Below are 269,208 nucleotides of genomic sequence, written 5' to 3' on the forward strand. Positions count from 1 at the left end.
ATTATATGATTAGTTTTTTTTTTTTTAATTATTAAAATAATTTTTAATATTTTACGTAACAAAACTAGCTTAAACTCATTTGAGTTTACAAAACTAATAAAAAAATAATTTCTCAATCTAATTTGAAGATTTTTACACCCAAAAAACTGCACAAATTAGGTGATCTTCGTCATATTATTAGCCTATTCTTCTAATTTTCCCATGAATTTACCCACGAGGTAGAAGAGCTTCCATCAGAACTTGAAAATCTCAGTCAGTTGAGGCCTCCAGCCCGCGGTGTCCACCCTTTACTGCAATGGTGATTCCAGAAAGACAAACATCTGGGTATCACTTGTGCTCTGAGATGACAGTCACTCTCAGAGTAAACAGCATTTGATGACGAGATCAGGAACCCATAAACAGTGAGTTGAGAGAGAGAGAGATTTTTTAATTCTTTTATTCTAACCTCACTGTCTAAGAAAAAACGACTGATCTTCTTTGGTTCGCGGGTCTTATTCTCACGCTTTTGTTTTGAAACCCATAAAGACACTTTCTTCATCGTTTCAATCACCACACAGCAAAGAAACAGAAACATAAATAAATACAGAAGAAAGGGAGGGAGATTTCTCTGCTTTACCCTTCCTTTTCATTGCTCTTGGAGAGCGAGCGTTGTTGGGTAGACGAGCATCGAAGTGAAAGCAGAAGCTCAGAGCTCAGTTGCAGTAACAGATGAAGGAGATAGTATGGAACAGTTACAGAGAATTGGGAGCTTTGATTCATCTATTGGTGCCGTATTGTGTGCATTTCATCGCAGAAAATATGACGGCTCCCTTACTCGTCGACGTTACAACCAAAGCTTTTTGTAGTGATACCAAAACAACTGCCTGTTCTAAGGTCTTCTATCTCAACGGCTTCCAACAAACGGTAATTTATCCATTCTCTTCCCTTTAAATATCTCTCGATCTTCTATAAATTTTCTTCGATAACTTCGATTACTAGCAGCTTTTGATCCTCATCTATGCTGATTCAAGCTTTTTTTTTTTTTTTTTTTTTTGTGTCTCTTCTTTAAATGAGATTCCCGGAGTGTGGCCTACAAGGCTACAACGATGCCTTTTTTTATGTGCGGATAGAAATAAAAATAAAAAACCTTTAATTTCCTGCCCCACCAGAGTAGTTGTTAGTTTTATATAATGCTTCGATAGTTGTTGTGGAACCAATGTGGAGTGTTAATTAAGCATATTATTTCACTGGTAGGTGGTTGGGATATTCAGGGTGTTGATGATTCCTTTAATGGGCCAACTTGCTGACGAGTATGGGCGCAAACCACTGCTCCTGATTACAATATCCGCCAGCATATTTCCTTTTGGTAATGGTCAAATTTCTCGGTTGCTCTATCCAATTTCTGCTACTTCTCCTTTGATTATTGTTCACTCAACATGTTCTTGCTGTCTACCACTTCACTTTGGATTAATTAGTGAGACCAGTGTCACTGGTATAGGCAGGGTTGCTGGCCTCAACTTGGTAATAATTCAAAATGAAAGAAAGATTCCATCTACCAATTGGAGGGACCAGATAAATTGTATTTTAAGTTTGTTAAGGAAATGCATAGGTTACCCTAGAAGTTGAATCAGGTATAGTTCTTCCTTCTGATGCTAACTTCTCTACATCTGGAAACAGTTGATGACTTCAATAGTTGAATCTCTTGGAGGCACTTAGGGACATACACTCTGTCTCTACTATACTTAGGTTTTTTCGAGCCCCATGAACACAGTAAGGCAGACAAGACCCTCCTTTCTCCCTGAATCCACCTATTGGATTCCCAAGTATCTGTACATAATCCAAGCATGCCTTTTGACAATATCTTAGGTAGTATTGCATTCCAAACCTACTACTAAAAGATGGAAACTAGGAAGATATAAAATAAAAATTTATCTGGTTCTTAAATCTGGTTTAAAATTCTGTGAGATGACTATGTCATTTGATAAAATAAATCAAAATTTCACCTTGAAAAAGTAGATATCTTGGTTTATCTAATTAATTGCATCAACCTCCCTACCAAAAAAACTATCAAATAGTGAAGTCTGGGCATATGATTTAATTAATGTCTAACTTAGTTCACTGCACGTGACCATAACAAGAATTTCTAACGGCAATCGTGATGGGACACAAAAGAATTTAAATACATCTTTTTCAAATAACAATATTAGATAAAATAAATTTATAAAAATTATACAGAACCTTCATAACTTTTCCCATATTTTATCTCTTATGAAGAGTTTCTATTTTTTCCTGTATAGCTGTCATCCAAAGTGACGCTTCTGAACTATCAATCGCTTGTTTGAATGTTGATGGTTCTCCGTCTTCTATTAGAAGACAATATGCAACATTGCCCTTTATAATATAATCAGACTGTCAGGCTAATGTGTGTCTTTCACGAGTTGATCGTCAAACTTCTACAGTTTTAGACTTGAGTGATACTTGTTTCCTCGTTTTCTGATTTTGGTCCAGAAGAATCTTCTGGTTCAGACTTCTCTTCCTCCTGAATTGTTATATTCTTCGAAATTCCTATTGAAATGCTATTCACATATTCCTTTCGCAGCTTATTTTCTGCAAAAATGACATCCCTATTGATGACAACCTTATAGGCAATGGGATCCCACAGTCGATACCCTTTAACTCCATCATCCCAAGAATTTGCACTTCCTAGATTTTGGATCCAATTTCAAAATTTCTTAGGAATGGTACATCACATACATAGGACTCCTAAATGTGTGCAGGTGTGAATAGTCAACTGGCTTGCAAGTCCACATTTCCATCGGTGTCTTCAGATCAATCGATCTTGATGGTGATCAATTAATCACATAGCAAACAATGTTTACAACTTCTGCTTAAAAGGACTTAGCCATACTTGCAATTCTTAGCATGACTATCGTTCTTTCGAGTAGAGTTCTATTCATCCGCTCTGCTACTCCATTCTGTTGATGAGTGTAAGCCATCGTGAGTTGTCTTTTGATTCCTTTTTTATTACAAAATTCAACGAAGTCATTCCCTTTTATATTCTCTGTCATCCGTCCTGAGGCACTAGATTTTCTTCTATATTTCTCGTTCAACTTGTGTTTTAAATGTTTTGAAAACTTAAAATACATCTGACTTCTTCCTGATAGGAAACTCTCAACATCTTCTAGCATAATTATCATTAAATGATACAAAGTACCTTGCTCCTCTCAGTGATGTAACCGGTGCTTGCCATACATTAGAGTGAACTAATTTCATAATACTTTTACTCTTGGAATCAGATGCATTGAACTTCAATCTATGCTACTTCCTTGAAACACAATGCTCACAAAAGGGTAATGAAACCTTTGTGAGGCCCGGGAGTAATTTTCGTTCGGCGAACCTTCAACCCTTGCCTCGACATATGGCCCAATTATTTTGCCACACTTTCGTGATATCTTCTGCAGTAATAGTGGATGCAACTGATGCTTCTGCCTCCATACACTTTTCTTCCATTAGTTTGTACAAATTTGCGGCGTTATTTATTTCAGCCTTCATTACAACTAACGCTCCTTTGACGATCCTCATCATTCCATTTTTTATGCGGGTTTTGCACCCAATTTCATCTAGTTGTCCCAAAGATAATAGATTATTCTTTAAGTCATTCACATGCCGCACATTTTGAATAAGTGTGTACCATCGTATATATTTAATTTGATGGTGCCAATTCCAGCAATCTCCAAGGCATGATCATTTTCCATGTACATAGACCCTGTAGAGATAGGTTCATAAGTGTGAAACCAATCTCTCCGAGAAGTCATGTGCCATGTTGCTCTTGAACCCAAGATCAAAGCATTAGTGAACTCCACTCTATTATTGGATACCGTTGCTCCTTCATTGTAAAGAATATCTTCTTCAGCAATGCACCCTTGAGATGTTTCCTTTTTCCTTTGGCATCGGCAAGAAAAATTGCATAAGCCTTTTATCTACACTATATTAAACACTTTTTTTTTTACATCGAGGCATTCATTTATGAAGTCTCACCCCAAAACCTTCACAAGGGAGTATTTAAAAAAAAAAAAATTTTTTGCCATAATTATAACATTTGATATTCTTTAATTAACAAAATTAGCTACAATGGAATTTGTACTTACAAAACTAATCATTTGAACATTTTTACCCCCAAAAATTGTACAAATTAGGCGATCATCATCATATTAGCTAATCTTCTAATTTTCCTATGAATTTACCCATTAGGTAAATGAGCTTCCATAAAAACTTGAAAATTTCAGTCGCTTGAGGCCTCCTCCCGCCCACATTGTCGACTCTAAATCTGTTTCCCCTTATTGTTACTGACTATAAATTTCATGGGGGAGCCCACAAGGTTAGACTAGTGAGTTTGTTTTTTTTAAATATTCTATTATTTTTTACTTGTAAATTCTACTTAATTTGTAGTTATAAAACCGTTTGTGCTGCCATGAGGGGAGATGATCCACAGTCGTCCACTCTCTACTGTGATCCCAGAGCGGTAGAGAGAAGACAAGCATCTGGGTATCACTTGTGCTCTGAGGTGACAGTCACTCTCAGAGTTACCAGCACTTGATGACGGATCAGGAACCAATAAACACTGAGTTGAGAGGGAGAGAGATTTTTTTATTCTTTTATTCTTTTATTCTAACCCCACTAGCTAAGAAAAAGCCTGATCTTCTTTGATTCGCGTGTCTTAGTCTCACGCTTTAGTTTTGAAACCAATAAAGACACTTTCTTCCTCATTTCAATCACCACACAGCAAACGAACAGAAACATAAATACAGAAGAAAGGGAGGGAACTTTCTCTGCTTTCCCCCTTCCTTTTCATTGCTCTTGGAAAGCGAGCGTTGTTGGGTAGACGAGTATCGAAGTGAAAGCAGAAGCTCAGTTGCAGTAACGGATGAAGGAGATGGTATGGAGCAGCTACAGAGAATTGGGAGCTTTGATTCATCTATTGGTGCCGTATTGTGTGCATTTCATCGCAGAACATATGACGGCTCCCTTACTCGTCGACGTTACCACCAAAGCTTTTTGTAGTGATACCAAAACAACCACCTGTTCTAAGGTCTTCTATCTCAACGGCTTCCAACAAACGGTAATTTATCCATTTCTTCCCGTTAATTATCTCTCGATCTTCTATAAATTTTCTTCGATAACTTGGATTACTAGCAGCTTTTGATCATCATCTATGCTGATTCAAGCTCTTTTGGTATCCTCTTTAAATGAGAATCGGATATAGTTTACTGCCCGGAGTGTGGCCTACAAGGCTACAACGATGCCTTTTTTTAATTTCTTGCCCCACCAGAGTAGTTGTTTGTTTTATATAATTCTTCGATAATTGTTTTGGAACCTTTAAAATGTGGAGGGTTAATTAAGCATATTATTTCACTGGTAGGTCGTTGGGATATTCGGGGTGTTGATGATTCCTTTAATGGGCCAACTTGCTGACGAGTATGGGCGCAAACCACTGCTCCTGTTTACAATATCCGCCAGCATCTTTCCTTTTGGTAATGGTCAATTTTTCGGTTGCTCTATCCAATTTCTGCTACTTCTCCTTTGATTATTGTTCACTCAACATGTTCTTGCTGTCCTACCGCTTCACTTCGAATTAATTAGGAAGATCAGTGTCACCGGTAGGCAGGGTTGCTGGCTTCAACTTGGTAATAATTCAAAATGAAAGAAAGATTCCATCTACCAATTGGATGGACCAGATAATGGCCCTGTTCATTCAAATTCATTGGACAAAAATTGTATTTTAAGATCGTTTAGGAAATGGGTTACCCTAGAAGTTCAATCAGGTATAGTTCTTCCTTCTGATGCTAACTTTTCTACATCTGGAAACAGGTGATGACGTCAATAGTTGAATCTATAGGAAGCACTTAAGGACATACACTCTTTCTCTATTATACTTAGGTTTTTTTGAGCCCCAGGAACACAGTAAGGCAGACAAGACCCTCCTCTCTCCCTCATTCCACCTATTGGATTCCCAAATATCTGTACATAATTCAAGCATGCCTTTTGACAATCTCTTAGGTAGTATTGCATTCCAAACCTACTACTAAACGATGGAAACTGGGAAGAGGTAAAATAAAAAAACAATTTAATTGTCTAATATTAATTATCTGATTCTTAAATCTGGTTTAAAATTCTGTGAGATGACTATGTCATTTGATAAAATAAATCAAAATTTCACCTTGTAAAAGTAGATATCTTGGTTTATCTAATTAATTGCAATCAACCTCTCTACCCAAAAAAATATCAAATAGTGAAGTCTGGGTATATGATTTAATTAATGTCTAACTTAGTTCACTGTACGTGACCATAACAAGAATTTCTAATGGCAATTGTGATGGGACACAAAAGAATTTAAATACATCTTTTTCAAATTATAAAATTAGATAAAATAACTTTATAAAAATTATACAGAACCTTCATAAGTACAGTGGATTTCATGTTGAGCATCTCTTTCATTGTTGTGACATTAAGAATCTAGTACACCAATGCATAGTTCGTGGGGCATTTAATCACTGGTGCACCAAGACCCATGATGCATTGAACTATTGAGTCAAAGGGCTCTACCAACTTCTAGAATAGATAATCTCATTGCTCAACTTTGGCATTGACACACATGAGCCCTTCATGTGATTTTGTTGTATGTACTAACATATCAGCCCTTGGATTCAAAATTCCCAGTGAAGAAAATTTTAGGTAAAAACCGATGGACAAACATAGCCCATAAGCAATGTGTCTCACATAAAAGTAATCTAACTAGTTCAACTAATTATAATACAAGTTTGATAGATACATAGTTTCAACAGTCTACCATATGTACTCGGTACTTCAAGCTAATTTCCAATACTTTACATGCATAATGTCTATACATGTTTTTCAAACATAGCAGGAGGGATACCCTTGGCTAGGATCAGAAATATAGTCTGCAGAGCCAACCAGGGTGATGGTAACATGATTAGCATCACCTTGTTGATTTCTGCTAATCGGATTAACAAACACTACAGTCATTCCTTGATATTCTTCAATAAAGGTAGTGGGTTTCATGTCAAGCATCTCATGCTTTCACAATATGACACCAAAAATCCAATACAATTATTAATGATAGGTACTTTAAGGGACATGGATTGTTGATGCGCCAAATCCTATTATGCATTATCACGATTACAAAAATCTCTCAAGTCAAAGGGCCAACAGAAATCTAGAGTTAAAAAAAAAAATCTAATTCCTTAAATTTGGTAATAACTCTTGCAAGGTTCCCATGTGATTCTGTTCAAATCACAAACTGTTTATTGTACCCACAGACCATTTATGTGCTCACATCTGTGCCCTAGAGTCATCTCCCCTAGATGCAAATACTATGATGACTATTCAAAGAGGATGTCCAGACCTATCCCTAGTCAAGAACGTTTTAGGTAAAAACATAAGGACAACTAACCTGTTGATATGTGTCACACATAAAACTAATCAAATTAGCTCAATTATGTAGGTTCTGGATTAGTGGACAGAAAATCCGCACCCTTCCGATATGGAAAACTAAAACTATAATAACAATGTAACCTGGTCTTTCAGAACAACTCAACTGCCTGTGATGATGTGGCATGGAAATTCGCCTTTTCTGCTAGATCATTTATTTGCTTGGTTTTATTTTGAATGTGAAATGAAGCTATGAGTTTTCCCTATCTATTTGTTCAATAAATAACACTTATGAAACAGGTATGTGCTGAATATTACCGTGAGATCTGTGTTAGGCTTTTGGTTGGTTAATCAGAATTTTGAGTTCATTCTTCTTATTGCAGCTGTACTTACTTGGAGCGACTCTAAACAATATATTTATGCTTACTATGTGCTCCGTATGATTTCGCACATAGTAAGTCAAGGAAGCCTCCCTTGTATCGCTGTCGCGTATGTGGTAAGATTTTCCTTGCTGTAATTCATTTAAGGTTGGTTGGAGACATAGTAGAGCTGACATTGTCCAGTTCATTGGTAGGCTGATGTTGTGGATGGCAATATGAGGGCTGCAGCATTTGGATGGATTACAGGTCTTTTCGCTGTGTCAAATTTCCTTGGAAATCTATTGTCACGTATTCTTCCTGACTATTGTATTTTCAAGGCATGTTCTTGATCAGATGTTTTAAGAGTTGTAGCAACAAATGTTTATGATTTCTTGTCCAGTACACCTGTTGACCAGACAGTTTTTCAGGTTTCTATTCTCCTGTTAGCGTTTTGTCCAGTTTATTTGAAGCTATTTCTGGTTGAGACAATTAGGCCAGCTCCAAAGCTGGAGCAACAATCATCTTGGGTGGCAACAATTAACAATGTCGTTAAGAAGCAATACAAATCTATGAAGAATGGTCTGGCTGTGGTTGCTAATAGGTACTACTGTTTGTGAACTATAGCTCTTTCCCATTTAAAGGTGGGGGACCAGGGTGGGGAGTGGGGAAGAATTTATATATTTGGACACCTGTAAAGAATTTTGTAAAATTGTGAATGCACGGGAGCCTTGGCTAAAGGTCTGTATTGTACATGTGCAGTGGAACGTTGAAGCACATTGCTCTAATTACTTTCGTCTATAAGTTGGGACTGTCTGGTATTAACAGTGTCTTGTTGGTATGTTCCTTTCTATTTTTCCATCAGCCAAATTTTCTACACAAAAAAAAAAAGAGAGAGTTTCAGTGATGGATTTCTTAGTTCATATGCAATCACAATGATTTCCTGTGCAGTACTATCTGAAGTCAGTTTTTGATTTCAACAAGAATCAATTCTCTGAAATCCTGATGTTGGTTGGAATAGGTTCCATTTTTTCTCAGGTAATACTCTAGATCTTTTCAGGCATATTGGTTCTTTTGGACCTGCATATGCTTTGGTACAGATTGTGAGATTATTTCACTTTGAGCACTACTTGACCTATACTGAATTCAGTCGTGGTCTTCTTTGTGAAGCACAACTGAAGGCCATTCTTGTGTTTGTGCTTCAACTGTAAAGGAAAAGAATATTCACAGATAAATATTTAGTTAGCAGTGGCTTTAATTAGCCCTTGGTATTTAATTTTACTAGTTTGGAATTTATCTTCATCGGAAAAAACTGTGATCAGAAAATTATGGACGGGGAATTCCGTATATAAACACTGCGTTCATAATGCTAAATCCATGAGTTGGTATGTGTCTTATGGATGAGGTAAACCCATAACAGGCTGATCATGAAGATTTGAAGCTTCCAACTTACAGCTGACCTTTCATAGCCAATATGAGTATCCTTAATTATTAAGTTCATCTCTGAGACTTAGACTTTACATTTATTGTGTGAAATTTGCTGTTTCCTTTGGATATTGTGGTGATGATGTTATATAACTCTGAATCTCTGGGCTAAGTCTGTGTTCTGTTTTGCCTCTGATTAATAGATTTCTGATGATAGAGTTCAATTTCTTTTACCATTAACTATCAGTATGACTTGAATTACGTATCTGCTAAGGATTTCATTCCCTGACACTTAATTTGGTTTCTTGGATCAAAGCAATTCTAGAACTTATTTTGACCATTTGTTGTTTCTTTAAAGGAAATTTAGTTACTACCTTGATGTACAAAGAGAAGTAGGTGTGCATATTTTAACATTTTTCACCCCCTCCACTGTTAATGGTGCTGAAATTTGGCCCCTAGATTGTGGTGCTTCCATTTATAAATCCTCTGGTGGGAGAGAAAGGACTTTTGTGCATTGCCTTGCTCGCGTCAACAGCATATGTAAGTCTCCAGAAATTTTATTTTGTAGGTTTTCTTCAATTTTCTGATGACTAGGTACTAAGTTGGAGGTTTATGCGTTTTCCCCCGTTTACAGGGGTTATTCAATGGTTTGGCGTGGGCACCCTGGGTATGTATACTTCATCATTAACTTTCATTATGCACGAGTCCTTTTATTTATTTATTATTATTTTATTTTTTTGTGTGTTCCTGTATCAACTGAATTTGGTTCCAGGATAGTTATTTGAGTGACTACAAGTTAAAATTACATCCTAGATGGATATGTTTAGGTATTCTTTCATTATTCTTTGTTCTATGCTAATATGATTTCAAGGAAAAACAAGACAATTTATTCTGGTAAACTTCAATAAACTGGAAATGGCTTTTTTAACCTCAAAGGTGGGCTACTTGGGAATGGAGTCAGTATTGACAACTGAAACCTTGTTCCTAATATAATACCATTTCCATTGTGGATAATTTTTACTGTTCACTTTGAGAATGATCAGATTTCAGATCTGGGTTGAGGGGAATACACTCTACAACATTCAACCTTAATCATCCTAACCAGCCCATGTTTTCGTTTTTCTTTGGATTTTGAAGTCAAATTTTTTTAATCCTCAATTTTAACTATCTAACTGTATCAAAAATTTCCATTTTTACATTATTAAGCCTAAGAGTATGCTTTTATGCTTTTTAAGCACTGTTAAGCATTCATTTAACAATCTAGTACTTTTTGACATTGTATTCATTTTCTTACTATTATTAATTGAGCCTTACAAGTTAGCAATGCAGGTTCCATATATGAGTGCCTCATTTGAAGTTGTCTATGTTCTTATGGAACCAGCTGTAAGGATAATGCCTCTTTTCCATGGTCATGTCAATCTAGAAACTGGAAGTTTATCTGTATCTTAGGGAATATGAAGTTCATTTGCTTTCTGATCTCCTATTACTTGACAGATGTATGCAATTGTTTCAAAAGCAACAAGTTCCACAAATCAGGTGTGTATGTATATGTTGACACAATATTGTTATGGTAGTAGTTCTTGATTCAGGATGAGTAGGGTGCCCTGTAGACATGGGCTATAAAGGTTTTGAAAGTTTCATTGTCACCCATTTTAATGATTGAACAGGACAATTACTTGAATGTGAAACTTATATATTTGATTGTGGTCCTGCTTGTTAGATCTAAACTGAACAATTGTTCATATTCTGTCACCCACATATTCCAGTATGTCAAATGTAGCTTCTGAAGAAGTATTCTACTTCTGCCACTATTAGCTCATCTGATATGATTGGAAATCCCAGAGGAATTACGATGCAGAAACAGTGTGTTGCATCTTTATTGGGTGATTTCCCTTTCTTCATCTTTTACTAAAGTTGAACTCGTACTTAGAGCAGGCGAAAGCCCAAGGATTTATTGCTGCCGTCCGATCAAGTGCAACTTTGCTGTCACCACTTGCAATGAGCCCATTGACTTGTAAGTTTGACATTTCTTCCCTTGCCCCTCCCAACTCCACCTCCAATGCCTTTTACATGTCATGACTTGAAATCAAGAAAATGCCAGTTATAGTGATGTATGATCTTTTGTTGTCAGCATTATTCCTATCAAGCAAGGCCCCATTTAATTGCAAAGGTTTCAGTCTCGTGTGCGCATCCGTCTTTATGGTACCTCCTCCCCCCCCCCCCCCCCCAAAACCCTCCTCTGCTCTGTCTCTGTCTCCCTCACACGCACACACAGATAAGCTAATCGGGTGCTCTTAATTGTTCAGGTGTTTGGTTTGTTTTTTGCTTGGCATTTGAACTTGGACAAGGAAACCTCAGCTGCCGATCCTGTGAACAACAGTGAGAATGTCGAAACACCTCTCCTCTCATGATAACTAATAGCTGGGAAGGTCACCATGGAGAAAAATTTCACAGCTTCGCTTACACCAGTTAAAGGAGGAAGCATCAAACCATTGGAAAACACCTGTTTATTTCTTCATTGAGTTCAAGATTTCCATATCAGTCTCGAGTATACACGTAAATCTTTGATGTGCCCATAATGGAATGTGTTCCAAGTTCTTGGTATTTGTATAGAATAATTCTTTGCCCTTCCCCTCTCATAATTATTATAATGTAATATTAATATTCTCTCTTATTCTCCTTCCTACTAAATTTCTTTCTATCAGGACTGTTAAATGCTGCTTCTCACTGGTGGGCCTGATTAAAATTGACTAATTAAAGTTCAGACTAGATCAACCTTTGGTAAATGGTTTGATGGCGGGCCTACTAATAACATGATTAATGTTTTTTTTTTTTTTTAATTATTCAATTAACATGACCATGATGGGATATTAATAATTGATATTTTGAGTAGCAAACATCTCTTTGACTGGGATTCCAGGCTCAAATAACCAATAACGAGTAAACATTCTCTGCTGTGCATCATTATTTGCTATGCACATTAGTGTATATATATACTAAATAAAAAGTTGAGAAAACAAATGAACTAAAAGGGTATTTTGAACTTTTTAAATTTAAAATTAAACTTTTAATCCCATTCTTTTATTTGGTATAAAGAGTGCAATGCTCTGCATAATATTTTTTTTCTGCTGAGAATTGCGTTGGGGGGACTTGGACCCAAATAAACTGGAGCGATTCTAAATTCTAACAGTTTTTTGTTTTTTGTTTAGTGGGGGGTAAGAAAATTCCAACAGGTTGACATCTTTGGGAGAGAAGCACCGGCTTTGAGTTTTTTTTACTTGTCTCGTTTTGGTGCAGGAACCATTATGGCATATAAGAACTACACTCTAAAAAAATATATAAATTATTAGGATTTGAAGATTAAGCATAAGATCATTTAAAGCATTACAGGCTGACACTTTAAGAATTTACTTTAAACTACCCAGTTTATTGTTTCCAATTATTAGTATTTATAGACAACAATGAAGTTTATTGTTAAAGCATCCTCCCATATGGTTGAATTGAAATCGTTACTAATTATAATAGATTAGGTAGAACTCAAATTTCTCAACAAAACCGTTCATATACCAAAAAACATACACACATGTACACACAAAAGATAAAGAAACAAGCCAATTGATGCATGTGGCTTACCTAAGGGTGTTTGAGTGATGTGGCTCAATAAGGGTGTTTCATCAGTGACTGGCCAGCTTTTTTTGGCTAGGATAGAAAGTGGTAATTCCCCATACTTAATTTGTCCTCGAACCTAAAATTCTTGTCTTTTCGTTTGTTTGTGTCTCTCTTAATTCTAGGGCATCAATGGAGCTAGCCTCTCCTGCTCTCCATCGTTGAGCATTATTTATTTTTCTCATCGATTTGTCTGATTTTCGCAGATCAAAATGACCTTTTCTGTTATCTCTTCCACCGAAAGGAAGAATGTCATTTACTCAGCGAGGTTTTCTTTTCCCGTTCCGTCCTAGATCGTCACTTATGAAAAGTCATAAGATATGGCACGTGGGAACAAGCGCGAGTTTGAACTTCCCCACACGTGAGAATTCATATGATGCCGGGTGAACTCGCGCCTCTTTCGCATTTAAAGGCATCCGAAATGGAGATGGAGAATCATATGAATCTTCTTCGCCAATTTCCATCTGGTGAGATCTGATCTCCAAGTCTTCCTACTGAGTATCAGAGAAGAGAATTCAGTTCGAATCGTTGCTTGATTACAGGAAAGGAATATGGAATGGAAAAGTAGTTTCAGAGAACTGAAGCCACTGGTTCATCTGCTGGTGCCTCTCTGCGTCCATTGGATAGCCGAAGAGATGACGGTATCTGTTCTTGTCGACATCACCACCTCCGCTCTATGTCCTGCTACTCAATCTTCCTGCTCTACCGCTATCTACCTCACTGGCCTCCAACAAACGGTGAACACGCATTCTAAATCTCCGTGTTTCTTTCCTTTTTGTTATCCTTTTTATCTTCTTATGGAGATTGGTGCTGCTTCTTTTGTATATTCTTCTTCTTATTAGGTTGTAGGAATTTTCAAGGTGGTGGTGCTTCCGTTGCTTGGTTATCTGGCAGATAAGTATGGGCGAAAGCCGATACTTATTGTTATCACATCAACAACCATATTTCCTTATGGTATGTATAGTCTTAAATTATTATTCGCAATATCTCATTGATTGACTAAGTTTCATCATCTCTGCAGGAAATCTCTTTTAGGTCACTCAAACATACACTCATGCTTCTTCTGATTATCTATCTTGGTTGGTTATTGTTTCTAATCAAATGTGTATTGCCTATTCTACATATTAGTTCAGTAACTTTTCAAATTTACTATTCAATTCCTTTCAGTCTGGATAATCTTTTATGCTGAGTTGCTGACTGATTTTAAATTCCATATGAAGTGATTTAGTTTTTTGACTTTGACAAGACTTTTAGGGTTAGGGTTTAAGCACAAGGTTGCTTAAAGCATTACACCCTGAGTGTCTAGATTGGAATACCTAGACCGTTGCTTCCAACTAGTATTTATAGACCAACACTAGGTTCTACGGTTAGTTGGACTCTCCTACTAAGGCCCATTATACCGTTAGAATCATAATTGATTTGATGGCCTATATTAGAACATACGTTGGGTGTAACTCAAATACCTCAACCTTATTTGAGTATGACTCAAATATCTCAACAATCTCCTCCTATGTTCTACATATGGCTCTAGCGTTAGTCCCACAAATGTAATGTTCAAACTCAATGCAGAATCATTCATAACTTTCCAAAAGAAAATAGTATTCAATAAAATCCAAAAGAACACTTTGAATCAAAACATGAGTTTTAGAACAAATTTAAACCCAATATAATTAGAAGTTCTTCTTGAAAGTGAATTACTTATTCTCACAAAAAACAATACAACTATTCCTTGCATCCTTGAACGATTTACTTATAAAGTGAATCATCCCTGTCGAGATCCATCCTGACAACTTTGAGTGATTTTACATGTCAAGTAAATCTTTCCACCAAGCTAGAGGATTGGATTCACTCATCTATTTTTGCCATCCATTGCAAATTTCCCAAAATATGAATTTCATAATATATGAATTCAATCATTTGCATAAGTATCTAGTTCAATCAAAAGAAATTAGTACAACCCACATGATGACTGAAAATACCATTCGCATTTTTATCAAGTTTATTTACAAGAATAAGATCTAAATGGTTTCTTTTACAAAGAACCATTCTATGTTTCTATTTGGAATGTTAGCGTTATCATGTCCAACATAGTTATTGGTTATATCATCAAATTTGGAATGATATAAAGATAACAATAACATCATCGAAACATATCAACAATTTTCATATTCTTTAAATGGAATAATAAGGCAATCAAGCTTTATACAAAGGTATTTATATCATAAATGTGGAATGATTTCACAAACCTCTATCCACAATCCTGCTAAATTATCTGAAATATGTAAATTGTCATGAATGCTAACTATGGCTAGATGAAATTCGAACAATTCAAAATAACATAGAATTGGATTAAGACCTATCTATCTATATGGTATTTAATCCCATCTCCCCCATAATTTTAAATGTTCGGTTTGTATTTCAATCCCTTTGTAAAGGAATCTGCCATGTTCAATCTTGATCACACATCAACTAAAGTGATCACGTCTTGTTTTATTAGATAATTTAGCACAACCTGGATTAGCCTAATTTGCCTCCTCTTACCATTAAAGAGTGAGGTATTTAACTATCATTATTGTTGCTTTATTATCACAAAATAAACTTTAAGTTAATCAAATGAATATCTAGGATCAGATCTTTTATCCACTTTCTGCCTTATCTCCTTCTAAGGCTAAAGAATATAATTTTGATTCCATAAAAGATAAAACTCAAATCAATACAAGTTCATCTCTTGAATTTCCTTTCAACATCCATTTCACATAGTGTAAAAATAATCACTTGTAAATTTGTTGTTTCTATTTCTGAGCAATAAGATGCATAAGAATTATCCTTTAAAAAATTTGAGGATGTCCAATTTAAAGAAGATCATAGTTTAAAAGTACCATTAATGTATCTCATTAGCCTTATAAAGGCAACCTATTGCTCTTTAATAGGATTACTAGTTAATCAATTTAGCATGCCTATTGTAAAGGCTATGTCCGACTTAATGCAACTTATTGCATATAAGAGACTACCAATCAGTTTAGAATGATCTAACTAATTCACAGCTTTACCATCATTCGGTATAAGTTTTTGTTATAATCATATGATGTCTCTACTAGTTTGCATCCACTATATCCCCATCTAGAAAGTAGTTTTTCAATATAGCTAGATTGGCTAAGGGTAATTCCTTGCCCAGAAAATCTTACTTGTAGACCAAGAATGGTGTCTACAACACCAAGATCCATCATGTCAAATTCTTTAGCTAAGGTTTCTTTGATGTCACTCACTACAGAATGATCAGAACCAAGAATAATCTTGTCGTCTAAATATAAGCAAATAATTATGACCTTATTCGACACAAACTTATAGTAAAGACATTTATCAAAGTTACTCATTTGAAACCCAAAGCTCTTTACTTATTTTGTCAAATTTTTGTGCCATAATATTGGTGCTTATTTAAGATCATAAAAAGACTAGTTATTTTGTAGTCTTTATGTTTAAAAACTTTCATGACATACCCTTCAAGTTTGTTCATCTAGATTTTATAATTAATACACTCTTTGTCCATATCATTCACTCTATCAGAATCCACAAAATTTAAAACCGATATGAATCACTTGATATGAAACAAAAAACTTGGGGACATGTCCTTTTTATTTACAAAACCAAGAATCAACGACATAAGAATCATGAGATTGAATAAAAAAACACATTAATGTTTTATAAAACAAATTAGACTCTTTCATCCAAATTTTGTTTTCTCTTTCTTCTATTGATTTTAGGCCTAAAGAAGGTCTCTAACTTGGTCAGGTTAATTGGATGCATAGCTCCATTAAAATATTCTCTCTCTTCCCCTCCCTTTTTTTCTTCAAAATAAATTATTGACAAAAAAGAGTAAATGGCAGTTTCTTTTTGGAATTTGATAGTGATAAAGCCATCACTTTGTTCACTTTAATTGAAGCTTTTCATTTTGTATACTAACAAAAAAAACCTAGAATAAACAACAACCCAAAAAAGATGGGTCTCCTATTTCAAATTTCATGGCTCTAAGGGTTCAATTTGAGGTTTTTTCAATCAAATGTTATCCAATTAATATACCATGTATATAAAACAAAAGATGCTTTTAGTCAACACATTCATCTTTAGAAAATTGATCGAATTCTCACAAAATTCTGATCCATGATCAAGTTCCCACAAATTCTTGATCAATTGATTGTGATCAGGCCAAAATCAAAATATATAAAAGATTGATTATAATCATGGCATAGTCAGAAAGAAAACAGATAACCTCAGTTTGGGTTTTTCATGTACCTTACTTTCTTTACCTTGGCCATAATATTGGTTGCACAATATATGCTTGAATAAAACCATCTGTAGTTCATACCGATGGAGCTTGAATATGGATGGCGCTTTGTTTTCACATGGAAAGAAATTTCAACAACCAACTCCGTAAGAACAATCAAGAACATCAACAAAAACGTGAGGGCAATGCAACCCTTCTATCTTAACTGAAGCTTATGGCTGGACCCACTGCTTTCACCATGTCCCTCTCTGAACACTTCAGCCTTTAAATAGTAATACTTGATTCTCGTGTAGATGTCCAACAATAGAAATCTTAATACATAGATTCAAAAAAATCTGAATCGGGATGTTAACTGATTCAAATCAGGTCTGCTGAGATTAAAGGAGTTTCTGAGATGGTTCTTATTGATTCTAAATCGGTTTTAAGAGAGACAATGAGTCTTGATTTTAGGTTTTTCAAAATACTCATTAAATGATAATAACTTCACTTTGTGGACTTCACTTTGTGGACCATATCCACTCCCAAGGCTTTTGCCACAAGACAACAAGAACATTGATAGAGTATTTCCATATTGTTATGAAAAGTAATCATCACAATTTCCTTTGCATATGGTTTTGTCAAAACAACTTTAACAAAAAAGGAACTGACGAGATTGTAAGGACATAATTAAATTAACTTGTACCTCACGCAATATAAATCTGGTAATATAAAACGTTGTGATCTTTTGGTATTCCCAATAAATCACTTTCATCGCGGTAATTGATTCATAACTTTGATAAAAATCAAAAGTTTAAAAAAAGAACAACAATAATCATGACTTGTCTTTTAAAGTCATACTTAAACAAAACAAGTCTATGAAGAGATCGGCTCACGACCTTTGATCGGACCTTTGATCGATTCAAAAAACAAAACAAGTCTATGAAGAGATGTCAGGCATAATAAACCATATTAATCAGTTCTCAAAACGGAACGAACAAGATTAATAACTATATCTAAGAAAGGTGGGATTGATCGGCGTACCTGTATGATAGAATTTATTCACAAATCAATTCAATCTCAATCGACTTCAAGTGGCATCTGAACTCCTTTCAAAATTTATTGAACAAAAACTTCTCAAGAAAATTGATAATGCTTTAAGATTTTTAGGGTTAGGGTTTAAGCACAAGGTTGCTTAAAGCATTACACCCTAAGTATCTAGATTGGAATACCCAGACCGTTGCTTCCAACTAGTATTTATAGACCAACACTTGGTTATATGGTTAGTTGGATTCTCCCACAAGGCCCATTACACCGTTGGATCGTAACTAATCCGACGGCCTATATTAGAACATACGTTGGTTACAACTTAAAAACTTCAACCATATTTGAGTATGACTCAGATACCTCAACAATCTCTTCCTATGTTCTACATATAACCTAGTGTTAGTCTATAAATACTGCTGGAAGCAACGGTCTAGGTATTCCAATCAGATACTCAGGGTGTAATGCTTTAAGCAACCTTGTTTGTAAACCCTAACCCTAACAATCTTAAAGCATTATCAATTTCCTTGAGAAGTTTTTGTTCGATAAATTTTGAAAGGAGATCATACGCCACTTGAAGTCATTTGGGATTGAATTGATTTGTGAATAAATTCTATTATATCGGTACGTTGATCAATCCCACATTTCTTAAATATAGTTATTAATCTTGTTCATTCCGTTTTGAGAACTGATTAATAAGGTTTATTATGCCTGACATCTCTTCATAGACTTGTTTCTTTTTTTTAATCTATCAAAGGTCGTGAGCCGATTAAGGTTTGAGTACGATTTTAAAAGATGAGTCATGAATGTTGTTGTTCTGTTTTTAAACTTTTGATTTTTATCAAAGTTATGAACCGATTACCGCGATGAAAGTGATTTATTGGGAATACCAAAAGATCACAACGTTTTATATTAACAGATTTATATTGCGTGAGGTACAAGTTAATTTAATTTTGTCCTTACAATCCCATCAGTACCTTTTTTGTTAAAGTTGTTTTGACAAAACCATGTGCAAAGAAAATTGTGATGATTACTTTTCATAACAATATGGAAATACTCTGTCAATGTTCTTGTTGTCTTGTGGCAAAAGCCTTAGGAGTGGATAGATCCACGAAGTGAAATTATTATCATTTAATGAGTATTTTGAAAAACTTGAAATCAAGACTCATTGTCTCTCTTAAAATCGGTAAGAACCATCTCAGAAACTCCTTTAATCTCAGCAGACCTAATTTGAATTGGTTAAGATCCCGATTCAAAATTTTTAAATCTATGCATTAAGATTTCTGTTGTCGGACGTCTACACAAGAATCAAGTATTACTGCTTAAAGGCTGAAGTGTTCAAAGAGGGACATGGTGAAAGCAGTGGGTCCAACCATAAGCTTCAGTTAAGATAGAAGGGTTGCACTGCCCTCACGTTTTTGTTGATGTTCTTTGATTGTTCTTACGGAGTTGATTGTTGAAATTTCTTTCCAAGTGAAAATAAAGCGCCATCCATATTCAAGCTCCATCGGTATGAACTATAGATGGTATCATTCAAGCATATATTGTGCAACCAATATTATGGCCAAGGTAAAGAAAGTAAGGTACATGAAAAACCCAAACTGAGGTTATCTGTTTTCTTTCTGACTATGCCATGATTATAATCAATCTTTTATATATTTTGATTTTGGCCTGATCACAATCAATTGATCAGGACTTTGTGGGAACTCGATCATGGATCAGAATTTTGTGAGAATTCGATCAATTTTCTGAAGATGAATGTGTTGACTAAAAGCATCTTCTGTTTTATATGCATGGTATATTAGTTGGGTAACATTTGATTGAAAAACCTCAAATTGAACCCTTGAGCCATGAAATTTGAAATAGGAGACCCATCTTGTTTGGGTTGCTATTTATTCTATGTTTCTATTGTTAGTATACAAAAAGAAAGGATTCGATTAAAGTGAACAAAGTGATGGCTTTATCACTATCAAAATCTAAAAAGAAACTGCTACTTTCTTCTGTCAAGAAATTTTTTTTAAAGAAAAAAGGGAGGGAAAGAGAGAAAACACCTAAATGGAGATATGCGTCAAATTAACTTGACCAAGTTAGAGACCTTCTTTAGGTCTAAAATCAATAGAAGAAAGAGAAAACAAAATTTGGATGAAAGAGTCTAATTTGTTTTATAAAACACTAATGTGTTTTTTTATTCAATCTCATGATTCTTGTGTCGTTGATTCTTGGTCTTGTAAATAAAAAGGACATGTCTCTAAGTTTTTTGTTTCATATCAAGTGACTCATATTGATTTTAAATTTTGTGGATTCTGATAGAGTGAATGATATGGACAAAAAGTATATTAATTATAAAATCTACATGAACAAACTTGAAGGGTATGTCATGAAAGGTTTTAAACATAAAGACTACAAAATAACTAGTCTTTTTATGATCTTAAATAAGCACCAATATTATGGCACAAAAATTTGACAAAATAAGTAAAGAGCTTTGGGTTTCAAACGAGTAACTCTAACAAATGCCTTTACTATAAGTCTGTGTCGAATAAGATCATAATTATTTGATTATATTTAGACAACATGCTTATTCTTGGTTTTGATCATTCTGTAGTGAGTGACATCAAAGAAACCTTAGCTAAAGAATTTGACATGACGGATCTTGGTGTTGTAGACACCATTCTTGGTATGAAAGTAAGTTTTTCTAGCAAAGAATTACCCTTAGCCAATCTAACTATATTGAAAAACTACGTTCTAGATGGGGATACAGTGGATGCAAACTAGTAGAGACATCATATGATTATAACAAAAGCTTATACCGAATGATGGTAAAGCTGTGAATTAGTTAGATCATTCTAAATTGATTGGTAGTCTCTTATATGCAATAAGTTGCATTAAGTCGGACATAGCCTATACAGTAGGCATGCTAAGTTGATTCACTAGTAATCCTATTAGAGAGCACTAGGTTGCCTTTATAAGGCTAATGAGATACCTTAATGGTACTTTAAACTATGCTCTTCTCTAAATTTGACATCCTCACATTTTGAAAGGATAATTTTGATGTATCTTATTGCTTAGAAATAGAAACAGCAAATCTACTAGTGATTATTTTTACATTAGGTGAAGTGGCTGTTGAAAGGAAATCCAAGAGATGAACTTGTATTGTTTTGAGTTCTATCTTTTATGGAATCAGAATTATATTCTCTAGCCTCAAGAGGAGATAAGATAGAGAGTGGATAAAAGATCTGATCCTGGATATTCCTTTGATTAACTTAAAGATTTGTTTTGTGATAATCAAGCAACAACAATGATAGCTAATACCTCACTCTTTAATGGTAAGAGGAAACAAATTAGGCTAATGCATGTTGTGTTGAATTATCTAATAGAACAAAAAGTGATCACTTTAGTTGATGTGTGATCCGACAAGGCGGCGCGGGCCGCGAGCACCCAAGGGCGCCATAGGCAAAAGGGTCCATCCTTAACACGGAAAGAGCGACGAAGGATATAGAAAACAGACCGAGAAAGACATGTTGAACCTATATGCATAGAAAGACACCAGGACAAAGTTAAAATAAAAACAAACAAAACGAAAGATAATAAATGACAGTCCCCCCAACCCTAACCTTCCCCCCCTCCACCCCGCGCCCCGGCCAAAGACTCTCCCCTCACGACTATAGGACCAGTGGGTGAGAGTGGATGACGAGGAGCGAATTAGTTTTTTTATTATAAGATAGAAGTTTAAAGTGAATGAGATGTCACTAATCCTACCATGCCCCACGACTCTCGCTCTTAGCCTAAACCGCGCCGCCGTGCCGACAACTATGGATCACGATAGAACATGGCAGATTCCCTTACAAAGGGATTGAAATACAAATCGAATATTCAAAATTGTGGGGGATATGGGGTTAAAGACTATATAGATAGATATGTCTTAATCCAACTCTATGTTATTTTGAATTGTTCAAATTTTATCTAGCCATAGTTAGCATTCATGACAATTTACATATTTCAGATAATTTGGTAGGATTGTGGAGTATAGAGGTTTGTGAAATCATTTCACATTGATGATATAACAACCTTTGTATGAAGCTTGATTACCTTATTATTCCAAACAAGGAATATGGAAATTGTTGATATGTTTCGATGATGTTGTTTTTATATTTATCTCATTCCACATTTGATGATATGTCTTCCATAGAAAGGTTTATCATTCCAAATTTGATGATATAACCAATAACTATGTTGGACATGATAACTTTAACATTTCAAATTAAAACATGGAATGGTTATTTGTAAAAGAAATCATTTAGATCTTGTATTTGTATAGAAACTTGATGAGAATGCAAACTATGTTGGACATGATAACTTTAACAATTCTAAATAAAAACATGGAATGGATCTTTGTAAAAGAAACCATTTAGATCTTGTTTTTGTATTGAAACTTGATGAGAATGCAAACTGGACATGATAACTCTAACATTCCAAATAGAAACATGGAATGGTTCCTTGTAAAAGAAACCATTTAGATCTTGTTCCTGGATAGAAACTTGATGAGAATACAAACTATGTTGGACTTGATAACTCTAACATTCTAAATAGAAACATGGAATGGTTCTTTGTAAAAGAAACCATTTAGATCTTGTTCTTGTATAGAAATTTGATGAGAATACAAACTATGTTGGACTTGATAACTCTAACATTCCAAATAGAAACATGGAATGGTTCCTTGTAATTTAGATCTTGTTCTTGTATAGAAACTTGTGAGGATGCGAATGCTTTTTAGTCATCATGTGGGTTGTACTAAGTTCTTTTGATTGAACTAGATACTTATGCAAATGATTGAATTCATATATTATGAAATTCATATTTTGGTAAATATGCAATGGATGACGAAAATGGAGGAGCGAATCCAATCCTCTAGCTTCGTAGAAAGATTTACTTGACAAGTAAAATCACTCAAAGCTGGTCGAATGGATCTCGACAGGGACGATTCACTTTATGAGTAAATCGTTCAAGGATGCAAGGAATAATTGTATTGTTCTTTGTGAGAATAAGTAATTCACTTCCAAGAAGAACTTCCAATTAGATTGGGTTTTGATTTGTTCTAAAACTCATGTTTTGATTCAAAGTGTTCTTTTAGATTTTATTGAATACAGTTTTCTTTTGGAAAGTTATGAATGATTATGTATTGAGTTTGAACATTACATTTCTGGGACTAACGCTAGAGTCATATGTAGAACATAGGAGGAGATTGTTGAGGTATCTGAGTTTTCAAGGTGGTGGTGCTTCCGTTGCTGGGTTTTCTGGCAAATAAGTATGGGCGAAAGAGCCGGTACTTATTGTTATCACATCAACAACCATATTTCCTTATGGTATGTATAGTCTTAAATTATTATTCGCAATATCTCATTGATTGACTAAGTTTCATCATCTCTGCAGGAAATCTCTTTTAGATCACTCAAAGATACATTCATGCTTCTTCTGATTATCTATCTTGGTTGGTTATTGTTTCTAATCAAATGTGTCTTGCCTATTCTACATACTAGTTCAGTATTTCAATGCTGAGTTGCTGACTGATTTTAAATTCCACATGAAGTGATTTAGTTTTTTGACTTAGCTGCTTGTTCTCCATGTGCTTTGTAACATGTTCGTTTATGGTTTTTTCTTTTTTTTTTTTTTTTTTGGTCTTTTTCCTCCTTCACTGTTCGTAGTGTCTTCTTGCAGCTTTACTTGCTTGGAATGAATCAAAAGAATTTGTGTATGCTTACTATGTGCTCCGTTCAATTTCATTTATCATAAGTCAAGGGAGTATTTTCTTCATATCTGTTTCTTATGTGGTAAGATTTTTCCCTTAATGATAACTCATTTAGAATGCACATCCATACACAGAATAGTTACACTAACATTATAGTTACTTTGACAGGCAGATGTTGTGGAAGGCAGTAGAAGGACTGCAGCATTTGGATGGACAACAGGTATTTTTTCTGGTTCACATGTCCTAGGAAATGTGTTGGCTCGCGTTCTTCCTGAAGATTATATTTTCAAGGTATACTCATCCTCAAATGTCATCTTAGTTTCAGCCTCAATTATCAGTATCATTTTCTGTTTCTGTTTATCTTGATGAGAATTCTATCTTTTCAGGTGTCAACACTTCTCATAATATTTTGTCCAGTTTACATGAAATTGTTTCTGGCTGAGACGTTTAAACCCATCCAGGAAGAGGGCCAACATTCCTCTTGTTTGACTCTGATTGTCAAGGTCTTTAAGCAGCCGTATAGGTCAATGAGGAATTCTGCAACTGTGGTTGGTAACAGGTATTTCCGTCTGGAAACTAAGGATGGCATCTGGATTATGCTGATACTTTGCAACATATACTACATCCATACAATGTTGAACCTTTACTTTTTCATGAAGGGTATAAACAGATCTAGATTTATTTATCACTATCTAGTTTTGCTGGCTAAGGAGCTACAGTTTACCTCTTCAGTGAAACTCTTGTACGCATTGCTCTGGTTTCTTTCTTCTATGAGTTGGGAATGTCTGGCATCAGCAGTGTCTTACTGGTATTTTCCCTTCCAAACCAATCTCAAGCCACACCTAGTGAGCCTTGTAACTACTAATTATATGGTGTTTGTTTGCTGACATAATGATGATGGAAGATTAGCTTCCCCAGAGTCCATAGTGCATTGCTATTGAATTGACAAATTTGACTTTCAAGATGAATTCATATGCAGTATTATCTGAAGTCAGCTTTTGGTTTCAACAAGAATCAGTTTTCTGAAATTCTGATGACAGTGGGAATGGGTTCCATTATTTCTCAGGTACTGTTCCATGGCTTTCATTTCCAATTTTTTCTGATACAGTGAAGGCTATGAATTTGTTTATTTAGTGAAGCCTGAGAATTGTAAAATTATTTTATATTGATCCTAATAAAATTGATACTGATGGCAACAAATATCATTGTCATCCTCCATGTACTATTTTGTCATGTATATCCTGTGTTTGCTCTTTGAAGTTTGGGGAGATAATGGTATGCATGGGCAAGTATGTAGTAAAGATTAGCCCATGGTAGTACGGTTAGAATGTGTTTTAAATATATAGTTGGAGAACATTGAACAGGAGACCCACCTATAAACACAATACTAAGAAATGTGGCAGTTATTCATGGGATTCAGCATCTCATGGGTCTATCCAGGGGAATCTCCTGGGTCCAATCAATTTGTATGATTTTTCAGTAGAAGGTGAAATAGTTGGTCAGAAGATAATGGCATGACAAGATCTGGGTATGTGGATTGGCTGCAAGCATGAGAGCTGTGCTCTATAAATCAGCCCAAACCTCCTTGTAAAGGGATGACCCTCTCTTTTAGTTGTTCTTCCCCTCTTCCCTCCTATTCCTCAGATAATTTCTTTGCTTTCTCATTCTTTGAACTATACGGTTCCCACTCTGTTATATGGATTTAGCAGAACCATAATATATGCTCTGCTGACTGGTATCATCCAAATGAAGCTCACTTTCTCTTTTCCCTTTAGCTGATATGATCGCCCCCTTTTCCCCCTTCCCTGCTTCCATCCGATGGTTGCTTGAGTGAGAATCTTTATGTAGGTGGTGTAATTTTAAATTGCACACTCAGAGCAAGGTGCACAGCCTGGTCAACATCTCCAAGTCCTTGCACAGGGTAATAAGACATGTTTTCAGTTCCTTTCTTCCAAGGAAATCACTTGAAGGGAACAGAGCAAGCTAATTATAAAATCTAGAATCCCATAGAGAGGAAATGAGCAGTATGTACTGAGATTGTATTTCCAAACAAAGCCTTGATTGAGAAAGCAAGTTCTTGTTCCTCTTTTCCCAGGTTGCACCAAGTAGTTAAGCCTACACTAAACAAATCAGATTCCTCTGGTTTCTACCTTAAGGCTGAAAAACCCCCCATTTTTTCCCCCTCTTTTCCTACATGCTTTAATGCTGGTGAAATGCCAGCCCATTGAGCTTAGGCAGCATATATCCAGCCATTGGGCCCAGTATCCCACATGGCCAGCCAGTACAGTCGCAAGTCCTTATGGCCCAAGTTAGACTTACTTTGGAAGATTCTACATGTTTCTTTTTTTATTAAGTTTTAGATTGTTATTTTACTTCCTATTGGTTTGTTTCTGTTTTGGTGTTCAGTATTTGTTTCAGAAGGAACCACAAGCTTTATTAGTTTCTGTTATGTTAGTGCTTTGTATTTCATTAACACATGAATGGTAGTGGATAGATGGTAATCACTAATCTTTTGCTCAATGTTAGTTACTGGGGTTGTCTAGTAAGACCCTTTTTTTTTTTCTCTTCTTTCTTTTTTTCTTTTCTATTTTATAAGTTTATAAATAAGACGAGAGGGCTGTAGCAGCCACAATGTTGATACAGAACTCCATGACTGTTTTATGTCGTTTAATCTTGTGCAAAGCCACACTTTTGTGAGATGCAGAGAACTCCAGTGGGAAACTAGAGATGAATGGTGAGTGTGAGAGGCTAGCAAGGCATGAGTGGGAAACTCTTGTCATGTCTCCTTCCGCTTCTTAGTATCTATTATTTTACAACATGTATGGTAGTAAATAGATGGTATTCTCTTAATGCATTTTAGTTACTGATTTGGGAGTCTCTAGAAAATTTTCCCTTTTTTTTGGATGAATAGTCTCTAGAAGATTTTAATTTTGTACTATTTTACGATTTTATGAAAGTTTGTCTGCATTGGAGAACTCCAGTGGGAAACTAGAGATTAGCGGGAATTATCTGAAATGCATAAAGTTTTTGTCATATTCTCTACCCCTTCTCTTCTTTCATCCTACTTTATGCAATATAAGTCTATAAGTCTCAAATCTTAGTCAACCAAATTTGTTCCTCCATAGTTGCTTGTAGGTAATATTATTACCCTACTTTCGCAATATTTTGTTGGTTACTTTGAACTGCTGCTTGGTGACCCATTGGAGAATGTTTATTCAATATCAGTAAGAGGGTACTACTGTCCACAGGTTTCTTGTATGATCCTGCAACACCTCTTTGCTTACTAATTTGTTAAGCCATTGAAGTGGGAAATCTAGCCATTAACTTGGGCTGACTTTACCAGACTGTGCTCTCTGTACTTTGCTTTACCAATGTTAGGTGATTAACTACCAATAATCTGTTAGATTGGTTGAGTTACTGAGTCTGGAACTTAGGTTTGTATATTATATTGCAAAAGAAAACAGAATCTAGCTGTCATATTCTTTTCATATTTTGGAGTTCTATGCAAATGCTCTTAGGGCAAACTCAATGAGAAAGCTACCCTATTCAGGGATGTGTATATAAGATTGGGATCTTCCCCTGCAATCCTCTGAAATCGGAAGAATCTGAAACTCTGAAGTTAATTCAGATATACTACCTTAGACTGTTGTGAGTAGTAGTTGTTTTTCAGCTAATAATAAGAATTACAAGAATTACTTTTTGCAATCTGTGAAAGAAAAAAGCAAGCTGTAAAGCTAAGTACAGGAAATCTCTCTGACTCTTGAGCAATGCAAAGGGAAAAGAAAAAAGAAAGAATGGGAGTACTAAGAAATTGAGAACTACTTATATTGTCCCCATGGGAAAACCTAAATTGTAGCATTATACAAACGTACTCCACAAGAAGCTAGGTTGCTCTTCAGGTTGTAAGCTACAGACAGTGGACCTGAACCCATACCCAGCAACTGGGTAACGAGGTTCTTAACTCTGTTGCCAAACAGATGCTTTAGATTGTTCAGCTTTCTAACACTTGATTTTTTAGGCCCAGTCTTTTGTTCTAGAAATTGCATCTTTTTTTATGTTTGCTTCTTCAACCCTCTTTCCCAATCCTATTGATTAACTGTTACATGAATATTCTGCATTTAACTAATTTCATACATTAGCTTTTTCGGTATTATGGTACTGAAAATTTGAAGTTGGGCTCTAGGTTTTGGTGCTTCCACTTATCAATCCATTGGTGGGAGAGAAAGTTATATTATGCATTGCCTTATTCGGGTCAATAGCCTATGTAAGTTGTCTCAGAAGTTCATTTAATAGTCCAACACAGCCCCCCCCCCACCCCGACTCCCCAACCCCAATTTTAAATTTTCAAGCTGCAGATCTTGCCAGGAAAGTTTCAAAGATTTATTTTTCCTCTGCAGGGACTGTTCTATGGTTTGGCATGGGCACCTTGGGTATGTAGCTATATACATTCTGATGTTTCCATTTATGTGCAACAAAAAGCTTGGAGCAAGACATCACTGCCTAAACTTTACAAGCCCAACTGAGATTAGCAATGCATAGGATGGTTTTACCAAGACAAATTTTACAACGGAAAATAACGCCGGAAGTGACTTATCCAGCTCAACATGACCAATTGGGAACTCAGACTTAGATTTATTGCATCCTTCTGTACTGAATGCATAGTGATATTTTTATCACTAAACTTTCATTTGTTCCAAACAGTAGTTGTTCTAGCTGTGCTTTTTAACCATCACCAAACATTGGCTGACCAATTTCAGACCATAAATTCACTCTCTGACCATTAAAATGGACCTTTGCAGGTTCCCTATTTCGGTGCCTCATTTGGGTTAATCTATGTCCTAGTGAAACCATCTGTAAGTATAAACTTCTTTTCCATACCAGTTAACCACATCAATAAGAGACTTTATAGATTTTTTGCATCTTCTCATTGATTTCTTGTTATTTTACAGACTTATGCTATTATTTCGAAGGCTGCAAGCTCGATGAATCAGGTCCATTCAAATGACTTAAAACTAATTTTTTTGGTAGTACTTGATGCAAGGAAGCTATTATTGATAAAAGGGTTAAGGTTTCATATACAGGATTTTGAATTGGAACTTGGCCCATTTGTTAGTCTGGATAAGTCAAATGCATCTATTATTTTCTTCAAAGTCAGGGTGTATGGTGGGGAATTCCTTGCCATATAAATAGAGTACATCAAGGGACAAAAAATTTGTCAACCTACAGTTACATGTAATTTTTGCATCAGTCCATGTAAGAAAAAGAAAATTCAAACTCCAATAAATAGAGGCATGAAGGTCATAGTTGGTACTTGGTCAAGTGCTCACTTGCTGAACTCTTGGTCCCAAAAAAGTGTTGGAAATATCCTTCCTAGATACAGGGGTAAGGCTGTGGACAAGGTACGGCCTTTATAAAAGGTAGGTGCATATCATACTTCCTCATGTTCAAGCTCTTATTACTAAAGATGGAAGCAGCTACGTGGCTCAAATCATTTCTAAATATGCTTAGGTTAAAAAGATTCAACCTAATGCAAAGGTGATGTAAGGTTATTGATGAGGGTAATAACTATCTATTCAATCCAAAATGCTGACATAAATCCTATAAACCATTTTATGTTGGTACTATTCTCCAGACTCCAGGAATCGACACCCAAGAACTAATAGCACCTTTGTGCAATACCATTGATAACAGGAAAAATATCTATGTTAGCAGTGTATCAAATATAAATTGCACAAAACATTTTCCACACCCACATTTTTTCCTATCACTGAGATTTTTTTATCATTCTGCTCAAATCTGGACTAATACATGCAACAGGGGAAAGCCCAAGGATTTATTGCTGGTGTACAATCACTTGCAAGTTTGATATCACCACTTGCCATGAGTCCTTTAACTTGTGAGTATACTGATATGGTTGTCCTCACTTTACATGTAATTGTACAAAATCTAAAACATATGCCAGCTTTATTAGGTGAATGTCAAAAGATCGTACTGCAAGTCTTATAGTACACATGCTAATTGTTCAACCAATTGGATGAACTTCAGTCCAGAGGAACAAAGGGTTTCTACCTTTTACTTTTTAATTGTATTTCAGCATTGTTCTTATCAAGCAAGGCCCCCTTTGGCTGCAAAGGTTTCAGCCTTTTGTGTGCAACTATTTCCATAGTAAATATCTCTCTCTCCCTCTCTCTCTCCTCTCCCTCTCTCTCTCTCTCTCACACACACAGACACACACGAATTGACTGCAAACTCTTCACGTACAGGTGATTGCTTTGTGTTTGGCTCTGCTGCTGAAACAGGAAGATAGCCACTCCTATTGTAACCCTGAGGACAATATTATCCATGCCGAAGCACCACTCCTTATGTAATAGGTCCGCTGCCCGGCTCATTGTGGTAACTGGTAAGTTGCAACAATTTGAAGGTGATGCCTGACTGTATATTCGTCCTCTTTTGATTCAATGCAAGTAATATATGTAACCTACTAGTCCTCATACTAAATTAAATATTAAAAAAGAAAGAAAGAAACATTGTCCTCAGAGAGAAAAGTAATGAACCAGTGGATCTTCTTCACCCTAAGCCTTGGTGATCCAAATCAGTCAGAGCTCAAATAAAGCTTAAGAAGCATTACTGTCAAATCTGCCAAGTAGAGCAGAGCTCCTGTATTTTGCAATAGTTTTCACTTCAAGATATAATTTTCACTCATGTGTGACTTTTGACTGGATGCAGATAATGGATTGAAAAAGGTGTTCCAAGGATTATCTACAACATGATACTCAGGTAAAGGCTCAACTCCATCCAAAGAGTATTCTATTCATAAGATTGTCAACTAGAACATCACTCTCAAGTTTCAAGAATAAAAAATATCAGCAGCCCCTCAGAAGTCATAACTTCTAAGTCAAGAGCCTAACGGTCTGCTTCGAAACCCCCAATTCAATGGTTTCTATTAATTCGTTGTGCGCCTGCAAGACCCAGATAGCCATGAATTTATAACAGTCAACATTTGCTTTTGTGAAAGTTGACAATTTTTAGCTTCAGAGAAAGTCAAGGTCGCCAAAACATCTCATGAGTCATGACCATGGTTTGAGATGTTGGTATCTAATTATCCATATTAGGATGTGTATCAATATTGTAAGCTCAACTCGTATCTTTTTATCTTTTTTTTAAACCAAACCAATGTGCTGTCACAGATGAGTATTAATATTTCTTTCTCCCTCCAGAGAAAATTTGTAATCTTAAGAAACAATTAATAGAACCTTTTGAAGGGGCAATTAATATCAGCGATGGGTAAACCGCAATAGAGAGAATTAACTTGCCTCCTTTGCTCACCAAAACCACACTATTTTCCTAGACTTGGTTTTGTTGGAAATGAAGCACCAAGTGATTTGTCTCCGTTTTACAAGAACCAGAAGAAACCCTACTAGTAGAATCAAGTCTATTAAGAACATTACTTAGAAAATGTGAAAATTAAAGACAAAATTTACTGGTGTTGTCGAAGGATTGGATCGAATATACTAGGATATCATTCTTATGAGTAGGAGAGATTTGAACCATAAACAACAATCTCAGAAGGGGAAGAATAAATGTTTGTAGTCAAGTGGGCTCATATACTGTTCATATATATAAGCTTAGTATGAGTGATGATTATAATAGGGGCTGGGAGCTAAAAGTTTGCCACACGGATAATATTGAATACTAACACGTTCGAAACTACCATTCTGCTTATAGAACTCAAGATTTTAAGAAATTTCATAGTTATTATCTAATTAGATACTATCATAGTCTACACCTAACAAATTTTATCTTTTATTCAGATTTTGGATGTCTATCTCAAGTAAACTCGTGGGGTTTGACTAGACTCTCCATTGTATATCTTATTATTTTATCAAAAATATATATTTTATACCTTTTACAACTCCTGTGGTAACTTTCCTCTGTATCTTTCTCATATTAATATTATTATTTTCAAACAATCTTAGACGGTTTCTATCCACCACCTCCTGTAAGTGGATAAAAGAAGAGAGAAGAGAGACAATAGTCTATTAAGTTTTTTTCTATAAAAAAAATCAGTTTGTTAAAACAAAAAGGGGTCGGCAGAAAGGATCTTATAAGCCTCAAGTTGTAATTTACATGCAGTTTGGTAGTCTGTATGTCCTTATTTCAAATTCTCTTTGTTCTTATATTTTTCGCATCGAGCGAATGTGTACTCTTTGACTGGGGCATGGAATTATGCTGACAAAGCCAATGCTTGTGCAGTTCATAGGCCTAAGCTTGCATAGTTCAAACTCAAAAGTCCAAACATTGTTTAATAGATTATGCAATGTTACCAGCAGTGCATCCGCTCCTTTTGATTATCCAGTAAGTGATAACTCACCAACCCTCATAATATAAGATCAAGGTTGAATCCCCTCAACTTCAAAGACCCTCGGTTCTCCCCCATTAATTGCTAAGAATGGTGCACATAGACTGATTCGGGCAACCCTAAGTTCTAAAAAAATAAAAACATTAGCTAAAGTTAAATACACGAATCTCCTGACTATTTTTGTATAAAAGAAAATAAGAAATCAAATAAGATTAACCAAATAGAGTTCCGTACATTAGTAATCAGTCCTTCCACACAACTTATTTATTCCGTAACTTTATTTTTTTCCAAATCTGATAACAATATACAAAGATCCTAAAATCCAAATGGCAACATGAAACACTCAAAAGAGAAAAACACCTAAAATAGGACAAAATTAAAGTTGCGTGATTAATGCGTCAAAATAGTTATTATAAAACCAAATTTCAATGACTTTAAAAACCTATCACTTCAGACTTTTTTTCTCACAATTGTTTAATATCACCATTCTACCGGGAAAAAAATATAAATATCACCAAATAACTTAATTGCCGTTACACTTACAAGTTACAACCCCCCTTCCTCCCTTCCAAACGGCACGTAAAACTCGGTTATACGCAAATACCTGATCAACCATTTGACCTCATTTTCCACCACAGCCAAGCCAAACACAGCTGTAACGAATTCCTCCACTCCTCTCTCATCTCTCTATCTTGTCGCAAAGAGATTCAGCCACGTATCCACCTATCCCGCACGCACACAAACAAAGAAAAAAACAACATTGATGATAAATTACTCAAGGGTGCGTTTGCTTCGCCAGAAAATCCAACCAAACAGACCCCTATTCGCTTGACGAAGGATGCCACACCACAATAAACAATTCTTATTTAACTAGAGAACCGAAACCAACTTTCAATTTCATCAAACAGAACGACACAATCTTTTTTTTATAATTTTTCCAAGTAAAAAGAAAAGAAAAATAAAATAAAAATAAAAACGGGCGTTCTGAAAAGCCTACTAAATCTATCACCAGCAGCGGCAACCGGCCGGACCACTTCACCGGCGATAACACCAGATCTTTATCTCCGTCTGTCCTTTCCGAGCTTTTAACAAGTGAATCAGAGATCTGTGATCCCTTCGTCACGATCACGATTACGATTGAAACCTCTTCGGTCCTCTTCGCATCGGACAGGACCAGATTGGGTTTCGGCTACATCGTCTTCTTCATGTCACAAACAGATTCATTCAGATCTTTTCCAGCTTCTCCGCCTTGATGACAGGGTTGGCCTTGGCGATCGCTTCCTTCCCCAGTGACTTGAAATCGAACGTACAACCGTGCTGCTCAGGGTACCGGTGAGCCCCGCAGAAGGTCGTCCCACATCGGCACTTGAATCCGGTCAAGCCCACACGTTTTCGGCAAGTAGAGCACCGATTCGGCTGGGACATCGTGGGTGGCGGAATTGCAGGCAGATCCACCGGTGCCGCCACGGAGGCGGAGGCAGAGGCCGGGGATGGCCAAAGGAGCCCATCGATCATCGGTGGTTTCCGATGAAGCTAAGGTCAACGCGGGAGGCGATAGAGGAGCCTGTATAGCCGGAGAGGTGGAGATAGAAGATGAAGACTGAGAAGGAGAAGAAGAGGATGAGGCAGCAGCGGCCAAGGATTTCTCAACGGCAAACTTGGCTGACGAGGCCTGCTCCTCGTTCAGGCGGAGATCTCTGTAACACTTAGAACAGAGATTTAGGGTTGCGGGACTTCCAAAGAACCCACAGTTGTTGGCGCAGAGGCGGTGTCCTTCTGAAGCCTCGCATCTTTGTTCTTCTGCCATCTTTCTTTTCCCTTCCTAACGTTCAGAAGAAATTTGTTCTTCAGATGGGTCGTTAGATTGAATCGACACAGAAAGCTCTGCAACAAAATCGACAGATTAAGAGAAAATTAGAAGATATATACACGAGGAGGTTCTCGAAAAAGCCGAAAAGGAAGGGGAAAACAAGAATTCCACACAATAACCACTACAGAAGATCCATGGAAGAAGAAATCTCACCAGATCTGGACAAGGCAAAGGGTTCTTGTGATGGATTTCAGGATCCGATTTCAGAACGGAGATCGATGAAGCAGCGAAGAGGGCGAGCCTCGGTTGATTATTGATGCTTTCTCTTTTCTTCCCCCTTCTCCTTTATCTCTCAGAATATATATATTCAAGAAAACCAAGAGCATCGACAAAGAAGAAAGAGGCAAGTGGAAAGAAAGGGATTTTCTGGGTGGGTTCAAGCAAGAGGGTCAGACGGACGAAGAGAGAAAAAGGAAATTAATAATTAATTCCCCAAAATAAATAATTAAGCCAGGCTGGAAGATATCGATTAACATCAATTATCGTCCACACTAAAATAACCCCCCAAGAAAACAAACCCCGAAATTATATCTTATATATAAATATATATAAATAAATAAAAAAAGGAAAATTGAATTTGTTCCTACGGTGACGGTGAAGGAATGTTTCCCTTCACCCGTGACCAATTCTATCACGTGTTTCTATCATATTATTTAGCCGTTGAATAGTCGTATTGTTTACACATGGAAGGTAAGTGATATGGAGCATGTAGAGAGACCACAGACGTCTTCTTCTAGAAGCTTTATCCCGAAGAATAGAAAAAGACAAACGAACCCTGAAAGATTGAGCCGCGTGGCAAAAGTCGTTGCAAGTGGAGGAAAGATTTCTTCACCACCACTTGAGGGAGGGAAAGCTCCTCCGTCTCGTAAATATACAAGAGTGTGGGTCCCAGATATATATATAAAAGATTAAAATGGATTTTAGAGGTCAGGTTTAGTTGAGGAAGGAGGAAGGAATGAGGAGGAGGAGGAGTCACGAAACCGTGTCTGCCTTGTTCATCTGATACCGTGTCATGTCGGCGCGTGCCGATTCGCACTTTAGAAAAACAGTGGGCTCCGCCGGTTACCTATTTCGTGTTCACCAAGCAAAAGCCACGCGGCATTTCGAGAAGCGCCTGCAAACGAACGATTGTATTCGGTTTCAGAAGATTCCAGAGCGTTTCCTTCCTGGGTCAGGTCAATAGTGGTTGACGGATGACCCCTCCACTTGCTCCGCTCCACTTCCAGTTGATCCTACTCCGTACACTTGTTTTGGAATCAAACTGATCCTGAGCGTCAGATTGTAATCCCAATCCCAAAAGGAAGAAGGGAAAAAAAAAAAAGAGACTATTATTCTATTTTAATTTACCAAAAAAAAATACTATTATTTTAGATTTTTACCATTATATCCTTACCATTCCATTCCACCCCGTGCGACAAATTGTATAAAAATAATATCTTAATTTCAGTCAATATTATATGTTGTATTCACTAATTATATTATATATTGTAATCAATTCTAAAAATCAAATAATGGTGGTATTTGGTAAAAATCATTTTAAAAAATAAAAAATAACACTTTTTATTTTTAACTCTTTTTTTTTTATATAAAGTTCATCCCGCGTAATGGATGTGAGCCCAAAACCTCCCCTATGGAGGTTGGTTTTTAACCTCCCTCTCTTTTTTTTTTTTTTTTTGTAGAAAAGTCTTCATTAAGTAATTGAGCGAGATACAGCTGAGGAATCCAAAGCAATAATTGCCTCAATCCATGGATCGAAAATGGGCCAAACTATCTCTCCCGTCAAAGATAGGGCCCTCCTAGCTAGAGAGTCAGCACAGCTGTTAATCTCCCTATCAATATGACCTTTAATCGCTTTACCAACCCATCATTGGCAAAGTAACAGAGTTTAACTTATAACTTGTAACTTGGTATAATCTAAATTAATATAATCGATACTAGTTTTTTATATGAGTTCCATCTATTTTCATTAAAAACACTTTCTATTTCCTCCAAAATCAAAATCTTACGAAGTTCCCTCTGCCCTTCACACCGTGAGTTTTTTTACTCTCACTTATTCATATAAAATCTTAAATAATAAAAAAAATCTCTGATATCATCCTATTACCTTAAATTAAAGAATCAAAATTTTTTCTATTTAAAGAAATTACCAAATTTGCCTACCATTAGTAAAACTCCTGCTTCTACCAAAAAAAAAAAAGTAGAACTCCTGCACCTCATTTTATCAGTCGATGGGTGATATCTTCAAATTAATAAATTTATTTTAACAGGCTTTATAAGGGAACACACCACATTTCCAATGGAAACGAAAAAATTTGTGTAAAAAATTCTTATGAATAAAGTTTATAAGCAATATCAATTGCAATTGGTATATGATATTCAGAAGTAGACATTACCCTCAGAAAATGAAAAAAAGTAAGACCTTAATGGTCTTTATTTTAATTTTTTTCAAATTCTATGACCTTAATTATGATAGGACAAAAGTGTTTTCTTTGCCTTGGGATAGAAATGAATCATTAGAATCTTATTATTACTGATTTGTTGTGAGTGCAAAAGATACTTTGTAATTGATTGAACATTTTCTTCAAAATCTCTTTTAAGGAAGGCTTTAACTTTTTTTTGAACCATTACTAAGATGGTTCTATTCCAAATTAAAGAGATAGGGATTTATATGATATGTATTCAAGGTTGTGATTTTTTACTTATATTTGCAAAGTAAGGAGTCTGTATTATGTTAATATTTCTCTGATCAAACATAATTATTTGTATTGATAATAAAATAAGTAGTTTGTTAGACTTTCACCCACTGATTGAGGCATCTTGCCAACTGTATTCCTTTCTTACTTACTTATTAACCATTGTTATTAGATAAGCATGCTTCTCTTTTTGGTTGAACATTACATAAACATGCTTACAAGCTATAATGTTAGTTTGAATATTCTTTATCAAATAGTACAAAATTTTATTTATCAAAAAAAATTATGCAAAATACCTCTTGCTTTTGTTTTTGGGTAGAAATAGATCTATATATTAAGGCATGACGAATCAACAATACATAATTCATAAAATTATAGAACAAAAATAGGTCAAAGAGTTCTACAAGTTAAGGATACATCCTTACAAATAAGAGAGCCTACTACAATATTATACTCTCTATTAATATGAGAAAGGAAAATGCTATCAAATTGATAGGCCAAAAAAGTAATGCCGACAAAGAGATCTCATCGCATATATCAATATCAAACCTTCCACTACATGCAAGGTGTATCTCATCTCTCTTCTCTATCCAAGTAAGTAGAAGATCTCTTGGGCCTCAATAAACCCAAAGCTAGTGCCAACTAGCCAAACTTTTGTGGATCTTAAGTCAAGATTAAAGACCTGCGATACAACTTGATGCTGCCAAGCTTTTAAAGACTGCAAGCCAAGAGAAAAGACATGGAATACTCCATGCCAAGCTTTTTATGGAGCCTAAGCTATGACAAAGGACATGCATGAACTCCCAAAAAAAAAAAAAAAAAAAGGCAATAGTGGGGGACATGAGCTTTCCTAAAACTAGGATTTGCTTCCCCAGAGTCAACAAGTTTTGGTTCATGATAGGTCAAGGAGCTGATCGCAAATCAATTGTGATCCACTGGCCCCCATGCATGATTAGTCACAAAGGGTTGGCAGCAAAGAGGATCAATGGTAAACTTAGACCTATAAATATGAGACTCCGCATAGGCAAGAAGCATCATCTTCTTCTAAGCTCTTCTTTTGACACTCTCTTCATTTAGGTTACTTATTTCGATAGAGCATGAAAAAACCCACTCTCTTTCCATCTTATAAATTAATCATTATTTCACACTGCATGAAGATAACTAATAATCGTTATCATTTGGATTTGGATTTGGATTTGAATTTGGATTTATTTTTATTAACCTATCTTAATAGTATGAAGTCCCACTGTTGGCTAAAACTTAGGGAAATAATGGATGCACAATCACGAACAGAGAAGAACACAAGCAAAGCACACAAGGGAATTTAATGTGGTTCGGCAAAACCATGCCTACATCCACCAGAGAGAAAAAAAGTTTCACTATTTCCAAGAAACCTCACACCACTCTCAAACTTACAAAGTGTTACCTTTTGCTTGCCCCCAATGCTTTCCTTAGGATGGGTTCTCCAATCCCCTACAGGATTGATTGCCCAATCTCCTACAGGGATTGATTGTCCAATCTCCTAGAGAAATTGATGCCTATAGGTTATCCATAGAGACTATTTATAGGAAAACCTAAAACCATAATCCCAATGTAATTACAATTTTACCCCAGTATTAGGAATTGACCATAACCTTGTTTCAATTACAAATACAACCAAAACCATAATTATATGGACCCACATAATACAAGACACTCAAACCCAACAAAAACACCCCCTTTCCACTAATTGAAGTTTGGTTTATAGTGTTTTACAAGTTTGTCGAATTTATCATGACTTGGATAAAAATCTCAATACCCAAGCTTTATTTGACTCAAATGATTTTGTCAAAAGTACATCAATGATGATTTATGATTCAAATGCATAAAAAAAATTTGTAGTGAGATAATTTAGAGATGTCAACGGTAACTAAAAAGTCAAATATTGAATCATCAAAAGATTTTTTTCAGTTGACAATGATCAACAAATCTTAGTGAAAATATCATGGGTTCAATTCTTCCCTATATGCAATAGTCTCTGGTCCCTAATATAAAATTATCAATTTTAAAAAATTTAGAAAATAAAAAAAATATATTGAATGTATGCATGGATTGAATACACCATACCTACCTGTTACAAATTTAAGAAAGTTGGGTATTGGATGATGTTAAGTTTAGACTTAGTTGAATATTGGGATGTATATTATTGAGAAATTAATGCATATAAGCACGAGAATGGAATATAAGCTTTATCCATAAAAAAGAATAAAAATAAAAATAAAAACTTAAAATAGGCGATTTCAATAAGAGAGTCGCCTGGAATAAAATATTATAACAAGAAGTATTCCTAAATTGAAAGATTACAATAAGTAAACTACAAGAAATTGCAAGATACATGCAATAATATTAGATAACGCTCCCCCCAAGGTGTAGCATGAAGATCATGATGAATGCCTAGCATGGACCGAGGATGATGGAACGATATACGACCAAAAGACGTGGCAAATAAACAAAAAAGTTGTTCAAATGAAGCAATATTCGTTAGACCGAATATGGTAAACCATGCATGACCAAAGGATGTGGTAAATGGTAAATGAATTTGTTGTGCAAAAATGTTAACCGTGCAAACATGCTTTGGAATCAAATAATTTTTTCAAAGTTTAGGAATTAGAATTAAGAATCTAGGATTTAGAGTTTAGGATTTAAGATCGGCTTTGGTAAACATTTGTATCAAAATTTAGTGCTCCTATTTCGATTTAGCATTATTCCCTCAAAAATAAAAAATAAAGAGGTGTTAGCATTTGGAGATAATTTCTGGGTTTTAACAATATAGAGAGATTTAAAATATTAAGGAATGAAGTGTAGGATTAAGAATTTTCCAGGTGTCATCATCTCTTGCTGTACCGCTATGCACAACAAAGAAATGTGCACAACAGAGGATGTTTTTCCGACAGACTTGGGTAACTTTAATTAGAATTATAATTCGAAATTTTGAACAAATTAAAGAGAATATGCATTTTTTTTTGGCAAATTAACACATGCCAAATGTTGTTGTGTATATCACTAAGAACATTAAGAAGTGAATGCATATAAATACAATATTGGAAGATAAACTATTTTTCATAAGAAAATAAACTTACCTATAATAAATAAATAAAAATTAAAAATTAAAAACTAAACAGAATACTACAATAAGAAAGTAATTCATAATAAAATATTACAATAAGAGGTATTCCTAAATTAGAAGATTACAATAAGTATACTATAAAAATCCAAAAAAACAAAAATAGCTTCACAATTCTATCCCAAAAAAAAAAAAGGAAAAAAAGCTTCATGACTCATATCAAAGTATGGGAGCAATGGATGTAATCAATTCCACACCAAATATCTGCTCCTAATTTATTTATTTACTATTATTTTCTTTTGGGAAGAGATATTGTTATTAATTTAAAACATTGTTAGTATTTTCTCCTTATATTTTGATTTTATTACTAATCAAACCTCTTTATTTATGAAGTTACTATTGCTCCCTCACTTCTAATGGTGTTAATTGGCTGTTAACATTAAATATGTAATGTCTATTTGTTCTTCATTAAAATTAAGAAATCAAAAAAATAGATATTATCCTCATTTATTGAAACTATATTGAATGTCAATTATGTCTTTAAAATCTTATATTTTATAATTAATTTTAGATTTTAAAGAGTACCAATCGTCTCCATTTAAAATGTGATGAAGACCCACATCAATAAAGTTTGTAAATGAATTACCTCTTTAAATCTTGCTTCTTTGTTTCTAATTTCATTAAAATGTGCATAGTAGTGAAGAGTCTGAAAACAAACTGTTTCATAGTATAAAATTAAATCCAAACAACATAAATAGTGACATGGGAGAAAACAATGAATCTCTCTGTGTTAAAATTCTTATAATTTACACAAAAGAACAAAGCAACAATGATATCTGCTACAGTGTGATACTTGTTAACGAAGGTATTACCGTTACACTAAAAAACATAAAACATGAATTTTCAAGTAAGATTCATCTTTAATGGAAGTATTGTCTTGTAAGTTTTTTTTCTTTTTGTTTTTTTTTTTTTTTTTTTTTTTTTTTTTTTTTTTTTTTTTTTTTTTTTTTTTTTTTTTTTCTTCTTCTTCTTTTTTTTTTTTTTAATGAGAATTTAATTCATGGGATTGGTGGGATTGTATGCATATGGTTGTTGAACCTCTCAAAGTTAGACTTAAATTTTTCACAATTATAATTATGGAAGTTTTACAAATAAATTAGCATATAAGATGTTAATTGATAGGAAATTTGGTAATATGTACAATGGTTAGCTATATTAATTGATTTTTTTATAGATATCACTTACCTCTCCTCTTACTTGACCAAATGACACTTGGACCTTCTCTTAGTTGAAAAATATCACTTACATCCCCTCTTAGTTGGGAAAGTTATCAAACACCTCATTTCTGTTAAGTTTTACCATTATTCTATTTTTACTATTAAATACTTTTTTAAAATCCCAAATTACCCTCAACTGAAAATATGTTTTAATTTAAATTCTAAATTACCTTAAATTATTGCAATATTTCAAATTCTTAAATTATCTTTGGTTAATATTATTGTTAAAACTTAAAATACCCTCAATTATTTTAATAGCTAAAACCCTAAATTATCCTCAATTAATTTTATTATTAAATTTTCAAAATGCTCTTATGTTCATATATCTATTTGTTTCTTTTTCATTAGAACCAAACCCAAAAAAAAAAAAACCGTCCTTCTTAGAATTCCTTTTCCTTCTTTTTTTTCTTTCTCTTATCGTAATGAAAGAAATGAATCTAAATTAAAAGACATAAGGGTATTTGTGGGTGTTGGAATAAAATTAATTAAGAATAATTTTATGTTTTTATTACTAATGTAATTAAGGGTATTTTAATAATGATAATATTACTATAGGGTAATTAAAATTAAAATATTTTTTTAATTTAGGGTCATTTAAAAAAAATTTAAAGGTAAAGTTATAACTTAATAAAAAAAAATGATATAATGGAGGCATTTGATAATTTTACTAAATAAGAGGGGATTCAAGTGCCATTTGGTCAACTAAGAGGGGAGGTAAGTGATAATTACTCTTGATTTTTCAATTTTCAGCTAAATTTGATATTTTCTCATATTTTTAGTTTTATTCAATCATATCTTTCCTTTATTTGAAAATTTCTTTAAAAAAAATTTTAAAAAAATGAGGTTAATTTTTTTTATCATAGTTAATTAATGGTAGTATTATAGCTTTACAAAAAGATAAAAGTAAAGAGATAACTTTAAGTTAGCAAATATATAGATGCTATATCATCAGTAAACTAATTGAGCTTAATCGGGCATTAGTAATTGTAAACAAAGTTAAATGTTAGATTAATAATTTTAAAAAATACAAGAAATAAAGTAGTAATAAAATCAATCGAGACAACAATAATTATCCTATTTTTTAAATTTTATTTTAAATAAGATTCATCTTACACCTCCAGTGGCTTTGAGTCTCTTAGGTCTTTGTGTCTTTAATTGAATATGAACTTTGATTAAAAAAAAAAAAAAACTGAATATGAACTTTTGTAGTAGATTCAAAAATCAAGACACATCTAATATAAATCACAGAAACACCAAATATTTGTGTTACATTATTTATTGAATATCAGGAGTATACATTTTTAACTTTTCGACAAAACCCTTTCATGGAATTTTGTGTATCTTCACTCCACTATTAGTGGACCGCATATGTCTATCTTTTCCATAATTTTATATTCTCTTATGAACCATCAGAGGGTTAGGAAGAAGAAAAAAACAACGTTTGTAAATGAATTCGGTAGACTATGTCCGGCTTATTACAACTTATTGCATACAAGAGACTACCAATCAATTTAGAATGATCTAACTAATTCACAACTTTACCATCATTCGGTACAAGCTTTTATTATAATCATATGATGTCTCTACTGGTTTGCATTCACTGTATTTACGTACTTTGACTGGAACCATTTAGAAGCCGTCAGATCGAGATCTCGGCCGAGATTTCAACTACGGAATGCGCCTTCCAACGGCCTAAAATCTCGCTGAATAAATGCACTTAACGAAGCAAAATCCCGGTGGAGTTATTAAGGTGTACAGTTAATTAATTAATTAATTAATTTTTTTGGGTTAACGTTAAGGTGTAGAGTTAGACGGTCGGAAGTTCACTGTTAGCATCTTAATCTACCCGTCAGTCACCGGTCCGCCCTGCTGGTTTGTCCGTCCTTCGTTGTAATCGTGTTTCGCATCCAACTGCTGGAGGTGCAGAACGGTTGGTGCCTCACTGTGCTGCTTGCTTCTTGAAAGTTGAAACCCAACTCCCAGCTTAACCAATTACGAATTAATTAATTGAAATAAGGAAAAATGTGTACGGAAAATTTGTCCTTCAAAATCATAACAGTCTCTTCGATTTCTATCTGGTTTTATTTTATGTAGTTTTTGAATCCTCTACCAAGTTATTGAGTTTGAAGTGAAGCAACACAGTACACACACTCTCACCTAGTAAACGGTTATTGATTTGTGTTTGGATCTGCCATGAACAGTAGTTTTTGAATCCTCCACCAAGTTCTTCTTCTGATTGAGTTTGAAGTGAAGCAGCACAGTACACACACTCTCACCACCTAGTAAACGCTTTTTGATTTGTGTTTGGATCTGCCATGAACAGCAGGTGGAGTAGAAAGGAGGTATTGCGCGTCTTGTTGCTCCTGTTTCTTGGCCAAGTTGTTTCCTTCAACCTCGCCATCACTGCTTTTTGTTCCTCCCTCTTGGCTGATCTAGGTGGTCAAAAGTTAAAACACCCTCATTCTCTGCATTCCTCTTTTTCTTTGGTTATTTACTCTGCTTTTGTTGTCTTAACCTGGAGATTCGTTGTTAACTTTCATTTAATCATTTTTGTTCACAGGTGTCGATCTGCCCCTTTCACAGTCGTTCTTCACATATGCTTTGCTAGCCTTGGTTTTCGGTTGTATTCTTCTGTTTAGGCGTCAAAGGTTATTGGTAATGATGATCCTAGTCCCCTCATGCACATACTCCAGTACATTACTCATCAAATCTTAACTACTTAGAATTTCTCAAATCAAACAACTTAGTTTTCCGTGAATAACAGAGTTTAGTTTTTTCTCCGTTATTTGTTTTGTTGGTTTGCCAGGTTCCTTGGTACTGGTATATTCCATTGGGCTTTGTTGATGTTCAGGCCAATTATCTCGGTAAGTCACTGATGGGTTTTGTTTGATTCGAGTCTCATGTAGTTATGCTACTTGGGACCTGTGGTTTCCTACCCGTCTTTACAAGGGAAACGGCATTTGTCTTATCTGGTCAGACCTCTAGGCAGAAGTAATTGATATGCGTAGTGATATATCCATGTTTGCTGACTACCTCGTATGCTGTTGCAGTTATTAAGGCGTTCCAGTACTCATCAATTACGAGTGTGACCATTTTGGATTGTTGGACGATACCATGGGTCATGATTCTCACCTGGATTTTCTTAAAGACCCGATATTCATTGTGGCAGTTCTTGGGTGCAGCTGTCTGTGTTGTAGGTCTCGGTTTAGTGCTTCTCTCGGATGCGGGGATTGCTGGTGGAGGTGATTTTGCTGTTCACAATTTTCCTACTGCTCAATTTGTTGGGCTTTGCGGTGTTGATTTCTTCTGTCTTTATGTCTGTTTTACTCTTTGTGATGCAAAGTGAATGATACCCATCAGAAAACATACTGCTGATTCTCATTCGAAGCAGACCCAGACACCATCTTCCCTCTCCCAACCCCCAAATTATACAAGAGAACAAAAAATAGTTGTGTGCACACAGTGTGTGAGGGCGGTTATGTGTGTGTGGTGTTTTTATATGTGTGCATGATGCTTATACTAATATATGGAGTAATGTTGTGGAGAGCTTCCTTGTTACTTGGATAGTTCTATTCTGCCACCACAGCAAGTAGCCAATGCTTGCATAAAAAATGGTGTTATTTATTGTTTTTAATTGGTTACTACTTCCTAATCGACAATTTTATTGCAGGTGGGACCAAACCTCTTTTGGGTGATGTCCTTGTTATCCTGGGTACGCTATGCTATGCAATTAGCAATGTTGGAGAGGTTAGTCAAGCCACCCCCCTCAACCAAATTGATCTCTGGTTTTTCTTTTTTCCCCTTTTTATCCAACAGTTATTACTAGAATGCCATGTAGTGTCCACTTAAGCCCTCATTCAAAGCATTTATCATTCTCAACAATGTACGAGTATCCTCTGATCTTTTTGAAAAAATTCACTTGAAACGTTTTTTTAATAATAAAATAAGGATGAAAACGACGGAGCTTTCTTTTTCAAATAAACAGGAGTGATTAGCATCTTTTTGTAACTGAGCATAAATCTTTTCAGCTGAGGATTGGCAAATAAAAATTGCTTGACATGGTTAATAGGATTAAGGCTTTTTCAGATCACCACATGTACATAAACCCTCAGCGTGCTGTTGAAATGACATATAGGGTCTAATCTAAGCTCTGTTTGTTTATGCCATTGTCGAGTTGAGCTGAGGGATGGCCAAGAGATCGGGGGAAGCAGCTATTCCTTCTATTGAATAAGAGTTGACTCCCAGTATCTAGCAAGTAGGACTTGTGAATCAGTTAAATACAGAAGTGGTGGAAGTTTGGTGGAAAAAATGTTAACATAAGATTTTTATGTACAAGATTCTGCTTCATCTGAAATGAAAAATGCACTTGTCAGTTTTAGAGTGGGACCACTGCTATCAAATTTAAAAACTTCTTTACAATCTATGGAGTGTTTATTCAGTTTCTTTAATCCTTGACTCCCTCACCTAGGTGATCCACAATAAAATGTACTCATACTCTCATCTCTGGATTTGGCTCTGATATCACATGTCATCGTCTGGCCCAAACACTCCTAAAGATGGATTTATTAGGGGGACAAACCATCCCACTAGATTTGCCCAAGACCTTCTCCATAGTTGAGCAGTGTAAGATTATTTGGGAGGGGAGTTTTATTTCTGCACACATGTTTTCTGCCTTGTGGAAAGTTGGCTCAGACCCGACTTTGCCCATCTGACAAGCAGCCATCCACGTTAACATGTCTACAGTTTTAGGTTTGCTGGTGCAGCTCATATTATGTCTTACACCATTGAATGGTGATAGTTTGATAGAAGAAATTTCTTTTATCTTTCGTTTAAGTTAGACAACAGTGGGCTGGTGATTTTTTTTACTGTGATAGGGCTTTGTTGGCTGAAACACTCGTATCTGCTTAGGTGCACCTCAGCTGCCATGTATCTAAATTATGCATCAACGGGATTCCAAAAATTAAATATCTAACAGGCAAAGTTTTAACTTGGGTAGATTGATCTTGCTAGTGTGCAACATAAAGCATGGGAATGGAGCATGCATTAAACATGGACCATTGAGGACATTAGGGACCAGAATTGCTAACTGCAGCATAAATGCCAATCTTACAACTGTGTGAAATGTTTCTAGATAAATTTAAATTACTCAATTAATACTCAATAAATAGGGTTTGATATTAGTATAAGTGATGCTTTTCCGTATCATAAGCCTTATTTGGGAAGAGGCCTCTTGTTGTTGATGTTGCTGTTGTATCATAAGCCTTCCTGGGTCCAGAGGATTAGGCATTTTTCTGGGAAGAAAAGTGTGTCCTGATAGCTGCTTAGGTCTTGCTGTTAGCATGTTATTGTTCTCCATTATCTTCTTGTAGCTGATGCTAGTCTCTTGTAGGTTCCGACAACAACTGATTCTTCTTGTTTCATTTTCATAAAAAGAAATTCCTGGTAAAGAAATTTCTAGTTAGCCACATTTACGGGCAGATGCATTTGTATCATTTAAGAGCTTACTGGCCTAAATTTTGCTTCACTAATAGCAAAAATTTGTCCAAAAACACATACGCAAGCATAAAGGGAAAAGAAGTGACAAGTTTCCAGGCTTTTCTTAATTTTTCATTCCCATTAATTTCTCTGCTACTGCATGTGCCCTCACCATCTGCATAAATATTAGAGAACATAGGATATTTTGTCCTACATGTGCAAGGAACATGGATCTTCATCCATAACATAGGATATTTGTCCTACATGTTGCAAGGCACATGGATCTTCATCTATCAATGATAGACGAAATTGTGTTTTTTCTTGGAAGGGGCTGTAGATTGGCATATGGTTGTGTTTCTGATGCTCTATCATATCTCGCTGCCACTATTTGGCAATTTCAACTAAACAGGGCTTAAAAATACAAGCAATAACTTACCTCTTGTAACTTTTATGTCTTTTTCCTTCTCTTTATGCAGGAGTTCTGTGTCAAGAAGAAAGATCTTGTTGAAGTGGTTGCCATGCTTGGTGTCTTTGGGTTGTTAGTGAGTATATGTCAGATGTATCCTTTCCTTGTGGGAAGTGGAAAAAATATCTGAGATACAAACATAGCCATTTGTTAGTATTTACTGTCAATCCCTGCTTATCTTGTAATTTGCAGCTTCGTGGTATAGTATTCATCATTTGTTTTAAAAGAGTAACCATAGTAGGAAGTGTTTTCATTCCATAACTTTCTCTTAGATCTATTTTGGAAAGGAAGACTATTGCAGAAGTCAAATGGACTGCAGAAATTGTGAGTAATCTATTACAAGTATCCCCTTTCACTTCTGTCCTATTTTCTGTTTAAAAATGATAATCTTTGTTAATTATTATAAATTGAGATGGGACCATATCGTGCTTTTGACTTTTGGTTGAGCATTGATAGTTAGAAATTGTAAAGAAATTTTATGCTCTGCAGTTTGCTTGAGTTACTTGCACCTGCTTCTATCCCTATAAATAATCAATGCTTATTGAGATCAAGATATAAGAGCAAGTATAAACTAGAGCTCTGCAATGGCACTGTTATTCTTTCATTGATTCACAAAGGATCAAGCCAATCTATCGTTAAATGAGGTTACCCAATGCAGCTCAGAAATTAGAGGGAGAAATATTAGAGGGAGGCACTTTGCAAAGGTTTGTTTCTCAATCTATGACCTACACAATAGCATACTAGAGGATGTATGATGTGCAACTTTTTATCACCTCATGTATAAAATAGCAAGATAGCTCACCTGGAACAGGACAACTTCTCATAATTGTTGTTTACCTTTTATATGCATATTTTTTAATTCACCTGGAACTGACTCAGTACATTAGAGCTTTTTCACTAGAGGCTATTTAACCTCTCTTTATCCTAATGTATCAGTATCATCTTCTATTTATTGGATGGATCATGATGGTCACTGAGTTCTTGCAAATTTGGAAGTTCTTAGTTCTTACAGTTCTTCCTTGTTTTGTATCCTCTGGTTAAAGAGAGGTTGTACATCTGAGTATTAATTGTAGTGAATTAATTCTTGGAGCATTGTACCGTTGGGAGACCTCTGAACATGAATATTTTTTAATCCAGTAAATGATTTGAATGGTTGTCTATTTTCCTGATTGTTGACCAGCCTTTACAATTTTAATTTGCTTCTTTTACCAATGAACAAGATGCAATCTATTCTACCTTCTTTAAGCAAGTCCATAGAACTCACCCCCTCCTCTTTCTTCTATGCAGATATCGCTCTTTGCTGGCTATGCATTGTCGACTTTTATGTTCTACTCTTTGGTTCCTTATGTTCTGAAGGTCAGGTTCCTTGTTGTCCGCATTTATTCATGTCGGCTCTCTCTTTACAATGTAAAGAAGACTGTTTGCTGACACAAACACTGATAATCGTTAAACACTATAACTCTGAACTCTATTATGCCATTTATTTGGTGACCCTCTATAAATAACAACCAGAGACCAAGTGTGGTTAAGGATAAATTCATTTCATCCAACTTTGCGATGTGATCTTGTGCAACACTTATTTTTCTATGAAAGAAGTCCCGACAGAATGATACCGTAAAACAAATTATTAACTTAAAACTGATTTCTACACAAACCCCACACACACGGAGGTAATTTTTCCTGCCTTGTGGTGGAGATTTTGTTCTGAAACCCACCAAATGGTGAAGGACTAATGCAGGAAAGTTGTAAACCTGCCGTACAATGGAAGAGCTATGGGTTCAAGATTTCTGACATAATTATGCTTATTCAAACTAAAGCAGCAAGACAAGGAAATTAGGGGAAGGAGTTTTTGCTTTTTAAGGTTATAACTTCTTTTCATGCATATCTGTGTACTTTTATGCTTATAGTTCCCTAATAGAAGTATTTGGCTCACAGATGAGTGGCGCTACACTGTTCAATCTCTCTATTCTCACCTCAGATATGTGGGCTGTTGTCATACGCATTTTCTTTTACCACCAGGAGGTATCCCTTTAACATGGATCTCGATCATCATTCTGTAATCCTGATTAAATATTTCAATTCTTGATTTTATTATATTTTGGGGTGGATGCTGCGGGCTACTGCATCAGACATCCCTCACATGTGATTAGTCATAAAATGTGTCCACAACAGTTGACTTGATGAGTGAACTTTCTTATCACAATCATTGGTCCTTCAAAACATGCAATAGGCTTCCACCTCTTCTCAGCACCTGCTCCCTCCTTTTTCTATTTTCCTGCAGCACTGCCCAAGTGAATTTGTTCTAACTGGGTTTATAACCAATGCATTTTCAGGTCGACTGGTTGTACTATCTTGCTTTTAGTATTGTGGTTGTTGGAATCATCATTTATTCAGTGAGGTATGTTGGATTTGCCTGAGATGGCCTCTTGTGTTGTCTCAAACTATTTTGATGCATACATATGTAGATGTGTCACACAAACATGTCCTTGGATGGGAAACACCTCTGTTTTAAATGCAAGAGTCCACAAATCTTTTCTCTTTCTTCCTACAGGCAACATTACCTTCACTTTACCGTCAGTTCACATTCATATCAATCTAGATAAGTTAGATACTTAACCCTCTTGATGGACACTGGTCAGTGTTTGCATTGATTGGATTTCTTTAGATGTCATATGATCAGCTAGATTGCAGAAACTGTGAACAGAAACAATCAGATCACAAAATTGGAATTATTTTAGTGGTGCTAACTTTTATCTATGACAGTGTGTATTTGTTGGTCTACTGCATACCTTCGGCTGGGGAATGGATTTCATGAATATTTCACTTTATGTCATCCTTTGCACTCAGATTTTGCCTACAACATGAGTAGAAAGCAATGACAAGAAATAGTTACACAATAGCATGCTTCCACAATGCCCAAAAATCTAATTTGTTTGGTAAACCTGCAACTGTGGACAATGTGGTGTGATCTTCTACCATATTAACACTATCCTATCAACCTCAACCAGTTCTGTGGACAAGCCCTCGTTTCCCTGCTGACTAGCATGTCTGCATCTCCCTCTCACCTCTGAAACCTTGAAATGCCTCAGGATCCTGCTTCTGTTCATAGGCCTCAACTGATGGCTGATGGAGTATTGTTTATGGCTGACACATAAAAACCCAGCACATAGCCCGGGATTTTGATTCCTTGTAGGCTTTCTATAGAAATAGCCAGAATTCCCTAAGCATGCTGACAATAGGACTTGATATTGGTATGGGCTGACACATAAACCCTGAATTTTGATGTAGCACCAACTTTTTTTTGAAGAGTAATGTAGCACCAACTTAACCACAACATGTTTCTTGGAAAAACTATGCCTTTTCAACTGTTTATTCTACTTCATTATGTTGCCTGTCTATCCATATCCATAACTTATAAAAGGGCAAACACGGTGCTGAAGGCTTCTGCACATGCAGAGTTCCGCGAGGCAATCTATCTGTAACTTACACTAGTCTTGAATTTTTTTGCAGCAATGACAAAGATCATGTTCCCTCAACAGCTATTGCAGATGGGGACCTTAATATCCAGTATGAAGCTCTCAGTCAAGAAAGTGCAGCTTCTGGAAATGGGGTTTCGGCCGCATGAGGTGCAAAATAGTTGTAGTAATCATCCGCACTCAAACGCTGTTAATGGTGCTATGGCGTAGCTTGAAATTTTTCCCTGAGTTATCATTTTTGAATTAGATTGATGCTATTAAGTATGAGATGATATAGGGGTTTGTGGTGACTTTGGGACACCTACTTCAAAGAACATTTCCATGTATTTAACAGTTCCAAAGAGATGATGTAAGGACTATTATGGATTTAAACCACTATCTACCCATGTAACTGACTTACTATTTAGTTGGGATAAGGCTTCTTCTTGTTGTTGTATTTGTACCTTCCCATCCATTGGGACTATGAGCCCCCAGTCCTTGTGACTAGTTTGATGATGACTAGAAAAAAGAGAAAACATGGAGTGTTTCCTTCAATATTTCTTTGTCCAACTTTGGGTTCTCATTTCTCTATTACTAATGCCAAGGAGACTGTCCTATTGAGACCATACCACTTCATATATCTTCTCGTGGCCTATCATGTATTGAATTACTCCAAACCATCTATAATATAATCATTTTTTACTTTATTTTTCCTAGTTTTGTGACCTAAGTAATCTTAACATCTTTGTTTTTGCCATACAAAGTTTATACATATGACGCTTTGTTAAATTCTTAACACATTGCATTATGCGTTTAGCTGATTGTATGATAGTCTTATAAAATTTTCATTATAGTTTTAAAGAAATATATCAATCATTCAAAACCCAAGATGTATCTATCTAATGCATCGATTATATCATTTTCATATGATAAAGTCAAGACTCAAGTTATTTAAATAATCACTTTACATAACCTCCTTCTCACTTTAGTTTTACTACCTCATTATTTTCATGGTTATACGGATTAATGGAGACCTCACATCAGTTTAGCCCCGATTGAAGGGACTGAAATAAACTTCTCAAAGAAATACAAATTGGTAAATTGCCAAGTCGTAGAAAATTTAAAAAAATTTAGAGTCAAGAATTCCACCCTCTGTGGCTCCAGAGAATCAAAAGAATCAAGTAGGGAAATCTCGGCGGGAGACATGAAGTTCCTCTCTGCTACCACCGCCACAGCTACCGCCACCAATGGAACACAAATGATTACATTTCAACCACTGACGATGCATGATATCCAGGCCATGCCCTTCGTAATCAAAGTACCTACCTTATCAACTAACCAGAAGAGAAATGGTTGCAGACTCACTTCATCTAAGAACCCCCATAATGACCCAATTCTGTCCTCTCGTTTTTCTTCTGTGACTACAAGAAGAGTAGCAGCATCAGCAACGACAGCAACTTCGGATTTTCTACCATTGTCTTCTGACACGGGTGACCAACACCACTGGATGGTGGTAATGGAGAAACCTTCAGATGGGCTTAGCTCCAAATCGGAAATAATAGACTACTACGTCAAAACCCTAGCAAAAGTTACCGGAAGGTTGGCTGTCAAAGTTCTTCTTCTTCGCTCAGTGAGCTATCCTGCTTGTATCTTATTATCTTTCATCATTTTCCATTTTTCCTCACAAACTCTCACTTTTCTAATTCGGCTTTTGTTTCGGTTGGCCAGCGAGAAGGAAGCTCAGATGTGTATTTACGATGCGTCTTGGCAGACCAATTTTGGCTTCTGCTGTGATATTGATGAAGAGACTTCTCGTCAGCTCGCTTGTAAGTTTCTATTAGAATAATATCACCACCCTCGTTATATCTCCTATGATATCCATCTCATAGTTAATCTCTAGAGAGATTTGGTTTGAGCGTATTTTCAGAAAGAAGCAAAGACTCTTGTTATACTGGGATATGAAGAGTCGGGGAATACAAGGTGTTGAAAGGTTTAACTGCCTTCTCTTCCTAATCCCTTTAATTTTACCATATAGGGTACTTGGAATGCAGGTCTGCCAGAGGTTCTATCCGTTATGCGGGACTCAGATTTTAATTCTTCGAAGAAAGACTACAGTTTTTCAGACCTTCAATGGCATAGTTCAAAGGGTGGAAATTATCTTTTGTTTCCTGAGGGAAATTCCAAGTACTGGGTTGTTCGAATGGAGAAACCAGCCGTTGAAATTGTTACAAAAGCCCAGATGGTGGATTGTTGTGTTCAAGTACTTACAAAAGTTTTGGGATAGTAAGTGCTGATGCCTAAGGATTTGTTTGCTTATTTTTCCTTTTGACGGTTCTATCTCTGAAATTTTGCCGGTTCTTTTTTACAGTGAGAAGGATGCTCAAATGTGTATATATCATATTTCTTGGAAGAATACTTTTGGATTCTGTTGTGTACTCAATGATGAGTGTGCTCAGGAAGTAGCTGGTCTCTCTCCCTCTCTGTCCTTCATATGTTTTTTTTTCTATTGTTATATTTGTGATGTGGGTACTTGAATAGCTCTAACGTGATGCAGGTGTTCCGGGTGTCTTATCTGTTTTACCCGATGTAAATTTTGGGTCGGAGAAGAAGGATTATGCAGGTTGGTTCTACTCTTAGTTTTGCTGATACTTCACTGTTTGAGCCTGGAATTGTGATTTAAATCATCAAGGTTCTGTGTTTGTAAATTCTTGCTTTCTGTCTATGAAGCTAAAACAAGCACAGGTACATTGAATTTACATCTAAACCATCTAATTGATAATATTACGCTCATCTTTTTCCTTTTTTTTCCAAGAAATAAATACTGGCAGATCAACCCAGTGAAAAAAAGAGGGGGGGAAAAAAAAACCCCCACTAAACAGCAGTTAGATTACTTACAATCTGCTTACCTCTCCGTGTTCTTAGTATATGTGACTTTAATCTCATTATCTGGCTGGTTGTATGATTTTCATAACATTTATTTCTAGGTTACCAATTTGTTGCTTTCTTAATAGTTGCCTCTCATTTGAGTGGGAGTGAAATCACAGGCTTTAGAGAAGAGGTAGTAAAAGTTTGCATTATTATTCCCAGGCTACCAATTTAAAACATGTATGCGCCCTGTCAATCTGTCATTTAGCTTTCTGGAAAGCATTGAACTGGTGCATTTCTGATTTAACGTGATCCTTTATGATTCTTCAGGTAATGAAATACCAGAGGAGTCTACTGCTACACCAGACTCTTCAGATGCCAATCAGACACCCAGTATAAAAACAAAGAGGCTTTTTGTTACTGGTAGGTTGCTTCGTTGCTCATGAGGGTAGGTGTGTTGATACACACTCCTTGAATATAAGTCACTTATATGACATCCCAAGACATGAAAGTTGGAAAATATGAGGTTGTGAGATTTCCTGGAGCTGTCAAACTGCACAGCCAAAAGCCATACTTTGACCTCCATTTGATAGGTTGGGATGGAGCCTCTTTCAATCACAACTGCTAAGGATGCATTACAGATTTTGTCAAAAATGAAACAATTATGTCAATCAAACAGTGACAGGCCATTAAACATTTTGAAGTGTCACATTAAGTATTGTAACCTGTTCTATCAGAAGCTCTCCATCTATTAAGCATGATTTGAATCTTGAATTTTGAGTTTTTCTTTCAAATTTTTATTCAGAATTAATGTGTGGTGCTGCTGTGCTACTGTGTATGAGGTCGTATTCCAACTGGCAGGGTTTCTATTCATTTGTGTTCTGGTCATTCTGTAGCTACTCTTCTTTCTCTTAAAGCTAATCATATTTTCTCTTGTTCGCTTTTCCTTGTATTCTTTAATTCTGATGTTCTCCTCTTCTTGTATTTCTCCTTGATTATTTGTAATATTCTTCTCTTCTATGCTGAACATTGATATCAGAATTCTCACCATTTCTTGATGGTTATTTGGTTATTATATCTGAACATTATATTTGAAATTTCCACTACTTGACTTGATAGACCCCAAATTTGTTTCCAGGATTGTCATCAAACCTTGCAATATTTCCCCTAGTATTGCCAGTGGCTTAGATTTTGAGAACTGGGTTTGATCCTTATAAAGGTGTCTGATTCAAGTTTCTTGTATCTATTGATAGACCTGTGAAGCCGTTATCACTGAACCAGGTTTTCCAGTCATATATAATCACTGGTTTGTGAAGTATCAAGTTTCTCTTGATCTTTACTAGCTCTGTCTTTAACTTGATTCTACTACTTCTACAAATCCTGATTGTAGTTATTTCTCCTAGATAGCTTTCTAAAGCCTTTAATGAATTAAGAGCTGATCAATAGGTTGGAACAATCCCTTGTCTGCCATATTGTTGCCTTGTTGGCTTTTACCATCTCCTTGGTCTTCAAATCTATAGATATACCAAAATCAATGGCCCAACATTGCCTTTCTTTAGAGCCAGAAATGAACTATTCCAGTCATGAACAATTTGCTGTGGGTTGAAATGCTTCTATTGCCAGTATTTTCATCCTACCTCAGCCGAATAATGCTGGACTCCTGTTCCTTCTTGATTGGAGGCTTATAATTTATATAAGAGTCTACAGTCCAGAAGAACAGCAGCTGCTTATGCTTGTATGCTTCTGCGATTTTATCTTCTTGATTAGATAGAAATTTTGGAGCCTGCTTATTGTTCTCTGTGAAAGGTTACTGCACTACCTGTTATGTTTTTACCAGTCCTGAGTTATACTGTGGAAGTATTGCTGTTAAATCATAATAATAATTACTATCCTCACTTTTTGCACGAGAACTTCTGAAACATGTACCTTAACCAGAGAACAATCCAAACAAAATAGCCATTTTTCTTTCTAGAAGATTAATATTCTTCTGGATATGAAGTCCTTCATTGCAAATAGTTGTTAGAATAGTCATGCATATCTACAATCTTGTATGTTGTGTAAAGAAAATGCTACTAGCCCTTCGTTTTATTTCTGTAGAAAAGGATAATTATTTCCAGTTAGCTGACTCCTGAACTCTTTTCTGAAATAGCTTTCTTTCCTTTGCTAGGCCTGTCTTTTTATACATCAGAGAAGACATTGCGTGCGGCATTTGAAAGCTTTGGTGAGCTTGTGGAAGGTATTTTGGGCTACCACCCACTCAAGTAGAAAGCTTGGTTTGTGTATCAAAAGGGATGGGGTGAAAGTTGGGGCTGGGAAGATTAGTGAACCATTCCATGGCATAACAAATTGTTAATTGCACATTACATTTGGTTCTTGGCAGTTAAAATTATAATGGATAAGATTTCTAAGAGGTCCAAGGGTTATGCATTCATTGAATATACCACAGAAGAAGCTGCGGGTGCTGCACTGAAAGAGATGAATGGCAAGGTAAGCAGAGGCCATTGGCTACGTTTTCCTGTGTTTATACCTTGGTTAGGTATTATATATTTATTCAATCTCACTTTCCTGTTGGTTGTTGCCTGCAGATCATTAATGGTTGGATGATTGTCGTTGATGTTGCCAAGACAAACCCACCAAAATACAGCAGAGGTCAACCAAGGCCAACCATCTGACTTAGGGTGGTAGCTAATCTGTCAATTCCACTTGTATCTGATCAATAGATTTGAGAATGTGAATATCTGGTCTGAATATGAATGTGAATCTTGGATGCTAGTGTATTTCTTTGTGACCTTACTGACACTCTTGTTGCTTCCGCCTTGCTTCAGAGCTTCTCAAGAAAAGCAGCATGAGAGGATGAGGTGGGAACTTCAATGTTTTGCAGAGTTTTCAATTGTATGAACAGAAGTCCCGCCTGATGAACTGATAAGTGCGTAGGAAACGGAATTTACCACATCAAACTGAAAAAAGTCGTGCATTTGGGGACTGAGTCCTGGATTGCGCGACCTAACATTTTTTTGGAACGGTATTTGTATATACAGAGAAGGGGGATAAGTGGATTACTTTGGGGGTAATGCCCCAACCCTAGTATGAGTTGAACTCTTGACCTCCTACAAATGAGTTGTACGATTCTTTTACCAACTGGTCCAACCCCTTGGTTGTACAACCTAACATTTTTTTTTTTTTGGGGGGGTTAGAACTAACATGTACGTTCACGTGTGTCCAACAAATCTGATGTATGTGGCACATGATCACCTCCCCATCGTGCTCCTTCGATGTTGTTTCACCATTCATTTAGTGTGGGTATTATGTCTGAAATGATAAAAAAAAAAAATTCATTTTGTGTGGATATTATGTCTGAAATGATAAAAAAAAATTCAGAAGCATGTCCTGCATTGAGCCCATGCAAAATGTGTTGCAAGAAAGTATCAGGGTACTTTTCGGGCGGAAAAGTGATCTGGACTCGATTTTTCTCTCCTTATTCACAGGTTTAACCCGGTACGCTACTCATTGTATGATTGAGTCACGGCTAGTTCTAACAATTCTCAGTAGGGGCTGGTAACGTCCTTTAAATCAGGCAATACTGTTTATTACAGTAGTTTTTCCCTTCTCCCGCGAGCTCTGCAGATTGTAAGGTACTGCTCAAAGAAAGCAGCCAATACTGTAATAAGCAGGGAGATCCTACTTCAATTTCACTTCCGTCGATTCAATTCCTATTTGCTGTTTCCATGCCACCCCGGAGCTATTATGATTCTGTGGTCTCACGAATGGAGAGACTCTGCATATAATAAATATGATGCAATTGAGAGTTGAACCAACTACAGTTGGAAGCAATCACACCCTCGGGAGGTTATGAAAAGAAAAATCAGTAAAATTGCGTATCCAGGTTCGTGTGGCCGAGCGCTCGATTAAAATAAGGTTCTACCGAGTTCAGACCAATATTAAGCCACCCATCATCCATGGTAACCTGGGAGTAGTCGAGGCATCCAGCATTACCCTGGTAATAAAGCAAATTTTATACCGCGTATGAAGATGCCAAACACAAGCATTTTCAGTTGTAAAGATTAGGTGTTTTACAATCCCAGTTAGAGCCGCTAGAAAGATGAATATATCATCCCAAGCAACAATGGCAATACAGATTTAATTTACAATTCTGTCCTCACAACCAGCTTAGTGTCCTCTTCCACTTCAAATCAATCAACCCTCCTCCCCAAATTCCTTTGTGAATCTCTCATGCACCTCAAGGTCAGCTTTGCTCACAGTCGGCCTCTGCCTAGCAAGCACTTTATCAAAGTCTGTTCTCGTGATTGGTGGTGGAAGAATCTGTCCGTGCATAGATTACAAGTGAGGCAAGTGAGGAGCGATCAAAGTTAAAGATAGACAACACAGCATGATGTAAATCTAGAGGGAGCTATCCATGAACTTCTGCTAAAATTGTTCAATCCATACCTTTGAAGCAAGTCCCTTTGCAGCAAGTTCCTGCATGCTGATCTGAACAGCTCCTGGCTGCTTTGGTCCACATGGAACCCACATGTCATTGGGTGACTTTATAAAGAACATAGCATCTTGGGTTTTACGTACAGGTTCAAAGAGGACATCCTTTACCTGTCAGCAACAGAAACTGGGATCAATAAACTGGAACACCAACCAATAATTCAGAGTAAGTAACAGAAGAACAAACCATTACAGAGAAAGCCAGAAATATCCAATAAAATATAGGCACTCACACAAACTGCAATATCTGAACCTGAGAAACCCTCTGTCTTGCGTGCTAAGTGCTCAAAATCACTTTCAGTTAGGTTGTGTGGGGTATCCCCTAAATGTACCTGCAGAAATCATGTGCAGAAGAGAAATGTCCATTAACCAAAGCTACAGAACAATGGGTCAAAGTGCAACACAAGAGAAACTGTAGAATTTCCAGCAGAAATCAAACGTTAGAGAGGAATTTCAATAAGTCTGTCCACTTTGCCCATTAAGATAGGACCAAATGGGTTAAGAAAAACGACAGCAACAGGAGACACTACCTGGACGTAGACATAAATTAGTAACAATCTCTAATACCTTGAACATGTGCTGCCTAGCCTTCATATCGGGAAGAGGAATATATATCCGTTTGTCAAATCGTCGACGGATGGCCTGCAATTCATTTCCTATTAGACAGGAATTCACACAATCACATAAAACAAAAAGCATATAGTCCAGGCGTACCCATCCATAATAGTCCAGCCGACACAATCATTAGAACCTCATACGTATCTCTCTTCTTTAGATTTGGTCATCCAGAGAATGAACAACTATCATGTAGTTTCAACCAGAAAGAAAGAATGGGGAAAAAAAATTTATATATATATTGCAAAAATAGTAGTAGAAATACATGGTAAAAACCAAGATGTGTGGGTTTTAGTATATAGGATTGGCAGATGAATGTATTCCTAGTATTAAGGATTGGCAGTGAGGGTTTCGGAGGGTTGAGCAAGCCTCTCAGGCTACAAGTGCAGCAGCCCAAACCAACCCATTTATCAAGTGGGCAAGGGTATAAATGACCAAATCCTACCAGTTTGAGATCTGCAAGATTCAAAAACTTTACATAATATAAATAACAAATTAGGTTAATTTCAGTCACAAGAGAAGGGGAAAATGCAGTTCACCTAGAGAACAGACGGACCATGGTTTGTGTTGGCAGACAAAGGTGCTAAGTGGATCTGAAATGGAGTGCACTAGCCCATTACTTCCAGAACCTATGCCTGTGAATGATAGCACAAACCAACAAAAAGCCCATCCAGGGCTCAGTGCCAGCCAAACTGTATCTCAAATGTGCATTCTTGATATAGCGATAACAAACTTCAACTGATAGTTTCAGTTAATTCTTCTCATTTAAACCCACAAAGGTATTCAGAATCTCATGCAAACAAATCAGCAAGAGTGGGGGCTTATTTTGAGAAATCAGATTACTCTATAAGTGTGAGCTCAACCATTGGATGATGATCACTTTGCAAACTCTCACTACACTAAAGTCAGACCTAGTGTTAATCTGTTATTCGTTTCTTTTCATAGGTACTTTGTTGACCTCATTTTGTTCCAGCAATCCTGTTGCAAGATGATGTCCCATTGGATTTCACTGATTTGGGATTACATTGCAAGACATTCATAATACCCGGACTAAGCTATTTCAGGACAAAATTAGCATAAACAAAGAGCTTTTTTCCTAGTTCAGATTCATGAAAGTAGAAAAAAGTTGAGGAAAATCAGGACAAACTATGAGTATATGACCTACACCCTACACATATCAGCATATAGATACCTTTCAGAACTATAATTGACAAGGGTTTGCAATTATTTGCATGGATAATCATATAACACCACATAACAGTTGAAACTCGAGTCAGTCTCATGGTTCCAGTAAGTAGCAAAAATTGTGCTATTTAATGTATGCATTAATATCTTTTGCAATGATCGCTGTAGGATTACTGACTTCCAAACCCTTTTTCTTTGTTCTTTCTGTTTTCTGAGATTTAAAACTTTCCACGTGATCTCCAAAAGTTTATCACAATATCTCAAGCATTTTCATAATGCATCATGCAACATAAAGGAACCCCCAAAAAAAAAAGTCAATTTAAAATCAACCTTGGAGTTCTTTTTGTGCACCTATATAAATTTGATGTTACCTGATCTAGAGCATAGGGAGTATTTGTGGCTGCAAGAACAAGAACTTTTTCATCATTGTGCCCAACACCCTGAAATGAAATTTTACAAAAAAGAGGGGCAGGGGATATAGTTAAAATATATAAATACATGTGAAACAAATAAACACAGTTAATTATGGACATAGCTTGCTCAATGAGACCTTATAGCAGCATGGCTTGAAAAGGTAAAAAAGTTTACAATTAGCGCTAAAATGTTTTATGACTCACATTTCAGAAATAAACTACTGTATAACCAACTCAAAATTTACCATTCCAATACTGGGAAACCATTACGGTTTGGCTCACAAGAAAAACTAAAGAAATTTAGCAGTCCTAAAGAGATTCAGAATTGCTTGCTCTTCAGATGGCATAAAACAAGCTCATCATCTAAGACGCCAATCATGAACAGGCATACAATGTATACCAGAAATGGTACAACATGATTACAAGATAAAAAAGTGGTAGACCCTTTACTGAGACCCCTAAACTCCACCAATAAAGAGAGAGAGAGAGAGAGAGACAAAAACTACATTGATACATAATCCAACAGACTAGAGGGATCACATAGAAACAAATTAGACTACATATTGTTCCATTTATGCTCAACCTCTGACACTTCCATCATGAATATGGTTAATTATTCTTTTTGGCGGTGTTTTATCTTTTATGGAACTACTGTAGAGTACAGATAGCATTGCCATTCTTATTACATCTAGGTAATGACCTCCAACTTAGTCCTTTCCTAATCCAGTAATGCCTGAATCTTTCTATTTCCAAATCTTCTCTCCAACCACTGAACATGCACGAGCCAAGAAACAGGGGGACACAGAGCTATACAAAAGGAGGCAACTGACTTAATTGACACTGACCCTATGCTCATCCCTTCCACTTCCCACTAGGAAACAAGGATCTAATCCACCTACGCCTGGAATTAACCTCCAACCGATTTCCCAATAATCAATTATTGTATGGAATCTGGATTTTAGAAACTCCTGAAAACCACATTTGCCTTTGAATCTGGATTCCTCAATTACTGCAGAGTGTCCAAACTCTTAAAACTTTTGCCATTGGTTCCTCTAAAAGAAGACTTTAAGAGACAAAATTGTAGAAAAATGCTCTCAAACAAAAGAATAACATAATGAAGAAGTGTAGCATGAGTATTTGAAATTTAAGCTTCACCTAGTTAAATTATCATGCTCCATAGCCAACTGCATCCATAAACATACGGGCCACTTAGAAAGGGGAAATTTTAAAGCTCCAAAAGAACAAGAGAAAGGGTAGACAGGATGTCATTAAATACTGCAGAAATACATGAGAACCTGCAACTCAACAAACTATGCAAAGCAACAGTTCTAAATTGTGTCTATTTAATGGTTCTCAGTTGAGCCCATGGTTCAAGTCCCAGTCAAATTTGAACCAGCAACCCCCCCACCCCCCCCCACCCCCTGCGGGGAAAAAAAAAAACAACGGACACTGTTTTAGGTAGTCAAGTGTTTAGCACTTCTTTGTCTTGTCTTTTACTCATAATAGATGGGTCTCTGCCTGTTGCGACTCATTAATAACTTTTTTTACTTGTTTGATAGAATTTAAGTTCAAAAGTTTTTACTTCAAGTTGATACATGCATTAGGAGTTTTATTCTTTTATTTTTGTTGGCTTTTATTTGTTAAGTTATTTGCAGTGGTAGCTAGTAGAGTTCTCACCTATTATAACACTATCAAACTTTGATCTTAACCCTTATATTAGAGTTTAATTTAAAAAAAAAAGGACTCCTTTTTGAGTTTGCTTGCAAGTCTCTTTTCAATACTTTTATGTATGAACATAATGTTTGCAACTCTCTTTTCAATACTATTTATATATGAACATTATGGGGGCTGCAGCCCAAAATACGATGATTAGCAGAGATATTCTTTTCGAGGTGAGATTGCCGTGTACCTCCCCCCTCCCTCTTTCCTAGTCACACATTTCCTCACTTAACTTCTTAGCACTCTTCCCTCTCCCGCTACATCTCCACTATCGTCTCCTCTCGTCTTCTCTCTTCATACCTTGTCTTCCCGCTCCCATTTTGTCTCCTTCTCTCTTCTCCCACTTCGTCTCTTCTCTTGCTTCCTTCTTTCTCTAATCTAAGACATCTCTGTTCCGCCTTCTCTCTCTCTCTCTCTCTCTCTTCCTTCGCTCTCGTTCTTCTCTCTTCATACCGGTCTTCCCTCTCTCGTCCCTCTATCTCCTTCTCTTTTCCTTCCCTCCCTATTGTCTCTTCTCTCTCTTCCTTCTCTTTCAAATCTACGACATCCTTGTTCCGCCTTCTCTCTCGTTCTTCTCTCTTCATACCTTGTCTTCCCTCTCCCGTCTTTCTCTCTCTCTTCACTCTTTGTCTCCTTTCCTCTTGCTTCCCTCCCTATTGTCTCTTCTCTCTCTTCCTTTTCTCTCTCTAATCTAAGACATCCCTGATGTGAACACGAGGGCCCCCCTATTCGAAACCCTAAGTGAGGCCCCCATGATAGATCTAAGAAGCCTCCCTAGGCTGGCCAAACCCTACAAGAGGGGTATTTTAAGCATCTTAACCCTCAATTCATTCCTGAATTTAATTTAGGATTTATTTCAGATTTTCGTGATTCAGTAGAGTCTAATTTGGGTTTGGTTGGAGTATTTTGTTTTGAGTTGAAATTGTGTTTGCCTATTTGGAAGAATCCCATTTGATATTAAGTTGGTTGATTAGTCTTAAGTTGTTTAATTAGCATTTGCTTAATTAGATGACTTAGAGTGTGTGAGTGAGATCTTAGATCCAAGGGCTGAGATTGCGTAGTAATTTGATTTTATTAGATAAGTGTTAAGAGTCCAATTAGAATTGTAAAGGAATCCTCATTTGTTAGGGATTTGCTAAGTTGAGTCAGAGTCTGTTCTTTCAGGCTATAAATAGCCTTTCATTGTAAGTTATTTCTCGGTTTTGAAGATTAATAAAATTATTGAATTAAGGATCGATACCTCCTTTATTGGGTGGGTCTCGGATGAGGGTTTGAGTAAAAAAATATATTTCTTCTTCAGCTTTCAATAATTTCAAAGTCTTCAAGGCAATCAAGCATTCAACTTCCAAGTTCAGAACTGCAGATTCAGCCATCATCTTCAACATTCAAGCATCTGTCCAGCATTCCCAAGTAAGCAGAAGACTCCACCCCAGCCCTAATCCTTCCCCACTTCTGTCTGCAAGTCTCCTTGCCCCTTTCCCCTTTAGTTTTAGCCTTGAAAACCCTCCCTACCCCATCGCAAATACCCCTAGACCCCTTCCCTACAGTTTCCCCTACATCGCGGTCACTTCCTGAGTAGCAGCAGCCTCTCCCATCTCCTTCTTCTTCCCCACGTTTTCGATCCTAGCCCTAATAGGAAAGCCATATTCCCAACCCCAACTGAACACTTTTCCCTTCCCTTCTGATCGCCCTTAAGCCTTCATCTTCTACCTTGGTTTGCAGAAATTTGAGTTTCTGTCAATTAGGACTACTTCTAGTTGAAAGACATCAATAGAATTCAGTTCTGGAAAGCAAAACCAGCAATGCTAGACCTTCTCCTAACCCTAGCAGAAACCATAAACCCAATCCTAGTTGACCTAGGAGTCCAATTTTTGAATCTGAGCTTCAAACATCACTTTATTTCAAATCTGAAACTCAATCACAGCAGGTTTGAAGAGCTTAGAAACACCTTAGAAACCCTCTTTCCATTGCTGGAACTCCTAAGCAGCCACCTAATCTCTCTCTCTCTCTCTCTGCCCTGTGCCCTCTGCTTCCACTTACTCTTCTTCATCTTCCTTTATTCTTGCTTCTTTCTCGCTATGCTGAGGGCTATCCCCAGCCCTCCTTCCCTGCCCCCGCCACCTCTACTGTGCTTTGCCTTGGTCTCCAGCTACTGCTGATCACTGTGAAGCTTCTGAAGTCGACTCCATAAAAGACCCTGCTCATGATGAAGATTCTGCATAGCTGCAACCTCTTCATCCTTTGGTTCTAAGATTGCTAATATTAGGGCTTCTGAATCCTTTGCAACCCTCCAACAAGCAGAAACAGCGCTCTTCGGCCATGCTACTGCAAGTTTTGAATCCTGCGATGTTGATCCAAGTAATATGGAAGCATCTAGGTCAAGAAACCCCTCTAATTCGATGCTCTGCAAACTGCGATCCTTGCCAAGTTAAGAAGAAAAAAGACTCATGATATTTCTAGGTTTGGCTTAGTCAAGCTTGGCCTCTTGGCCATGTCTTTTGGTCCATTGTTTCCAAGTGCTATCGATTTCTTTCTCTTTGTGTGCCTTTATAGGTTTGTTGTAAGGCTTGATGCCCCATGTTGAGCCCTCTTGGTTCTCTTATGTGTCCCCCCCCCCCTTTTTTCCTTTTGTAATGAATTATTTATTCATCCGGGAAAAAAAGAGAGCTCCTTGGCAGACCCACCCTCTGGCCTTCACCATTTAGTTGAAAACCCTGCTTTATTTCTCGTCTCAATGCTTGTCCTTCCACTTCTCTGTAGGCCCCACATCTACTAAAACAAGGCCATTATATGGTCTAATCTTCTCTGCAACAGCAGCTACTGCTCTACCAAAATCCAGTAGAGTGTCCGTCATTCAGTGCTGTTCAAATAAACAGTTTTTTCCATAGTTTCTTCAAATAATTGTTTTTACCACAGCTACTAAAACAAGGCCATTCTATGGTCTAATCTTCTCTGCAACAGCAGCTACCACTCTACCAAAATCCAGTAGAGAGTCCCTCATTCAGTGCTGTTCAAATAAACAGTTTTTACCATAGTTTGTTATTTAAGACCCATCACCAGTAGGTTTGCCTACCAAACCTGAATCTGTATCAGTAGGCTTAGATGAGAGTAGAGTAGGAATAAGGATTTTTGGAGTTTTTGTTTAGACAGAGAAGTGATGTATAGATCCATATAGAATGATATTAATACTCCCGCAAAAGAAAAGGACAGCCTTCAAATAACTTTTCATTGAACAACACAAACCTGCATCTGCACAAGAAGTTCTGTTTTGATACGTCTAGAAGCTTCACTCTCATTGCCTTCGCCACGCTGACCACATAATGAATCTATTTCATCGACAAATATGATTGAAGGTGCACTTTCACGTGCCATCTGGAACAGATTCGAGACTAACTTTTCGCTTTCACCCATCCACTTTGAAACCAAGTCTGATGAAGAAACACTGCATAGAGCACAGCATGCTACATTTTGTAAAATTTATAGGACTTCTAAGTGTACGCCCATCCACAATCCCAATTCCCATGTGAAAAAAATGATAGAAACATTGTAAAAATTAACCATAGCATGAATAACTTTGGCATATTGAGAAGAAGACAAGCAAAATGAAACATAACAAGAGATAACACTGTGAAGCACCAAAAACAAAGCCAATGAAATGTCAAAATGCATCAATACACATTACCAGTTTATATCCCTATGTGTAAAGTAGATCATTAATGCCTCAAAACCCAGTCAAATGACCCACTCAAGAAGATCATCAATGCCTCAATCTCTCAGTCAAATGTGTTAGTTAGATCTGGATCAATTGGTGCCATAAATAATATTCAAAGAACTGCAAAGAAAACAACGCCAAATTGTGCTGATGATGTTCAGTGAACAGCACCATAGAAAACCAGAAGATGCAGTACGCGACTACACGTAGCAAGGCTCAACTTTCTTTTCAGTCACCCATTAACTAGAGCCTCATCTAGCACGTACAGCATCACAGGTCACTACAACCACAAGAAGGGACTCTGAGAGACTCACAAACCAGAAAATCCAATGCAAACACTGATTTGAATCACTCTGATACCATACAGCACCAAAGAAATCTGCAATTAGCACTCATGAGACTGACAAGAGGAGGAAGCCAAAGCTTGAGTATGATGAAATGAAATTTGCAATCACGTATAATATATAGATCGGATGAACTTCTTGGCATAATGATCAATTTACTGGCACTAGCTTTTCTATTTTGGTCCAATTAACAATATAACTCCCCGCAATAGAGATCCACATAATAGCAATTAAAATAAGGAACCATGTTCCTTAATACACAATTAAGTATTATATACAAGCAACCCAAATTCCACAAAGATGGAAATATGAGCAATGTAAATAAATAACAGCCTACATAGAAATAAATATTAAACTAGAAAGCAGAGAGGAATTTGTCTGATTGTTGATTTGAAAATAGCTGGATTGCCATTCAAATAATCAAATGAAACTTCAAAGTCTAATATGTGATGAATCATCATATACCTGAAAAATGTCGAGTCTGCTTCTGTTGCAACAGCCTTCGCCAAGTATGACTTTCCAGTACCAGGTGGACCATATAAAAGAAATGCCCTCCATGGTTGTCTCTTACCTACAAAATATAATAATGACATCCGGTAAAACTGTAGGCTGCAGAGGACATAGTAGCATTTCCAGTGCCCGATCTTCTCAAAATAAATTTTCAATTTGCCATCTTTTCATTATCAATTACAGTCAATGCAATGAAAGTTTGAACTTTGATACAGGTTCTTATCTCTTAGATATCTCAAACATAAATTTTAATTTCAAAGATGAATCCAACAGACCCATGACCAACATTATCCAGGCCTAGGAATGATAGCACAAGAATATAGGTAAACCCTCTAGATAGAAGTGACAACAATAAGGACATGAGTAATGTAGGGGGAAGCAAAAAAGTTTATATGATTTCCCTGTCAAAGAGATGAAATGTTAGAAAAAAGAACCCCAAGTATTGGATCAAAGCTTCCTACCACATGTAGTTCGAACAAGGCTCTTTTGAGGCAAGTTTAAGACTGGAAAATGCCTCATTTTGATCTTCTTACTTTATAGTTGATATTTACAACTACCAACTCAGATAATATTACCCCAGCATGTGCTTAGCAAGAAAACTAAAAGTGAGTGGGTGGGAGGGGGATTGGAGATCGGATATCTTCATGAGACACAACACAATAGGGTATCAGTGGAGCCCATACAATTTACGTTTTCTAGTTTCTTTATGGCCTATAGACGGCTTTAGCATTAATTATACGTTCAATGGAAACCAGAAGAGAGAAAGGATATTCCAATCAACAAGATGTTTTGGAGAGAGAACTAGTGATATCGGCTCACTCAATTTGTCTGAATTCGTAAATCAAGAAGTAAAATGGGAAATGATTACAGATTTCCCTGGACAGATGAAGAAGATGACCAAACTAAAGCCGGATTGATTTAATGAAAGAAACTAACCAGTAAAAAATTGCGGGAACTTCACTGGCAAGATAACTGCCTCCTGCAATGCCTGTTTGGCGCTCTCAAGTCCAGCCACATCACTCCATTTAACGTTCGGCTTCTCCCTTATTATAGCTGAATTAAGGCCAGCCCTAAGCTTGGACTGCTCCTCTCCATCTCCCCCTTCTCCGTCCTTGGGCTTCGTCTTGGGCCGTGCAGCGACTGCTGCATCCCCATTCGAGGCAGGGCCTGTCCCCCCATCATCAAGAACAGCACGAATCTCCTCCGCCCGCCTGAGATATTCCGTGAATTTCTGAGTGATCGCTTCCTTAATCTTAGGATTCTTCTCGTACTTCAAATGGGTTTTGAAGTACTCCAAGGCGTTCATGTAAAGGGGAAAAGCCTTACTGTAATTCCCGGCGTTATCTTCATTAACTGCCTGCCTTACGTATTCTATGGCCTGTTCCTTGAAATTGCTATACATCTTCCGATTCCAACGAATTGCATAGAAAGTAAAGAACCTCAAAACAGAAACGCTTCAGCAAAATACTCCAATCCAAAGCCCTAGGTATGCCCAAGCTCAATCAGATTTATATAGCAAGCTAAATAATATACAGAAAATACATAAAATAAAGGCTTCAAACTCTTACGATTGAATATACTTGAATATACTGCAGATCAGACACAATTAAACCTTCACTGCTGACCTGACCAGACCACAAATTCTCGAAGCAAAATTGGAGAATAAGAACTGAAATAAGGAAAACGGACCTTGATTCCGTGCCTAAGACTCGCGATCGATAAAGCAAGGTAGCTGCAGGTCGAGTTTTTTCATTTTCCTCTTACGTATTATTTTCAATCCTCCACCAGCCTACCGATCAAAACCTTATCGACGAAAAGAATTCACACGCAGATACACGCACGATAGAGGAATCCAAGTTTTTAGTTTTTGCGTGAAGAAGAAAGAGGAAAGAAAGTAGGCGGTCTTCCGCAAAATGCCTATAGATTTTATTTAGTCTTCACTCTGGTTTTTATGTTCTCGGGATTAATGGTGTAACAATAGAAATCGTGGGAAGTTAAAAGCGTGATGCGTAGAATGCCTTCGTGGTGGGGCATTCTCAAGTTGATTTTTTTTTTAAACTTGTGGTTAAAATCGTCCGATTCGGAAAATCACCCGTTGAGGCTTTGACACGGTGAGCGAACAATCCTAACGGTTCCACTCGTCCGGGCGATTCTGCATTTCATTGGACAAGGTTTCAAGTATTCCACCCTATGATACAAAATGATATGTACTCAATATGATTTTGTATCTTACTCGATACAAAATGATATATCTTATACAATCACTTAACTATTATGCAACTATTATGCAATATTCGATACCAATACTTTAAACCTTATTCATTTATTAGAAATTCGGTATCAGATGTGATTAGTGGCAAAAATTCGCTCGATGTGATTAGTGGCAATGCCTGCAATGGCGTAAGTTTGTGACCAATGGTCAAATGTTGTTTAATTTTCACAGTTAGATCAAAAATTGTTAGAACAATTGAAACTCAGCGGATTGGATCAATTGACAAATTTGACACTTCATAAGTAAGATGTCAGTGTCAAAACTTCACCTTATATAAGACGACCCTTTCTTCCTAGTAGGTATGATCAATAATAAGAAGCTTAATTATATTTTTCTCTTTTCTTGTTAATAACTTAATTGCAGTTTTCAATTGTAGGTCTTATGAGCTAATATATATAAAAAATCAATGTCAAAGCACTTCCATCAATTCAATTTATTTTTCCTTGTTTCAATTATAGAAAGAAGAGAAAGTTTGAGTAAATATGCTACAACGTTTCTTCTCACCAAAACAAGAAGGCAGCAAGAAATCACCGAGATGGATTAATGGGGAGAAAAATCAGCAGAATACTGAATCAAGATTCCTGTGATCAATCCACCAGGTCAAAATAGGATTTTACTTTGGTTGAGATTCGAGAACGATATCAGACCTGCCGCCAATATTCATTGGTTAGAGGGGTAGCAGTTGAAAGGAAGCATCAAGCACTGTTAACCTGGTATGAACACGCAATTTTTTATATAATGTAAGAAATGACAACACAAAATCTCCACTTGTACACTTGGGAGTTCAAAAATCTGACTTGAAGCGGTTACAAAGATGGATATATCATCCGGTGCAACAACGGCAATTTTTAAATTACAATTCATGTCCTCACAACAAGTTTAGTGTTCTCTTCCACTTCAAAACAATCAACCCTCCTCTCCAAATTCCTTTGTGAATCTCTCATGTACCTCAAGGTCACTTTTGCTCACAGTTGGCCTCTGCCTCGCAAGCACTTTATCGAAGTCTGTTCTCGAGATTGGTGGTGGAAGAATCTGTCCATGCATTCAAGCAAGCAACAATCGTTTTATCAGAAGACAAAGAAAAGACAGGATACCGTAGCCTAGAATTTCACTCTCTCCGCCATCTTCTGCTAAAATTCTTAACCAATCCATACCTTTGAAGCAAGGCCCTTTGCTGCAAGCTCCTGCATGGTAATCTGAACAGATCCTGGCTGCTTTGGTCCACATGGAACCCACATGTCATTGGGTGACTTTACAAAGAACATAGCATCTTGGGTTTTTCGCACCGGTTCAAAGAGGACATCCTTGACCTGTCAGCAACAGAAACGTAATCAATAAAAACACCAGCCAATAATTCTCAGTAGGAAACAAAAGAACCAGATGAAAGAATACAATTACAGAGAAATAGAGAAAAGAAGTGTCCAATAAAAGATAGGTACTCACACAAACTGAAACATCTGACCCCGAGAACCCCTCTGACTTGCGGGCTAAGTGCTCAAAATCACTTTCAGTTAGGTTGTGAGGGGTATCCCCCAAATGTACCTGCAGCAATCAATTGTGTACAGAAGAGAAATATCAATCAATCATGGTAAGAAACTGATGGGGGCATGGGTCAAGGACTTGGATCATATCAAGAGCCAAACCCTAGATGGACCAGCAGAAATCAGATGTAAACAGAGGAATCTCAACCATGGCTACAAGGCTCTACTTCAAGTCTATCAACTCAAGGGCAATAAAGGTAAGGACCAAGTGGGTTGAGAAAAGCGAACGTACAAGAGACGCAACCTGGACAAAAGAAAAGCTATAGCAACGAACTCTAATACCTTGAACATGTGCTGCCTAGCCTTCAAATCGGGAAGAGGAATGTATATCCGCTTGTCAAATCGTCGACGAATGGCCTGCAACTCACTTTCTATTAGACACAGTAATACATAATCTCATAGAACACACAAAACACTTTAGTCCTCACCTACCATCCATACTTGTCTGGCTGACACATGTCACATACACACATATATAGTCATTCATCCGAGAGAGCGAAGATCACTTAAAAAGTTTTCAACCAAAACAATAAATAAATATATAAATAACATTATCACTAAAAAAGTAGAAGAAATACATAGTCAAAACAAATGTGTGAGTGTTTCAAAGGTTTCAGTATGGAGTCTCAGCCTAGTGCAGCCCAAACCAACTCGTTTTCGGATTGGGAAAGGATGAAAACGACCAAGCCCTGCTAAAGAAATTTGACATTAAATATATATCAAAGTAGGTTGATTTTAGGCACAAGAAGTCAATTACGGGGTTAAATGTTAACGAGGCGATAATGCAGTTCACTTAAGCTAGAGTGGACAGGCAGAGCAAGGGTTGAGTGGGTAGACAAGTGTGTTAAGTGGATCTGAAATAGGGGTGCACTTGCCCATTAGGCCAGAAGCTATGCTTGAGAATGAATGATAGCACAAACAACAAAAGGCCATCCATTAAACAGGCCAAGTGCCAGCCCCAACTGAATCTCCAATGTGCATTCTTAATATAGAAATATCAACTTAAATATTTACTCAACTCTTGCTGTTGAGACCCACAGAGGTATTCAGAATTTGTGGACATAAACAGCAAAACTGGGTCTTATATGTGGAAATAAGGCTCGGTTTAGGTTCTATACATGCCGTGCCTTTGATCCAATGGGTTTCTATTCTAAAAGCCCACCACAATGAGAATAAAATATGAGCAGAGGGAACAATTATGGGGAATGGACATTGTTAGTTCATCCATACTAACAAAATAAACCAAAATAAGAAATGATGTTCCAAAGTTGAATTCGGTGGTTATATCCCTCAGCTGTATTCCAATGTCTAGTTCCTCTCACCTGTTCTTTTCTTTTGTTTGTTTTGCTTTCTATTACTGTAGATCTTTCTATCAATTAAACTCTGGAATCTGGACCTAGCAGGACCAGATTACTGAAATCCTCTGTTTCTTTATTTGTACCTAAATCTCCCAGAGTATGAGAAAAAACAGATTGAAACACTCATTGAAGCAAATCATATATACCAGGAGATAGAACTGGAAAACTTACCAGATCTCAGATCTCATTAAATGTAAAAAATACTGATATAGATTCCCCCCCCCCCCCCCCAAATGCACAAAAAATACAAACTTTTTACAGAAATAAATAAAATAACCAAAGAAAGTGATTAGGGAAGAGTTAAAGAGAAATTAGAGAAAGGTATAAAGTGGAGAGATGACACAACCTGATGAAAAATAATAACAGAGAAATTGTTTCATCAACAATAGAACTCAAAAATACAAAGACAAACCATTGGATGGAAAATGGAACTTTAAGAAAAATGAAGGATTGGGGAAGAGAGAGAGATCCACTGATGGAGAATAGAAATAATAAAAAAAGGGTTAGAGAAGAGAAGACAAATTAGAGAAAGTTATAGAGGAAAGACATAGAACTTAAGAGGGGGGAGGGACGGAACCATTGATGGAAAATGAAACTAAAATTAAAAATAGAACAAAACTGATTGGAACGATATGGAGAGAAACCAGAAAGGTATAGAAGGAAGAGATGAACAGAGAAACAGCTTATGGCAACTTTTATTGGACCTAAGATAATTCTGGAGTATCATGGAGACTTTGGAGATGAGACCAGAGTCTCGTCTGTTTCTCCATCTTAATTATGCAAAAGAGAAGTACATAAGGAGCTTCTTTCTGTTATATTCATTCCCAGGAACTTAAAGAAGGATCAGTATTAATGCACAGATTGATATTTTTTGTAACAAGAAATAGAAGGGAAATCCAAGAGCTTTCATACATGCTATAAGAGTCCAGCCTGTTTCAGTTTCTTCAATTTTCCAGTTCCATAATTAAATTGACAGAGCTTATCAGTTTACGGTTGGTTTAGACTTTACTTTTTCATTTCAAGTTTGTTTTTTACAGTCTTACTACGTGAATTTGTTACAGTCATGACCACAGATTTGATGGATGAAAGACTAGCTTTTACCTATGGTTCTTTAATGATTCAAAATGCTCCCCTCAGTTGTGATTTGATGATTTCACGAACTGTTGCTGGTGGTGATTCAAGACCTGCAGATCAGTGGATGATTTGATCATAGCTTTTCTATTTCAGTTATGGTTTCAAGCACCCCCCAACCCCCAGAAATAAATTTCTTAATCTTTCCCATTGAATTCTAGTTTCCCACTACAACTAGAATTTGTGAAAATATTCAGATTTCCAATTCCTTAGCTGTTTTGTTCCTACCTCTATTACCAGTTATCAACCGTCAGAACCTTAACTGGTCAGTGAATTGAACCTCATTCTGCCCACTGATTTCTATAGTAGTAAGAAATCTCCTTCCAATTACATTAACGCTATAAGTGTGAACCGATCACATTATATCACTACGCAGAACTCTCATACATTAAAATCAGACCTATTGTTTAGTCAAATCTAGTTTGAATGCCTAATTCTAGCTCCTGCAATCGTGTAGCGAGCTGATCTCCAACTGGAATTCACTGATTCAGGATTAGAACTGCATGAGATCCATGAGACACCTGATATGCTACTTCAAGACAAAATTTAGCATTAAAAAAAAATGTGTGTCTTATTCAACTTCTTGACATTAGAAGAAACCAAAATTTGTGAAAACAAGGACTAACTCTGACCTACACTGCAGCACATAAGAGCATAAAAATACCTTTCAGAACTATAGATTGACAATGGTTTACAATTATTTATATGGATTACAATATTTAACACCACATAAGAATTGAATCTTGAGTTAATATCACATTTGATCCCAATATACAGCAAATATATGCTATTTAATGTGTTAATCAGATTTTAATTGCAATATTCATCTTCTTCTTTTTTTCTGAGATTTTAAGATCTAGCCATACAATCCCCAAAAGTTATCAATGAAGTCTCAAGCATGTTTACAACATGTCAACCAACTTAACGGGACCAAATAACAGTCAAAACCAACATTTTAAATCAAACCAGGAGTTCATTTGGCACATCTATATAAATTTGACTTTACCTGATCCAGAGCATATGGAGTATTTGTAGCTGCTAGAACAAGAACTTTTTCATCATTGTGCCCAACACCCTGAAGAAAAAAAAAAAAGAGAGAGAGAGAGGAGAGAGAGAGAGAGAGAGAGGATAAAATCAGTTAAAAAAATTAATACATCCATGTGACAAAATTGACCCAAGGGTTTTAATTATGGCCATTTCTCATTCTATATGATCTTATAACTTGAAGAAGCATGATTTGAAAAGGTAGAAAAATGTGGTTATGTCTACATTGTTTTGTAGTTCACTTGTTGTGTGCCTACTGGAGCCTATTCTGGTGTATGGGTGCAAGATTGGACCAGCCTAATATGGGAGAGGTTAAAGGCCTTGACTCAACTCGTTCTATCAGCTTCAAAGCTTTTAACACATTGGTCAAGTACCAACCAGTCATACTTTAAAAATTAACTATCATATAAACAACTCAACTTATCTTTCCAATGTTAAGGGCAATCATTATGGCACAAGAAAAACAGAAGAAAGTTAGTAGTCCTAGAAAATTCAAATTCAGAAATGCTCTTCACATGACATAAAACAAGCTTGTTGAAGAAACCAATCATGATTAGGCATCTAATGTGTGGGAGAAACGGGATATCAGCAGGTTTGCCTACCTATTCTAAATCTACATCGATAAACTATAGATGCGAGTTGAGTAGGAATGGGTTTTTCTAAGTTATTGGTTCTTGATGGAGAAGTCATGTATAAAAAATATAAAATGATATTAACACAGACACAGCCTTCAAACAACTTCTCATTGAACAATACAAACCTGCATCTGCACAAGAAGTTCTGTTTTGATACGTCTAGAAGCTTCACTCTCATTGCCTTCACCACGCTGACCACATAATGAATCTATTTCATCAACAAATATGATTGAAGGTGCACTTTCGCGTGCCATTTGGAACAAATTTGAGACTAACTTTTCGCTTTCGCCCATCCACTTTGAAACCAAGTCTGATGAAGAAACACTGCATGGAGCAGCATGCTACATTTTGTCAAATTTATCAGGCTAAGCTGATGCCTATGCACAATACCATTCCCAATAGGGGAAAAAATAGTAAAACAGTGTACAAGTTAACCATAACATGAACAATTTTTGCACATTAAAGAGAAAACATTCAAATTAAACTTATCAAGAGATAGCATTCTGTGAACCATCAAAATACATAGTTAATGGAAATGTCAAAATGCACCACTAGAAATGCCTAGCACACATTTCCAAGTGTAAAATTATTAAAATAAAAAAATAAATAAATAAATAAATAAATAAAAAAAAGGTCTTACACATATAATAGAACAACAGATGTTCCCTTAACCAGCAAAATCAGGAATTCTAGTCAAATTTGATGAAGGTCATTATACATACTGTAGCAGCAGGAATATATGCAACCACACCCACCGAGACTGAGGACAAGAGATAAGAAGAAGATGATGAAGGTGATAGAGAGAATATGGAGCAAAAAGCCTGAACACGATCAAATGAGATAATCCCAACAGTACAGAAGGTAAACCTTTGTATTAAAAAAAAACAGTACAGCACTCTTGGTGGTAAACCACTAAGAATCCAAGACAGCAACAAAATACAACTTTAAGTAAATAACTGAAAAACACAAAACCCACATAGACCTAAAATCAAATACTCAACACAACACCATGCTAGGGAGACTCCCTTTATCAGCTTACACTCTAATAATCCCCCTCAATTGGAGCATAGATATCTCCCATACCCAGCTAGGAGCAAGCAACAAGAAAGCAGGCCAACACAGTACCTCACTAAAAGGATCACAAAGACAACTCCCACATCTGTTGCACGGATATGAAGTCATTACACATTCTTGATGTGCGGAAGGAAAGGTTTATGATAACACCAATTCAGAGGCATGAAACAGCCTCAAACTCCAGTCGAAGGACCCATTCAAGTAGATCATTAGTGAAACTTGCAGCAGCTCTTAAGCACTAAATAACCTTCATTCTGAATAAGGTTGGTCACAGTTCTGAATATTAATTTGATTCTGACCCTACAAATTTAAAGAAGGAACTAGGTATCTTGAGACGTTTGTGCAAAGACTTGCTCTATGATTCTGATTTCTAAACAGAAAATATTGTATGCAACTAAAGAGACCAACGCCATTCCAGTCCTGTTGATAAAAAATAAAGCACACGTACAGGAATTCAACTGTCTATCACTTTATGGATGATCTGGAACTAAAAAAAACCATTTGATACTTGAAGAAATGATCATCTAATCCATTGCAACTAAAGTTGAAGTAGCTAAATTGGCTAAAAGACACTGAGGCTGCGTTTGTTTGCTGGAATAAAAGTGGGGTGGGAAAATTCTTGGAAAAAGTGTAGATTTCTTACTTTTCCCTTAAATCCCAAAATTGTAGATTGTTTGGTTGCTTGGGGTGGAAAAGTGAGAGACAAGCTTCCTTGAATCAAGGAAACTTGTCTGGTGATGTGGCAGCCCAACTTTCCCACCCCAAGCCATTTTAAAACCCCATAAATTTTGTGGGATTTTGTGGAAAAGTTTGGAAAAGTAAAAAGTGGGACCCACCACTATCACTTTTCCACAAAACCCTTTCCTTTCCTTTCCTTCTCCCTCACCCCACTACACATGGGACCCACATTTTTTTTTCCCACCCCTTTTTTCCCACCCCACCTTTGCAAACAAACGCAGCCTGAAGGTAAATGAATCCCAATGTGTGGTTCTCAGCTTCATAACTTAGCACGTCTTTTCAGTCTCTGATCATAACTGGCAAGCAAATATAGATGAAGATAAAGGTAACACTACAGGATGAACCAATTATCTATTATATTTCTCATAAACCCCTTGCCCTTTCCTCTTCCCATAAACAGCATTTTGTGCAACAAGAAAATTGTTTACTATAGGGGCTGAAATAAGTAAAAAGATTAATATTAATATTAATACAGTTAAGTATGCAAACTCAAGCATCCAATTTCCACAATACAATCTCCATAAATAAATAGCAGGCCAACATAGAAATAAATATTAATCTAAAAGGTGGATAGGAATTTGTCAGATCATTGATTTGAAAATAACTGGACCCCCTTTGGAATAATCAAACTTCAAAGATTTAATATGTGATCATTTATAATGTACCTGAAAAATGTTGAGTCTGCTTCTGTTGCAACAGCCTTCGCCAAGTATGACTTTCCAGTACCAGGTGGTCCATATAAAAGAAATGCCCTCCATGGTTGTCTCTTGCCTAAAAGATTTAATAATGATGTCAAGTAAAACCATTGGCAGCAAGAGGGCATCATAGCATTTCAATGCTCAATCATCACAACATAAATTTTAAACTTCACATCTTTTCATCATCGATTAACTGTCGGTAAAATGAGAGCTTGAAATCTCATACAAATTTCTTATTTCTTTAGATATCTCAAACAGAAACTTCAGTTTCATGGATAGATCCAACAAAGTACTCAACAATTCCCAAAGAACAATATTATCTGGGCCTGGGGGTGGTTGCATGAGAGCATAGGTGGAGAACTCCCTTCTAAATAGATGATAAAAAAAATATTAAAAAATCAACATTATCTGGGCCTAGGGGTGGCTGCATATGAGAGCATAGGTGGAGAACCCCCTTCTGAATAGATGATTAAAAAAAATTGGTAGAATAGATGATAAAACTATATATCATTAGAATTAGATCAGATATAACCAAAGATGGATAGGGATAAGGACCTGAGGTCTTGGGAAAGGCAGTAAAAGTTATACCATTTCACTGTCAAAGAGATGAAATGTTTGGAGACACGACCTAAGTATTGGATAAAAGATTCCTACCACATGTAGTTCGTAAAAGGCTGTCTTGAGGCAAGTTCTAAGTTAGACTATGACTCATTTTGGTACTCCTATTTTTCCAGTTGATATTTAAAACTACCAAATCTGATAATATTACCCCACCATTTGCCTAAAGCATGAAAACTAACAATTATTCAGATAACTACAGCCAAAATGAGAGAGAAGTGAGAGGGAGAGAATGTATCTTCTCTCACAAACACAACTCCTAAGATATTGATTAGCCAGTATACAATTTACCATGTCTAGTTCTTTCAGGCCTACAGACTGCTTTAGTATTTACTCATACGCCTTATGGATACCAGAAGGGCATGGAAGAATTTTTTTAAAGATGTTTTGCAGAGAGTGCTCGCCCAGTTGGTCGTAAATCACTGGACAGAAGAATAGATGGCCAGAGCTAAAGCTGAATTGATCAAATGAAAGAAACTAACCAGTAAAAAATTGTGGGAACTTCACTGGCAAGATAACTGCCTCCTGCAATGCCTGTTTGGCGCTCTCAAGTCCAGCCACATCGCTCCACTTCACATTTGGCTTCTCCCTTATTATAGCTGAATTAAGTCCAGCTCTAAGCTTAGATTGCTCAGCATCCTCTCCATCTCCCCCTTCTCCATCCTTAGGCTTGGTCCTGGGCCGAGCAGCTACTGCTGCATCCCCGTTCGAGGCAGGGCCTGTCCCTCCATCATCAAGAACAGCACGAATCTCCTCCGCCCGCCTGAGGTATTCCGTGAATTTCTGAGTGATCGCTTCCTTAATCTTAGGATTTTTCTCGTACTTCAAATGGGTCTTGAAGTACTCCAACGCGTTCATGTAAAGGGGAAAAGCCTTGCTGTAATTCCCCGCATTATCTTCATGAACTGCCTGCCTTACGTATTCTATAGCCTGTTCCTTGAAATTGCTATACATCTTCCGACTCCAACGAATTGCATAGAAAGTAGAACCTTATGACAGAAAATGCTACAGCAAAACACTCCAACCCAAGATATTCTCAAGGTCAATCAGATTTATCTAGTTGACTTAATAATAAACTGCAGATTCACAAATTACAGGCTGCTAACTCGCAGAAATGAATATACTGCAAAATCAGACAAAACCAAACCCTGACGCCCGACCTAACCTGACCTAAGATTCTCAAAGCAGAAATCTTCGAATAAGCAGAGATATAGAGGAAAACAGACGTTGATTTCGTGCTTAAGATTCACGATCGATCAAGCGATGTAGCAGCAGATCAAATTCTTTCATTTTCCTTTTACGCCTTCGTTCGGTATCCCTTTTCAATCCACCGCCGCACTACAATCAGAAGCCTATGAAGAAGTGAATCCAAGCGCAGACACAAGCAGAGGAAGTGGAAGAAAAAAAACGAAATTTAAATTGTTCCGTCAAACAGAAAGAGGAAAAAGGGGCAGGCACCCTGCTGCGAGATGCGAATGCTTTCGAGTTCTTCGGATTAGTCGCAGACGCAATAGATTCGTTTATAAGACTTACCAAAGAGGAAATCGTGGAAGAGAGAAGTATGACGCGTAGGATGCCTTCGTGGTGGGCCATAGTCGAGTGTGATTTTGCCAGTCCTCTGGTGAAAACCGTCCGATTTGGAACAAAGAACACCTTACGAAATCGTGAAGGAATTTTCAATTTTGGTTGGAATCGCATAGCAGATCGCTGTCTCGACTCTCGACGTTTCATGTCCCGAGCCAACAAGTGTAACGGTAATATATTCTTCCTAATATTTGAGCTCGCACGACCCCACCAAGCAGACATTTCTGCAAATCATATGAATTGTTATTGGATGGCATGTCTAGGCCGCCACCAAAATGCTAAATCTACAATCTCAAGTACAAGGGATATTTGATTGTAGTAAGGGAGAGATTTTCGTACCCAAAAAAAAAAAAACAAAGGGGAGATTTAATTGATAAGAAAGAGAACAAAAAATTTACATTATACAAGATAGATTTCCGGTTTCCACTGGCATCATCCATCATCCCCTAAGATCACCTATTATAATGAACTATCAATAGGAGATGAGAGTCACGTTTGGTTATCAATTTTTTGAAATCTACCAATGATGCAAAATGGTGAGCCAAACTATAAAGGAACATTGAGGTTGAGATCTATTGAACCAATGCAGACCACTCCTTGATTAGAGGAAATTTGTAGAAAATTTGAATCTCAAATAAACTTCCATGTAAATTGTTATAAAAAGAATTAAAAAGTTGGAATAGAGTGCCCAATGGTTCACCTGTAGATGAGTTTTAAATATAGCATTGAAGGTAAAAGAGCACTCTGATGGCTGGCGGCAAGATCAAATCGCATGTTCTTGGAGCCAACGCCGAACATACAAACCCCAAACTCGAGACAAAAATGTATCCAATCCATTTTTGATTGGTCCAACTCAAGATTGTGGACCCTATAAGGTGTCATATCTAACTCATCATTGCTACTAAATTTCATTCGTGAAACCTTTAAATGCAAAATCCACCTCCACAACGAGGACAACACACAATGTCACATGCTATGGTGTGCATCCCTTTTACATTGCTACCTCGCCACGATAAATGGGCAAAGAGTCCCCCAACTTACGAATAATATATTGATGTAATCATAAAACATTACTCCATTAGGATATAAGACACATGATCACTGAATACAAAAGCATTAGATGTCTAACAACACCAATATTATTGAGGTAAAACTAGTGACTACTCATTGTTATGCTTTAAATTACACGGCACCTATTGTCAAAATTACAAGTTTGTTACAATTAATATTTATTGTTAAGTAATGAATAAAATGACTTAAATACATTTATTATCGTTTAACTAATTTAAAATTTAAAATATAAATTATCAAACGCTTATTGGGCAGTAAAATGTTATTATTGCCCCAAATTTAACTCACTAAATGTCCTTACTCCTATTTAACTCATTTAAAACACAAATCACTTAAATACCTTTAGATAATTAATTTACCATATTACCCCAATTACTTAACATCTCCCTCTCTACCAACCAACCCTAGTATGACTTCAATGATGTGCATTTAATCTGCGGCATGTGAAGTCGACGGATTTCAATCTCTATTGTCCATTTCACTTTTTACACATAGCGAAATGGACGGTAGAGATCGAAATATTGGTTGAGATTTCAATCTCGACGCTACACTATGAATGCACAACACTATAGCTCAACCCAACCAACCCACCATTTTGTTTTGGTCTATCAGCTTTTGCGATGGAGCTTTATGCTATTAGGGATTGTCTACTTGCTATTTCATAACTTCGTATTACTCAGATCGTCTTATTTTCTAATTATCTCATTACCATCAACACTTTAAATGGCCATACCATCTATATCAATTGGTCAAGTTATGGCTTAGTCCAAGATATCTTTCAGTGCTCTCATTCTCTAAATATGTTTATTTTCGCAATGTACCTAGGGCTTGTAATGGTCAAGCTGACTTCCTAGCTAACTTTCTAACCCGTGGTGCTAAGAAGTTTAAGCTTAATTGAGTCTAGCGACAGTCCCCGTTGGCTGGTTTTGTACATAATACTTTTCATTCATCTAGAGTCACGCTTGAGAATCTAATATAATTATTTGTTCCCTCCCAAAAAATGTATTTATTTTTTTCCTTTTTCCCAGCAAATGCATCAAGGTTTTCATTCAAAAGTAGTATATTTACAACATACCATGCTGGGTGAGTATGAGTATTATTAGAAAAATTCAACAGCTTGTTGCAAATTTATTTTTTGTTGAATTTATGTTTATAAGCAGACCTTCGAACTATATTTGCAAAAACTATTACTCGTAGAGCGAATTTGTTTTGTGTTTATAGATTTGGGTGGTTTGTCCCCAAATTATTTAAAAAAAAATTAAAAATGTATTTATAGATTTGGGTGGTTTGTCCCACTCGTTAAAATATATATATATATATATATATATATGATTTATTATCAAGGAATATGTTAATATAAAATTGGTAACTTTTGAGAAAAAAAAGTATATTTAAAACGTTTTTCCGAAAAGTCGATTTAAATGGACAGTTTTTTTCTTTCCTCCAAGGTAGAAGGTTTAAATACAAAATGCTGGGATACAAAAAGAAGGATAAATGGTGAATCTTGACTGAAACATTTATTAACGCTTCGTTCCATTGCTGAAGACGTACCGGAGCCAAAAAGAACAAAATGAGAATTTCAATCGTTTGGATCATATAATCTCATACGCGTTGAGCTTTCAGATTGGAGCATGACCAAACATGAGTCTGTGAGTACCTGAAAGTCTCACAGTCTTATGCTTTCATGGATTCCATGGAAACTCCAGCATCCGCTTCTCAGCCATCGGAGCCGACACCACCTTCAACTTCAAATGTCCCTTCGTCATTACCTGCTGCAGCTTCTTCGACAGAAACCGTACCATCATCTTCCCCAAGTGCGAACCCTAACCCTAACCAGACCCAAAATACACAGCCACAGCCACAGCAACAGCAACCGCAGCAGCAACCGCAGCAGCAGCCACAACAACCGCCACAACAACCGCCACCACCTCCTCAAGCGCAGCAGCATCCGAACTACCAACACTCTCATACCCGGCCTCCAGGCGTTCATTTGAACAGGCTTCGACCGCAACCGCCTTATCAGAATTTCACGCATGTCTCGTCTCTCACTTCTCCGACAACATCAGCCCCTTCACCTCCGTCCTTATCAACGGCTGCTTCGTCTTCTATTTCCACACCATCCAGTCATAGAGGCGGCATTGCAATTGGGGTTCCGGCGCAGCATGCCAGGCCTCCCCAGCAACCCACGTTTTTCAACCAACCATTTACTGGGTTAGCCAGGGGTTCGGTTAACGTATCTGACCCAAGTACTAATACGACCAGCGCTACTACGGTGAGGATCCCTCCAAGGAAGAAGAACATTATAAAGAATTCATCATTGGAATGTTTTCTGCCCCTTCTTTCCCCCTATTTATGTGGGGCATAATGGGAGAATTGAGTTTGCAGAAAGTTAGACATGTATTACTGTGGTAAAGTGCAGTCATGGAAATTTTGATTTCGGTATTTTATTTGTCAGGTGAGGCCGCCAGTGCATGGCGTTCAGGGTATGGGCATGATAGGTTCTCAGTTGCGGCCAGGTGGGGTTTCTGGACATCCTCAACAGAGACCTGCTCAACCATCAATAAGATCTCAATCTCCATCCAGTAGTCAGTCTTTAGCTAGTCAAGTAAGTTGTGAGCTTTATTTTGTATTTCATTTATTACCCCACTATTATGCCTTTAATGCAGTTTGTTCTGTTAATGAAATTGAATCTCTTATATGGGAGGAGTTAGTGTTTTCTTTTGTCTGAAAACATGTTGGTCATATTTTCCTCTTTGATCTCTATGTTTGCATTTTGTTAATTACATGCAAACTCAAGTACTCACAGACCTTCGTGTATTACTAGTTCTAGCTCTTCGAAAAATTAGGTCCAAGAAAAGGGGTTGGTAAGGAAATTTGGATATTTGTAGAGGTTCTTTGAATGGAGTTTTAAGGGTTCAGATGGTATGGAAAAATATATAGGGTTCAAATGGTGTAAAAATAAAATAAAATATAGGAGCCAATGATAGAAGAGTGTGTACCAATGGGCTTTCGATGGAGTGGAGTGTGAACACCAGGATTTAGGGAAATGGGCTGTTAGCTGGGTTTGTTTAAATGGAGATGACGAGTTCTTCTATGAGTGGTTTCTTAGTGGTAATTGTTTGACAAAAGAGGGACACGTGCACAATGAAGGAAGACAGACAAAAGGGAGATCTAGGGGTGCACCTAGTTTATTGGGAAGCTGCCACCTCAAAAATGAACCATAGGGTTACTGGGGGAGAGCCAGTTCAGTGGAAAATTTCATTCGATCACTGATGGATTTTGTTCAGTAACAGTCCCTTATATAGACTTATCCTCTAGCAATGCCTCTGCAAGAATTGGGTTCATTCCCTACTCCTAAACGTATCTGGTATAAAGATATGGTTTCTGGAAACATACGGGAAGCTTGTCTGTTTTTCTAGTTTTTTTGTAGAATTTTTCTTTTAGTTTGGTATGTGGTTGCCTGTTATTTGTCCTTTTGTTAAGTTGTGGTTTCTTTCCTTTTCCTTCTTATTCGCTTTCTGGTTATTCTTTAAGTTTGGAACTAAATTGTTAGCCAAGTTGACTATTCAATCAAATTATTAGAATTTTTTTTATTTCTTTGGGGTGTAACAAGTATGATCACAGAAATTTTACTACAGTTTTTTTTTAACTTGTCTAAAATGATCGGCCCATCCATACATCAAAATTCCATGGTACCTTTGCTCATCTCTACTTGATAATCTTTAGTTCATTATATTCCAATTCTGGTCTACATATCTGCCTCTACTGTGTGTTTGCAATTCTATCCCTACTTATCATAATGTTGTCATAAAGTTACTCCTAAGGTATCACTCAAGGTCTTTGTTTGTGTTTTTGCTATAGATAACCTTCCAAATCTGAAATTCATTCTCTGTGACAAGATCTTGTTTTGCTACATTAGGGAGGAAGCAGGGGCCTCATGCATACATAGTCATTCAGGATCTCAAAATCTCTAATCTGAAATTTCATCCTAATACTAGCTATTCAAAGGAAGAAAATGCAACTAATAAAAGCCTAGTAAATCTAACTAATAGTGTACCTGGAAACAAACTTTGACAAGGAGATAACCTCTCAAGGTTCCAAACCAACTCTAATACTTGGAAACATATCCAACTTTCTAAAAGTAACTAAATTATTTTACCTAAATAAAGTAACTTCAAATATCTTACTAGATCCAAATACTCAAACTGGACCTAGTTCATCTCCATCCAGGTCTTGGTTGGTCCAAGTAATGTATCCGATAGTCTGAACCAATTGTAGAGTTATACAAGAAAATAGAAGAGAAGATGAAATCATAGATATACAAGTCAACTTGATACCCTCTTTTAAGGGAATGTGATTAAACAGAAGTTGATAGTGAAGGTGCATTGCTTGCTCGATCCAAAATTTGTAAAGAAACACGTGTTCCATGTGCAGTTATGCTTTGACCTGGGTTTTTTGTTGTTTTAATTTATTCCTTTCTATCTTAGCTTGATTATGCTTGTATTGACTCTTCCATTTTAACAAGTTATTATTATATTTTATTGGTATTCTGCTTGCAGAAGATTCAAGGCCATAGTCTACTAAGAGTCTCTTCTATGGGTTCTCCTGGTGCTTCTTCACCGGGCACATCACAAAATTCCCAAAATCCTTCACAACCATGGATGTCAGCTGGCCAACAGGGGAAACAAACACATTCATCCTTACCAGTCCCTTCATACAGACCACAGATGAAGCCACAATCTTTGCAGCAAAGATCTCACATTCCTCAACAGCAGCAGCAACCTTTAGCAATGGCTTCCCACCAACAACATATGCAATCTACCCAGCAGCAGCAGCAACCATCACCATCACCTCAGTCACAAGAGCATCATGTACAACAATATCCACCACCAAGGGCTCAGTCTTTGCCTCATCAATATCAGCTCCCTCGGGGACAAGGATTAGGACACCAGAAAACACCTGCTCTTACAACAGTGCAACCTACAAATGCCCAGTCAGGGCCCCAGAATGTAGCAGCCAATGCAGATGCTGGTGAGTGTGGTGATCAGATCCTCGGTAAGAGAAGCATACGTGAGCTGGTCTCTCAGGTCAGCAATCTTTGACTTTGCTTCTTATTTTCTGGTGCAGATGCTGGCTCATGATCTGTAGTTGTTTAGATAAATGTAAATATGTGATGTGCTAGTTGGGTTTGCCAATTTGCCATTGTAGAAAATAGGCATGGCATGGCATGGCAGTAATGCCACAACAGTTTCTTTTGGGATGTACAAATAGCTCTTATATATTTGGAGTTGAATGTTATACAACATGATGGAAGCCCAATTGCATGAATTTTTTTCCAGCCTATATTCTGGATTTAATTTAATCCACTGGATCATCTTATCTGGGCCCTACTTCTGCCCTAGTCAACTTATTTTTTGGGAATTTAACTGTCAACAAGATGTAGTATTATCAGCTAAGGGTTTGCTGATTTGCAGGAGAGAATGGCAGATCTTATGGGTCCACAGCCAGCTAGCTTCCAATCAAAATTGAAGATCTTTGGTGAAAGGAAGTACTGTTGGCTATTGTTCACCCTGCAGTGACATGAACTTTAAAAAATAGGACAATATTCTCCAGGCTTAGCCGGACCAACGCCAATTCACAAGGAGGAAATGAAGTAGGAGAATGGCGGAGAGAAGGATGCTGTTTTGCATGAGAGATTTTAGTAGATATTTGGGTTTCTATTTTATTTTTTATTGACTTCTTAGGGTAGGATATTTAGGAATAATTTCATTAGTTTTAAATTGTTACAAGTCCTAGTTTAATTGTTTCTTATTGAAGTTTGTATTCTTTTATTATTTTTATATAGTTTGTATTCTTTTATTATTTTTATATAGTTTGTATTCTTTTATTATTTTTATATAGTTTGTATTCTTAGGCCTTGTACCCAGCATGGTCTTGAATAGATCTGATATGTAGGCCGGGGATTCATGCATGCAACCTTATTTAGTTAGGGTAAGGCTTGTGTTGTTGTGGGTGAAAGACGATTTTAATCTGATGGTTGATATAGCCAGATCAAGAAGGTATAAAAATAGAAAATGCTGAAGACATTTCCGGGAGAAATGTTAGGGAAAAGGCTTACCTTAGGGGTAGAAAGTAGAAAATAATTGGCCAAAATAGGATTAAGGACATAGGCTGTTGATTTGTGTAGGTGTGAGAAAAAGGGGAGTCAAAGGAAAGAAAAACGTTTTGGGGGCGATAAAGTAGGGTTAGCCCACAATGAAATCCCAGCCCACAGGTAGGATTATCGACTACTGTGTGACTGCAAGAAAAGTAGCTAATTAGCCACAGTATTGGGGCTTGAATGGGACCTAAATCTATGGAAGGGGTGATATGTTACCTAACATATAATAGAATCACCAAAGTCTGATGGCTAGAATGTGGTTCAACCACCCATGAATGAAATTGAAAAGTAAAAAGTTAGCAATTTATAGACCACAGGACAATCCAGCCACCCGCTGTAGCTGAGAGTACTATTCATGGGAGAACCCAGTGAGCGAACCACACTCTCAAAGTGAGCAATCGATCTGTCAGCTGCAACTTGAGTTTAGAAGGACTTGGATTGCTGCTGTAGAGCACCAATGGATCAGTGCAGCAGGTTGGGATAAACACTTATGGTCGATATTCTTTGGAGATTTGAGTATTTCTTCATTTTGTTGAACAGCAGCCAGCACTGGAGGAACCACTGCTTCACTGGTCAAGCTCTTCCAGCGGTAATGGATAACAGAAACCGAGTAGAAAAGGAAGATGGGAGGAAGGAAAGGCGGATATGACCAGGACCACTCACCTAAGTCCTTGGTCAGTCTTTCACTAGCCACTAGGGTATCTCACCACTCAAGTGCATCTCACAGCAAACAATATCATGCCAAAGTTATTTTAACCATTCAAACAGTAGCTATTAAGGCTTTTATATTACCTGGATGCTTGTAGCAACTCTAGGAAGGGAAAATAGAAATAAATAGAAGATGTTCATGCATCATGCATGCAGTGGATACCTTGTAAGATAAGAAACTGATATTATACAATTAGTTCTAACTTCTAAGCATTATCTTCTAAAGGATCAAAATAGAGTTAATTCACCTAAGGCCTTGGTCAGTCTTTTGTTAACCACTAGGGTATCTCATCACTCAAGTGCATCTTGCAGTAAACAATATCATATCAAACTTCTTTTAACCATTCAAATAGTAGCTCTAAGGCTTTTATATTACCTGGATGTTTGTAGCAACTCTAGGAAGGGAAAATAGAAAATAAATAGAAGATGACCATGCATGTAGTGGTTACCTTGTAAGATAAGAAAGTGATATCATACAATTAGTTCTAACTTCTAACTGGTATCTTTTAAAGGATCAAAATAGAGTTGATTCATCCCTCTACCCCGCCTTCCCGGGGGGGGGGGGGAAGAAGAAAAAAGATTGAACTAGAATCTACATCAATCACCCCATGGTTCTGGTTTTTACTTATAGTGGACCAGATAGCACTCAGACCATGGGCTTGGTTTTTTGTAGGGCTATGGCTGTAGTCTTGTCAGTGGTCTGCTCTGCCATCAATGCCATGAACAAATTAAAAAAAAAAAAAAAATTAAGTTGCACACATTTGTGTGCCTATGTATGCATGCGAATATGATGGATTCTGTATCACCTAATGTATAGTAATTCGGATATCCCTTAGGAAACCAGAATTACTGGTGGTAGGAACCCAAACATTGTCAGAGAAAACAAACTAGGTAATAATCCGATTGGACTAATAACGTTTACAAGTTCAAGAACAAAAAAACTTGTGAAGCTTTGCTAAATCCCTATCACATTGAAACCTTGAACTCTGAAAGAAGTCTGAATTAGATGGCTAGGTATTTGGGCTTCAGTCAACAGTCCGTTAAAGTGGTATACGGTACATCTTGGGTCTGTAGGATGTTTGCAGTTTTTTAATAGATCTTTTCTTTCTCATAAAAAAAATAGGTTTAAGATACTGATTGGTAATGATTTGAAATTGAGGAACAATAACGGAACTTGTATTAAAGAGAATAAACTGGAAATGTAGATATTAGGAAGTAGTGAAGTACCTGAAGTCACACAGCTTTGGACCAACCCAACTTTTGCATGACATCAACGACTGAAAGCCGTTTATGTCTTGCGAACCCAAATTGAGAACGGGTCCAAATGGTGGTGTTTTAGTCTAGTATATGTTTGGTTTATTATTTATTTGATCGAAGCAGATTTTGTTTTTCCTAAATCTTGGAATGATATGAAGCAGTTTTAGCTAACCTTAAATTGTTTAAGATTGTTGGTTCTTTGAAGTTTGTTTCTTTTATTATTTTTATGGTTGTAATCAATGTATTGATCAGGAGAATGACTTAAAGCTTGAGCTTGTGATTATATTATGAGGGTTTTAAAACTGAAAAGAAATTGGAAACTACCTGATTTGACAGAAAAACAAGATGAAGAAGATTGGTGGGATATGCATTTCCAAAATCACAGTGATGTGAACACAAAATTGCCCGTTGGCCGAAACCCTAAGTGGGGCTCACAAGATGCTCCTAAGAAGCTTCTCTAGGCTGGCCGAACCCTCCAGGAGGGGTATTTTTGCATTTTCTGCCCTATTTAGTTTCTGGAATTTTATTCCAGTTCAATTCTAGAGTCCAGTTTGGTTAAGAAGTCTTGATTTGAGTTGGTGGTTGAGTCCTTAGTTCCTTTATACTCTCACACATGAGCCAATTAGAGTTTTAATTAAGTAGAATTTAGCATGTGCTTATTACAGTTTTAAGTTATTTAGACTTCTATTTCAGCATGTGTCCATTAGGGACCCTTAAATCTTTTAACTTTCAGTTTAATGGATGTGATTATTTTGGTGGGGTCCTAATCTGTAAAGGAATCCCACTTAGTGTTGAGTTCTTTTAGTAGGCTATAAATTAAGGGTTACTCTTTCTTTGTAAGTTAAAGTCTGATTATGTGATTAAAGAGTATTGAGTTGAGGACCGTGGTTCGTGTTTGAGGGGGCCACAACAGATTTTAATTAAGTTCTTTGTCATAGATTAGCATCATTATTCAAGTCTAGCATCCTTCTTCCAGTTACAACAATCTTCTTCAAGAACTATAGCGACCCCAAGTGAGTACGGCAGGTCCCCATCACCAACTTTCCCTTTCTACACCCATTGCCCTCCTTTCCAGCCCCTCCCTTCCCTGCCCCTGCCATCGCAAGTCCCTCTGATGTGAACACAAGGACCTTCTGGCCGAAAACTCAAGTGGGGCCCTAGGATGGCTCCAAGAAGCCACCCTAAGTTGGCAAAACCTCTTTAGAGTGGTTTTTTGGGCATTTTAGACCTTAATTTATCTCTAAAATTAATTAGAGGATTTTCCAGAATAACTGTTGAGTCCAATTGAGTCAGGTTTGGTTTTGCTTAAGAGTCCATTTTTAATTAAAGTTGGTTGCTTTAGTCTTAACTCTTAAGTTATCTAATTAGCATGTGCTTAAAAGGATAACTTACAATGTGTTAGAGAGATTCCAATCTAAGGGTTGTAATCTCGTAGTAATTTGATTCCCCTTTTAAGTGTTTGGTCCATTTGGATAAGAATCTAGTCCAATATGTAATGAGATCCTATGAGTAAGGAGATTCCAATTGGAGTCAAAGTCTGTTATTTTAGGCTATAAATAGCCTTTTGATGTAATCTTATTGTTGGCTTGGATTGATTAATGAAGTGAGTGTTTTTGCCAAGAGGTAGCAGGATTCCTAAGAGGGGGACCCTGCGGTTGTTTATTGAGCTTCTAGCTTTTGAAGCATTCAGTCTTCAATCAATTACCAGCAAGCATTCATCTCCTCAGCGGCTAATCCCATCACAACAGCATTCCAACAGCCATGCATTCAATCTCCAAGCAAACCAGTAAGTACAGCAGCCCACCCCCACCTTCCCCCCTTGTTCGCAGCCTTCTTTTCCCCTCCCCTGACTTGCGCACCCTTCCCCTAGCCCCTGCTTTGTTGCTGCCTCAAATCAGCAGCATCCCCTAGGTCCCACGATTCCCTTAAACCTTTCCCCTAGTCCCCACCAGTGAGTGCTGAATCGCAGATAACAAATTCTTACGCAGGCAATGATCTTCTCCTGCCGTAAGAGAGAACATAAAGAATTAAAAAGACTGTTCCATATTTATAGAGATAACTTAGAAAAACAGAAATCTAAAAATGGGGGAAAACCATAGAGTGCAACCTTGAGAACTGCTGGAGGGTGCCACAGAAGCTTCTCTCTCAAAGACGACTTTACCATTATTAGTCCCCACAACCTCCCCAGCCCCTTCCCCCATGTATCCTAGCAGCTGTAGGTCTCCCACCCCTCCCTTCTACCCCACGACAGCATATCCTAGTCTCATTAGGAAATCCCAAATCCCAGCCCTTAAACCCACCCTACTCCCACGATTAGAATCGCAGGAACCTGTAGGCACCATCCCTACTCTTAGTTTCTTTAAAATAACTTTCTTTTCTGGAGTTTAGACTTTCCTGCATTTCATCTTCCTTAAGTGATTTGCAGAATTTTGATGAATTTCAAAAAAACTTTAATTGCTAAAACCTGAGTCTCTCCTTCTCTGAAACAACTTCTTACTTGTTGATTAGCTACATAGTCAAGTCTGATATGCAGTACAGCAAGCTTAGCCCCCATCCCAACCCTAGCCAAAACCCTAGTTTGCCCTAAAATTCAAATTTCAAATCTGAGTTTCGACATCCAATAGAATGCAGATCTAAATTTCATTCTCATCAGGCTTGAGTTGCTTTAAAAAGCCCTAAAGATCCCTTTACCTTTTTCTGGAATTTCCTAGGCAACCACAAATCTAGGGAAATTTTAGTTTCACCCTTAACCCTAGGTCCGTGGTACATCACCGTCTCCCATCCTCCCCTGCCCCTGCCATCGCAAGTCCCCTCCGCAACCCTTCCTGTTTTGCGCAACCAGATGGGCCCCTCCCTGGTGAAACCACAGATCTAGGGTTAAGGGTAAAGCTGTAGTTTTCCTAGATTTGTGGCTGCCCAGGAAATCCCAGCAAAGGTAGAGGGGTTTTAGTGTTTCTAAAGCAATTTATACCTACTGAAGATGAATTTCAGATCTAAATTCATCTGAAGATTGAAGTTCAGATTTGAATTTTGAACTCAAATCTCAGAATTAGGGCTCGGACTGATTTGGCTACGGTTAGGGTTGGGAATGGGTTGCTGTCCTGCACTTCAGAACTAATGTTTTTATCATTCTGCAGTTCAGGAATTGTTTCAGAGTAGTAGGGGCTGTGAGATATGGGTGTCTTAGGGTTTTTCTATAATTTCTCAAAGTTCTTCAGATATACTTGAAGAAGGTGAAAGTGCTGGAATTTTTAAAATCCAGAGGGATGGGGCCTAGAGGGTTATATGATCCTAATGGAGGGGAAAAGGACTTAAACAGAGCAGGGAATCGGGGTTTCCTAATGGAAGTGGGATATGGGTGCCGTGGGGAAGAAAGGGAAAGAGAGAGGGTCATGGTGGCTTGTAGGAGGGCCTGGAGTTGCAGGAAATTGAAGTGGAAGGGGCAGAGGTGAGTTGCGATGGGGTGGGGATGGTTTCCTAGGTCAACAAAAGGGGAGGGTTGGGGAAGGTTGTGCAAGACAGGGGGAGGTGGAGGAGGGGCTTGTGTGGAGTGGAAGGAGATGGGGGAATGGGCTGTGGCTTACTTGGATTGTTGAAAACTTAAAGAAAATAGCTGGACTTGTTGATTTAACTTTCTAAACTTGAATTTGTGCCTTTTTGAATGCTGGGAATCAACTTAAGAGCTCTCTTAGATACAACCGCAAGGTCCCCCTCTTAGGAACCTTGCCAATCACATAGGCAATTAAACACTAAAAAATTTAATTCATCAAATTCTAAAATAACAATGCATGAAGAGGCTATTTATAGTCTAAAATAATAGGCTCTAATTCCAACTGGGATCTCCTTATTGATAGGGTCTCATTACATATAGAACTTGACTGTTATCCAAAACTACTAACAAATAAGATAAGGAATCTTATCTTATCTAAACTACTGACTAGAACTCCTTCATAAACAACTCTAACTCAAAAATAAAATACTCTAGACAAATCCAAATTTGACTCAACGAAATTTTGAAAAATTTCCTAAATTAAATTCAGAGGTAATTAAGGACTAAAATACCCAAAATAACCCCTCATTAAGGGTTCTGCCAGCTCATGGAGGTTTTTTGGAGCCATTCGGAGGGGCCCACTTGTGAATTCAGCCAGGGGGTCTTTGTGTTCATATCACTCCCCCTTGCTGCCACAGCTTGGCAGCAATCATCCAGGTCCCCACGATAATCCCAGCCCCCTCCCTCACCCCTACAACCACCCTAGAACCCTTCCCCAGTCCCCACCCCTTTGATGCCTCTAGGCAGCAACCCCATCCTCCCTTACACCTGTGATACCCCTCCGGCCCTCCCCTTTCTCCTTCTTCTTTCGGCCCTCTCTCTCTGTCCTTTATTTCTTGCGACAGAAAAGAAAAGCAGGAAAGAAAACAGAATAACAGAAAAAAAAAAAAAAAAAAAAAAGGAAGAAAGAAAGAAAGAAGAGAAGAAAAGAATGGTCAAGAAAGATTGCCCAAGAACTTACCAGGAGACTTCCCCTTCTTTTTATCCCCATCCCCTTTTCATCATCCCTAAACCTTCTGTACCATCCCATTTAGTTTTGCTGAATCAAATCCTACCCAAAACCCTTCCCATATAGATTTTGTTAAAACCCTACCAACCCTTAGGATCCCAATTTTGTTTCCTTGTCTTTCCTCTCCAATTCCCATCTAAATCTGAACAAACCATATCATTTCTAAGATCTTCCCACAACTTTCTTGGATGCCCATAGGCGTCCCGTAATATTTTACAATTATTTCCTGGAAGATTCTGGGTGACTCCTTAATTCTAGGGAAATTATTTTATAAACTTTAACCCTAGAATTGGGTTCACATCACACAGCCAGCTACTAGCTGAATCACCACAACAAAATCATTCTGAGTCACCTAGTTTTTTCAGTGCTGAAGCCAAAGTCAATTTGTCAAATTGCTGTGGCGCTGTTAAGCCTTGCAATTATTTATAGGACTAAAAGAAAATCAGAAAGTGAAGATGATCAGTTCTCCTTCCAATGACCATCCTAAGAGGAGGAATTCTAAGTTGACTTGAGCTCTTGAAGTAAGCATGATAAGCTACTTATTTCATGCACAGGCCTTCTTGGAGTATCTAGTCTTCCATACATCCTAGCTCAATGAGAAAACTGAGTTGAAAAGGATGGACGTATCCCAGCGTTACTGTACAACTAAATAAAAATAAAATATAAGAGCTAATAACTCCATTACTAACCCAGGAATGTATGTACATCTGATCCCTTAAAATCTAGGAGACTAGGACCACTAGCTGTGTAGAATATTCCTAACTGCTTCTGATGACTCCTAGCTCCTAGAACCATCCTTGAACCGCTGGGTTGGTTTGAACTTTGAAACAGGCTGAACCAAACAAGGCCAAAGCGAAATTCAGGGATAATCTTTTCTTTGTCTTCTTTCTTCTGGGATCTGCTTTGTGTTGTGTTTAGATGAGTAATCCCTCCGTCATCAGATATGGCAGGTAAGGTGTGAATATGAAGAACCATTGTCAAGTTATAGGCATCAAATATGCACACATATGCATGTATAATTGTTTCAAGTTTCAATCCAATTTGTTGGTATATGCTTCTTGGACAGATTGATCCTTCTGAAAGGTTTGATCCTGAAGTTGAAGACATGCTTGTGGAGATTGCGGATGAATTTGTTGATAGTGTAAGTTGTATTTTTTGCTTCTCCCCCCCGGTAATCTTATTTCATTTTAGCTGATATTAGTTTTGCTTTGGGTATATTTTATTTAGATGATTTAATCCATTTAATTTTAGTTCTGTTATGTAAAGGATGGCCTAATTAAGTTTCTTCAGCATGATATTTGTCTATTTGCTTGATCTGGAACATTGCACTTCTTGGTTGTGTGAAGGCTTTTGAGCTTGTTTCTTGACTAGTTCATAGCAATTTATTACCATTGTTTTGAGTCTCTGTTTTTGCCAGGCCATTAAGTTCTTGTGAGATCTCAGTAAGGTCTTGGCCCAGTTGGTGTGTTTTTTCTTTTTCATGTTGACTTAGTGCTGAGTTTCAGTGGCCATGATAGATTCTAAGACTTGATTGTCCACCCTATTTAAAAGCTTCTAAGAAGAATGGAATTTAATTTTTTGGTTTAGTGTGAAGCTAAGTTGCTACTCTGATTTTAGACCTATGTTGGTAGTCTATGATGTAGATGATATCTACCCTAGGATGTTCTGCACAATATTTAGAACAGAAAAGTAGAGTATAGGTGTAAACTGTAAAACAACTTTATTAAGTATTAAGAACTGAAAAATTAAAGCATAAATCGTTTAAGTAATTAGACATGAGATTAATAATTGTTAGAGAATATTCCCAAGATCCAACAGTGCTGGTGCTGGCTAGTGCCAGCTTGAGATCCCTTGGGATCTCTCCTGGCCTCGTTTATGTATTTTATTTTTGAACCTATATAAGTCCGCCTTGTATCCACCTAAATGCAATACAATACAGCCTCTCTTTGGCTGCTGCTCCTCCTCTTCTGCTCTTCTTTTGGCCATTCGATTGACATGGTATGAGAGCCCTCTTGATACTGGTCAATCCTGTAACAGATTTTTGTTTTTGCAGTCTTCTTTTCATTCTCTTTCTTCTGCTGGTCAAGCCGAGGTTCCTATTTATCTATCCATAAGGTATGACTTCAGCAGAAGGGGTGATTTTCCACCCCTGGACCCTTGTCTGTTTTTTTTGTTTTTGTTTTTGTTTTTGTTTCTGCTTCTGGAGTATTTGATGATGCTGACTGATGGATGATATTGTAAATCTTAGAAGGAGATCGATTTTTGGTTGTTGCTTGACTTGGTAGTTGTTCTAGCTGTTTTTGACGACGGGTATTTTTCAAATCTAATTCTGATTTTTTTGGTAATGTTTTTGATCACATCTTGCTAGGAAGGACAAGATAAATAATAATCATATTAGAACTGGTCCGGGAGTAGCTTTGGTAAGTGATAAGCTTCAAGAAAGTCGTTTGAGGTGGCACGGCCACGTTCAACGGAGACCTATAAATGCCCCTGTATGGAGAACTGATTTATTCCAAGTTGAAGGAATTAGAAGCGCTAGGGGTAGACCTAAGATGATCTTAAGATAAATGGTGAGAAAGGATATGCATAGCTTAGGCCTTATATCTAGTATGACCTTACACAGAGCTTATTGGAAGGCAAGAATCCATGTAGCAGACCCCATTTACTTGTTGTTGTTGTTGTTGTTGTTGTTGTTGTTCGACCATAGTTGTCAAGGTGTCAGGGCGGAATCGAAGGGCCTGAGGCGAGTGTCGCCTCAGGCTTACTCAATAAGGCGCTCGACTCGAGAGATAAGGCGTCGCCTCCGACGACTCGGACGCTATCTTACACAAGGCGACCGCTTTTTAAATTTTAAAAATTGTAATTTATTTTATTCTAGATCAAAGGTAAAAAATAATTTGAAAAGTAGATTCCAATTAGAAAGAATCTAAGGGGTGAAGTGTTATATAGGTGTTACATATTATCATAACATTAAATTAATTAAACAAAAAAAAAGAAAAAACGAGATACTCGTCGATCGAATCGAGCATTCGATCGAATCAAAGCCCTAACTCCTCTCTGCTACTCTCCCTCTCACTCTGCTACTCTCTTCGTCTCCGACTCCGACACAACCCCGGCGACACTCTCGGCGTCTCCAACTCCGAACAACCCCGGCGTCATCGACACCACGGCGTCACAACCAGCGTCACCGGCGACAGCCAAGTCTTCCCTACAACTCCATCTTCCTCAGCGTCAACGTGCTCATCTCATCATCCCAGCAAGCTCCTGAAGTCTAAATCAAATCGACCATTTATGTAGCTTGAAGCTGATGCTTACTACGACCCTGCTTCATTATTTCTCTAGAGCTTGAGTAAAACGAGACAGACCCCAGAACCCTCTTCTCGGTTGGACTCTGAATCTCTGATTTTTTTTTTTCATCAACCAAAACTCCACCATATCTTAGTTGCAGGCTTGCAGCGAGTCAGCGACCAAGTTGCAGTAGATTCCGGTCACTCTGGTCTCCATCTCAGGCGACGGTAAGTCGCCGAAATGTTTTTTTTCTTTCTTTCCCCCTTCTGCAACTAATCATTTATTTTTTTTCCTAAATCCATCTTGCAACTGTTGCGATTGGCCGATTGCAACCTTGCAATGAGTCAGCGACCAAGTTGCATACTGCATAGCTTCTGGTCACTCTGGTCACCATCTCAGGCAACGGTAAGTTGCCGAAATGTTTTTCCCCCTCTTCTGCAACTGATCATTAATTTTTTTTCCTAAATTCATTTTGGAACTGTTGCAACTGTTGCAACTGTTGCGATTGTAGCCTTGCAACGAGTCAGCGACCAACTTGCAGACTTGCAGTAGCTTCTGGTCACTCTGGTCACCATCTCAGGCGACGGTAAGTCACCAAAATGTTTTTTTTTTTCCTGCGTTGTAGCTATGTTATATACTTATATAGTTAAACTAGTTGTATGTCGTCCGTAGCTTTGTTCACCATTTCTGTGAGTCTGTGACTTGCAAATTGCACCTGATTGCATAGTTTAGAGCTGCTATTTGGATGTTCTCTGCATTTTTTTTTATTTGTAATGACTCTTCTTCGTTGAATTTGTTCCATCTCTGTTTCATCTACCTGATTGTATCATTGTAATGATTTTTTTCTTATCTGGTGTACGTGTGTCTCTGAATTTCTTTTGTTGTTTGGTTTTTTCTGATAGTTTAGCAACTTGGTACAGCTGATGAATTCTTTCCTTGCATAAGCTTCAGGGAGGTTTTTGTAGGTTTCTCTTAGATTTAAATGGTCCCTTTGCAATTTTTGAAATATATTTTTTAAGATCAGTTGATGTGAATCATGTGATGGACCACTAGGTTAGGTTTCAGCAGTGATTGTATTCTCATAAAATGGCATTCAACCATAATTGTGATTAGCCTACTGATTATTGTTGTTTATTAGCTTCAGTGTATTTCTTTTATTCATTTTCTCTGGATAGTCGATTTAGAAGCTTGATTATCAATTTATCATGAAGTGAGATGATTAGATGAATGCACATGATTTTTTATTGTGGTGTGGTATGGTACAGCATCACAATTATACGGTTAAACGGTATCATTATCAACTTTATTATTGTTTTAATTTTGGCTGATTATATGTGTATGTTTCATGGTTTTTGTTGTAGATATTTACTAGTTATTTAAAATGACCTCAAGGCCCTCAAGTGATAATCAAGCGGCTGCTCCTAGTCAGCCTATTCCTAGTGGGGGTGAATCCTATGATCCCTCAAAAGACCCAAAGAGAAAGGCCAGGTCAAATGACCCAGGGTGGAAATATGGGTATTGTCCAGATGTTGCTGATAGGAATATAGTCAGATGCAGTTTGTGCAACAAAAACTTTAAAGGAGGAATTAAAAGATTGAAGCAACATCTAGTGGGTGGATATGGGGATGTTGTGAAGTGCACCAAGACCACTGCAGCAATTGCCCAAGAGATGAATGCAGTGTTGGTGAAAAATAAAAAGAGGGCTGTTGTTACTGATTTGGATAATGAGGAGTATGATGACATTCAAATTGGAGAAGAACATCCTATTCCTGCCTCTAGGCCCTTTAGTGGAGGAACTACATTACCTAGTGTGGGGTCTGAGGTTGAGGTGTGCTCCAAGATACCAAGCTCTGGGACTGCATCAAAGAGACTGAAAAGTGCCCTTAATAAGGCACCAGTAAGGGGTTCCATGGATATGCATGTTAGATGCACTCCTGAAGAACTTGTGGAAGAAAGGAGGGCTAAGGGTGCTACTCAAACAACAATCTTGAATAGAATGAGATCTCCTGAAGAAAAGAAGCGAGTGGATAACCACATTTTTGATTGAAGAAATTGGGGAAGAGCTGTACTTCAAGTGGTGACTGATAATGCCTCAAATTACAAAGCAGCAGGGGCATTATTAATGGAGAAGAGGACTAAATTATACTTGACTCTTTGTGCAGCCCATTGTCTTGATTTGATGTTAGAGGACATTGGGAATTTGAAACAATATAAGAAAGTGATAATTTAGGGGAAGAGAATTACCACTTTCATTTATAGGCACACAAGATTGCTGGAGGCCTTGAAACAGAAGACAAATTGCAGAGATCTTGTGAGGGCTGCAGTGACTAGGTTTGCTACTTCATTCTTGACATTGCAAAGCTTGTTGAAACACAAGGATGATTTAAGGCACTTATTCATTTCTGAGGAGTGGACAAATTGGAATTTGTCCAAGACAGAAGCAGGGAAGGAAGTAGTTGAAATAATTTTTTCTACAGCATTTTGGCATGGTGTGGAGGATTGTATTAGAGCATCACAACCTCTTATGATTGTATTAAGGATTGTGGATGCTGATGAAAGACCCGCACTGCCTGAAGTGTTTGTAGCCATGCAAGAGGCCAAGAAAAAAATAAAGGACAATTTTGGAGGCAAAGAACAACTCTGGAAGAAAGTCATACAAATCATTGATAGGCGATGGGAGTGCCAGATGGAGAGACCTCTATATGGTGCAGCCTATTTTTTGAATCCTGGGAAGTTTTACAGCTTAGATGATGTAGATGATTATGAGTTGATCACTTCTCTCCAAACTTCTTTCAATGAAGTTGTTGGAAGACTAGTGCCTGATGCACATCAACAAGATAAGATATTGTCCCATGTAAGTGACTACAAGGAAGCTAGAGGTCCTTTCTCCACAGCTATGGCTATCAGACAGCATACAACTATGAGTCCTCGTAAGTTTTTACTTGTATATTTTATTTTTAGTTATACTTATTTGGTTTGTAACTCTACCTATTATGTTAATCTTTTTTTTTTAATACTATAGTTGCATGGTGGGATACACATGGAGGAATTGTTTTTGAGCTTACAAAGATTGCACGGAGGATACTAGGCCTTTGTTGTTCTTCCTCTGGTTGTGAACGGAATTGGAGCACATTTGAGTTTGTAAGTATTAAGTGATTCAAGTATTTAAAACACTTTTAAATTTAAATTTAGAAGAATGACTTGGGATTCTTTTCAATTGCTTATGAATTCAGATTCACACCAAGAAGAGGAATAGGCTGGAACATGAAAGGTTGAATGATCTAGATTTTGTTCAGTACAATCGCCTTCTTCAAGAAAGGTTCGATGAAAGGCGATTAAAGATTAGAAATTATGATCCACTACTCCTTGATGAGCTTGACTGGAGCAATGAGTGGATGGTTAATCAGCCTGATGATTTAGTCCATCCTGAGGGTGATCTTACTTGGAGCACTGTTGATAGAACTATATGGGCATCTTCATCACTTGAGGGCCAAAATAGACCGAGGAGATGTCAACCAAGTGGATCAACATCTGGTGGAGTTAATATATGTTATTCACGTCGCAGGTCTTTGGAGAGGGTGGTTGAGGAAGAGGAACATGACTCTGAGTTTGATGGAGACATGGAAGAAGAGGAAGATTTGCATGATGATAAGAACATTGCAGATGATTTTGGTTTGAGGTCTACCTCTTTGGAGCAACAACAAGTTCAAGAAGATCTACCACTTGCTACCAATTTACTTGATGATGATTATGACTAGCTGACTGATACTTTTCTGTTGGGAATTTTGGATATGGATTGTGGATTTTTATTGGGAATTTTGGATATGGGTGTGTTGGTATATTTGGGATTTGGATTTTAGATTTTAGATATAAGTGGGACTGTTTGCTTAAATATTTAAAATTTCTATTTAGATAAAATATGCTTTGTTTCATTTTCTTCTTTTACTTGTGTGGATATTTGGCTACAGCTCAACAATGTAGAAGAGGTGGAGTTGTAGGTGATGGTGGAGGTGGAGCCATGGAGTTGTAGGTGGTGCTAGTGTTGGTGACATTTAATGAAGGTATGTTGTCTAGTGTTTATTTGTTTTGCTCATGCATCTATGTGTTTACTATTTAGTATTTAGTTACATTTTATCGTATCTTGATTCTTGTTAATGATAGTATGATACTTGAAATTTATTTAGGACCTACTATGTGTGGTTTGTAGTATGTTGGATGACTTGAGGTAGGCTAAATGGCTAATATTAGTTTTTTTTATTATATATAAGATATGTTTATAATGAATTAATGTATGAGATGTACACTAAAACGCCTCGACTGCCTCAAAAGCGCCTCGGAGGGCGCCTCATCGACTCATCGCCCCAACTAGCTAAAACCGCCTCGCATCGCCTCGTCGCCGTGACAATTATGGTTCTGACCACATCTTGAACTTGTATTTTCTTATTTGATAATGGTTGATGAGGAAGAGAGTTCGATTGAGATAGAGGTTGTTTTCTCCTCGTCTATGAGAATTATTGACAAGGAACTTGATGGAGTTAGTAATTATCAGTAGTGGTGTAAGATTGTAAAGCTTACATTCACTGGTAGGGATCAATAGGCCCACCTGACAGATCCACCTGAGAGTGATTTTGCATGGATTACAGTTGATACTCGTATTTTTGGACAAAAGTTGAATTCTATGGAGAGTCATATAGCTGATTTGACAACCCAAATTGATAGAATTAAAGAATAATGGGAATATTTAGAAGTTTTATACTGAGTGTAATAACTTAGTATAAATCTATGAGCTGTCTCAAGATTCTTACGTATATGAGAGAAAGGGGTGATCCATCACCCAATACTTTGCTGATTATAAATGAACATATGCAGATTTGAGTTCCTTGCTGCCCATTACATCTGATGTGAAAAAGATGCAACAACAAAAAGAGCAATTGGCGGTTATGGGTTTTCTTGGTGGACTTAGACCAAAGTATGACTTAGTTCAATCTCAGATTTCGGGAGGATAAACTATTGCATCCCTCATCGATATTTTTGCTCGTGTTCTCCGTGTTGCACGTGAAAATTCTGAGGATACACCATCCATTGACACTTACAACCCTTTTGTCACAGAATGAAAATAATAACACCAACCATGGAATGGTGGAGGTTGTGGTGGTAATTTTGGTTGTAGAGGTCGTTGTGGTGGTAGCACGGGACAAGGAGATCAGCAGCAAACCATTAGACAATTTACTATTTTTTATGTTAAGGAGCTGCTTCTGTGTGTCAAGTAAGCTAGGTCATGTTCAAAAGTTTTGCTATAAGTTACATGGGAAACCTGGGGAATAGTAGTATGCCAATTTAGTTTCTAGTACAGATACTCCATAGTCTAACACTTCTGAGGGGACGATGATATTCATGATAGAGGAAGAACTTGGTTGATGCAATCAACTTTATATTTCACAGGCTACATCTTCCACTACTACTTTCCTTTAGTCAGGTAATATGATTGCTTGTCTCTCCGCTACTTCTGATCCCTGGATTATAGATTTTTAGGCCTCTGAGTATATGTCTGGAGTACCAAGTAGTTTCTCATCCTTGACCTTTGTCTACTTCCATTGTCGCATTAGCGAATGGGGCCTTTAGCGAAAGTTAAAGGCATCGCTGTAGTGCAACCTAACCATTCTCTACCTTCCTAGTTTCTGTTTAATGTCGTGTATGTAGGTAAGCTTACCAAAACTTTTAACTATTCTATAACTTTCTACCATAGTTGTCACGGCGATGAGGCGAGGCGAGGCGGTTTTAGCTAGTTGGGGCGATGAGTCGATGAGGCGCCCTTCGAGGCGCTTTTGAGGTGGTCGAGGCGTTTTAGTGTGCATCTCATACACTAATTCATTATAAACATATCTTATATATAATAAAAAAACCTAATATTAGCAATTTAGCCTACCTCAAGTCATCCAACATACTACAAACCACACATAGTAGGTCCTAAATAAATTTTAAGTATTATACTATCATTAACAAGAATCAAGATACGATAAAATGTAACTAAATACTAAATAGTAAACACATAGATGCATGAGCAAAACAAATAAACACTAGACAACATACCTTCATTAAATGTCACCAACACTAGCACCACCTACAACTCCATGGCTCCACCTCCACCATCACCTACAACTCCACCTCTTCTACATTGTTGAGCTATAGCCAAATATCCTCACAAGTAAAAGAAGAAAATGAAACAAAGCATATTATATCTAAATAGAAAATTTTAAATATTTAAGCAAACAATCCCACTTATATCTAAAATCTAAAATCCAAATCCCAAATATACCAACACACCCATATCCAAAATTCCCAATAAAAATCCACAATCCATATCCAAAATTCCCAATAGAAAAGTATAAGTCAGCTAGTCATAATCATCATCAAGTAAATTGGTAGCAAGTGGGAGATCTTCTTGAACTTGTTGTTGCTCCAAAGAGGTAGACCTCAAACCAAAATAATCTGCAATGTTCTCATCATCATGCAAGTCTTTCTCTTCTTCCATATCTCCATCAGACTCAGAGTCATGTTCCTCTTCCTCAACCACCCTCTCCAAAGACCTGCGACGTGAATAACATATATTAACTCCACCAGATGTTGATCCACTTGGTTGACATCTCCTCAGTTTATTTTGGCCCTCAAGTGATGAAGATGCCCCTATAGCTCTATCAACAGTGCTCCAAGTAAGATCACCCTCAGGATGGACTAAATCATCAGGTTGATTAACCATCCACTCATTGCTCCAGTCAAGCTCATCAAAGAGTAGTGGATCATAATTTCTAATCTTTAATCGCCTTTCATCGAACCTTTCTTGAAGACGGCGATTGTACTGAACAAAAGTTAGATCATTCAACCTTTCATGTTCTAGCCTATTCCTCTTCTTGGTGTGAATCTGAATTCATAAGCAATTGAAAAGAATCCCAAGTCATTCTTCTAAATTTAAATTTAAAAGTGTTTTAAATACTTGAATCACTTAATACTTACAAACTCAAATGTGCTCCAATTCCGTTCACAACCAGAGGAAGAACAACAAAGGCCTAGTATCCTCCGTGCAATCTTTGTAAGCTCAAAAACAATTCCTCCATGTGTATCCCACCATGTAACTATAGTATTAAAAAAAAAAAGATTAACATAATAGGTAGAGTTACAAACCAAATAAGTATAACTAAAAATAAAATATACAAGTAAAAACTTACGAGGACTCATAGTTGTACGTTGTCTGATAGCCATAGCTGTGGAGAAAGGACCTCTAGCTTCCTTGTAGTCACTTACATGGGACAATATCTTATCTTGTTGATGTGCATCAGGCACTAGTCTTCCAACAACTTCATTGAAAGAAGTTTGGAGAGAAGTGATCAACTCATAATCATCTACATCATCTAAGTTGTATAACTTCCCAGGATTCAAGAAATAGGCTGCACCATATAAAGGTCTCTCCATCTGGCACTCCCATCGCCTATCAATGATTTGTATGACTTTCTTCCAGAGTCTTTCTTTGCCTTCAAAATTGTCCTTTATTTTTTTCTTGGCCTCTTGCATGGCTACAAACACTTCAGGCAATGTGGGTCTTTCATCAGCATCCACAATCCTCAATACAATCATAAGAGGTTGTGATGCTCTAATACAATCCTCCACACCATGCCAAAATGCTGTAGAAAAAGTTGTTTCAGCTACTTTCTTTCCTGGCTTCTCGAAATGAACAAGTGCCTTAAATCATCCTTGTGTTTCAATAAGCTTTGCAATGTCAATAATGAAGTGGCAAACCTAGTCACTGTAGCCCTCACAAGATCCCTGTCATTTGTCTTCTGTCTCAAGGCCTCCAGCAATCTTGTGTGCCTATAAATGAAAGTGGTAATTCTCTTCCCCTGAATTATCACTTTCTTATATTGTTTCAAATTCCCAATGTCCTCTAGCATCAAATCAAGGCAGTGGGCTGCACAAGGAGTCCAATATAATATAGTCCTCTTCTCCATTAATAATGCCCTTGCTGCTTTGTAATTTGAGACATTATCAGTCACCACTTGAAGTACATGCTCTTCCCCAATTTCTTCAACTTTGCTATCCAATACCTGAAAGAGCATGTTTGCATCTTGCACTTGGCTAGATGCATCCACAGAACCAAGGAAGAATGTTCCCTCTGGACAATTGACAAGAAAATTGATGAGATGCCTACCCTTTTTGTTAGTCCACCCATCAGACATGAGTGTGCATCCATACTTCCTCCAATACTTTTCATACTTCTACCTCATCTCCATTGTTCTTTCTTTTGCACTCTTCAACCAAGGCACCCTGACTTCATGGTAACTTGGGGGCTTATACCTAGAACCATATTGTGCAATAGACTCGACCATCACCTCAAAGCTTTTAGCTTTAACTGCATTGAATGGAATGCCACACTGATACATCCAATTAACAATGTGGTTATCCACTTGCTTCTTTTCTTCAGGAGATCTCATTCTATTCAAGATTGTTGTTTGAGTAGCAACCTTAGCCCTCCTTTCTTCCACAAGTTCTTCAGGAGTGCATCTAATATGCATATCCATGGAACCCCTTATTGGTGCCATATTAAGGGCACTTTTCAGTTTCTTTGATGTAGTCCCAGAGCTTGGTATCTTGGAGCACACCTCAACCTCAGACCCCACACTAGGTAATGTAGTTCCTCCACTAAAGGGCCTAGAGGCAGGAATAGGATGTTCTTCTCCAATTTGAATGTCATCATACTCCTCATTATCCAAATCAGTAACAACAACCCTCTTTTTATTTTTCACCAACACTGCATTCATCTCTTGGGCAATTTGCGCAGTGGTCTTGGTGCACTTCACAACATCCCCATATCCACCCACTAGATGTTGCTTCAATCTTTTAATTCCTCCTTTAAAGTTTTTGTTGCACAAACTGCATCTGACTGTATTCCTATCAGCAACATCTGGACAATACCCATATTTCCACCCGGGTCATTTGACTTGGCCTTTCTCTTTGGGTCTTTTGAGGGATCATAGGCTTCACCCCCACTAGGAATAGGCTGACTAGGAGCAGCCGCTTGATTATCACTTGTGGGCCTTGAGATCATTTTAAATAACTAGTAAAATCTACAACAAAAAAACATGATACACATATAATTAGCCAAAATTAAAAACAATAATGAAATTGATAATGATACCAAGCTTCTATTTTGAAAAATCAGAAAATTTAAGATGAAGATGATGACTAAAAAAATTACTGTACATGGTGATGAAGCTGATCAGCCGATGCAGTTGTTAATAGAAGGATCCATCACAAGCAAATCAGAAATTCAGAATACAGGATATTGAGTGAACCAGGGGAGCCTGTTGCAGAGGTTAGTTTCTATTGTGATCATCAAATTATATATGTTTAGAAACGTTGGTATGAATTAATTTGGAAGTTAATTTGTGTTTTTGTTTTGGGTTTCAAGTAAAGCAGAAGCAATCATGCAAGGGTGTCTCACTGGGAAATGATGTATTAACTTTGGTGGTGGAACCTCACGTAGATCACTCCCTGGTAATGGGTATTGTTACTGTTTGTGGCATAATCAGTCATAAACTGTGATTTTTGAATCCATGAGAAGATCTCACAGAAGAAGGTTTACTGATCGAAGCAAAGTTGATGGAAACAAAGCATCAATCTCAATTGTTTTATGCTGAAAACAAATGGTTTGCACATGGTGCATCAACCAAGCTTCTGAAAAATTCATGCTTGGGAGCAAATCGCGGGAAAAAAAAGAGAAAGAGCAACATACAATGATAATACAGTCATACACCAAGCAGTATGCAACAACCAATCCAGAAAAAAAGCAAGTTGTAACAATCGGTGGAAAAAAAACAAATCCGGCGACATACCGTCGCTTGAGATGGTGACCGACGCCGCTGCAACTACGGTGGCCTTCGTATGAGCCTATGAGGGGGGAAAGAAGCAGAAGTAAGAGTAGAGTGACCAGAAGTAAGAAAGAAAAAAAAAGAGTATTCGGCGACTTACCATGGCCTGAGATGGAGTCCAGAGTGACTCGCTGCAAGCTTGCAACCGCCGGAGGAGTTGCAGAAGAAAGAAGAAGGCTGAGATACGGTGGAGTTGCAGTAGAAAGAAGAAGAAAGAGCGTTGCACGAGTCCAAATCCTTCAAAGGCTGTCGCCGGTGATGACGCTAGCTGTTGCCGGTGTCACTGGTGTCGCCGGTGGTCGCTGTCGGAGATGAAGAGAGTTGCAGAGGGAGAGTAGCAGAGAGCGAGAGGTTAGGGTTGAGACGTTGAGTTTCGATCGATTTCAATAATCTCGTTTTTCCTTTTTTTTTTTTTTTTTTTTTATAAATTAATTTAATGTTACAAATGATAATGTGTAATAATATGTAACACCTATATAACAACTCACCCATTAGATTCTTTCCGATTAGAATCTACGTTTCAAATTAAATATCACCTTTGATTTGGAATCAAATAATTTACAATTTCTAAACCCCCGATAAGGTGATCGCCCAGTGCAATACGGCGACCGAGTTGTCTGAATCGACGACTCGGAGACGCCTCATCTCTGAGGTGCCCGCCTTATGAACTTTGCCTGAGGCGACCATCGCCTCAGGCCCTAGAAACCCGCCAGGACGCCAAGGTGACGCCTTGACAACTATGCTTTCTACTCGATTTTTGTATTTTTTTTTAAGGGTCTTGTTCTGAAGAGGACGGTTGGTAAAGGACGTGAGTTAGAAGGGTTGTATTTGCTTGAGGATACTGAGTTCCCTGTTGCCTGTGCAGGTGGTGCTTCTCCTCTTTAAATTCGTTGTCGCCTTGGTCACCCGTCCTTGAAAAGTTGAAAGAAGTTAGACCCTATTTTTAAGTCTTTATCTAGTTTTGAATGTGAGTTGTGTCAGTTCGGGAAGCTCCACCATGTGAGTTATGCTCTTAGAGTTCTTAATAGTTCTGCTTTTCCTTTTGCATTACTACATTCAGATGTTTGGGGCTCTTGCCCTGTTTCCTTAAAGTTGAGTTTCATATATTTTGTGACATTTGTTAATGACCATTCTAGGGTCACTAACCAGGGTCACTTGGTTATATTTAATGAAGAGTCGTTTTAAGCTATTTTCTACATTTTGTGTATTTGTAAATCAAAGCCCAGTTTGATTTGAGCTATTTTCTACATTTTGTGTATTTGTATCTGAAATCAAAGCCCAGTTTGATTTGAATGTAAAGTCTACGTAGCGATGATGCAGAAGAATACTTCTGAACTGCATTTTTTGAGTTAATGACTTAAAAAGGTATGCATCTTGTGTTTTCCTTTTTTGACACACCACAACAATGGTGTAGCAAAAAGGAAATATCGCCACTTGATGGAGGGCACCCTTTTCTAGATGTTTGAAACGAAGGATCCCTAAGTTTTAATGGCATGTCTTACCATAAACCGCATGCCTTTTTATTTTATGTGGAGTATTCCTTTTTCTGTCCTGTTCCTTCATACCTCCTTATTTCCTGTTCCACCCCGTGTTTTTTGTTTGCATTTGTTTTATTGGGGATCATCCTGTTGGATTGTCCAAATTGGATCGTAGAGCTTTAAAATGCATATTTATTGGTGATCATCCTGTTGGATTGTCCAAATTGGATCGCCCCAACTAGCTAAAACCGCCTCGCATCGCTTTGTCGCCGTGACAACTATGGTTGGGCCAAAATTGTCCTTGAATCTGCATATCTTGATGTTAAAGCTACAATTCAAATTTCAAAGCTTTATTCTTCAGTGATGTGAGATTTGTCCCAAAAAATGCACCAAAACCACTTGGAGGTGATCCTTTACAGCAGAGTGAGAGAGGCCTGATTTCAAGTCGTGGTCAAAATCTTACTGAGAGAGACCCTTTTCATAGCCTTGACGATTCGATGTCAAGATATAATCTGAGATCTCCGTGAGATTTATGTTTACTATCTTGAGGTTGTGCAGGAGATGAGATCTACTGTTAACAGGCTGTTGCAGGCTTTCAGCACTCAAAGTGAGATGATAAATAATTATAAGTGCTAAATTTTTTTAGTAAAAGGGATAAATACATGGTAATATGTTAAACCTATCTCAATTTAAAGTGTAACTTCTACATATAAATCGAGGGACAACGGCCAAAAATTATACTTGCAAAGAACTAGTAAGTAATGTGATCGATACAGTAAAAGGTTGCATGAGGCCATGTCTATATGGTCAGTTGCACTTGAACTGTAATGTCCCATCTCCAGATGGACCAGATCGTGCTTGACACTTTACGTACAAACATTGTCTTCTTCTGTTTCTTATGTCATCTATTCGGTAATAGAGATCATTGCCCCATGACAACTTGCCATTGTGACTGATCTTTGAATATTTCACAGGAAAATGAATAGTAGGTTAATCAAATATACATCATAGTTGCTAAGGAATTGACACCTTGATGCTATTGACTCTTTTAGCTCCAACATCTAGGTCACCTAGACATTTTCACAACTGTGTATCATTAATATTGTATGATAATATAACAAATGAATGATGCAGTAGCTGTTTTTCAGTACCCCCCCCCCCCCAAAAAAAAAAAAAAAAAAAAAAAGAAAAAAAGTTTCTCTTGCACAGATTATTTCGGTAGTGGATCACATGAAGGTGTTCTCAGTGTGCTTTTGGGAATTCTATAATTTTTAATTTATGATTGCTATCTACCTTATTGGAGCAGATAACAACATTTGCTTGTTCGATGGCCAAGCATCGTAAATCAGCTACTTTAGAAGCAAAGGATGTACTTCTGCATTTAGGTTAGCAATTTAATATGACCCTCCATCGGCATCTTGCTTTGGTTTATAAGCCCATGTCTTCAGTTTTCTATTTTAATGCAGAAAGAAATTGGAATATAGCACTTCCTGGGTTTGGTGGGGATGAGATCAAGTGCTACAAGAAGCCGGTAAGGGAAAAACAGTAAACTATTTACCCCAGGGTGAATGGTTGCCCTAAAGTCTACTTCATGGTTTCTGATGCTGAGTCTCATTCTTCCCTTTTCCCTATGAACTTTCTTTCTGATTGTTTTTCTTTTTCTTTTCTTCTTTTGATGACATCAGTTCGCAGCAGATATTCACAAGGAGCGGCTTGCAGCAGTATGTTTTGATTTTGTTCCTAATTTATTAAGTTTCCAATGGCCTTTGCTTTTCTGTTATTGTGCTGCAACTGGCCTTTTAATGTAGTACTGTATTTGAAGGATCAAAATAACCAAATGTGATCTCTTCATAGAGAATGAATATCAGATTCAAAAGGTTATCTATAGCACAAAGACAAACAGAGAAGAATGGTACCCTAGGGGTAACTTTAGAACAACATTATGATATGTAGGGACAGAATTGCAAACACATAGGGGGGCCAGGGCCAGACAGGGGTAACTAAGATTATCAAGTAGAGCTGAGCAAAGGTACCTTGCAATTTTGATTTAGATTGGATGGATAGGTCTGGTTAGTTACTAAAACAGAAAATAGATCACCAACTTGACTTTGTAATAAATGAAGAAATTGAAGGAACAATATGAGGGAATTGAGAGTACAATATGAACAACAAAGTATCCCCCCGGCTTCATAGTGTGAGGTGGATCGATTGGATTTAACATCAATCTACCTTGATCAAACACAAGGTGGTCTCCATAGAGAAGACTTGCAAAACAACTATTGATTTCAATTGATGTGTGAGTTGATCCATCCTTTTACATAAGTTTCTTTATATAGCCAATCTAAAGACATGGACATTAAACACATTGACCAACAGCTAGCTAACCACTACCTAACTCTTGATAAAGGAAAGCTCCTTTCAACAATGAGTTTCTTATTAAATTAGACTTGGGCTTAGGTATAGCCTGTGATGATTATAATATGAGGGTTGACTTTAACTCTCTAGAATAGTCCTAACTCATGAAAGCCATGGGTTTGGGTCATATCCATGGGTAGGGGATTCATTCTCTCCCCCCCCCCCTCTTTGGAAAACATTAATCCTTTATGGAAAAGCTGGAGATCTAAAACTAATCTAATCCACTGAAAAGTTTAAAGTTAGTTTATGTAGAAATCAATGATACCTCTTGTACTTTGACAGAGTTACTGTTGCCCCATGCACTCTGCTCAATTCCTAACTGACCCCCTTTAACTGTCGACCTGCTGTTAGTTTTTGATTGAAAAGATAACTTCACTGTTGTACTAAAACATCAAAATCAAATTACTATACTACCCTTTTCTTCATTTTCAATTTACGACATCTGTAACTATCTTTCCTCCATCATTACCACCACCAAGTTGTGAGTGGTATCATGGGTCAGCATAACAAAAGGAGCAGTCTTCTTTGGTTGTCATTTCTGTTTGTCCAACGGCTAGTTGTCATCTCACAAAAACCAGCACCTTGTGTAGTGTAGCTCTGATCTCATTCTTGCAGATTGAGTGGTAAAGCTCTGATAGGAATGGTCAACTCCCAAGGGATATCATTCCCTCCATTGCTAGCTAGTGACGGCACTGGAGTGGCTAGAAGAGATGGATGAAGAGGCTACATATGTTGTTGATATGCAAGGTATTTTCGATAATGGAGATATAGTGTTGGACCCTTTAGTGGGTTCTTCTAACCCTGCCAACAAAAAAAAGGGTGAACCTGGTGCCAAAGGCTTCTGCACAAGCACAATCCACCTTTGGGGGGGGGGTAATTTTCCTATACAGTCGTACCCCAACAATTTTTGCTGGGAGGCTGTTTCAGTTAACCCTGCCATCAAGGAACAGAAAAAAGGAAAGAAAACAGACAAAAAGGTTCTTCTGAAGCTCAGGAAATGGATTTAATTACAGGCTTGGAAAATTACAGAAACTGTCTACTTGGTCATTGGATTATGATATTTGACTAGATACCTATGATACTAGTCAAAGAAAAGCTAGAAGCTTAGGTAGCTCACAAGGTCTCTATTGGCCCAACCTACCATGCGTAGCAACAGTTGCAAACCATGGATGAACGTGAGATGAGCCTACTTGAAGAACTTTCTGAACCAAGAATTCCAACGTGCAAGCTGAGGGATTTGAAAGACAGAGCTTACCGATGTTATCCTGCAGATAAATCAGTTGAATGAAACAACTTTGTGATGATGATGGTGTTAGATGGTCGTTTCATGCTTCAGCATATTAGCTATAATATTCTGGGACACTTGTACTTGGTCAGAATACAAGTGGAGTTTTCTAGTTTCGATGAACTGGTGTTTGCTTGAAAATCAACTTGTTCATCATTCATGTATGATCGGATGCTGTTTTGGGCCTGTGGCTTCTTGATAACATTGCCCTTCGATAACAAAGAGAATATTTCTGGTTGTGGGAAATCTAACTCTACTAATTAAACCAGAAGCAAGAATGGAGAAGGAAGAAAGAGAAGATGAAAGCGAACAAGTGGGAGGAGAACTCTTTGTGATTCTAGACAGGCTTCCCAAAATCGTAGGCACTTTATTTATAGGCTGCAATTACAATATCCTGGATAGAATATTCTATCCATAAAATAGGAAAATCACAAGAAATCAAGAAGACATAATATTTTGTCCGCAAAAAATAAAAGTCAGATACTGGGACTGAGTACTTGGGTGGTGCATTCCTTTCTTACCTGGCTAACCGTGACATCATACACCAAACTAGTTGTGTCGATACTCCACCTTAAAATGGGGTTGCCAAACGCAAGAATAGAAATCTTCTTGAGGTATCATGTTCCCTTATGTTTACTATGTGATGCGATTCTTACTGCAACATATCTGATTAACCGAATGCCTTCCTGAATCTTAGGCCAACGCTGCCCCCTCTAGGTTCTTTTAGGGAAAGTAGCCTTTACAATGCCATCTAAGGTTTTTGGCTGTGTTGCCTTTGTCTGAAACCACCATGTTCATGGTAAGTTGGATTCTTGTGCGTTATGGTGTATTTTCTTGGGTTATCCTCCTACACAAAAGGGGTATAAGTAAGGGTGTCAACGATGTGGTTTTGGTTTGGGCTTAACGGTTTTGGGCTGAAAACAACAAGCCCAAACACAACCCATTTCCAAAATAACAGTTTCGGTTTGGTGTTGGGTTCAGGTTGCCTAAAGGTTTGGATTTGGGTTGGGATGGTTTTGAGACCATTACAAAATATTGTCATTCAGTCTCAACAATAAATTTTAAGCATAAAATAGAAAACGATTGAAGCTAAAGGTATTTTGTTGGCACTCAGTGTAAGTTGAACTTGAAATATATTAGAGAACTGAAGCTCAAAATTGAATCTATGGATATTTCATAAATGTGGATGCTATTGAATAGAAAACTCTATTGCTAAAACTATATCTTAGTAGAAAACTAAGACCTCCACCCCCTCCCCACTCACTCGTGGGCTTAGTAGAACTAGTCCACTAAAACCTCTCCAAAACTATATTTTATTAGAACTAACGGGCACACAGGCTGGCCCGAATCAGCCTAAACCGTTTGGGCTTTGCCCCCCTCAGTCCAAACACAACCCATTAAGATATGGTTTAGCCTATAATGGGCCGATTCGGTTGAGTTTTAATAGTTCGGGTTGCAAATTGACACCCCTAGGTATAGGTGTTATCATCTTGATTCTCATCGTCTCTTTGCCTTTATAGATGTTGTGTTCTAGGAATAGGTTCCTTTTTCCCCCCTACACCTCTTTAAGGGGAGAATCTTAGTGAAGAGGTTCCAATGTTGATTCCTCCTTTCGATACATCTCGTGAGATTCCTGCAGATGATCCTCCTTTGGAAGATGGAGTGAGCGAATAAGAACAGCTAGTGGATGATGTGCAAGGGGAGCCTAGACCTCTTAAGACCCATTGAAGAAAGAAGTGAGTGACCCCTTCTGAACTGAGCCAGTTGGAAGCTTCGGTTCCTATTCCGGAAGAATTTGTTCCTCCAGGTGAGTTTGTCTTTGGCCCTTCTTTTGATTCTATTTTGGAATTACTAATTGCATTGAGAAAGCATCCATGGATTTGCACCAAACATCCTATTTTCCAGTTATGTTTCACACCAGTCCCTATCCCTGAATTTCAAAGTTTCATTTCCCCCGTGTCCTCTACTTCTGTACCTAATACTTGGCAGGAAACATTCTCTCACTCAAACTGGAAAGAAGCTATGGGTGTTGTTAAAATAAACATCATGAAATAGCGAATTGAAATAGAAACAAAATGAAAACACACATAGATTTAGCGTGGTTTATACACCAATGCGGTATGCTACGTTCACGGGAGGAGAAGAAGAGTTTTTCACTATATTGAAGAAGAACATAAGGAGATCTCATAACCAATCACCAAGAACGGCGTTACAAGAACACTCACGCCAAACCCTAAAAATTCCTAAACCTCTCAATATATATATATATAATTGGGTTGTTCAAGTCATTCACTTCCACCAAAGATGGGTCATTCGGGTCGCCCATCAAAATATGTTGGTGTCGGTCCATTTTTGAAATCAGGTACAAGAATTTGAGTCACAACATAACAGATGAGGAAATGTGAGTTCTAGAGAAAAACAAAACTTGGGAATTGGTGACTGCTTGCAGGAAAGCGTGACTATTGGGTGCAAATGGGTGTTCATGATTAAGTACAAGGCAGATGGGATTGTTGAGTGGTAGAAGGCAAGATTGGTGGCCAAAGGGCTTTACTTAGACTTATGGCAATGACTATTAGGAGACATTTGCCCTTGTTGCCAAGATGAACATAGTTCGGACTATTCTGTCATGTGCAATGAATAAAGAGTAAAAGTTGCACAATTGTCTACAAACAACGAGCTTCTTTAGAAGAGGCTTTGAGATTGAGACTCGAGTAATGTTAGTGAGGGTTCTAACTTTTGTGGGAGACTATTGCATTTTTGCTCAACCTACTCTATATATCGCCTAGAATGCTATTTCACCATTATCTTTTTGGGAGAGTAGACCAACTACAACTTGGCCATCAGGAGAGAGTACTTCTTCTCCTCATCTTTATATTCTAGGTGGAGTCCACACCAATTAGATTATGGAGGATGCTTTACATAGAGAACTCCAAGAGGAGGATTACATAGATGTGCCACCTGGGTATTCTACTTCCAAGACTCATAGGGACGTGTTCAAGTTGAAGAGGGCATATGGGCTGAAACAATCTCCAAGTTGAAGAGGGTGTCATATGGGTTGAAGCAATCTCCAAGAGCATGGTTCGGAAGGTTCCATAAAGCCATGATCTCTAATGGCTATAAGTAGAGCAATGTAGACTAAACTTTGTTCATTAACAGAGATGGTTCCCACACTATTGTCCTTCTAGTATATCAAGATGATTTTGTGATCACAGACAGTAACAAGGATGAGATTTTAGCATTGAAGACCTTTTTAAGAACTTAATTTGAGGTCAAATATATGGGGAAGCTTAGATATTTCCTAGGGCTTGAGTTGGCATATTTTGCCAGTGGTGTGTTTTTCTTAGAGGAAGTATATAATGTATCTTCTCGAGGAAACTGGGATGCTAGGGGTGTAAACTTGTTGAGACTCCTATTGAGCCTAACCTACACTTGAAGGCAAATAGAGGAGAACCAATTGACAAGATAAGGTATCAAAAGTTGGTGGGAAAGTTGATCTATCTGTCTCATACCAAGCCATACATTACATTTGCAATCAGTCTTGTTAGCCAATATATGCATTGTTCCTACTCCTCTCACTTTGACACGGTATATGTATCTTGAGGTACTTGAAGGCCACTCCAAGAAAAGGCATTTTGATATCAGCTCATGGACACTTGAACATGGTGGGAGATCTCACAAGATATCTCATTTTTTCACATAAGTGAGACGAGATAGAGGTTGAGAGCAGAGAGTTGGGATATATCTCTTGAGATCTTGCCATATCTTGTCATATCTCACTATAACTTGCTATATTTTGCCATATCTCGCCATGGATCTCGCTAGAACTCTCAATTTTTGCCTTTTTTTTTTTTGGATTTCGACTGGATTTTCACTTGCAACTACCCTTAGCACATCTATAACATTGAAGGAAGATCAATCATTTTTTGCTTGTCTTATGAACTTATGATTTAATGACTTATATAGAACTTCTAATGGTTGTATAATTTTGTTATTCTATTCTTGAAAATTGAGATTGTGATACTCATATAGATGGAATTTTGATAACATTTAGGTTACTTGATGCATTTGATACACTTGATTTTCATTTATATGACTTAAAGGTTATATTACATGTATAACCTTGCATTCCCTAATCCTACAACATTTCGGTTTCACATTATGGGTAGACTTAGAAATCATACATAGGGTTGTTTTCTGACAAATCCAAGGCCACCCAATGTATTCAAAAGGCCTTAAATAGACAAAATACCAAGTTTCAACCCAATTGGGACCCTAAAATTTAAAACCCACCGAGATGGGCCACCGAGTTGACGCAAAAAAATTATATATCTCGACTGAGACCTCGCCAAGATGGTTGAGATCTTGGTTTTTCAAGGAAGTGAGATCTCATTCTTAAGCGTGATCTTCTACCATGCACTTGAAGATTGAGGTGTATAAAGATGCAAGCTAGGCAGGATGTTCGGATGATAGGAGGTCTACCTCTAGATATTGTGTATATGTGGGAAGTAACTTAATGACTTGGAGGAGCAAGAAAAAGGCTGGGGTTACGAGGTCTAGTGTTGAGGTTGAGCTTAGGGCAATTGCTTAGGGAGTTTGTGAGGTACTATGCCTAAAAGGGTTGCTTTGGGAAATTGGGTCAGAGTTAGAGGCTCCTATACAGTTGTTACCTCAGACAATCAATATAGCTCACAATCCAATACAACATGACAGGACCAAGCATGTGGAGATTGATAGGCATTTCATCAAAGAAAAACTTGAGGTTGGGTTGATTCGTATCACTTTTGTTACCTCAAACACTCAAGGGCTAATGTGCTTACAAAGAGGTTGAGTACCAAGGTGTTCAGTGGTATTATTGGCTAGTTGGGCATGATAAATATCTATGATCCAACTTGAGGGGGAGTGTCAAAAGACAAGATCAATCTGGGTGATCTAGTTTATTCGAGTAGCTAGTTTACTTTCCTTTATTGTTCTTTCCTTATTGGAATTAGATTTACTAGAATCTTTTTCCCACATTGGGAAGATTTACTTTGTTTTGTGTTTGGTAAGTTTCAAGTATAAATAAAGCTCCTGCTGTGTCATTCAAACAAGTTAGGATTCATTCAATTCTTTCAACACAAATTTTCTCTAAAATAGAAACTACGCAGCATCCATCTCAAATCTCAACATTGATACTGCTGTAGTTTCTTTCATCACCTTGAGAAAGAGAGTGCATCTTCGGAAGTGATGTGAACTAGAATTAGGGTCGAAATAAGGTCTAGGGTGATAGGCCAACACCCTATGACTAGTAAAACAAGGGGTATTTTGGTAATTTTGCATTATTATAGTAGAATCAAATTAGGGTTTTGTTGGATTTAGTATGTTAGTAGCATCACAAATCTACTTTTGTTTTTAAATTTGGTTGAATTTAGGACAAGTTTTTGAAGAGTCCCATTTAGGTTAGGATTCCCAATTAGAAAGGGGTTCCCTTAGTTGCAATCCACTTCTTAGTTCTTACTAGATCCGTTTCTACTTCAATTTTGCAGAACCGTCCTTGGATGAGTTATGATTGAGTCCTTGTTTAAATGTGAGTCTCAAGTCTAGTTAGAGTCACCATCTTATGTTGAGTCCTAATGTGATTACACCCATTTAATGCTATAGATAAAGCCTCTCAAGCTTGTAAAAGACAGATTGTATGATTAGTAAACTTTGAGTTGAATTGCAAGGAGTTGGAGTTGTGGGTTCCCTAAAGAAGGACTTATGGCTGCTGGTGTGTGAGGACTTTCTGCAGATTTTAACCTCTTCAAGTCCCAATCTCCTACACATATAAGAAGCCTCCTCCCCCCTAGCCTTTCCCTCCTCTTCTCCCATATATATGCAACCTCCCTTCCCCCACCCCCAAACCGCTAATTCTACAACTACAGCTCCCCCCCCCCCCCCCCCCCAAAAAAAAAAAAAAAAAAAAAAAAAAAAAAAAAAAGAAAGATCCCAAATGCACATCACCCTCCCCTTTCCTGTGACCCGCCGCCAGCATTCCTTTCCCCCATCCCCGTTAGTATTCATAAAACCAGAATTTCTCCTAAATCCTAATCCTTAGATCTCCCAAATCTCTAGCCCAATACTTGTCCCCATTAGGAGTCAAACTCCTCTCCCTCTCCCTTGCCTTCAACCCCCCATCTCAGTCCTTTCCATTCTCTTTACTAACTTCACTTTCTTTGTTCAAACCTTAGGAACCTTATCTGTACTTTTGTTCATAACCTTCAAACAATGCATCCAAAGCCTGGTTCCTTTTAGGATTACCTTCCCCAACCCCTCCTTGACCTTTGACTATAACCCTAGCCCTAGAAACCCTAATTCCTATCAAACCCTAACTTAAAAGTTCAGTTCTGAAATTAAATTTACAGCGAGGTGTAGGATTGAACCTCATCAATTCCTAAGTCCTAGCCCTACCGGAACTCTTGCCAACCCCTTCTAAAACCCTAGAACCTTCAAACCAGCTCTAATCCTTCAATTGCATGGTGCTAGATGCTAGTTTTACTGCTGTTCAAATGATTAAGATCCTGAGGGCGAACCCTAGATTTAGGGCTTGCATCAATTACTTAACCCTAGACCCTTGGTTCAAATCAGGAAGCTTGATAATACTGCTTATTTGAGGACGTTGGAGCTTCACATGAAAACATTTTGCTCTTTTGTTACACGTGGATGAGATCGGTTGGCCTGCAGCTTCAAGCTTGCTCTGATGATCACACCTGTAAGGAGGCTGTGGCAGCTGCAGTAGTGGTGGTGGTGCTGGTAGTAAACGATGAATGGAGTTGCAGGAGGAAGAGCGAGAAGAGGGTAAAAGGTTATTCTAAATGCCTGAGGGTTGCTTTGGGCATTCTGAAAAAAAAAGAAGAAAAAACCCTATCCATGTTAGTCATAACAGACAGAGGTTAACGCGGGGGTGTATCAGGAAGACTTTGCAAATTAGAGGGGTCGGTTAATAATTTAGGATAGTCCAGGGTTGAAAACAGTAATTTCACCAAGGTAAGAGGGTGTGTGTGTGTGTGCTCAGGGGTGGGGAAAATCTGGCTCCTCAAATGTCAATCTTGTGTAGTTTGTGTGTATTTGTTTGAGTTGCCTTTTTTTAATTTTATTTTTTGCAATTGCAGATTAAGAAATCGATTGTTGGAGTTGAGAACGTTACAAAGGGTTCTGCTGGACAAGCTGCTGGAAACCCGAAAGGTCATGCATCAAAGGCACCCATTATTGGTTCCCCCAAGACTAGTGAAGTGCCTTAAGTAGGCATCATTTTGGGAGTGCGCCATGGTGATGATCTTCGCTACTGGAGGTTTGTATGAACTTATGTAGGAAGAATATGTTTGCATGACATATTTCCATTGATGGGGATTTATGAAAGGCTAATTAATCACTACTGGCTGGATAAACATACTAGTTCAATCTTAACTTATGATGTGACTTATTAGCAACTCCAAAGGAAATGTGGGACCTGCGACTGTTATTTACTGATTTGGTGTCTACCTGGTAATTCTTTAATTCTTTCCTGTACAATACTAAGTTCCTTAAGGCCTGCCTGATCTGCGGTTTTGGCTTGTCATCATATTTTCATCTTATTTTCATCTGATGAAGCTCAACTGGGAATCCATCTAGACTGATTATTCTGGCATACGTCACGTGTGTAATTGCTGAACTTGCATCTTATCCGGCACCATGATTCAGCCTTGTTAAATCTTTGCTGGATTCTGACTCTTGATCATGGTTTTTTCCGCTAGGGGTGTCATATACTTTGCTGTATTTTGTTTGCAGAGTCTGGCTGTTGTGATCATGGTTTACTGTTTCTTGCTGACTGTGATCCCTGGCAGCTAGTCCTTGGTACACTGACTTGCTAGTTGCTACTGCATTGGCTTCATCATAATGCTGCTATAAGACTCGAGAATTATTGGGGAGGAATTTTTCAGTTTCATTTAGGAAGTATAATATTTTTCCTACATATATGAACAAAAAGATGATGTTATATACAATGTCATTACTTGAGATGTATCTGAAGAAAATACATGAAACAGTAGAGTTAAAATATTTTCCTATGAACATGTTTAAGATCCAGAGACAGGTCGATTATTGTACTAGTACATAGATTTTCCATTTCCTCTGTTGATTAGTTGCTTCTTCCTTTTGCAGATGCAGGAGTAGAATGTAATGGCATGGCAAGGGAAGCTCAAATTTTAGATATTGTAGGGATTGTTCGACAGTTGTGAAAAGTATGACGGTTAAAAGCCAGAATTTTGTGAATACAAATACTAAATATGTATTTGGTCATCCAGCCAAAGGTAAATCTCGAATGGAGACTGGTTTTCTAAACTGGGATCCTGCACAACCATTTTAGAAATTCTTTCCCCATCATTTAGTCTCTCTAAGTTGTTTGCCAATTTCTTAGGAGCTTTCAATGATTATTATTATTATTAGTTCTTTTTTTTCTTTTCTTTTGTAGACAGGCAGCTGAGTTGATGGGAGTGTTTATGAATCTAACGGCTAGGATGTATGCATTTTGAATGAGCATGTGAAAGATGGGATTCTTCTGGAACTCTGGAACTCTTTAGAGTCCGGACTCCTGAATATGATCTTTGGTGTCTTACCCCTTCGGCTAACGTTCTATAGACCAGAAATTTTCTTTAGTAGTTGCAGAATATGAAATGTGTTTTGTTTCTGAATGCATATGTCAAAATTAGAGATTATTACAAGGAAAAAGGTGTGCGGTGTACGAGTCACAAAGACTCCCATATAGTTACAACTGCTGTGTCTGCTAGTTTATTAGGCTGTCGGGTTTTCATGTTGCTTTTGAAAGTTTTGGCTAGGGATGTATGGCGCAGTTTTCTCTTCGGATACAGCCATACAGAGATGACTGGGGGGATGGGGGTAGGGACTTTTGCTTTTTGTTGAGATGGAATCGGCGATATCGAATTTTCACGAGAAGATTATCATTGATACCGAAACTTCATTCTTCCTTTTCGATCTCCTTTTCTCTTAGTTTGCTTGCCTTTTTTTGCCATTCATTTTTTCTCAAAAGACCCACCAAGGAATTGGAAGAAGAATTGAGAATCAGATGTGCTTGGCCGAAGATATCAAGCAGTAACCAGATTGAAGATCGGCGTTATTGCAGTTTCTCATCAATCTGCAGAGTACAACGATTCGTAAGGAAGAAGATTCTTTTTTTCAATTAGAGTTTAGGAACCGGGTCTGTTACCACTTAAAGTTTGTTTTGTTGTACATGGGAAAAAACAATGACAATGATTTAATCTAAGACTCAATTTGTCATCTAAACCGTTCACTGCTTGGAGCAGTGCCAACGTGGCACTGCTGCCAAACAAAATCCGTTTTGGGATGTAATTGGTAGTTGGGATTCGTGCATGCGGCACTCCAAGTAGAGGTCATCCAGCGGCCGCGGGCCCGCTACGTGGCCATAAATAAATTATGACCATTGATTTCAAATATACACATTTTCACTTGTAAATTGATAAGACCGGGATCAACCTCCAACCATGACTGACGAAAAAAAAAAATACGAAACTTAGATTGACTCAAAATGCCTCTCATCTATACCCTCTCTTTCTCGTTGTCGTCGGAATTGCTTCTCTCCTACCACCTTTGTTGCTTCCCACCAATTCATTTCCTTCCTCCTTACCTAATTCTGCTCTCCTATGGTCCGCATACTCTTGTAAAAGTTCCGATTGCCTTAACCGCTTCAATCTGGTTTTGAAATGAAAACTGAATCATCCAAATATTTAACCATGAAATCTAACTTGAGAAGAGAAAGGGAAGAGACAGAGACGCATGATTTGGGTGCCATTTTTCTTGATTTTGAATACATAGCTGGGATACTCAAGAATCAAATATTTAATAAATTTTTTTTCCCTTTTTGGGACCTGAACTTTGAGGAAGGAATCGATCAATTACCCAAGTTGCCGCTGTTCCTGTTAGATTCCATTTGAAAATCCGAACCTCTAATACAATCAACCCATTTTTGTCATTGCGGGCGTGCAAGATTCTCAAAACCGAAGAGAGAAGGAAACGTGAAGTAAGGCGTTGTTTCTTGTTTCCTCGTTTGGAATGTTGTATCCTCTTCGACAACTTCAAAATTAACAGCTTTCCTTGTTCAATAAACTAAAAATGGAGAATTTTAAAGTGTAAACAAAGATGTGGGGAGTAAGAGAGCACTTTCTTTTTTTTTTGGTAGATGAGAGAGAGAGAGCACTTTCACAATCAATTGTTTTGGATCTTTTGCGTAACATCTCGAGGCTGAGTCAAGTTCAAGATCTTTTTTCCTCCGGAGGAAAACAAGACAGGTTCAAGTTCATCTCCAAGGTCTCCATCGGCAGGAGATCACGATGGCAGGGACGTCGTGGGAAGAGAATCGGTTAGGTTTTCTTTTGAATCGTGGTTGAGGGTTGGTCTAATGAACCGGCCATTTTATTGGTTTACAAATTAAGATGTGATTTGAAAATCAATGGCCAGGATTTATTTATGACCACGTGGTGCTCATTGGGTGGCTGCCATTGGATGGCCACTACTTGGAGCACCGCAGACAATTTTAGTCCGGGATTCGCTTCGAATTTTATTCATGACTCCCAGATTTTTCACACAAAATGTTGGAGGACTAAAATACCCCTGAAATGCGTGCAAAGTCCTTGAAGCTGTGGCGTGATGCATGACTTACTTAAGGCTGCTTGGGGCTTGCTTGAGATTTGGTAAGGTGGATGTGCTACCTGTGACAATCAACTCAAAGTTTGAGGTTCATCCGGACTAGCTTGCGCGCACCTCGATTACATCCTCAAGGGGGAGCTTTGTCGTCCACAAGGGTCGAACCCATGACCTCTTTAATGAGAAGTATGGATCTTACCATTGTACCAACCCTGCATTGACAAAGTATTTCCTATCTACCGGGGGCTTGGGAACTTACTAGATATCTGATGTCTTCCCGAGCCTCTCATATGTGTAGACTACATATGATCATGTGTGAAGTCATGATCTTCAATGGATGTGTTAGGGAGCGATTTTGATTCAGTCATGCGCATGATCGTTAAGCAAAATTTCTGACTGTCAGCGACTAGATGGTAAGTTTCAAAATGGAGGGGAGAACGTAGATATGTAGCACAAGAGCCATCGTTGACCCTTGCTCGATCGATGATCAAAGCTTGGTGAGATAGCAAGAGCAAGTGCACGAGTTGGAACCATGGAGCCATGGACCCAAGTCAGCCAACCCCATACATTTTTACCACCCAAAAGTAACTCATGACAAGTCTCTTACAAGAGATTTTATAGGTATGTTGCAAGGCTAGTGCTGTTGACATGGTGGTGCCCGCATTGGATGGAGACCATGTGGATTCTATTAAATCTCAATCACTCAAAATATGGTTTAGTTTCTTTTAACGAAAAACCAGTTTGTTTTGACTTAAGTTGGTTATTTGTATATATGATGTTTTGAGCGGTTAAGATTTGATGAAATTCACACGGCATCTTAGAAGGACACCACTAGCACCACCACATTAGTGGCACTAGCTTAACAAGATTGGGTGGTTCATAAATAAAGCAAAAGCAAATGGTTGAGACTTAAACAATGCCACACCAATTTGGAATTCTGATATCCTCATTATTTAATTAGAGGAGTATTATTTTCTACACACAAGTGAGCTAGCTTTTCCATTTGCAAGGCTAGAGGACTGTACTTTTTACACCTTTCTACCATACGTTTAGGAAGAAGCTCGCTTCTAGTTCATTTTGTCAGTACTCAGAGGTAGACCTCTTACTGACTTTGTGATAAGAAAGTATAAGAATGACAGTCCTCTACCCGTGAGAATAGAAGATATAGACTCGCATACGATCTAATCCTTCCCACTCATATACATACAGCTTGACTTTGGGAAGCTGGTATAAGATTCCACTCTGGATTTTTGGGAGTATTTGGTTACCAAGAAGTGTTTGACACATGACAGAGTGGGTCGGATGAAGATGATGGTGATTTGATGAAGTTCCATAGATTGATTTCGCTATTGTAGTCGTTGGTGTTATGACGTGATGTATTGAAGATGGTGGTGGAAGGGTTGGAGGAGCGAAGCTGTGTTGAAGGGAGAAGACCACCTTGATCATCATCGTTCTCACGAGGGAGTAGAGGTGCGGGTGAAGAGAAGATCATGGTTCTCTCGTTCAAACAGGCTAGGTGCTTGCGAGCGTTGCAAGTCTCTACTTGGCCATTCAGGTGAGAGGCAACCAGCCGATCTAAGGCTGCCCAATCACTCCACCCCAGCTCAGAGTGGTAAACCGGATTGAGATGCCCAGTGCATCCTCCTCCTCCACCAAGGGCAGCGTCAAGCAACATCTGTCCATCATCATCCATTAACGGGTAACAAGCCTGGCTGCCACAGTTTTCACTCACCAGTGCTGAAAGGTGCATGAGTCTTTCCTGAGGTCCATTATTGGTATTTATTTCTGTCGGCCTTAGAAACCTCATGTTGCCGTGGTTACTGTTGTAGTCGGTGCTAGTGGCTGTGATGGTGTGGATGTTGAGATCATTATTATTCATGATTGCTTCATTCTCCTGCTTGTAACTCCCTCCCATGTACTGAAAAATCTGGTCCAAGGCACCATCAATCTGTGTCTTTGCTTCTATGGTGATGGCAGAGCTTTTCGGGATGTCTTTAGCTTTATGGTACTTCCTCTTCTTAAACATATGGCAAACCACCCACTCTTCTTCCTGTGTGGCTTGCCCACTCGACTTCCATACCTGGATTTTACATACAGGTAGCGAGGGAAAGTAAAGATGTGTTTGGGCCTTCTAGGGATTCTAAGTAATGAATTGAAACAAAAGAAGCAGAGATCCCTAGAATCTAAGCATGACCACAGTAATGAAAAAAAAAAACGTACGCTAAGACCAGAGGAATAGGAGGCTTTTTGTTGATTATCTAGCCTGTACTCATGCATGATCCAATCGGATTTCTGACCATATGGAGCTCGACCTTTATAGAAGACGAGCGTCTTCCGCATTCCAATACGCTTACAGCTGCTGTAAATGGCCTTATCACGCCCTGTAGCTTTCCAGAAGCCGGCAGCCGTTGCTCGATTCGTTCGGGTTCCGGTTGGGTACTTCTTGTCTTTGTGACTGAAGAAGTACCAATCATTCTGAATGGAACCTACCTTGCACTTCTCTGTTAATACAAGCAGTCCACAATGAACAGGTAAGGAAGACATGAACATATGCTATATATGGATAATCAGTAATCAGAGAGTCTGAGGAGCAAATTCAAGAAGTTAGTTACATAATATCTGGGGAGAAATTAAATTAAACCTTGAATATCCCATGGCTCGAGCTTGTTAAGGTCGATGTCCCTCATGACATCCAGGTCGGTCTTCTCATGAGCCACTTTCTTTCTCAAGTAGCAGTGAAGTAGCTCCTCCTCAGTTGGGTGAAATCGGAAGCCCGGAGGCACCTGAGAATAGTGATCATTCACTGAAAGGCTCATTTCCTCCTGGATTTAGCTTGACTATCCTATAACCCAAGTGGGGTCAGGCCACACAGAGGATTCGGTTCATACATGCAGCTTAATTGAATCAGAGAGAAGGGAGAGAGAGAGGAGAAAATGCTGAGAGTTTTTGTGTATGTCTGCTCCAACTTGGAATCATTTATACGTGTGGTAGCTTGGTGGGGCATTCATAAGCAGAAAATGTCTGAAGATTTGTACAAAAATGGTTTGATTCAATGGATGCATGTAATTTTCAAAGGGGGTTGAGTTTGCCAGGGTTTCCGAAAGAAATAGGCCACCCACCTAACCTTTCCTCTCCTCTTCCTTATGAGAGGGAGGAAATTGCTTCAGTGCAGCAACACTTTGCAATCTACGATCTAAATTGAAACGTGTAGTTGAGACAAAATTTTGACTACTCATTTCGAGCAAGTGATTTTTTTTTGATAAAAGTTCAATTGCAAAACACACGTTGGAGATTTTGTCTTGATCACAAATTTTGATCTAAACTGATAGTACTGTGCATTTATTACGCAGTACCCAAGTAGAGCTCGAGAGGAAGGGGGTTTACAAAGGATAAGAAACACAGTTGAAAGAAATAATAGATTCTTTAGGGTCCCACCTTTGCCTTATTGCATTTTCTTTTCATGGCAACTCCGAACTGCATTTGAATTTACGTACACAAACAGATTATTTTCTTTTTCTTTCAACGACCATTTGCAATAAAACAAGAGTTGGGGAGGTGGGATCCTTCATTCTCGGAGTAGAAACATGCAACACTGAGCTGCTATTGGTATGATCACTTTTCATGGTCGAGATTCACTCGTTTTGGGATTTTTTTCTTTAACTTTTTGAACTACGCCATTAAGAAAAAAACAAAACAAAATGGGTGATCGAGAGTGAATCTTGACCACCACTTTAGATCTGTATTTTAGACAGCTCAGTGCTCATTGAAGCAAATTTCAAAGTTAGAACCACAGAAGATAACATATTCTTTCGCCACTCTCAGAAGAAGATTCACTTATGATTGTTGATAAGATGGACGGTTGAAGAGACGTGAAGGTGGTGATGTGGATTCATTAAACCAAATTAGCATACGTGGTAGCACCCTAGCCATTTATGATGGGTTTGTCTAACCACTTAAGATAGAGAATGTGACTAGCTTTATAACTATTTTACGCTACGTATCTTACTATTGCATTTATTGTTATTTTATCAAAGAAATAAGTTATTTAACAAGCATACAAGGGTTGGCACAAAAAAAAAAAAAAAAACATACAAGGAAACGTACTTTCTTAAATGATAGAGAAGTCGAGAAATGAAAGACTAATAAAAATGAAAATAGAAAATCACAAAAGGAACGGCTTGACACGAATGGTTTGCCCGACAAATTTTACAAAATAGTTGATGAAGAAATGGAGAGTAGACGGTTTTTCGTTATTAGCTCTGTATTTAGATTAATGTTTTATTAATATAATATTCTCGACTTAGATTACAAAAATTAAAAAAATCAGTGAGCAGAAAATTCTTTGACATTCCTTTCCATAGTGAAAATGAGATTTATCTAATTTGTATAAAAAAAATGAGAAAGAACATATTAGAGTTTTGTAAAATATAATTTAGGTGAAGAGATTTTTTTTTTCTACTAGGGGTTGAAACTATTTTTCATATTTTCCTCTTTTGTCGAAAATCTAACAAATGAGATTGGACACCGCACTTTAACCCCCACTCCGCGCCCCCAAAAGTGTATTTGTTTTACTAGAAATTGCATTAGAACAAATATTTTTATGAGATTGTTAAGAATTACTCTACAGTTTTCAAAACTAAATGTTGATTTGTTACCAAGGGAAATTCATGGATTTTGACTGGTTTGTGAGAGTCAATGTTGCCCAGGCTCTATTTGTCTGGGACAAATATTTGTACTAAAAAGAAAGTCACATTGAAATTTGAAACATGATCAAATGTTTATTTTATGTGAAAAAATTATTTGAAATATTTTTCAAAATATAAAATTTTACATCTATGGAGTGAAGGTACCCAAAAACATTTTAAAACGAAACATACAAAAACCCAAGACAAACTCAGGAAATTTAGGTGCTTGTGGGTTAATTTGATTATTTGAATCTCCTCTTTTAATTAATTCTATCGTATGGTAAGAGTAAAGTTTTTAGCATTTTGGTTTCATCAAAATTTTGATAGCTGGAGAATTATTGTTGCTGATTCAAAGATTGATTGATTCATTGCTTCAGGATGAAAGCAACTTCTTGGACTTTGTTGATTACAATGAAGATTGATTGATTTGCTTAGTTAACCATGCAGGATTGGGTGGTTATGCATTAATTAGAAGAGGGACTAATTAGTAAGGTCAATATTTACTTTGGTTAATGTCATGCATTTATGTCGAACTTGGAAAGGGGTGGCTAGCCTTTCTCATATATGTCATAAGGCGAAAGGTGTGATGATCCTCTCTAGAGGTGTTGAAAAGTCTTCATCCTTATTGTACGTAGCATGAGCAAAATGACCTATTATCGTGAAATGATCTTGGTACTCATATGTTAAGCGTGCAAGATCTCTCTCTTAGCATGATCAGTAGTTCAATCAAGATGGATATAGAAAATTTTGTGCTTTAACATTATCCTCAGGCTTTCCTACTACATCTCCCGTCCGTTTACTTTGTTCATTGTCTTCATATACTAATCATTATATATTTATTATCTTAATTAAAATTTATGCCATTTATATGTGATATATATATTCTATGATATTTATTCATTTAACAAATATATTGATGGGAGTTTTTCGAACAAATATATTTTTTTATTATCTGAAATTCATTAGGGAACAACTTCTATGACATTAAAAATGAAGAAGCTTTTCTTTCTTATATGTATTTTCGGAACACAAATTCGTGAGCCATTGTTAGACGTTCATTTCGACAACATATCTACCATGTTATTATTAAAATGCCACCATAAGATTGTTCTAGCGGTAAGCCCAACCCATTTTAATGAGGAGGCCGTGGGTTTGACTTTTATCGAGGTATATGTATTATCCCCATTGACCCCATCCTTTACATCCATGTATTTTCTCTCTAAATGAAGAACACCAGTACATCCAAAGATTGAGGTAAAATTTAGAAGATAGATTTATTTATTTATTTTAATTTAATATTAACCTTTAAATGTGATTGATGGACACATATCCTTCATTCAAAGGGATATTAATGGTATACACGTGATAAAATTCCTCTGCAAAGCACCTTTGTGAATCCTATAGTACACTGCATATTATTAATATTATATTAAATATTTTAGTAGTATTTGGTACATTTATCCAATATGGTGCAGGTTCATTATTTGTTTTTTACAATTATTTTGTACTAACTCCATATTAAATTTATTCAATATGATTTTATACAAACAAACATTATAAGTATATAATAATATAATGCACATTGACACCCTTTGCCATGTTAGGGAATGATCAAATTGGAGGTGGGTCCATCAACGGTTTTACTATATTATTGTTTGCTTTTTGTTTTAAACTATCTGCAAATTTTATTTTACTTTTTTACAAAATATCTACTAACTATGTCAGCCCCCTCCAGAGGGTAAAAATAAAACATTTCTTTCCTGGTCAGAGTAACTAGGATCATGATTCCATCAACCTTTTATAGCAGTAATAAATGATTTTCCCAATATATGAAAAGAAAGTATAGGTGATTAAGGCTTGTATCAATTTTTTTGTTCACATTTTCTGAAAATCTTTCATTTTTGTTTGTGTTTGACATCCTGAAACTTAATTTTATTTAAAGAAAAATAAAAATTAAACCAAGCCATACACTCATTCCAGTGATTTTTGCAGCAGATGTTTCAGTCCAAATAATCTATTGAGGATATAATAGTAAAACTATATCTAAAATGTAAACCTAGCATTGTTTCGTCTTTCACAGCCTTAACACAAATCGTAATGAAGAGCAAACAATCACTTTTCATCTTTTATCTATGTATTGATGCCATTTAAAGTGGTCGTTGGAGAAGATTGTTTGACGAGAGATTGTAGTGCCTCGTGTGGGTAATCGATTGATTCATCATCACAAACATTGGTCTTCTTCTCTATTGACAAGAACGCTTTGGAGTCTGGGTCATCTTTTCCGCTCTTAGAGTCTTTAACTTGAAGCATTTTCAATGTCTAATGACTAGATCAAGTAAAGTAAGATTCATTTAAAAAATGAAAACCCTACCAATCAATCTCCAGATGACTAGACCAAGTAAAGTAAGATTCATTTAAAACAACTCTACCATTCGATCTCATTAGCTTTGAGTTCTAAAGGGTGAAGCTCATAATGAGTAGGCTTTATGAAAGTGTAGTTTTCTATGTTGGTCAAAACAAACTAATAGATAACAAATTAAGAAGAACCTTCATGTTCAGTTGACACTAGATGCAAGAGACTATGAAGGAGATCGGTGCAATGGCAAAATCATACAAAAAGACATTGTATTTCAACGATATCAAGATTGGACAAGAGGTGCCGTATTTCAAGCTTGTTTTTTAATTTTATAATTAATTTCAAACATAAATTATCAGATTTTTTTTTACTACAAATAAAATTTTGGATTGATTTCTTTTATATTTTAAATAAGTAAATTAGAGAATAAAATTTAAAACCAAAAAAGCCCTAAAAAAAGAAAACTTTTCCACTTTAAGAATAATAATTTATTGGTGTAGGTGAAACTAGAAAATTAGGTGGTCAAAATAAAAAGATAAAACAGCAAAAGGAGTGGAATTTGATCAACGTTTCCAACACTCATAATACACAACTTCTTTTTCTTATTTTTAATGCCTTATTTTATTTATTTATTTTCTTGTAGACGGGTGATGTGTGTCCTTACATCATATTAAAATATTAAGGTTAGGTTTGCAAGTTTTTTTTTTTTTCATTTAATCAAATTTTTTTGACTTGACTTGTGAATATGACTCATACATTCACAAAAAATAGACTAAATGATCCCTTTAAATGAAATAAATAAAAATATTTTTTTAAGTCTTTTAAGTAAGAGAATATTTTTCTGTTACTAAACTTCAAAGTAAGAGAATCAATCACGCTCTTTGTCTTCATGAAATACGTAACACGCCATAGGATTCAATTTCAGATCTGCTCCACCCATCTCTCTGGTTAGAGTAAGACTATCCTTCTACATTTACATAAAATAGTATGACATATATTCACGTAAAATAATGTAAATGCAACATCACATGAGCATGCAAAATTACAAAATTGGTCGAATGGATCTTGGGTAGTGACGATCTACGCTATAAAATTCATCTCGAGAGTCTACAAATTTGCTTACGACAAAAAACAAAAGAATCTGCCACTTTCTATATTATGCATATGCTCCATTATGTGTAGCCTCGTCGGATAGGTGCACGTGTCCTCTCCTTATTCGACGGAGGAGGGACCTCATCCGCCATCTACCCCTCCTTACCAGACTGATGGGATGGGTGGAGGTTTGTTTCTCTTCCTCCCCTGACACATATAAGTACAGGTCGACGGAGAGGGCAAGAAGACGGAGGAACTTCAAACGATAAGGAAGGGAAGGGCAGCAGCTGCACCTGCTGTAGGTAAACGAGATCGGCGTCGAAGGTTTACGAAAGCTTCAACGAGAGAGGCTGGAAGGGTACCTTGTCGGCCTTTGAATAAATCTTCTTCGTCTTTCGTTTTCCTCTGCGAGAGCAGAGCAAGCCTTTTCCATCCAATTCCTTTCGATTCGTCTTTTTTGCTTTTTGTCGAGATGGAGTCAGTTATGTCGAATTCTCACAATATAGCGGACTCAATAAACTCGAAACCTGAGAAGATCATCATTGATACTGATCCAGGAATTGGTAAACTTCTTTCTTCCGTCATTCCATCTGGATCTCTTTTCTCTCTCTTCGTTTGCTTGCCTTTTTCGCTTCAAGATGGACTATAGTCTATACTGTGAACTTACTTCAATGCACTTGTTCTCGCACGCTTCTCTCTTTTTAATTTCGTTTCTATAAAGTTTCTTGTTTAGATTTTCGGTTTTTAAAAATTCTCCACCTGAATCCCTGAATCGTCCTGTCCTCTTACCTCCATCTTTAACGTTACTGTAGAATAAAGGATAAGACCATCGGTTCTCTCTATAAGAAGGCCGTACTGCTCAGTTTCTTGCAGTTCGACCTGTTTGATCTTATGATCCGGTCAATTGATTGGGGAATGAAAATAATAGTTGGCTTTTTCTTTCTCGTTCGCTACAGATGAGGCTTTGTCAAACGTTTAGGAATCCATTATTGTAAATATTTCTTTCGGACTCTTACGATGTTCAGATGTTTTGGTTTTCAGATGACAGCATGGCTATCTTTATGGCGTTTCAAACACCTGAGGTGGAGGTGTTAGGTTTGACTTCAATATTTGGTAATGTCAGTACGGCAGGCGCCACACGGAATGCTTTGCTCTTGGTAAGTATACGTTGGCTGCAATACAAGTTCTCTTCAGCTTAACCAAAATTTCCTTTTCTTAATAGTACGTTATATGCTTAAAAACATTGTGACATGTTTATGATTAAATTTTTAATTCAATGTGTTAAAGGATAGTGTGAGATGGCAGGGCGTCCGGATATCCCTGTTGCAGAAGGCAGTTCTGAACCTCTAAAGGTAATGAAGCTTTACTGCTTATGACTGCAATCTTTAACTACTTTCACCAAATTTGTTCACAGGTTTTGTGTATTTTCTCTTGGGTGCTGCTTAATTGTTTGCCACTCCCACTTTTTAGTCATGTCTTGAAGTTAATGAATCTCACTTTTATGCTATTTCAAATTTGGTTGGCTTCTCTCTTATTCAAAATCAAGCCTGAATTTATTTTTCCCAATTGAGCATCATTGCTCTGTGCAACTTGTTATACTTAAAACATGGAACACCCTCAATATTGTCCATTTCTGTAATGTGAGTCTTTATTACCATTACTTCCTTGAAAAAGAAAAGAAAAAGGCTGTACCTAGTGTACAAAGCTCTGGTCAAATGTACACCTTACCCTCTATTAACAAAGAGGCTCTTTCTAGGACTTGGACCCAAGACCAAGTGTTCAACAAATAAGCACATGACTAATGCTTCAAGGAAGACCTTTACCATTGATCCAGTGGTGCATACATATTTGTCATGAAAAACTGCATGTAGTACCTTTAGATGTTACTTTACTAGTTCTGGGATGCTCTTATGTATAAATTTGATTGAAGCTAGGTTTGTGTGTGTGTGGTGTGGTTTTTGTTATATGCAACCCATATGCTTTGTTTTATAAGCTAGAAGGTTATTTCTAACTCAGAAAGTTGAATTGTTGAAACAGGGGGGAATACCACGTGTTGCTGACTTTGTTCATGGCTCTGATGGGTTGGGGAATTTATCTTCGCCGCCCCCAAAAGAAAAGAAAATTGAGAAGAGTGCTTCTGAATATTTAGTCAATAAGGTCTCTGAATATCCTGGTGAGGTATCCATACTGGCATTGGGTCCACTGACAAATTTAGCTTTGGTAAGTGTTAATATCTTTTCCTCAGTCCACCGTTGCTACCTATTACATGTTTTGTCAATTTGGTTTTGCATTGATTACCTTTCTTTGGTCACAATTAGGCAATCAAAAGGGATTCATCCTTTGCAAGCAAGGTGAAGAGACTGGTTATACTTGGTGGGGCTTTCTTTGCATTGGGAAATGTCAACCCCGCAGCTGAAGCTAATGCAAGTACTTCTTGTCTTCCTGTTCTATAAATTTATTTAGGATAAGATATCTGATTGCAATATTTACTCTTTTTGGTGTTTTATGAGAAGTTATACATCATATTGAGTGTTGCATGTAACTGAATTATCTAGGATGTACTTCAAATATATCCATCTTGCTTTTCAGCTCCTGCTAATGGATACTTATTCTGAAATCCTGAATTGGTCAATAGGTACAAAGAAATGCCTTTCTGGGAATTAACCTATTAAACTTGGATTAGCTATGATAACTATAAAGGCTATGTTGATTTTCTCCATTTTGTTGTCACTGTGCATTCACTTTGCTGAGTGGGCTCTTAAAGCCTGGTGTTGGGCCTGAGGGTTTACGGGTTCCTATCTTAGAGCTATCATCATTAATTTTTCTTTATGAAGGAAAATTAATGAATGATGGATGGTCACCCACACACAACTTTCTCAAAAAGAGATGTTTGATTCTCATTGAGTTTGAGTAGTCTCTCTACCAACCATTGGTTTGATAACTAGTAAATGAATATGTCCCCGGGCCACAACATCAAGGCAACCTCCAGGTTTGGTTTTAACTGATCCAATGGCACCTTCTTCTTCTTCTTCTTCTTCTTCTCTCTCTCTCTCTCTCTCTCTCTCTCTCTCTCTCTCTCCTCTCTCTCTTAATATAGGCTTGTAATTTTATTTTTTATTTTTTTTGGGGGGGAGGGGGGTTAAGAAGGCTTGTTGGTCGTTGTTCTTACTTGTTTAAGATATAGTCGGATTAAATATACTTTGCTTTCATAAAATTCATTCCCTTTATCATTAAAATAATGAGAAAATGTCCCAGACAGAGACTTGTTCATGTGAATTGTTAGCAAGGCTAACTAAGTAATTTGTGCACATTATTTCTTTTACTTTTTTTTGTGAAGTTATTTGTCTTTTTGAAATTCTACAGTTCATTTAAAAAAAATACTATTGTTGTTTATGACAGAGGACAGTTTTATCTCTCATCTAATCAAATGTTGGTTTGGTTCAAGCATAATTCAAATGAAGATTGATATAGAGCTTGAGTTTTTACAGATAACTGAAATAAGATTGATGAAGTTGAGAGGTGGAACATTGAGATGGATGTGTGGCTAAGGTAGGAAGGGTAAAAGAAGGAATGGTAGTATACTAAAGCTGATTTGAGCGTATGATGTAGATCAAATAGTGCAAATCATTGTTCATGGGTACTGTGCAGTGAGCCAATATATGCCATGCAAGGAGAAGATTATCGAGGGCTTTGTTTTATATTTATTTTCTATTTTGTTTGCTTAATCATAGTAATGTTTGGCATTATTTGTTTTGTGTTTCTATTTTCCTTCTCCATCAAGTAGTTGTGTTTTGATTGAATTTCTGTTTTTGTAACCTTTTCTAATGTCAGTAAATTGCTAGGGTCTCCATTTGCTTGTTGTACAAGTTCAAATAGTGAGGGACTTCATATTTCTGTTTCTTTTCCTCTAATAGAAACTCACTTTATATGATAATTTTTTTCTCTTTTTTTTGTTTTTGTTTTTGTTTTTGGGTGGTGGGTGAACTGGAAGTCCTCCCCCATGTTTTAATGAAAGCTGATTACATGTTTTTACCTATATGAGGTGAACAATCTCGAGGGAATGCAGATTCAATACCCAAGAGACTTGTTTCATTAGGAATGAGTCTAGGTTTGGGTTCTATACTGATGCCTTTGATCTGGATTCAGTATGCTTTCTTTGATATGCTACTTTTATGGGCCCAAAATATTAATAATTTGGTTGCATATAAAGGTTAGCTGTCCTATTTCCCGTAGTTTATTTATTTACTGTTAACCAGTGGTTCGTGTAAGTTGTTTTAGGACATTCCCTTCTTGGCTGGGGAGTATTTCTTCATAAGTATTGTTGAGTGCTTTTGGTTTCCTTACCTAAGAGTCTAGGATTAGGTTAGCCCTATACAGTTCAGTGGAGTCTATTTTTGAGTCCTTTATATAAGGTTGTAAGGATAGGTGAGTATTGGAAACTTGTTTGGGGAGTATAAGTGAAAAGCTTTCTGCTGCTCCTCTTCGTCTTTGATGAAAATTTTATCTTTTTGGTTGTGGTCAAGGCTGATGAGATGTTTGATTCAATTAAAACCTTACAAAGCAAAGTGATGCAAACTCAATTCTAGGGCTAGGGTTTCTAAGGGAATTTCCAGAATTTAGGATTTGCCTAGAATCTTCTAGCAAATAAAGGTAAAATATTATGTAGAGGTTTTGGGATGTTGTGGAGATCTAGAGACAATTAGGAATTGACTAATTGTTGTATGGCCTTGGTTTGGGATGATTAGGATTTTACTCAAATCTTTATGGGATGGTTTTGAGATCCAAAATCTCCCTGGGGTTGATTTTTTTTTTGGGGGGGGGGGGGGGGGGAAGAAGGATGGGATAATTTGGATCACTATGGGTTGGTTCTTGGACAAATAAGCATCCCTAATAGGTAAAAAACTTTGGAGAGAAAACAATTCAGTTTGTGGGATGGGATCGAAGATATTGGACAACCTATCTTTTCTTCTCTTCTTTCTTTTCTTTCTTTTTTCTGTTTTTTCTTGTTGCCGCAAGTCAGCGAGGGAAGGGGAAGAGAGTCCGAGAGAGGGGAGGGTGTGGGGGCTATCGCAAGGGCTGGGGAGGGTTAGTGAGGGTCATAAGGGGTAAATACAGGGGCTTAGGGAATCACGGGGGTGGGGAATGCTGCTGCTGTGTTGCAGCAGCAAGAGGGAGTGGACTAGAGAGGTGCACAGAACAGAGGAGGGGTAGGGGAGTGCTTCCAGGGGTCTAGGGGAGAGGGGGAATGGGTAGGGGGCTGCTGTAATTGCAGGGGAAGGGGAGGGGGGTTGGGCTGCGAATGGTGGGCGAGGGGATTCCTAGGCCTTACAATGGGAGGGGAGTGATGGGGAAGGGTTGTGATGGAGGTAGGATGCAGCGGAAGGGGCTCGAGGTGTGTGTACTTAGAGTTGCTGCAGTGTGCTGTATTACATGCTGGATTATAGGAAGAAGAGGGACAGTTCAGAGATCTTAAACAACTGCGAGGTCCTACCCAAATAGGACCCTGCTGCACCTTCCTTGATGGCAAATGTCAATAATTGTTATTCATCAGACTTACTTACAAAGAAAGAGTAGGCTTTTATTTATATCCTACTGAAAGACCTTAACTCCAAGTGGGATTCCTTTAAGCTGCGTTTGTTTGCTGGAATAAAGGTGGGGTGGGAAAATTCTGGAAAAAAGCAAAAAATTTTCTACTTTTCCTTTAAATCCTAAAACTATATATTTTCTGGTGAGGTGGCAACCCAACTTCCCCCCCCAAGCCTTTTCAAAACCCTACAAAAAGTGTGGGATTTTGTGGAAAAATGTGGAAACCACAATTAATACTTCTCCACGCTTTCCTTTCCTTCTCTTCTCCCTCACCCCTCTACACATGGGGCCCACATGTTTTTTTTTCCCACCCCACCTTTGCAAACAAACGCAGCTTTATAGATTAGGATCCCACCATGTTAATCACAACCATTAAAATAAAAATCAAAAGATCTAATGGACCCTAATTGACACATGCTAAAATAAAACTCTTAGTAACTTAAAATGCTAATTAGCACATGGTAAATTTATTTAATTAGAACACTAATTGACATGTGCTGGACTAAGGACTCTTTCTCAACTAATAACTCAAATTAAGACTTCTGAACAAGATTGGGCTCTAAAATTAAAACTGAATTTCTAGAATTAATTCCAGCAACTAAATAGGGCTGAAAATACCCGAAATACCCTCCATAAGGGTTTGGCCAGCTAGTTTGGAAGGACATTGGGGCCCACTTTAGGATTCAACCCAGGGGGTTCAATCTGTGTTCAAATCACGAAGCCTAGGTGGTTTCATGGTGAAATTGGTTTTTGACTAATGAATTCCTTGGCAATGTAAACCCCAGGAGGTTCAAACTCAACCTCCCTTCAAATTATTGTTTGAACTTCTGCTTTTCATTCAAGGTTCTTAAACAAGCTGCTGCCTAGGTTAGGTTCTACTACAATGAGCATGAGTTTACAATTTCCCCATCACCATTTTTCTTCTAATCCCTCTACAGCCCCTGACCCTAATGTCCTGCTAGTTTTTTCTTTTCTTTTGTCCCCCAATTTTCCAATACCCAAATCAGCCACAACCCATTCCCATGACTAGAGGTGTCCCAAAATTTGATGACAACATCCCCTGCGCACAAGTGGAACTTGATCATTGTATATCCTTCCATCAATTAAAACCCTCCATCTTAAGTTTTTCTCAGAAAGCCCAAGTTCCACTCCCAATCCAGCCATCGGTTTTATACCAATTCGGCTTGAATTCTTTCCTCTCAGCTGGTAATTCGATCCATGCTCTAGCCCATAATTCCACTTCTAACCCTAATTCCCTTCATTGTTTACTTCTAGAAACCTGAAACAAATTGCTGAAATTTCTATTCCAGCTATATTCCCGTGAAACCCTAAAGCTCACTGATACCCGTTCCTAGATTTGTCTACCATAGTCCCATCATTCTATCCTAACCCTTAAATTTTTTTCATTGAGTGTATTAAAAAATAATAAAAAAAGAAAAAAAGAAGAAGAAAAAGAAGAAGAAGATAGAGGGAGAGAAGAAGAAAAAGCCCTACTTTATCTAATGAATCCACTTATTTCATTGATGATTTTGTTTATGGGCTCATAGTTGATCTCCTATCAATCTAGGACTACATGCCTAAGGGAGATTGAGGGCTCAAACCACTATTCTTTCATTCTTCCATCCTCTTCTGCCTAGTTTTTGCTTTTCTTTCCAGTTTCTCGTTTATATCCTGCAATGGGTTCCTTGGAGGTTATCACCAACATATTTGAGGGTCTATGAAGGTGCTATTGCTGAGAAGGCTGATCTGTTGCTGCTATATTAATCACTTGGTTAAAGTTTGAAGACCATACTTGGCTGATTTGCTTGCTGTAATCACTATAAGTTGATCCTGCTGCAGAGTTGACTTCCTCAGTGGATAGCTGGGGACTCGGTTCTACATTGGAGTAGACATGATACATGATAAGCTACAAGACATTTGTTTGAGGTGGCATGATGATCATGTTCAATTGTGGCCTTTGGATGCCTTAGCACAGACCTAAAATCACTCTCAGAGAAAAGTAGTGAGGAAAGACATGTAGCTTGGGCCTTGGGTCAAGTATTCGAACAGAGTTGATTGGAGGATGAGGATACATGTAGCTAATCCCATTTTGATGGGATAAGGCTAGGTCCTGTTTCTTGTTATTCTAATTTTGTTTGAATCTACTAACTGATTATTGAATGGCACAAGCATAACCTCACCTATTATATCATGCAATTGAAATGCACTTCTGAACTATATGTTACAGCAAATTATTGTTTAGCCATGAATTTCCTCCAGCATAAATATTATATCTGTTTTACTTTACTTTCAGATCTATGGTGATCCAGAAGCAGCTGATATTGTGTTTACTTCTGGGGCAAATATTGTTGTTGTCGGCATAAATATTACCACCCAAGTGAAACTAACAGGTTCAAACAACCACTTCTCTTTTTTCAGTTCCTCTTGATGATTATTCTTTAGTTATCCAGTTAGTTGTTACGTGAACCTGTTAACCAAGTTAAACAACATCCAATGTTTCAGACGAAGACCTGTCTGAATTGAGGAATTCCAAAGGAAGAAACTCCCACTTCATCGGTGAATTATGCAAATTTTACAGAGATTGGCATGTGAAATCTGATGGTGTCTGTGGTAACTTCCCCTTCACATACTTATCAGATAACTGTTTTTAGCTATTGTTATCATGATGCCCCATCAACTTATGTCACTTGAGTTTCTCAATTCAGGCATTTTTCCTCATGATCCGGTGAGTTTTGTGGCCCTTGTTCGTCCTGAGCTTTTTACATTCAAAGAGGGGGTTGTGAGGGTTGAAACTCAGGGTATATGTGCTGGACACACGCTAATGGACCAAGGACTGAAAAAGTAAGTTCAGACAGTCATACTATCACACTGCTCTATGGAGTTGGATCCCCCATGGCTTATGCTGTTAAGATTTGTGTTGCAGATGGAACTCGAACAACCCTTGGACAGACTATGCCCCTGTTTCAGTTGCATGGACAATCGATGTGGAGGGTGTCACTCGGTATATCAAGGAACTGCTTGCAAAGGCATGAAGCATTACTAGTACATAAGAAACCACAGGAACTGAAGCTAGGATTGTCTACTGTTTTCATTTTTGACAATCCGTTTGTCTTCTTTGTATTTGTCAAATTTTTATAATCCGTCTGTCTTCTTTGTATTTGTCACAAATTAATGGATGTGTTTCACGTATTGGGATCACATACCTCAATTCATAATTGAAGACAGACGATAAAAAAAGAAGGGAGGGGAATAAAAAAAGAAAAAAAGTTGGACATTATTTACAAAATACCAAAATAATTATTTTCAAGAAATTCTTAAGTTGTCTTCTTATTCACGAAAAGCCGAGATGATGATATACTTTGTAAGCCTCTAAATTTAGTATTTACCAGTATTTGTGCTACGATCATATGCGAGGTGGTTAGAATCTCTGGGCAACAAAGCATCCAAAGAGATGTTATACATTGTGAAAACAAACACATCTTCTTTATCAACCATCATACGTATTTTACCCGGGAAAAGAAAAACCATCATATCATATGTAGACAGATGTCTAAACAAGTTTTAAGTGAAGACCCACACTTTAGTCTCCTACATTATAAATCGCAAAAATTCAAATTCACTGGCTCACGTATAAATCATTTACTTAAATGGACTAAACCATGGTTGAACCTAGAGCTACTTAAACCAGAGAGTATCCATCATCTATTTAAACAGAGACTAGAGCAAATTATCCATCTATTTTTTTATATAAAAAATTTGCTTGTTATGATTTCTTCCTTGGTTTGAAACTATGCCTGGTTATTATTTCCAGCAATTGCAGCTGAGCCCTGTATTAATTGGTTTTCGCTTATATGCTACAAAGCCGATCATCTTGATTACTTTATCCGCATGCTTTGACTTTCAGACCTATTAGAGTCTAAGCAGTGTAAAATTCTAATGATCTGGAGCACATTTAATTAGAGTCTTATCATATAGCTCATCTGCAGATTACAGAGTTTTCACTTTTGGTTAAAACAGAGTACGGAGACTGCTTCATCAAAGATGTCTGAAGGGTTTCCTTCACATAAGTAACAAGGAAGTGGGCTACTCCCTGAAAATGAATCACATAAATAAGGTTTACTAGTAGTGAATTGTATTTATGCTGTGTTGAACAAATTCTATTACTATAAACATGATCGACACTAATTAATTGGAACCTAGAATTTTTTGTACACCCTCACCCCATCCTACCCCAAGAAAAGGCCTTCATTTTAAACAATTCCAGACCATGAACAGGAATTATCTTTTAAGAAAGATAAAGAGTAAAAACACCTGTAATCAATCAGCCATTCAGCCCAGTGCATACCAAGGGGTTTCTTCAGTAGTAAGGATGTTTGCTTACCCTCTGGAGAACTACTTTCGTCGCCCTCTGAATATCCTGGCTGCATCTCTCAGCTTGTTAGTCGAATCTTCAATTCTTTTAAATAAAACTCCCAACTTCTTCTCAACCTCCTCGATCCACTGCTTCCTCTTTCCTTAGGGTGGAATCAGTTTATCCAATCAGAGTTTGGATCTCTATTGAGAAGAAGTTAACTGTAACCCGAATCTCCTCCAAGTCCTTGATGGCAACACAAGTGCCAGCGCACATCGGGACAATCAATTCCTTCCGTCCTTTCGGCACATTCTCATAGCCTTTCCAAAGTGAATTAAACCAGGTACCCATTGATCCTACAGGAATTGAAGTAGCAGCTGCCGCTGCAGCAACAACATGAGGCGCTGCCGTGGCAACTGCCACCACAGAGAAAATAAAAGTGGCAGCAAAAGCGGAAGCAAAAATAATGCTTGAAACCTTCTTCCATTTCTTCACAGATTCAAGCTTCTTATCATATTCGTTCTTTCGAGGCTCCATCTTCTCCGTAAATGGCCAAATACTTGTTGTCATCTACCAAATCTTCCTCCTCGCAAACTGTGGCAATGCAAATTGAAGGATCTTCCGGCTTTCACGAACCTTCCTGAGGCATTCATCTTAGGCCATATTACCGAAATTTAAAGTTAGGAGACCTTTATCGAAGTAATCCTTCACAAGTAGGAAGAGCTTCTGATTTTTCCATTTAACTTTATTAGAATCTAAGATGTATTGAACATCTTCTGGGTTGATCACAAACGGACTTCCTGTGACTTTTCTCAGTGAGTCAAAGGAGAGAGTTCGAAAATTGACCCTCGAGGCGACTGTGTTAAAAACAGGGTCCGCGACCACGTGCAGGGTGGAATCACAAGACTGCGAATATGAGCTCGTTGAGCTCGTTGAGCTCATCTCGGTCTCAGCTGTGCACTGCAAATTGGAATCACGCTGAAACATGGCCGGAGCCTCTCCTTTCGTCTTTGCTGAATTGTCCTCCCACAGTGATGCACTTACTCCTATTCAGATTCTGATTAGAACCCAGAAACCCATGTATTACATGGATGGCTACATTTAGGTTTTCTTTTACAAAATTAGCTACAAAACAAAGTTTATTTAGTTAAAGTTGACAGTCGGACTGATCAACGAAATTCGGGCTCAACAACAATATATTCAATTCGCTGAAATGAGAAACAAGTAATTTGTGAAACCCATGGCATTTTTTTAGCCTACTGATACACTAGAATTTGAAAATTTCCAAACGTATGAGCTCGGTTGTTACATGGAACTCCCTATACAATGTAGCAAGGGAGGGAAATCTGGATGGAACAATTTTAAAATTTCAGTAAATGATGAAGGAAACAGAAGAAGAAGAAGAAGAATGACCTATACATTGAGAACCATGATCACCTGACTGAGTACGTGTTTCTTGGCATGTTAACATGCGATTGTAATACATCAGAATTCTGTGGAATCAGGCTGATTTGCCTTGGAATTGACATTAGAATCGGCAGAGGAATCTCAGGTTGGTTCTTGTTCTGCAGGCACCGTAAGGATCTGAGGAATGCCATGTACAACAAGCCAATCACCGAAATACATATCCGGAAAGATCACAGGAACTCCATTTAGCAAAACTTCATCACCAGACCTGGTGACGTAAATCGTAAACCCTCTCGACAGTGTCTCCAGTGTGGTTCCATCATCTAATGTAGCCAGATCCGACCAAGCAAGCCTGCAAGGAAGACCATGGCGATGGAACACCGTTGAATTTTCACCAGAAAGTTGCTTTAAGTCCTCCATTGTTTCATCAACTGGTGCGAATATCGTTAGCTTGTTCTGGTCGCCAGACCGGGGTAGTTGCAGTTCTAGGAAAGAAGCCATGACGGAGTAACCTCTGTCTCTGATGCTATCAGAAGCTACCGCAAAACCGTCTGGATCCAATGCAGAAGCGGGAACCGAACAATAGAGATCAGCGGTAGGAGCTTCGACCGGAGGCAAATATGAGGATGTACTAAAAGAAGGATCAAAGAACCCCTCGATTCCTAATATAAGTAAAGATCCATCGTCAAAGATGATTGACTCATTGATCTTGACATTGTTCACTGAGATCTGCTGACCAGAAGCCGATGTAGTGACCACCAACGAGTGATTAGGGTACAAGGTGGGGATCTTGGTACCGTACGGCAGGGTTCTGAGGCTTTCTACCGAGAGGATCAGTGGCGATATGTGGTACTGAAGGAGATCGATCGAAGGTTGCCCCGATTCAATGAAGGCGGAGTCGGCAGGAGAGAAGATTGTCCCATGGGATGAATTGGGGATTAGGGATTGGGCGACGAGTTGAAACGTGAGTGACATGGACATGAAACCTGAGTCTGCAAGAATTTCCACGGCATCTTGGATTTTTTCAGGCGGAATCGCGAGAACAGAGGTATAAAGGAGAGAGAATGCGATGAGGGAGAAGGAAGATAAGGCCGCCATTGCTGATGTCTCTTGAAGTTTTCTCTGTTCGCAGCGCAGCTCTGGTTTCTCTCTCTTTCTCTTGGTAATGCAGAGAGACTGAAAAAGGAGTTTCAAGAGCCAGGAGGAACGTCAAACCTCATACTGTTAAATACCGTTTCGGCGGGAAACGGGAGTACTTTTCAGTTCAGCCACTTCAGCTTAAAAAAATGTGATAGGACCAAAATAACCCTGGAATGCCTCCAAAGAATCAGAGAAGCTGTGAAAAAAAATAAAAATTTTCGAAAATTTTTGTTTCAAAAAACAGTTTTAATACAACAATAAATTCTTGTTATTTATGTGTGTTTTCTCGAAGCAAAATTGTGCTCATGTTAGATTTAACTGTAAAAGTTTAAATAAGAATATTAATGGAATTCAACATAAGAAATCTACTAAAACCGAGGGGAAAAAAACAAAAAAAACAAATCTGATGAGATATAAGAAGGTTGAGTAGTCCACGATGATGAGCTAATGTATACGGTATACCATCAGGTTCCCAAACCAATACTGTGCCAGTACTTTCTTTCTTGAATGTTTTGCAAGATATTTTGCTCATCATCGCCAAGCTAATCATAAGATATTTTTTAATTATTCTAATAAAAAATAGATAATTTCTTTTTAACCCATTATACATAAGGATTTAATCGACTTTATAATTACACATAAGATAAGAATATAATGATCTTTAAAATGGAACTAAGTCATATGCTATCTTAGATAAGATAAAATGGGATGGCAATGCTTAAAAGGCCTCTGTTTTAGTATCCAAAACAATTTGCTCTTATTTATTTAGAAGATTTTCTAGACATCAGGGCGCGGATAAAGCTAAAAAAGGCTGTTCTTTGGGAACGGAAGAACGGTTAGGGCAAACGGCATAGAATAAGTGCTAAAGATCACTGCGAACAAAAAATAGTTTTACCAAGAACAAAACAAAGTGATAAAATTGGTTACAAATTAAAGCCTTAAAACAAGTTTCTCAAACGCCAACTTACTTTTCAAAAAAAAAAAAAAAAAAAAACCCCCAAAAAAAAAACACAAAACAAAAAAAAAAACAAACCCACACAACCACCACAACCCCACGGACCTATCCATGAATTCAACCCATGAGTTGCCAATCACCAGCAAACAATGAAAGGGGCGGCACTCACAGTATTTCCATCTTTCTAAATGGATGCAAAAGTAAAACTCGCCAAGAATCGCGACAAAATTCATTTTCCATAATTCACAAATCCCTACAATGGTTTATTACACTAGTCATTGTACAAGGTAATTCATTTTCCAACGTTTATGGTGCAAGGTAGGTGGTGCTCCACTGCTCCCAAGGAAGTGAAAGGAATAAAACACTGGAAAACAAGGGCATCAAGATTCGAAAGCTACAAATATAGGCACCTCAACCAACAAAAACATTTGGAAGATGGAAATCCTCCAATAAATAATACAGCAGCGAGAGCAAGTTCAGATCCCAGTTCTCACCAACTTAGAGCTACATTTTCTTTGGTTGAGTGAGGTTCTGGCTCAAGAATCAATTTGATCTGTCGCCTTTGCAGGTGGGAAATCCAACTGTTCTGTCAATGCTAAATCAGGTGGTGGTACTGGGTTTGTTTGCTCCACATTGATTTCAGCACTTTCATACTCCGAAAGGAGATCTATGAACTCATTCAGCAGCCGTTGCACTTTTCTGTTTGAAGCGATGGCGGGAAGTATATCTTCTCTTAGAAGTTTGTGCTTTTTAATTCCCTGCAGAGACAAACATCGGGAACCTAAGCCTCAAAACCAGAGTCTGCACACAACAGATAGGGGCTGGAAGGCATAATAACAGAGAATAAATAGCAATACCAGCACACAGGGGTCCCATGCTGCCTTCTTGGCATCTGATGGCATGGACTCTGCCATCCCTGTTGGAGGCCCAAGAAAGCTCTCACAGACTTCCCGTAAGCGAGACTCATCTGCTTCTCTGCAATGAATTATAAGAGACAAATTACATTAGAAACCATAGAATTGAAGAAATAATTATTTAAGATACCAGAAATCTGTTCCAGACTTCTCTAAAGTAAACTGATAGATACATAAATTGTAGTAATAACCCTAGAACTGAAGAATATATATATATATATATATCTCAGACCAGAAGGACGATTATCCGAATGTTGCGGAGGTCTGATCCAAAGCATCTACATTGAATCTTGTTCTACTATGCACCTACAGAAGTGATCAATGTCACTGAAGACCTAGCCAAGGCCAGGGATAAGATTATGCTGGCAGCACTTTGTTATCTTAAACTGCTAGAAGTTAAATTGGATCCAACTTTCCTCCTCCATATTGGTACTTCACTAATCATATTTCCTGTCATAATTGCTATCATAATCTTGAAGAGGCAGGGTAGACAGTTACTGTAGACGTTCTCAACTTTTCATCATCAAACTTTTGTCCTCTGTGCATGTATCTCCTGAAACCCTAGGCACCCCTGCAAGAAAGATTACTTCCAACCAACAAGGCAACAACCCAGCATCAGCATCTAAACCATCTGTGGCCATGTGGAATCATCTTTGTTATAACCAATTCCTTGAAAGCCTACACATTCTGCACATAACTTTCCAGGCTCCAATAAAAAAAATCCTTACATCTTGTACTCACAATCAAAGCACCTAAACCTGCACCAAACCTTCCATACCACCCTGCTGGACCATTCTTTAAATCTTCCCAATCACTACAAATTCCAAACGTATTCAAGCACCAACTAGACCATAGCAGTTGAGGACCATGAACTCTAGCATTATCTGATTCTGAATCCTAACCTGTTTCAGTTTCCCTGAAAAAACATCAGTAAATAACTCTTTCAACTCATGCACTACTCTTTAGTCTCTGGAGTTTATCCCTAACTTATTGAGCCAGAGATGAGATCTAAGACCAATATTTACCAAAAATACTTGAGTTGAACTTGTTTGGACACTGATCCTGCACCAAGCTCATTCAGTTTCAACTTTCAGGCCAACATCAGAAAATGAAGTGGCTGACTTCACTGTCAATAGTTAAGTAACTAGGAGATCTTGGGTGATGCAATTTTCTCCCCTTTTCTTGATGTAATTGTATTACTAGGATCAACTTCCATATTAGAACTGTCACTATTCAAATTTTCTGTTTTCGTTTACATTGATCAACCTTCATTAAGCATTGAGGAGCAAAGAGGCAAGCATAAGGCACACTAAAACTAAGTTGCATCCAATATTATATTAAAATGTCTGATCAAATCAGTCCTCCTACTTCTTCCGGTATGGTATTTTTTCTATCCTTACAGCCACAATTAAAGCCATGGAAGCCCTCTTTTGTGTTTTCCTCTGGAAAGGCCAAGAATCCTCTGGATTCCTTTACCCCATCAGTTGTCCTTTGTATGCCTCCCCAAACCTGAACATGGCCTTGGTTTTTGTAGGCTTTGTGAATACAACAATGCCAACTTGTTGAGTGGAAGATCTCCACTAAGCATGATTCCATTTGGGTCCATTGAAGTTATTCCTACTTGTTCAGCTCCGATTCCATCGGAATGTCCTAACACACTCCAAGGTTTGAGATTTCGTTTCAACTCAAAACAGGTTGAAATATTGAGTTATCAGTGAAACATGATACAATGGTTTACCATGTTTTCAATGATGGCTTCAGTGGGTTTGAAACTACCATTAAAATGCACGAACAGATATTCAAAAGTATTCAAATCTAAATTGCAATTTACAAATTAAAATACAATTTAATATTGCAGCCCCTTGGTGTCCTTGCACCAAAATACCAACATTCCGTTGAAATTCAGTCAACTGATTAAATTTTGTTTTGGACCAGGTCTCTCCCCCCCCGGTTGAGGACCATCTCCGGCTTGTGTTATGTGTGACTTGAATTCTTGTATCTAACTTCAAAGATGGACCTGCAACTGACATATTTTGGTGGGCGACCCGAATGACCCGATTTATGAGATTTGAGGATTTTTGTCTTACGTTTTGGGTCAGAGTTTCTTGTAACGCTGTTTTGGAAATTGGTTGGTAGATGTCCATTGTAGTCTTCTTACTATATAGTGAAAGTTCTTCTTCCTCAACTGTGGACATAAAACACTGCATGGGTCTGCGAACCATGCTAAATTTTTGTGTTCCTTTCAATTTGCTTTTGTTTCTGTTTGTGATCTCTTTGTGTTCTTTCTGACAGTTTGGAGAAAGCTCCTCCTAGGACCTCTTGCTCTCTTTGCCATCTCTACTCAGGTCATTGATAATACTCCTAGGCATCATTTGGGTGTCTTCTACAACCTCTTGGGCCCACACAAAGTATACACGACCTATATCACAAGCTTCACTTTGCTTTTTGAATTCATCTCGGATACCTTTGGATTCCCCCATCCCATTCCCCTTCGAGTCTTCACTCAAGTCTGGTCCAACCTTGCCCCTTGCAACTCATCCCTTAAGATCGCATCATTTGGCTCCCCCTCCCCTACCGGCATCTTCTCCTCCTCTTTTGTTTGGAACCTTACTTGTACACCTAGTCAACCTGCTTGGCACTATCTAGTTTGGTTCAAAGGCTATATTCCCTACCATGTCTATAGTGTCTAGAAAATCTTCAATCTTTGTCTCCAACTCAAACAACCCTCATCCAGAGATCCCCCCCCCCCCATTAACCCGAACAACAAAGGGAACTCCATCCTATGTTGGAATGGCCCCTAAGCTGTTAACCATCTCTTCTTCTCTTGACCTTTCTCCCACCCTATATGGAGGAAAGGCATTGCCTCAATTTGGCTTTACCTAGATGCTCGTTTGGGTTTTCCAAGGATTGGTTATAGCTTTTGAGATCCTTCTCCTGGCATGCCTATTTGTCATTTAGTCGGCAAGTTGGCGTTTAGTGCTCTAGTATCCTACTTATGGTGGGAACCAAACATTTGGAGATGAGCCTTCAACTCTAGATCTCTAGACTTGATTTAGAAAGTCCTCTACTTTAATGTCTCCACTAGTCTTCAAATACTTCCTCACCCCCAAATTTTGGATACCCAAGGAACAAGCTGATTGTTGTTACCTGGGGTCTAGGCTCTCTTTTAATGCCACCTAGTCAGTTATAGCCCCCCCTTTTTTTCCCATACTTCTTGTACATTCCTCTCCTTTCTTCTCCTACGAGGTTTTTGGCAATGATAGTCTTCATTTAATAATGAGAACAACAACAACAACAACAACACACTCCCACTGCAATTTATGGTGTACGTATCATATGATGAAATGACTTTCAGATTTTTAACCCCTCATAAACTGGGACAATAAACGTGGGTTTTGTTTATTCAAAGGTAAGTACAATGGGAAATCTTTGTGTGGTCAAATTGAACTGCGCCATGTTTTTTATGTAATTAAGCATCACTTGTGTATCAGTAGCCACAGGCTACAAATATATCGAAGACTAAGGAAAAACTGCCAAAGAACCTCCAAAAAATGTAGCATCCGGGGACGATAATAATTTAGACTACTAGAATCCAATATATTACAAAACCTAGTATAATAAATACAGCAAGAAACTATCCATTATGACCTAAGAAGAGAATACTGCTCGTCAAATCCATTCGGGCAAGAAACTCACCTGCTTGAGGTGCCAAGGGATTCTGTTCTACAACCTTCCATGAAAAGGTAGACATGGCAACCGCAAGAAATGGCATAAATGTTTTAAAAATTCGACCACTGAATCCAACATATTCTTTACCAAAACTTCAAGATGATGAATTAAACAAGAAAAATAACTTTCTAACTAAAGATTTGAGACAGATATACAATGCAACAGTTACAGCAAGAAATTCTAGCAAGAGAAAAAAAATCAAGATACTGAATAAAACTCCCTAACCTTGCCAAAAAGCGTACGTAGGAGAGAAGGCACTGACGATATTCCTTAGGGGACTTCAATGCCAGTGAAGAAGCCAATTGGGCCTCCAGATGTGCCCGGGTCTGCACACCATCATCTGTCACTCTATCAGCAGACAACCCTAAGTCAACTCCAGAGAAGCAGGATACTTATCTGCTAATCAAATATCAGAAAATAATTAAGAAAAGAAAATAAAAACCTGCTCCAACTTGGCTTTCTAGCCAAGAATTTCCCAACATCCACCTGCAAGGCAGCTAGCTCACCGCTTTGAATTGAACCTAAACTCCATGCACTTGTAAAATTTGATGCAGGGAAACAATCATCTACTATCCTTAGCCAACACATGAGGCTCATATCGAAAAGGAAAGCATGGCGGGTTGCCAGAACAACAAGAGGTGAACCAGATTTTGAGAACCTTGCAGATATAACTTTAATTGTGGCTGAAAACAAAATGGTGATAATCAATACCAGAACCATCATGAGTAAAGATTCATAAAACTACAAACTATGATCAAGTCCAGACTACACACAGACCAGATCACTGATTGCAAAAGCAGCAACATAGAAGGAGGGGGGGGAAATTGCCCACCCATGACCTTCCCATCCCATTCAGGTTACATTTTGAAGCAATACCTATGTCTTTGGTCGATGAACTTTGACTTGAAGTGATCAAAGTAGCTAGTGAGTCATGCAGAAGACAGGTCCTTTCAAACAGATCCCATACATATAATGACCCGCTCCTTGTGACAAGCAACAACTTCCAACAATCATCGCAATCTATAAATACTGCTGCAGATCCCATCATAATGGCAGGCATGGCTCGCCTTCCACACATTGTGTATATCTACTCAAAGACAAGGAATAGGATGAAGGTTTAAAAACAACAAAATACAAAGAGAAGATCAATTACTCCCTTCACTAACTTGGTAAGAACTAATCATGTATTATATTATTCAACTTAGATTTAAAAGGCTCCATATGTATTTAAGCATAACTAGTGCAGGTTCACTATTGTGACAAAACAGGCAAGGGATGCCACTTTGGAGAAAACTTTTACATGGAGATGAGTCAGAATATCAAGAATGTCCACATGTTTGGGATGACTATTCACGTAGCAAAAAATGCCACTTCAACCTCACAGGATGTCAAGTTAGAAAGCCAAGAATAGCCAAAATCAGCGTTATTGATAGTAAAAAGAGTAATTCATGATCACCCATGGGGCTGATAAGCCTGATAAGAAAAGAAAATTGCAGACATGGCTAAAACAGATGTGCATAGAAAAGAACCTTATCACTTATGGATCATGGCTTCACAGATATTTGACCTACATTTAACTTAATCAGTGAAGGAGTTAGCCCAAGTCAACTTAGTCCCCACAATCTTTTAACCTGATAGTAAGTTCAAGACATTCTATTTTGCTGTTCAAGCAGCAATACACAAAGTTCACTTTGTCCCTCTACTCTGTACAAGAAACTCAGATCATCAAGATATTAATTTATTATTAAACACACTATTGCCTTTAGGTATTTCTATTTGTACTTCTACACTGAAATGTATAAGGTTTTCATTTAACAGCCAGAAATATTGCCAATTTAGGGGGGGGGGGAATTAAAGAACTTGTGTATTGGTATTTGCACTATTATTTGTAACTTTTCAAATAAGTTGTTCTCAAGTTGCAAAGGCTGTCACTTAACAACCTTTATATTGAACCTACTGATAAGCATCATAGATACCAACATGAGGTGATGAGAACCCAGGATGCCCCGCTCTTTTAATACAATAATGTGCAGGCACAGAAGTACTGAGTATTTCTTATGAATATAATCTATTGATAAGTGACCAAAATGAGGTCGTTCAAAACCCAAGATCTTCAGCTTTTAATGCAGTAAGGTATAGGAACAGAAATATGACACTATGAATCTCAAGATTTCATTTTTGTTAGACGATCTTCTTTCACAATGCGGTAAAGCTTTATATCTACTGATGTTATCATGCCTCATAAGTCATGCCAATTAACAAAGGGTCCTAAGAATCTACTCTGCACAAAGCCAGTCTCTTAAAGTATCCACAATATCAAGAAAGGTAAGACCTTAGTGAACTGTGCTAGAGAGATGCTTGTGACCTAAAAGTCATCCTAACCACCAACCTGCTTGCCTATCTACCACACAAGCAGGAATAAGATTGTCTATTTTTAACAATAGCTTGAAGCTAGCGAGTTCTACTGGATCTTGACATCAGGATTGATGGGAAAGCTCTCTACATTATTACAATAAAAAAGAAGTTCTGATATAACGAGACACTACCTGTAGACAGCCATCTTCACAACCCACAGCCCAGAAATTGGAATTTCCAGCTAAGGCAGTTGCTTTTCCAGACACTCTATCAGACCAAAGTGCTTGAGCCCCTCTTGTGCATGCAACTTCTGTTTCCTTAGTTGTAAACATCTTTCCAACTCCAGCAATGTCATTAACAGCTCGCTCTACAAATTGAGCTTCCAAGCAAATTGGGATGGAATTTTCCCCTTCTTTCTTATCAAAGACCCTAATTGAAAGTGCAGTACTGCAGGCAACCTGTGAACCACAAGCCTTTACAACTCCAGATTTTTCTACAGTAATTGTTCCATCTGCATCTGCAGAGACTGGAACCCTTTCAATAACAAGGTTTTCACTAATGGTAGCCCTAGCAGTGATACCAGAGCACTCCCTCACACCAGAATGGTTCACTTCAGAATTCGTACTAAATGGTCTTTTAAGAGAACCTTCCCGGGTCCCAACAGTGGCAAGAAACCCCTCATTATTGCATTTTTGCTGATCTGCAGGATTGGATTCAAGTACTTGAGCTGTGGTCCCACCAGAGATATTTTCCTGATGAACTGGCACACCAACTACTTCTGGGATAATCCTCTTTCTGCCATCAGGACGCCTATACTCCCTTTGCTTCACGGGACAAGAAATCAGGGCAGGACTTGGTACTTTGTTCAACTCCTCACCACCACTAGCTCCTCTGTTTTTGCTTCTATGATCAGGTTGGGAATCAGAAGATTTTAGATTTGTCTGACTAACATTTGGGACCCCAAGATCCCCAGAAGATCTTACAGATGTTTGGTTCTGCTGTGCATTGGAAGTGACCTTGTTATCAGCAGATTGCTTAGCTGAAGCTGCTTCAAGCAATAACTGAGCGGGGCTCTCAGCTAAGTTTGCCTGTCGTCCTGTTGCATCACCATAACGGTTCCTTTTTAACTCATCCAATTCAGCATCACTTATTCGATGTCCCAGCTCCTTAACCTCAAAGCGGAAAGTTGCCACTGTCCCATCCAAGGAACAGGCAAAAAGTGAATAACCGTCAGGACTCCTGTTACATGGAAAGAAAGATAAGAATTTCCCTTTATACTTTGGGGGAGGGCAGACGTCCAAAGAGCAGTCCCCCCCCCCCCCCCCCCCCAAAAAAAAAAAAATTTTAAAAATTTAAAATCCATTAAATTCAAGGAATATGCTAATTATCTGTGGAAACAACTTTAAGTACTAAAGACCTGTGTACCAGGATAAATCTACGATACTCTGGGTAAAGAAATGCTTAGCAACAAATAGAGGGCGGGCACTCGCAGTTGTCCATACAGTTACAGTGCGGTCCTGACTCCCAATTGCAACCACATTGTATGGCAGTGATTCTTTTGCTGCAGTTTTAGAGGGCCCATTAGACCACCCAGCAGTTGCAGCTTTCACTTCCTGACCATTTGGGAAGTTCCTCCGGAACATTGAGTGATTAAATCTTACAACTATAACTGGGGCATTATGCCCTAAGAAATCAAAAGTAGCAGACCAGTCCCCCCTTTCTAGCACAGGTGCAGAATGCCTGGGCTTCTGGAAACCATGAGTTGTGGTGATAAAATGGCCACAAGGTGACCATCCAAGCCGCCTAAAAAAGGTTGAACCAAGCTGAAAAGATCCTTCTCAAATTAGATAAGTAAAAAAGAAACAAATTACAAAGGGGAGACATCTGGTAAGGTGCACATACAGATTTCGCCCAATGCCCTTCTGTCTTATGGGCAAGACTCCAATCACTTGTCCGCCAAATAATGACAGTCTTGTCATCTGATTGACTGGCGATGAAAGAACCAATGGGATCCCAAGCAACACCTTTAACTAGGCTTGAGTGACCCCTTAAGACAGCAGTGCAGATACCATTGCTCATGTCCCAGATGTGAATTGTGTTATCCAAACTCCCACTGGCCAATATTGAGTCATCCGGAGACCAATTGAGATCTACCTACTTCAAGCACATAAGAAGTATTCTCCAGTTAGAAATTCTAGATAGCACGAGATATTTGGTCAAGCACCTAAGTGAAAAACCTTCATTACCACATCTGCAGTGTGTCCTCTCAAAGTCATTATGACTTTCCAATTCTCGACATCCGGGGGATCTCCGCTACCAAACACAGTGATGCCTGACCCTGGCATCCTCTCATGAATCAGAATCACCTGATCGTCAGACCCTGATGCAACATACCTGCCATGCTTTGCCCACCTAACACAGTTAACTGACCCAAAGTGATCACAGAGGGTTGCAAGCAGCTTCTGAGACAATTGGTCATTCCCTGAGTTCCCGTCCAAACATTTTGTGTTCCATATCCGCACCTTGAACAGGACAGAAATATTAACTCTTATACAAATATAAAGCTTAGTATGAAGCAGCAAGCATAAACATATTCACCAAAATTACAGTAAACAAGGACCCTGGTGCGTCCAACACGAGTTGCCTTAAGCACATGGCAATTGAATTAATGACAGTTAGAAGCCACAAGAACTGTAAAGAATTGCTTCCTTGACAAATTCTGGCAGTATGGCAAACTTGAAATCCACAAAAACTACAACCGTGACAACGAAGTCTGGTCACATAGATGTTATCTAGCAATCGCCACGCTGAAAATGCATATGGTGTAACACTGGCTTTTCTTGTCTAGTGTCCTGACTTGAATGTGAATTATAAGCAGTTCAAAGGGGTTGCATGATTTAGTTGTTTCCCAATTGTACAACATAAAAAGAAGTACAGAAGATCAACTGCCATTTCAGTTTCACAGGGTATACAAGCATGGTATAACGAAGCAGCATTATACCAAAAACTAAGATTTACCGTCACTCCAAACTAACAAATTATGATGATCCAAGGTTATGCAGGGAGATTCATGGTTATTAGTCTAGCAGATTAGAGCTATAAACCCACACGCACACACATGGAGTATAAGTAAACTAAGCATCAACACCTGATAAATTCAAGAGAGTAAACTATGAGATACCACATGAATCCATAATTTAAAAATTAGCGACCGAGTAGCAAACCAAACAAGCCAACTAAACTGGAAGTTACTGAACTATAGAAATAATTACTTTTTTTAAAAAAAAAAGAAAGAAAGAAAGAAGAAAAAGATGAGTCAGCCGAGAAAATCTATACCTTGTGATCCCCGCCGCCAGTTGCAAACCTAAGACCACCAGGTTGAATGTCAATGGAAAATATCTGCATTCCTTCGTGTCTAATCCAGATTGGCTTGTCGCATCTCATTTTCGGTTCTGTTGCTAATGTCCCAGACACTTAACCGTTTCCTTCACTTCCCTTCCCTTCCCTTCAGCAAATAGCAACGGCGTTTGCAAGTGCATGAACCAAGGGCAAAAAACTAGGTGAGAGGATCGGTCTTGACCATGTCTGTAGAACCCTAGTTGGGTCACAGAGCAAAACCGACCTCCCTCAACGATGTAAATTTAGTAGGTAACGAACTCAAACTTCGTCTCTCTAAAAATCAAACATTAAATTCTCACGACAGATATTGCTTCCAAGAATCAAAAGACTGCAATTCTGCAAGGAAGAAGGTTGATGATAAGAACAAAAAAAGGTGTCAGAAGATAATCTTTGCTATTTTATCGTGTTACAGAGAGAAGGAAAGAGATGCTATGCTTTGAATGATTTTCAAAGAATCAACTTCAGAATCCGGGGGTGGAGGTCTGCAGAAATTGCACCGTCCATTTCTCTATTTCAAAGAGCCGCTTCCGGTTTCAGCTCCGACTCCCGCTCCGTTCGCAGGAAATGTAAAACGATGAGTGAAATTGAAATAAAATCTTTTTTTTTTTTTGGGTCAAATTTTTGAAATAAGGTCTTTTACAGTTTTACCAAAGAGGGTTTTTCAAACTGATGTACGCTCATTAAGGACAAATTCGTAATAATCATTTATCGATGGAGTAATAATTCAGCCGGGTAATTTTGAGTCCGAATCTGCGACCCGTCGGGGAGCACAAAGACAGCTTTTCCACCCAAAATACAGGGGGCTTAGAGGTGGGTGATGGGAGTTTTTTTTTTTTTTTTAAATATATTTCAACTGTAGGGTCCACTGATTTTGTGGTGGTAAACCCCAAAATTCAGTACATTCTGTGCTCCGATAGGGAGTGATGATCCGGATTCGGTAATTTTCATCTAAACGTCCTGAGGTTTGGCCTATGTTATTTTTAGTTTAAAAAGCTGAGACTTTGCATCAGCATGTGCTTGAAAAAAAATCAAATAAATTTATACTTTTTTTTAGTCTAAAAATTATAAAAAAATCTTCAAATTCAAATAAATTTTATAATATGATCAAAATACTATCATATGTTAAAATGATTCAAGGACCTATTAGCTTAAACTCTATTTGTAAAATAGAATTTTAGTCGAGATGGATGAACAGATTTCCCTTCAACAATCTTCTTTATTTCTCATTTACTCAACCAAGGAGCGTTCATCTCTCCATTTAAGCTTATTTATCTCAAAAAATTAAAGACGTCAAAAAATAATAAATTAGTTCGATCTTACATTAGTAATGTTAATCATATATTTTATAGTGAAGAGGTTGGGGCTCGACCCTTGTAGACGGCATATGTAATGTCTTCGTCTCTTATACATAAAAATATGTGTCCCAAAAAACATCAGTATACATAGCTTTTGCCTGTCATTGGCAATTTTTTCTGGGCCCGAAAAAAAGAAAAAATCACTGACTTACCCAAAGTCCCAATTAAAACCATCACACAAGTAAACCCCTTATCTGTTCATCTGTGCCAAACCTACCAGTACCACCACACAGCACCATTAATGTGGGCTGTGGCTTTGTTGGACAACTAACACTGATAAAATAAATTACGTGTAGGTGGTGTTGGTTATCTGTACTATTGACGACCAAATTCTAATCCAATCAATGAAGTGGATTAGCCCATTATGGCTTCTGGTGCACCCTACCAGAACCTGTTGTTAATGGGACTCAACAAATTCTAATCCACCCCAGATGTAAAAAAATTGGGACAGTTGTGTGTCTGCCAAGAGAAACCCAATCTTCTGGTTGACAATTACCTGCCAATATCTTCAACAACTACAACGACCATGAGAAAAAGAGAATTGAGTTTGTCTTCATATTTGGGATTCCTTGAAGTATAAATTAAGTAACTAATTTTAAAACCGTCAGCATTAAGAAGTCCAGAGCAGAGAGGAGAGTTACTTGAAAGCTTCGAACACAATCATGGCGAATATCTCTTCAACAAGTTCTGGGAGTGCAGCATCAGTTGCAGAAAGGTTCTCTTGGTATTGTGCTTTGTTCCTGCTGGTGCTACTCCTGTTGGATTGCTGCGACCCAGATGAAGCTGAATTAATGCCGGTTCAGAGATATCAGAGTGAGAGCGTAAACAGCAAGAAGGTATGTGATGAGATTTACGTGGTGGGAAAAGGGGAAACTCTGCATTCAATTAGTGAGAAGTGTGGTGACCCTTTCATCGTTGAAAAAAACCCACATATTCATGACCCAGATGATGTTTTACCTGGTCTGGTAATCAAAATCACTTCCAACGTTGGGTAGGAGAGAAGATCATTTCTTTACCCTTTTCTTGTTTTGAAATTCCTTGTAATGGAAAGCATATATTGATATTGTGCACAAAAGAAAATTAAGATCAGTTACCTTTTGAAGCTGCTTGTATGAACTCTGGTTATCCGGGGCCTCTTTCTACTGACAAAAGAAAAAGAATTCCAGAGCCTCCATAGTCGAACGGATTCACCATATAGGCCTTACAAGGCTATTTATTTATTTTTATTTTTTTTTGGTCAGAAGCTCAATAACGGGGGTATTTAGTTGAACAGCCAATATTCTCTCTCTCTCCCCCTCCCTGAAATCACTCTGTTCTGAGAAAGATTTATTTTCATTGATATCTCACACAGATTGTCGGAACCAACATTGCTGGACCAACTAGATAAGCATTGCCCTTTTAAATATACAAATTAGTGAAGCACCAATTAAGCATTGTTTGATGGGTTTCGAATATTCTCAAGCCCAAAGTAATACCCGTGGGCCGTGGATTTGGAAATTTCTGAAGTATTTGCTTTATCTTCTTTTTAATTTTTTAATAAAAAGTATTGTTTTATTAAGCAATGCATCAATTTTACTCCATTGATCATTACATTCCAAAATATATATATATATATATATCACTCAAATTTATTTTTTTTGGGTAAACTATATATCACTTAATTGATATGATGTGATGTGAACTTATGACTTAGGTATGGCAAGAGTTTGGAAGTTGGTCTTATATTTTTCCTTCACATATTAGGAAGGGAGATACACTTTAAATTCAGATGAAAATGAATTACAAGAGGGACCATATTAAACTCCTTTCTAATAGGAGTTTGGATTAGTTATTCATTAAGATGAAGCAATGTACTTTTGAATTGCACAATAAAAGATGGGACCCAAATATGATCGATTGATATTTTTTTGTAATTTTTTTTACTTTTGATCTACACAAATAGGTAGGCCCCATCTCTTTACTTGTAGTTCAAAATCATCAGAGAGCACATTATTCTCTACTAATGGGGATCGATATGACTCACACTGTCCTAACTAATATATGATGGAGAGGTATGAGAGGAGTATAGACGTCGAGTACAGACGTCTTTACCTCGTAGGGTAGAGAATCCAAATTCATACATCCACTAGAAATCAAATTTTCTTGGGATAGTAGGGCTTTATGGTACTTCAATAAAAGGCAATGTCTTGGTTATTTATTTTACATAATCATATCAAACTTAAATGGCCTTAGATTTATAACTGGGCTATGGGCATGTTAAAATTTAATTAGGCTTTAAAAGACAGATCGAGTAGAAGCCATGGTTACTAGAGCCTTGTACTTCTGATGTCAGGTGTCATGGGCTAGTTTGCTTCGTTGCTTTCTTTTTTTGGTCTAATGCTTCGTTCCTTACTGCTTCATATTGATCGTAAGCATGATAAAAGAAGAATCTGCCTACGTGATTGTTTTTATTTTCTTGCTTCTGTAGAGCTTGGAGAGATTTATGATTATAACTTTTTATTAATAATATTTACTTGCTTTGTCTCCATTAATATAAAATTTTATCGATTGTTTGATCGTAATTTCATTAGAATCTTAATGAAGTAATAACAAAAGTGACATGGTTCGTTCGTACAAAAATTGTGCCGCACTAAATAGTGTGTTTAAATCGTTTTCTCGAATCAATTTAATGCCAAAACCGTATCAAACCGTTTTTACAAATATTGAAATCGTACCATACGGTGTAAATTCGGTATGAGTACGGTTATGATTTTCGGTATCCAAAGTTGGTACCTTACTGAAATCGTACCAAATTATCAAAATCGTATCAATTGACACCCTTATTGACACTATGTAATTATGTTACAATGTTGCTTAGAAAAGTAGGGGCAGTCTATGAGAGGAGGTAATTGCAAAGAAAAATTGGAGTATGGTCAGTTGTTGCTGGGGTAAATATAAAGGTATTTGAATTAGGATGATCACTAATCCTAGACTATAAATGTTAGAGACTAAGACGGTTGCAAATAATGAAGAATGTTATCCCTAATCGCCTACCTCTTGTTTTTTGTGGTCTTCTTCTTCTCCAATCCCATCATATAAATTGTTGTTCTCCCCCACTAATATTATTCTACTCTAAGCTTTAGATGCAAAATTGTATCTAAGTTATTATTTTACTCTTTAAATAAGTACAACACTAATTAAACCTAGTCGGTTCATCTTCAATTCTATGTTATTCTAAAGTATGAATCAAAAGCTAAAGCAACACAGCAACACGATGAAAAGGATCGAGAATAAAGAGAGAATAATATATTAATCCAAAATTTCATAAATTTTCAGAAGTAGATGACAGATGTGAGAAGTTATCTTTTTGGGTTTTGAATGTGGGATGCCACTGGAGGCAGTTTGATTGGGAGGCTGGCTGGGTGGCTGGCATCTCTGCTTTACACTACACTGGGATCACTCATTCACTGCCTCTGCCTCACTGACTGAGTGACTGGCCACTGCCACAGTCTGACGTTCATACCATATCACATTCAAAATTTTTAAATATAGAGATTACAAAGTATAAGTAGATCTGTGGAAGGACCTTGCTCAGTTGCTCTTGCTTTCCTTTACTGGAAGCAATTTCGAAGTAGAAGACGCGTGTGGCGTAGGAACTGGGGATTGCTTCTCCCTCTCTGCTCTAGACGTCTAGTCTAATCTCCTCGATCTTCACTATTATAAATCCGAATATATAGTCTTCCCTTTCGTGAATCACCTACTAGTCTCTGCAAAACTCTCCTCGCGTCTTCTTCTTCGTGTTCTTCTACTCCACTACATCTCTAACCTCTGACGGTGGAAATGGAAAACCAAAACCAAAACCAAAACCAACCGGCCGCGGTTTTCTTCTCTTACCTGTTCTTCTCGTTCGCCCTTCTTTCTGGTATGGACAATGGCGTAGTTTCTTTCAAGTTGGGATTTTCTTTTTGTTTGTTTGTTTGTTTTTGGAATCTGTGAACTGATACTCTTCTTGGTTGGTTGTGGGAAGTTGTAGGAGTTCGAGGAGCTGAAAGTCACCATAGTGATAGTGGTGTTGGTTTGTCGAAGCTGTTTGTGTTCGGAGACTCATACACAGACACAGGGAATATCGGAAAATCAGTATCAAGTTCTTGGAAGTTTCCTTATGGAATCACTTTTCCCGGTAAACCCGCTGGCCGTTTCTCCGACGGACGTGTCTTGACCGACTACGTAGGTGCGGTCTCTCTCCTTCTTCTTCTTCTTTCTTACTCTCTTTTGGTTCAAAGAAAAGGGTAGTGTGCCGTCTTCTTTTGCTTTTTCTCACTCTCTTTTTGTTCAAAGTAGATGGGTAGATAACTACTAAGCTTACTTTAACTTTGTGGGTTTGCATGATTGATCCCTCATCTTTGGATTCCCTTTTCTCTCTCTCTCTCTCTCTCTTCCTCTACATCCGTGAGTGAGTCAGTGTGAATAAAGTGGGTCTTGGCTTCTTGGGAGTGTAGTGCCGTGAAGTGTGCACTGCCATTACTATTTGCAGTTCAGTTAACCAGAAAATTGCAAAAACTGATGTTTGCCCAGCTGTGGTACTGGTGCATACCGTATAGCAGCGTGTAGGGTCACCTCTGAAGTATGAGATCCATGAGGTGGGGCCACCTTATGTCCGATGGGATCTAGGGATCTAGGAATCTTGACACGTGTATAGTATACTTCTTTCATTTTTCTTCCTTGGGGAAGCCTGGGAAAGCCTTCTTTGCTTGTGAAAGTCAAGAAATTGTATGAGATGAGTCAGGTCAGTTTCATCCAGCCTTGTCACTTGCCCCTGATTTAATGCTTTTATAATGTGTACATCAGATTCTCAGCACCTCCATTGATTTAATGCTTTTATAATGTGTACCTCAGGATTCTCAGCATCTCCATCTTACGATGGTATCAGGTGCCAACATCTGTCCCTTATGATGCTGATGTGAGAGTTGAGGGTGGTGTTTCTGACTTTCTGGGGATGTATTTACATTTGACCAAATGTTAAGTCTTTGAGGGTGATTCAAGTAGATTTTTTTCCGGTAAAAGACTCAAGCAGATTGTAACTCTAAAACCTTCTACCTGTTACTTATAAATTATAATGTGATGGTTTTTTACCTATTGAAATTGAACCAACTCTTTCAGATTTGTTGGTCTTTATAAAGTGTTTGGAAATAAACTTACTTTTTCTTATCAAATAAAGCATGAGATCAGATCTTAACACTACAAGTATGTCTAGTTTATGATTTAATTAGCCAATTTCCTGTTGCGCCAATCTGTGGAGTTTTAAGTAGATTTGTATCCCAGATTTGTGATATATAGTGTATTTTGGTTTTCCTGATTCCTTGTTCCATCTACTTAATTGTTTAATTGCTGGAGAATGCATGCAGCATCGTTTATGGGAATAAAATCACCAATACCATACAGATGGAGGAAGATGGATAAGAAATCAGTGAGAAACGGTGTGAACTTTGCCTGCGGTGGAACAGGGGTGTTCAAAACGCTAGTCTCCGCCCCAAACATGACCACCCAGATCCAGCTCTTCCATCGTTTGATCCACCACGACCATCTCTACACACTACCCGACCTCGCCTCCTCCTTTGCTCTCGTTTCCCTCGCTGGCAACGACTACGGTGCTTATAACGCTCGCAATGGTTCTGCCCAGGTACGTATATATACATGCTATCTCAATATATGCCAATTATATTTTAAGGGTCACAATTAATTTGTGTGTCAAATGATGCATGACAGGGTTTACGGCCTTTCATTGCTTCTGTGGTTAATCAATTGGCCTTGAACCTGAAACAAATCCATAACATGGGAGTGAAGAAAATAGCAGTTACGGCCTTGGAACCCTTGGGATGTCTCCCACAGAACACACTGAGTTCTTCATACCAGCAGTGCAATGGGTCTCTAAACATGGCCGTCAATTTCCACAACTTACTACTACAGCAAGCTGTGACCAAGTTGAACAACGAGACCAAAGGCGACTCTCCCTTCCATATCCTTGATCTCTACAGTGCCTTCATCTCCGCATTCAAGAGACACGGAGAAAACCATTCATCAGCAGGTGACTTTTCTCTGTTTCTCTCTTCCTTCTTCCCCGATAGAGATAGTAATATGATTTGGGATTTGTTAATTAATTTGTTGCGGTGTGCACTGTGCATACATATATAGGAAGCATATTGAAGCCATGCTGCGTGGGTAGGAGGCAAGAGTGGTCGTGTGGAAGCGTGGACGAGAAAGGTGTGCAGCAGTACACAGTGTGCCAGAACCCTCACTCTGCATTCTTTTGGGACGATGTTCACCCAACTCAGGCTGGTTGGCACTCTGTCTATTCAGCTTTGCAGACTTCTCTAAACCAACTCTATCCCTAATCAATTTCCTTCCATGCCTGCAATTCTCAAGCTAACGAAAAACTCTCCAACGTTGCAAGTGTTCAGAAGAGAGAGGGAGCTAGGTGTGCGTAATGTTGGCCTAGATTACAAAACATTTACATGACCTCCCATGTGTTATAGTGTATTATCTCAGTATATATATATATATAGATATATATGTTATTGGATAGATATATCTGTTGAGGTGTTTCATCCAAAACACTTAAATGCTTGATGGATGCTTGCCTTTCAAATCTTTTGAAAAAAGAGAATGGATTTGGACAGAGTTGGACATTGTGGATAAGAAAGATGAAGGGGATAGGGAGGATGAGATCAAGCATCCCACATCGAATGAAAACACTAAATGTGGAGTTGAATGGTCTACCTCGTTGGGTTCAAAATTGGCAAATGTGCATGGGGAGATGGGCCCTATCTCAATTGGGGATAAAAAGATGGAATCAATAAGCAGCAGCCCATGTTATTTATCCAGAAAAGGACTAAAAAATAAAGAACAGCCCACCGTATTCTTGGATTTTAATTAGCCCAGCCCAAGAGTAAGCCCATTGTAGAGGATTTGGACTAGCTAGGACTTATTGTCATATCACATGACATTTTGGAAATCCAACGATTATAATCTACCTTATCCTTGTAACGGCAGCTGCACGGTTGCATGTAACGTTTTATCGAGTTCAAAAAGTTTTTATTTACACTTTGCACCCACATTGTAAATATGACAATCTGTATGGGTCTTTCTGCTCTTAATTTGTCGCAGATCATTCTCGTTGGTTTCAATGTCGGCAACCACAAAGTTACAGAGATGTTGCATTCTCTACAGGTATAGCGTTAATGACATTCATATGGAGAGCATGCTCCATTGACATGCTCAATCAAAGCTAATATATAAAATTGTATCATGTGCTTGGTACTGTTTCATTAATTCCTACTGCATGCATAGGTATCCAATTTTGCTTGAATTCATTTGGTTCTCGCAATTAAAGAGCCTATGTATAGGTAACTGTTACTAGATTCCTGATTTCTTCCTTTCACCTGTGGCATTGTGATCTCATCATAACTCTTCCTTGTCTCTCTAGCTATATTCGCTAAGGCCCAAGTGGTTTGCAAAGCCTCATGTTTAGATCTGTAAACAGATTGGATTCGGCTCAGACACACCAGTATTCGAATCCGAATCATGCAGAAACTTAGAAAAGACATCCGAATTTGAATCCGGAACTTTATCGGATATCCGATCCAATAAACTATCTGATTATTGATTGATGATTGTTATTTAAAAAACTTTTGTTTTCCGATTTTCAATGTTCAATTACCGAATACTGGTTTCCGAATCCGATTATTAACCTCTTTTTTAGAGAAAAATATTTAATACTTTACTTTAACTGGATAATTTCCAATTTCCGATTACCAGTATCTGAATTTGATCAACATATATTTTCAGCAAAAAAAATGTTGAATCCTTCACTCTATCTGGATAAGTTTTTATTCGGATATTATTCGAATTTGAATCTGGTTGCTTAACGGATGGATATGGATATTTTTTTGTAAGAAAATTTTCGGATATGGATACCTTTAAATGAATACGAATGTGAATTTGGAGGCGGATTTCGGCTATTTATTTACAGTTCTAGTTATGTTTCAAGTTCAAATCCCCTCTGCTCCTTTGCTTATTGTATTGGACAGTTGTGTGCTCTTTGATCTGGGCATGGGTGCTACTGGCTTCTATGGACTATACTAGACATCCGCTGACGGGGCTAGTGCTTGCGCTAGTAGTGGACAGGATTAATGCTTGTATAGGTCGCACTCGATAAAAAAAATCTGAACATTGCATGGCAGGGGGACGCTAGGTTTGCGTTCTGCATCCCCTCTTTTGATAACTAAAAAGAATAAAAAACCATGAGTGAAGTGATCTTGGGGAAAAGAAAGACTCAGTTATCCCAGGTATATTCATGGTCGTCTATAACTTTAAATTTGAGTATGGAAATTCTCTGTCACTACATGCTCAAATATAATGTTTCTTAACTTGCTATTTGACAAGAGTACCGGAATTATTTCATGTGAAATTTTTTTAGTCCAAAGTGAACAACAAAAAGCCTGTTTAAATTCCAATTCAAATATTTAGTCAATTTTCAAAATGCCATGAAAAGGAAATGAAGAATGAGATCTTTTGGCACTTCAACGGCCTTTTCTTTTTATTTGGTCGAAACTTTAATGGCCTTTTCAGCAATTAGATGAAGTTTGACTAGTAATAATCTATCCCATCATTTAGTTCTATGTCGTAGATGGTCAAACATTACACTTCAATAAATATAACACTAATGGGAGTTTAAAATAGACTTTCCATGCAATTTCATGAACAATCGGAGTCAATAGTTATTCATTTTTGGTCAAAATCGGTGAGACAAACATCTAAAATGGTATTTAAAACTAACAAGTTAATAATATTGATTAAAAATTCATATGAATTAACCTAATATCATCAAGTTGTCTGAGTAAAACTACAAGGAACCGGGATTAACAAAAACCCTTGAACAAGAAAAGCTCAACTGGGTTTTGGTTTTTTCTCATTTCTAACGTTAATTAAAAACATGTTTCCTGACTTTGCAGGCTAAATCCTTTTCCATTGAGCTAATATGAACTGTAAAAGTTGGTAAAGAACTAACAACACAAGTACTTCCATTAATTGTCAAAAAAGTAAGGATATTTCTCCCCTTCCTTTTCAGAAATATCTTTAAATTAATGTATGGACGAAGCAAAGCCATTTTCAAATGCATGAGCATGGGATAGATCAGCCATGAATGTGAGAGCAAATCCATTTGGTGATTCACATTGATGGTTGAAGTTTGAACAACTGGGTTGAAGTTTAAACAACTGGATCATGCATGATTAGTAAAATTTCTGTAATATTTGTAAGGGAAAGAGAGGGTTGTTTATACTTCTTTATCGTAGGTGAAGTATAAGTATAAGTTTTGGTTTTGGTTTTTGGTTTTGGGCTTTGGGTATATATATATAGAGAGAGAGAGAGAGAGTGGTATATGTGCATGAACCCACTACTTCTTGTCTGTGGTTATTCCAGTTCCGTAATCTAGGAATTCTAGGAGAATAATTTATCTCACCGCTGACTTGTTAGTGAGCGTTTATCAAAAATAAAGCAATAATAAGAAGATCACTTGTTATGAAAATTAAAATGAAGAAAAAAGAAACTAAAGGACAAATCACCGCCTCTTTCGTTGACCAACACTTTTGGAAGATGTTATGGGAAAAATAGAACAAGTGGAAGTGATTGAAGGATATTAATGGTTTCTTTCAAAATATTTATGACTCTAAACAAGATAGCTATACGTTCCTTTCAACAAATAGGGGTGAAACAGGATTGCCTTGAGCCGGGTTTTTCCAAATCCTAAGTACAATCTTGAGACTTCTTAGTTTAGCTAAGCTTAAGTATGCTTTAAACCCCACTAATTACATGTAATAATCAATATTCATGATTGAAATTACACAAATGTATGTCTAAAATACTCATCGATATCAAACATAGAGTTTTAATGTCCTCAAAGAAAATGCAATGGTTAGTTTGAGCTAAGCCAAGGGCTCAATCCTAACCCGACGTGACCTAGATTTATAGTTGTCAACACTATCTTATGTTCAGGATTTGAAAAAAATAACTCAAATATTGTTTAAACTCAGGGTGGGTTTGGCAGCACAACCTTAATGTACCATATACTACTCCACTAACATTTCGTTGCTGTATAATAGGGGTGGAGTTCATATGTAATATACTGGGGGTCTCCGATAGCATCATTTTAGTCTATCTTTAGCATCAACAGGGTGATGTACTGATGTACCAGATAGGATTAAGGGTGTTCTTCAGGATGTTTTTTGTGTGGGTTCTCAGTTTGACATTTGTAATTTTGCTTTTGTTCAAAAGGTATCAAATGCTTTGGCAGATGCTTTGGGTTGGAAGGCCCTATCCATGCCGAAAAGGATGGTTTGGCCACATTCCATTCCCAGGCTGGGTCACTTAGGCTGGGCCAGGTGTGTAACTCGATCATTATAATGACGTTCTGTTTACTACCAAAAGAAGAAAAAGAAATAAAAAAAAAAGCAACAGTATGTGCTCCTGGGGGAGGTGATCCAGACGCATTGAAATGCGTAATTAATTCAAGAATTCTTATTTCACCACCGATCCATTTATATACTGTTTTTGTCCCGCACCGGGAACAGGTTCTTATTGCATCCCTCTTGTTGACACAGATTTGGATCATCTCACTCTGGTGTGCATCAGAGAAGTACCCATAGATATTTTCGCCCCACAACTATTTGAAACCGACATCGCTTTCTTCACAGAAACGAATAAACTCAGATAAACCTACCAGCGGTTGTTAATTATTTCGGGCAAGCTATAACCTATTTACACACAATCCCAGCAGGTAAAATTAGCTTCAGAAATGAATGACCAATTTCGTGCACTCAATGTCCATGTCTTCACCTATATAAATGCACATATCATCATCTTTCACTTATTGCCCCAAGGTTCCAACCCAAACTACGACTCCCCCCACCTTTTCTGATCAGAACCTTCACGAGTCTCCCTCTCTCTTTTCTTTCTCTGTCTCTCCTTCCTTCATTGCTTTCCTCCTATTATGGAATTAACTGGTATTGTCCGGTCTCTAGAGAACAAATCTATCTTGGTCACTGGTGCAGCAGGATTTCTAGCAAAAAGTAGGGGACTATCTTCTCTCTCCCTCCCCCTCTCTCTCTTTTGATGCTAGTGTTTCAATTCTTCCTGTGTTACTGCTAATTTGTAGTGATTCTAACCCATGGTTCTTGGAGTGCAGTTTTTGTGGAGAAAGTGCTGAGGGTTCAACCAAATGTGAAGAAACTCTATCTGCTGTTAAGAGCTGCAGACGCTCAGTCAGCTGCACAGAGACTGCATAAGGAGGTACTTCATATATATAGTAATGGTGAATATATATGTCATAACCACGTACACTTCATAACTCTTCAAGTACCTTTTTTTCTTTTGCGATTAGGTTATTGGGAAGGAATTGTTTAGGGTTCTGAGAGAGAAATGTGGTGCCGGCTTAGATTCCTTCATCGCCGACAAGGTGACAGCCGTTGCCGGCGACATAGCTAGTGATAACTTGGGTATAGAAGACTCAGATTTGAGGCAAGAGATGTGGAAAGAGATGGACATTATCGTCAATCTAGCTGCTACTACTAATTTTGATGAAAGGTTAAGCTGATTTTAATTTAGAAATTTAGCATGTTATTATCAAAACTACTTTTTGATTTGTTGTTAATTGTTACTGCTATATGTGTATAGATATGATGTTTCTTTGGCTGCGAATGCCATGGGAGCTAAGCATGTTCTGAGCTTCGCGAAGAGATGTGTTAAACTACAGATGCTTCTCCATGTATCAACCGGTTAGTTTATGTATCTAAATGGATCTGAAAGGAAAATTTGATTGCCAAATGTTGTTATTAATTTTCACTCTCTCTCTCTCTCCAGCTTATGTGGCTGGAGAACAGGAAGGGTTGATATTGGAGAAGCCGCTAAGGATGGGTGAAACACAGAACGGGAAACCTGGGTTAGACATAGAAGAGGAGCTGAAGCTTGTGGAGGAGAAGTTGAGGGAGCTGAGAGCCTGGGGAGCTCCCAAATCAACTGAGACATTTGAGATGAAAGAATTGGGAATAAACCGGTTTGATACCAAATGCCTTTTTTTTTTTTTTTTTTTTTTCTTACATTTTTTGGTGGTGTATGGTGGATCTTTGTTTTGGGAGAAATTTTCAGTGCCATCTCTGAGTTACTCTTAAAATTAACGCCATTTCTTAAGTTATTCTAATTTATCAATTAGATCCTTTGTAGGAGAAAAATATATCAATGACATCCTTTGTTGTTGAAAAACCAAAGTTAAATGCTGAGGTAAGCAAGCTAAATTTTTCAAAAGACAAAAATACCCTTGAACAAAATCCCTATGCTCGACTTGTTTTTGTCATTCTCTACCATCTTGTAATCATTCTTCTTCTTCCATTGTTGCATCTTCATGATTCTATGTTTGTACGAATATTTTTTCCTCACTTCTTTCCTATTTTTTTCCTCATAGAATGTAAGGGTAATATTGAGAATCAATAAATAAAATCTACTAAGATTAATAGTGTTAGTAAAAGAGGATTTGATTAATAAATTAGATAACTCTAGAAGTGACATAAATATTAAAGTGTAACTCAAAGGATGGTGTTAAAACTTTCCTTTGTCCTATTTTCTTTCACGGGAAATGCGGTTGGGATAAGTGAAAAGTTTGTAGTAAAACATTACAAAAATTTAATTATTATAGCAATATTTTATGCTAAAAACTCTATTAGTTGAGGTTCCTAGGTAAATATATCTCTACCTGAGAGATCTTCTTATTCCTTTCTTGTATCCATCCAAGAAAATCTATGAGATGCTTGGTCTAGCTGCTTTGATGTGGTATGAGGTTCACATGGAGGAGGCATGCATTACAGCATTAGGCATGGGACCAGAAGTCAATTAAAGTGGTGTGCCTTCTTTAACGACCCATACAAATCTATCTTCTCCTCATAAATGTGATGGCTAAGGCCTACTTCCGTATTTATAACGACTATTCAGAGTGACGATATTCAATCACTTCTACCTTGAATCTCGCACTGCCACTTGAAATATCTGCCCATCTATTCATAAATGTGTATAGTTATTATTCCTGGGAGGGTTTCTTTTCTTATGTGAAGTTTAGATGTCAAAAATAAGACAAGTGAAAAAAAAAAGTATAATATGTTTCCTATAGGTTTCTTGTGTGGGCTATAAAAGAAAATTAGAAAGTGAAAATTAAAGGGAAGGAAAATAATCCAAATTTTCATCGACAGGAGTCACTTATTTTGGTTGAATTGCTGACCTTTATTTTTTTTTTTTAAAAGGGCAAGATATTATGGTTGGCCAAACACTTATGTCTTCACAAAATCACTGGGAGAGATGCTGATTGGACAGTCAAGAGAAGATTTGCCACTTGTTATCATTCGGCCAACCATCATTACAAGCACTTACAAAGAACCTTTCCCTGGCTGGGTCGAAGGAATGAGGTCTCTCCTCTCAATCATGTGAATTAAGGTGTCGTGTCTTCTTTAATCGATTTTCTGAGACTAAATTTCGGGTTTCTTAACTCTTAATGACAACAGAACCATTGATAGCTTGGGCGTAGGTTATGGCAAGGGGAGAATAACTTCTTTCCTTGGTGATCCTGAGTCAATTATTGATGTGGTGAGTTTATCCATTTCATGATTGACCAGGCATATATCATATACGTTATCAGCTTAATTTTATGTTTGATGTGGGGAGTGAAAATGATGATGAAACAGGTACCCGGGGACATGGTGGTGAATGCTATGATTGTGGCCATGGTGGCTCATGCAAACCAAAATGGTGAGTTTATCTATCAAGTGGGATCTTCTGTAAGAAACCCAGCAAAATTCAGTCTCTTCCAGGGTTACGGCTATGAGTACTTCAGTAAGAATCCATGCATTGGTAAGGATGGAAAGCCTATCAAGGTTGGAAAAATTTCTGTGTTCAGCACCATGGATAGCTTCCACAAATATATGGTCATTCGTTACATGCTTCCTTTGAAGGTTGGTTAATTACCCATTTGCTTACAGAAAATTATTTTTACTTCTAAGAGGTTTCAAACAATAATATCTCCAGCAACAGAAAGAGACGAAATGACTGTCCTTCCCCTTCTCCTTCTCCTTCTCTCTAGGCTTTGCGACTGTTGAACACAGTATCTTGCCAATATTTTCAGAGGTTATATAGTGACCTCAGTCGAAAGATCAACTTTGTAATGCGGCTAGTGGAGCTCTATAGGCCTTACTTGTTCTTTAGAGGAGTGTAAGCTCTCCCTCTCTCTCCCTCTCTCTCCCTCTTTGTGCTTTGTTCTTAACTTATTGATTTGTTCTTTCTTAACATGTAGCTTTGATGACATAAACTTGGAAAAGCTGCGAAAGGCAGTAAAGGAAAATGCTGGGGAAGAGGAAAATATGTTCTGCTTTGATACCAAGTGCATAGACTGGGATGACTACTTCTTAAACATTCACCTTCCAGGGCTCATAAAATACGTTTTCAAGTGAAATCTGCGGATATCAAGAGTTCCAATTCTTGGTGAAGATATCTATTTATCATTAATTTTGGGTTCAAGAAAACACCAAACATTTCTTTCTTGGTTGGGTGGATTTACTACCTAAGGACTTCGGTTAAGTTATATGAGTCTTCAACCCTCTCCTATATATTATATGACATAATAGATATATATATTTACCATAATATTAAAAGGCGTAAGCTTTTATATATATTTGCTTGAGGAAGAAATGTATGATGCAAACTGGTAAACCAGTGCCAAAGCTCAATGTATCTCTAAGTTATCCTGCAATAAATGGAAGAATAATCTCCGTTGAGATTGATCAGGAGATTTATTTTGTCTTTTTTTTTTTTGGTGTCTGAGGTTCATCCGGGTCAACTTACACGCACCTCGATTACATCATCAGAGGGAGCTTTGTCGTCTGCAAGGATCAAGCCTATAACTTTTTCACTGAAAAATATGAATCTTACCACTCTACCAACTCTACATTGACAAATTGTTTTCTATCTTTCCCTTTCTTCCATTGTATATTGTTTACTCTCTTTAGTTGTGACATAGCACATTTATATTACATTAGGATGGACCATTGAATATATGGGCTTGTGTTTTAATTTATGGATTTTGGTCTAGTGTTTTGGTGGACTGAGTATGGGCCAACATTTATATGGGCTAGAATAAGATGTTCTCTTCTGGCTTTATTTGGTTGAAGGTCTTGATCCCAAGATATTGAACCAATTAATTAATCGGTCCATTTCTGGTCTGGCCTTAATATGGTGGAAACAACTTGAAGCCTGAACCAGATGAAGTGTAATATAAAACACTTGGTGGCGGGTTCAATACAATGAGCTTGGACCATTGAGTCTGTCTGGTTCAATTTGAGATTTGGTTTCTATCGGTTGCCACAATACGCAAATCTAAAACGAACCGTGTATATATGTGAGAGTTGATTGGGTTCAGCTCAGATGAACCAGTGGATTTGCAGATATAAAATTGCGATCTTTAGGAAATCCACTCCAAGCTTAATGGAGGCCTGATCCTACGACCGAGCTCGTAGATTGTTTTTGGTAAAAGGAGAGCAACAATATAAAATCATGCATTGTTTAATAATATGAACAAGATCAGAATCAAGGCTAGGGTTAGGATATAAATTAGGAAGACACATATGGATATAAAAGAGAGAGGATAAGGACTGGGCAGATTCATTTTTTCCAATGCACCATTAGAATCATTAGATTGTTATATAAACTTGTGCAAGAAATAAATTTTATGCGAAGAGTAGCAGAGTAATTCGTTGTTATCTAGTATCAGTGCATGTTGATTTAGTCTTTTTGAAAATGATGATAAGAGAATAAGTTTGACCATCGAATAGAGGAAGAAATTAAGAACCGAAAGCAAGGAGGGCACCATGAATGCATCTAGCATGTTGGTGGCCTGTTGTTGTTTTTCCAGATGCTCTCACTTTGATAGTTTGATATATCACCTCATCTGCCCGGATCGAAAGAAAGCATCTATGATGTGGGACTTAATTTGATTCTTTGAAAGAGGTTCACGTAACAATATATCTATATGATTCGCTTTTGACCCTATATATGTATCTATCACGACAGCTTACCCAGAATATATTCCTGTAAGCTAGTAGGCCAATTTGAGGTGTGTGAAAAAGAATAATTTGTTCTTCTTTATAAATGTAGCTAGCTAACTCCTCCATCATAAACCAGTCTGAGAGAGAGAGAGAGAGAGAGAGAGAGAGAGGTACTGAGAGAGAGAGAGAGAGACGTTAGATTGCAGAAGCTAGCTGGTGATCATCATGATGATGTCCAAAGCCATGTCTATGGAAGAAACTGCCCCACCGCGTGTCATACATATTGAGAAGAAAAAGCCGGCTGTGGAGATGATGATGAAGAGGTTAGAACCCATTCAGGAAGAGAAGGAACTTCAATTTTGCTCTACTGCTGCAAAACCCTCGTCTGCTAATTTCCAATCTCAGCAACCATTGTTCATCCGTCAGGAGCATATGCCCAGAAACATACGCATTTAAGTGCTCCTCGATCGATCTCCTCTGTGCTCTCTCTGTGAGAAAGGTGCGTGGAAGACTAGTTTTATAACATGTACATAGGGTCTGTGTGAGTGTCTGGTATTATTAGTTCTGTTCTCTACTAATTAAGAGTGGGTCTTCAAACCTCTATCGTTCATTTGTGTATACCATGTAGATTGATTTCTACTTTTCCAAGGACAATGAAATGAACTGGGTGTCTATGTCTACCTATGTCCTCTTTGTCCTATTTATACTAAATTTAGAAGAGTAAATAGTGCTCATATATAATTTGAGGTCTTGTTCCATAATGGGTTAATGGTGGATCTCACTGCACCGGACTACTATTCACTGTGACCTATTTAGTGATTATGGCTTCAAATAGAATAAGGCCTCTACTAGGTGAACAGAGAGGCCTTTTAATATTTGCCAGCTGGAGCCTATAACAAGCGATTTTGATGACCAAGGCCCATAGAATATATGTGTTTGATACATATGGTTGATGGGTAATGGATAATGGATGGGCCAGAGCAAGCTAGCTAGCTAGCTAGCTTTACACAATGGTTTCTTTTGCCCGTTAAAAAAAAAAAAAATTTTTTTGTTGTATTGTATGCTTCGGCTGTTGTGGCCTTGTGGGTTGGGTTGTCAAAGCACCCTTGATAACCCAACTTGACATAAGAGCATGGGTGCATATGGGGACCGATCATCTCCATAAGGGGTATGAGACCCACCATTGAAGTGCAGGACCTAAACCCTTTGGAGGGCTCTCAGATCTATTCCCATCCAGACCCATGTAGGTAGCAAATCTAAACTCCTTTGAAATGGCACTTTGATCTATAGTTTATAGTGCTAGCTATCTGTAAAGTCTGAAAGACCTTAAGTTTTTAACTAAGTGGAGAAAAGCTTTGATATTGATCAAGTAAACATCAGTTATTGAAAGCAATCAGTTGGTTGTGAGATGCATTCAGCTTGAAATTTGCTGTTTATTAGTAATAGTCACAAAAATGACCAAATCATTTAGTCAAAGATATGTTTGTAGTAAGATAAGATCATTCAAGAAGATATGTTTGAAGAAGCTTACTTTTACGAATAAACTATTTGTGTTACAGTGACATATCGGGGAAACTTTGTGGTCACAATTAAATCAGAGCTGAACTGCTAAATATTTAACAGATGCACACATCATGCATGAGTTCATGCATTGGCTTGAAGACATTATAGAATGAATTTCTTACTTATTCGTGATTGATCTCCACATGTCAAATCTTTAATATTATAATTTACATCCTGTGTGAGTGTGTCACACAATCAATTAAGCTTTTCCTTCTTCATGTTTGGTGTGGCAAATCCAATTCAACTTCCATCGTCATGCACAGATCAGGATCATTTTTGAGATCGATCTGAACGTTAAATGAATCTTAGCTGCTATACGACCACCACTACTTCCCTTTCAGGCTTTTTTTTATATGCCCAGTTGCCCATGAGATTCAAAAACCTGGGATCTGTTTCAAGATTGGATCTTTGAATTCGGCCACATTCTTCTCTAACCCTAGAATGTGAACATGATCTGATCAGCTTCTGAATCCATTCTGATTTTTAAATTCAACCACCATGCACGGTTGTTCTATGCCGTGATTTTCATGGTGTTGCACTGGCTTTTGGGTTGGGTTCAATGTACGCTTATGACGAAAAGATTTTATGCTTGGAGAGTTTCCAACGTGTTTTGAGGTTTGGAGCTTCATTTTGCTTTTCCTAGAAGTAATGGATAATGGATGAATTATTCAAATGAAGGAAGAGAGAGTTGAATTTTTAGCTTACTTTTTGCGTTATTTTCTAATTTTCCTCTGCTCTTTTTCTCTTCATGGTTGCCCTGGTAACTATGTCATGCTTCTCAAATTGATCTTTGCCACCTTTTTTTTCCAAAATTTTCAAAACCAACTAGATACGAAAAGAAAACAGCTTTTTATTGTATAAAAGAGAGAGACTGGTATTATTTTATGATATATTTAATGTTTAAATCTATTATCTTGTAATCTTTAGTAACTTAGATTATTGTATTCTTAAGAATATTCAAATTTGTAGCCTGAAATGCTCGAAGATTTAGATTTTTTTTCCTTTTGACACTATGATTAGATGTGTATGAAAAAATTGAATATATTCAGTAATTTCTTGAAAATTTGATACATCTATGTCCAGATCCCGTAGATTAAGAGTAGCTTGATCTACAAAAGATGTAATTCCTGATAAATTTGGATAATCTCCAAGCCGAAGTCGTCAGTATATCTTTCGTGTCTCTCTCAACACATGTTCAGTTGAAGATCTTACTTTTAAAATTAACCTAAATGGTCTTTGGTGGAAGTGAAAGTGTGGATAACCATTGCATTATGATTATTTCATGTTTTATTGAGTTTTCTTGGCCTTACATAACTTAGAAAAATAATAAATGAATGAAATATTCCACGTGATGAAATGTAAGAGATAAGGCAAAGTGGGAGAGAAACAGAAGGAAAGACAAAACCAGAATTCAAGGCAACCAAACGCAGGACCAGTGGGGTTTCCACTTCCAAGTTGCACTGTTTTTGAGTATTGTGATATATAGAAAGAAAGAGTTTTTGCGGTTTTGATGGTCCTGCCGCCACCATCGCCAACCAAACGCAGCCTTAATCCGAGCCACGCGGAAATGACACTTCAATACTCATGCCCAGCCGGCAAATGCTTATGCTTGCTTGCTTCTCTTCTCGCGACTGTTTAATTCCACCACGTGTATAATACCAAAAACGTGTCAAAATTGTTTAACTGTAAACTCCCAAGTCGGCAACCTAAAGAACTTACTTTTGTGTTTCACAACAACTGCTCTTCTCAATATGTCTACGTACCCCATCCATGCTTTTAAATTTCCATTTGCACGTCTCTTTCAATCTTATTCAACTCTATGGAAATTGAAGGTATTGTGACTTGTGAGTAATAAAAATAGATTTTATTAATTAATTGCCTACAATGAATAGATAATTCACATAAAATATAAATATAATGTTTTTGAAGGGTGATTTATATTAATAAATAAATATACATCATGTCCAAAACTTCTTCAATCGATAGTTATTCTCTAAAATGTCTCCAAAATTTGTAACATACTATAATTTTCTAGTAAAAAAATTTATTGGGTTTCATCTCATTCGATCTAGCTTTTTCATTGAAAAAAAAAAATCATGATTCCACATTTTAGAATTCAAAATGACAAGAATACAACGGTAAAATTAATATTTCAAGGTTTTATTCTTGAGCAAAATATTGTTCTTTAATATTGTAATTAAATAAAAAACAAAATATACACATTAAACATCACAAATGAAAGGTTAAGATACCTTTAATAATTAAACTATAATTTAAACTGTAATTATCCTTAAATTACTTTTTTTTTTTTTTTGGGATAAAATTATCCTTAAATTACAATGTAAACCGAATTCTATGCAATCACTATCTTACCAACCACACACAAAACATGTGGATCCCACTCCTTTGACTTTCTGAGTAAATAGTTGCCAGTCGTCAACCAGCATGCCAAAACCTAGGTAGAGAAAAAATTTCAATTTCTCATGTCTAAAACACCAAAAACGTGTTAATTAGCTCAGAAGAGACTTCCAAACCCAAGTCGACTTAGTTCTATATACATAGAGTAAGTAACAAGGAAAATAGAACTAGTACTCACATGAAAAGTCAAAAAAAAGTGACCAAAAGGAATTGAAGAACTACAGTCATGACATATAACTGCTAGAAAATATATGGGAAACACATGATACATGGTAGATAGGCCAACGTCCCATTTCTCTTTTGGTGGCTCAGGAGATAGAGATGAATAGATGATGATGTAGTCAATGTTAGCTTTTTTAGGTCTTTCAAGTCTTTAGGGAAAAGACTAGTTATAAATTTTAAAAATATAAAAATTTACTTTAGTTTTGTTCAATAAATGTGTAGACTATTCAGTCCAAAAAGTGCAGTCGTCAGATCAAAATCTTGATCGAGATTTTTTATTTTGGTCGTTAAAAAACAAGCGGACGAGATCTAAATCTTGACCCATATCTCGATCCGACGACTGCAATTTCGATTGAACGTGTCTTGCACATTTACTGAAGCTCGGCCCAAAAATGCATTCTCTAGAAAGAACTGCATGGTTCTTTGTAGATGAAAATATTCAATGAAGTGTTTGTTAACTTGTCAAACAAGTACAACATAATTATTAAAATTTTTTTTTAATTATAGCATTTTGTGATTTTATTAGACTTGAATCATCTTGCGGACATGACATAAAGAAAATCACAATATATCATTGTGTCGACACATTTTTTATTTTTCATTAGGAAATTAAAATTTTATCATCTTGGATGCGGGCAAGTAATGATCCCCAACATGTCTAATAAGATAATAACAATAATTTAAAAATATATCGACTCAGAAAGTTTTTTTTTTTCTTTTCTGAAGAAACTATAGTTTTATATATTTTTGATAGAACACCTTAGTCTCATTATTTTTACTAGTAGGAAAAGATTTTAGTAATTGTAACATTATTTTGTATCAATTAATAAGATGATATATATTTTTATCATACGTGTGATAGAATCATAGCTAGAATATGTGATATATATACAAGTTCAAAAATCTTACAAAGAGAATTGTAACCACAAGTCGACCACATTGATACCTATAAGCTTACAAACATAAAGTGAAATAGCCATCAGACAAGCGATGAATCTCTCTCTATCTTTGTTTGTTGTCTAACCTTTTCTTTTGGTTCACTTCATTCACACTCCACAGCTAATATTGTAAGTTGATGAATCATCAGATAAATAAGTATTCAATAGTGAAAAGGGAGGCAGAAATAAGAAGCCATACATGCTATGTCGACTACTTTCTACCAATTCATGAAACACAGTCCTTTTTACATGCATGGGTTGTCTTTATATGTCTCAATCATGGATTTATGCTTATCCATCCATCAATTTCAAAAACTCCTGGAACTTTTTTTCTTCATCTCTGAATCATCATAATGAGTTAATGACAAAAACAACAGCAGCAAGAGCAGAAGTAAACACTAAAATTTCAACAATTTTCTCCTTTTTTTTTTTGTTTCATGTCTTTTATTTCGGATTTACATGTTTATCTCGATTGTATTATTGTTGACATCCTCCTTCGATTCCGAAGAAAGCAATCAAGTGTGTCTCACTCGCATCTACATTATCTCTATCATTATCTAGTCTTCCTAAGAATTGTCCCACCCATCTCAATTCTGTGATTCTCAAACTTCTCTCATTAACATCTTCCTTACTTATTTCTATATTTATATGTTAATCTATCAATACTAATCTAATCACACAAGAGTCGTTCATGCATTTTCTTTTGTGCTAGCTAGCACTAAATTTAAAGCATTTTCTTCCTTTTTACTACTTCTCCATTTTGGAGTGAATGGCGGTCTCTTTTTGACTGCCAAGATATGCTTTGGCAAAAATCTACTTCACTTTGAGACTTTTTAATTTCTTGATAATCTCTGAATATTGCAATCAATCTTAATCACACCCGGTGTTTTTTTGTACACATACGGGCTCAGCCGAAAGTTTAAGTTATTGTAATTAACACTATTACTCTTCTCTCTACCACTCGAATCGAAAAGACTTGTCAAGTTTATCTAGGAATCATTTGGTCCAAAATGAACAAGAAACCCCCCAAAAGCGATCCTAGTTAGTAAGAGCATGCCAAGAAAATTTAGAACCTTGTTATCTGTTTCTGTATATTTTGACTTTCCATCTTCTTATTAATTAAAAATTGAATAAGAGATTCTTGATAAAAAGTTATGTACATTGGTGCCAATTGAATGAGTTCAGCCATGACACCAAACATTTCGAATTTCTTTTTGCATATGCCGCCGGTTTAGACATGTTTGAAATCGGTAACAAATTAAACATTTTAAACTTACAAACAAATTATAAAGAATCAATAACAAAGGTTGGTAGTTTTCATGTTTCTTCCAGCTATTCTTCACGATGCATGGGTTTTTTTAGGAAATTTTTTCTCTCTCTCACTTCTCTAAAAATTGTTAGAGAATTGCCCCCATTCAATTATATTTATATATATAGATCTTAGATGACTTCACATACAAGCTGGGTTTCACCCAAAGAAAAGAAGAAAAAAAAAAATACAAGTTGAGCCTCTTCGTCTAACAGCTCTAATAATGTATTAATAATACATGTAGTTATGTATGACTTCATATTATAAGTAAGCAAATGATTTGATTGAAGGTGAAATATTGTGTAGGGTCATGCATGAAAATCATTGAATTGAAAAAATTGAAAAAATGGTCCCCTTATATACTGCATGTTATATAGCATCATAAAGATCATGGCTAACCCTAGTGACCTAGGTTTCTTTGGAAAGATCTTGAAATATTTTGTTGGGTAACAAACTTTTAAGAATGAATTTTATAGTGTAAAAAATATCTGAAAGAATCGTTTGATGTTATGTTGCATTTAAGGTTAATATTTATATATTTAATTGATAAATAATTTTATATATTTAAATGAATATATTTAATTCTTAAAAAAGAAATAAAGGCCAAAAGTCTCACTATGATTTTAAAAACATACAGAGTAGACCTTATCAATTATCATGATATTTATCTGATTTATTCTCTGAAATTTGATAATTGAGATGGATGCTGGCCTTCTTATCACATGTTCTTGGTTTTTGATTTATTTATCTAAAAACTTAAGTTGCAAACTACTATGAGAAAGATGGATTTGCCACCCACAGATTTACCTTTTTATGAATATATTAAATAAGTCAACCAAATTCATTTAAATTCTCCACCAATTATTATTTATTTGATTTTTTTTATTTATGAGAATACTAATATAATGCTTTACAAAATAGTTTAAGCATTGAAATTGACTTTTATTGATGCCATATAAAATCTTGGACCACTAATGGAGATTTTTCTTTTCGATTAAAAATCATCCAAGGAGATTCTTCTTTTGGCAAGTAAATGTAGTATTAGTTGTGGATGTGTTTTTGGCCCGGTGGAGATAACCTCTTATAGAAACTTAATTATTAAGTTATGTAATAATTAAAAAAATTAAGCTCAAATCAACAATTACCAACAGACCGGTCTATCACTCATGGTCTGAGTGGTCCAATCAAACCCGTTTGCGCAATGGTTCAATTGAACATTAATCCATGCACGATAAGATAATGAGGAATCAGATATGATAGGGACAATCAGTACTTAAAACATATAATAATCAATCATACCATTGTAGAGTTGGTCTGTTGATAAAACTAACACCTCTCATTGGAGAGAACGTGAAGCCCGATCTTGTTTAATGGGATATTATGTAATATTTGTGTTCCCAATATATAAAAAAAATAATAATAATCATTAATAAACCAAACTGATCCATATAAAAAGAAAAAAAAAACTAAAACATAAATGCCAATTAGTTGAAATAAGCCCACCTTGATTATAACCTCTGATCCGTGATGGACTCCCAGAGGACATCGATCTCTGCAAATTCCAAAATCGATATTCTTAATTGAAGAGGTGGATCACGAGCCGGCGTTGGTTCAGTTTATTCGGTTTGACCACCGCCATGCATGCCATGCATGTGGCATGGGATATACTAACCCAAAAAGGGAAAAAGGAAAAAAAAAAAACTTACTAATTTTAATATTTAGAGATAATCTCAAGTTGACTTTCTCTCTATTGTAAAACCCCCACTTCTCTCCAGAAACGCAAACCCAAAAAAAGAAAAATTAAGTTAAAATAGGAAGACTACTTTGCCTCTAATATCCTCCGTTGACATCTTTAAAGATACGTTATTAACGGTAATAAAAATCTAATATTTAGATGCAAACGTTTTCTCTTCTCTTTCTTCTAGCTATGGCCGAGTTAGGGTTGAGTTTGAGGTTTGAGATTCCACTCTAAACAACATGTACGTCAGCGGAAATTTATCAGGTCTATTAATTGATATGACTGATAAATGGATTTCAATCATCTGATGTAATGTTGGGACACATGGCACTCATCTGTTCTAATAAGGAAATGGACCTAATATTTTTTAAAATTTTTTTTGCTATCTGAAGTTCATCCGAGCTAGCTTGCGCACACCTTGATTATATCCTCAGGGGATGCTTCTCGTAAGTGTCGAACCCATGACCTCTCCACTGAAAAATATAAATCTTATCATTCTACCAACCCTGCATTGACAAATGAACCTGATATTGGTCCGTATGTCAACACGGATCGATTTTTAAGCTTTATTATGCTTCAATACATGTTTTTTTTATTTTTAATAAATTATAATTAACAAATTATTCATAAATAATCGAAATAAATCTCTCAATAATTATTAGAATAAGTTGCATAAAAAATTACCCTCCCACCCTTTTTCTTGTACAGAGAGCCTTTGGCTTTGAATTTCGTCTTTTTTTTTTCTTTATAAAAATAAAAAGATATTTTAATCTTTCTATCTAAAATTTAAAATGGAAAAAGAGAGAAACGTAGCTATCATATGAACATGGGTAGCTCAAATCACAGTAGCAAATAGGGCCTACTCATATGCTACAAATGAATCTAGACAAACTTTGCCGGCGTCGACCTACTTAAGTAAGATATATGATAGATCATTCAATAAAAGTCATTAAACTTATAATCATTAGAGTGCAACGCAGGTCATGATCCGCTACGTCGGCACATTAATAGATAATTGCATTATCTTTCCTACCTATCTATGTCATTGTGTTTGCATTATTTTCATATGATAATCAGATGATGATAATATAAAAATATGTCATTGTGTATTTATTAATTTTGGAATAAGACGAGAAATATATTTTAATAATAGATAAAAATAATAAAAATATGCTACAAATTAGCTATGAAGGAATCGTCTAGTGCGAGTTGCGAGACAAACACCTTAGATCGATACAAATCTCTTCTAGAACCAACACTAAGATTAGTCTCATGAACTTAATGTTGAATTGAGCAACAACCAAGGTCCGATACATCGACTGAAGTTGCCGTGTCGGTGGCTGGCGACAATCGCCGAAATGTCGGGCAATTTGTTGAAACCATGAACTTAAAAGGGGTTCGTTGTTTCTTTTCCATTTTCTAGGGTTTGTTCTTGGGCAAGTGTGTGCCTCTGCTCGAACCGGCCAACTCAGGTAAAATTCTGGAGGAAAGTTCATATTCAAGCAGTATAGGGGTGGTTCAAGCCTAGACCTGTAAATGGATAGCCGAAATCCGCCTTCAAATTCGCATTCGTATTCATTTAAGGGTATCCGTATCCGTCCGCTAAGCAACCGGATTCGGATAATTGCTTATCGGATCGGATAATATCCGGATAGAGTAAAGTATTTAACATTTTTATTTAAAAATAGATGATAATCGGATTTGGATAGCGGTATTCGGTAATCGGAAATTAGATATTTATAATAAAAAATGTAAAAAAATGACAATTATCAATCAATAATCGGATATTTTATCGGATCGGATTATTATCTGATATCCGATAAAGTTTCGGATTTGAATTTGGATGCCTTCTCTAAATTTTTGCCGGATTCATATTCAAATAGCGGATTTGCTAATCAGATTCGGATTCGAATACTGGTGTATCCGAGCCGAATTTGGTCCGTTTACAGGTCTATTCAAGCCCTATTTGAAGCCTTGAATGCCAGAGATGTTGAGACAGTTCATTGCCTAGTCGCGTCCGACCTCGAATGGTGGTTTCATGGTCCGTTGTCTAATTGCCATATGATGCGATTTCTCACTGGTGCTTCTACAAATCAGAAATTTGTCTTCGTTCCTCTTACCTTCATTGTAATTGGCTCAACTGTGCTCGTTGAAGGCACAGATTAGAACCATTATGTTTCTTGGATTCATGCTTGGACGGTAACTTCCGATGGGATGATCAATTATCCCAAGTGAGAGATTACTTCAACACATCTCTCAGTGTCACTTGTCTTCTTGAAACTTGAACGAATCCTTACCATCTTCATCTTCTTCCACTTATGCATCGCCATCATCGTCCTTCAAGTGCCAGTAGCTATGGCAAAGCATCGATGATTTGGGAATTTTTGTTTTCGATATTTTCGGAATTTATCACGATATATCGACATGTTAGCAATATATTGCGATATCTCAGCGATTTATCATCGATTTTTAGAAAAAATCTTGTCGATCTTTCATTTTTTATCGGGTCCTTCCGATATGGCCATATATCGCCGACTTTTTATACCGTGGCAACAAGTAAGACAAACCTAAAGATCGCCATACCATGGCAGCTCACATGACCCCTCCACCACTTGAGGGCAGTCATGGAATATCTTCTAAAGTTGTTGTTGTGTAATTCCTCTCTTGCACGCTTCTTGTGAATCTTATCGAATTCTCATCAACTCACACATGAGAATGTTATTGTCTTTAGTGCCAACCGCTATGTGAATATCACACTTCTAGAATCGTCTCCATCTAAGGAAGGCACCATGCCTGATCATCTTAATCACCATAGTTATTGCCTTTATTTGTTAGGAAGACGTTATTATAATAAAAACTGTGATGAATTTAAAAAAAAAAATTTGTAATTTGAATTTATTTTCTTTTTGGTTTCCATTAAGTCCATATATTTTTCTACAACAAAAAAAGTTTTATATTTGAACAAATCCAGAACTTAAATGTACGAGCCATTTATTTTTCTCTATTTTACATTTCGCTAGACAAAACGAATAAATGGTACCTTTTTAATTATTTATTGCGAATAAAAAAATATATTTAATAACATAATTCCATTAAAAGAGTACTTAACCCAATCATCATGTTCCCCACCACCATCTTGAAACCTGGGTAGCACCGACAAACCCAAATAGCCGGTCCAATAATAACGAATCAAACCAACTTTGGCTTAATTAGTAAGCAATTCAGTTTAGATTCATTCAATGATTTAAGACCAATTAACTCAAATTGATTAGACCGTCGAATCCATTATCAGCCGATACGATTTTAATTTCAGCATCGGTCGATCGGTTTTGGTGACTCAAATGTGCAGAACCAACTGAGCTTATACTGGACCGGAACTCATGAATTAATACGATTAAGAATAATAATAATAATAATAATAGCACGTGGGTAAGAATGATAGAATAGGCAATGACGCTTTGGAGGATACAGTGTGTAATACTTCAAATACCGACGATTATGACATTTAGCGCACGAGTTTGTCATGTTTTTTTACTCGTTTTCCAGTTTTCCTTTTCCGTATAATGACGTGGAAAATAACAAACCGAAAGAGAAAGAGAGAGAGAGAGAGAGAGAAAAACCCGCGCAAGCAGGACTTGAATAACTGCGCCCGTGGAAATCCACGATGATCTCCAGGTTTATAAATAGACGAGATTTACTCCATTTCCCTCCTCACCTCACCTCAGCTCACCTCAACTCATAACTATTCTCGATCTCAATCCTTGTGAAAGCGGTTCAAAAATGGACTCTGAAGCTTTAATGTGGCTACAAACTGTCTTCTGTGTAATTTTTTTCTCCTTCGCTTTCTCCTTCTCTCTATTCTCCCTATTGCTGTTCTTCTTGAGAACCAAACTGTGTTGTGATTGCGATGTCTGTCGTAGTTATCTCACCTCGAGCTGGTCTTACCAATTCGACAATCTCTGCGATTGGTACACACACCTTCTCAGAGAATCGCCATCTCAGACAATTCACATTCATGTCTTGGGCAACACAATCACCGCGAATCCGGACAACGTGGAGTATATGCTGAAAACGAGGTTCGATAACTATCCGAAAGGGAAGCCCTTTTCTACTATACTCAGTGACCTATTGGGCAGAGGAATCTTCAACGTCGACGGCGATTCGTGGAGGTTTCAGAGGAAAATGGCAAGCCTCGAACTGGGCAGTCTCTCTATTCGATCTTACGCTTCGGAAATATTCTGTTCGGAGATCCAGAATCGGCTCCTGCCTCTTCTCTCCTCCGCCGCAGAAAATGGTGGAGTTTTGGATCTGCAAGATGTGTTCCGCCGGTTTGCCTTCGATAGCATTTGCAAATTCTCGTTCGGCATCGACCCTGGTTGCTTGGAGTTGTCGCTGCCGATATCCGACTTCGCCATGGCTTTCGATTTGGCATCGAAATTATCGGCCCAGAGAGCGTTGTCGGCGTCGCCGGTGATCTGGAAGATTAAGCGGTTTCTGAACCTGGGAACAGAGAAGCAACTGAAGGAGGCAATCAAATTGGTGAACACGTTGGCCAATGAGGTGATAAAGCAGAGACGACAGACCGAGTTGGGAAGTCAATCGGACCTATTGTCCAGGTTCATGGGATCGGTAGACGACGATTCTTACCTGAGAGATATCGTAATAAGCTTCCTATTGGCCGGTCGAGACACGGTGGCGTCTGCGTTGACCAGCTTCTTCTGGTTACTGGCGAAGCACCCGGAGGTGGAAGAAGCGATACGGAACGAGTCGGACCGGATCATGGGATCGTCGGACCGGGAAGAACAAGCCAGCTTGGAACAGATGAGGGAGATGCACTACCTACAGGCGGCGGTGTACGAGACCATGAGACTCTATCCACCGGTACAGTTTGACTCCAAGTTCGCGGAGGAGGATGACCTGCTACCGGACGGCACGGTGGTGAGGAAGGGGACACGAGTGACTTATCACCCATACGCCATGGGAAGGATGGAGAAGGTGTGGGGCCTGGATTGCCTGGAATTCAAGCCGGAGAGATGGCTGAAGAACGGCGTGTTTACGCCGGTAAACCCCTTCAAGTACCCGGTTTTTCAGGCGGGGCTTAGGGTGTGTTTGGGGAAGGAGTTGGCATTGATGGAGGTAAAGAGCGTTGCACTGGCCATGATTCGACGATTCCAACTCAACGTTGCTTTGCCGAGTTTGTCACCCAAGTTCTCCCCCGGACTCACCGCTACTGTGAGTGGTGGGCTTCCCGTCATGATTCAAACCAGAAGAGCTGGAGCAGAAGCAAGAGCAAATCACACCAATTAGGAATTAGCAGAGCTATCATTCAACAAACTCAGCGAGCTGGATCGGTCTATATAATACAGTATGAATTAACTTCCGACCGATTCAATCCGGCGAGGCTCGGTCTCCAACTCAGTCCTTACGCTTCATCCACTTCGGGATTCATGCAGTTGCAGGGAAGAATGTGGTGCATCTTAGCAGGAGCTGGGGGAAAACAGGCGGCTAACATGCGCCCACCCGAAACATGTGTTGTGTTTCCGGGATCTCATTTATTTTCTCGTGCATGTGTAGAGGAAGTTGAGCTGGCGCAGATCACGGGGGCAAGCAACGAGCCATCATCATCATCATCATCAGCATCAGCATCAGCATGAATGGCTCCTGATGGTTCTAGACACGTGTAACATTTTCATTAGCAAACTTGCAAGTGAGCTATGTCCATGTATGGGGCAAGTCACAAGTCACCTATTTGTGACCACATATATATACATAGAAGGTCTTAATGGGAATTCCAATTTTAGAAGCTTTTTCTGTTCACTACTGCAAGCCTAATCTTTATTTGTTTATCGATTGATTACGGAAATTTATGATGAAGGTGTGATGGTTAACCATCCATCTATGGCATCCCTTCGCCTTCGTAAGTGGGATCCCTCACATCTTTTCTACCCCAAGCTTCAAGCCCTTATAACTCAGTCTGCTCACTCTTCTCCTCACAAACAACATAACATCTCCACCCTTATTGCATTTTGGGCTCTTTGGGAATATTATAATACTGTTACCCACTCATCCCAACTCCCAAAGCATCCGAATGTCATCCAGTGCTTATAACATGCGATAGCCAAGTTTGCCCCCCTACTACACCCCCTAGTAAAGATCCACTACTCATCAGGTGGGAACCTCCACTTCCGAGCTGTATCAAACTTAATGTAGACGGATCCTCCTTTTCGGATCCAACACACTCAAGGATTGGTGGTCTCGCACGTGACTCTAATCATCAGGTGATGTTTGCTTTTAGACGAGACATGGGCTATCAGGACTCTTTTATTGCCGAAACACAAGCTATTCAATGAGGACTTAGTCTCGCCCTCGACTTCCAGATCTTTCATGTCCAAGTGGAAACCGACAACCAATCGCTTGTACTCTCTCTTACACTTCCAACATCCTGTAGAAGCTGGAAAATCTCTCACCTAATTACAAATATCCTCAGGCTCACGGTATCCTTCACTAAATATTCCTTCTCATACATCCCCCTCGAAACAAACTTTGCGGTAGACGAATTTGCCAAATCAGCGGCCCTTTATCAGGATTGGTTCGCGTACCACTCCCCCCCCCTTTTCTATCTTGAATTTTGCTTTTTGACTCTTTAATGTATAAGATCCCACGTGGTTTTAGTTTAGTTAAATAAATAAAATCTTCATTTCCAAAAAAGAAGAAGTAACTGTTAAGCTAAACATGCAAGTTTGGCTTTGATAATCAAAGTCTTTTTTTAGTCCATCTTAATTAATTAATTTTGGGTAGAGCTCGAGTTAAAAATTCTCACATTGAAAGCAGGTCAACATTAAAATATTTTTCACCTTAAATTAAGGTAGAGATTGAGATATAATTAATATTCTAACCTTAACTTAGGTAAACATTAGGTCAAGGAAGCTAGATTTAGGTTAAATGCCTACTATCCTATAGGAATTTTTTGATAAACATAGCACAACAACGTGAAACTAAAAATCATTTTGTACTCAAACGAATCAAGATTAGGCAGGTTATAAGGTTAAGTGTTGACTTGATCCAACTTATGACATAATCACAAATTCACAATTAGACTACCATATGACATTTTTCATTATTCATGTTATGGTTTTAAAAGGTTTAATTAATCCAACTCAATCTTGTAATTAACCCTAGAATAAGTCATCATTCTCATGGCACAACCAAGATTCAGCAGACATAGTAGAGGTAAATGAAGCTGGGTCTTCCAAATTTCAATATATTCCCATGCTAGCTAAGAGGTTTGTTTTCTTTAATCCACCCTTTTTCTTCCATTGGATCTATTTTTCAAAGAAGTAAATCAAATAAAGAAAAGAAACTCTATTTCTTAACTCATTGATCACGTTTATATAATATAAAGTAATTAGGGTTTAGGGAAGTGTCAAACTCAAACGAGTAGATATCATGGAAGAAGCTGTCTCCAGAGTGGAGACAGATGGACCTATATTTACATATGAATCCACTATCGATCGTTATGAACCAACCAAACTTAGGTTTCTTGTTTCTATCGATGATCTTGTTTCATTCGTGCTACTGTCTGTTTAATATCATTTTCATACGCAATATCCAGTGGGAACATTAAAGCGTTGGCCTGCTGCTGATGATGATTAACACATTTTTCTTTAGGATTCGATTCTTTCTATGTAGTAGTCTCCATTCCTAATATACATATTAATTGTTGATTTCAAAGGAAAAAGAGATATCTATTGGGGTATAAGAATGATACGATACAGATAATAATATCGATGAAGATATGTCATATTACTTTTTTCTGAAGAACTTGAAAGGCTTAATCTCAAGCAATTTTCCAAAGAAAGAACCCTTTTTTTGTAAAATAAGAAAAGGAGCATATATGCATCTCTTTGCAACAATAATAGTGTTAGTATCATATTCATTTACATGAGATTGATCACTTGGATCTTTGCTCTAGTCTTCACTTAGTTTTATTTGAAATCATAAAAGATATGAGATTTAAGCAAGTACATTAATTTTTTCCTTTGAAAGTTGAAGTACTTTTGAAGATGAATGAAGGTAATTTGAGAATTTTGAACATAATCTTATTATTCTAACAGTAATAAAGTGTCATAAAAAACGAAAACATAGTAGAATAGATTCAGGGATCTAAACTTAATAGTTGGCAAACTAAGGGGATGTATATATAGTTTATCTTTTTTAAAAAATTTAATCACCTACTAAGGCCTAATAAAATCAAGAGTATATACAGACCCATTAGTTTACAAACATTACGTTTACATTTCCTTTAGAATTCATTATATTACATTTACACCTCTATGTTTCAAGCTATATATCAATGTATCTTTAATTTTAAAATAATGGGGTGAAGTATGACTTACCATCTAATGAAGAAAATCTTTGAATAAATACAACTTGCATTAAGAGGAAACAACATGTAAACTCTTGAGTAGGAAGATTGTAACTATGGAGTGGAAATGAGACTTGAAAACAAAAATATACTATATTATTAAGCATAAGAGAATACATTAAAATAAAATCTAGAATGATGCCTAAAGCCCTTGAATACATCACTATCTATAGACTTTTTTGGTTTTATTTTCTTCGAAATGAATCTATAGACTTGTTTACAGCTTTGAAAAATGAAAACCCAAGTCTTTCATGATGAAAACCTTTCTCTGTCTTCTAGAATGGGCTTCCTTTTTTTTTTTGGGGTCCAAAATCTTCCAGAATGGTTGCCATGGAGGGTTGAATACGTTCAGTTTTGTGGTCGTGAAACGTAGAAGACCCTATTCCCCAGGAGCAAATATTTGGACAATGGGAATAGATGCTTATTTCCAATATGGTTCTGCAACCGCTATAGACTAATTCTAACGATCAAGGGTTAGATTAGCAATTTTAGTGTAAAACACAGCATACTCTTGTAAATTCAAGGATCATCTATCTTGTGGTTGGTTGGTGTTTTTTTTTTCGTTCTTGGTAAGGGAAGCAATTGAATTGCATTCAGGATTCAGCTCTGGTAAAATTGCAAATCTAGATTTCTGATGTGATGCAGTTGATCAGGTAAGTTCCATTATCTATCTTAGTTTTCTACTAATTGTTAATTTTTAAACATAAAAATTTATAACTGAACCCAGTTTTAGGTTTTGATCGACTTTAAGATCTTTTATCTGATTGATTGCCTCGGTTCAAGCCTATAAGTTGTCAGTGGGGGAGTGTAGTAGTTTGCAAGAGGAAATACTCTAGTTGGTAATCTGCAGTCCTCGATCTCAGCCCCTATCAAATTCCAGATATGGAGATTGAGGAGGAGTACAGTAAAGCCAATTACCTCTAATCCCTCAGTTGGCAATTGAAGGAAAGTTCCCTTTGCAACATTAAGCAATTGAAAGAAAATTTCTGGGAAAGAAAAGCTCCACCACCCTTGATCTCTGCAATAATTTCGTGCTCTCTATTCCAAGTGATGCATGAGACATAAACCATCTCAGGAATCCCTTCACAATGTACAAGTTGAAATTCTAAAACCCCAATTAAATTCTAAGAAACCTATAATAATGTCAGTGTACCCACCAATGGAGGCAACCGACCTCTTCGAAAGGGTTTACCAATTGAACTAGGGTCCAAAAGGGAATACCCAATCATATAACTCAGCGTCCCTATATGGTTGAAACTTGAATGATCCTTGAGAACTTACACTGCAAAATGAACCAACATAAAAAATTTCCAAATAGATCTAAAATGGAATGGGCTCGAACATTAGAAACCAATTTTTGTTAATTGATTTCACCAAAATTTCATCCGAGCTCAACAACGCATCCGAAACTGACGACCATTGGTGTTCTTTAACTTTGTCAACTCCTTCCTCCTCTTTCTAGCCTCAGCTGCAGCACCAGAGTCCACCGTTTTCTTGTTTGGGTACAAGCCAGCTCCCTGTGGCTTCTCAGGCAAACTACTCTTTATATAGCTGGTTGCAGAAGAAACCTCCGCTTGACATGCAGAATCTGGATTTGTTTCGAACTCATTCTCACACTTCACAGTGAAAGTTGGTTTGACCGATCTAAGGGGAACAGGAGTAAGGACCACTCCTTGAGGATGAGGTCCTATAACCTGAGCTTCAGTCGGTAATGCAACTGAGTTGTCAGCATTAGTACTATTGGTGTTGGTGTTTGCTTCTTCTGTATACGAAACAACATCTGCTTTTAGCTCTTTAGGTAAAGGCTTATGGCAACGACCTACTTCTCCCATTGCTTTTGAAGAAGAGCCCTCATCATGTTGGCTGCTATTGTAGTTGTCATCATGGTTTTCCTTCAAACAGTAAGAATCTAGAGGTCGGGAATGCACTTGGTTCCCGTGGTCAATAACAGGGAGGAACCATGGGCAAGGTATTATATAGATGGGGGCTCTTGAACCATGGAGTTGTTCATTTGATGAAACCAACTCATGGTTACTTGGCATTGGATCTTTTTGTATGATTGCATTTTCAGTAACAACGGGCATTTGCATGGGGTTTAAAGGATGAACAAGGGAAGGCCAAAGAAAAGGTGGAAACAATGGTCTGTTGTATAGAAGCAAGGGCAATTCTGTAGATGATGATGTCGATGCATCTCCAGGGGCTGAAGAAGTTTCTTCAGGAGTTTCCTTAACCTCAGCCTTTATTGTCTTGACCATCTGCAGAATAAATGAGATCTCCTTCAGATAAAGTGAAAGTTAGCCTTTAGTGCAAGCAAATATGGGTCTCACTAACCTTTGCTTTCAGTAGTTCGTTTCTGTCCTTCAGTGATTGATATTCTTTCATTATCAACTCCCTTTCCTTCTCTCAGTAAATGTGTCACCAAAATGTGAATGGATTCAGTAAAGGATCATAACGTTAACATAAGAAAGGATTTCAAGGAGAATTTTCATTCAGATTGAGAAAAAAGTGAGTAGAGCATAGCTCTAAAAACCTGGTGCAGAAAATAAGAATAATTTGGATATTGTTCCCACTTATATATTTCCTTCAATTCAAAATATAAATACTTCTATAAAGATAAACCATATAGTCATAGAGAATACCATACCCGTTTCATATTTTCATTATCCCAAGCTAGATCTGCTGCTTTTCTTGTTAACTCCTCACAGAAGGCCTGCGTTCAAAGCAAAATATTAATGGAACAAAAAAAAATAGTGTAAATATAAATGCACCAAGTAACTCAACATGACAAAAACAGAAGAATGTTGATTTTCTAGCTCCAGCTAGAAAAATTATAGGGTTGTTGTCACTAAAACTCCAAATTTTAGTCAAGTTCTTATTAGTATCTTATTCTCTAACACAAACAAAGGAAAGGGAATGGGGTTGGGGAACCCATTCCTTTTAGGAGTCCAAGACAACTCAAATAAGGCTTCTTTTACCGGTCAAAAAGTTCACTATATCTTTTCACAAAGCATACAGGCTTGGGCTTTTCTCTTGCTATCCAAGTTTTACCACTTCCCATCACCTACTCATGGTTTGACTGAAATTACAGTACATATATTTTATCTTCGTTCTTTAACTTGAAATGTCTTGATTCCTATGTTGATCTCCATTATCCCAGCTTCACATTAATCCCTTCCACTGTTTCATGTATTGAAGCAATATCATCAGCAAAAAGCATACACTGAGGGACCTCATCTTGGACTTGGTAAATCATCCACAATTAGTGCAAACAAATATATGTTCAGAGCTTGGTGTAATCCACTTGTAATGGGAAATCCACTACTTTGATCCCCTACAGTTGTGACACTCAACACCACAATCTCCATATAGTTCCTTGAGCTCATTCTCTTCTCTAGGACATACCAAATAAGCTCCCTAGGTACTTCGTCATGAGCCTCTTCCAAGTCAATAAAGATCATATGAAGGTTCTTTTGTAGGCTCTAAAAATCCCCATAAGCCCCCTTGAAATATAATAGTTTCAGTCACGGATCTCCCTGGCATATACCAAATTGATCCTCCAATATAATAATATTTCTTTTGAGATGTGCTTTAATGAAACATTTTTGGAGATTTTCAGCCTTCTCAATAAGGCCCGCCCTTTGATCCTCAAAAAGGGAAATAAGCGTGCACATCTGCTTTTCAGCTAGGGTAGTGGAGACAAGGTTACACGCTGGGTAGTGCAGCGCATCTATTTCGTGTACAGAGGCGACGTTTCATTATTTCACAGTATGACTCATTAGTTTTATGTCTCAATATTTATTGATAGTCTAAATATCACATTTATTCTTATAAACCGGAATTATTGCAAGGTTCGCTAGCAATGCTTTTACACTGCTAGTCAAACTAATACTTTAAAGGAACACAGAAACAATGTTAAGTAATCAAACAGTGCCACCTGAAGTCCAAACAATCAAACACGGAGAGACTCAACAAAGAAACAATTATCCCAACCAAATGAATATTCCAATCACTCAGAGTATCGTCTAAACAGCAGACCAGGTTTGAACAGCATATTGACCTATTGCCAATATCAGTTTCAAGTTCAGCATTTAAGGATTGAGGATGATGGTAGACTTGCCAATTTGGAATGGAAAGATTTGTTTTCAAAAATGAAGCTAGAAGTGACCAATAACTCTACAATCAACTAACTCCAGTATGGCAGAAAGAGAAATCAAATCTCTCTTATGCCTGTAATTCTATTAAAATTAAGAATAAATATAGTTTGGAGGATGTGAATCTCATTCGTTTCTATTTTGAAGTTAGTATTCATCATTAAAGATTTAGAGTCCAAAAGTCTAGAAGTTTTCTTGTAACCCATAAGCCCATGAAATGGTTGGAACATCATTCTAAAGAGCCTAGCACCAAATGCCAAGACAAGGAATCCATCTGTAGATACCAAGTCGCCACCACATGTTTTGTAACTCTAATTGTTTAGTATAGTTTGTCATCAAGGCTCTCAGTTGGTTATGATGGTTGTGCTTCTTGTTGATATTGTTGTTTCTGGTAACGACTAATTTAGAATCAAACAAGTTACATTTTATTTACAACATGTCTTCAACTGTTCCACATGAAAGATTTGGAAAGTATGAGGTATTCTCTTAGTACTGTGGTGATTTGCAGCAACAAAAGTGTTTGTTTGTCTCAGAGTTAGTATGTTATTCATCTTCTAAGCCCGGTACCTCGTTGTAAACCTATCAATACTCCAACGAATCCCTATGCAAAACTCTGGGCTTTTGATAACGAGGAGTTTGCACCCAAAGATTAGTATATTTGGTTAGCCTGCCAACTTATTTATCTTACTTTTACCAGGCATAACTTTTCTTTTGTTGTTGGCTTGAATACTAGTTTTCTAAGAAGGGCCAAAAGAACTCATTAGGCAGCATACCATATCCGGAAGTACCCTAAGGGTGCTGTGGTAGAGACTTATTTATCATTGTCATTGGCACACTGATATCATTGGGTATTTGATGGGAACTGGGCTCGAGCCAATGATGATTAATCCACTACTGGGTACTGTGCATTTGCTGGCGTAAGTCTTATCACATGGAAGGGTAGAAAATAGACTACAAAAGCTCGATCAAGTGCTGAAACTGAATATAAGGCAATGGCTCATATTGCAGCTGAGCTGATGAGGCTAAAATCTTTTATTTGAAAACATAGTGTTTCAGTTGTTTGTGTGTCTTTTTCTTCTTTTTTTTTTTTTTTTTTTTTTTTGGGGGGGGGGGCGATGTTTTCAGTTTACAAATCATGTATTGTGATAACTAGGCAGTAATCTACATTACTCAGTACTTATGTGTTCCACAAGTGGAAACATATTAGGGTCAACTATAATTTTGCAAGGGATGTTGTCGTGAAGATACAAAATTTCTAGTCCATTTGTTAGCTCTGAAAATCGACTTTGTAATAAATCCATCAAAACATTTTTTACACCTGTCCTTGATGGTTTCACAAGATGAGCTTTAGTGACATATATGCTCCAGCTCGAGGTTGTGTTAAGTATATTGTGTTGATGTACTATCAGTACTATCAGTAGGGATAGTTAAGGAATTCTGGTTTTGTGTATTGTGTGGCTACTGGCTAGACATACCAGTTATTATAACAAAGGCTATATTTGCCTTTATAATTTCAAAACATAATACATATATATATAGACACACGCATTGCTCACAGTTGGGATGTTTATCCTAACAGCAAGTTCTTCTTTCTCTAATTTCGTCAATTATTTTATTCTCCTCCTCTAATGATTGCACAGGTACTGGTACTAGGCTTTTGATATTGTGGCAAGTATAATAGCAAAAAATGGTACACAAATAATGAGTTGTGGATCAGACAGGATTTTACCCAGAGTATACTCAATACCAATTGCTTGATTTTATTTTACAATTTCATTTGAGTGTATGCAGAATATGTACCTGATCTACTCCGTTAATTAATCATTCATATGGAGGTCCCTGATTATAATTATAGCTGCTTTCTCCACTCCATTTTGTTAACGGATTCAATTCATAGAGAATCAAGAATCAACCCATGGTTCTAGCGAAACTAGTGATTCAGGCAACTACAAGTTACTGTCATAGACTGATCGAAGTGCACCTCAAGCCCAGGTAACACAGATCCCGTCCTTCACTTACTTGCAACCTTGCGCTTACTTGAATGATGTACACTCACAACACGAAGGAATTGCATTCACAAAAGAAAAAATTCAAAAAAACAAAATATAAACCTCACTAAAAAAATGGTGTTACAACACTCTCTCTCTTCTCTCTCTCTCCTCTTTCTTCTAAAAATTACACATTGCAAATGGGGAGATTCCTAAGTTTTTTCTGTCTGTGGATTCAACCACTCACCTTGCTTCCGATAGAGAAGTAATACAAGACTTTGGGAAGTTTTCATCCCTCAAATTCCCAGAGAAAAGAAGAAAAATATTAAAACTGAAGCTTATGTCAAATGCTTGAGAATTAATTTGGCAATCACTAGGATATCAACTTGAGTCACCCATCCCCATCACTCCCACCAATGAAGAGTATCCAGAATCACCTAGCTTAGGAAGACCTTTTCTTTTCTTTTTTGGGTAGAAGCTTAGGAAGACTAGGGGAGTACTTCCTTTCTTCGGTCACTGATCACTGCCAACTGAAAACTTACAGCTGCAGCAACTCCAGCAATCGCTTTCTTATCGTCTAATCCACCCAACTCCACCAACATGAGGCACCAATATTACTATCAGCTAATGGTGGAGCTCCATAAAATTCAACTAAAAGGGTACAATGAGGTAGAGTAGTGCCTAAATATGACCTAGTAAGTGGCAAGAGTTTGTCTTTTCTCCGGTTCCTGGTGTATTCATACATACATTGTGCAGATAGAGTGCTCATCAGTGTCACATGGATGACAGACACATTCGTCTTTGAAAGGCTGATACCCATGGGGAACAATTGAGTTGCAGCAGTAACTTGCATGTTATTATGAGAATTCTATCATCAATAAATACTGAAAATGTGTTCACCATATAATTTATATATACTGAAATTATCAAAAAAAAGAAAAATCCATGCTACTACCCTAAACAAAAGAAAAGATAAGACACTGATAAATAGCTCCCAATCTATCCCCATTGAGAAGAAACGGAATAGAGTGATAAATGGCTTCCAACCAAGAAAACAACACTTGACTTTTGAAAGCTTCATGAGGGAGAAAAAAATAATAACACATGGACAAAAACACAAATCTAGAGGAATTGAAAGCATAAAGCAACCAGATGTTAGAAAATATGTGCAAAAAGAAGTCTTAAAAAGGTCATTTAATCTTTTTAAGCATATCTGATTTTTCTCACCTGCCTACGGCGTATTGTCTGCCTTGCAGATTCTCTATTTGCTAAAATCCTACGTATTCTCCGCGCTTCTTTCTCAGCCTGCAAGGGGAAGACTTCAGTTGAATACTATAGGAAACTAGGAAAGAAAATGCAAGAAATTGGAAAACTTTAGTACCTCAGTCAAATTTTGCTTCGACCTACCACCACCAAATGACACAGAACTTGAGGGGCACAGAGGTTGATCAGTTGATTTGGGTTCCTGTTTAATCTTTACTGTGTCCACCACTACAGCTTTACAGACCCTTCTACGCTTGCCCTGACCTAACTTTAAACCATCCTAATGTACGAAACACAAATTTTAAATCATGCACACAGTAATGCAATCTTACGTAAATGAAATTCTAAATCAGAACTTAACAACATAAAGTTTTCGAAACTACATTCAACATGTCAATTGCAATCTACAGATGGAAATGGAGAGGTGTATTACCTGAGTCAACCTCACTGAGGTAGGAAGACCAAATGTGATTTATATCAACATCATGGTTTGGTTTCATTACCAGAAGTTTTTTCAAGCTCTACCAACAAATGGAGCTTACTCACGGTTTTAGTTGGGCATTTTTTTCTTCGTCTCTTTTCATTTTTTAAATTCTTTCTTGGGCCATAAATCAAAAGAAAGATGATAAAAAATAAATGATATTTATGCATGATTCAAGAACTCAAACTTGAGCGCAATCTCACCCTTTCACAAAGAAAAAAGACAAGAAAAGAATTTGAACAAGATCTTGGCAAGATTTGGGATTTTATTCTTTTTAAACTCAAACATCCATCTTGAGGGGTATTAGGTGTCATTTGTGGCTGAAACTTGCTTCCCAGCTTATTTTAGGCCCTTTTGAACACACTGGTTATCTCAGATTTATGAAAAAGGTAGTGTAAAAGAGAGTTTCATTTTTTAACCTCAGTTGGAAACTGCTATGTTGAGTTAAAACCTAAAATGACCTATTGTGCACATAATATACGTAGACAAGGCCCTTAATTCATAATCTCATACATTAATGTTCAAACAAATCTATGTATACAATACACAACACATGTCCATAGTTCAAATTATAATCCTAAGGGCAAAGGTACAACTTGAGAGTCAAGACCCCATGTGCACATTCATCACCCCCAGCTGCTCCGACCAAGAAGCTGACAGAAAATGGAAGATCTGAACTGGCAGCAAACTCTGAATAACCTGGGAAAAACTTCCCCTATCCCAACAAGATCAAGTGAACATACCTTGACTTGATTGAGTTTGAGACTATGCATAACAGGGGTTGGTTTGAGTCAAGATCCAAGATCTCAACAGTATTATTCTATTTTTGTGTATTGCTTCACATCTCGTCTCGCTAAACCAAAAAAGCCAGATATCTCGCAAGTTCTTGAACTATGGGTTTATGTGTATAAATGATTCAGCTAAAGAATGGGAAAGGGCTTCATGCTGAACACCATCCTGGTATCATAATTTGGACATGATGCTACTAAACAGCAATGTTAAGGGTTTCAGATGGGATGAAGAACATAGCAGACTTGGCATTCAATAATCCACTTAGTCAAATGACTAGGATTAGCTCTATGTAATTCACATTTTTATTTTATTTTATTTTTAAATCACAGATATGGCAGGAGTTAAATTCAGTAAATACAACTTCCTGAAACACATGAAGCAAGCACATAGGGTCAAAATAACAACAGGGGCAGTTAACAAGTAATCAACATCCTTCTCTAGGTTTTTAGGCCTAGCCCTTTTGTTGCCACATAACCTTTTTTTTTTTATTTTTTTATTTTACAGTTAAGGAATGATTACCTTGGAGCTGGTCTTGGGGTTGCTTCAATAAATGATAAGCTACAAGAAAGTCGATTGAGGTGGCATAGCCACATTAAATGGAGGCTTTTAAATGCTCCTGCATGCAGAAATGATTTAATCCAGATCAAAGGAATTAGAGAACTAGGGGCAGACGATGAGAAAGGATACAAATAGCTTAGGCCTTGTTTCAAGTATGGTCTCTAATAGAGCTGATTGGAAGAGAAGGATCCATGTAGCTGGCCCCATTTAGTAGTTGTTGTTCTATTTATTTTACTGTTAATTCTTGTTCTTTAATCCGCTTCTGAAAAATTCACAAATAAATTTCTTAAAGTGTTAAATCGATCTTTCCAAGATTTTGGCCTCTTTTTAATCCATTTTTCTAATAATACCAATATTTATTTGGGGTCCATGTATTTCCTTTTTCGTTCTTTAACAATGACCATAACAAAATCACTAGAGACCTCGCAAAGTTAAGATGGTTAAAGACGGGTCAATCAGACCTCAAAAGACCTTATCTAGGCTATGGTTGGGTCCTGTGGACCTTATGCCTTTTAATTTTTGGCTATATTGGTGTACTGGGTTACAATATAAGACCATAAAGCAGATGCACTTCTGATACTAGATTAACGGTTGAGTGTTTTGAGTTAGAATAGGATACTGAATGGCAAGACAGAATTTGGCTTTGAATTTACTTACTTAATTGAGTGTAAGAGAGTGCTTAGGTGTCATTTTACGAGTCATTTTAGGAATCTGAGATGAGTTAGTTCTTTTTTAGTTTATTTACATTACTGATTGTATTAGAATGATAAAAAGTCCTTTAATGAGCCTAATAGGAATTTTAGGCGGTCTATACATATTTGCAATACATTCACAATAAATCAGATATAGTTTGAGCAAACTTATGAAATTTTCCAAGAGTTCCTGGGTTGTTGAACAGTGCATGTGGGATTGGTATCTTAAGTCTGATTTCTTTTCTTCTCTTCTTCACCTAAAAAGATTGATAAAGTCTCTCCTCTCCCCTGCCATCGATCTGATTTATGTCCCCAATGATGCAGTTGCATCCTTTATCACAGATCTAATTATTGGGTGACTTCATTAAACATTCAATTTCTTTTATTCTGATTTCATCAAATCCCATTCAATAAGAGTGATTACCATCATTTTTCTCTTTTAACAACTGAGTTGGTATCAGATTGGTTTCATGTCACAAACTGATGTGCCATGAGTGGTAAGTGGAATCTTGTAGAAGCTCAAAAACTAAATGGGGCATTCATAAGGGAGTCAATTTTCCTCCTTGGTTATTCGTGTGTGAGCAATTGGATCCGTATTCAATTAGCAGTAGGTTTCACATAATCGTTAATCTAGAATAGAAAGCAAGGTCAAGGAAATATGAAAGCAAGCAACGAGCAAGGGGGGAAAAGGAAGGCCTCAATAGATACTACAAACCCCCCATCCCCTCCCCCCCCCCCCATACCCCCCCCCCCCCCACCCCCCAAAAATAATAATAATAATAATAATATGGTGTACTAATGCCCACATCTCTAGAGCTGCAACCTCCAAAAAAACAGAGATACGCCTATATTAACAGAAACCACTAGACTCCTCACCCAAAAATGTCCAAATGTATTAACTTGGAGTACCAATGCCTACATTTCTGCACCTTTTAACCTCGAAGAAAACAGAGATACACTTATATAAGCACGCAGTAAACTCCCTAATCCCAAACTGAGAATATAGAGCTACGAAAAACTTGTTTTTTTTTTGTGAAAGTCGCAAACTTTCACCCAAAACACAAACAATCTTCTCAGAATATCAGCTCTATAAAGTGAAATGATCAGAACTAAAGAAGAATAAGTGCTAGTAGAGAAAAACCAACCTTGGAAAGATCCAAAGATCTTGCCTTGGAGCTCCGAATTTGTGAGGTCTCTAAGTCCTTGACTGGAGAACCATTCTTAGATCTCTTCTTCGACCTTCTCCCTTTGTTCCCCCATTTCCCGCCGGAGTCATCATTAGGGTTTTCGCTCTCTAACAGCGCTAAATGCGCAAAATCCGCCAGAGCTCGAGCAGCATCAAGCTCGATCTTAACCATCGGATCCGTACTACATTTGGAGTAATCACCAGAAAACACGCCATTCGAAGACGAAGAGCACGAACCAGAGCACCTATCTCCGGCGGCGGTGGAATTCTCCGCCGGAGATGAAACCCTACCTCCTTGTCTAGTCTTTCCTTCATCAACGGCCATTGACGAACACAGGTGACAAGACCTTAAGGTCAAAGCATGGACAGCCGAGACGAAGTTGAATAGAATTATCTAAGCATCTCCGACGACGACTAGTGAATTCCTCACAAGGTAGGTGACTTGGTAAAGCTAAAGGGAGAAAGGAAGGAGAGAAGCAGGTCATATATCTTCTGAGAACGCCACGTGTCAGCCATGTCATATGTGAGTCCCTGCTCTTGTAGCTCCGACGCACCAGCATTCGCCACGTTTAGGTTTCCGTTGACGTGGAGCGGAACGGTGTGTGGAGAGAATGCCAAGTATATTGTTGGATAAAGTAATCATGAGAGTAGTAGAGTATGTTTGTGAGAAAGCCTAACAAGCCTAACAGTAGGTTGATTGGAGTGATTCTCGCCTTATCGGGGCTCCGGGTCAATGGTGAACCGACACGACACATGGCGTCGGGCGCGTGGGTATTCACTGACGTGGAAGCAGGAGAACCAGGAAGGTGATGAGAAGCATCCAAGCTAAGCTAAGCTAAGCAGACACCCAATCCTCTTCTGCGGCGTTTCCACTTACCACTTACAGCCAGCCAGAAGCCAGCGAAGGAGGAGCGAAACGCCGCAGCAGCCGCGGGATTACCCTGTAGAGCAGGTATTAACGTTTAGTCGATCGAAGGGTCAGCGAAAACCTAGATTCTCGTTTAATTTTTTTTTAATCTTTATTCTCTCAGGTGTCCTCCGCCTCCCACTCATGCTATGACATGTGCACTTAGTAAAAGTCAGGCATGATTGTACAAGCTGCCAGCGAAGCAATGCCCCCGTGGCGGTTTAGATCCGTGGTTCTTATTCGACCTCTTCCGACACTGTAACAGCATTGACCCCACGTGCTGACCAAACCCGACATGAAGAAGCCTACTCTGAATTGGGCTTCTTTTTTTCCCTGCTTGTGGCTAGGCCCAGGGTCGAGGGTTGAGATTTTCTATGATGGGCCTGAGTCGAGCCTAATGAGATCCAGCGTGACTGAACCAAGATCAGTCAGGGCTGGGTTGGGCTCAACTAGGTTTAGTTTGACAGTACTGGGCTTTGATTTGAGATATCCGTGGGCTGGGCTGGACTGCACTTACTATGAATTAAGGAACCTGATGTTTGGGTTAGAGTTTCATTCTTATATATAACTTGATATGCTCTCAAAATGAAAATCCCTCATAGAGGTATCCAAAGGGCAAAGGGTACGTTTTTTCCAGCAAAAACGGTTACCAAAAAAAAAAAAATTATTCTCCAAACCTAACTTCTCATAGAGAGAAGATTATAAATTTATAATGCCTTTTAAGTAGTTAGGCACAATAAGCAGTTATTTTCATTATGCTCATCGCCTAGTTAGGCACAATAAGGCGTAACCTTTCATTTCATTTTCATTGTTGCCTTTCTTTTTATAAAGTTAAAATCCAACACCACCCATTTTTATTGTTTTTATTGTTTTTATTTCTTTTGCTTTTTTATCGTGTTCCTGAGAGTGATTAGCATTTGATCAAACTTATTTTTAACCTTGATAATGACTTATCTGTTCCATAATGTGAATGTAATTATTATGTTTTTTTTTTTCCTTTTCTTTTATTCTTTTCCTCCCCTCCCAAAACTAAAGTGCCCTCTTTGATTTAGTTTCAGTCAAAATCCCTATTCTACATTTAGAAACAAAACTAATCAAATATAAAAATCAAAATTAGACGATCGAAAAATAACTCAGTTAGTAATACCGATTCCTCTTATTGCAAAAGTCATGGATTCTAGTCTCCTTGTGGTATATGTAATGGTCTCTAACGCCCCACAACCCCCCACCCACCAAAAAGAAAAACTAAAACTATACATTAAGTTAGATTTCGAATCTCCTTGGGCCAAGGGCAAACCTTTGCATTATATTATGTAACATTCTCCATACCCATTATACAAAAAACGCCTATTTCAAAGGGGGAAAGCTAAACTAAAACTCATAACCAAAGGGTTGGCATTTTGATTAAGACCAACTTTTTTTTGGTATCATGGAGCTTTTTTATATATAGGCAATGGGAATGCTAAATATGCCATCACCAAGAGTGGAAACCACAACATCATGTTAATCACATCATTGTTGCCTTTCTTTTTATAAAGTTAAAATCCGACACCACCCATTTTCATTGTTCTTTTTTTTTTTTTGGCGTGTTTCTGAGAGTAATTGGCATTTGATAAAACTTATCTTAAACCTTATTAAAGACTTGAAATGTAATTTTTCTATTTGTTCTCCCAAATAAAGTACAAATTCATATATTAGATCATCGCAGCTCAGTTGATAATACTAGCACCTATTATTGAAGTGTCATGGATTCAAGTCTCTCTTTGGTATATGTAAGTCTCCATCTCTTATTTTTTTTAAACCCTCATACATTATGTTAGAGTTCGAATCTTTTTAGGGTCAAAGGTGAAGCTCTCTCTTATATTATGTAACACCCCCATCTCCAATATATAAAAAACACTCTTTACCACACATAAAATTTTTATATATAAAAAAATAATAATAATAAAAACATTATGTAATACCCCTATCTCCAATATATAAAAAATGCTTATTATTACACATACAAAATAAATAAATAAACATGAGAGAGAGTCAAAGCAGAGTTGTTCTAGTGGTGAAATCAATATCTCTTAGTGAAGAGGTCATGGGTTTGACTTTTGCTAAGGCATATTAATATCTTCATCCTCCGGCTAATAAATCCCTTTGTACCAAAAAAGAAAAAATGACAGAGAAGAAGAACATGAAGAAAGAATAAAAAAATAATAATAGTTTTCATCCAGACGGACTAGACCTAAATCAAAGTTATTTTTAGTAAAAAAAAATAAATGAAATCATACATCTGCCACTCTCTGGTATTTAAAAAGATCAATTAATAATATATTGTCATTTTTATGACCCAAATATCCTTATACCATTTTAAATTTTTTTTTGGACGCTACAAAAGTCTATTTATGAACTTGAAATGAAATATAGATACATAAAAAATAAAAATAAAAAACAGAAATACAAAATATAAATACATGAAAACATAAGGTAAGGAATGGAAATTGATGAAATGTCATACATGCAATAGACAAGGTCATCAAGTTAAAGAATAGGTCAAGCCCAAGCATTTAGAATAATGGTTAACCATTACGCCAAAGCTTTTAGAATAATGGTTAACCATTACAATATTAAATATTAAGCAAAGGAATACGACATATGTATTTTCCATAACTAACGTCCAAAGAGGCGACACCCAGTGATGCTAGAAAAGCAACGTGTTGCCACAAAGGTGGATAGACACGCCACAAGGGTGGAAATACATACCACAAATAAACCACAACTTTTTTTTTTTTTTTTGGTAAAGAATAAACCACAACTTCGAACCAAAGAAACCAGACCCCCAGAAAAAAGAAAAAAAAAACAAAGAAAAGGCGGAGAGAACCCTAGCTGATGAAAACCTCCTTCCTGAACCGTGAAACTCCACCATCAATATATGATTCTGCCCAGAAGTGGCCTTCACCTGCAAGCTGTGAAACTGATAATCATAGTTGAGACTTGAGAGAACCTTCTCATATTTGTTCCTTGCAATACCCAAGTGGGTTGTCATTTCAATCCTTATCCCAAGAGATTGTTAAGTTTTATGGCCATTTGCATTTGCATTTGCAATGCTTTCTTCTGTGTGTGTCGACCATGAGTTTGATTTTGAAGTAGAACTTTGCTTTTTTTTATTTCAATCAATCAATCACCATATCTCTGCAAACAGCAAATCATTCGAATCTCCTTTACACAGCTTCCGCCGCCGCCTTTCTACTCTTGATTCTTGATTTACACGCCGACTTTCACCATTTCTTCCGCTGTGGCGCTGCACATACTAAGTACTGACTACTAGGGCATCCTCCATTCCTCTGCTCGTAACTCGTAAGTTTCTTTCTCTATTTTACCCCTAAAGGGGGTGTGAAAGTCGGTTTGATTTGTTAAACCATATGAATCGGATGAGTTGGTTTTTGTTTTTGTTTTGGTTTGTTTCGCATCCCATTTAAGTGAATTAACTGAACATCGGCTTAAATCCCATTTTATCGTCACACTTGATTTGCTCTTAATAGTTGAAAAGGTATAAGGGTATTTTGATCATAAAATAATAATAATATTATTTTTTTTTTACATAGAGGCAGATGTAATTATATATATATATATATATATATATATATAGACCATATCGCCTTTGGTCGTAGTAGTTATGTTTTGCCAGAAAGGATATAAACAACTAATAGGTCCAGAGGGTGTTAGGTTATCTGACGGACCAGCTAACATCAATTGGATTGGTTGGAGACCGAGACACAACGTAGTGGGCCTCCACCAAGAAACTGTACTTGCCATTTTGTAGCTTTGCTTTGTACTACCAACATGCAAAACGTTATCGGTCGCAGTAGTACTACTTCATTGTTCACCGGTAGGACCGGTAGTAGGACCGGTAGTAGGTCCGGTAGTAGGTCCGGTATTTCTTATTTTCTCACCCTCAATCCCTCATAACACGCTAACCAGTGAGAATCTGATATTCTGTCCTTTTGGAAAAAACAATAATAAAACCACTAGCTATCTAGCTATCTAGGATCTTTTCCTTTTTCAATAGTGGTCAATTCAGAATCCTTCGATTAGGATCTTCTTCCTAGCCTATATAATGCATTCTTTAGATCCTATGGCCACACTCACTTCCAATGGTTGAGCTACAATGGGAATCTCACGTCCATTCGGATGTTGGAGCATAGATAAGCTTCCATTATCTTTCCCAAGTGCTCTTCCTCTCTGGATTCTACTTTTTCTAGTGCTCGACTTATCGTTAGTGTAGGTTACCAAAAACAAAAAAAAAAAAAAAACTTATCGTTAGGTGTGCATGCGTGTATGTGTGTGTAGGAATATCATTTCTACGCTACTCAGTGCAAGATAGCGTCGACAAGAAGTCATGTTATCTTCTTTTCTCACCTTTTCGTTTTTCATAATTTCATCGTTGGGCTGTCTATTTAAACTGAAACGCGTTAGACATTTCAGTGTGTGATTCGCGGCATTTCATCTCTTCCGGCTTATTCACAATTCCAAACCCTCAAGACCTTCTCGACGATAATGGCTCAGGTATTCCTTCGTGTTTCTTCATTCCGCTCTTGTAGAAACTTCAATTTTTTCCTTTTTTGCTGTTCATCTTTGCGAATGGTTCCTGATGCATGCTTAACGTTTGTTTCTTCTTCACAATTGTCAAACTCGGGTCTCTTTAGTCTGTTCACAGTCAATCCCATTTTTCTGATCCCTGCTCGGTATCGAATGCATCTTTTCATGGCCATTTCTGGTTTTTCTCTTTCTGGATTGGGTGGTTTAATTGATCCTCTTAATTGGTTTTAGATGTGCTTCGTGATAACAAAACTATGGGACTATGCATAACTTGAATTCTGTAAATCATCAATTTAAAGGGTATCAAGTAGACATAGGAATTGTGAATTTCACAAGGGAAAATTTTACTGGATATACAGGCAATTCGAAAGGTAGTTTCATTGTGATGACCAAGATGTTTCTCTTCTTGATTACTAATATTGTATTTCTTAACTGATTCCTTTCGATTTCGCAGACAGTTGTCCTCAAAGTTGGAATGTCTTGCCAAGGTTGCTCTGGGGCTGTCAAGAGGGTACTTGACAAAATGGAAGGTTAATAACAGAGTCTTCACCTCTAGTTATTTAAATTAGCCTTTTTGCTTTTCTCAGATTTTAATTATCTAGATGACATTGGATTTCATGTTACCCTCAGAAACTTGGTTCCTCACATGAGTATGAATATATGATATGTGTTCGTTCCCCAATACACTTGGCCAAAAATCTTTGATGAAACCCCAAAGGGTTTTATGAGTTTCTACATCCGTATATGTATAAAAATTTTCTGCACACTCTTAGAATTTATTACTCATACGAGAGAAGTGGGTGAACAAGACCTTAAGATCAGTGTGTATACAAACAGCATGTGAATAGTTCATTAGTTGTCAGCTATGGGATCAGTGGTTAGAAAACCTAAAAACCCCAAAGTTGTAGGAATAAAAACATATTGATCTGATCTGGAGGAAACTCAGTAACTTAAAAAGAAAATGTTGGAATGAAAATTTTAAGTTGAAGGCTTATTTTGACAGGTAGAACAAGACTAATTAGTAATTACGATGCTGATTTGATGTTGGATTTACAGATTTGGAATTTTCTTGCTCTGACTAGGAATCAGAAAGCAGTAACTAAGTCAGGGAGTTATGGTTCCAAACTTAAATCAAACAGTGATCGAATTGGTTTTTCGACTTTTTCCAGTCTTCCTTTCTGTTTTTCGTATGGACAGTCTTTCTTGTTAACCTGCAACATGGGGTAAGACTGCCAGCAGAATCTAATTAATCTAGTTCTGATATGGTCGGATTTCTTTATGAGCATTGGTCAGGTGTGGAGTCATACGACATTGATATGAAGGAACAGAAGGTGACAGTGAAGGGAAATGTGCAACCTGAGGAAGTTTTCCAGACAGTGTCCAAGACAGGAAAGAAAACTTCATTCTGGGAGGCAGAAGCACCAGGTGAAAATGTAGCGAAACCTGATTCTGCTGAAGCTGTTGCTGATGGAGCAAAACCTGATTCCGAATCTGTTGCTGTTAAAGAAGAAAAATCTGCTTCTGTGGAAGCTTCTGCTGTGAATGGAGAAAAACCTGCTTCTACTGAAGCTGCCATTGTTCCTTGATGGGTCGTCACTATAATTTTAGTAGGAAAAAAGGGTGCCATTATAGGTTGACTTGGTGGACTGCTTCTATGTGTACTTAATTGTTGAGATTCCTAGAAATCTCAAAGGATACTTGTTGCCTTGTTGGATACCTAATCTCTCTGCAAGGATTGATTGGGTTCTTATATAAGATATATATAGATATAAAAGAGAATTACAGTTCTGTGTGATCTTTTCCATGCCTCAATTAGATTCAAGTGCTTGTACTGGGTGGATGTGCTTCTAGGACAGTGGTGGCAGCTTCTTATGTAGAGGTAGAAAGTCCAAATGGGTCATAGGTTCGAACCTTTGTTCCTACCACACCTTTCCCCCTCCCCCAATGCCTGTGATCGAGCTCCCATAACCGAAGATTAGACACCAGCATAAATTCCATAATCATAATCAGATTGGCCTATTCAGATCAAGATAAAAAGATAGCAGTATGGACTTACGAACCAGTATCAGATTCATGATTAGCTATTATCAAACCACATGACAAAAAGTTGCAGACTTCAGAGACCAGTTTATTAACCACCAAGATCCACCAAATCCTCTTTTCGTTGACATTGAAGTGTCGGAGAATTTGAATTTTGAAAACTCAGTATGTTTCAAACTCTATTCCTGCAACGCAATCTTTGTATAAAACTCTACCACCTCTCCTTACGTTTCCCAATTGTACTCATCAATTGTATTTGTTTCTCATGTATAAAAACCAATCGCAATCCACAATTGGGGTATGCAAAACTTCTAATTACACATTCTTTACATTAAAAAAATTCCTTACATGGTTTGTTGTGAAAACAAATGTAATCCTAAGTAAAACATCTACATCTTTGCTTGGATACTACTTTTTAACATGATTCAAGAAGCAACAAAACAATATATTTTCGTTTAAATAGTGGAGAAGCGAATCTAGATTCCAGAAAGATGCAAAATTTCATGGACCTTTAACCCCCACCCCTCCCTCAAATAATTGAGGGAAAATGGTCGGAACAATGGAGATTGGAAGAGTTCCCATCGAAGAAGAGCACGCCATGAACACAAAAAACTAAAGAAAACAGAGTAACAGAAGACGAAAGGCAAAAAAACCAAGAAAGAAGATTTTATTCAAGAACCATCTCATATCAGAGAATACTGGATGGCCTAATACTATATGAGAATACAAAACACTGTTGTACTTCATTAACTTTCAATACAAGATATACAAGGGTATATATAGGAATACATAGAGGACACGTGTCCAGGCTCGTAACTCCCTAACAGATAGGAACAAGAAGAAAGAGGGGGGGGGAGAAATGTAGCAAACATAAAAGAAAGATACATAACAGCTTATTTAAGCCAAAGAGTTCCTATCACTGCAACAAAAACCAGATGTCGGTCGAGATGCAGGTGAAATAAGACAAGGAGGTTGTCTGTAACATGATGGTGAGGGAGGAAACTTGGGGGAAAGGTCAGGTTGCCTGTAACCTGATGGGGTGTGAGGAAACCTGGGGGCAGGGTCAGGGTCAGACTGCCTGTAACCTGATGGGGTAGGAGGAAACCTGGGGGAAAGGTCTACAATTTCCAGAGCCTGAACCCTCAGTTCCACAGGATAGTCTGCAATGCACCCAATTCTTGGACCTGCGCCAGTCGACCATTTCAGTGAAACTTGATTCCCCAATTGATATGAACGTGCCTTCTTGGAGTTGATCCTTTGCAAAATTGCTGCCATAGGTACATTAGGTTTTGGACTCTGGAGACCACCAGATAAAGTCCTTTTGTAGCTACCACGTCTTTCAATCCCAGCAATTTCTGTTGGTTCAGTTTGGGTGACTTCATCTGGTTTCAAGGTTTGATCTTTCTCAACAGCACTGGGGTTTTCAAGTAGGGAAGGTTCAGTTTCAAGTAGTGTAGCTATTCCAACAGTACTCCCCTCTTGGGAAGATTTACTGCTTTCATAATTCTCAGAGTCCTCAGTAGCAGAGCATATCTGCAACGAAAAATATTAGCTAAGAATAACATGGAGCAAGAGCAGGATGAGGAAGATTTAATAAAAGTTATCAAAGGATCAAAGCAATCCTGACCCAGAAGAGTGTTCTTAAGATCCGAGACATCTCAGACCTGTAGCAGAACCTCAATTTATAAACTCTGAAATTTGGGTCAAAGCTACACTGCATTACATACCTCAACTTCATCAAGGTTGACTCCGTTATCCTTGAGGAAGGTTATGAAGCAGTTAAGGTTTTCTTTAGATGGACGGTAATGTCCACTATATGCAGAGATTGTCTGCAATATAGAATCACCCAAGAATGAGATGCAACATAAACAGCTATCCTGCAATTAGTCAAACAGAGAACACCAAGATGCCCACCACATTCCTTGAAATTCAGAGGATCTGCAATACCCTTTTCTTGACAGTCTCAAAGAAATCATGCATTCTAAAGCCTTACCAACTTCTACAAAGATGCAATTTATTCATGGCTGTTAAGGAGAAACTCCGAACTGAATCCAACTCTATCTCTAATCCAAATTTGACTTTTGGTCAGGTAGATGTGCCATTTGGATTTTCATATATATTTAATTTAAGAATGAAGCCAAATATGGATTTCTATGCGGTCCTACCAGAGCCATGTTCATAAATAACCAAACAAATTTGATCATGTAAAAATGAAATAGTAGACAGATTTTCCACAACTCAATCAGGATTCTAGAACTGAATTATGGCTCCTGTGCTATCACATACTTCACCCACCAATGCTATAACACTCATATCATATGGAATCATATGAACACTAAGACAGGATATCTTTAACTACAAAGCCCCTTTAAAACTGCACCTTAAGCACTCCATTTTCTGCAACAAGTCTTCCAGCTGCTAAAGTAGCTCCTCCTGCTAGGAAGCTCGAATGATGAAAAGAACCCTTTTTTTTCTGGATGGCATAACAACAAATAAGTGCTCTGGAGTCACAAATGAAGAGCATGTGTTGCAACGGCAAGTAAACAACAGAAAGTTGTAGGCTTACAGTATCAACTCTAACCTCACTAGCATAGAATTTCTTGTACGTACACATCACAAAGATCCATTTTGCCTTCTCCGACCCATCCCTCGTAGCAAGAGGCTTTTCAGTTTGTTTATGTATGATTTTCCCGTCAATTATGATGTACTCATAATTTTTTCTCTCTTTCTAAATAGTGATTGGCGAGTAAAACAAACAGAAATTCAGATTCACAGTCATATTTAAGAGGGTGGATGGACAACGGATTAAACAGTCGTGCAAGAATTCAATTGGAGTAAGTCTATAATAAGCTTCATTCAAGAGCAAAACACATACAGGTCCGAGATACTTGATGCATTCTTGTCTCAGCTTTGTTCTGGGGCACACTTTGAGATCAACCTCTTTGCCTTCGCCAACGTTCAACCTGCAAAAAGTAAATAAAAGTGTCAGGTGTCTTCGAAACTTAGACCTTAAAATGCTACAGCCAAGAAAGGAGGTTGGCTCGTGCTCGTGTTTTACAGATGAAAAGTAAACAGAATTGTACCAGTAGAAGAATGGCTGGACACTTCGCGATTCACGCCATTCTTCATAGTATTTATGCAAGTTATGACCATAAAGATGTCGCGGATCAATCTACAAAAGAACGGAAACGAAGGCCAGATTCAATTGAGAACAGATTTCAATCACACAGATAATGGGATAAAAAGAAAGGGAGAAAAGAATTACCGCTTCTATCCAGTGCTGGAAAGCTAATTTCTGGGCTTTGGAGTCTCTGAATAAACCCTTTCCAACCTGCCATGATTACTTCAACAGGAAAAAGATGACGAGTTTTCTGATTCCCAAATGATAAACGTAAAAAGCAAACAAGAGAATAAGTGAATCTCTGTTTCTCTCTTCCGCTTGGCAAATCGTAAAAAGCAGAGAAGCATATAAGCTTGCCTTGGAAGCATTCAAGCTGACTCGACTCCACCGGGAAGCTACTGTTTCTGGTTTCAAGAAATCGAAGAAGGAAATCGTACTGTGGTTTAGACGGGCGAAGCTGATCGCTTGCCACCTATCAATTTTTCAAAATTTTCATGATCCAAAGAAAAACGCATCAGGGGCAGAGAGAGCGAAAGAGAGAGAGACTCCATTTATATCATACTAAATATATATATCTATTCTCTTACAAGAATATCTTCAAATGTTCTTCAAAAATATGTAATCAATTGTGTTAAAATCGTAATTCTAAACTTCACTGAGTTGTAATTAATAATAATTATTGTTAAATACCGTGAAACGCACGTGTGATCTTATTAAGTATACATAAAAAATTCCCCATTCTCTTCTCTGTTTTTCCCACCCTCCCTCACTTCACGTTTTACTACTAGAACATATATGACGGAAGGAAGAGGCGTACCAAAGCTCTTGGGCAACCACGGCGGTGTCCGCTAACTTGCGCCGTGTGCGGTAACTCCGGTAAACTCTCTGGAGATTCACAGCCGCCGAGGACTCAAGGCTTCCGTTGTGCTGGTCGTTGACTATGACGGATTTCCCCCCGGGACTCACGACGGATTCTGAGGTAGCAATCTCGCCGTCGCAGGTTCCTTGGGAAGGCTCCTGGTTCGAGCTGGAGCTTTTGGTTTCCGGAGCATGTTCTGAGTTCGGCTTAGAAAGAGAAGTGAAAATGAACAAGGTTTCGGAGCTCTTGCTCTCAGTAGAATCGACAGCCATCGCAGTGCAGCCGGTGGCACGATTCAAAAGTCGAGCCATTTCAGAGTCGCTACTGCAACTGCAAGCAGTGGAAGAGAAAGAAAACGAGTGATTTGACGGCAAATCAAAGCTCTGCACAGATGGAGTTACGATTTCCATTGAAATTCTCAAATCGCTTCTCTCTCTAGCGCGTGCACAGTGAACAAGTGTGGTCCTCCTGCTCAGGGGAAGGGAAGAGATCAATCAGAGAACAAGTTTTTTTTTGGATAAAAGAGGGATGGAAGTTAAGTAATGGTCTCTTCTGCCATGCAGTGCGACTAGGAGTAGCTATCGAGGTACCCAAAACGGACGCCGTTTTATTTTTTTCTTATGTCCTCTAACTCTAACAGGGAAATTGTTTCGTTAATGAGCAGCAGCCGAAATGGTCGAAATCAAAATATCTGAAAGACCGTGTACGTTCACATATTTGAGAAATGAATGGTTAAAAGATTGAAATTTCTCAGTCGGGAGAGCACGAACATGGTCAGTGGGTTTCACGGGTGAAAAAGTCTTTTTTTTGTATTTTTTCAAAAGGTGTTTTTTACCGTGGCCCCATAGGTTTTTGTGGTCAGGAAGCGTCGGAGAGCACAAACGTCGGGGTCGCAGATCCAGACTCGCGATTGAAGCCATGAGTCGTGACTTGTGAAGAGCAGCCGATCACTATCAGCCGCCTGCACATACAGTGATGGGTGTGGACCATCTCCTCTGAAGTGAGCTCCATCAACAGGTTTATATTCACAAAATTGGGAATCCGGATCATCATCCCTGACGGGGAGCTCCCAAACAGGCTTACAACCACAAATTCGGTGGGCCTCATCGATAAAAAAATAAAAAAAAAAAATCCTCCCCATCACCCAATCTCTAGGTCTCCTTGTATTTAGTATTTATGGTGGTAAAGCCGTCAGGAGCTACTATGACCGGTGGCTGATCCGGACTCTAAAATTGGTGGTAAACTGGTAGTAATTGGTAATGCTGTAATGCTGTAATGCAGAAGGAGATTAGTTGTTCAGGAATACGATGGTGATAATGGGGCTTATGGTTCCACAATTTGTGGGTCCCACTTCCGTGCAAAGAGAAGTCAGCTTGTGGGGCCGTCCTCCGTTTTCTGTCCTTGATCTGTCTTTTCCCTTGCAATTTATTTAATCAAAAGTAAAACTTTCCCGAACTATTTATCTATAAAAAAGAGAAATGATAATATCTGCAAGTGGCCACGGACGGCACAGTCCAAATAAAGATTATTAGATGTGACTTGTGGGCGTGGATCATCTGCCTGACGGGGACCACAGAATGACGGCTAACAGTAAATCTTGTTCATTTTTTTGTTTACATTCTAATGAGAGCTGGATAGTTTATTATATATAATTATTATTTTTTTGACTTTTAAGTATTGCCATGTCTATAATCATGTCATCTTCAAATCACGGCCTCGTAGAAAAAACGGTGGCAACGAAATTTTCTTTTACAAAAAAAGAATGCTTTAATTTTTTTATTATTTTTTTTTTTTTTTTACAAAAGCACTTTATATGTATAAGGATAAGGATAATCATATGTCATCCGTAGGAGTTGAGCCCATAACTTCTCCACTGAGAAATCAGGTTCTTAACCATCCTACTATTCCTCCATTGGCAGGAGGCTGAAGTTAAGAGAGTGACATCTCTATCTTCTATTTATTGAAATTTAAAAATTAGATTTGATATTCATTAAAATTTTAATAGAAATCAACTAATTTAATTCAAATTAAGTTTAATTTTAACCAATTTTAGCAAAGTGATTTTTTCTACAGGAAATGCATCTAGATCTGACTCTCAACATGAAACAACGAATCTACTAGATTCTGATTGAGACCCGTTCACAAAATAATTACATGAGCACGGGCAAGCCTTTGACACCGAGAATCTGCCTCTGACGATCAAATTATGAATGCAACACATTTCCCTATTGAAGAGGGGCTAAACGCTCTCAATAGAGAAGTTGTAGAGCCCAAAAGACAAATTCATCGAGAATGAAACTCCATCCGTCAAATGGGGTTGAAGGTTTTTATAGATAAACCTGGCCTAATCTCGAAAGTCTGATCATCTGGATGTTATCTTGATCAATGCATGTAAAAGTCCATTTTGGAGGTGGTTATGGAGCATATTCAATTTTCCAATTGTACGAGTTCTTCCCATTGTGGGTTTATCCATCTTCCATGTTCACCTAGGCCTCTTTGAGTTGTCATCATGGCCACTTCTCCCAAGCAAGCATGTTCCATTTTTCACTCGTTATCATTGAGATAGACTTCTGTTTATAGTGAACTTCCTTTTCACATTCCTCTCCCCCACGCCTTTCCTTTTTGGTATTGGGTTGAACCCTAGTATACCTCAGTCGGTTTGATATGATTGGTTTAAATGCTAACACAGGATTAAACCGGATTAAACCGAGATTGGTATAATAAAAGGCTAGAGAGATCATGGTTATTGTTTTGAACGATTTATAATAGACCTGCCTAGGTTGACCAAAGAAGAACTGAACCGATCAAACTTTGGTCGAACCACGAATAAAACAAAGGCACTAAGCAACGTGTACAATTTGAATCATATCCAACCTCCTTAAAGATAGGGATAAAGATTCCGATCAAATCAGGCATTTTGAATTGCTCTTAGAATCCAAATTAGATTTTACAATTACAATCCAAGGAATACTCTCTTGGAGGATAAGATTATTCTCTCCATAAAGTTGGTAACAATTATAAAGTTCTATTCAAACTTCATTACTGCACAATTAAGATAACCTCTCCTAAGATTTATAAATATCTACACCTTCATCATTATCAGGTATGCACTCTTGAGTTACTCTCTCTAGCATTGAAAGCTTTACAAGTTATTTTCTTTTTTCTTTCTGCCAAATTGATTTTCCAGCAACAGTTATTATTAAATAATGAAAACTATGAACTCCATCAGCAGGTGAATTGCATTAATTTTTTTTTTCTTCGAAACTGAATAACTAGCCTAGGCGAATGCTAACTTGACAGTCGGAGGCATGCTTTGGCTCCCAAGGCCGGACACATTGTTTTATAGGTTAATTCAGCTTATAGGATACATTGTTAATGACAGTCGAGGCTTGGACTCAACTCATTCCTTAGCCAAGATGACCTTGTCTATTGCATGTATGACATTTGGTCAATTTCCATTCCTTGGTTCGGATCGAACCTTATGTTCTCATGCATTTATCTTTTGTAGATTTTTCTTTTCTTTGATGTAATTGTATTTCTTTCAAGTTCATGAATGAAGTTTTTCAGTTTTATACCAAAATAAAATAAAATTCATTAGAGGTTTTTAGAACATCAGTCGTTATAAAGCAAGTCAAGATCAATGTCTCTTTTGCATGTTGGGAATTCCAACTTTTCTATTTTCAATATCCAGATTTTCCTGCAAATTTTACAGTTGGCGAGAAATTTCATTTGTCAACAAACTATGGAGTAGAAGATTTTTTATTATCCACAAGAAACAAATGCTACGACAGATTTTTGGTAAGGTCCTCGACAACACTCAATACATTATTGACAGTAGAAATATAAACAATTTACCTTCTGTGATTGCATTTAGAAAGTTAAAAATATGTTGAACTTTTAATGTTGAACAACTTGTAAATTAATCCTCTTTCCTACTCGTGATTTTTTTTCTTTTTTTAATTTACACTAATGGAAATATCTTTTAACAAAAATTAAAAAAATAAACGACAACAATCAATCATTATGCTAACACAAGGTTGTTTTAGTGTGGTAAGACCAACCGCCTCATTTGAAAGTGAAAGCAGTGATCGTGAATTCAACAACTTTATAAAAAAAAATCTAACGGGATGACAAATGATCATTTTAAACAACCCGGATATGCCTGAGTCGAAATGACAACTGAAAAGTTATGAACCCTACCACTCACACTTTGTCATTGTTCCCTTGGGCTCACTTTGATGGTGAGAGGAGAGTAGAGAAGACAAATGGAGTCTATAATCACCATTCATTTTAAATGGAAAAAGCTTTATTGGTGGGTAGGGGTGGGCAGTTTACCAAAAAATAAGGGTAAGGGCATGGAAGAGTAAAACCAACCAACTACAATTAAAGACAACCTTATCACAGGGCCCACCAATTTTGAGGCTGAGAAATGAGATGAAAAATATGCATCATCTAATGTTGGAATTCTGTCAAATTTTCAACAGCTCAATCAAATGGGTAACTTCTGATAAGGAATCTGTCACAAAATTGGATTTCCTAGAAACAAAACCAAATCAAAACTAAATAATGAGTTTTTTTTTTGGGTAAGTCAAATTCATTCAACCAAAGAAGCATAAATATCTGAGTTATAAGGTTTAGATAACCAAGAAGTGGACCTTGGCCAATGAACTCTGCTCAACACAAAGACAGCCATCCTAGCTAGAGAGTCAGCACAGTTGTTAGTCTCCCTTGAAGAAAAAACAAACACACAATCTAAGAATTTAGAGGCCAAGAAATTGATGTCCAACCACATTGTGAATGGATATAGGAACCTCTGCTATACCATTGACGAAGTTGGCTAAGGGTTGGCAATCCACCTCCGCTTTCACCCACCAAAAGCCTTCACCTAGACATTGAAGAAGTCATTCTCTTAATGCCATGGTCTCACCTTCAATCACCTCAGAAAAATCAGTAGGAATAGAGACTGCAGTCAATTGTTCACCTCTAGAATTCCTTATAATAAAACCTAGTCCACCTTTAGAATTCAACCAAGATGCATTTGAATTGAGCTTTACATACTCCCCTGATGGAGGGAGCCAATGCTGTATTTTGGATTTATTTGCTTCCATTGCTATTGAAGGGCGAGAAGATAAGGACTTGAAATTACATACCTCAATAAATTGGGCCTCTGCTCTCTGTATTACATCTTGTGGAGAGGTTAGTTTCCCTTGAAAGATTAATTCATTTCTTGATGGTCATAGTTGCCAACAAATCAAGGCTGCTAGTCTAGCTCGATGACCTTGCTTTTCACCTTGCCAATTCAAATAATGAGTTTCTATGCTTAAGAGTAAAGGTTTTAGTCAAACCTTGAAGGTTCATATAATTGTTTATTTTAATTCTTGTCTAGGAAAGCTCTGTCCATTTGGTGTGGGACAGTTTAGCCACTTTCCAATCCTTTGCTTGCTTTTGAATATTTTTGTCGCCCAGTATTTATATATTTTTTTACATAAAAAGAAATAAAACCTTGTCAGTCTAAACCGATTAAATTTGCTCTGAACCCGGCCTGAATTCAGTCCACTTTGTTAACACGAAAGACATGTCTAACAGTATTTACCCAAACCAAAAAAAAGACATGTCTAACAGCCTAAGTAAGAAGTTAGCACCGACAGAATCTGGTTGGCTTCAATAATAGGATAGCAAAAGTAAATCAATCAGAGAAATTGGTTCTATAACTTGTCTGTTCCATGAAAAATTTGTCTAAATCAGCAGCATTGATGGAAAACTACTTGAAGGTCCTTCAATTCCTTGTTCCTGTTCCTGTGATTGATACATAGTTGAAGCTATTTTAAATTTTTTAATTTATAAATAGGGGAGATTACGTTACTAATTTTAAATTTCAAACTCAACCATCTGTTCTACTGCTTTCTTTTCCAGAAGGGTAAATGGGTTCTGCAACTCTCTCCAAACCTGAGCAATTACATCCAGGTAAGCTTCAAAAAACAAACCTGATTAAGAGCACTGGCTGTGGTCTTCGCATCTTGGGATCCTGTTAACATCATCTTTTACAACCTGTTCTTGTTAGAAACCTGAGGGACTTGCACTTTCCAAATTCTGCAAAGAAAACAGAAAATAGGTAATTGACCGAGGTTAATCCATCAGTCAACCTAGACAAAGGATTAAGTAAACCCTAGCGTAGATAAAGCTCCCTCCATAGATGAAATCAATTCCAAGAAACTAGATTCATGGCCTGACAAGCCCCATTATATCTGAAAGTTAAAGACCTCTGGACCAAGTTGACTCTTTTGGTCCAAACAAGTGTCTTCAGCCATCGCTAGCTTTAGCTCTCTCCACAACCTCACACGAATGTCCAAAGACCAATTGGATAGGAGGGAATCGAAATTTGGCAAGTAAAGACTGTTGGGATCAGACCATCCATTCCTTTAATGATAAAATCAAGACCACCTTTACCTGAAGATTTGCTGAAGGCTGCATCTGTGCTTATTTTAGAAAAGCCAAGTGGTGGAGAGTCCATTGGGGGTAATGCTGCCCCATGTTGTTCCATCCAGAACCAGTTGGATCTACCGAAAGAGTTAACACAGATTAGATATGGGCAAATTATCCGACCAAACAAGGACAAAGCCTTGGATTTTTATTTGTTTAGTGGCTACAGCCTTAATACAGTGGCGATTATGCCATGGGTATGGAAATTGATCCAACAGTGTTGAATAAACTAACTAGGACACATATGTAAATATAATTTTTTATTTTTAAATTAGAGTTTTTAATATTTTATAAATTTACAAAATGAAATCCCTAACTAATTTAAACCACCCCAAATTTTGTTGACAAGTCCTACAAAAGTGGCTAGGCTATAATTATTGAAATAGCAGAACGTGGTGGGGGTTCATTTCACATCCATACTGATAACTTGATCAACAAGCATTAGATCTGAGAGCTGACGGCAACCTTTGGCAACCTAAGCGGGTATGTCATCGCATCAGCTCTAATCGTATGAGAGTTCGTTGGGAGAGTGATGATTCTCATTGGTTGTTCACAATTTGAGTTTTAATTCAGAAGATAAAAAAATACAAACAAAAAGTGAGAAATTTGGTCATTAGATGAGTTAAAGAATAAGGGAGGAGATAAAAAGGTAATCTTTAGTTTCCTAAAAAAATTGCAAAACTTTTTTTTTTTTTTTTGGTAGAAAGGAGATTTAATTAAGGACGGGAGACAAAAGTGGGGATGACATCAGAGTCACAAGCCACAGATTAGGCCATGATGAGTGGAATTCGACAAAACCATCCTATTTATCAAGGATAGGGCCATTCAATAAGAACTACAACTTTGAGATGCCAAGAAGAAAATGTAAGAAATCCGAGGTCTAGAGACAAGTTGCAAATTTTCATGGCCCTTAAATACCACTTCTCTCATAAAAAATTGAGTTTAAAAGTCATCTAGCGGATATTTGACTTAAATAAATTAGGAATATATCTTTTTATCCAATAAGATAAAACAAAACAACAAGATTTGAAGGCCAACGGAGCTATTTGAGAAAAAGTGGATAGGAGCAGACCATGGGGGAAAGTATGTTTTTCATCCGACCTTGGATAGAAAGTAATACTGAAGATCATACATAGCCGATCCCATTATTTATTTATTTAGTGCCTTTTTGCTCGGTGGGTGAAGCAGATCCCATGGTTGGAATCGATCCAACAGATTGAACTAAATTGACTGGGACAAATGTAAATATATATTTCATTCTCTTGAAAGAACATTTGGGAGAATAAGATGGGAATAACAAACAATTAAACCACAATGGTTGACAATAACAGAAGGGAGAATTATGAAAAAAAAGAACTTTGTATTGGTTTTCTTGAATAAACTTGCTTGGAACAACAAATAGAAGATAATTTATCAGACATAATATATTTTGCTTACAACTTGATTGCAAATTGTATTACAAGCACATTTATAAGTATGTCCACAAAATTACAAACACATAACACAAAAGAAATTTAATAAAAAATAGTATGAAAAAATCATATGCGGATTGTAATTCACTTAAATAAATACGACTAATCATTTTTATGAAAGGAATACATAGAATTTTTTTTTTTGAAACGAAAGCCAAAAATAGTCAACAATAATCAACATTCATTATCCCATCCCACCATTGGATTTGAAGAACCAGAAACCACTAATCTTGTCCAAATTTTAACTCGATCAGATACTAGATGACCATGGCCACCCAATGAAGAATTTGGCACTAAAACAGGATTGGAGATGTTTCCTCTCTATTTTTGAAATTTCTTCTTCGACAAACATGTAATTAAACCCCTTTTTGATATCTAAAGAGAATAATAAATTGTCCAACCATAAAACATATGGTTCAACTCAAGTAGAACCAAGGCAATAATAATGTCGTCCTGAAGAAAGTTATTTCAAGCGCATTCAACAGATTTACTACGTATAACTCTTTTATTATGTCTGTATCTTTTCCACTTTTTGGCAACTTTTTTTTTTTTGCCCAACTTTTGCAGACCTAAAAGAACAGGAATGCAGGAAAGAGTCTGAAAAAACCAAGACTCAGCCGGTTTAAGCCGAAGAAAACGGTTCATCAGATCATAATAGGAAATTTCGCACTTAGCCGATATCGAGCTAATCTGCATGAAGTTGTTAATAAATTGACAGAAATCTGAGGTTTGATAAAAGATATGCGCTACTACACATTCTCTTGGAAGAGTTTAACAGGTTAAAGTTATCATCTACACAGCACCTGTTCGACATCAATGTCCAGATTTTTTGCCAGTCCATAACATTGCAATTCAAGTACCTAACACACTAAAACTTAAATAAAGTAGAAAGGGTAAATGAACCATCTGATATTCCCATGTCACAAAAGCTAGGCACCAGGAATGCCAAGTTGTAAGAGATGAAGACAGGAACAAGAAGAAGAAAGAGGGGAAAGAAACAAGCTACCCAACATAAAAGAAAAATACGTAACAGCTTATTGGGAAAGAAACAAGCTACTACCCAACATCAAAGAAAAATACATAACAGCTTAGTTAAGCCAAAGAGTTCTTATCATTGCAACAAAAACCAGATGTGGGACGAGATGCAGGTGAAATAAGACGAGGAGGTTGCCTGTAACCTGATGGTGTGGTAGGAAACTTGGGGGAAAGGTCAGATTGCCTGTAACCTGGGACGGGGTGTAAGGAAACCTGGGGGAATGGTCAGATTGCCTGTAACCTGAGGGGGTGTAAGGAAACCTGGGGGAATGGTCAGATTGCCTGTAACCTGATGGGGTAGGAGGAAGCCTGGGGGAAAGGTCTACAATTTCCAGAGCTTGAACCCTCAGTTCCATAGGATAGTCTGCAATGCACCCAATTCTTGGACCTGCACCAGTCGACCATTTCAGTGAAACTTGATTCCCCAACTGATATGAACGTGCCTTCTTGGAGTTGATCCTTTGCAAAATTGCTGTCTTAGGTACATTAGGTGTTGGACTCTGGAGACCACCAGATAAAGTCCTTTTGTAGCTACCACGTCCTTCAATCTCAGCAATTTCTGTTGGCTCAGTTTGGGCGACTTCATCTGGTTTCAAGGTTTGATCTTTCTCAACAGCGCTGGGGTTTTCAAGTAGGGAAGGCTCAGGCTCAGGCACAGGCACAGGCTCAGGCTCAGGCTCAGGCTCAGGCTCAGGTTCAGGTTCAGGTAGTGATGTTATTCCAACTGTACTCCCCTCATGGGAAGATTTACTTCTATCATAATTCTCATAGTCCTCAGTAGCAGAGCGTATCTGCAACGAAAAACACTAGCTAAGAAAAACATAGTGCAAGAGCAGGATGAGGAAGATTTAATAAAAGTCATCAATGGATCAAAGCAATCCTGACCCAGAAAAGCGTTCTTAAGATCCAAGACTTCTCAGACCCGTAGCAGAACTTCAATTTATAAACTCCGAAATTTAGGTCAAAGCTACACTGCATTACATACCTCAACTTCATCAAGGTTGACTCCATTCTCCTTGAGGAAGGTTATGAAGCAGCCAAGGTTTTCTTCCGATGGACGGTAATGTCCACTATATGCGGAGATTGTCTGCAATAAAGAAGCACCCAAGAATGAGATGCAAGATAAACAGCTCTCCTGCAATTAAACAAACAGCGAACACTAAGATGCCCACCACATTCCTTGAGAATCAGAGAATCTGCAATCAAAACCCTTTTCTTGACAATGACAAATAAATCATGCATTCCAAAGCTTTAGCAACTTCTACAAATATGCAATTTATTCATGGCTGTTAAGGATAAACTCCTAACTGAATCCAACTCTATCTCCAATCCAAATTCGAATTTTAATCAAGTAGATGTGCCATTTGGACATTCATAAACATGTTTTTTTTTAGATTGAAGCCAAGCATGGATTTCTATTCGGTCCTACCAAAGCCATGTTCATAAATAACCAAACAAATTTGATCATGTAAAAATGAAATAGTGGACAGATTTTCCACAAATCAATCAAGGATTCCAGAACTTAATTACAGCTACTGTGCTGTCACATACTTTACCCAACAATGCTATAACACTCTCATATCATATGGAATCATATGCACATTAAGACAGGATTTCTTTAACTACAAAACTACTTTATAACTGCACCTTAAGCACTCCATTTTCTGCAACAAGTCTTCCCGCTGCTAAAGTAACTCCTCCTGCTAGGAAGCTCGAATGATGAAAAGAACCCTTTTTTTTCTGGATGGCATAACAACAAATAAGTGCTCAGGAGTCACAAATGAAGAGCATGTACAGCAAAGGCAAGTAACAACACAAAGTTCTAGGCTTAACAGTAACAACTCTCACCTCACCAGCATATAATTTCTTGGAAGTGCTCATCACAAAGATCCATTTTGCCTTCTCTGACCCATCCGTCGTAGCAAGAGGCTTTTCAGTTTGTTTGTGTATGATTTTCCCGTCAATTATGATGTACTCATAGTTTTCTCTCTCTTTCTGAATAGTGATTGGCGAGGAAAACAAACAAGAATTCAGATATCACAGTCATATTAAAAGGTTGGACAATGGATTAAACAGTAGTGCAAATAAACCCAGTTAGAATTCAATTGGGGTGATTCTAATAAGCTTCATTCAAGACCAAAACACATACAGGTCCTAGATACTTGATGCATTCTTGTCTCAGCTTTGTTCTGGGGCACCCTTTTAGATCAACCTCTTTGCCTTCGCCAACGTCCAACCTGCAAAAAGCAAATAAAAGTATCGTTTTTTCTCTGTCTTCGAAACCATAGACCTTAAAATGCTACTACTCAGGTAAAGGTAAAGGTACCCAAGAAAGGAGGTTGGCTCGTGTTTCACAGATGAAAAGTATAATTACGCATTCTTGCAAAATAATAACATATTGCTACACCAAAACAAAATTGTACCAGTAGAAAAATGGCTGGCCACTTTGCGAGTCACACCATTCTTCATAGTATTTGTGCAAATTATGACCATAACGATGTCGCGGATCAATCTACAAAAGAAGATTCAATTGAGAACAGATTTCAAGAGATAATGAAAAAAAAAAATGAAAGGAGGAAAAGAATTACAGCTTCAATCCAGTGCTCGAAAGCTAATTTCTGGGCTTTGGAGTCTTCGAATAAACCCTTTCCAACCTGCCATGATTAGTTCAACAGGAGAAAGATGACGTTTTCTGATTCCCATGTGATAAATAAACGCAAACACGAGAATGAGTTTCTCTTTTCTACAAGCAAATTGTAAAAACAGAGAAACAAACAAGCTTTACCTTGGAAGCATTCAAGGTGACTCGATTCCACCGGGAAGCTGCAGTTTCTGGTTTCAAGAAATCGAAGAAGGAAATCGTACTGTGGTTTAGACGGGCGAAGTTGATCGCTTGCCACCTTCATCATTTTTTTCAAAATTTTAATGATCCAAAGAAAAGAGCCTCAGCGGCCAGAAAGAGAGACAGAGAATTGCTTTTTTTTTTTTTTTTTTTTTTTTTTTTTAATTTTTAGTTTTCTATTTTTCATCTCGTTTTACTGCTAGAACATATATGACGGAGGAGGCGTGAGGGGACCTACCAAAGCTCTTCGGCGACCACGGCAGTGTCCGCTAACCTGCGACGTGTACGGTAACTCCGGTAAACTTTCTGCAAACTCACAGCCGCCGAGGACGACTTAAAACTATTCCCGTTCTCCTGGTCGTTGACTGCGACGGATTTTGCGCCGGGACTCTTCACGTCGGATTCTGAGGTAGCAAATTTAACCTCGCCGTCGCCGTCGCCCTTGGAGGTTACTTGGGAAGGGTCCGGGTTCAAGCTCGACGACCTATTGGTTTCCTGAGCGTGTTCTGAGTTAGGCTTTGGAAGAGAACTTGCAATGAACATAGCTCCGGAGCTCTTGCTCTGAGTAGAATCGACGACCATCGTCGCAGTGGAGTCGTTGCTAGGATTCGTATGTCGAGCCATTTCAGAGTCGCTGCATGCTTGAGAGCAAGCAGTGGTAGAGAAAGAAAACGAGTGATTTGACTGCAAATCAAAGCTCTGCACAGATGGGGTTTCGATCTCCATTGAAATTCCCAAATCGCCTCCTCTCTTTCTGGTGCGCACGCGGTGAAGAAGTGTGGTCCTCCTGTTCTTGCTCAGGGGAAGGGGAGAGATGAAGCGAAGAAGGCAGCGAAGTTAAATAATGGTCTCTGCTATGCAGTGCGAGCAGGTGTAGCCATCGAGAATTATTTCTGTCTGTCTTATCCTCACAAACCGGACACAACAGACAGAGCGCTCAAAGAAAAATATTTTATTTACTTTTTTAAATCACGAAGTCATGACTCATGCAGTGACCCGGTAGACCACCACCACCACCAGCAGCGAGTCCGCACACCAGCGTTGTGGTAGTAATGTAATGGACTAATGGGGTCATGCTTGAGATGAGTTGTTGTTGAGGTCCTTGAGTTGAAGAAGACGATGGTGATAATGACGGTTATGGCCCCACAACCTGTGGGTCCCACTACCCTGCCCCTTAAGGCCTTAAGTCAAGTCAGCTTGTGGGGCCCGCCGGCCTCCGTGTTTTCTATATTTTTATCTTTTCCCTTCTTTGCCCCCCATTTAATCCAAAATAAAACTTTCACCAACATCTGTCAAAGGATCTTAATGGTAACCTGTCCTAATCTGCAAGTTGCAACGACTCCAGAGTCCAGACTCGTTCGTTCGACACAGTCCTAATAAAGAGTAAAGACTATTACAGCTGTCGGTTTGCCCGATTCCTTTTAACTATTAATTGATTTTAATTGATTTGATATATTTTCCACATGCTTTCTGTTGAATAAAGACTATTACAGCTGTTAGTCCTCGCTCTTCTTCTTTTTTTTTTTTTTTTTTTTTTTTTTTTTTTTTTGGGATCGGCAATCATAGCTAGGGACAATATCCTGTACACATTTATGGTAGATGTGGAACAATGTGTCCTAATATCACATCAAAAGGTTGATGTCTATTTATAAGTCACACCATTTTTTTTTTAATTTAATCGCGACTCTTTGATGTAATGTTGGAACATATGTCATACATCTGCAAGAAAATTGATGGCCCACATTTCTAACAAGGAAATGGATTGGATAAATTTCTTCATAACCACCGGTTAGGGAGTATGCTACAGTAATCACATTCCTTGGAGCAAAGTTAACAACACAAGTCTCAAATATTGAGTATCTCAAGCAATGGATAGGGGTCTTGCTTGGGTCCTAGACCATCAAGCCACACATTTCTACCGTTGAATCAAAATTTTAGTCGAAATTTTTATCTCGACCAACAGCCTAAAATCTTGGTTGACAATCATGGTCATTTAATGGGCATGAACCAAGCAATTTTCATGGATAAGTGTGTTGAGCAAAGTTTAAACTTAAAGTATCCCACGATACCATACAATACTAGACAAATTTTCTGATTCGAGCTTACCGAGATCGAGTCATAGAGGAAGACTTCATTTCATCGGAAGCACCCAATTTTTTCGATTCGGCAGTTCGATCTATGATTTATCATTCATGGACGTTGATAAGATCCTACCAAAATAGGATAGGATTTGTTATAAATTTTTTATATACATATCTTTATTTGACCCAACCGATACGATACATCTCGATACGTATCTCCATTAAATTACACTAGAATACATTAGTTAGAGCAATACAATACTTGATACAGGACAATACGTCTCTTAAAACACATGACCGATACAATACTCGATACGGATACTTTAAACCTTGATGCTGAAATAAAAATAAATTCACTTACTCTTAAAAAACCCTCCTCCAAACAAAGAGGCAATCCCTCTTTACTTTACTTTTTCCTGTTTTGGATTCCATAGTGGCTTTTTTTTGCAAGGGAAATCACGATGGAATCCAAAAAGGGAAAGAGTAAACTAATACTTGCAAGGAATAGCAGTGAATGGGTAAAAACTTATTTCTAAATTCTAGTGCTAATCTTTTGGTTTTCTGTCAACTCACTGGCCTTTCGCTTAGGCTGCTTTTTCCCAATTTTTAGGATTTTGCTTGTTAGGCTAGTGTCGCTAAATGTTGCTACCAATGCTTATGGTGTCAAATAGTGGATGCTCGCTACATGTTCCTTTTAAATATATATCCAGGCCTTTTAAATATATATCCGTCCCTCACAAGCCAATGGGCCTTCACTTGTATATGATTTGATTGATTGGTAAAATTGGGTAATCATCCTGGACCCCCGAGGTTTGGACAGTCACAGTCGACGCGCATATGGCTCCCCTGTGGTTTCAAGAAATGATCAAATAAGGACAAGTTTAACGAAACGTTAGTTTAATAATTTTGTGACAAAATACCCTTATTTTTTTTTTCAATTTATTTGTTTTAATTTTTTCTTTTAATAAATTTCTTTCTCTCACGAATTTCCAAGGGACGTTAAAAAAAATGTTGCAAAAAAGATATCTTTAACGTTCTTTTATCCGGTCGTCTCGCGAACTAGTTCATAAATCAAAACTTCAAATCTCCCAGAAGCGGGGAGATCCAAACCAGATGAAATAAAATATTCAACACCCTCCACCCCACACCCGAAAACCACCCCAACAAAGCAAGTGCCTATGATATGAAGGGATTTCCATTGAAGACATGAAATGAATTGAGATATGGTCAAAGCGATTTTGGAAATTAGAAAAATAATAATAACAAAATCTACTTTACTATCATCCGTGATCGCACCAAATCGGATGAACGAGATCATCCTAGTTCATCTTAGTTCTCTAACAACGCCATTCGGAAAACAAGAAATGAACAGGAAACCAAATGCAAATCTAATTAGCAGGAAAACCCAAAAGAAAACGAAGAATATAAAAGAAGGGCTTTGGTACCTGGCACATTAAATACTCGGATTCGAAGCGGAACTCTTTCTCGATTGAGACCGCCATTTTATCGGGGAGGAGATGCGGCGAGAAGGCCGGAACGGCATGGACTCGAAGAGTGTCCCGGTGAGAGATTGGAACGCCATGACGACCAACCAACGATGTAAATTGGTTTTCAAGACCGAATCTTTAAACGATCTTCAACCATCTCTCAAACGATCTCTTTCACGGTGATCGAACACTTGCCGCCGCTATTGCTCCCAAACCAACTCAAAATGGAACAAAGGATTTATGAGGAGATTCAAAATCTCTAAGGATTGAAATTCAAGACCTCAATACCGAAAAATAAAGAGCTAAATGGAGCAGATTGTTGGCCTTCGCTCGTTTTGAGACGGGAGGATGGGGCTTCGAAGCTTCAACTGGCAGAGAGTTATTTGCTATAAAGTTTTTTTTTTTTGGTAAAGAAAGAAACTTATTAAAAAAGTTAAAACAAATAAATTGAAAAAAGGGTATTTTTGTCACAAAAATTATTAAACTAACTGATTCTGTTAAGTTTGTCCTTATTTAATAATTTCTTAGAACCACAGGGGAGCCATATGCAAAAGAAAATAAAACTGGACTAAAAGTGACCTGGACCAAACCTCAGGGGGTCCAAATGAAAATTACCCGTAAAATTTTCATTGGAAAAGAGATTTGTTGGTTGGTTTGTTTTCTCATTTGGAGGTTGCTGCTATTTTAACAATTCTCATCCTTTCCATCAATACCATGGATAAATGGGTGTGATACAAATCAAAGTAAGGAACTTTCAAGGTAAAATCATCATACTACCAGTGTTTGGCAATGTCTGACTCCCAAGGTAATATATCTTTATCATCATCACCATCTTTTTGTTGGAACAGAATTTGGAATATTCCTACATTACCAAAGATTAAGCACTTCTTGTGGAGAACATCTTATGAGGCGCTTGCTATAGGAAAATCTCTCTTTCATAGAAATAGTGCTCAAACCCCATTATGTCTTATATGTGGTAAGAATATTGAAAATTTTGGTCATGCTTTACTATTTTGTTCCCATGCAAAAGAATGTTGGAGAATGTCTCCTCTTAGGCTCGATGTTTCAGATTTCCATGGTGAATCCCTTCATGATTGGATATGTTTTATATCTGATAAATTTAAAGAATATGGGAATTTGAATTATTTAGATCAAGCATGGAGCTCTCTTATGTGGTGTATTTGGAAATCTAGAAATTTCATTCTTTTTAATGGAAATGATCTTTCCATAAGACAGACACTCACATCTTTTCATACTTTATGTGCAGAAATTCAATCTTTTTGTACTAATACATATCATGGAGACACTAGGGCAGCATACCCTTTGCATAGAGTGGAAAGCATGGATGATGATTTGGAATTATTTTACCTTTTTGTCGATGGATCATGGGATTCTAGATCTCTTTTTGGCGGCAGAGGATGCATTTTGTGGGACGCTCAACAGGTTTTCGTGGCAGCACAATGCATTGGAAATGAAGGTTCATCAGCAGCTTTAATGGAATTGGAGGCAATGAGAGATGGTCTCCTCTTGACAAAATGTTTGGGAATTTCAAAGGTGCATATTAGCTCGGATTTTAAACCGGCCATTCAAGCTCTTCAAGGTCTTAGTACCTCTCTTGATTGGCAATGTTTAAGCCTTGTTTCTGAAATTAGGACAATTGCGTTGAATTTCACCTTTATTAGATTTGCTTACATATCTAGGTCTAGAAATAGTTTTGCTGACTATCTTGCTCGGGGAGCTAATCTTTTTAAATTCTCTAGACATTGGTGGGGTTTGCCACCTTTCTTTGTTGTTTCCCCAAGCTTGTTTCTCTCCAAGCCTTTGTCTTTGGATGCTTTTAATTAATGAAAATTTCATGTTGTTGACAAAAAAAAAAGTTTTGGTTATGCGGGTAAATAGTGTTTTAAAAGTTTTATATTTAATGAAATCCACTTAGTGTCTGTCCAACACTTACAATACCATCACATGGGGGTGTCAAAACCTAACCCGAATCGCTAAAACCGGACACCAGTCGCTATAGCCCAAACCAGCCCGAATCAAAGCTTAATGGGCTGTGTTTGAGCTAAACAACCTCAACCTCAACCTGCAATGGTTTGGGCTAGGCCGGGCCAACTCGTGTGTGCCCCACTAGCCAGAACCATTTGGCCCGAAACAGCCCGTTAAATCCATTATAAAGAAATCAAATAAATTAAAATAAAATGTAAAAGACAATAAAACCCCCAAGTATACATTGTTTTCCTAAGTTTTTTTGCTTTGGAATATACAAATAACAAGCTTGATCCATTTGAAAATCTTTAGCAAGTGTAATCTAATTTGAAAATCTTTTAATGCTTTATTTTGATCCATTTTTACAAGTGTCAAGAAAGGAGAGGAAAGTAAACAAAGACAACCTACTAAAATTCATCAAAATGCCAGCTTTCTTTTGTATATTAGTTCTATAATCTTTATTTATTTGAAAAAAAAATTAGTTTTGAACACCCAACACAAAAGATTTGGAGATAACTTAATGCTTATATGTATTGATATACTCTTGATAAATTTCACATATCAACAATGTACTCAAAACATATCACTAATAAACTCAAATCCAAACTGTTAGTAAACCCAATTTTAAACCGTTAGCCCAAACCGTTACTCAACCCAAACCCAAACCGCACCGGCCCAAAACCGTTATTTTTTTAATGGGCTGTGTTTAGGCTGAGTGTTTTTCAGCCCAAAACAGTCATAACCCAAACAGTTTACACCCCTACCATCACATCAGCAGCCTAACTTAGCAAAATCCAAATTTTTAATCTTATTCTCATTATACTTGGTTTTTTATTGAGATTCTAAATATTAAAGTCTTCCCATGCGCGTGTCCTGTAGCCTTTTGTTTTTTTGTTGAGTGTGAGCAGGGAATTTTCATCTTGTCAATTTCTGACAAGAAAATGGACCATTCATTTTCTTATCTTATGAATGAGTGATACATGTTCATAAGTCGCATTAACCCATCAAATGGTTGATGATAAATTTAAAAGATATAAAATTTTTTTATTTCAACTTAATCTCAACCCTGTGATGTGACTTATGAACATGTCACTCATATATAAAAAAATAGATGGTCCATTTTGACAGACCAGACAAATTTCTGTAAGCCAGGATTCTATAGTCCACCCCCCCCCCAAAAATAAAGCTACTCTGGGGTTCTATAATTAATATCAATATTTTTCATTAAGTGAAACATTGAAAAACATGTGTTGGAGGTCCTCTCCCCACATGGGGTGGCCTATGTTGCATTGGTGACTTACCAAATATATGATTTAGAAATTTGCTAAGTAAAGTAACTTGGAGACTTATTCCACAACCCAATGCATGTTAGGCTAAATTCCTTGAAAATATCTATTTCCCAAATGCATCTTTCTTGAAGGTGAGATTGAACAATAACTCATCATGGGCATGGAGGAGTATTATTGAAGATAGGGAAGTTCTCAAGAAGGGGCTAATTTGGAAAATATGTGTGGGAGACCACATTGATGTATGGAAAGACCCTTGTATTCATTCTCTCAAGGAATTCAAAGTCTCTACTACAAAGCATGATGAGTGTGAAATTTTAACTGTGGCAGACCTGATAGACTTACAAACAAGAACATGAAATATTACATAAATTATTAGATGGTTCTTTCTAGATGAAACAAATGCAATCCTAAATATCAAGTTGGCCTTATTTCCTAGTGAAGATGCATTAGTTTGGGGCTGCAATAGAGATGGAAAGTCTCAATGAATAGTGCATATAAATTGCTAGTTCAACACCAGAAAACAAAGGAAATGAAGATACATTCTACTTCAAAAACTCATAATTGGGATGAGTTGAGGGAAGAACATTAGTGAGAGATTTGGAAGTACAAAACATGGCAAAAAATCAGAAATTTTCTTTGGAGAGATTATAATGAATGCTTAGTAACGACCACCAATTTAAATTTTAAAAAGATTGGGGTATATGCATTGTGTGGAAAAAGTGGTTTGGAAGAGGAAACAACCTCCCATGTACTACTATATTTTGTCCATTTGCGTATAGGGTATGGTTCGATTCTCCCCTTTCTCGGAGAGTTTCAGATGACAAATGTAATTATCTACAATAATGGATTACTATATGGAGGGAATTCAACAAGTTGGGTAAGAAAGATGTAGAAATTATGAAAAGTCTTAGCTCATTTGTGATATGGTGGTTATGAAAACTTAGAAATAATCAGATCATGGGAGAAAAGACTTAGAAACTTCAAAAAGTAATTCAGAAGGGACTATACCATGAAGGAGTTTTGGGATAATAATAAAAAATGGTCAAATGAACTTCGGATAGAGAGGGTTGTTTGTGAGAAAAGGGGCGACTAGCAACTACCTTAGGTACAAGTACCTCCTCCAAATGGGTTTGTGAAAGTAAATATTAATGCATCATGGGTTAACATAATAAAGAAGGGTGGGGCTGACATTATTAGAGATGCCGAAAGTAGACTATTGGGTGCTTCATTTTACCTAGGTATTATAATTCTACTGAAGAAGGAGAAATCATTACTTTTAGAACAAGACTATTGGAGGCGTTTGGATATGAATATAAATCAATCCTAATTGAATGAGGCTATAAGTAGATAATTAGGTATCTTGATGATGAGATTCAACCCTCGACGACAGTGGAACCTTTGATCCAAAATATCCATTATTTAATAAATAACTTTGTGCACTGTATCTCTACATATATTCTTAAAAGTTCTAATGTAATTACAGATCTTTTAGCTATGAAGACCTTTTCGATTTTGGGCCCAAAAGAATAGCCGATTTTCACTGAGTGGTTGGTGGAACTTTAAATAAGATTGTTTTTTACCAAAAAAAATAATAAAAATAGTGTGATAATATTTTACTTAAAAACTTTAAGTAAATAAATATGATTAGTTTGCTGACCACAAAAAAAAAAAAAGAAAGGGTTGTTTTAAATGTGGTCGCCTCTAGATTGGAATTGAATTTTCAAAACGTCACATCACATCTAATCCTATTGTCACACTCTTGATTGAGATCGCTATTAAGACACCAAATACTAGATCAACTTTTAACCACAAAAAAAAAAAAAATACTAGATCAACTAACTGAAAGTAACTTGTAAAGAGTGCAAATCAGGCCATGAAATGATTTAACAATCCTTTTATTCTTATTCAAAATGACGATGATTATCATCTATATGATATTGCAAAAGTACGTGAAAGATAAGCGTGAAAATTCCAAGTTTTTAATCCGAAAATATTCAAAATTTTAAATACACAATTTTTTTTCTCTCTTAAAATGATTATTAAGGATAAATACGTATACCACTACCATCAAGGGCTTCGATAATGTAAGCTTTAGTATGCCAAGAAATAAAATTAATTAATCTATTAGAGTAGACGACATAACAGTTAAGTAAATTTTGTCCATCTTTTGTTTACATTCTAATGAGAGGTGGATAATTCCTTTTCACATTCCGCATCTCCCATGCCTTTTCTTTTTGGTACTGTGTTGAACCCTTGCATATCGATCGGTTTGGTTCGATTGGTTCAAACGCTAACATAGGATTAAGCCTGACTTGAATTGGTATAACAAAAAGCTAAGCAGATCGTAGATATTATCGGATAATGAAGATTATGAACTCCATCATGAGGCAAATGCATAATTTTTTTTGTTCATTCTACAAAAAGATGAACAAATTAACAGCCTAAGAGAATGCTGCTTAATTTTAATTTTTTAGAAAGATGAATAAATATCCAGAAAAATTAAAAACAATTTTATAAATTTTTTTTCTTCCAGAATCTATCAAGTCTCTCTCCTCATAAAGCAAGTCAAGATCAATGTCTCTTTCGCATGCTGGGATTTCCAACTTTTCAGTTTTGAATATCCAGATTTTCCTGCAAATTCTACAGAGAGGATTTCATCTTATCTACAAAAGCTGGGGTGCAAGACCTTTTACTATTAACGTACAGGAAACAATTGCTACAACAGATTTTTATATAGAGTTACCGACAAAACTCAATACATTATTGATATCGATAGTTGATAATGATATATAACCAAACATGCTAAGAAAGAGGAATTTTGATGCATACAGTAAGTCGTCCTGTCGTTTCTGAGAAAGCTTGGAGAAGAGGATCCACAACATTCTTCTTAGAGTAGAAAAATATGTTGAACAGCTTGTAATTTTTTCCTTTCTTATTTTAATAATTAAAACACCTCTTACTACCCAAAAAATTATATACGGATCAACTATGAACCCTACCACTCACACTTTGTTGCCCTAGGCTCAATTCAATGGTGAGAGGGGAGAAAACAATAGAAATGGAGTCTATGATGTCCACTCGTTTTAAATGGGAAAAGCAATACTGGTGGTGGGCAGAATTCGAAATGTCGACTCATGTCGCTGTGTCGCCCCCCCGCGACACGGCGACATGGGCGACATATCGCCGAAAGTCGACCGACTTTTGGTAGGGGTTTGATGTTTCGAAGGGTATTTCAGGTCATTTTGACCTGAAATTTGACGTGTAACTTAATTTGAGGCCAATAAACATATTGGGAGTGTTATTTTGACCTAAAACATCACCTAACCTAAAGTTTATAATTGGCACATGTCCGGCTATATGCGGGCAAAACTGGAAGTTTGGAAAATTCATATAAACTAATGTAAATATGCAAAGAGAACACAAATACACTAACACAATTAGTAAAGAGATGTACTAAAGTTTACAATTCATTATACAATTATGTTGAGTATGGCTCATGCTTCACATATTGTTGCCGACGGACACGGGGGTCCCGCTCAATGTAGCGATATATCGCGATTTTTCGGCGATATATCGCCTACACAGGGCGATATATCGTCGACATATGGTAAATGTCGTGTCGCTGGGGGGAGTCGTGTCGCCCCCCAGCGACAGGGCGATATATCGTCGACACAGTGAACCCTGGTGGTGGGTATGGAAGAGTAAAACGTGAAAGGGCAAGTAAGGTGTTTTCTTTAGGGTGAGAAATGAGATGAAATATATGAATTAAATAAATAAGTTTTTTTTTTTTTTTTTTTTTTTGGGTAAGAGACATTCATTGAGAATTCGAGCTGGTATATACATTGACATCTGAATTACATAAATTTAGAAGCCAAGTATTGGTATTCTGCTAGACTTTTGACAACTCAACAGAAAGGGCAACCTTAGATAAGGAATCAACCATGAGTTGGAGTTCTTCGAAACAAAATTAAAGCAAAACAAAATAATGGAATCTAGTCGGTTCATGTAATTGTATCTCTTAATTCTTGTATCTTTATCCATGTTTTGAGAGTGTCTAATTGTTCAACAGACTCTGAGCTAGGAAAGCCTTGTTCATCCGGTGTAGGATAATTTGGCCACTCGCTCCAATCCATGGATTTTGAATAATTTCCCATTGGGTGTTTTACACATACAATCTAATATATATTTTATTACCAAAAAGAAATAAAACATTGTTGGTCTAAACTGGTTAAATCTACTCTGAATTTAGCGTGAATTCAATCTACTTTCTTAACCCAAAACACAGGTCTAAGTAAGAAGTTAGCACCGAGAGAATTGGGCAGGCTTTAGTTAGATCTGTAATATTATAGCTATTATTAGGTTGCTTGTTGTGTTGTGACATGAATTCTTGCATCCAGTTTTGAAGATGGACCCTGCACTAACATATTTAAGTAAGTAACTTGAATGACCCATTTTTAGAGATCTATGGTGGAAGTAGAGGGCTTGGACTAATAGACCGAAGCTTGGAGCCCACCACTGATCTCAGTCTATGGAGGGGTTGCAGGTGAGAGTTCTTGTAATGTTGTCTCTTGGTGATTGATTGTGAGATCTCCTTCTGTACTTTTTTAACATAGTGAAAAAGCTCTTCCTCTTCACCAGTGCATGTAGGATACCGCATTGGTATATAAACCACGTTAAATTTTTGTGTGCTCATTTGGTTTCTTTTTCAATTCACCATTTCATGGGGTTAGTTTTAACATTGTTGAAACTGGATAGCTCTGTCTTGTCATCAATGACAAGTTGATCACACATTAGGATATTGGACTTAAGATTAACATGCCTTATTGAACATGAAAATATTACTACAATTGAATGTATCAGAGAAAACAAATCCATCCCTTCCTCAGGTTTCTTTATGGTAAAAAAATCAACCATTCACTTCCGAGCAAGGGACAACCCTTCCTCAGGTTTCTTTATTCTCTTTGTGAGATTATCAATACTTTCTTAATCAATTTGAAGCATTTTCGTGTTGAATTCCAAGGTTAAAACAACTATTAAGTTAATTTGGTACCCTAATGTATTCAGATCAGTTTTTCTATTTACCTTCAAGTGTTCAGCTTTAGGTACGTGGGTTAGTTTTTACTGAACTAGCCCAAGATGATGGAGTTCTTCTTGAGTCAAATCCTCTCTTCTCACCTTCGAAGAATAATTTAAAATTTATAACGGTAAATAAAAGTAAAAGTAAAACAATCAGAGAAATTCGTTTTATAACTTGTCGATGATCTGTTCCATGATATTATAGGCTAGAGAGTAGAGAGTGAACAACAACATTCTCCTCCTCTCTATCTTAATTAAGTCTTCCAGATCCTTAACAAGCCCATCAACACAAGAAGGATAATGGGCTACGGGGCCCATTAGGATTTGATACTGTTGGGTAATTTGGTTCAATGGGCTACGTGGCCCATTAAGATTTGATACTGTCTTCAACTATTGATTGACCTTATTTATTATTATTTCCCACGTGCATCTGTTTAGCACGTGTCTAATTAAGGAAATAATTTGATCTACGAGTGGAGTACGTAATGAAGAATCCACAAATGGTTACAGTGCTAGTGTTAATGGTGGGCTCTTTTACTGGAGGAAAAAATAAAAAAGTAAGTACTACACATGTGCATGGAATAGCAGTGAATGGCTCCACATGTTCTAATATAAATGAACGTATCTGTCAGGGGAGATTTGTGCAATTATTACAATAGTCAATCAGAAAATAAATGAAATCAATTGAGGGAATTCCTTTACACTTAAATTCTAAAATTCAAATATTTAAATTTGAATTATAACTTCTTCATAATCAAACTCTACAACTTGTTGACACTTTAACCATAACTAAAACTCTTTTTAATAGAGTTAGTTACAGTAAATTTGAATTTGAATTTAAAGACTTTTCTTTTACATTTACCTTTTATTATTGGGAAGGTAATGATACGTGCATCTCTTTCCATAGACTTTAAAAGCATTGGTGGTTTGCGGGTCTCTTTTACTATCTTTAATTGGTGCCTTTAATTGGTGCCAAATGACTGATGATAAGGTGTAATCTCCCTCAATTAGGTACATGGAGATTTGTTTTTTCTTGGCTGAAAAAAAGACCTTAGAATGGATAAAAAGCAGCCATGGAAATATTATTTCTCATGTGTTTAATTTCCTTTTCTGCCCACCTATGTATATTCTTAGACGAAAAATATCAAGAAAGTCCTTTGCTTTTAAGTACCCTACCCACATGGGAGTTGGGGGGGGGGGGGGGACCAATGTTGTTGTCAATGTGAGGATTTACCAGACGTACCTTTGGTCCGTGATATGTCCAACTCTTTTAGATATGCTTTCGATGGTCTATTATGTGACCACGTCTTTTGTTAGGTGAGCAGCTACATGGTTGATCTGTCTAGAAATAAAAGCAAAAATATCATCATCAAAATAAGTGGACAAATGCCTCTCATGTCTTGACTGCCACTAGTGGGATGGAGCATTGGCCTTTTTGCAAAAGGAAGACTAAGTTGTGCTACTATTGGAAGAATAGGGGAAGGAAAGGTAGACGAGGCCATACTAGTTGGGATCAAGGATGGTTTGGATCAAGCACAGAAATTTTGGTGTGATGACAAGAATGTGTTACATCTTCTCTCAGCACGGAATCACAACATTTGGCCAATAGCATATGTCCCCATTTTGGTTAACATAATATGTAATATTAAAGACTCTCACCTTAGTGGGTGTAGCCAGCCAATGCTCCAACAATGGTTTAACCATGTATAGCATATGAATCTTCTGCACTAGACTATCACAACAAAGTGGTTGTAAGAGATACAACCAAAATATGTAATTGTTGCTTTAACTAATATAACATATTGCTTATTTAGCATTAAAAAAAAAAATGCCTCTCATGTCTACTAGTATAAATTCAATTTTAACCTTCTATCATAAATAGAAAAATCTCAACTACCCTTGATCCCATTTTCAACTGCAAAATGATTTATTAGCCATCTCTTTATTGATTGAAATGATGGTCATAACTTATTTAGACGATATTAAATTAAAACTCAATGTACTAGCAAAAAAGGGAATGACAATTTCAAGTTTTAATCCAAAAATATTTTAAGGTTAGTGTATTCGGTTTTTCCTTTTTAATCCTTATGAGAAGAAGTTTATTAGGGACAAATATTCGTAGCACTACCATTAGGAACTTTATACTTATATAAACTTTAGTGTATGAAGAAATAAAGATAAGGGAATGAATCTATTATGACAGACGACATAGTTGTAAACTTTAATGTTCATTTAACGTATATCCAGTTTTCCCTGACTGAAAATTTTAAAAATTATTCACACAAAATGGAGTAGAAACATTGCGACAGATTTTTGGTAGCAACAACGACAAGATTAAACATGTTCGTTCTTCAGTTGTTCAAGTCAGAAGCTAGTCTCGCCAAAAATAATAATGGAGACGACGGTGGAGAGTTTCTATGTTTGTATTTAGAGTTAGAAATTAATATGTTGTTGAAAAATTCAACATCAGCTCTTAAATATTTAATATCAAAACACCTTCGAGCATTTTCATTGAAAAGAAAATACCTTAAATGAGAAAATTAAGCAAGGATGAACTGCCTATGATCTCCATTCTCCATTCATTCATTTTAAATGTGAAAAGCAAAGGTTGGACACTGGGCATGCACGGCTAATTATGAATGCGTAAACCTAAAGTAGAATCAAATACGTTTAGTGGTTTGAGATTCTCAGCTCCACCCATTTTGTGCTTGAGAAATTAATCAGATTAAAAACATGCATCAAATAAATAATGGCTTTGTTGCTGGATTCACTCTAATTGGGTGGTATAAGGAAAATTTGTTGAAATTAGAGGGTTCACTACTTTTAATGGGCAGGTTCGTTTCAGATTAGAGTTTTTAATAGAATTTTTTTTTCGTTTAAACCACACCAAATCTGTTCTGAGCTCGACATGTATTTAGTGGTTTTTTTTTTTTTGGAAAAATTAGGTAATCAACAATTTTAAGATTTTTCTTTACAAAAATAGCTAGTTGATATTTCACTTAACAAACTAATTAAAACTAAGTTTGCATTTACAAAACTAATCAGAATAATAATTTATTTTTGTCTTTTTAGACATTTTTACTCAAAAAATTGACTATACTGATATAAGGGTGAAAATGTTGAAAGGATAAAAAAAAATAATGACTTTTCTTGTTTTGGACAAAAATAGTAATTTTTTCCTTCGCTGTGGTTAGTTTTAAGGGTAAAAAATGTCTAAAGAGAATGAAAAACCACTGTTTTAGTTAGTTTTGTAAATGCAAACTTAGTTTTAATTAGCTTTATTAAGCGAAACATTGATTAGTTTCTTTTGTAAAAGGAAACTCAAGAATCCCTAATCACTTAATTTTAAGTGATTTCCTTACCTATAAAGACACAGGTGTAAGGTCAGAGCAACTTAACGCTGATGGAATTGAATAAGGTTCAACATTATTATAACTAGTATACAATTGCTTTGAAATGAGTTACTTGCACAATTATGGGCCTTGCTTTAGTCCTGTCATGAAGTACTACTCAACCATTGAGATTAAACAGTCGAAATCGAAATCTCGACCGAAATTTCTAATCTGACAGTCCAAAATTCCGTTCGATCATAAATGCACATGACTGAAGCAAATGATATATATTTTTCTTTTATAACCACAATCATAATGATCAAAACGCAAGAGATAGTACACACATAAAGACTACTCAGATCAAGACACTTTCTTTTTTCTTTCTTTTTTCCTTCAGCAGAACACATAAAAGCTTGAGTTAACACAGAAAAAAAAAAAGAAAAAAACCAACATTATATATCTGATTTATAAATGGATTGTTAAGTTTTCTTATCAAAGACAAGTTGATCACACATTAGGATATCTGGGAACAAGATTGACATGCCTTGAATGAGATGAAAAATATTATTATTACAATTTAGATATATCAGAGAAAACAAATCCATCCTTAATTCATCCCTTCCCTCAGGTTTCTTAATGGTGGAAAATCAGGCCGTACCTTCAAGTAAGAGACCACCACACAGAGAAAGAGGCCTAGGCCAAAGCCTGTAACTCCGTAAATCAGCTACTGTGCACGTACAGTACTCGCTATATATGTTGTTGCAGACGATTGATCGAAGTGCTTTTTCCTAACTCCCCTTGGAATTTGACAGATTCATTCATACCCTGAAGAGTGAAGAGCATTAATATCATTTAAATCCATCTGTTTATCAAAGATAAAATATACAATCACCACGAACCAAAAGCAGAAGCAATTAGTTATTAACACTAAACAGCTTTAGCCTTTAGGTGGGTTACTTACTGAACTAACCCAAGCTTTTTCGCCCCTCTCGTTATAAGATCATGTAGTTCCTCTTCAGTCAAATTATTTCTTGTCACCTTCAAAGAATGATTTCAAATTTATAAAGATAAACAAAGTAAATCAACCAGAGAATTACCCATTTTATATAACTAGTATGTTGTATGAAAAAAGTTTTTTCTAATCAGCAGAATTGATGGAAAACTACTTGGAGAAACCATTCGTTCAATTATATAACTTTTTGCTGCTTTAGATGGGATTAATGGAGCAGGTGTTCACTATATATATTCCCTGGGTTTGCAATTTTGAGAACCGCAGGATTGTTTTAGTTTCCCAGTAAGTCAGTAACCCAAGTGTATCTGGGCGCTCTAGTGTATTTATGGTTCAGTCAGATCATTTGAGATCTTGCTGGTCACTCATGGAAGGGGAGACGAGAATGGCAGAGATAATTGATATTTTACTGAGTGGACTTCTAAGAATGGTTTCTCGATCCCGAAATCCCTAATAAGAGAGAAAAATTAGAATTTGAGAAGTTTACCTCAACTATAGCTGTGGTTAACATCTCAAATGGAGTATTCTCTTGGACTGAAATTGAAGTCATTTTCACGTCCAGCTCCAAAGACTCAAAGACGCGCTGTACCTGAGCAGCTACACCAGGCCCTTTCTTGGAACTGATCTTCACCACAAATCTGTCCCCTACCAGTTTCTCTGTTACCACCTGTTTGATATTTGATTTCAGGAGATTAACAGAAACACTAAATAGATGATCAGCCCAGAAAACCTACTTACCCTCAATATCTTGGGTTCTGAACTTATTGAGCCACTGCAACTGCTACTGCTCCTTGATGAGCTTCCATTCTCTTCCGTCGTTTCTGATAATTCTTTCTCAATTTCCTCCATCTGTTGCTGAATTCTATGCACATAATCAGAAGCATCTTCTAGGATTGATCTTGGGTCGGTCTGTCACATTAGAGAACAGTAAAGAGAAAAGTTTCAGGGGAAATTAAAAACAAAAAAAAAAATGAAAAACCCATGCAATTAAGCTCAAGTAAGTGCTTGATGAAGCCTTCAAAAAGCCGTTTCGAAGGAATCTTCCTTCAAGAGAAAAGAAAGCCAGAGATCTGTGAGTCTCAGAAAAGAAATAGAAAAATTAAAGAGGAAAATGTACCTTATTTTTACAATTAGGAATGAGAGACTGAAGAATCTGTAACTGTTGCCATGTTGCTGATGAGTCATAGTTGTCTTCCTCCTCGTTTTCATTATCTGAAAGCCCAAGGCTCTCATTCCTATCCATTTCTAATTTGAATTTTTCCAACTCAAACTCTCAAAGCAAAACAAGTAGCAACTGCAGCTTCAAAAACGGAAGTTAAATACAAAAAAAGCTGGGATCAATAATTCAATAATTAGATAGGAAAAATTAAAAAACCAAAACAACACATGCGTAACATGTATTGAACAGTTGGTGAGGATCCATCATACCCAACAGGTCTCCCTTTCACGAGTATATGGTGCAACTACCCTGCCCTCAGCTTTTTCATCACAGCCGTAGAAGGAGAATCTACAGGATCCAGATCCTGGCCGTCCATCCATCCCCTACACTATGGATGAAGATTGAAGATGATCTGTTTTTGAATCTATCTTTGAGAAGCTAACAATATATTTCTCCTAAATTAGACTCCCCATCTATATAAGGACTTTATAATGCTCATTAATTGAAGGGTTGCTCGTCTATAATGACTACCAACATCTTTTGTAAAACGATCACAAGTTCGACACACCTGTAGTAGTATACGTAATAGTCCGTACGCTTAAAATAAAGCTACCAATTCCAAAAAGAAAAAATTCAAGTACTTGCCGATTGTAAGAACATTTTTGCTATTCTTGCCGACAACTAACCAAATTTAGAAAAAATTCCTTTAATTCATACTATTTTTACTATCTAAGAAAATTATTTATCTAACAAGAATTTCATCTTTAATTCTCCCCAAAAAAATAACTCTCACTTGTCTTTTCCATTCTCCCCTAATATTTTAAAATGACAATGATGATCCTCTATATTAGGTCTCTTTAAACAATTATTTTTCTTTACTTTACATTTTTTTTTTCAAAGAAAGGAGAGCGAGAATAGTAATCTTTCCTCACCATATTGAAGCGTTGGTGAAGATCAGTAGCTAACCGACAGGTCTCCTTTTTAATGGGCCTTTTAATATTCCTCAGTTGAGTGGAATGGAAAGTCCAATGGACAACTCTCTTACTTCATTAGTCAAAAACTCTTTTTTTTTTTTCCAGGTAACTTCCGCATCCCTAAACAATAAATATTTCATTCTTTCCTAGTTTCTCGGCCCATCTAATCTGTAAACAAACACTGTAATAGATTCTGCCAGCATTCATCGATGAGAAAAAGAAAATAATTCTATAAAAAAAAGAAGAAAAAAAAAAAAGAATGAGTTATTTGTTTTATTAAAACACCCAACTGGTTCTTCAATGATCATGTGGCTGTTGTCGTTTTAGACGGGCAGTTTCGTTTTCATCTATTACTCACGTGACAGAGTTGTATTTGATTTTTTCTTTTTGGGAAAAAAAGAATTGCCATTGCAGGGTTGGTTGAGTGGTAAAGATCCATACTTTTCAGTGGAGAGGTCGTGAATTCGACCCTTGCTTCCATTGACTACAGTCACAGGTAAAAAATGAAATGCAATATCTACTTAGAAGTGTTACCACAGAGGGAATTTTGTATTACCAAAAAAGAAAGAGAAAGAATTTTGACATTTTCATTGAAATTGATTCATTCCTCTCACACCCTGAGTATCAACATACAAGAAATGTATTTGATAAGCATGCTTCTTTACTTGTTTTTCGTAAATACAAAGTATGCTTATCCATAAAACGAATTCTATAATATATAATTATTCACCAAACTACTAAAAATATGTATAAATGATTCCTCTGTCAAACTCTGCAGTATTGGTGATTTATAGACTAATTTGATTAATTTTTAATGTGGACCTATGGATATAAATTAAGTCAAGAGTCATTTAAAATATTATCAAGGTATTCTAGTCTTCTCTATTGTGAGGATTAAACAAGGATTTAAGACAAAGGGTTATCTTTTATAGTTATATGATTAAAATCCCAAGTCATTTTTGTCTCTTCTTCCATATAAGCTATAGTAGCCGTTGGCTGTTCCCCAAGTGTAACTCACATTTTTCTATGAATGGATGAGTTTCATACAAATATATATATATATATATATATATATATATATATATATATATATATATATATATATATATATATATATATATATATATATATATATATATATATATATATATATATATATATATAATAAAAATATAAACTATAGTATGTGTCAGGGTTGGCCTTGTGTGTACCCACTAGTTGAATGGAAGATGACATACCCATTTACTAGAAAGGAAAAATAAAAATAAAAATGAGATACCATATTCTTAAGAACAATTTTCATCCCCCAACTCAAAGAAAAGGTTAGTGGTTGGAATTTATGACCTTAAGGTAAGATTAAATGAGAGTAGGGTAAGACCTAAGGTTGAGGAAAGCTTGCCCTAAACCAGAGTGGACATTTTTCCTTAGTCTCTTGGTGTGGCCCAATGGTTGGATATCCTAAATCGACTAATTTGACATTTACTTCAAACATAATTATATTACTAGACTTTGATTCGGTTGCAAACTTGAACCCATCAAACCATTCCATAACCTCTCTAGATCCCATGGCTACTAGACTCAGATCTGGTGTCACTAAAAAAGAGGGGGTACTAATATCTTGTCAATTTTTGAGAAGAAAATAGACCATTTATTTCCTTGTAAATGTGGGATATGTGTCATAACATCATATTAAAAAGTTGATGGCAATTTACAAGTCACATATATTTTTTTTAAATTTAATCACAATTCTTTAATGTGAATAACAAATGAATTTCAACCATCTGATGTGATGTTGAAACATGTGTCATACATATATAAGAAAATAAAAATAGTATATTTTTGACAAGAAAATGGACTGGATAAATTCCCCCGACCGCCCCTCTCAGGGCAAACAAAACAAGAAACATCATGGCCTAACTGAGCCAAAGCCCAGTTAAGAAGACGCAGGATTCCACCTGGTGGTTTCAAAAGACCGGCCCAACCCATAATTGTTGCAGCCCTTAAGGCCCAAACTGAAAAGAAAGAGCGCAACTGTATTATGGTTAACAGATTCCAGATGGACGCATGGATACGCTGGCGCCATGGTTACCGTTTACGGCCTTATCCTCTTGAGAGCTGGGCTGGGAGGTCTCTTCTCCCGCGCTTTCTTCTCACATTACAGGAGGAGCTGAAGAAATGGCCGCCTCCCTTCACCACCATCACTGCCATTTCGTCTCCACTCCTAGCAAACGATTTGGTTCTGCCTTGAACTCATTTTCGAATCGCATCAATACAACAACTAAGAGCCGATCTGAACCTCGTAAACTCGGGGCACAATCGTTGCGATGTGAGCAGAAAGACAGGGAAAAGGTAACCACAGTGAGCAACGGAAACGACTCCCTGAATATCTGCAGAGTTGTCAATGGAATGTGGCAGACCAGTGGTGGTTGGGGCCGAATCGATCGTGACGATGCCGTTGACGCTATGCTTCGTTATGCCGACGCCGGCCTTTTCACATTCGACATGGCCGACCACTGTGAGTTATCACCTCAGATTCCCTTTTTGCCCTAAACCAATTTGTACAAAATTGTACTTTTAAGTTACCCGTCATTCGATTCGGGTTTCGCTATCCTCAATGGAAATAGCAATTAGACAAGAAAAAGGTAACAAAACGCAGAACTCAGTGAATGACATCCCTAACCTCCACTCACTCTGCAAATTTTCCTTCTGAGTTCAAGTTTTCGTCTTCTCCCCCTTCCTGAGAGGTAGGTGTAGACTCGGTCGAGGCAATTACATCGATGCACCGATTTGGGCTCTCTACATTTGACTTGGCTGATATTTGTTGAGACCTTTAAACTCAAAAGGATGATTGAAATCGCACTATCTAATAAACTTCAAATTGCGTTATTGCCCATATTTTTTTACTGTAGTGTGGGCATAAGAATGGTCATGCCAGAATGTGCCAATGACCTGTGGGTGATGTTGGCAATGACAGACGTTGCTAGGGTCACCTACACTTCTTCTAGTTGTAGCATTAGTCTTTGTTTTGCATAAATCCTTTTGAGGGTTAGACAGTTATTGCTAGACGTATGTTTAGTGTTCATAATCCACTCTTTTTCTGTTTGGTACACAGATGGTCCTGCAGAAGATCTTTATGGCATTTTCATCAACAAAGTTCGCCGTGAGCGCCCACCGGAGTTATTGGAACAGGTCAGAGGGTGAGTTCTAACCATGCACTTATACTTTTACTTTTGTTGGGTGAATCACTGGATTGACCTTCAATCTGGTGGATGGTGTTTTTTTGGCTTGGGGAAGAACATCAATTTCGAGCCTGCTTTTATAGAATAGAACAACTTGTCACCAAAGTGGTGAACTAAGAAGTTGTGACCTTCTTTTATTTTTCACTTATCTTATTGTCAAAAGATTTAGTGGATTTTTAGGCTTTCCAGACTACTGGATGATACTCTTATGACATATCAAGGATTTTGTCTGTGAGCTTTAAGACCTGTATTATCTCTCAAGAGTATTTCAATTGTTTGCCCTTAATTAGAAATTTTGAACAATGGAAAATTTTAGCAAGGATTTGCTCACGTGTTTGGTAGTCTTCTGCTATAAGTGAAGTACACATGTCTTTGCAAATTCAGTTATCTTCTTTTATAGCAAAAAGAAGAAGCTTTGTATTGTTTTAAGACCTCGTAGCTTATTGTGGAGAAGTAATCAGACAGAAATGTAGTTCTAATTGATCTGAAGAAGGTCAACTGCTGAAATATATGTAGCTGCATTGATGTACTTAGCACCTGAAATAACCTGATGTTAATACCCAATCGAGTATAAACAACAATTCAACCAACCCTTCCCCCCCCCCCCAAAAAAAAAAAAAAAAAAAAAGAGCGAAAAAGAAAAAGTACTTACTGCAAAGGAAGGGACGGAGATTGTAACACACACCCAGACACAGTCACTTGCTTATTTGTCCAAGTAAGTACATGTTCTGTGGTCCAGAATTTCTCTTTGTGTTACAATCTGGGATGCAGTTTTACTGGCTATGCAAAGGCATAGATCAAAATTTTAAGGTGGAGAATTATTTAGCACCACATGTAATGGCATCTCCCATGCCAAGCCAATTGAAGGGAGGGGGTGCCTCATGATTCATATAAGGGTGAGAGGGATGGACAGGGTTTGGGAAGAGAGGGATTGTACCAACTGAAGTTTTTACATCATTTCCCCAAATTTTAATTGCTTGAAGTGCAAGCTGCTTTGACTCCTTTAGTTTACATGATGCAGTCTTACAAAATGGGTGCCACCTCCAGTTAAGATGACAAGTCGCTACGTTAAGGACAACATCAATATTTCACGGAAGAGAATGGATGTTGATTCCCTAGACATGCTTCAGTTTCATTGGTACAGTATATGTTCCCGTTCCTACTTTCGTGAATGAAGTCCAAAAATTCTCTCTTAAAGTAATTTCTGTGTTAAAACAATATTGAATATGAAGAGAACAGGATGCTTCTTGGTTTTTGATCTTTCTCAATTCAGGTTAATACTTTTAAATACTTTTGAAATTAATTTTAATAGTAGTTTGGACAATGTTTTGGGTAGTTGAATTACTTGGATTGAGTACATCTAAAAGTTTAGATAAAAAGACAAGCCAGTGGTGTGTCTATCACATGAATTCTTCAATTTCCTGCTATAACTTTGTGCATACTTGGAGGTATAGATCTTTATGTGAGGTCATTTGCTCTGTTCATGTTGGTTTCCTTCGATCAGGTTGCCGTTCATTCATTTTTGGTATTTTGTTTGGCTGTGGAGTTGTGGGTATACATTAGCATTGTTGATATGAGTTGAAAAATAGGAGACTTCACCATTGTAGCTTTTGGATTGAATTCTTTATTTAGGTGTCTTCTTTTGGCATTGAAGAACTTCAGCTGATGAATTTAGGTTTTGGGATATCTGCAAAATTGAGGGTTAGATTGATAAGATGGGGAGAAGAGAGTCCTAGGGGTAGGGGAGGGAGAGGGAGAAGATGCTGAAGCTGGAGCTACAGAGAAAGAAGGGGGAGGGAGAGGGAGAAGATGCTGAAGCTGGAGCTACAGAGAAAGAAGGGGGAGGGGGGGTGTTGAATAGAGATGGAGGGGAAAAATCACAGTAGGACCGTATGTCACCCATAAAAGGGTTAGTTGTGTGGGGTGACCAAATAAATAAGGTTAGAACAATGGTCCACCGGGTTTGTAACAAAAATCTCTACTCTTTCTAAGATATCTTGAGTTCTCTTATTTCTCACTCTTAAATTCTTTTGCCCTTGAATCAGGTGGGATTATTCCAATCCGGGCTACCTCGATGCACTTAAGCACCTTACTGATCTGAAAGAAGAAGGTGGGTTTGTTTGACATGAACATTCTATTATTTAGGTTGCAGACCCACATGCTCTGCTTGTAGTGGATTATTCTAATGAAAGCTATGCAGGTAAAATTAAGACGGTGGCCTTGACAAATTTTGATACTGAAAGGCTACAAATAATCCTGGAAAATGGGGTTCCAGTTGTCAGTAATCAGGTGAATTAGAAGTTTTCCAAGATTAAAAATTTGTTAGTCATTAGTTTATTTTTTATTTTGCATAACTCCTATTTTGATGTGTTGTGGGGCTTTGTGTAGGTGCAACATTCTATTGTTGATATGCGTCCTCAACAAAAAATGTCTGAACTGTGTCAACTCACTGGTGTAAAACTGATAACGTCTCTCTCTCCCCTCTTAGATTCCATCTTGAAATTGGACTAGTTGTTTGGGTGCCATCTAGTTCAATGATGATTCCTTTATCATCCTAACTTGAAAGCATATGTCCAAGATCTTGGGCAATTCCTGTCTCTGGTTCATGTGTCTTCTTGAGTAAAGAATTTAGGTTGGTTGTTTAAGGTTCTTTGGCTCTTGTTTATCAAGAGGTGACCCATTGATTAAATCTTCAAGATCGATCATTGAAACTGCTTACATGGTGTATTATCACAATAATATTACTAGATGATTCCAAGCATAATTCCTGCACTATTTCCAAGTATTAACTGACTCTGAAATGCAGGTATGGCACAGTGTTGGGTGGCCTCTTGTCTGAAAAGTTCCTTGATACCAATTTAGCAATTCCTTTTGCTGGGCCTCCATTAAACACTCCTTCCCTCCAGAAGTACAAAAGGGTATTACATGGAAACATTGCTCTCCTTTTTAAATGCATTAACAGATATGGTTTGGCATAGTTTCTGCGTCTGCTGTATGGAAGTAACCACATCCAAAACATTACTATAATGTCAAGGGCTTGACGGACATGACGATATGTTGGCATGTTTTCAAGCAATTTGACTCAAGAAGCAAGCCTCTGTTTCTTCCTCGTAAAATTTATAATCAGATTACAGGGTCTAATTTATGTGGTTTTGTGGTAAATATGGAAGATGGTTGATGCCTGGGGTGGGTGGAGTCTCTTTCAAGTCCTGCTACAAACGCTAAAGAAGGTAGCCTCTAAACATGGAGTCTCAATTCCAACGGTTGCTGTTAGATATATCCTAGATCAGGTAAATTTTCCTTTTCACTTTCATCAGGTTGGTATAAAACATGGGTTTATGATTAATTCCATCAATAACTTATTTTGGTTTGGCTTGTGTTTCCAGCCATCCGTGGCAGGGTCAATGATTGGAGTTCGGCTTGGGCTCTCTGAGCATATCCAAGATGCAAATGCTGTGTTCTCATTAGCTCTTGATGAGGATGATGTAAATAGCATCCAAGAAGTATCAAAGAAAGGAAAGAATCTTCTAGAAATAATTGGTGACTGCGGAGATGAATATAGGCGTGCATGACAGCGGTGCCTCCTTCACATGTTTGCCTTGTCTGAAAAATAGTTGATATTTTTATTTTTTGGTAAACATTTGCACCGAGTGAGTTGTGTAATACTCGTTTATAGCCTTGAATTTCATTCGTAGTAAAGATGGGCATCTTTGGTGGGAGTTGCTAGAACATTTATATTTAGGTTTCATCAATACTTAGTGTCAGACACCGGTGCTTCACTTTTCCACTAAGCTGCATCTCTCTTCACTATTGCTGGATGTGTTGCTCATTCAATTCCTGCATCTGTTTAGGTTTGGCCCTCATCAGGTTCCCACTTTGACCTATTCTTCTGCAAACTTGAGTCTCTGGATGCCCTAAAGCAATACGGATCATCTTTTTTGGATAGAGAAATTCTCTTAAGATCTATTAGTTATTGAGTGTTGGTGATGGAACAAAAATCTCAACTTACCGTCATATTGATGGTGAGTCTTGGAGTAGGAATTTGATCTAGCATTTTTATCTCCTGGGTTGCAAAATTAGTCCTGGGATGTTGAAATCGATTCCAATACTCTAAAGTGATTGTTTACTCTATTTTTTTAGGGGGTTCGTGTTGGGTGTGAGGAGAGATGTATCGGGTGATTTGGAGAACGAAGAAGACTGGCGAATTGGAGACCCTAAACATAAATTTGCAGCTTATCAATCTGTAGAATTGAACATGAGATCATTTACTTGGCTAATGCACAAATCAAATATTGGTTCAATTGGACGCTCAGCTTCTTTCACAGAAGGCACAAAGCTTGAAGGCGACCTACAATATTCATCTGCAAAACAACAATGAAAATTAAATTTGAACATATAACAGCAGGTGCCTTACCAAGTCAACAAGGCTCTCAAAACTGTAGTATCTAGGCATGGTCATAACATGAATAAATTTAAGCTAAATGTGCTTTGACAAACAAAAAAAATTCAAAGTTGTGAGATTTTTCACAACATAGTGTTAGGAATTCCTTGAACCTCGACTGCTATCGTGATTCAATTTCTAGTATGCCACTACACATCTAATCAGCTACGGCTGCATATGTTTAATTCATCCTTGCCTTTGCCTTTTAGTCTCAAGTTTAAATTGACACACTTCCTGTATGGCCATCTCTTAGTTTACCACCTTTTTGTTTTAACCTTATGTTGATTTTGTAGACATCGTTAGTAACATTAGTCTAATGAGAATGCATTAAACTTCAATTGAATTGGGTATTGAGATATTTAAATATGCAAAGAAAAAAATTATACTCTGGTTTCTTTCGTTCCGAAATTCTACCGAATTTACTCTGTTTTTAAGCATCGTTTTTGCATTGAAAATTGTACCGTACCGTCATGCAAAATACAATTTAATACCGTATTGTATAAATTTGGTATGGTATAGTTTCAAAACCTAGTTTTGAAATTCAGTATGGTACTGATACCATATCGAATTATTAGTATCGTACCGAATTGACACTCTTAGATAGAGAATTGCAAGTGAAAGTGTGGAACCCAAAGAGAAGTGGAGATAAAAGACTCTTCGGTGATAGAACCGTTTTGAAAAGATTAGGGGAAAAAATGATAAGAAATTTGAGAAAAAGAGAAGTGACCTCTTTTGGAAAAAAAAAATAGTAACTTAATGGTGTTTCGATTTTGATTATAATTTAGATTAATATCAGAATGGGTGGTAATAAGAAAAATGTATTGTTATGTTAAAACTTAAAACATCGGGGTCTAGCCGTCTAGGACATCTCTGGTTCTCGATCGGTCGAGACATGGAGCATGTAAGTTGTAACGCAAATTGGCCCGAATCTTAGATAAATTAAAATAATAATAATAATATAATCATAATCATATTAGAGGTGGGAAAGGCAGATGGGTAAAAACTAAAGAAGCTAATCCTACCCGAAATAGGAAAGGAGGGATTTAATATATATATAGAGAGAGGGAGGGGGAGTCTAAACCTGGAACCAAGAAATATAAAATCCGGTAGAGCCCAGGGAGCTGAGCGGAGCTGAGCGGAGCTGAGCGGAGCGGGTGTTTTTCTTTCTTCTTCTTCAACAACATCGCATATCAGACCATTGAGGATCAGTCGATCCCCTCCATACAGAATACAGGTACTCTATGTAATTCAGTAGTTTTTTCTTTCTCCTTCTCTCTGAGTCTTTGTAACTTAGCTTATATGGCTTCCACTTCAAATACTAGTAAGCGGTTGAAGGTTTCAACCGTTAACTGCCATTCTGGTGTTAAGAATAATGGTATCCTTACTAATTCTATTGCCCTACTTCCAGATGAAATTCAGATTCTGATAATAAACAAATTAGACTTTGTGGGCTTCCATCGTTTCGGTTCCGTGTGCCGACAATGGCAATCCATCGCCATTGCTGCCATACGGCATCAATTTCTCCCCAAACCTCAATTCCCATGGCTCATGCTTTCCTACATGGAGTCAGAGTGTCCTTATTATCGTCATCATTCAGTGTGTCATCATGGTTATCATGATCATCATCATCGGGGGTTTTTCAGTCTCCTCCATGACGAAGTTTTTAGGTTAAAGATGCCTCAAATATTCCGTGGTGCTCGCTGTTGTGGGTCAAACTGGGGTTGGTTGGTAATGTTGGCTAATTTAGACGGAAACATGTACCTTCTGAATCCATTTACTCCTGTCCGTATTGAACTTCCACATAGTTGTACTCTTCCTTATTTAGGCCTTGAACCCACCTGGAATTATATTCGCAAAGTTATGTTGTCGTCCTCTCCTTCTGCTGCTTCTGCTGCTGACGATTCCAATTTGGTTGGAAACCCTTCTTCGGTGGCAAGGGATGATTGTTGGGTCGTAGCTATTCATATGAGCCGTCATTTAGCCTTCTGTAGACCAGGAGATAGAGCATGGACCGCCTTGACAAAGGACTTTATAGAACCACGAACTCTTGGATATGAAGACCTCATCGTCTATCAAGGAAAATTATATACGATTAAGTTCAGTTTTGATCTTATACTTCTGGAGTTATCTCCTCAACCAAGGGAAACAAGTTGTAACATTGCCCCTCCACCAATGGAACAATTGGATGAACATGAATATAGTTCACTTTATTTGGTGGAATGTTGTGGAGAGTTGCTAGTGGTTGCAAGATGGACCAAATTCATTGCAGTTGATTTCACTCGTAAATCTCATCTTCCAACAACTTTTATGTTCAAGGTATATAAGTTAGATCTACCTCACCAGTGCTGGATTAAGGTTGAAGACTTAGGCGATCAAATGTTATTTATTGGCACAAGTACTGGCATTTCTGTCTCGGCATTCGACTATCCTGAATTTAAAGGAAACTCTATATATTTTACAAATGATTACTTTTACAAATTTGATGCCATGCGGTTTCTATCAAGATGTGAGAGAGTTGCTTGTAAGGATTTGGGTGTGTTTCACTTAAAAGATAATAGCATTGAGGCTATTTTCTCAAATGCTTCACATTCATATTTGTCTGCACCTGTATGGTTCACACCAGTTCCTTGGTAGAAAGAGGGGGGGGGGGGCGGGGGGGTTTAGAGAGCTTTTGAGGTGGGGCATCTTTTTTTTGTACTTTCTATGTTTTTGTCAATTGAACTGGCTCCCTTTTATTTTTTCCTTGATTGGCTTCCAGACTTTTACTATGTTCATTTATTTATCAAATTGTTTTATTTGGCCAAACAGAATCAAACTCATCAATAATGAAGATTTCCTCTACTTTACTCTGCCTCTTAACCAAGTGTAATTAATTTGACATTCATGAATATATCAACAACTAGCCACTATATTCTCTATCTTAACAATTCCCTGAATATATTACAATGCACCAATTAGGTTGTCAACCTTTTATACAATCAATAATCTCTCTCTCTCTCTCTCTCTCTCTCTCTCTCTCTCTCTCTTTAAATAAAGATTGATTGTATTAAATTTAAAAAGGAAAAAAAGAAGAAAGAGATTACACCATAAAAGGAACCATACAAGACTCAATTAGAAAGACCAAATCCTAAAAAATTCAACAAAACTCAAATCGCTATTGTCTTGTTGCATCCCTTTCTAATTCTAGGATCATCAAAGGCCATTCCGTTTGTAGAACAAATAAGCATGACTAGATAGAGAGAATGAGTGGTAATAATTGAGTTGTATCTTCTCAAGTGAATGATGAACTACAAGCCCTAAATCCGTATCTTTAGCATCTAAAAGGCAGGTGGTTGATCCATGAACTATATAATCAACATTAACATTCTTGCATGGCACTAACCCAGGTGGATGGTTGTTTATCCAAAAAAAAAAAAAAAAAACCAAGGTGGATGGTGATGATTGATGAGAATTGGGGAAAACTTCTGGTGGAGGGATGAGGTATGACTTCAAGGGTTTAGGGAAATGAAGGAGCGGTCGGATGAGGTAGGATTTTCAGACCTTTTTGCTACATTCTTTCCAAGTAGCAGTTTTTCTGTTTTTTGGTAATTGAGTAGCAGTTTGATTGTATATAAAAACTAGCAATATGCTCATCCTTAATTCAAAAATACAAATTCCTTTTAAACAGAGCTTATACTGCTGCCACTTAAATAGCTGGTTTCTAATATGAAATTATGAGAAATAGAAATATTTTATTAAGACCAAATTGTCTTGTTGCAGTAATTTTTTTTAATTTTTAATTTTTTGTAATGGAGGCTAGTTAAAAGTTGTAAAATTGCTTAATTTGTGAAGGTTTAAGGTAGAGCAGAGACACTCATGAGATACCATATCCTTGGGTGTCTAATCATGGTAGTATAGTATTGTAAATGTTAAGATGATGTATGCATTAATAGATAACATCATAACATGAGATGTATCTATTTCCTTACCTGGCTTTTGATTCTTCATTGTTTCATTCTTTTAGGGGACATATTGTATACCGACAGTTGTATGTCGCTTGACTTCTTAACTAGTAGGTGATTGGGAGTTCAGCCAGCAACTGAGCTGGTTGGGAAGAGTCCGCTTGTCAACCCTAGAGAGTAGTGTACAACATTGTCCTCGGACACAACCCCCCACCATACATTCACAGGGGAGGTCCACCTTGTTAGTGTTCAAAGGTGGCCCCCCCTAAGAATGGGTCTGTGTGTGTGTGTGGGGGGGGGGAATTAGGGCGAAGTTTTATACCACATTGGGGGGACTTTTTCCGTGGCACTGGTTGGCCATATATTCACCATTCTGTTGAATTCCGAGCCATTTATAACATTCTGGAAAGAAGAAATATTCTTTGATAAATATAAGAGATGAATTACTTGGATTGAGTACAGCTGAAGTTTAGATAAAAAGACAAGCCAATGGTGTCTCTATCACATGAATTCTTCAATTTCCTGCTATAACTTTGTGCACACTTGGTGGGATAGATCTTTATGTATGGTCATTTGCTCTGCTCATGTTGGATCCTTCGAGCAGGTTACTGTTCATTCATTTTTGGTAGTCTGTTTGGCTGTGGAGTTGTGGTTATACATTAGTATTTTTTATATGAGTTCAAAAATAGGAGACTTCACCGTTACTTCACCGTCGTAGCCTTTGGATTGAATTCTTTATTACGGTGTCTTCTTTTGGCATTGAAGAACTTAAGCTGATGAATTTAGGATTTGGAATATCTGCAAAATTGAAGGTTAGATTGACAAAGATGGGGAGCAGAGAGTCTTGGGGGTAGGGGAGGAAGGGGAGAAGATGCTGAAGCTGGAGCTGCAGAGAAAGAAGGGGGTGGGGTGGGGTTGGTAACAAACTCCTCACTCTTTCTAAGATATGTTAAGTTCTCTTATTTCTTACTTTTAAATTCTTTTGCCCTTGAATCAGGTGGGATTATTCCAATCTGGGCTACCTCGATGCACTTAAGCACCTTGCCGATCTGAAAGGGTGGGATATCTGCAAAATTGAGGGTTAGATTGACAAAGATGGGGAGCAGAGAGTCTTGGGGGTAGGGGAGGAAGGGGAGAAGATGCTGAAGCTGGAGCTGCAGAGAAAGAAGGGGGTGGGGGGTGGGGTTGGTAACAAACTCCTCTACTCTTTCTAAGATATGTTAAGTTCTCTTATTTCTTACTTTTAAATTCTTTTGCCCTTGAATCAGGTGGGATTATTCCAATCCGGGCTACCTTGTTTGCCATGAACATTCTATCATTTAGGTTGCAGACCCACATGCTCTGCTTGTAGTGGATTATTCTAAAAGCTATGCAAGTAAAATTAAGACGGTGGCCTCGGCAAATTTTGATACTGAAAAGGCTACAAATAATCCTGGAAAATGGGGTTCCAGTTGTCAGGAATCAGGTGGATTAGAAGTTTTCCAAGATTAAATATTTGTTAGTCATTAGTTTATTTTTTATTTTGCATAACTCCTATTTTGATGTGTTGTGGGGCTTTGTGTAGGTGCAACATTCTATTGTTGATATGCGTCCTCAACAAAAAATGTCTGAACTGTGTCAACTCACTGGTGTAAAACTGATAACGTCTCTCTCCCCTCTTAGATTCCATCTTGAAATTGGACTAGTTGTTTGGGTGCCATCTAGTTCAATGATGATTCCTTTATCATCCTAACTTGAAAGCATATGTCCAAGATCTTGGGCAATTCCTGTCTTTGATTCATGTGTCTTCTTGACTAAAGAAATTAGGTTGGTTGTTTAAGGTTCTTTGGCTCTTGTTTATCAAGAGGTGACCCATTGATTAAATCTTCAAGATCGATCACTGAAACTGCTTACATGGTGTATTATCACAATAATATTACTAGATGATCCCAAGCATAATTCCTGCACTATTTCCAAGTATTAACTAACTCTGAAATGCAGGTATGGCACAGTGTTGGGTGGTCTCTTGTCTGAAAAGTTCCTTGATACCAATTTAGCAATTCCTTTCGCTGGGCCTCCATTAAACACTCCCTCCTTCCAGAAGTACAAAAGGGTATTACATGGAAACGTTGCTCTCCTTTTTAAATGCATTAACAGACATGGTTTGGCAAAGTTTTTGTGTCTGCTTTATGGAAGTAACCATCCAAAAGATTACCATCATATCAAGTGCTTAACGATCATGACAATATGTTGGCATATTTTCAAGCAATTTGAATCAAGAAGCACGCCTCTATTTTTTTCTCGTAAAATTTATAATCAGATTACAGGGTCTCATTTATGTGGTTTTGTGATAAATATGGAAGATGGTTGATGCCTGGGGTGGGTGGAGCCTCTTTCAAGTCCTGCTTCAAACGCTAAAAAAGGTAGCCTCTAAACATGGAGTCTCAGTTCCAACGGTTGCTGTTAGATATATCCTAGATCAGGTAAATTTTGCTTTCTATTTTCCTCAGGTTGGTTTAGAACATGGGTCGTTGATGATTCATTCCATTAATTACTTATGGTTTGGCTTGTGTATCCAGCCATCCGTGGCAGGGTCGATGATTGGAGTTTGGCTTGGTCTCTCTGAGTATATCCAAGATGCAAATGCTGTGCTGTCATTAGTTCTTGACGAGGATGATGAAAATAACATCCAAGAAGTATCAAATATAGGAAAGAACCTTCTAAAAGTAATTGGTGACTGCAGAGATGAATATAGGCGTGCATGACGGTGGTACCTTTTTCACCTGTTTGCCTGTCTAAAAAATAGTTGATATTTTTATTTTTTGGTAACCATTGGTAGACCTTTGTACTCATAGTGAGTTTTGTAATACTCGTGTATAGCCTTGAAGAAACCGATTTCATTTGTAGTCTTACTTGGAAGATGGGCATCTTTGGTAGTAGTTGCTAGATCATTTGTATTTAGGTTTCATCAATACTAAGCACCAGATACCGGGTACTTCACTTTCAGTGATGTTGGAGGAATTTATGCTTGGAACAAAGCTGTGTCTCTCTCCACTATTGCTGGATATATTGCTCATTTTGGTCCCTGCATCTGTTTACATTTGCCTCTCATCAGGTTCCCACTTTGGCTTATTATTCTGCAAATTCGTAAGTTTCTTGATACCACAAAGCAATACGCATCATCTTTGCTAGATATAGAATTTCTTTAAAGATCTACTGGTAATTGAGTGTTTTTGTGATGGAACAAAAATCTAAACTTGGTCTAATCGTCATAAACATGGTAAGTCTTAGAATATGAATTAGTTATTTCATTTTTTCCACCTGGGTTGCAAAATCAATACTGGATGTCCGATTCTAATAATCTAAACAAATAAATTATGTTTGCACACTCAACGAGTCATTTTTTTTTTTGGGAGGGGGTATTTGGGTGATTTGTTGAGCGAAGAAAATGGGCTATTGGAGACCATAAACATAAATTTGCAGCTTATCAATTTGCAGAACTAAACATACATCATTTACCTAGCTAATGTGCAAATCAAATATTTGGTTCAATTGGACGCTCAGCTTCTTACACGGAAGGCATGACGCTTGAAGGCAACCTGTTGTATTTATCTGCAAAACAAAAATGAAAATTTAATTTGAACCAGTTACAGCAGGTGCCTTACCCAATCAACGAGGCTCCCAAAACTGCATTATCGAGGCATGGTCACAACATGATGCAGCCTTATTCTCTCCATAAATAGCTTAATTTATTTGAGAATGAAGACATGCTAAATTGCCAAAGTTGCTAAACTTAGCCACTTGGCAACCTTGAATGGTACCGTAAAGTTGGATGATCAGCATGTCCAATTTTTTAATGAAGTGGATGTGAGAAGGATTAGAAGTATCAAACTTAGTCAATTCCAAGCTGAAGACTAACTAGTCTAGGGCATCAAAGAATGGGTTTTTCTCATTTAAATCTACTTATCATTTGTTAAGTAATAGTAGAGCCCAAATTAAGAATGAACTTTCTTCCTTCATCTACTAGGGAACATAAATGGGATTTGGTTACTTCAATAGCTTGGAAACTTATTTGAAACTGCAAAACCGTGCTAAAGGTGAAATCATTCTTATGGAGGGCATGTACACAAGGCTTAGCTACAAGCGAAGCAATGAGGGATAGACAATTGAAAGTCAACCCCTCTTGCAAAAGATGTGGGAAGTTGGTTGAGTCTATCGATCATGTTCTTTTAGAGTGTCGTTTTGCAAAGGCAGCTCGGTTTGGTAGAGTCTTCTTCTATTGTCATTTAGAGTGTCCTTTTGCAAAGGCAACTTTGTTTGGTAGTGTCTTCTTCTCTCCATCTGTGGCTGGCTTCTCCTTTTTATATATCTCGCACACAATGAATTTGTCATCTCTACCATTCAATTCGACCTTTATTAAGTTAAGATTCTGGAAAAACTCAAAACTAAAAAGTTGTAGATATTTTTGTTATCTTTCTATAGCATCTTGAATCACTGCAATCCGAGTTTATACGAGAGTGATAAGCCTAAAATATTCAAGGTGAATATGTTTACATGATTTTCAGATCTTATTACCAATTTTGTTCCTTGGATCTCTACCTGTTTCCAATTTGGCTAAGATTCATGCTCTTCTTCCATCAATTAAGTTGAATCTCAACATTCATGATTTCCTGGGTAGCAACATTGAATTCCATGATTTTATTTTAATTAAAATCCTCTAATATTTAATATATTTGCCAACTTTGCTCCACATTATCTGTAATAACCAAAATCACCTTATTCATAAAAAATACATAAAATACTCAATGAGCTATCTTTTAATTAACTAAGCATGAAAAATTAATTCAAATACAACAACAACAACAACAACAATAAGCCTTGTCCCAACTAAATGGGGTCGGCTATATGGAATTTTGCCCTCCAATCAATTATGTTCGAGGCCATGCTAAATACAAGGCTTAAGCTATATATATCATTTCTCACCACTTCTCCTAAGGTTATCTTAGGCCTACCCCTAGCTCTTCTAGTTTTTTCAATAGGGATTATATCACTTCTCCGTACAGGGGCATTTATAGGTTCCGTTGAACGTGGCCGTGCCACCTCAAACGACTTTCTTGAAGCTTATCACTTATGGGAGCAACTCCCAGACCAACTCTAATATGATCATTTCTTATCTTATCCTTCATAATTTTGCCACTCATCCATCTTAGCATCCTCATTTCTGCTACACTGAGTTTATCTATATGATTCTTTTTAACAGGGCAACACTTTGCACCGTACATTATAGCTAGTCGAACAACAGTCCTATAAAATTTTCCTTTAAGCTTTAATGGAATATGCAGATTACATAAGACCCCGGACGGACCTCTCCACTTCATCCACCCTATTTTAATTCTTTGGGAAACATCATCCTCTAAATCACATCTTTTACTTATGATTGAACCTAGGTACCTAAAACAATCACTCTGAGGAATCTCTTTATCGTCAAGTATCACCACCTCATCATCTGCCCGATCATGACTAAAGTTACAAACTAGATATTCTGTTTTTGATCTACTAAGTTTAATTGTTTAAAGCCTTCTGATTCCAAAGCTACTCTCCATGATTCTAATTTGGTATTAATCCCCACTTGGGTCTCATCAATCAACACAATATCATCCGCAAAAAGCATACACCAGGGGACCTCATCTTAAATGTCTTTGGTTAATTCATCCATTACTAGTGCAAATAGATATGGGCTTAAAGTTGACCCTTGATGTAGTCCAACTATTATCGGGAGTTCATTACTTTGTTCCCCATTGTTCTAACACTAATTACCGAACCATCATACATATCCTTGACTATATCTACATATTTACTTGCAACACTTCTTTTCTCTAGTACTTGCCAAATTAACGCTCTAGGGACTCTATCATAAGCTTTTTCTAAGTCAATAAATACCATATGAAGGTCTTTCTTACATTCTCTATACCTTTCCATAAGTCTCCTAATTAGGTAAATAGCCTCTGTTGTAGATCTTCCTGGCATAAACCCAAATTTGTTCTCCGTAACCGTAGTTAAGTGTCTCAAATGGGTTTCAATTATTCTCTTCCATAATTTCATCGTATGGCTCATCAATTAATGACCCTATAGTTATTACAACTATGAATATCTCTTTCTTATTCTTCTTCTTCTTTTTTTTTTTTTTTTTTTTTTTTTTTGATACTGGTGTTTTTTTAATACTGGAAATTAAACGTCGCCGGATGGGTGCGAACCCAAGACCTCCCCATGGGAATCTGGGATTTTAACCGCTCTACTAACCCACCATTGAATATCTCCTTTATTTTTGTAAATTGGAACCATGACGTTTCTCCTCCATTTATTTGGCATTTTCCTTGTGCTCATAATCTTATTAAACAACTTAGTCAACCAAATTAGTCCATGGATTCCTAAGCTCTTCCATACTTCAATTGGGATTTCATCAGGACCTAGTGTCTTGCCAAGTTTCATCCTCCTTAAAGCTTCTCTTACATCGGACATCGAAATTCTACGTATATAAATTCGGACATTGGTACCTTGGTGAAAGGTGTAATTGTCCAAATCATAAGTGCTTGAAGAATGCTCATTTAGTAAACTAAAGAAATAGATTTCCCATTTTTTCTTAATGTCCTCCCCACAAACTAAAACTTTACCATCTCCATTTTTAATACATCTAACATGGTCAAGATCTCTACTCTTCCTATCACTCATCTTAGCTATCTTATAAATAGATTTTTTTTCCGGTGCCGGCTGCCGACCTGATACACCAACCCTTCTCCTTTACCCAGCCTTGGGACCGGCAGCAAAACACTGGCGGAGTTTGGAAAATTAATTAAAATAAATAATGATAAATGTATGCTTATTAGAAAGGTGAATCATTGCTCCTATCCGGCCAGCCCCTCCCACTGTTCCCTCTTCTTCTTTTTCTTTTCAGTGTCGATTAATTCACCCAGGCTTCTCTCCTATTAGTTTTTACTTATAGTCTCAAAATCTTGTTTTAATTTGTTTCATGTTCTCCCTGTACTTGCTTGATTTCAAATTGAGTAAAGCTAAATGTGTTTTGACAAGCGAGTAAATTTAAAGTTGTGAGATTGTTTCACATCCTAATGTTAGGAATTCCTTGAAATTCCACTGTTATCATGATTCAATTTCTAGTATGCCACTACCCATCTAACCAGCTAATGGCTGCAATTCATCCTTGCCTTTGCCTCTTAGCCTTTAAGTCTAATTTGACACACTTTGCATACGGTCATGTCTAAGTTTACCGGCTTTTTGTTTTAACCTTATGTTGATTTAGTAGACATCATTAGTGACATTAGTCTGATGGAAATACATTAAACTTCAATTGAATTGACTATTGAGATATTTACATATGCAAAGAAAAAATTATATCGAGAAGAATGTTTTCTTTAGTAACGAAATTATACCATATTTACACTGTTTTTAAGCACTGTTTTTGCATTGAAATCGTATAATACCATTTCGCGAAATACAATTTTTATACTGTATCGTATAAATTTGGTATAGTATAGTTTCAATATCTGGTTTTGAAATTCGGTATGGTACTGATACCTTATTAGTACCATACCAAATTGACACCCTTAAATAGAGAAAGCTGCAAGTGGAAGTGTCGAAACCAAAGAGAAGTGGAGATAAAAGACTCTTCCGTGATGGAACCATTTTGAAAAGATAAGGGGGAAAATGATTAGAATTTTGAGAAAAAAGAAGTTACTTTTTTGGCAAAAAGAATAAAAATAAAAATATCTTAAGGGTGTTTGGATTTTGATTTTAGTTTAGATTAATAATAATTGCTTAAATGGATATGAAGGTTTCTTCTGAATGGGCGGTATTAAGGAAAAGGTGTTGTTAAAACATCGGGGAGTTGTAACTATAGCTTGCAACAAAATCATAATCATATTAGAAGTGGGAAAGCCGGATGGGTAAAGATTAAAGAAGTTCTTTTTTTTTTTGGTAATTGATTAATAAAGAGGTTAAATCCTACTCGGAAAAGGAAAGGAGAGATTTAATGTATATAAATAGGGAGGGGATTCTAAACCTGGAACCAAGAAGTATAAAATCCGGTAGAGCCCAGGGAGCGGAGCCGGTGTTTTTCTCTCTTCGTCTTCAACAACATCATCGCATTATCAGACCATTGAGGATCTGTCGATCCCCTCCATACAGAATGCAGGTACTCTATCTAATTCAGTAGTTTTTTTCTTTCTCCTTATCTCTGAGTCCTTGTAACTTAGCTTATATGGCTTCCACTTCAAATACTAGTAAGCGGTTGAAGGTTTCAACTGTAAACTGCCATTCTGGTGTTAAGAATAATGGTATCCCTATCAATCCGATTGCCCTACTTCCAGATGAAATTCAGATTCTGATAATAAACAAATTAGACTTGGTGGGTTTCCATCGTTTCGGTTCTGTGTGCCGACAATGGCAATCCATCGCCATTGTTGCCAACAAAATACGGCATCAATTTCTCCCCAAACCTCAATTCCCATGGCTCATGCTTTCCTACATGGAGTCAGAGTGTCCTTATTATCATCATCATTCAGTGTGTCATCATGATTATCGTGATCATCATCATCGGGGGTTTTTCAGTCTCCTCCATGACAAAGTTTTTAGGTTAAAGATGCCTAAAATGTTCCGTGGTGCTCGCTGTTGTGGGTCAAACTGGGGTTGGTTGGTAATGTTGGGTAATTACGACCGAAGCATGTTCCTTCTGAATCCATTTACTCTTATCCGTATTAAACTTCCAAATAGTTCTACTCTTCCTGGTTTAAGCCTTGAACCCACCCCGAATTATATTCGCAAAGTTATGTTGTCGTCGTCTCCTTCTACTGCTTCTGCTGCTGACGATTCCAATTTGGTTGGAAACCCTTCTTCGGTGGCAAGGGATGATTGTTGGGTCGTAGCTATTTATATGAGCCGTCATTTAGCCTTCTGTAGACCAGGAGATAGAGCATGGACCGCCTTGACAAACGACTTTATAGAACCACGAACTCTTGGATATGAAGACCTCATCGTCTATCAAGGAAAATTGTATACTATTAAGTTCAGTTTTGATCTTATACTTCTAGAGTTATCTCCTCGACCAAGGGAAACAAGTTGTAACGTTGCCCCTCCACCGATGAAACAATTGGATGAACATGAATATAGTTCACTTTATTTGGTGGAATGTTGTGGAGAGTTGTTAGTGGTTGCAAGATGGACCAAAATCATTGCAGTTGATGCTTGTCATCCAACAACTTTTATGTTCAAGGTATATAAATTAGATCTACCGCACCAGTGCTGGATTAAGGTTGAAGACTTAGGCGATCAAATGTTATTTATTGGCACAAGTACTGGCATTTCTATCTCGGCATTTGACTATCCTGGATTTAAAGGAAACTCTATATATTTTACAGATGATTACTTTCACAATTTTGATTTGGGTGTGTTTCACTTAAAAGATAATAGCATTGGGGCTATTTTATCAAATGCTTCACATTCATATTTTTCTGCACCTGTATGGTTCGTACCTGTTTTTTAGTAGAAAGAGGGTTTTTAGAGAGCTTTTGAGGTGGGGCATTTTTTTTTTGTACTTTTTATGTTTTTACCAATTGAACTGACTCCCTTTTTATTTTTTCCTTGATTGGCTTCCAGACTTTTACAATGTTCATTTATTTCATCAAATTGTTTTATTTGGCCAAACAGAATCAAACTCATCAATAATGAAAATTCCCTCTACTTGACTCTGCCACTTAACCAAGTGTAATTAGTTTGATATCAACAACTAGCCACTAACTTCTCTATCTTAACAATTCCCTGAATATATTACAATGCACCAATTAGGTTGTCAACCTTTTATACAATCAATAATCTCTCTCTTCTTCTTTTTATTATTATTATTATTATTATTTTTAAATAAAGATCGATTGTATTAAATTTAAAAAAGGAAATAAGAAGAAAGAGATTACACCATAAAAGGAACCATACAAGACTCAGTTAGAAACACCAAAATCCTAAAAAATTCAACAAAACTCAAATTGCTATTGTCTTGTTGCATCACTTTCTAATTCCAGGATCGTCAAAGGCCATTTCGTTTGGATAATAAGAGCAAAAGATAAAAATAGTATATTGATGTATAACAAATAAGCATGACTAGATAGAGAGAATGAGTGGTAATAATTGAGTTGTATCTTCTCAAGTGAATGATGAACTCCAAGCCCTAAATCCGTATATTTAGCATCTAAAAGGCAGGTGGGTTGATCCATGAACTATATAATCAGCATTAACATCCTTGCATGACACTAACCCCTGTGGATGGTGATGATTGATGAGAACTAGGGAAGACTTCTGGTGGAGGGATGAGGAGATATGACTTCTAGGGTTTAGGGAGATGAAGGAGCGGTCGGACGGGGTAGGATTTTCAGACTTTTTGCTACATTCTTTCTGAGTAGCAGTTTTTTTTTTGGGTAATCTAGTAGCAACTCATCTTTAATTCAACAATACAAATTCCTTTAAACAGAGCTTATATTGCTGCCACTTAAATAATTGGTTTCTAATATGAAATTATGAGAAATAGAAATATTTTTTTAAGACCAAATTGTCTTGTTGTAGTAATTTTTAATTTTTGTAATGGAGGCTAGTTAAAAGTTGTAAAATTGCTTAATTTGTGAAGGTTTAAGGTAGAACAGAGACACTCATGAGATACCATATCCTTGGGTGTCTGTAACGAATCATGGTAGTATAGTATTGTAAATGTTAAGATGATATACGCATTAATAGATAACATCATGACATGAGATGTATCTATTTCCTAACCTGGCTTTTGATTCTTCATTGTTTCATTCTTTGAGGGGACATACCGTATACTTGCAATTGTATGTCTCTTGACTTCTTAACTAGTAGGTGATTGGGAGTTCAACCAGCAACTGAGCTGGTTGGGAAGAGTTCGCTTGTCAATCCTAGAGAGTAGTGTACAACGTTGTCCTCGTGCACACCCCCCCTCCCCCCACCATACATTCACAGGGGAGGTCCACATTGTTAGTGTTCAAAGGTGACCCCCTTAGAATGGGTTTGTGTGTATGGGGGTGGGAATTAGGGCGAAGTTATACGCCACACTAGGGGGACTTTTTCCGTGGCACTGTTTGGCCATATATTCACCATTCTGTTGAATTTCGAGCCATTTATAGCATTCTGGAAAGAAGAAATATTCTTTGATAAATATAAGAGATGAATTACTTGGATTGAGTACAGCTGAAGTTTAGATAAAAAAACAAGCCAATGGTGTCTCTATCACATGAATTCTGCTCATGTTGGTTTCCTCCGATCAGGTTACCGTTCATTCATTTTTGGTATTCTGTTTTGGCTGTGAAGTTGTGGTTATACATTAGCATTTTTTATATGAGTTGAAAAGTAGGAGACTTCACCGTCATAGCCTTTGGATTGAATTCTTTATTACGGTGTTTTCTTTTGGCACTGAAGAACTTAAGCTAATGAATTTAGGTTTTAGGATATCTGAACAAAAATCTAAACCTTGTTTGATCGTCATAAACATGGTAAGTCTTGGAATAGGAATTCGATACTGCATTTTTTCCACCTGGATTGCAAAATCAATACTGTATGTCCGATTCCATGAATCTAAACAGATAAATTATGTTTGCACTCAACGAGTCATTTTTCCTTTTTTTTTTTTTTTTGGGAGGGGGTGTTTGGATGATTTGGTGAGCGAAGAAAATGGGCTAATGTGCAAATCAAATATTGGTTCAATTGGATGCTCAGCTTGTTACACGGAGGCATGACGCTTGAAGGCAACCTACTATATTTATCTGCAAAACAACAATGAAAATTAAATTTAAACCAGTAACAGCAGGTGCCTTACCTAGTCAAACGAGGCTCCCAAAACTGCAATATCTAGGCATGGTCACAACACGATGCATCCTTATTCTCGTCATAAATAGCTTAATTTATTTGTGAATGAAATGCTAAATTGCCAAAGTTGCGAAACTTAGCCACTTGGCAACGTTGATATGGTACTGTAAAGTTGTATAATCAGCATGTCCAGTTTTTTAATGAAGTGGATGTGAAGAGGATTAGAAATATCAAACTTAGTCAATTCCAAACAAACTAGTTTGGGGCATCAAAGAATCGGATTTTTTCATCTAAGTCTGCTTATCATTTGCTAAGTAATAGCGGAGACCAAAGAATGAACTTTCTTCCTTCATCTTCTAGGGAACATAAATGGGATTTGGTTACTTCGAGAGCCTTGAAGCTTATTTGGGTCTGCAAAACTATTTCAAAGGTGAAATCATTCTTATGGAGGGCATGTGCACAAGGCCTAGTTACGAGAGAAGCAATGAGGGATAGACAATTGAAACTCGACCCCTCCTGCAAAAGATGTTGGAAGTTTGTTGAGTATGTCAATCTTTTTCTTTTAGAGTGTCCTTTTGCAAAGGCAACTTGGTTTGGTAGTGTCTTTTTCTATTATTCTACAGTGGATGAAGTTCCTTTACTGTGTAAATGGCATGAATTTAAGTTCAATAGTAAACAAGAAAAAAGGGAGGTGTTGGTGCGTTGCAGCTTCATTTGTTGGTATCTATGGGTTGCAAGGAATGAGCTTATTTTTAATAAAAGAAAGTGGCAGCTAGAGGATGTTATTGGAAGGGCTCAAGCTGCAGCAATGGGGTTTTTAGAAGCCACAAGGGGACAAATGAATCATCAAGGAGCTGACAGGGAGATTCGGTGGTGCTCGCTTCCTCCACAGATGCAGAATAAGGGAGGTTTTATGATTCACTGTGATGCTTCCTAGGCACAAAGAAACATTGATGGTGGTGTGGGTTACCTAATTTTTTATGACCAAGGATCTATCTTGAAGGCCTTCTCAAAATCCGATGTGTTTGAACATGTTCTTAAGGGAGGGGCTTTGGCGGTGAGAGTTGCTCTTTGGTATGCCCTTCAGAATCATGTATCCAATGTTGCTGTTTACTTTGATTACGAGGAACTAATTCATCTTCTCTGTAGTCAAGTTGCCCTTGAGCTTCCATTAGAAGTTGCCTCCATTGTGGAAGATATTTTGGTGCTATACAAGGATTTTGAATCTTAGTCTTTCTTGTTTTTCTCTAGGGAGGATGATGGAATTGTCCATTCCCTACCCTAAAAAGGCCCTCACTTTGGCAAGAAAGACTTAGTGGTCGTGTTCTACAATGGGCCTCCAGCCTATTTTCTTGTTGTTTACAAATATTAAAAATATATAAAAAAAAAAGGAAGAAGAAAAAGAGAAAGAAAGAAAAATAAGAAGAATTGCATAATCAGATATATGACAAATATAAACTCAATATAATGCTTTCATAAACCGAATAACCATTTGACTCATGAGGCTTGCAGGTTGACAATATTACATGTGGCTTTGATGGTCAGCTCTTGAGAATTCAAAAATTTATCTAGTCCATTTCTGACACCATCCATTTCCTTGTAACATGTGTCCCAATAGCGCATCAAATGGATGAAATCCATTTATAAGTCACATCAAAGAGTTGTGATTAAATTTTAAAAAAATTGGTGTGACTTGTAAATAAATCTCAAGCTTTTAATATGATATTAGAACACATGTCACACATCTACAAGAAATGGATAGGATATTAGTACCTCAGAATTCATGGTGGGATGAGTTCAATTATGTATCAACTTTCTCTAATATTTTTGGGTTTGCGTGTTTGGGCTATTGCTTATGTAGTATCAACTAAAGTGTTCAAAAAGCAGTTCTAAGAAAAAACTACTAACACAAAAGTTAGAATGACATGTAAAGAAAATAAACATAAGACCTTGATAAGCAGCTGTATTAGATGATCAAAAAATGGATCAAAGGGTTGCAGCAGTTCACCTTGAAAAGGGTTAGGTTAATTTTAGAAGAAAAAAAACCCTTCTTTCGTAAAACCCCAAGAAAAGATAAGAATAAAATTGTTTTCTTCATCAACTCAGTAAGGATAATTAAGAGGTTTCCAAAGTCATATATTTTTTTTCACCTTGAAAAGGGTTAGGTTAATTTTAGAAAGAAAAAAACCCTTCTTTCGTAAAACCCCAAGAAAAGATAAGAATAAAATTGTTTTCTTCATCAACTCAGTAAGGATAATTAATGGTTTTCAAAGTCACTCAGGGAGATCAATGTCGTAGTCCACTTGTACTTTAAATAAGATATTGGAATTCCAATCACCTTTGAAATTGTTGGATTTTGATAGTGGTAATTCTTTTTCATGACCATATATAATGGGGATCAATAAACTTTGGGCTATCTTTTTAAATGAATAGTTGCATTTAACTGATGTTTACATGGACAAATCCAAGAAAGTTTGCATCGCAGACAACAAGGCACCTGTGCGGATGGAGATGTAACAGCTGTCAACCTGGTCTTTCAATGGTTAAGATTAACACCCAAAAATTTTTAAGTTTTGAAAATTACATTTATCAACCGTGCAAATTTTAAATTCACAAAATGAGACCAAGTTTCTTTTGAAGACAGAAGCGACGTTGGAAATAGTAAAGAAGTAAAGCGGATGTTTCTCGTACATTCCTGAAATACAAACTTTTTATTTGTATTGATATCATTACCATAAAGTTTTTATTTGATATTTAAAAAGCTCTACGTGCAATAGGAATTCGTTTCTTAGCCGAACTTTAGAGTCACGGCAGTATGGACATTTATAAAGTTCATCAATACGCGAGACTTCATAAATTCCTGTAAAAAATTAACAGTTATGTTACCATCAAAATAAAAAACAAATCAAAATAAACAAGACGTTGAAGACTATAACCTGATAGAACTTCAATAACAGGAGTCTTGCCCTTTCTTCGGTAGAGTACCTCTCCATTATTTAAAATTTGCAAAAAGCTGAAAAAGAAAAAAAGAGAAAACAATAGAATAAGGATACCAAGAAAGAGAGTGACGGTGCCGAAATATCGAAACTGAAAAGTAGGGAGGACGAGTTCAGCTACAGGAACTGAAACGAATGAAAGAAAGCACTAACAAAACGTTTAAGGAACTGAAACAAGAGATATCCAGAAAAATTAAAGCATTACAAAAATAGTCAGTTCTTGCAAGTTAGTGATTTAAGTGTAAAAAGAAATAGGAAACAACAGAGAAACGATAACAGACCAGTCGAAGGATTTTCCGCTAGAAAGAAACAATGTTGAAAACTGAAAAAAATACAGACAAAAAGTTCAGCTACAGGAACTGAAATGAAGAAATCAGGTTAGTTCTTGAGAAGACAAAGAATCGAGATGCCAGAAAAAATAAAAAACACAACGAATAAATGGAAATCGAAGAGAGATCATTTCTAAGTGTCTTTGATGGGTTTCTGAGTGCATTAATAAAATTGGTAAGATAAAAAAAAAAAGAGAAAGATTAAAGGAATTGAATAAACGATTACTCTGGATTATTAAAATACCATTTTCATCCTTTAGTCTGAGACTATTTGCTGTTTTGCACTGCCCTTAAAATCTAATCTTACCTCTGACTTCATCTCTGTCATATCAGATTTTTGGAAATCATTTTTTCGGGTGCCAATGAAAGTCTCTTAGGGTAAGGGCAACAATATCAAAAGGCATAATTTTCAAATAAAGATCTTAGCCATCTTAATGTGCAATCTAGACGATCAACATTCATATATTAACTGAAGAAACACTTCTATTATAAATATGTAATGTATATAACTCAATAGGAGAATTCAATTAATCTTGTTCTAATTTTTTTAAACAAAAATAGAATATCAATAAACACTAAAAAAATCTTCTTGTTAGATTAACTTAATACCACAACAATTCCAATACAACTATGCTCCATAATTGCAAAATATAACTTTATTCGACTAATTCTAATATGATAATATTCAAAATTATTGTTCATAATAAAAAGAACATGTCAATAAGCACTTAATATGTATATTGAAATATATGAAATTTTGTAATTGAAGGAGTTGGATAATCATGCAACTCATTGAAAATAAATAATATAATTTTGTTCATATTGTTACGAAATTAGAAATAAAATTTACCTTAGATTTTCTTTTCATAGGTTAGTAGTATTTCAATTGCCTCCAATATATCAAACTTATTATTCGAAAAAGATGAATTGTCATTGTATTAAACTATAACTAAATACATAGAATAATTATAAATAATAGCGATGAACATTCTGATTATCTATGCGGATTTTGGTATGATTATTTATCATTCTCAATCATGCATAATGTATTTACTAAAAAAAAAAAAATTCAAAAAACAAGAAAAAAATCATGCATAACGCACAAACAAAGTAGTTTTAAACTACTTGAAAAAAAAAAAATGAAGTACTCTTAGAAGACTTTACGTGCTTAGCATTTTTAATAAACATTTATTTGTCACAATAATAGTTTGAAATACTATTTGTCTTGTTTACTGAAAAGGAAAAAATAAATACTATTTGTCTTCGTAATAGATCTAACAACCTTACGACTAATGGTCACTTTACTTTGGATGAGTTTATTTGGTTGAAAGCTGACCCAACATAATCTTGACAAGTTTTATCAAATATTCGAACTGCATGCTAGAGTATAATGAGATCTCTTAGTAATTTTGTGTACAAATATAAAAATTAATTAATTATCTTCTTCTTCTTTTTTTTTTTTTTTAGAAATTAATTACCATAACATATATTTGAGATATATTATTCTCTCCTCTGATTTTTTTCTATACCCTC

The 269,208-nt window shown here is 37.2% G+C and overlaps 26 protein-coding genes and 1 pseudogene across 45 annotated transcripts; 16 read left to right on the forward strand and 11 right to left on the reverse strand.

Moving 5' to 3' along the window:
* The first annotated feature begins 256 nt into the window (after positions 1-256).
* LOC149027646 (uncharacterized) lies at positions 257-11,908 on the forward strand. Of its 5 annotated transcripts, XM_089164492.1 has the most exons (15): positions 1,256-1,345; positions 4,763-5,098; positions 5,399-5,510; positions 7,812-7,924; positions 8,003-8,125; positions 8,216-8,388; positions 8,547-8,622; positions 8,736-8,822; positions 9,669-9,749; positions 9,844-9,876; positions 10,539-10,592; positions 10,704-10,745; positions 11,145-11,223; positions 11,341-11,411; positions 11,516-11,908. In XM_089164492.1, the coding sequence occupies exons 2-15, from the start codon at positions 4,904-4,906 to the stop codon at positions 11,618-11,620; spliced, it is 1,344 nt and encodes a 447-aa protein (XP_089020618.1). In that variant the 5' UTR covers positions 1,256-1,345; positions 4,763-4,903; the 3' UTR covers positions 11,621-11,908. The 5 variants fall into 5 exon arrangements, with proteins under 5 accessions (XP_089020619.1, XP_089020618.1, XP_089020621.1 ...); XM_089164493.1 differs by lacking the exons at positions 4,763-5,098; positions 5,399-5,510 and adding an exon at positions 257-903 and having other exon boundaries at positions 1,234-1,345; XM_089164495.1 differs by lacking the exon at positions 4,763-5,098 and having other exon boundaries at positions 1,262-1,345.
* A 1,285-nt stretch (positions 11,909-13,193) lies between these two features.
* LOC149027647 (uncharacterized) lies at positions 13,194-31,770 on the forward strand. Its single transcript, XM_089164496.1, has 15 exons — positions 13,194-13,612; positions 13,718-13,829; positions 23,890-24,002; positions 24,089-24,211; positions 24,307-24,479; positions 24,653-24,728; positions 24,900-24,986; positions 28,104-28,184; positions 28,318-28,350; positions 28,720-28,773; positions 28,870-28,911; positions 29,738-29,816; positions 30,015-30,085; positions 30,184-30,320; positions 30,647-31,770. The coding sequence occupies exons 1-14, from the start codon at positions 13,427-13,429 to the stop codon at positions 30,286-30,288; spliced, it is 1,335 nt and encodes a 444-aa protein (XP_089020622.1). The 5' UTR covers positions 13,194-13,426; the 3' UTR covers positions 30,289-30,320; positions 30,647-31,770.
* Positions 31,771-33,422: 1,652 nt separating this feature from the next.
* Positions 33,423-34,529, reverse strand: LOC149027648 (A20/AN1-like zinc finger family protein). The gene is given in 3 exon segments (XM_089164497.1): positions 33,423-33,767; positions 33,769-34,163; positions 34,303-34,529. Coding segments are annotated over 2 exon segments (582 nt in total). The 5' UTR covers positions 34,087-34,163; positions 34,303-34,529; the 3' UTR covers positions 33,423-33,503.
* Positions 34,530-43,125: 8,596 nt separating this feature from the next.
* On the forward strand, positions 43,126-51,308 carry LOC149027649 (uncharacterized). The gene is made up of 11 exons (XM_089164498.1): positions 43,126-43,658; positions 43,783-43,877; positions 44,029-44,086; positions 44,273-44,464; positions 44,893-44,969; positions 47,174-47,256; positions 47,436-47,487; positions 48,451-48,519; positions 49,099-49,185; positions 49,497-49,561; positions 50,674-51,308. Exons 1-11 carry the CDS (start codon positions 43,538-43,540, stop codon positions 50,786-50,788), a joined length of 1,014 nt encoding a protein of 337 aa, XP_089020624.1. The 5' UTR covers positions 43,126-43,537; the 3' UTR covers positions 50,789-51,308.
* A 322-nt stretch (positions 51,309-51,630) lies between these two features.
* LOC149027650 (RNA-binding (RRM/RBD/RNP motifs) family protein) lies at positions 51,631-57,208 on the forward strand. 3 transcript variants are annotated; one of them, XM_089164503.1, is made up of 10 exons: positions 51,631-52,217; positions 52,347-52,444; positions 52,670-52,901; positions 52,987-53,084; positions 53,173-53,238; positions 53,814-53,906; positions 55,651-55,719; positions 55,864-55,970; positions 56,069-56,164; positions 56,309-57,207. In XM_089164503.1, exons 1-9 carry the CDS (start codon positions 51,823-51,825, stop codon positions 56,153-56,155), a joined length of 1,245 nt encoding a protein of 414 aa, XP_089020629.1. In that variant the 5' UTR covers positions 51,631-51,822; the 3' UTR covers positions 56,156-56,164; positions 56,309-57,207. The 3 variants fall into 3 exon arrangements, with proteins under 3 accessions (XP_089020629.1, XP_089020628.1, XP_089020627.1); XM_089164502.1 differs by having other exon boundaries at positions 56,069-56,161; XM_089164501.1 differs by having other exon boundaries at positions 56,069-57,208.
* Positions 57,209-57,392: 184 nt separating this feature from the next.
* Positions 57,393-68,435, reverse strand: LOC149027651 (protein SUPPRESSOR OF K(+) TRANSPORT GROWTH DEFECT 1-like). The gene is made up of 9 exons (XM_089164500.1): positions 68,162-68,435; positions 67,409-67,954; positions 66,428-66,533; positions 65,150-65,348; positions 60,146-60,214; positions 58,542-58,616; positions 58,208-58,306; positions 57,930-58,085; positions 57,393-57,803 (listed from the first exon to the last, which is right to left on the reverse strand). Exons 2-9 carry the CDS (start codon positions 67,872-67,874, stop codon positions 57,678-57,680), a joined length of 1,296 nt encoding a protein of 431 aa, XP_089020626.1. The 5' UTR covers positions 67,875-67,954; positions 68,162-68,435; the 3' UTR covers positions 57,393-57,677.
* A 1,020-nt stretch (positions 68,436-69,455) lies between these two features.
* LOC149027652 (protein SUPPRESSOR OF K(+) TRANSPORT GROWTH DEFECT 1) lies at positions 69,456-79,087 on the reverse strand. The gene is made up of 8 exons (XM_089164504.1): positions 78,064-79,087; positions 76,931-77,036; positions 74,579-74,777; positions 73,781-73,849; positions 70,568-70,642; positions 70,188-70,286; positions 69,899-70,054; positions 69,456-69,776 (listed from the first exon to the last, which is right to left on the reverse strand). Exons 1-8 carry the CDS (start codon positions 78,533-78,535, stop codon positions 69,651-69,653), a joined length of 1,302 nt encoding a protein of 433 aa, XP_089020630.1. The 5' UTR covers positions 78,536-79,087; the 3' UTR covers positions 69,456-69,650.
* A 2,627-nt stretch (positions 79,088-81,714) lies between these two features.
* Positions 81,715-120,623, forward strand: TAF12 (TBP-associated factor 12). Of its 2 annotated transcripts, XM_089164505.1 has the most exons (10): positions 81,716-82,508; positions 82,692-82,841; positions 84,796-85,323; positions 93,987-94,061; positions 108,913-108,991; positions 109,073-109,137; positions 109,292-109,327; positions 118,434-118,612; positions 119,461-119,609; positions 119,771-120,622. In XM_089164505.1, exons 1-8 carry the CDS (start codon positions 81,921-81,923, stop codon positions 118,560-118,562), a joined length of 1,650 nt encoding a protein of 549 aa, XP_089020631.1. In that variant the 5' UTR covers positions 81,716-81,920; the 3' UTR covers positions 118,563-118,612; positions 119,461-119,609; positions 119,771-120,622. The 2 variants fall into 2 exon arrangements, with proteins under 2 accessions (XP_089020632.1, XP_089020631.1); XM_089164506.1 differs by lacking the exon at positions 93,987-94,061 and having other exon boundaries at positions 81,715-82,508; positions 119,771-120,623.
* On the forward strand, positions 97,590-99,364 carry LOC149027654 (uncharacterized). Its single transcript, XM_089152920.1, has 3 exons — positions 97,590-98,231; positions 98,439-99,138; positions 99,231-99,364. Exons 1-3 carry the CDS (start codon positions 97,590-97,592, stop codon positions 99,362-99,364), a joined length of 1,476 nt encoding a protein of 491 aa, XP_089009046.1.
* Positions 120,624-123,241: 2,618 nt separating the features above from the next.
* Positions 123,242-130,262, reverse strand: LOC149027655 (NAC domain-containing protein 43-like). Its single transcript, XM_089141706.1, has 4 exons — positions 130,251-130,262; positions 124,619-124,796; positions 124,198-124,478; positions 123,242-124,048 (listed from the first exon to the last, which is right to left on the reverse strand). Exons 1-4 carry the CDS (start codon positions 130,260-130,262, stop codon positions 123,242-123,244), a joined length of 1,278 nt encoding a protein of 425 aa, XP_088997832.1.
* Positions 130,263-130,311: 49 nt separating this feature from the next.
* URH1 (uridine-ribohydrolase 1) lies at positions 130,312-139,250 on the forward strand. Its single transcript, XM_089164507.1, has 9 exons — positions 130,312-130,673; positions 131,152-131,267; positions 131,403-131,462; positions 132,148-132,330; positions 132,429-132,533; positions 137,990-138,086; positions 138,199-138,306; positions 138,402-138,537; positions 138,620-139,250. The coding sequence occupies exons 1-9, from the start codon at positions 130,583-130,585 to the stop codon at positions 138,726-138,728; spliced, it is 1,005 nt and encodes a 334-aa protein (XP_089020633.1). The 5' UTR covers positions 130,312-130,582; the 3' UTR covers positions 138,729-139,250.
* Positions 139,251-140,053: 803 nt separating this feature from the next.
* Positions 140,054-141,510, reverse strand: LOC149027657 (UPF0496 protein 1-like; annotated as a pseudogene).
* On the reverse strand, positions 141,311-142,603 carry LOC149027658 (putative fasciclin-like arabinogalactan protein 20). The gene has a single exon (XM_089147204.1). The coding sequence runs from the start codon at positions 142,550-142,552 to the stop codon at positions 141,596-141,598; it is 957 nt and encodes a 318-aa protein (XP_089003330.1). The 5' UTR covers positions 142,553-142,603; the 3' UTR covers positions 141,311-141,595.
* Positions 142,604-143,776: 1,173 nt separating this feature from the next.
* On the reverse strand, positions 143,777-156,653 carry LOC149027659 (protein HIRA-like). 7 transcript variants are annotated; one of them, XM_089164520.1, is made up of 13 exons: positions 156,396-156,653; positions 156,156-156,263; positions 155,943-156,067; positions 153,884-154,282; positions 152,794-153,069; positions 152,450-152,701; positions 151,973-152,370; positions 150,739-151,786; positions 149,069-149,279; positions 148,635-148,875; positions 148,418-148,540; positions 144,407-144,524; positions 143,777-144,307 (listed from the first exon to the last, which is right to left on the reverse strand). In XM_089164520.1, exons 4-13 carry the CDS (start codon positions 153,989-153,991, stop codon positions 144,086-144,088), a joined length of 2,997 nt encoding a protein of 998 aa, XP_089020646.1. In that variant the 5' UTR covers positions 153,992-154,282; positions 155,943-156,067; positions 156,156-156,263; positions 156,396-156,653; the 3' UTR covers positions 143,777-144,085. The 7 variants fall into 7 exon arrangements, with proteins under 7 accessions (XP_089020646.1, XP_089020634.1, XP_089020637.1 ...); XM_089164508.1 differs by lacking the exon at positions 156,156-156,263; XM_089164511.1 differs by lacking the exon at positions 156,156-156,263 and having other exon boundaries at positions 155,943-156,084.
* Positions 155,964-156,296, forward strand: LOC149027660 (uncharacterized). The gene has a single exon (XM_089142033.1). It carries the CDS (start codon positions 155,964-155,966, stop codon positions 156,294-156,296), a length of 333 nt encoding a protein of 110 aa, XP_088998159.1.
* Positions 156,654-158,726: 2,073 nt separating the features above from the next.
* LOC149027661 (GDSL esterase/lipase At5g03610-like) lies at positions 158,727-162,626 on the forward strand. Of its 2 annotated transcripts, none has more exons than XM_089164570.1 (5): positions 158,727-159,202; positions 159,314-159,511; positions 160,686-160,960; positions 161,047-161,365; positions 161,473-162,626. In XM_089164570.1, exons 1-5 carry the CDS (start codon positions 159,121-159,123, stop codon positions 161,670-161,672), a joined length of 1,074 nt encoding a protein of 357 aa, XP_089020696.1. In that variant the 5' UTR covers positions 158,727-159,120; the 3' UTR covers positions 161,673-162,626. The 2 variants fall into 2 exon arrangements, with proteins under 2 accessions (XP_089020696.1, XP_089020687.1); XM_089164561.1 differs by having other exon boundaries at positions 159,308-159,511; positions 161,473-162,625.
* A 3,592-nt stretch (positions 162,627-166,218) lies between these two features.
* Positions 166,219-170,126, forward strand: CER4 (Jojoba acyl CoA reductase-related male sterility protein). The gene is made up of 10 exons (XM_089147216.1): positions 166,219-166,406; positions 166,523-166,626; positions 166,718-166,920; positions 167,011-167,111; positions 167,197-167,389; positions 168,624-168,785; positions 168,882-168,963; positions 169,062-169,328; positions 169,457-169,584; positions 169,667-170,126. The coding sequence occupies exons 1-10, from the start codon at positions 166,328-166,330 to the stop codon at positions 169,821-169,823; spliced, it is 1,476 nt and encodes a 491-aa protein (XP_089003342.1). The 5' UTR covers positions 166,219-166,327; the 3' UTR covers positions 169,824-170,126.
* A 13,171-nt stretch (positions 170,127-183,297) lies between these two features.
* Positions 183,298-185,327, forward strand: LOC149027663 (cytochrome P450 94C1-like). The gene has a single exon (XM_089164579.1). It carries the CDS (start codon positions 183,382-183,384, stop codon positions 184,906-184,908), a length of 1,527 nt encoding a protein of 508 aa, XP_089020705.1. The 5' UTR covers positions 183,298-183,381; the 3' UTR covers positions 184,909-185,327.
* Positions 185,328-188,663: 3,336 nt separating this feature from the next.
* LOC149027664 (Basic-leucine zipper (bZIP) transcription factor family protein) lies at positions 188,664-199,581 on the reverse strand. The gene is made up of 6 exons (XM_089164591.1): positions 199,097-199,581; positions 195,547-195,708; positions 195,393-195,470; positions 190,671-190,736; positions 190,358-190,423; positions 188,664-190,281 (listed from the first exon to the last, which is right to left on the reverse strand). The coding sequence occupies exons 1-6, from the start codon at positions 199,460-199,462 to the stop codon at positions 189,418-189,420; spliced, it is 1,602 nt and encodes a 533-aa protein (XP_089020717.1). The 5' UTR covers positions 199,463-199,581; the 3' UTR covers positions 188,664-189,417.
* A 4,900-nt stretch (positions 199,582-204,481) lies between these two features.
* On the forward strand, positions 204,482-206,451 carry LOC149027665 (copper transport protein ATX1-like). Its single transcript, XM_089164642.1, has 3 exons — positions 204,482-204,598; positions 205,086-205,161; positions 205,925-206,451. Exons 1-3 carry the CDS (start codon positions 204,590-204,592, stop codon positions 206,215-206,217), a joined length of 378 nt encoding a protein of 125 aa, XP_089020768.1. The 5' UTR covers positions 204,482-204,589; the 3' UTR covers positions 206,218-206,451.
* A 684-nt stretch (positions 206,452-207,135) lies between these two features.
* Positions 207,136-211,351, reverse strand: LOC149027666 (IQ domain-containing protein IQM3-like). 4 transcript variants are annotated; one of them, XM_089164603.1, is made up of 9 exons: positions 210,610-211,347; positions 210,150-210,264; positions 209,937-210,002; positions 209,755-209,843; positions 209,547-209,634; positions 209,238-209,399; positions 209,052-209,144; positions 208,399-208,500; positions 207,152-208,204 (listed from the first exon to the last, which is right to left on the reverse strand). In XM_089164603.1, exons 1-9 carry the CDS (start codon positions 211,059-211,061, stop codon positions 207,569-207,571), a joined length of 1,803 nt encoding a protein of 600 aa, XP_089020729.1. In that variant the 5' UTR covers positions 211,062-211,347; the 3' UTR covers positions 207,152-207,568. The 4 variants fall into 4 exon arrangements, with proteins under 4 accessions (XP_089020756.1, XP_089020747.1, XP_089020729.1 ...); XM_089164611.1 differs by having other exon boundaries at positions 207,154-208,204; positions 209,253-209,399; positions 210,610-211,346; XM_089164621.1 differs by lacking the exon at positions 208,399-208,500 and having other exon boundaries at positions 207,146-208,204; positions 210,610-211,350.
* A 7,980-nt stretch (positions 211,352-219,331) lies between these two features.
* LOC149027667 (IQ domain-containing protein IQM3-like) lies at positions 219,332-223,421 on the reverse strand. 2 transcript variants are annotated; one of them, XM_089164655.1, is made up of 10 exons: positions 222,719-223,421; positions 222,424-222,538; positions 222,227-222,292; positions 222,062-222,150; positions 221,788-221,875; positions 221,487-221,633; positions 221,286-221,378; positions 220,624-220,725; positions 219,928-220,429; positions 219,332-219,781 (listed from the first exon to the last, which is right to left on the reverse strand). In XM_089164655.1, the coding sequence occupies exons 1-10, from the start codon at positions 223,204-223,206 to the stop codon at positions 219,696-219,698; spliced, it is 1,776 nt and encodes a 591-aa protein (XP_089020781.1). In that variant the 5' UTR covers positions 223,207-223,421; the 3' UTR covers positions 219,332-219,695. The 2 variants fall into 2 exon arrangements, with proteins under 2 accessions (XP_089020781.1, XP_089020777.1); XM_089164651.1 differs by having other exon boundaries at positions 219,332-220,429; positions 222,719-223,419.
* A 14,060-nt stretch (positions 223,422-237,481) lies between these two features.
* LOC149027668 (uncharacterized) lies at positions 237,482-240,038 on the reverse strand. The gene is made up of 5 exons (XM_089164668.1): positions 239,858-240,038; positions 239,479-239,649; positions 239,228-239,407; positions 238,693-238,769; positions 237,482-238,556 (listed from the first exon to the last, which is right to left on the reverse strand). Exons 1-5 carry the CDS (start codon positions 239,981-239,983, stop codon positions 238,550-238,552), a joined length of 561 nt encoding a protein of 186 aa, XP_089020794.1. The 5' UTR covers positions 239,984-240,038; the 3' UTR covers positions 237,482-238,549.
* A 2,905-nt stretch (positions 240,039-242,943) lies between these two features.
* LOC149027669 (NAD(P)-linked oxidoreductase superfamily protein) lies at positions 242,944-247,986 on the forward strand. The gene is made up of 9 exons (XM_089164679.1): positions 242,944-243,388; positions 243,986-244,070; positions 245,134-245,250; positions 246,158-246,222; positions 246,313-246,401; positions 246,501-246,580; positions 246,919-247,030; positions 247,283-247,402; positions 247,499-247,986. Exons 1-9 carry the CDS (start codon positions 243,049-243,051, stop codon positions 247,682-247,684), a joined length of 1,194 nt encoding a protein of 397 aa, XP_089020805.1. The 5' UTR covers positions 242,944-243,048; the 3' UTR covers positions 247,685-247,986.
* A 1,866-nt stretch (positions 247,987-249,852) lies between these two features.
* On the forward strand, positions 249,853-251,187 carry LOC149027670 (putative F-box protein At1g44080). The gene has a single exon (XM_089142152.1). It carries the CDS (start codon positions 249,853-249,855, stop codon positions 251,185-251,187), a length of 1,335 nt encoding a protein of 444 aa, XP_088998278.1.
* Positions 251,188-253,632: 2,445 nt separating this feature from the next.
* On the forward strand, positions 253,633-255,666 carry LOC149027671 (flagellar radial spoke protein 5-like). Of its 2 annotated transcripts, XM_089164700.1 has the most exons (5): positions 253,633-253,959; positions 254,059-254,138; positions 254,475-254,586; positions 254,837-254,956; positions 255,053-255,662. In XM_089164700.1, the coding sequence occupies exons 1-5, from the start codon at positions 253,864-253,866 to the stop codon at positions 255,236-255,238; spliced, it is 594 nt and encodes a 197-aa protein (XP_089020826.1). In that variant the 5' UTR covers positions 253,633-253,863; the 3' UTR covers positions 255,239-255,662. The 2 variants fall into 2 exon arrangements, with proteins under 2 accessions (XP_089020826.1, XP_089020818.1); XM_089164692.1 differs by having other exon boundaries at positions 254,837-255,666.
* A 5,009-nt stretch (positions 255,667-260,675) lies between these two features.
* LOC149027672 (putative F-box protein At1g44080) lies at positions 260,676-262,928 on the forward strand. Its single transcript, XM_089164713.1, has one exon. The coding sequence runs from the start codon at positions 260,746-260,748 to the stop codon at positions 262,024-262,026; it is 1,281 nt and encodes a 426-aa protein (XP_089020839.1). The 5' UTR covers positions 260,676-260,745; the 3' UTR covers positions 262,027-262,928.
* Positions 262,929-269,208: the final 6,280 nt, after the last annotated feature.

This window comes from Hakea prostrata, chromosome 1 (genome assembly GCF_041222555.1).
Source record: "Hakea prostrata isolate BN-2017 chromosome 1, UWA_Hpros_2, whole genome shotgun sequence".
Lineage (NCBI taxonomy): Eukaryota > Viridiplantae > Streptophyta > Magnoliopsida > Proteales > Proteaceae > Hakea > Hakea prostrata.

Excerpts from the sequence above, each read along its gene's own strand:
- LOC149027650 (XM_089164501.1), top strand. The coding sequence starts at position 51,823 with ATGAAGTTCCTCTCTGCTACCACCGCCACAGCTACCGCCACCAATGGA. Across the intron at positions 52,218-52,346 it reads CTAGCAAAAGTTACCGGAAG|CGAGAAGGAAGCTCAGATGT; the intron begins GTTGGCTGTCAA and ends TCGGTTGGCCAG. Across the intron at positions 52,445-52,669 it reads GACTTCTCGTCAGCTCGCTT|GTCTGCCAGAGGTTCTATCC; the intron begins GTAAGTTTCTAT and ends CTTGGAATGCAG.
- LOC149027672 (XM_089164713.1), top strand. The coding sequence starts at position 260,746 with ATGGCTTCCACTTCAAATACTAGTAAGCGGTTGAAGGTTTCAACTGTA.
- LOC149027655 (XM_089141706.1), bottom strand. Across the intron at positions 124,479-124,618 it reads CGAGCCATGGGATATTCAAG|AGAAGTGCAAGGTAGGTTCC; the intron begins GTTTAATTTAAT and ends TTGTATTAACAG. Across the intron at positions 124,049-124,197 it reads CCTATTCCTCTGGTCTTAGC|TCGAGTGGGCAAGCCACACA; the intron begins GTACGTTTTTTT and ends CAGGTATGGAAG.
- LOC149027661 (XM_089164561.1), top strand. The coding sequence starts at position 159,121 with ATGGAAAACCAAAACCAAAACCAAAACCAACCGGCCGCGGTTTTCTTC. Across the intron at positions 159,203-159,307 it reads CTCGTTCGCCCTTCTTTCTG|TTGTAGGAGTTCGAGGAGCT; the intron begins GTATGGACAATG and ends GGTTGTGGGAAG. Across the intron at positions 159,512-160,685 it reads TGTCTTGACCGACTACGTAG|CATCGTTTATGGGAATAAAA; the intron begins GTGCGGTCTCTC and ends GAATGCATGCAG.
- LOC149027664 (XM_089164591.1), bottom strand. The coding sequence starts at position 199,462 with ATGGCCGTTGATGAAGGAAAGACTAGACAAGGAGGTAGGGTTTCATCT. Across the intron at positions 190,737-195,392 it reads AGACAATACGCCGTAGGCAG|GCCTTCTGTGAGGAGTTAAC; the intron begins GTGAGAAAAATC and ends CTTTGAACGCAG. Across the intron at positions 190,424-190,670 it reads ATAATGAAAATATGAAACGG|GAAAGGGAGTTGATAATGAA; the intron begins GTATGGTATTCT and ends TACTGAGAGAAG.
- LOC149027651 (XM_089164500.1), bottom strand. The coding sequence starts at position 67,874 with ATGTATAGCAATTTCAAGGAACAGGCCATAGAATACGTAAGGCAGGCA. Across the intron at positions 60,215-65,149 it reads AACTTCTTGTGCAGATGCAG|GGTGTTGGGCACAATGATGA; the intron begins GTTTGTGTTGTT and ends ATTTCATTTCAG. Across the intron at positions 58,307-58,541 it reads CTAGGCAGCACATGTTCAAG|GTACATTTAGGGGATACCCC; the intron begins GTATTAGAGATT and ends TGATTTCTGCAG.
- LOC149027660 (XM_089142033.1), top strand. The coding sequence starts at position 155,964 with ATGGCGAATATCTCTTCAACAAGTTCTGGGAGTGCAGCATCAGTTGCA.
- LOC149027663 (XM_089164579.1), top strand. The coding sequence starts at position 183,382 with ATGGACTCTGAAGCTTTAATGTGGCTACAAACTGTCTTCTGTGTAATT.
- LOC149027646 (XM_089164493.1), top strand. The coding sequence starts at position 709 with ATGAAGGAGATAGTATGGAACAGTTACAGAGAATTGGGAGCTTTGATT. Across the intron at positions 9,750-9,843 it reads TGCTCGCGTCAACAGCATAT|GGGTTATTCAATGGTTTGGC; the intron begins GTAAGTCTCCAG and ends CCCCGTTTACAG. Across the intron at positions 11,224-11,340 it reads TGCAATGAGCCCATTGACTT|CATTATTCCTATCAAGCAAG; the intron begins GTAAGTTTGACA and ends TTTTGTTGTCAG.
- CER4 (XM_089147216.1), top strand. The coding sequence starts at position 166,328 with ATGGAATTAACTGGTATTGTCCGGTCTCTAGAGAACAAATCTATCTTG. Across the intron at positions 166,407-166,522 it reads AGCAGGATTTCTAGCAAAAA|TTTTTGTGGAGAAAGTGCTG; the intron begins GTAGGGGACTAT and ends CTTGGAGTGCAG. Across the intron at positions 169,329-169,456 it reads GTTACATGCTTCCTTTGAAG|GCTTTGCGACTGTTGAACAC; the intron begins GTTGGTTAATTA and ends CCTTCTCTCTAG.
- LOC149027671 (XM_089164692.1), top strand. The coding sequence starts at position 253,864 with ATGCAAGTAAAATTAAGACGGTGGCCTCGGCAAATTTTGATACTGAAA. Across the intron at positions 253,960-254,058 it reads TTCCAGTTGTCAGGAATCAG|GTGCAACATTCTATTGTTGA; the intron begins GTGGATTAGAAG and ends GGCTTTGTGTAG. Across the intron at positions 254,139-254,474 it reads ACTGGTGTAAAACTGATAAC|GTATGGCACAGTGTTGGGTG; the intron begins GTCTCTCTCCCC and ends TCTGAAATGCAG.
- LOC149027665 (XM_089164642.1), top strand. Across the intron at positions 205,162-205,924 it reads GGTACTTGACAAAATGGAAG|GTGTGGAGTCATACGACATT; the intron begins GTTAATAACAGA and ends AGCATTGGTCAG.
- LOC149027654 (XM_089152920.1), top strand. The coding sequence starts at position 97,590 with ATGACCTCAAGGCCCTCAAGTGATAATCAAGCGGCTGCTCCTAGTCAG. Across the intron at positions 98,232-98,438 it reads CTCCTGAAGAAAAGAAGCGA|GGGAAGAGAATTACCACTTT; the intron begins GTGGATAACCAC and ends GTGATAATTTAG. Across the intron at positions 99,139-99,230 it reads GCATACAACTATGAGTCCTC|TTGCATGGTGGGATACACAT; the intron begins GTAAGTTTTTAC and ends TTAATACTATAG.
- LOC149027670 (XM_089142152.1), top strand. The coding sequence starts at position 249,853 with ATGGCTTCCACTTCAAATACTAGTAAGCGGTTGAAGGTTTCAACCGTT.
- LOC149027667 (XM_089164651.1), bottom strand. The coding sequence starts at position 223,206 with ATGGAGATCGAAACCCCATCTGTGCAGAGCTTTGATTTGCAGTCAAAT. Across the intron at positions 221,876-222,061 it reads GGCCAGCCATTTTTCTACTG|GTTGGACGTTGGCGAAGGCA; the intron begins GTACAATTTTGT and ends TGCTTTTTGCAG. Across the intron at positions 221,634-221,787 it reads GCATCAAGTATCTAGGACCT|AAAGAGAGAGAAAACTATGA; the intron begins GTATGTGTTTTG and ends ATCACTATTCAG.
- URH1 (XM_089164507.1), top strand. The coding sequence starts at position 130,583 with ATGGAGTCAGTTATGTCGAATTCTCACAATATAGCGGACTCAATAAAC. Across the intron at positions 132,534-137,989 it reads ACCCCGCAGCTGAAGCTAAT|ATCTATGGTGATCCAGAAGC; the intron begins GCAAGTACTTCT and ends CTTTACTTTCAG. Across the intron at positions 138,307-138,401 it reads GAAATCTGATGGTGTCTGTG|GCATTTTTCCTCATGATCCG; the intron begins GTAACTTCCCCT and ends TTCTCAATTCAG.
- TAF12 (XM_089164505.1), top strand. The coding sequence starts at position 81,921 with ATGGATTCCATGGAAACTCCAGCATCCGCTTCTCAGCCATCGGAGCCG. Across the intron at positions 82,509-82,691 it reads ATACGACCAGCGCTACTACG|GTGAGGCCGCCAGTGCATGG; the intron begins GTGAGGATCCCT and ends TTTATTTGTCAG. Across the intron at positions 109,138-109,291 it reads TCAAGTGCTACAAGAAGCCG|TTCGCAGCAGATATTCACAA; the intron begins GTAAGGGAAAAA and ends TGATGACATCAG.
- LOC149027669 (XM_089164679.1), top strand. The coding sequence starts at position 243,049 with ATGGCCGCCTCCCTTCACCACCATCACTGCCATTTCGTCTCCACTCCT. Across the intron at positions 245,251-246,157 it reads GACATGCTTCAGTTTCATTG|GTGGGATTATTCCAATCCGG; the intron begins GTACAGTATATG and ends CCCTTGAATCAG. Across the intron at positions 246,402-246,500 it reads TTCCAGTTGTCAGTAATCAG|GTGCAACATTCTATTGTTGA; the intron begins GTGAATTAGAAG and ends GGCTTTGTGTAG.
- LOC149027659 (XM_089164508.1), bottom strand. The coding sequence starts at position 153,991 with ATGAGATGCGACAAGCCAATCTGGATTAGACACGAAGGAATGCAGATA. Across the intron at positions 152,702-152,793 it reads GAGGACACACTGCAGATGTG|GTAGATCTCAATTGGTCTCC; the intron begins GTAATGAAGGTT and ends TGCTTGAAGTAG. Across the intron at positions 149,280-150,738 it reads GTGAAGATGGCTGTCTACAG|ATATACACAATGTGTGGAAG; the intron begins GTAGTGTCTCGT and ends GTCTTTGAGTAG.
- LOC149027647 (XM_089164496.1), top strand. The coding sequence starts at position 13,427 with ATGGAATGGAAAAGTAGTTTCAGAGAACTGAAGCCACTGGTTCATCTG. Across the intron at positions 24,729-24,899 it reads GCATCAGCAGTGTCTTACTG|TATTATCTGAAGTCAGCTTT; the intron begins GTATTTTCCCTT and ends ATTCATATGCAG. Across the intron at positions 28,912-29,737 it reads CTGCAAGCTCGATGAATCAG|GGGAAAGCCCAAGGATTTAT; the intron begins GTCCATTCAAAT and ends TACATGCAACAG.
- LOC149027666 (XM_089164603.1), bottom strand. The coding sequence starts at position 211,061 with ATGGAAATCGTAACTCCATCTGTGCAGAGCTTTGATTTGCCGTCAAAT. Across the intron at positions 210,265-210,609 it reads GTGGTTGCCCAAGAGCTTTG|GTGGCAAGCGATCAGCTTCG; the intron begins GTACGCCTCTTC and ends AAAAATTGATAG. Across the intron at positions 209,400-209,546 it reads GCATCAAGTATCTCGGACCT|AAAGAGAGAAAAAATTATGA; the intron begins GTATGTGTTTTG and ends ATCACTATTTAG.
- LOC149027649 (XM_089164498.1), top strand. The coding sequence starts at position 43,538 with ATGAACAGCAGGTGGAGTAGAAAGGAGGTATTGCGCGTCTTGTTGCTC. Across the intron at positions 49,186-49,496 it reads TTTTCTTTTACCACCAGGAG|GTCGACTGGTTGTACTATCT; the intron begins GTATCCCTTTAA and ends ATGCATTTTCAG. Across the intron at positions 49,562-50,673 it reads ATCATCATTTATTCAGTGAG|CAATGACAAAGATCATGTTC; the intron begins GTATGTTGGATT and ends ATTTTTTTGCAG.
- LOC149027658 (XM_089147204.1), bottom strand. The coding sequence starts at position 142,552 with ATGGCGGCCTTATCTTCCTTCTCCCTCATCGCATTCTCTCTCCTTTAT.
- LOC149027668 (XM_089164668.1), bottom strand. The coding sequence starts at position 239,983 with ATGGATAGGAATGAGAGCCTTGGGCTTTCAGATAATGAAAACGAGGAG. Across the intron at positions 239,650-239,857 it reads TTCCTAATTGTAAAAATAAG|ACCGACCCAAGATCAATCCT; the intron begins GTACATTTTCCT and ends CTAATGTGACAG. Across the intron at positions 238,770-239,227 it reads TAACCACAGCTATAGTTGAG|GTGACAAGAAATAATTTGAC; the intron begins GTAAACTTCTCA and ends CATTCTTTGAAG.
- LOC149027652 (XM_089164504.1), bottom strand. The coding sequence starts at position 78,535 with ATGTATAGCAATTTCAAGGAACAGGCTATAGAATACGTAAGGCAGGCA. Across the intron at positions 70,287-70,567 it reads CTAGGCAGCACATGTTCAAG|GTACATTTGGGGGATACCCC; the intron begins GTATTAGAGTTC and ends TGATTGCTGCAG. Across the intron at positions 70,055-70,187 it reads GGTCAGATGTTTCAGTTTGT|GTCAAGGATGTCCTCTTTGA; the intron begins GTGAGTACCTAT and ends TGTTGCTGACAG.